We start from the raw sequence: 234,676 nt of genomic DNA, 5'->3' as shown, positions 1-234,676 counted from the left end.
TACCACATATGTAGGCTCCGAAGAATCGTCATGGCTTCTGGGGAGATCTGTGATCATTCCAGCATTCTACTCTAAACGACCCATTTTGCTTCTCTGTGCTTGTTTAATTTGTAGTGGCCCTTTGGGTTGGTTGATAAGGTCCTCATGTCACAAATTGAAACTAGTGGATTATAAGAACAGGGTTTGGTGTTCTCAAAAAAGGCATAATGATAACCCAGAGCAGTAACTACCCTGTACACGTGACAAGGAGCCTTTTTGTTGTTTTAATTTTTATCCTTTGTATTTATCTGATTGATTTTGAGTGTCATCTTCCCTGTTTCTTATACCCAAGCCCCAAAATACATCATGAGAAGATGTAAAAGTGAGATGCCTCACTGATGAATGGTGTTGAGCATCTTCTCAGGTACCTGTTGGTCATGTGTGTATTTTATTTGGATGAATGTCTATTCAGGTCTGTTTGGGTCCTTGCCTATCCTTTAATTGGATTATTTGTGGAGTTGTTTTTTGCTACTGAGTTTTATGAGTTCTTTATGTATTATGGTCATATTACCCCCCTTATCATTGTAAGATAAATGGTTTGCAAACATTTTGATTCCATAGGTTATCTTTTCTTTTTTTTTTTTTTTTTAATACTTTTCACTGGATCTTAGTTGTGGCATGCAGGATCTTGTTTTTTTTTTTAATCCATTCAACAAGTCTATGTATTTTTATTGGAGAATTTAATCCATTTACATTTAAGGTAATTATTGATAGGGGAGGACATGGTACTGTTTCCATTTTGTTGTTTTCTGGCTGTTTTGATATGTGGAAAGGGAGATAGTCTTTGTGGCTAATTTTGATAGGAACCCAGTTGTGTTTGAAGGTTGTAATAGAAAGAAGTTCTTTACCAGTTATTCTGGGCACCTAGGAACATTTCCACAAGAAATTCAAATTAAAGTCAAAGTCATGGTCTCACCTCTGCCTGTTTCTGCTGGGTCTGTGGGCAGTTTAGAAGAAGCAGGTTGGAATGGGCTTGTCTGGGTGCATTAAGAGTTTAAGACCATCTTCAGTGTGTTTGATCTATAATTCATCACAGTCAGCTGAGGCTTTTAAGGGGATGGCTAAAAGGAATGTCTTTGAGCCCAAAGTGTAAAATATGAATACTTGGCCGCTGCTGTCACATCCTGTAAGTGTGGTCAGATGATGGTGGGACTCGAGGGACAGAGGAGCACTTGATACGTGTGAAGCCGTGCCTGAGCGAGAAGGCAGGGCAGCTGCTTCCCGTTCCTGCTCGGTCCATGGTTTGTAGCAAGGGCACCGCAGACATACAGCCCTGGGTTCTTCTGTGATGGGGTGTTTGAAGTCACCAGCAGAAAATACATTTTGGGTGTGGGGATAGGGTATTTGGATTTATAAACTCCCCAGTTCTTAGCAGCTAACAATGGTTTTCTGAAGCATGGGAAATGAGATTTGATGTCCCCTCTTCCTTCTAGCTGCTGCTTTTACTTGCAAAAATGATTCATTGGCGGGTGATTTTTGTTTAAGGTGTTCGTGACTGTCCTTAACAAGCCGGGTCCATACTGCTGCCGTGTGGCAAGGCTGGGGTGCTGTGTGTGGAGACAGCGTGATGACCTTCATCACGTGATGCCACCCTTGGGGCTTCATGCAGAACAGTCCACCCTTTCCCCGGGCGTGTTTTGTGGGCTTTTCCCGAGAGAATGGGTGTTCTGTGGGGGAGAACCTCTTGGAATCAAAGGACCTCTTGGAAACCACTTCTTAGGTGAGCTGGACCTTGGAACCCCCGTCCCTGCCCTGTGAGCATGGTGTTGAGTGAGCACTTGGGAAGCACAGAGCTGGAATAGGCCCTGACATCATGCTGTTGCCCTTCCTTCTGGCCATAGCTCAAGAAACAAAAGCACATTTCCCTTCTTAGTGGGGCTTCCACTGGAAAGACCTGCTGGTGCTTGCAGGCCAAGTGGCAAGGCTGCTACCATGGACCTTTGGAAACAGGCCTGGGACACTCACCTAGCTCTCCTCGTTTGGAGATGGGCCAGCATGTTCCTGTGACTCAAACCATGTGGGTTCAAGACCCTGTGAGAACACACTGACTTGCCACCACCCAGAACTGTGCAGGGCTCCAAAGACCTTCAGGGCCAACTTACCTTATGGAGTAAATCACAGCCTGACCTTGGCAGGCCCATCTCCAGAAACTCCAAGACCAGGTTTTATCTTGCATGGGAGTGTCAAGAAGCTTTGAACTTTTCTGCATCCTAGTTTTAAGGAAAAAGTACTCTTTTGTCCAGGTAAATACTAATATTTTAACCTGAGCATTATTTCCTATTCCATGTAGGTGTGTCTTTTAACTCCAAAGACAAGTTTGGGTTGAATTTAAGCATCTAACATGATTAAATTTCTGTTTATTGTTAATTAGCATGGCAAGAGAGTTAAACTTGAAATGAGCAGTATATGTGAGCAGTGGGGAACAGGCTTCCCTGTGGTCTTGATTTATGGGCCTGTTGTAATGGTTCATGGGCCCAGGGCCCTTTTCCACTCACAAAGCAGGAAAGTGTGGTTTGTACCATGGAAGTCCGGGTGAATCAGCACCCGTGGGTCGCTGGAGAGCTGCAAAGAGGAGGAAACCAGCCAAGGTTTCTCACAGCATATTGGCGTCTGGGGCTTGGGGTCATACAGAGCCAGGCCAGTCTTGGGGAGTTGAGTGCCACCCAGGACGGTTTGCAGTGGTGACGGAGCTTCACTGTGGCAGGTAAATGTTTCCCTGCTTAGAGAGGCTTATCTGTTGGTTGACGGCATGTGGTTTTTTCAGTATCCAAGTCATGAGTTGTGGTGTAGGCATTGTGAAGACCAGTGTTACAGATAATGTCATTAGTAGCAGATACTCTTCTGCCTTCTCAGAATGTTGGACAATTGTTTGATGTCATCAGGTGTGACAGAACAGGGGGACCAGTTGAAGAGCAAGAGAGCGACCCTGTGCTGATACTCGAACACGCTTGTCCCCTAACAGTTGGACGTCCCAGTGATGGATGTGGAGACAGTAGGGAGTCAGCTCGCACTCCTAGAGCTAAGCACGCCTGCCTGAAACACTGAGAATCAGTTGATTCCTATATGTCATTGTGACACAGACCCCAAGAATTGTTGGGGCGTCCGCCATGCTGTGAAAGTGGGTCAGCGACATATATTCAGGTGGTGGGTCCAGTGAATTTAAAGCGCACACATATGATTACACTGTAAGTATAGTGCACATTTTGCAAGTTTTAAGGTTCTTTTCCAGATTCCTTTACTTTGTAATTTTGTTAGAAGGCACAGTTCTTAATTTCAGTACTAAATGGTGGTTTTATATTATAGCTGCATTAGTCCTGTGTTCAGAAGTGGCAGATCTTTACCCCCAAGGTAGGATTTACTCGATAACAAAAAATGGCCTAGTTATTGTTTTTCTGGATCCTACAAACTGGGACATTATGTGTGTAAGCAGAGGGAGCAGACAGACCTGCCCTTTTCTTATCCCAAGTTCCCAGTTCCAGAAGATATACTGTGTTTCTGCTTAGTGGAGTGACAGGAAATGAAGCTGGTGTTCAAGCGACCAGACAGTGGGTTGTGCCTGGAGTTCACACTAGACGGGCAGGTACTCTCTACACACTTGTCCCTTGCACAGTGATGGTGACCAGGCCCTCATTTTATGAAAAAGCACACAGCAGTGATGGTGTTCAGCCCCTCCAAGGAGGCACCCTCAGATCTGTGCCTCCTGGCTTGAACCTGGTGCCTTGGAGTGAGTGGGAAAGTCCCAGACGGGCTGAAGGTGAAGCCGCGTGATCGAGCCTGTCCCAGAGCTACGACCCCCGAGCCTTGATGGCTGTGGGCTTCAGAGCCTGGGCAGGGCGGCAGAGCTGTGCAGTCACTGTCTGCCTTCAGCCCTGGCTCCAGGGTTCTGGCAGGCTGTGGCTGGGACCCACTTTGGTGGCTGGTCTCCTCTCCAGAAGGTATGTGTGATCCAACAGAACCCAGAATGTCCGTGCCCAGCAAGACTAGTAGCTGTTAGTCGTTGTTGCCCTCACTTGGAATTGAGCACTGTGACCTCCCACCCCCTTCTGGGGACAGAGGACTTGGTGAGAGTGTTACATAGGTAGAGCATTTCTATTGCTTGGCTATCATGCCTGTCTTACCACTTAATAGAATGTATTTCTTGCTCTAATACGTTAGTCAGTAGAAAACCACGAATGTAGGTTGCAGAGTCTTCGTAGGCTGAGGTGGATGTGCAGTCTGCTGAGTGCAGTGGAAAGACATCGAGAGAGAGGTATGTGTCACCCCCGTGAACTGCCTGTGGGGTCCCTGCGGAGCACCAGGCACCCACAGTAGAGCATTTGCATAGGCTCTCCCATCCCTCCCTTGGTTGCTCCATCCAGACCTGAAAATGGGAACAAAATCTGCCACTTCCTGGATTGCAGTATCAGATGTACTTGGTTGGTCTTGCAAGAAGGAATTTGCCAAGCAGTGGTGTGACAGCTGGAATTAGCACTTTATTTTTAAAAATGACAATAGAAAAGTACCTTTAAACAGTTGATAAAAGCAAGAGACTAGAACTGTCACCACGAACCAGGTGGTGCTGGAGGCCTCAGTAGCGCTTGGGTACACCAGGGACACCCCTCAAGCATTTCTCCTAAGTTTAAGAGCCTCTCACCCTTGGCTCTCGTTTGTTTTGTGATGACCTTTAAAAGCATCTTGACACCTTGATTTCTAATAGAAAATAATGAAACTAAAAACCGAACACCAGCCATATAATCATTAGAACATCAAAATCTTCAGCGCACTGTGAGCAGATCAATAAGAGAGCTTGTGGTCATGTTTAATATGTCAGCAGTTAAAAATTTGTAGGTCAATGTATGTTTACACACAGCTGCTCTTCCACAGTGGGGAGAGTGTGAGGTGACCCTGGAAGTGTTAGTTTCCCACACAGGACTGACCCGGGTGTGGAGGGAGTCTTGAAGCAAGCTGACCTCTCCTCATTGCTCACGCATCTTCCCCCAGGCCAATGTGTCAGTGTCCCAGTGAGACGGGATTCAAGGTCAGGTTTTTAAACGGTTCGTCTGGCCTGGTGCCGCCAAGACTCAGGAACACCAGCTCAGTTCAACTGATGTTCTGCAAATCGCTGGGCCCGCGCGGCCACGTCGGCAGGGCTGGGCTCCCAAGCGGAGGCTTCCCCTTTAGACTCAGCACGTCCACTGAGGGTGTTGTGCATCAGCGGGGCTCACGCAGGAGCCTGCTGTTAGAAGACAAAGGCAAGACCCAGAACTTGACAGTTGGTATAGTCACCTCTGGAGCTGCGGGCATGTTACAGGTGCACCTCAATGAGGAATCTGCACCAAGCACAGGCTGCTTTGCCCAGCCGGAATCCGCCATCACACTGGAAGCTCCCGGAGGCTCTGATTGTCTTGCAGGACGTCCTACCAGACTTGGAAGCAAACCTCAAGTACCGCACCAGCAGTTCTAACCTGTCACCGCGTTACTCATGGGCCCAGGCCAGGTAAACAGATTTCTATACATTCACCATATGATCCTGGAAATTCTGATAATATTTTAAACCATGCCTCAAACATGCAGCTTATTTTAGAGGAAAAATATATATATATATTTTAAATTACAAGCATTCAAAAGTCGAGCACAAAATGTGTGATCCAACCCAGTGTAAGATCATCCATCCTGTCACACTTAAAATGTTTGGTATAAAAATACTCACTCTCTTGGTTTTATCGTTGACATCTTTTATGTTTCATTTGAAAATATCTCCAAACTGTACAGAAATGGCAGACCATGCGTTCACAAATAACACACTATTTCTTACAATTATACAGTGTAAAAGAGTAAAACATTTTTATTATATATTTTTTTCTTCGAGAAAAACAGATGTGTGATAGAGGCTGTGGCAAAGTCTTGAAGGGCTCAAAACTGGGCGAGGTGTTTTTCAAGCCTGAAACAGAAAGAAGGTGTTTAAGAGGAGCTGATCTCATAACCGTGTACAATCCTTTCTCTGAGCCTCAGGGCTGTTTGGAGGCACCGGTGGATAGAAGTCCCGGCTGAGAACCCCCTGGCTGCTCCCCTTCAGAGTTGTCCATGTGCTCGTCTGTGTAAACACAGAATACACTCACTGACCCTCTCCACAGCAAGACCCTGCACTAGAGGGTTGGTGGCCTCACAGTGGGTGCTTAATTTCTATTTATCTTTCTCTTTCCCCTGCAGTTGCAAGGAAACACTCATTTTTTTGTGGCAGAAAAAAGGGCCTTTGGACAATCAACAAGACTTTGCCTCTGCCAGAGCCCCACCTTGGTCCCAGGAGTTTCTTAAACACGTCTCAATTCTGTGTCCAAATTTCCTCGGTAGCACTTGTAAAGAACCCACCTGTCAGTGCAGGAGACATAAGAAATGTGGGTTGGATCCCTGGGTCAGGAAGACCCCTGGAGGAGGAAATGGCAACCCACTTCAGTATTCTTGCCTGGAGAATCTCTATCCGTGAGGAGCCTGGCAGGCTGCAGTCCAGAGGGTTGCAGAGAGTCAGACCCAACTGAGTGACTAAGCACGCAACAAGGCTGCATTGGTAAGTGTCCTCCTCTTACTCATTTTACTATCGTCTACCCAATCCCTTCTTTTCTTACCAATAGGTGAGACTCACATAAATCTGACTGTCGGAAAGGGACTAGAATTTTGGGTTTGTACATGGGAGGCGGCTGTCATTTCACATACAGTTTAAGTCCCCTATACTCGAACTTTTGACAGTTGGGATGTCCCATCAGGTAAGGTCACGTGTCTGCAGTAGACCGTCGCGTGCGTGCATCCTCTCCACGTGGCTGTGCGTCTGTGTACTTTACAGTAGAGAGGATAGTCATAGTGCATCTCCAGTCCAGGGTGCGTGGAAGCAAGTAGCTGGCACTTCTCTGAAGCGCCACGTGCTAGCGGTGGAAACAAGAGTGAAGGTAACGGAGTGTGGAGCAAGAGGAAAAGATGGAATTGAAGGCCAGGGAAGGATGAAGAGCAACTGAAGAGCTTCCGTACGCAGGAAGTGAAAAGGGGATTTCTTCAAGGAGGCACAGGATGGGAACGTAGGACAGGAACACAAAGGTTGCAGCGGCTAGTCAGAGTGCCGTCCAGTGTTACCCTGTATCATCTGTGGTAAGGAGAAACTATACCCAGACATCACTGCATGGTTTTTTCCCGAGAGAACAGAATTGAACCAGCAAGGAACCAGCATCTGTGGTGCCACCAACGTCAGGCCTGAGTGAAACTGCACCTTGCCTTCACCTCCTCGTCCTCCTCCGGTCAGTAACTGTTCCTGCCTGTTCACTCGATGCCAGCCCCTGGAGGCCAGCTGTTGTATTCCTGTACTTATCAAGGGGACTGGAGGATTAAGTGTTTTGTTTTCTCTGCATTGTTTGTGTGAAAAGTATTATAAACCCAGTAAAGTACGGTTGTGCTTAGATTGTTGGGATAAGAGTGAGTGAGTGCTTGGGTTGAGAAATGCTTCCAACTTAAGCTCGGCGATCCCCACCTCCTCCCTCCACTTTCTCAGAAACACAGAACTTGTTCAGCAGGAGGAGGTGCCCTCCTTAAGGAAGATGCCGCTCTGATTCCTTTGCTTCTCTCGGAGCCCAGCACAGTGCCTAACCCCCACCACCACCCTCCCCACCCCCTGCAACTCGCTCAATGATGGAGGAGTCTAAGTGGGCAAAGTTTGACACTTGAAATCAGAAACACAAGAAGCAAAAAAAGGCATCCATATTCACAAGCAGTTTGCTGGCTGACGTGTCCTTTTAGGTCTGTATTTTCACAATTAAGCGTCCACTTTCACGTGATTAAGATTATACAGCTATCATACTTTTTCACACATCACAGATATCTACCAAAGTACCAAAGCCACACAATTTTGATAACCAAGAATACACCACTACACCAATTTCATCTGGAAGGATCCCTTCTTAAAAGAAGCCACGTGTCTTCTGCCCCCTGAATCTTTCTACCCAGTAGAAATCACGATCACGTCCAGGTGTGAACAGTCAGCAGCAGCTCTGGGGTTGGGACCAGGGTTATGGAGGGTCACGTAGTAGCTGCCGTTCCCTAATGAACTCTAGAGCTTCGGGCCTCATGTCCCCATGAGTGATCTTCGGCCTTCAGTCTGCCAAAGGAGCGCCCCCGCCCCAACCTCTGTCCACGGAGGAGGGGAACCAGTTTCCTTCCTCCACACTCCGGGCTCATCAGGCCTGGAATGACAAGTCCTGCGTCACTGCAAACTTGGCCCTGCGCCAGCAACCCAAGCTGCGGACATGGATCGCAGAAAAACCGATTCTAAGGAACAGCAGTTTCCACTTCCGAACAACTCACTGGGGACAGCAGCAGGTAGCCCGGGGCTCTGGGAACCTGAGGGGCCTGCAACGGCCGTCGGCCTTGACAGCACATGGGCTTGGACAGCAGCCAAGACCGGGGCCTTCAGGGACTGCGCAGGCAGGCGGAGGACCCTTCCTCGGTGGGCCCACAGCTTTAGCCCCTGCAGGCAGAGCCTGGCTGGTCTAGGCCTGCTTGCCTCTCGGGAGCTGAGGCCACGTTCGGGAAGTGCACCGTGCCCGTTCTGGCCTCTTTCTGGTTCCACAGTCAGCTCCCCCTGTTCCACTCACGTTGTGCTGGATGTTTCTGCCACGACCACAAAGGCCACGCGTCTCTACTCAGACTCACCACCTTGCCTTTACGTACACCGCACTCTAGGGTCACTCTGTCACCCTGACACCAACATTACCATCTGGGTTCGCCTCACCTTGGTGTTTCCACTTGATTCTTCACTGTGCTTTGGCCAGCCAGAGGACAGTTCCTAAAGCACCACTGCCCCCCGCCCAGATTTTCAGTGCCTCCCCAAGACCCTCAAATGCTTCGTGAAAACCCCCTTTGAGCAAGACCATGCTGTCTGTATTTGCACCTCCTCCCTTTGCTAGTGTATCTTCCACACACACAGACCCTCCTATCTTTCAAAACTCAGGTGAAGCCCCACTTCTCCAGCCTTTCCTGGTCCCTTCAGGGCTTTCTCAGCTCTTCACAGGTACCCTCCCTGTCCAGACCACTTACTCGGATTATATACAAGGATCACCTTGGATTATTTTCCTAAGACCAGCTCCACCTTCCTCTACTCCAGTCAGTCACTTGGGACGCTAGAACAAATGAAACCGGAACGATGGGCCATTAGTGGGAGGAGGCCCAGAGACGCGGGCCCCTAGGCTTGATGATGCCAGGGCTGGGCTGAGAGCAATGAGGTGCCCGGAGCCCGTGTGGAGCTCTGCACGCTGGCCCTGGGGGCAGAGTGGGAGTCGCCAAAGAAAGCTGGGACAGCCTGGGAAGCACCTGCCCAGCTTTTCAAGAAGCCCACCTGGTTCAGGATACTGTCCCCTTGCCGGGTTCCTGAGCAGAAAGAAAGGTGGATGGAGCTGGTTAACCTAGGCTGAAAGACGGACCTTTCGGAGTGAAAAAGGACAAGGAAGCGGGTGCGAGTTGATAGCTTCCTGAGCTTTTCCATAACTGCTGGGTAAAGGCAGCTCTCACATGGGAAAAGAATGTGTCCGCGTTGCCATAGCTGTTCAAGACTGAACACAAGGTCAAAATGTGGCTATTTCAGTCCCTGTAAACAAGGAAGGGGGTTTAGCTAGAAACGGAGTTCAAACCTTGGAATGTATTGACAAGGACATTTTAAACACGGCAAAGACATCCGGGAACACAGAGCACTGGGGTGGCGGGGAGGGGTCAGGCCCCTCTGTTCAGACAGCAGACTCTCCTCAGAGAGCCTTTCCTGAAAGGGGGTCACCTACGACACGCACGTGACGGGGTAAACAAGGGAAGACCGTGAACCACGTGGCACCCGCCCAGTGTGAAGACAGTGGAGAACGTCTCCTGGTGGCTTACGGCGTAGGAAGCTATTCTAATCCAGCTCCTTTCAGCTGTGTGTCCCCCAGTGCCTGGGGACAGCTGCTGCTGTGTGTGGGTCAAGGGCTGCCCTGCTGGTGGTGGTCAGTGCCGTGACCCGGGAGAGGCCGCTCTTCCCAGAGGCAACTTGGTAGGTTCCAGTCTATTGATCCGAGCACCTTATGAGCTTTTTTTTTTTTTCCTCCCAGCAATAAGAAAATCTGGTTTTCCACCAATCCATCCCTATATACTTGACCTGTTTTCTAATGATTTCTTCCCCAAGAGTTTTTCCAACATTTGTTCATTTTTACTAAAAGTCAAGTAAGGAATATTCTCTTCTACCAAAATCCCAACATCATATGACTAAAGTTTTTAATTATTGGTTTAGTTTTCATTTTCTGTTTTTAAATGTTCATACTAATTTGTAATAAAAAGACTGCTACTGCTAAGTCGCTTCAGTCGTGTCCGACTGTGTGCAACCCCATAGATGGCAACCCACCAGGCTCCACCGTCCCTGGGATTCTCCAGGCAAGTTAACATTTAAAAAGGGTCAGTCAAAACGTCCCTGATGGTGCAGTGGCTAAGACTCTGCACTCCCAATGCAGGGGACCAGGGTTTGCTCCCTGGTCAGGGAACTAGATCCCACATGCTCCAGCTAAGAGTTCGCATGCCACAACTAAAGATCCTAAGCGACACAACTAAGACTCAGCAGGGCTGTCTGAGCTGGGCAGGGAGGTCTGGGAGCTCCCTGGGTAGCCCTGGGACCCAGAAGCCTCACCAGGAACAGGGCTAGTTCCTCCCGCATCCGCACTGGCACCGCCCACTCACCAGGTTCATCTGTGGTCAGACTCCCAGCTGCCTCCCCCCAGGACCAAGCCTGGTTCTCCTGCCCCTCGTCACCAGGCCCTCCCGGTGTCCACAGTCACCACATGCTCCAGCTGCGTCCTGACGGGGCTCATCTGTTTGTGCCCCAATTACTGAAGTCTGGGTTGATTTATTGCATTAAAAAAAAAAAAAACCCTACTCTAACCTGTTGAAAAGTTATATATGGGTGGCTTTCAATTGGTCCTTAAATTTCCCCAGAGGAGGGGAGAAAGCAAAATAAAATCTTTTTACTGAGTGGTAACATCAATAAGAATACCGTGGGCACTTCCATTAAGGACCATGACAACAGGAAAACCTGACCAATCAGAAGCCTGTACAACTGGTGGGTATCTGTCGGCTTTCCCCAGTGATGTGGGAAAAACATTTACCTGTTAGTAAGTTTGGTTAGTGTCTCCTGCATTGCGGGCAGATGCTTTACTGCCTGAGCCTCTAGGGAAGCCCCAGGTTAGTGTGAGAAACAGACCTCACTGGGGAAAAAAGACCCCCAAGTGCTGGAGGCCAGCTCCCCGCACAGGCACCACACGCCCCTCTGGAGGCCAGGAGAGGTGGTGTTCTGAGCACGTGCTTGCTTACCTCCCAAATGTGGTAATGACCTCCTAGGCCCGACTGCCCGATTCTGTCCTTAGCAGGAATCGTATTCCCTTTGTGACTCATCTGTGCTTTATAGGCCCCTCACAGGGATACAGTCTGCCACCTTATTTGGGCCGAGCCGTAACTGCGGTTGGCCTGCCCCTGGCATTCCTGCTGTCCTAGGTCAAGCTTTCCAAAAAGACTGGAAGGCCCACACACGGTTCGCCTCTGGGAACTCTGCTGCGCGATGGAGACCTCACTGCACTGCTACAAGCAGAACTGAGCAGTGACGGCTGGTATCAATGGAAAAGACGGACAAGTCACTCAAATCCTCACCACCAGAAAAGCCCCAGTTTAGAGGAATCCAGTGAGATACCATCATAGTTCAGTCACGCTCAAGGCCCATCATCACTCTATTTCTGAACAGGCTCATCAAAATGTCTCGAGTCGTAAGAAAGGGTTACACTATATTTAGCATAAATGGATTAATAAGAGGGATATACATACTACATCAAGATTTCCACCAAAACTGTTAATTTAAAAAAAAAAAAAAAAGGCTTAGGGCTTCAAGGGAAAAGCTTCATTCGTATCTAAGTTCCCTTTGGTGGATGATCTCATCCCTGGATGCTGCTGATGAGAAGTGTCAACTCTCAACCAGGCATTACCCAGCAAAGCTGCGAGGACCAAGCACTGAGCCACACGCTCTTAAGAACCTGCAGAGCTCACCTGCTCTCCTGGGATGACGTCTCTCAGCAGGTGGCGGCCGGAGGAGGTGACAAAGAGCTTGCCCCGATCCCGAGCACCCACCCCGCATGGGAGGCTGGTCCCGACCACACCGCTCTTATCTACGCGGTTGTGCCCGGCCCAGGACATGCTGCTTCTCGGGAGGAACTGTTCAGTCTCGGCTTGGAACTCACCAGCATGCTCCAGTTTTGTAGAACAGCTCAAGAACAGTAGCCACTTGAAGATTGCGTTAATACCCACAAGACAGATTGCAGCCACCATCACACACCTGGAACCTAGGGTGGAGAGAAGAGCAGCCATTAACACCAGTGACGTCCACGCCGGCTGGTTCTGAGGGCAAAGAGCAAGGCCCCAGCACCAAAGGCATCTGCCTGCTGAACCCAAGGACAGACACCACTAGGAGTGACCAGGACCGTCAGGGCCACGAAGGGCATGCAGTGAGGTGCGGTGGAGTGGAGGAGGCTCTGCGGGGCGGGGGTGGCATCTGTCTGCTGAACCCAAGGACAGACACCACTAGGAGTGACCAGGACCGTCAGGGCCACGAAGGGCATGCGGTGAGGTGCGGTGGAGTGGAGGAGGCTCTGCGGGGCAGGGGTGAGGCGGCCGGCAGCAGAGGGGGGCTCCCTGATAGCTAGGCCAGTGGGGAGGGCACCTGGAGAAAGGGGTGCCCTTCAAGAACACCAGGGTGTAAGCGCCCCAGGGGCAGACTGGCAGGGCCTCTGCACACACATCCCCACAGGCTAGATCCCCAGGACTGGCCAAAAGCCTCAGGTACCCCGATAGGAGGAACCTGTAACCAACTCCAGGGGCCACCCCAGACCCCACGGTCAACTCTGCTCAGCCCAAAGCCAAGGAGCCACTCTCCAGGAGAACCACCTACTAGAAAACAAAAACCCAAGGCAAACACGTGTGAACACATATCCTGCTGTTCTCAAGGTCTGAGAATTTGAAACGCTAAAAGGGACAGAGTGTCAGTGGGCCATACATTTTTGAATGTTTTTCCTGCAGGCATGGCTGCCTCCGAGCCGGCTGGTTTTCATCAAGAATTCCTGGTGCTGAGGAAGCCCGAAGGATGGCCCATGTGGACCCCATTCCCCACTAACATTCCTCAGGTTCTCAGCACTGCTGTTCTTCCTGGGACAGAGCACCTGCTCCAGGCAGGCTTCGTGAACTGGAGGTCAGCTGTACAGAGTTGACCCCAGGAGGCCGCAGGGAGACCCATGCCCTGCACTGAAAGATCACCTTCTTAGGGCATCTCTCTTCTCAGAATCAAGCGGGAAAAAAAAGTTCTTCCCAGAATTTCACTATAAAAAACATTAAAAGATGAATAGATGTGATTCTCCTTTCCTAGTAAAACTTGGGTTATCTGAGGACAGAAAAAATAAATATTCACCCTGCAAACAAAACATCTCCCCTCATCCAACTTCCCCCGGCCTTGTCCACACTTGCTGGGCGCAGGCGAGGAAGGAGGGAGACCCAGAGAGGCCCCGGGGCAGCCAGACCAAGGCTGCATTTTTGGGATGCTTGTTGTTTAAGAAATCATACTGATGACCAGATGCCACTCAGCCCCTGGACTGAAGCTTATCGTGATGACTCAGGACTGGTGATTTAAGAGTCCTGGGACCCTACCTAGCTTCTCGCCCCAGGTTCTGGGAGCACAGGGTTTTTATCAGCAAGGCACTCTTTGCAGTTGCTAACATCAGCAACTCTTGTCTGCACACCGGGCGGGCAGACAGAATGCCTGCTCTGTAGACACCCCAGGAGATGACTCCCCAAGGAACACAACACACCAGAGGGGAATCCCAGGTGTTCAGCCTTAACTTTATGGGGAGCACATGGGCCTTCTGAACCTCCACCTTCCGCCAAGTGGAGCTGGTGGTGGGAAGGGTTATGGCAGAGGTGCAGGTGGGCTCCTGCAGGTGGCCCTGCCCTGCGCCCGTGCAGCCACCCAGACTCAGTGTTCTGCTCTCTGTGAACGTCTTCCAGGGACCAGACAGGCAGCTCCCTGGTGCGCATGCTCAGGGGTCTCCCAGCCAGAAACAGGCTATGGACGAAGGGCGGGGTGGGGGTGTCACACAGTCTGGGTTTGTAGATGCGCTGGTGAGCAGACGCCTGGTGTGTCTGAACTCCCAAAGCTGGAAGGGATGCCACGACCCCAGTACCTGGCAGGAGGCAGGTTCTCAGGCCATCCCTACTTTTTAATGCACACAGGAAGCAGAACAGACCAACCCCAGGCTTCATAACCAGGGCATGCAGAGACCCCTCTCAGGGCAGGGCTCGTGAACTCGGGCCTCCCAGGTTTGGGAAAGCCAGCAGTGCTTTAAAGCGTCAGCTGGCTCAAGCCTGTTCACTTAGATTTAGCAAAAGAGGAGGTGAGCAGAAAAGCAGAGAAGTAAAACTGTTCCCTAAACTTGAGTAAAGTGAGGTTTGTTCTGGGGCTTCCCAGTTGACACTAGTGGTAAGGAACCCGCCTGGCAACGCAGGAGACCTAAGAGACTTGGGTTGGATCCCTGGGTTGGAAAGATCCACAGGGGGAGGAAATAGTAACCCACTCCAGTATTCTTGCCTGGAGACTCCCATGGACAGAGGAGCCGGGTGGGCTACAGCCCATAGGGTCACACACAGTCGGGCATGACTGAAGTGACTGAGCAGGTATGCACACAGGTTTGCTCTAGAAAAGGAACCCCATGTAAATACCGGTGAGCTTTCATCTCTGCTCCTGTGTACAAGAAGCACCTGCTACCCTTGACTTTTGCCTTTTTCTCTTGTTCTGCATTTCTCCATTAGCCCTTCTCACCATCTGACCTACCGTGTTTTAGTAGCTTATTACTCTTCTCCCTGTCTTACAATGTCTCCACCAAGGCAGGGGTTTTGTCTGCTTCTGTCCACTGCTGTATATGCGGTATGAAGAATAGCACCTTATGCCCCGCAGATCTTCACTGAATACTGATTGTGCTAATCTACTTCAGTGTGACTGAAAGACCTTGGTTCATAGAAGAAAGGGAATGGTCCTGGGGCCTCTTCTAGGAGAAGGCAGGGGTGATTCCAAGAGCCACAGCAGTTATCAGGATACCATGAAGACTGCCCTTCCCACCCTGCTAAACTCTAAGTTCTGCCTGGATATCTAGCTCCTGGACTCTCTGGATGATAGCCACATACCCAAGGCTCTCGTGTTCACAACCAAAGACAGACTAGGCCATTCCTCCCTGAAAGTAAACAGAAGGAACAAACAGCTTCAAATTCCAGCTTTGTTATCTCTCGCTATGTCCTCTGATTTGGTGAGGCTGTAACTACATGTGCCTCTAGTTTCTATGCTGTGGTTTTGGTCCACAGCCAGGAAAATTTCATGAGTTCCTAATGAACACCCTCTCACATCCACTCCAACTCCAACTCTTTCTTCTCCCTTTTTTCTGATTTATTTAATTACATTTGGAAATGCAGGAAAATTGCATAACCAGGAACTCCAACCAGGAAAACTTGCGTAACCCTTATTCCTACTAAGGAATGAATACAGACTTGCTCGAGTGTCCTATTCTCAAACCATCTGGGAAATTGATCACTTCCAATCAGTATTATGTATTCTGGGACACTCTACCACATGGCTGAACCATCAGCAAAACTCTGTAGTGAGGTGCACACATTGCAACTAGACTAAACATCATCTGTCAAGCAAGATGTTGAACAAATTAAAGAGTCAATAACACCCAACCACCGAACAACCACTCTTCTAAAGGTCTTACTTACGCCACTGATGGCAGTCCACACACACACACACACCTCCTCAGGAGCATCCTGAGCGGTAATTCTTTCACTCTGAAATGTGTGTCCATGGCTCTTGCCCATTAGAACTTAAGCTCTTCAGGGGCACAGGCCTCGTTTCCCGCATTTTTACATCACATAGTAGATACATAACGTGTTTATTTAAAGAATAGAGAGCTCGTTTACTTTTCTAGTCAGTGATTTCCCTTTAGAAGAAAGAGCTCAGCGTGGGTCAATCAACAACTCAAGATGTATTAATGTGTCTTTTGTTACCCAGATGTTCAATATTCACTTACATAACCAACCATTGGACACAGGCATTAGTTTCTGCAACACCACCCCCCGCTCCCAGTCAATAATGTGTTAAAAAATCCTTGAGGGCCCCCTGGGGGAACAGGCCTGGAGTCTTCAGGGTCCAGAAGGAGGCAGCCCTGACATCTCCCAGGTCCTCGTGTCTGACACCAGATGTCACTCCTGCTCCTGTTCGGGGCCCTTCCCAGTGAGTGCAGAAAGGCCGCGTGGGTCACCAGTGGTGGCACTTACCCCTCACTTAGCCTTTTCAAGAGGCTCATTCTGCTACAACGTGTTGGCCATTGCGGCGGCGCCACTGTTTTCAACTCTAACTTACATTTCCCTACGATTACTCAGCCTGGATTATTAGCTGTCTCGGAAAGGGCTTGGTCCAAGAGGCTGGACGGAGCCTGAGTCATGGGGCCCTACTGAGCTGGTCTAACTTCGGGCGGGACGGGAGACTGCAGCCCCAACGCAAGTGCGGTGTAATGAGCTCAGGGATCTGTCTTCCTCCCTAAGCACCTCCTCGCCCCACTCGAGTCCCTCAGACCCCAAGGAAGGCGCCTGGCCATGGCCCGAGTTTATCTTAGAACAAATGATGCAGCCACAGGAGACATGACATCCTTAGGTGGATCCGACAGTGTCTTAGAAGTCGTACTTTAAGGGGAGTGGGGTGGGGGTGGGGGCAACTGCCAGCCCTTCCCTGGAGGCCACACCCACACTAGGTCTCTGGGGAAAGGAGGGAGCTCTCTTCAACTGCTTACTGATCACGTCTTCTCTTTGTTCTTTATAAACGCTTAAAGCAAAATCCTCCCTTAGGCCCTATGCCACCATCACCACCTTTTGCCAACTGGAAATGCCAGCATCTCATGCAGCTTTCCTTCAGCATCCGACACTGCGGACCAAGCAGCTCAACACTGCCCCCCGCCCCGGCCCCGGGCGGCCCCCGCTCCTGGTCCCTCTTCACTGCGGACAAGCTGACTCCTGACAGTCGGGGGAGCCTCCAGGTTCTGTCCCACTGGCCTCCCCTGCGATGTCATTCATCTCCTCAACTGTTAGCTGATGCTAAAAAAAAAAAGCTAGATCTACATTCCACCCTGTGCTCTCCTTCACGAGCGTCACAGTTTTCGGTTTTCTTACCCTAGACACCTCTAGGTAAATGCCTACCAGCCTCCAAACATTGAGAGAGAAACATGGTCGTGGAAGAGAGAGGTGCGTGGGGAGAGTGTCTTCTGGAGCCTGTAACATGACCGTGCGGGTCCCGCGTCACCCGCTAAGGAGGAGGTTCCCACAGAATGGAATGACTAAGGCTTTTCAGAACAAAGACACAATGGCTGGGGATATATAAATCAAGTGTGAAAGTTAATTATGGGGAATTCCGTGGTTGGTTGAGTAGTTAAGACTTCACCTTCCAATGCTGTGGGTGCCTGTTCAATCGCTGGTTGGGGAGCTAAGATGCCATATGCCTCGTGGCCAAAAAAACCAACCAAACCAAAAAACCCTCCTATAAAACAGAAGCAGTATTGTAACAAATTCGACTTTAAAAATGGTCCACATAAAAAAAAATAATAATAATTAATTATGGGCCTGCATATTGATATGAAGCATGGACTTAGGAAATTCTGTACTTAAAGGGACTCTGGAACACCTCAAAACTTAAAATTTGTGTTTTCAGGCAGGGAAAATAAGTCTCCCTTAAATAACAAACTTTAAGATGTCACAAAATATTTTAAAGGAACATTTTAGGTATCTACCACGAACATTTAAAATATAATTGTCATTCACTAACATTACCGTTTCATTCAAGTGTATTTTAACACAGAAAAGAACATCATTCCAGAATAAAGGACAAATACAAGCAGCGTTAAGGGAAGAACCCTGGTTTTTCCCTTCTTCACAGATGAGTGACAAGCATGGGGTGACTGCTGGTCCAAGGGTTATAGGTATGGGTGCCACTGGTTTAGGTTCTGAGTAAGAGGTGAGGGCAAGTTTTCCCAAGGCGTGCTCTAAGTAAAACCTGAGTCTCCTAAGAGTCTCTGAGAAAAGGGTTTCCTGGTCTCAAGTTTGAGAAATACTGTTGCATCCTAGAGTTTCCTGATCTCAATGATTCACAGTGCTCACATTGTTATAAAGGTTCTGAGAATTGCTTGGTGAAGAAATCTTTTAAGCTCCAACCCCGCAAGCATGTAAAGTCTCTACCCAAGGACAAGCGCTCTTTGACCACACTCAGAAATACATGGGTTAGGGGACGGAGAGGTACAATCGTAGCTTATTGAAGTTGATGTCTTCCAGTACAAAAATGTCATCCCTCAACTTACTTATTGCCAGAGGAAGAATCCTGATGGGTTGGAGTGTGGACCACCCCTGGGGGGTGGGATTTCTGAGGCTCTGATGCCTATTGCTAATCCTCCTGTTAGGTGAGGCTCTGGCCTTCTGACCCTGGACGAGAGCCCTCTGGAAGTCCTGACCTTTTATGGAACCCAGAATGTCAGCAAGTGAAATCTGCCCTCGGCAGTCCCCCTGGAAATGCAAACGAAGGGGACCTGAGCCACCAGCTGACTTCAGGTCAACAGGGCAACCTGCCTGAGGAAAGTGAACCTCAGAACTCTCTGGGCCATGCGGGGTTCCTGGGGTGAGTGGAACAACCTTGGACAAGCCCAGGAAGCACCTAGGAGTGGGTACTGGAGCAGGATGGGGGCCACCCAGTTACAAATGTCTGCTCTGTCCTGGGCTCGTCCAGGTGTGGGACACAGTTCTTGTTGAAATCAAGTACTTACGTAGGATTCAGCAGAACTGACGGGACTTCCAGCCCTGAGAAGTAGCCTCGGAGGGAGGGAGCCAGCGCATCTGGAAGACACGTGGGGAGAAGGCTGTGAACCAAGGCCCCGGACGCATGTCCACTCCTCACAGGGCGGCCAGCAGAGCCCCCACCCCATTCACTGTTCCCAGGTCCTTGCCTGCGGGCAGCTCCCCATCAGGGGCTGAAAAGCATCAGAGCCGCATCCTGAGAACGCCTCCACAGGACCATGCTCTCAGGAGCCCCGGGGGTCCCCTGCTCCCAGCCTCCTCTACAGCCGACAGCCAGTGCAGGGCTGGAATCTGCCCAGTGAGCCGCCATCCCCACGCTCACCCAGCATCACCCAGGCTGGGGGGGCCAGCCTGCCCAACGGCTGGAAACCTGTCTCTCTCGGATCAGGAAGGGACGGTTCCTGACACCATCCATGCCAGTGGTCTGGCCAGGAGGGCGTTTGAGAATCTGCTCCTGTGCTTTTAGAAAAGGCCTCTGGGCACTGTGGGGGGTGTCTGGTATCCCATGCCCTCTGCTCACTCTGTGGGGCCCAGCCTCTTCTGTTAGGTTTCCAGGATGCAAGGCCAGCCCTACCCACAAATGGACTGTGATGCTGGGTGCGCTTGGCAGAATGTTCTCCATCCTGTACCAAAGAAAATGTGAAAATAACAAAAGGGCAAGTGCCCTTCGGCTTGAACAGACGTCCATCTACTGGCATCGTGGGCTTTGCGCCTAAGCATCTGGACAGAGCTGAGAGATGAGAGATCCCCGTTTACCGCTGCTTCCGTTTATACTCCCCACCAGCCCCTGAGCAACACAGGAAGCAGCGCTGGGGTTGGGGGAAGGCGGGCAAATTACAGCAAAGGCGAGGCTGCCAGCAGGAGACCCGGAGGTGGTACCCTCCCCAGCACGGCAGGAGGAAGACTGCGCTTCATTTCGGTTCACGGAAGCTCGTTTCTAGAGTGGAATGTGATGCTGGGGGGAACTTTACCCTGGCAAGCCAACTTCCATGGCTTAATAAAATCAAATCTGCCAGCAGAACCCCTTTTTCACAGCCATCTTATTCATATCTCCAAAGCATGAACAGGTGAAGCAGCCCTCTGGCTGAGCCAGAGGTGCAGAGGGCCTGGAGAGCTTCCACCTCCTCTCACCTGATAGGTACAGGTGGGGAAATCGGCTGAGGGCTGGGTATTCTGAGTGGTGTCCACCATGGTCAGAGCCCAGTGGGCCTAGGGCTGGGTCAGGGCTCAGGCTCCTCCAGCTCTAACTAGATTCTACAAGCTGGGCTGACCCTGGCCTTTCCCTGTGGGTCACACGCAGAAGTCTGCAGAGCTCCCTTCGACCCCACAGGCATCCTTCACAGAGTGACTGTGTCCCTTCTATGGCAAGGGGCCACACTGGGGGACACCATCCCTTCCTGGAGCAAAGTGGTCTGGCCTCACTCACTCCATATACCAAGGGTGTATATGGAGCTTCTGCCTAACACCAGGACTGTTTCGTGGAAGCCCTTGGGCTGGCTGTGCCTTAGAGACCCACCAGGGCAGAACATCACATATGACTAGAAACGGGTTTACCAGCCAAAGTGGAGCCCCTGTATCAGGACGGTGAAGCTGTATTCATGGGGGGGCCACCAGCTGGTACTGAAGCTCTTTTAGGACCAAACCAGAGTCTTTTCAATACTCATAGCAACGAAGGGGACAGAGATCAAACCTTCTCATGCAGGCAGTCTAAAAACATGTCACATGGGGAATTTAGGGGGTGCAGAACAAAGGAGGGGAAGAGAGAAGGGGAAACGTGGGAGGCAGGGGCAGAAGGGAGAGAGGGAGGGTAGAGAGGAGGGGGAGAAGGCAGAAGGGAGAGACACAAAAGAAAAAACTCATACCTACCCATGGCTTACGGCTTTGTGCATCTGAATCCACTTGCTCACTAAGCAAAGGGCAGAGTTGGAGCTGCCTCCCTGAGACAAGTAGTAAAGGATGGGACAGGGGCACAGCCCCGTGGCAGGTGGGGGGCTGGGAACCTAGACACACAGTGGAGGGGGGATGGGTCCGAGTGCACCGGGGTTGGGGGAGCAGTGGCGGCGGCCGGTGATGCCCAGGTGCGGGGCTGGGGCATGGAGCCCAAGGCGCGCTGGTGTTTCACAGGAGCCCGGGGAGAGGGGGACGCAGGGTGGATGGCATGACTCCCGTTTCGGTGCAGGTGACGGTGACAAGGAGACCCACCCCCCTACCCCATCCTGCACATCCGCTCCAGCCTCTCCACTGCACACACAGCCTCGCACTCTCCAGGGCACCTGCCTGCGGTGGGGACCAGAGCCCCACGGGGAATGGGCAGGCAGATGCTGAGCCAGGGGCCAGAAGCCGGGCTCAGCTGAGCAGAAGTACAGTCAGCCCATGGGCTGGTCCTCAGGGAAGGTGAGGGGGCAATGGGCCTGAGACCCAGTGGGACGTGGCCACTCCTGCACTTGCCCAGAAGGTGGGCTCTTCCCCGCCGCGCCGCCCCCCTCAACCAAAGGCTGCCTCCTTCCAGCTCCACAGGGGGCAATGCCATCTTCCTTTCAGCAGGAACTGGCCTAGCCTGCGCTTGTCATCAGCAACGTCCCCGTGCCCGAGGAGGGCAAAGCAGCAGCAGAGCTCACGGGCAAAACACATAGGCAGCCAGCCCCGGGGGAACAAGTGTTCTGTGCTAATCGCCACTCTCCTCTGAGAAAAGAGGGTTCATCCTTATGCCACTCAGACTGCTGTTCTGCTGTGGTTTCTGGTTCCCGGTCACTTGTGGCCACTCCTGCCTGGCGCCTAGGGGCTACTTAGATGCGTCATGAACACTGGGGAAACCCATGACTCGCTGACTCTGGCTCGAGGGACCATCCAGCGTGGCTGACCTTCCTCCTAAGGCCACCGTCTTGTTCAGCAGAAAAATGCACGTGTGCTCGACCCCATGTACACAACTGCACGCTCACAGTGTTGTGTGCAATTCCAGGGGCCTCAGAAGTCCCTGAAAGAACCTCTAACATAACAGATAAGATCCAACCAGAGACTGCCAGACACAGCACGCAGCCTGCGACACGTGAGTAAGCAACGTGGAAGACCCTGGTGCTTCCACTAGAATCTCATCCCCAGGGAACACACTGGGGTTCCGCCATCACGCTTCTTGAGGAACGCTCCTCCCCAGGGCAGCAAGGGTAACCCTGGAGTCTCCACCACCTCAGCATCATACCAGCTCCAGTGACTGGTGAGACATGAGGAGAAGAAATGACTCAGTGCACAAATAAAGTGCTGGAGAAGAGGAGATACCAATAAAACATCCATCCTCTTCCATGTACAGATGAGGGACTAAGGCCCAGAGGATTCAAATACAGAGACTTCACATCCTAACTAGTGTTGCCACGCACAGGAAGACCTTGACTGGGCTCCAGAGTGGGCTCCCTGCCTCACCCAGTAGCTCTCCTACAGTGTTTTGAGGAGCAAACATGGTAAAGCATCCAAAGGGCTACTATTTCATTGTGCTCTTCCTTCCTAGTGACAATGCCATCATCATCCCAGTTGCCTTTAGAAACAGTCACGAGACGTGCTTACTAGGTGGCTGGTTCCACCCCTGGGAGCCACCATTAATAAACACCCCTAGGTTTAGCGATTTTCTTCTCTGTGGACTCAAGGGACAAGTCTAGACCAGTGGTTCTCAGAACATGGTCCCCCGATCACCAGCATCACCTGGGACCATGTCCGAAACGCAGAAACTGTTAGGGGGAGGGCTCAAGCACCTGCATTTATCAAGTCCGCCAGGTAACGCTGCTGCATATGCATGCTCAACTTTGAGAGACCCTGCTCTTGAACAAGGTTTCCTAAAGGGCAGCTGGAAGAAGTGAGTCACGCTCTGCAGTCAAGTACGTTTGAGAGAAAAACGCACCGTCTCAGCAGATTCTAGATTCACATCACTACGGGAAAGGCTCTGAAAAGTTGAAACAAACCTGTCTGGCCTGATTTCATCCTGGGTTTCCCAAGTTTATCGGATCACATCATCTTTTAAATTACATAACAGTATTGAGAAATGCTGGTCTGTGGTGACATTTGGTGGACGTGGGAGGCTGAGCATGCCGACGCGTCAACCAGTTCTTGAACAAAACTAATCAGAGCTAGGCGATCACCAAACCAGCTGGTTCCCTGGCTGTCTGATCTACAAGTCACAGTCGCAACTTCCCTTTCCTAAGGCGGGTGCTGGGCCTGGATGCAGACTTCTTGGCACCACATTCAGAACTGAGCTCTCTCTCCTCTTGAAGACATGGAGATTTTTAGGCGGGTTTTTCCCACTGTCCCTAACACAGAGCCCTGAAGACCCTGCCAGAGCTTTCTCAGCCACGAGCCACCAGCCACCAGCCACTCCTATGCTATTTATTCATGATCAACTCTGCCTCCACTGACTCCGGCTCTAAGGCTCCGCTCTTAAGCGGTATCACCAAATAAACAGGTCAGGTCCCACAGCAAACTCTGCTGCAGGCTGTGGACAGGCAGCCAAGCCGGACACCTCCTCTGGTCCAAGGAGGTAGAAACTCATCCAACAGACCCCTGTGATGATTCGCAATTACAAAAATGGTGATCCTCATGATGGGATGAATTACAGGATTCTGTGAAACAGCAATCTTCCCCATTTCTAACAAGGCGTTCACCAAAAGCAGAACACTTGCCAGAATTTCTCTACCCCACAAGATGAGGCCCATTCCCTAAAGGAACGTCCACCCCCAGTCTCCCTTCCAACCCCTCCCACTCTTTCTAAGGACAAAGAAGACAGAACTGCAATCAGCATTTCTTACTATTTCTTTTACAACACTCTTTGCCTGGAGCGATTAAGCAAGTGGCCGTTACCTAGACAAAAATGTCAAGATTTCTGTGAACTGGTTCAAAGGTTGAAGTGTGCCATCTAACCCACTCCAACAGCTGGTGGGGGTGGGGATGGTGGGGAGAGGAGGCTGCGGCCAGGCCCCAGCCCCGTGACCGTGCACCATCTCCAGGTCTGAACGGTGCGAGGTTGCTGAGGTCCGAGTCCAGGCAGCCACAGGGTCCAGATCCCAAGAGCAAGGTCCTAGGCCAGTGAACCCCTCCCGCCAAGACCAATCAAGGCCAGGGCTAATTAAACATAACCCTTCAGGGATCGTCTTCTCTTCTGGCTTTTCAGATCTCTCCCCGTCTCTCCTCAGCACCAACTCAGCTCGCGCTTCCAAACAGGCATGCGAAATGTGCTCAGACATCCTAGTTCACTCAGGACGCCACTCGGGTCGAAGGCACCCAGGCGTGTAACACCCTGTGTCAGATTAAGTCCGCAGTGCTGGCTGGTCATCCATATTTAATTGTCAGTCTGTTAATTTTTAACTATGTTTGCTATCAAGGGCCATTAGAGGTCTCCAGGAGCCGGAGTCGGTGGAGCGAGAAGCGCTCGGTGGCAGAGCGGATGAAACTTGGAAGTCGGGGCGTCCCACTTTCCCCTCCTGTCACCGAGTTCTGGCCTTCCCCACTGGCAGCGCCGGCCTTGAATAAAACATGATCCCATTTGGAGCTCGTTTTCCTTTTCGCCCCTGTCACCACGGGTTTTCTTCACGGAGTTCACTTGGTTTTTATGGCGCCTGCGTCTTTTAATTCCAAAGTTTCTTGGTAGCCTTTTCTTGGTTTTGCTCCCGAAGCAGTTTGAATCCATGTCCTCTCAGATGATATCTGGGGACTTGTCCCACCAGAGGCCAAACACCTGGGTGGACAGCCAGTGGAGCTGGCCCCAGCCACCCCTCAGCTCACGCCGGGGCCCTTCTTGCCTGATTCCAGATGCTTCTCTAATTTACCGAAGTGTGAAGCCTGGGTCCTCGGGTTTCTGCAGGCGGGGGTACCAGTCCTGAGCCCCTGCATCCTAACTGCTTCTTAAGCTACAGAGAGAGGTCCCAGGCATCTCTTCTTGACCCAAAAAAAAAAGGAAATGGAAGAGCTATTTTAACAGTAATTACTGCTCTATGCCAAGCACTTTACTCTTTGTCTCAAAATAACCCCATGAAATAAGTGGTTCATTCTTCCTACTTACAGATGAGGAAACGGAGGCTCAGTGAGGTAGCAAAATCAACAGAACAAAAGCCTGCCTAAAACCTCAGTCAGGAGCATAGGAGGAACCTGTCATTAAAATTCGGTCTGTTGGATTTTCTGCACAGGCAGACGGCTCAGCAGTGAACGGATGGTCCCAAAGGGCAGCACCCAGGTGAGGCTCACGGAGCCTTGGGGGCTCTCCCTGCTCACGAGGTTGGAGGGATGCAGGTTGGGGGAAACACACAGCATTGGGGGGATGTAGCCTTACAGCTGGGAAAAAAAAAAAAGGAACCTGGAAAACATTGCAACCCCTGAATGAAGGCAATCCTGCCACCTGCCCCTACTGTCAGGAAATCTGCCCAGGACGGGGGGTGTCTGGGCCCCTGCAGCCGGAGCTGCGGCTTTGATCAAAGGAACCACCGGGCCCAACAACCAGACGGAACATTGGCTCTGGACTGCTCTGAGGCCGGCGAGGCCAGGGCAGAGGCGTATGTCGCTCCCTAATGAAGAGGCTCCTTAGGTCTTCAAATACCGAAGAGCAGAGGAGGGAAGGGCAAGACACAGGACAGGTGGGACAGAGAAGGTAAAAGGGGGCAGAGCATCTCCTAGGCCAGGAGTTGGCTCCTGGGGGTGGGGAGGCGGTGTTCAGCCACAAGGACTAGGAGAATCATCTCCCCCGCCCCCCAAGGCACACAGTGTAACCCCATCACCTGGACACCAGGCTGGAGCTGAGTCACAGCAGAGAGACTGGAGGAAGGATGAGCTAGAAGGCCCAGGGAAGGACAGGCGGGGTGCCCAGCAGCTGAAGAGCTCTGAGTAAAGGAACACACGCAACCACTGGTCTCTGGGAACCCAGCTGTTTCCTGTTGGGGACAGGCGTGTCCAGGCCTGGGCTGCCCCCGGGGGTGGGGGGCTTCCTCCGGGGGCCACGTTCTCCCAGAGCAGGCACCGGCTGCAGGGACCACAGTGCTGATGCGGGCAGGCATCGCTCGTGACAGTGGGGACCGTCATTCAGGCCTCATCTCACTCACCCACTCCCCAGCCTCTGGTCTTCCCTTGGTCGGCAGCTACGAGGACTCTGCATTCCCACTGGCATCCAGACGGGCTAGACGTCTGAACCAGCACAGTTCGCTACAAGGACTCTGCATTCCCACTGGCATCCAGACGGGCTAGACGTCTGAACCAGCACAGTTCGCAGGGGTAGCTAGTCCTCGGCTCTCTTTCCTTGAAGATTCAAATGCACCTGGAAAGGCTAACATTTTCTAAGCCCTTACTGTGTGCCAGGCACCCCTGTTTTACATGAGGGATTTTCAGCTCCACTTTGAATGTTAGTTGCTTAGTTGTGTCCGACTCTGCGACCCCAGAGACTGTAGCCTGCCAGGCTCCTCTGTTCATGGGATTTTCCAGGTAAGAATACTGGAGTGGGTTATCATTTCCTTCTCCAGGAGATCTTCCCGACCCAGGAATCGAACTCAGGTCTCCCACCTTGCAGGTGCATTCTTTTAAGGAGCTTGAGTCAAGGTCACAGAACCTGTAAATGGCAAAGCCCGCACTTGACCAGGGAGTCCCAGAAACCTCAGGCCTTATGGGGTTAACAGGGAAAGAGCCCCCTAGGGAGGGGCTGGGGGGCTGGAACAGGAAAGGGGGCCCGGTGCTCACGAGAGGCTGGGCCGTGAACATCACGCCTGCCCATTTTTGGTCTCCTATGGGAGCCGAGCCAGGGGCTCTCAGGTGACCAGAAAGTCCAACAAAAACAGGGAACGAGACAAGGCTGGTGCGATCAGGAGACAGACTGCCAGGGCGTGGTTTCCCCACCCCTACTCTGACCTTCACAGAGTTGCAGGTTTAAAGAGAAAAGCAAATGTCAGAGGATTAATACTTTCATTTATGCCCGAGAACAATTCAAAGCCTTGAGCTGATCTGCCTCAAAGGCAGTCCTTCAAGGCTGGGGTCTCTGGGGCAGAGGCCAGCCCCAGGGCTACAGGATAAGATATGTTTGGGAAAGTCAGGCCTCAAGGATGAGGCTGTCAGGGGGAAGAGAAACCACGCCCGAATCTCCTGACGCCTCCCTTTCCTCTGGGAGGCTGACAACTGGTGAGGGAATGAAGTCGCCTCCGGGGGTTCAGCTCTCAGGCCCAGCATTTCAACACTGGCTGCTGCCTTCTGAAGAGGAGGGAGAAGCTCAAGGAACAGAGATCCCCCCTGTGCAAGTCCCCAGGAGCAGCCGGGTAGGAGCTGACCCGCTGCCAGGCTGTGCGCTCACCCGAGCCCACAGTCACACCTGCCTCCCTCACCGTGGCCCCTCTGACCAGCTATGTACCACACTTAAATCCGACTCACATCAGACCATGCTGCTTCATCTCAGTATTCACTATGGGGGCTCAGTGACAGAGGAGATGCCTAAAGAGATTTGCTTTAAAAAAACAAACAAGAAGTTTACAATGCAGTTCTAGAAACTGCAGTGTCTGGGGTGAGGACCCGGAGGTCAGGACACCCACACGTCACCCTAGGCCATCTCTCCCCCATGACTTCTCTTCCCTGTTTGCCTATGTGTTTTGCCCACGGTCCATTTTGGCATTTATTTTAGGTCTAACCTTTAGGATTTTTCCAGCGTGTCACAAGACCTCCCCAGGGGCCCGTCTTGCCCCGGGAAGTCTGTCGTTTCATCTGAAGACCTTCTGTTCACGGGCAGGTGATGCGCTCCAGTCACAAGCGGCAGGGCAGCCCCAGGACACAACGTGCAGAGACTCAGGGCAGACGGGGCCCGCGGAGGAGACAGGTTGGTAGCCAGGACCTGCTCGCTCAGTCCCACTTACCTGCGCAAGTTCCTGGCTCAATTCAGGGTGACTCTGGTCAAGGGTAAATGGTATTGCTTCCAGACTGCGGGAGAGGACAGTGTGTTTTACTGGCTTCCTCTCAGCCCCATTAGCAAGCAGACCAAAAGCAAAAATGAACCCAGACTTAAAAAAAAAAAAAAGCTGAGATGTGTGAGTATGAGTTAAGAGGAACTGTGTGGGCTCTCTTCCGCGTGCGCCTTTCCTAAACGTCGTGAATGAAACCTTCCTCCCTTGTTCAGTGACTCGCACAATACACTGAATACATTTCAAGTACCAACGATGGTGAAAGTAAGCAGGATGAGCACTTCTTAAAATGTGAACGATCTTCTCGGAAATCAGCTGCTCTCTTATCTCTAGAAGTACAAAAGGCAGTACTGTGGCTTACAGTCCTTCTCCAGTAATTCTTTACAAGTGCGATGTGATGTCCAACACGCATCTTCAATGTAGCCATGGACGCACCATACAAGCTGGGCAGAAGTAGAGATATGAAGCATCAACTCCTTTGCAGCGATAATTTCTGTCTCTCCTGGATCTTCCTTCTGGATCAGACAGACTGGAAAAGACATCCATCCTTGTTGAAGTGACAGCTCCCGGCAGGTGTGACCCACGGATGCTAGAATGAGCAACTTCTGATATGCAGCTCTGATGGTTCAGGAGCCCAAGAGGATACAGGCAGCAGCAGCGAGGCGTCGGCCCTGGACCAAGTCTCCCTGGGATGCTGGTTCCTTCTCCCATATAATGTGTACTCAGCGTCCTGGGCCCAGCTCTCCCCAAATCTCAGTCAGAGATAACATCTTAGCTCCAAAGTCGCATCACCATGAAAAACAAAACGCTGCAGTCTACTTGAGATCATTTTTGCTCTAATTAAAATTTTTATTGAAATCTCTCAAACGTTACCAAGAAATAGTTTTTGCAAAAGGGAGGGAAGGGAAAAAACAAACAACAACAACAAAAAACAGCTAACAAGCAAATTCAACATGGGAGCTCCCTCTGCTGGTCTGCAGTAGGTTGATATGTTACAAACACATTCCCAGAGACAAATCTAATTTGCTGGAGAAGTGGACAAAAGACAGGTGTGTTGGGCTTTGCCTCAGGAGAGAAACACTAGAAGAAAAAAAAAATCCAAGTCTCAAAACAGAGCACAACATCACTAAGAAAAGCAAAATCATCTCAAAGCTGATCTCCAAAGACATATAATAAGATTTCCAGAACAAAAACGGAATTAGCCACTAAGGGGACGCTCCATTCTGGTCTTCCCCTCTGCTCTACCTCCAGTTAGTAAAAATTCTCTTAGGGCTTTTGGGTGATGGTTAAGTTCTGAGTCCCTCGTCTCTGACTCCAAGTCTCTTCTTATAGGCTTCTCATCTACTTAGAAAAGAAAAAGATCCAAGGAGTCATTGGAGCAAGGCCTCTCCACAATTCCATCAAAGAATTAGTCTCTGGTGAGCCAGCACTGAGGGGTGGACAGAGCTGGGAATCGGGTGACCCGACTCTGGCCACGGCAGAGCCACGTGCAGACTTTGGATAACTCTCTGCATCTTCTCCGGTCTGTGTCCTCATTTGTAAAATGGGTCAGACCAGCTGATCTGTCAAGCCTCTCCCAGTTCATTCTACGATTCTCATATCGGACAAAGACATTTAAATGACCGTATCTGTTCATCAGTCTTTGCAACACAGTAACTCAAGCTTGTACTGGGAATGACCCCCAACAAGAAGCGGGGTTGAGCGCAAGGATCTCACACTGGTATCAGATGAGAGTTCCACCAGCTCTAGGGCTGATGTAGCAATGCCAAGTGGATGCCCGGCTGGGAAAGCCTCAAGACCAAGGAACAGCTCATGGGGAACATGCCACCATGGGTGGTCCCCATCCCCGTTAAGTCAGAACAGGTGAGTCCATTGATCTTGGCACCGTCTCTCCTCATCCTTTCTCACAATGGCCTGGGCTTTCGGATCTCTCATTCCCGGTCCTGTTCGGCCAGTGTCAGGTCTTGCTCTTCCTGGGCAGTGGTGAAAAGGCTTTGTGGCTGATTAACCAAAGCCATGGGTATTTAGAAGACCATGCAAACTTGGCACCATGGTATTATTAACATGGCCTCAACAGTCAATGGATCTGTATCTAGGCAGTCCAGAAGAAGGGAGCTATTACATAGCTCCCAGGAAGAAGGGGGCTATTACATAGCCCAGATGGCGGGGGTGGGCCACCAACAGAGAGGACTTTTTGAGTTGCTCCACGGCCTCTATGAAATTACGCCTGAGGCCCCATGAACATTCTGATAACCCAGCAGAAGGCGTCTGCTGGTTCTCTTTCCCTTTTCCAGCTCTGGCTGCCTGCCATTGCAAGGGTGACCAAGCACTGACGTGGACAAAGGTGGAAAGGGCAGCAAGGGAAGGAAAAGCGAATAGCATGGACAATCCAGACTGGGGGTCAGTCTTGGAATAACCCTGTTATTCTGTTTTCTGTGCCAAGTGCTGCCACCACCACCACCTATGTGTTTCTTCACTACTTGGACTCTTTCCACCCGCCTCTCCCAACTCTGGAGGTCCAGGCACGGAGGCTTTTTCTTTGTAGGTTGCCTGCACGGTACCGGAGAGGCTGGGTTGTCCGTGCACAATCGAAGCATTGACAACTGAGCTGGAAGGGAACGGAAGGATGTCCATCTAACAAGACTCCTGAGCCCACGGCCTCCCTGTGAGAACCCTCACTGGGGCAGCTGGTAGGTGTCGTGCACAACACAGTTAAGTTCTGTACCATGTAAAAAAGTGTTAAGTCAGAAGGCTTTTCTGGCAAGCTGTTGATTTCACCCGGCCTGGTCAATAAACACTAAGCAAAACAACCCCCTCCCCTCCAAACCTGTGCAGGTGATATTTTAAAAACAGGATTTCTGCTTTTAGAGGAGTTCACGTGGAATAAGACACATGACAGCTATATTCTTCCTCTCTTATTTGCTATTGATCATCACTCTGGATCCTAACATGGATTACTACTGCTTGCAAGAAAAGAAAAGCTAGGAGAAACAACTTTTTTTTTCCCCAAGGGAAGAGAAAGGGTTTGTAAGTAGACAGTAATCTTTGTGAAGAAACACTGGAGTTTGTTTATAAAACTCAGGCTATTCTTAACTGAGAAAGAAAGCCAGTCAGAAGACACACCTCGACCCTGACTTCTAATTACATTTAAAACACTATATTGTACCTCCTTTCCCACAGGGTCTCTTAAAAATAAATGGAAGTGTGAATCTGGTCTTTGACACATGTAGGATAGCACACGGCCTTCCTCCTAAAACTCCCGACATGCCCCCTTCATCACTCGAGCTCCCAGAACACACAAGAACTCCATACAGACAGACACGCGACTCCAGGGCCACGCGCACGCCTCCCTCCGTGGTCCCTCCACACGACAAGGCACACACGTCTGTGCTCCCCCAGCTGTGCTCGAGCCGGCTGGGGGAGGTCTAACCCCGGCCCCCTCTCCCGTGTGTGTGACATGAGGTGAGATCATTAAGGAAGAGAGTGGTGTTGTCTGGGGGGGGCGGGGCAAACGTCAGGCAGTGGGTGATGTCATGGCTGTCAGACGGTCCTCAAAAGTCCCGGAGGAGTGGCGGCTGATCGAGAGGGGGACATTAATCTCTCGGAGGTGGATCTGTTAGCCGGAGCGGTGTTAGTTGTACGGTGTGCTCTGGGGAACCAGGTTGGAAAGGACGGGTGCTGGGGTGAGTGGAGTCGTGGCCGAGGGGCGTCAATTACCTGGGCATGCAGTGAAGCGGGGTAGGTGAAAGCAGGAGGAGGCAGCGCAGGCGCTAAGTCCGCTGGGTACAGAGGGTACGGGGCCCACACTTCAGGGCTACTGGGGTAAAGTGCAGGCACTGTGAGCTCATCTGCAAGACAAGAAGAAGGGCACAGTTAGTGGCCACCCCGCTGCCGGCTCCGTGTCACAAACACACCCGCGCGCCCGAGCCCCCGGCCGCGGCACAGGTCGCATCGCTCCCAGCCGCTGCATCACCTGTTGGCTCCGGTCTCCTGAACACCGATCACTGACCGGTACATACAGAATTGGGGGGCGGGGGGGGTGGGGGCGGAGCTCGAGGGCTGGGATGGACTGCGGGTGGTGGAAGGGAGGCTCAAGACGGGGGAGGGGGTCTATGTCTCCTTATGGCTGATTCATGATGTTGGACAGCAAAAAGCAACACTGTCAAGCCATTCTTCTCCAATTAAAAAAAATTTTAAATTCATAAGTAATTAAACATATTTCATACTTATTTAGTATATGTGCTGCCGAAGCGAGCACTATTTCATACTTATTTAAAAAGTATAAATTTATACCATATAATAAATTCATATATAATTATATAGTATTTATAAAAATCAGGAAGTAAAATAAAAGTTTTTAAAAAAGCAGTAAGCATCTGCTTCCGGCCTGGCCTGCTGAGATCTTAGACTCCGCAGTGGACACTCTGATGTCTTTCCAACTGGAATACGGGGAACCCCCTGAACAGTGGGGGACTTCCTGGAGCCAACAGCAAACAGGGTCCTCCGAGGAAGAGAGAGATCCAGTAGCGATCTCCCGTGAAGACCCACTGCAGAGCCGCTGGGAGAACAGCAGCCGCCCGGCAGGACCAGAAGGACCCCAGAAGGACTGGAGGAGGACCCTGTTCATGGGCATACTGATGACTGGCAAATATCGTGATCATCCAGCGTTTTCTGTTTAGAAGCACAAGGGCAGATACTGCCCACAGGGCATTTAAAGTATTCTAAGTTTGGAGGATGGAAACACAAGGTCTGGGGTGTTCAGATTCAAGGGGCGCTGCACCAAGATCCAAATAAGGGCGTTCACGACTGCTGTTGACACAGATTCATTTTCTAGGGAAAACACGTGAGTTGTGATGCTGACCGGCTGGTCTCAATGCTCCTCGTTCAGCTCCGAGTCCACGCTGGCAGTTTTGCCAGATTGACGGGAAAGTGCTGGGGTCTCAGAATGGATCGGGAAGCGGCCCGTGGAAGCCACGACACACACGTGGGGGGTGGGCTGGGGTGTGTCTCAAGGCAAAAATACCCAGTCAATAGTTCGCATCTGGAAACCGTCAATCAGCATCTCAGTATGTGCTTTTATCACCTGTCAAATTCTGGTATCATGTAGGCCAGGGATGCTCCCTGGGACTGCCAAGGGAGTCAGGAAAGGTGACCCCTAAAGCCATTAGTGACTCTGCCATTCAGGACTTTCCAGAAGTCGACAGTGCATGGCATGTGACCCAAGGTCCAGAGAGTCATTTGCTTCCTTCTCACCATCCAAGCTGTCCCAAGTCTTCATTCCAGGTCTCCCCTATCTCCCCAAATTCTGACTCTGGGCAGATCTTCAGTGTGGGGAGGGGGTTAGAAAAAGAAGAGTACCATGCGGAGTGTGACATGGAGACCACCCTACAGAACAAGCAGAAGGCAGGTGAGCCCACAAGAGCGTCTCATCAGCGGACGGGTGTGTGCGGAGCTTCTGTCTCCAGCCAGCGTGGAAGAGGTTTTTTTTTTTTTTTAATCAACTCAGTTGTCATTGTGATAATAGTTTATCTCTCTCTTTTTTTAAATTATTTTTGATGTGGACCACTTTTAAAGTCTTTATTGACTCTGTTACAATACTGCTTCTGTTCTATGTTTTGGTTTTCTGGCTGTGAGGCACATGGGAATCAGCTCCTGGACCAGGGATCGGACCTGCACCCTCTGCATCAGAAGGTGGCGTCTTAACCACTGGACCACCAGAGAAGTCCCAGGAAGAGCTTCTGAAAGGATGAGGGAGAGTCAAGAGCTGTTGATGATGACACTTTAGGCGCCAGGCAGGGGATCCCAACAAGGTGCGGTGATGAGACTCTGGTTGCTCGGCCACCCCAACTTTCCCTCTCTCAACAAGGCTGTTAAAGCAACCTTCTCATGGTGATGGGAACACAGTCTGCTGGAGCCTAGGCCAATTATTTGGATGGGAAAATATTAACATCATAATCCTTTTTAAAGTGATCAGGTCTCCACCACCTGCTTCCGCAGTTCTAGGGTGTGGAGGTGTGTGTGTAGTTTCTGGAAGGAAATTCCTTAGCGAGGGGTTAGCAGAGCCCCATGATTCCTGTGGTGATGAGACCATATGATTTCCATTAGAGCAACAACTCTTGTGAGAGCCCAGGCTCGTGGAAACCAACCGCTGCCAGAACCAATGCCTCAGATTTTAAACAAACAACCATTCTCAGGACTGGCAGGCTGTGACTGTGGCTGCTGTTGTTATTTCAGCTACCAGGTTATTTTAAGACATTCTGAGTCTTTTTTTAAAAAGTCAAGAGAGTCTCAAGACTCAGCAGAGTCATCTTTCGGCCCATGCTTGCCTGGCCCCACGGTGACAGCAGAGAACGATAATCACCACCCAGGGGCTCTGCTCAGTCTGCTGCCTGATGGCTAAAAGTGAGGAAGCCTTGCAGGGTGCTCTGGGGCTCCCTTCAGAAAGTTTCCAGAAAGTATGTCTTTTAAGGTATCTGATCCTAAAGACACAGGGTCTGGATTTGGATCTCAGCCTGATGGAATTTGTGATTTTCAGATCTTTCCGTATCTTGTCCTATAGCTTTATTTCACACTGACCAGTCACGGATGGATATGTGCACAAAACCTAGCCCACGGATTCCCTGGTGGCTCAGTGGTAAAGAATCTGCCTGGCAGTGCCGCAGATATTGTAGAGACAATGCAGAGTTCAATCCCTGGTCCAGGAAGATCGAACATGGTGTTGAGCAACTAAGCCCAGGCACCACAACTACTGAGCCTGTTCTCTAGAACCCGGGAGAAACTACAGAAGCCAGAGCACCCTACAGCCCGTGCTCTACAACGAGAGTAACCCCTGCTTGCTAGAACTAAAGAAAAGCCCACAAAGCATGGCGGACCCAGTGCAACCAATACATAAATACTAAAAAGCCTAGCCCAGCAGAATGGGGGAACTGCTTCCAAGTCCTCTAAGCCAGGGGTCCCCAACCTCCAGGATCTAATGCAATAATAGTAGAAATAAAGCGCATGATGATTTAATGTGCTTGAAACATCCCCACACCACCCCTTCCACTCCAGTCCGTGGGAAAATTACCTTCTACAAAAGCAGTCCCTGGTACCAACATTGGAGAGTACAGCATAAGTCAGGTAGTGAAAACGCCCAAGTATTAGTCTATCAGTCGTGTCCAACTCTTTTGTGACCCCACGGACTGACCACCAGTCTCCTCTGTCCATGGGATATCCAAGGCAAGAATATTGAAGTAGGTAGCCATTCCCTTCTCCAGGGGATCTTCCCAACTCAGGGATCAAATAGGGGGTCTCCTGCATTGCAGGCAGATGCTTTACCATCTGGGCTACTAGCGAAGCCCCAGTGACGCAGATCCTAAGATAAGAGACCAGGGAGAACACACACTGGGTAAATCCCTTGCTCCAGCTCGTCAGCTCTCCCTTCTCTTCTTAAAATGGAATCTGGAGTTACGGTAACTGTTAAGAAGCACGTGAAAGGTTGGTCAGGAGAAAGATGAACTCAGGGTATCAGCGGAGATGCTCTGTGTGACGACTGCTGAGACAGGAGGGCAGTGAAGTGACGACTAACAGCACATCCTTCGGGCAGGAGCCAGGTCTTACTCTGCACCCCTGGCCCGGCTCTGAGCCCAGCATTTAGCAGGTGTACTGAACAGCACCTGACAGAAAATCCCAAAACTTCTTTAAAGAGATACCACTGTTTTCTTTGTTAAAGGAACTGAGGGAATAGCCAGAGGAACCAGATCTAAAATTTCTCAGCCCTGGCAATATCTGTCATAGGCACCCAAAATATTGAGCCAAGGGAGGCTCAAATCAGAGCAAGTGTTTTGGAGCAGGCGTTTTTAAAGTTAAAAATAAAAGCAATGGAACCTTTCTTCAAACATGTTTCCCAGAAACTCTCTTTAATAGAAGTGGAGCGGTCTGGGCTGACTCTGCTGGTCCTGGCTGGAGGAACTCAACTCCTGTGACAGATCCTGGAGAACAGTGGGGTTCTGGAGGTAACTGTTTGAAAATCGCTCCTCCAGTTGTTCTCATCCAGGGGCCAGTTTTTAAAGCAAGCTCTGCTTCCAAATCTCTGAAGTCTGAATTCATTCCTATAGTTCCTGGAAACCCCTCGTGGAGCAGGCGGATGCGCAAAGGGTTGTCAAAGTAGGATGGGGACAAACCAAGGAACAGTGAAGCAGCTGGGAGGGAAGCAAGCAGGCCTCCCGGCCTGACTTCAGGGGCCAAGGTACCAAGGTACGCCAAGGCCAAGGATTAATGACTCCCTGGGGGCTTAGACGATCAAGAATCTGCCTCCAACATGGGAGACCTGGGTTCAACCTCTGGGTTGAGAAGACCCCCTGGAGAGGGAATGGTAACCCACTTCCGTGCCTAGAAAACCCCATGGACAGAGGAGCCTGGCAGGCTACAGTCCATGAGGTTGCAAAGAGTCGGACACGACTGAGCGACTAACACTTAATGGCCTCATGAGTGAGGTGCTAAGAAATCTGACCCAAGCCATACAGCAGGTAAAGTAACAGGAAGAAAGGTCAACAACCCAGGTAGAGTTATCCACGCCCTTCCCCGTGTTCCCAAGGCGGAGCTGCCAGTGCCACAACAGCCCCCACAGAGCGCTGTGTTGGGGGCCAGTGCTTCTCAAAATGTGCTCCCCAAACCAGCAGCTAGCAGCACGGGAGAAAGGCAAGTTCTCCGCTCCACCCCAGACCCACTTAATTGGGAATTCTGCCCTCCAGGTGATTCTGGTACACACTTCACTCTGAGAACCACTAACGACAGTAGCTACCTGAGTCAAGTCTGGGGTATTTTGCTTTCAAAGTGCTGTGACATAGTACCCGTGGAATAAATGAATGAGACACTCAAGGAGAGAAGATGCAAATGAAAGCAATCATCCTGGACTTTTCTGTGAAGAGAAACTGAAGGGTCAGAGTAGACCCAGCCTGGCATCCCTTGCTTGGCTCAGCTGTTGTTTAGGCGCTCAGTCGTGCCCATCTCTTTGCGACCCTATGGACTGATGGACTGTAGCCCTGTAGGCTCCTCTGTCCATGGGATTTCACAGGCAAGAACACTGGAGTGGGTTACCATTTCCTCCTGCAGGGGATCTTCTTGACTGAGGGATCAAACCCATGTCTCCTACATTGGCAGGTGGATTCTTTACCACTGAGCCACTAAGGCTCAGAGCCACACATGAGTGAGAGAGCCATACAAGCACAGTGGAGGTGGCCTGGGGCAGGATCACACCTGGAAAGGAGGAGTCCACAAGAACACCTCCACTTCACTGAGAGGCTGAAACTCCCTGAAAACGCACATGCTCTCCTTTGATGCAAGAAGGCAGTAAGCTGAAGGAGCTTTTTTGCATCTGTATGCTTTTTTTGTTGTTGTTGTTGCTAATGTGGTTTGAGAAAATTGTAATAGGTAAAGAGATGGGTTTTCCATAGAACAAGCCCTTCACCTGACCACCCCCTGGAAGGAGCAGAGCTCAGGTGGGCTTCACCTTCCTCAGTCTCGGCCCATCCGGTGCCAACTTAGTAGGAAAGCAAGGCTAAAGCAAGAGAACCTCTGATGGCCTGAGCCCATGGGGATGGATGGCCTGGGAGTCAGCGAGGCAGGGCCCAGGGAGCAGTAAGAGATCAGGAGGCCAGGGCTTTTGTCTGGGCCTAAGTCAACCCTCCTGGGAGGCTGGCTCAACACCTTCCCATTGCCCCAGACCTGGTCACACCTTTCTCCTTTTGTACTACTGACGATACACACAGTTGTTGGGGCAGTATCCATCTGAACTGACCTTTTTCTTAGCATAAGAATATGCAACCAGAACAGTTAAATTGAATTCTAACAAACGAGGACTAGATTCCCCAATTCCACCCTCCAATCTCTTTGAAATGAAATAACTGCAAAGTCTCTGATGAAGGTTTAAACCCAAAAAGCTCCTGAAGATCACCCAGTCTGCCTTTTCTTCTGGATGAGGAAACAAGGAGGCAGACAGCGGAAGTTTCCCGTCTAAGGTCACGCTGAAACTTAGGTGAAGATGAAGGACTCTTAGAAACGACGGAGATCAAGAGGGACAAGGAGAATCTTTAAAGGACATAACCTTAGTACAGTTGAGAACACAAGGCCCAAGAACTTTAAGTCATCATTTACTTTGTTTCTTGGATATTTCTATTTGGAAATATTCCACAGCAGTATCACGCTCAATATTTATAAAAGGAAACATACTCCCTCCAATGGCCTGCCCTCCTCGGTCCCAGATTTCAGTAAAAGATGCTTCGATGTCCAAGCCAGGATGACTTGGAAGTCACCCTACCCTCATCCAATCTTTCATCAAGGTCCTATTGAATCTATCCCATCACATCACTTAAATCCTAACCACCGTCACTGGATTACTGAAAAGGATTCCTGAATCCGAGAACTTTAAAATATACAATTCAGTACTGTCACTCTCCAGCTTAAAACCTTTCTATGATTTCCCTTTGATGTCTAGATAGTTTGTGAATCCCGCAGCCCCTCCAGCCCTTACTCTCACCTGGTTTTCCCTCCTGGTCTGGGATCAATGAGTTATTTACCTGGCTTGACCACACACGGTTCCCTTCCCACTTCTAGGTCTAGTACATACACATCCCTTCTGTCAGGCGAGCACCTTCCTTTCACCTGGTGTAACTCTTATTCATTCTTTAAAGGATTCCCCTCAGACGTCACTTCCTAGAGGGTAGAAGGCAGGTGACAATGACCATCTCTGGGGCCATTAGAATCCTGTGTTCTTTAAAAAAAAAACTATTAAAAAATATCTTTTTATTTATTGAGGTTGTGGAGCATCTTATTAGTTTCAGCATGCAGGAACTTCAGTTGAGCCGTGTCAGATCTAGGTCATGACCGAAGAACGAACCTGGGTACCCTGCATTGGGAGCACAGAGTCTCAGTCACTGGACCACCAGCAAAGTTCTCTCTCTCTGTGTTTTGCTACATTCTGCACTTCCAGTGTCACAGACACCCTTTGCTTACCCTGGTACCTAGACCAGTACATCAGAAGGTATTAAGAAGTCAACTCTTTGCTGTGTATTTGATAAAATGAATGGAGGAAAAAAAAGAGAAAATGCTCTTCAGGAGGAAATGATCAAATTGTAGATTAATTCAACTCTGTGTGGGAGAGAGAGGATGAAGGTGAGAGCATGCAAATCCTACTTTTTATTTTATTTTTTGGCTATATTGCACAGCATGTGGGATCTTAGTTCCCCAACCAGGGATTGAACCCGTGTCCCCTGCAGTAGAAGCACAGAGTCTTAACCACTGGACTGCCAGGAAGCCCTCAAATGCTACTTTTTAAGTAAGATTACACTTTAACTCTATATTAATAACACCTATTTTCATACATTTTATACACAGCTGAGAACGTGCACATCATTATTCTGAATCCTTATTAAAAACTCTGGAGAGAGACTTCTTCAGAAAAGTGGAAAAGACCCTACTCCAGTGGCTAAGACTCTGTGCTCCCAGTGCAGGGGGCTTGGGTTCCATCCCTGGTCAGAGAACTTGATCCCACATGTCACAACTAAGACCTCGCACAGCCAAATAAATAAATATTAAAAAAACAATCCTGGAGAAAAGGGCAGGAATGGATGTCATATTTTAACGATGAGAAAAACTTAAGTGTCTGAGCTGGGATTAGAACCCAGGTCCCATGTCTTGGGCTCCCCTGGTGGCTCAGACGGTAACAAATCTGCCTGCAATGTGGGAGACTTGGGTCCAATCCCTGGGGAGGGAAGATCCCCTGGAGAAGAGAATGGCTACCCAGTCCAGTACCGTGGCCTGGAGAAGTCCATGGACAGAGGAGCCCGGTGGGCTATGGTCTATGGGGTCACAAAGAGTCAGACACGACTGAGCGACTAACACTTTCACTTATTTTCACCCACGTCTCACGGTTCGGGCTCCCTGGAGCACGAGTGGTCTTCATCTCTAGCATTTAGCATACTCAATATACTAGAACAAACTCCACGAGGGCCTGCCTGATAGATGAAGAATTCAGCCAGAAAAAACAGCAGCCATGTCACAGAAGGCCCAAGTATGACGAAAAATTCCAAACAAGAAAAATAAATCCAGGGCTCTGTTAAGCAAGCAACTCCTCCTCACATACCTCTGCAAGTAGTTGATCCAAGTTTGTTAAGCAAACCCTTCAAAAACCAGCCTTACGAGGCCCACTCTTTTGAGGACTATCCCATTAGGACATGCTCTTCTGATGTAAGGGCTAAGAACACAGTCCACTCCCAGTTTCTGTGGCCAGGGACAGTGCACACAGGCTGTAGGGGCTGAAGAGCGTCCCCACTAAAATTCCTGTCTGCCTGCAACCTCAGAATGTAACCTTTTGGAAAACAGGACTTTGGGGAGATGTAATTATTTAAGGATCTCGAGATGAAATCATCCTAGATTTGGTGGTGGTGGTGGGCTTAAATCCAAAGACTGATGTCCTTATAAGAAGAGCAGAGGACACAGAGAAGCAGGTGATGTGAAGACGGGGACAGAGGTTGGAATGATGCAGCCACAAGCCAAGGAACGACCAGAAGCTATGAGACGCACGGGATGGTCTCTCTGAGTTTCCAGAAGAAGCCAACCCTGTGGACGCCTCGACTTCAGACTTCCCTCCTCCTAAACGGTGAGAATATATCTCAGTTGTTTTTAGCCACCCATCTGGTGAGAATCTGTTGTCATGGCCCAAGAAAACCTTTGGTTCCCACAAAAGGTCACATACTTCATCAGCTCCCCAAGAAGGTAAGTGTAGGGGGACAATCAAAAGATTCAGTGAAAAGTTCAAATGAATGTGATACCAGTCGTGAATGGAGTTTGTCCATTCGGCATAGGGAGCCAGCTGTGTTCAGAGCTGGAGACCCCAGGAAAAAAATCAATTAGTGCTCAGCACACCCTCTACTCTACCTGCTCTTTTTCTGAAATTAATATTTATTTTGCTGCCCTGGGTTCTCAGTTGTACCACTTGGGCTTAGTTGCTCTGAGGCATGCAGGAATCTAAGTTCCCAGGCCAGGGATCAAACCCACATCCCCTGCACTGGAAGGCAGATGCTTAACCATGGGACCACCACCTGCTCTTTAATCCAGTCCTTGGCCATTTTCTTTGCTTCAATTATTAACTCAATTTAGGATAATTCCTAAGTCTTCAGTGGAAAAAGTTACAAAAAGTGGGAAAAAAGTGGGGAAAAAAGTGGACGCAGTGATAGATTTTATTTTTTTAGGCTTTAAAATCACTGCCGAAGGTGACTGCAGCCATAAAATTAAAAGATACTTGCTCCTTGGAAGGAAAACTATGACAAACCTAGACAGTGTATTAAAAAGCAAAGACATTACTTTGCTGACGAAAGGTCCATATAGTCAAAGCTATGGTTTTACCCAGTAGCTGTGTACAGATTTGAGAGTTGGACCATAAAGAAGGCGGAGTGCCCGAGAATCGATACTTTCATATTGTGGTGTTGGAGACGTTGAGAGCCCCTTGACTACAAGATCAAACCAAGGAATCCTTTAAGAAATCAACCTGGAATGTTCATAGGAAGGACTGATGCTGAAGCATCAATACTTAGGCCATTTTTGTTAAGCGCTAACTCACTGGAAAAGACCCTGATGCTGGGAAAGACTGAGGGCAAAAGGAGGAGGAAGCGACAGGATGAGATGGCTAGATACCGTCACCGACTCAATGGACATGAACTTGAGCAAACTCCAGGAGATACAGGAGGACAGAGGAGCCTGGCAGGCTGCAGTCCATGGGGTTGCAAAGAGTCAGACACAACTCAGTGACTGAACAACAACAACATCAATCTACAGCTAAGATTTCCACTTCAGTGCAGACGTCCTAAACACATTCAAGTCAACTCATCCAAAAATGCACTCACTATCGCTCATAAACCAATGCCTCTTTATACCTCCCCACACTCCATTATCCCATCCATTCAGGTACAAGCCGCCTCCATTTCCCATATCCAACGACTAGAGTTTTAACACACTAAAGATGATGTCGGAGACTAACGATAATAAGAGTAGCGAGAAAGTAGCTAATGTTTATGCAGCATGTCTTACAGGACACCCGCCATGCTCACACCGCTGGTGGGAGGCTCCAACTCCAGCCCCTGTGCGTCATCAGGAAGCACAGGTCCTCACAGGTTCCGTTCCTCGTCCGCTGGCTCACAGCAAGCGACAGAACCAGGGTGTGCGTCAGTCATCTCCAGACCCTCCACTTCTCTGCCTCTTCACACAGGTGGCATTTCCTCCGTGCCTTTCTCATAACTATCTTTCCCTTTACAGCCTTATTTCTACCACCCAAATGAGGTTCCCAGCTGGACTCTTAACAGCCTCCTCTTGACTTTTAAACTGGTTTCCTAATGACTTCCACGGTCTTTCCACTCACATTCTTCTCTCCTAATACATATTCCTAAAGCAACCCTTTAAACCTGCAGGCTAACCCAGACCAAAAAAGGTATGCCAAGGAAATTCCAAAAGCAAGCTGGTCTTCACTCAACTGGGGCACCTCCCCCCCAGGTTAATGATTTTTGGGCCGGGCCATGAGCAGTCACTGCTCCCAGGGTCCCGTTCTTTCCTTACTGGGCAGATGTTCCATGTCAAAATATCTTCCAGTCTAGGACAAGGATGAGACGGTTGGATGGCATCACCGACTCGATGGACATGAGTTTGAGCAAGCTCCGGGAGTTGGTGATGGACAGGGAAGCCTGGCATGCTGCAGTCCATGGGGCTGCAAGGAGTTGGACACGACTGAGCAACTGAACTAAACTGACCCTTGATCTGAGTGAGGAAGGAAACTCAGAGAACAAGCTGCAGGAAAACTGTTTCTCTGGTGACTTGATTAAAGTCATCACTGTTACTGCCTCTTGCTCATCAGAATGGCACGTTTTCATACCTCTTCCTTCCTGAGACCTGGAACTGCAGGGTGGAGGATCACCCAGAACTTCCCCAGCAACTTCCCACCCAGACATCACAACTGAACTTTTACATTTCTCTGTGAGAGCCGGTCAACAAGGAATTAACTGCAATCAAATCTAGATGTTTAACAGGAGCTCTATTTACAGAGAGCACTGATGGTTTTATGTTTGTTTGTTTGTTTGTTTAAATATATTTGGCTGCACTGGGTCTTATTTGCAGCTTTCCAGAACTTAGTTGAGGCATGAGGTATCTTAGTTCCCTGACCAGGGACTGAACCCAGGCCCCTTGCAGTGGGAGCATGGAGTCTTAGCCACTGGATCACAATGGAAATCCCAAGCGTTGGTTTTCTATCATATAAACAACATAAAGGGCTTCCCTGGTGGCTCAGATGGTGCGGAATCTGCCTGCCAATGCAGGAGACCCAGATTCAATCACTGGGTCAGGAAGATCCCCTGGAGGAGGAAATGGCAACCCACTCCAGACTTCTTACCTGGAGAATCCCATGGACAGAGGAGCCTGGTGGGCTACAGCCCATAGGGTCGCAAAGAGTTGGACACAACTGAGCAACACACACACACATACAACATAAAAACATCCCCCCAGATCTACTCTGCTAGAGACCCAGGTAAGCTTCATGAAGACAGAATACTCTCATGGATTCACTACTAGATATTCCCTACTAGCAATTATACTATTAATAGCTGTATTTACTAATGTGCCATTTTCACAGTGTCTGGGGCAAAGTAAGCACCCGATAAATATTCCTTGAGTGGATATACCCTTCCTTTTACACAGCACACCCCCTCCCTCCTCTATATTCATCCAGAACTGTTCTGTCAGGTTTCTTCTGCCTCTCTTGCTGCCCAAACAGACTTCTCCATCTGTGGTAGGTCATTTAATTATAAAGGGATCTCCGAACTGTCCAGAAGAGTGTGTGTGTGTGGCTGTCCATGGGACCAGCCACATAGCAAATGGTCGTAATAAGGGTATTTATACAGTACATACTTGGTGCAAAATATTTTCCAGACTTTAACCTATTTATTTGCCAAAACATCCTTATGAGGTACTGTGATTATTACTCCATGTCACAAAAGCAGGATCTAACTAAGGGTTTAGAGGGATGAAGTGACAGGCACAAGGCCATGCAGCGGGGAGGAACGGGGCCATGATCTGAATACACGCAGTAGTACGGCTTCAGAGCGCATGCTTTGAGCCACTGTTAAAATGGTGTTCCCCCCGCCCCCCAAAGCCAAACATCTTCCCCACAAGCCATAAAGTTTCCCTTTACAAGTTAGAAAAGACAGGTCACCACCTTCAAAAACAAAGAACAAACAAAACGCTACTTTAGGGTAGCTGAATAAATATCACAAGAGGTCATTTTGGCAACATGACAATTCTGGTCTGCTTCTCTGGCCACTGATGATGTGTAATGAACACTTAATTTTTAAAATTTATAATAAAAAGAAAAGCATGGTCATAAGGTAAAATTTTAAAAAAATATTTCTTTGATGCGGACCATTTCTCAAGTGTTTATTGAACTTGTTACAATACTGCTTCTGTTCTGTGTCTGGGCTCCTTGGCCGGAGGCGGAACCCACCACAACCCCTGCATCGAAAAGCGAGGCCTTAACCACTGGACACCAGAGAAGTCCCTAGTCATAAGGTAATTTCGACATGAGTTTTACAAAACTAGTTAGAAGATATACAATATGTATAAAAGCACTAAGTAAGGGAGAGAGAAGGCATGAGAAATTAATTATAGGTGTGGATCACAGAGATAGAAGATGAGAGATGGTAACAATGAGTGCATTACTGAGAATACTGGCCGGAGTAGAAAGAAAGCAGAAGACATTTCTTGCTCTGTTTAAAAAGTATTTAAGGAAAAAATAACCACTTTGTGCTTCAGTAAAACTTCCACTTGCCACTGACCTTCCTGGGGCATAGATGTATTGATATCATTTGCTGAGGGAAGAAAAGTGGGGAAGGGAGAGATGTTTACAAGAACATACAGGCATAGGTGTCTTTTAATGAAACTGCTGTTTGGATACATCGCTACTTAGTTATTGGAGAAGAAAATGGCAAACCACTCCAGTATTCTTCCCTGGAGAATTCCATGGACAGAGGAGCCTGGCGGGCTATTGCAGGCTACTGTCCATGGGGTCGCAGAGAGTCGGACACGACTGAGCAACTAACACTACACTATTTAGTTAATACAAAGAGATAATCTACAAAACTGTTTCATTAAATGACAAGCTCCGAGCCCAGAGCCTGCATCTCTTTTGCTCACCACAGTACCCCCAGTGCCTAGTGTAGTACATTTATCTAACACAAGTTCTTTTTTTTTTTCCTTTTTGGTTTGGCCACACCACAGGCATGTGGGATCTTTCGTTCGCTGACCAGGGATCAAACCTCCGCCCCTGCATTGAAGCGCAGTCTTAACCACTGCACGGCCAGGGAAGTTCCACTCATCATTTTTGGATAAATGCTCTGTTAGGCATAAATCTTTGCACATCATGATTTTCTCTGAGATAAATTCTAAGACCGAAAATGACTATGTCGAAGGTGATGAGAATTTTTAAGGGCCTTGATACATCTTTCTGTGTTGAAATGTTTCAAAAGATATTCTCAACAGAAACAGAAATATTTGTACCAGCTTTTAGTATGACAATATTGGGGATTATTATTGAAAACAAAACTAAACAAACAAGGACAATTTTAGAAGCAAAAAATCTCTATATTACTAAGTTAACAAAGCTGAACTCACTCATTGCCAGATTCTTATTTGGAGCAGGTGCTGCCTAGGAAAGTCTTCATTAACGCATGCTGCTCTCTCACAAGAAATCCAGGAAGGACCAAATAATCTTCACGGCAGCTCCCATAACAGCATATGTACCCTGACTATTGCGCCTATCACCGGCATTGAAAACTATCTCTTTCTGTATTTTTCTCCTTCCCCAAGTTGTAATCTCCTACTCCCATCACTTCTGTCTGGCACACAAAAGATATTCAATCAAAGTTTATTAAATCTAGGGAATTCCCAAATGATCCAGAGGCTAGGACTCCTCTCGCTTTCACTGCTGAGGGTGCCAGTTCAATTCTGGGATGCGGAACTCAGGTCCACCGAGTCATAAGGCATGGCCAAGTACAGTTTACAAGAGAATGTGCATAGTTTTGAGGGACATTTTGTATGACATTAAAACAAAGTCTATTAAATTTAATTGATATTACCAAGTGCCTGCAACTTATCACACTGTCAAGCACACGTAAAATTAGGAAATGATCAACCCAAACGATGTATGATGTGGCACATTCCCTTGACTTTTAAGAAAATATCAGTCTAAATCTGCACAGGCCCTGGTCCTGGAAGTAAAGGCAGCGATTTTAATAATCTGTCATAGCTGTCCATTTTTAAGAGCTTGAAGATGACTCTAGGAGCTAATGAAGCAGAACCTCAGAATCCACCTTAGGCAGTGATCCCCAACCCTTTCTGACGGGACTACTTTTGTGGAAGGCAATTTTTCCATGGACGGGGGGTGGGAGGGGTGGGGTGAGGATGGTTTCGGAATGATTCAAGTGCATTATATTTATTGTGCACTTTATTTCTATGATTATTTCACAGGCTCCACCTCAGTGCATTAAGTCATTAGATCCCAGAGGTTGGGGACCCTGCCGCAGAGTACAAACAATACAAATCCCCACACAGGCAGGAGCACGCTAGCCTCTGGGCCACGTGAGGCATTTCTGAATGAAGCCCCTGCTCTCATCCCTTCCCACCTCCTGCTCTATGAGCTCAGGAACTCTATCCCTCTCGGTTCTCCATCTATGTCCACTGCGGACCCCGGGTTCCGTGCCCTTGACTTATCCACAGGGAAGGGCAAGAATATTCACAAGTCATTGGCAGAGTGTTACATCTTGAGTACACAGATGACAGGTGGGTGGGCCAGCCTGGTAAAACCCATGTCATCCCTGCTCCCTTCTTTTCCGGTTCTCTCATGTCAGATCAAATGTGGTCTATAGTTTACTATTCTGAAAATAATTCTGATTTCAATATGCACGGCTATGTCAAAAGGTTCCAAGCATACTTTGTAAAACTCAAGGGAATTTACCCATCTTTTGGAAATAAGGAAAAAATAGGCACTCGCTTATGCTAATATTGTTGTATCTCAAGGGGCCTTTCCAATCACTGAAAGGTACAGCCTCTACACCAAAAGGCGTTGGTCCTACATAAGACCCACTGAAGTCAAATGTCATCATCTCTAGAGACAGATGGATAGTTCAGAGTTTCTCGGGTGATACTATAATTTGGACTCCTAGAAATTCAAATTCAAACTGCAATTTTAAAATTGAAGACACAGCAAAAAAGAAAAAAACAAAAACACCCAAATATTAAAAACAGAAGCAATATTTTAAGAAATTCAATAAAGACTTTAACAATGGTCCATATTAAAAAAAAAAAAAAAACCTTCTATAAAAAATAAATAAAATTGAGCACATTACTTAACCTAGAGGCAGCTGTGTCATTTATCACCTTCCTGATTGTGGCAGCTTGGGCACTTTACTACAACCACCGCCATCACCACCTCACCCCCACCCTCCAGACTCTCAAAGCCCAGGGGGTATGACAGCCGAATCACATGCATGGTGAATGCCAAAAAAGCCCCTACACAAGCATGCTTTCCCAAGCTCTCCTTGCCATGGTCCCTGAATGGCACTTGGAAAATGAGGAGGAACATTTGAAATAACGAGGCCATTTATTCCTCATGGCACTGTGCTGATTGTCATTTGGTAATATTAAAAAGCAAACCAAGGGACTTCCCTGGTGGTCCAGTGGTTAAGACCACCTTCCAATGCAGGGGGCTGCAGGTTCAATCCCTGGTCAGGGAGGGACGATCCCACATTCCTTGAGGCCAAAAACCGAAACATAAAACAGAAGTAATACTGTATCAGATTCACTACAGACTTTAACAATGGGCCACATTAAAAAATGAACTAAATGAAATATCACCATCACCGTCTTTACTTAACATCAGATTATCTCAGCACCGGCACTGATGGGTATGGCAAAGGCTGCTTAAACATTTCTCTGTGCCAAGGTGTTTTAACATTTCTCTCAGGAGGTTAGAAATCAATTACTTAGATAGGAAGTCTCATACCTCCCATTTCTGTGAACTCTGAAAAAGTTACAGGAAGATAGCCATCAGAACACTTCCTGTCCACAGGTAACGTAGTTGAGAACATGTAGAACTCGATTTCCTCGATGCATTCAGTTTTATCATCTAGTGACCTCAGAGGAAAACTAATACAAACTCCCACTTCCAGAAACATCTGTTGCAAAAGCTGCTCTCCTTGGTCCCCTGAACTCTCAGAAGAGACACAGATCTCACTTTACCACTGAAGGGTGCGCTTCCATCTGCGCACTCTAGGGTGGCGCTGAATAAACTGTTTTCTAAGAGGGTTGAACCTTGAGCCACAAGCTGGATCAAATAATCGGTGGCCTTCAGCTAACAACAGCAACAGCAGCTAGGACTCCTCTCGCTTTCACTGCTGAGGGTGCCAGTTCAATTCCTGGACACGGAACTAAGATCCAGCAAGTCATAAGGCATGGCCGAACGTTTACAAGAGAATGTGCATAGTTTTGAGGGAAACAATACCAGCTCAGGGCACTGGGCCAGCATGAGTCAATACAGCCCAAGGGATGCAAAAATGTCAATTTAGTCAGGACACAGGTGGGCTTCCCTGGTGGCTCAGAGGTCAAAGCATCTGACTGCAATGTGGGAGACCTGAGTTCGATCCCTGGGTTGGGAAGACTCCCTGGAGAAGGAAATGGCAACCCACTCCAGAATTCTTGCCTGGAGAATCCGCCTGGAGAATCCCATGGACAGAGGAGCCTGGTAGGCAACAGTCCACGGGGTCGCAAAGAGTCAGACACGACTGAGCGACTTCGCTTTCAGGGGGCACTAGTGGTTAAGGACTGCCAATGCAGGAGATACGAGAGATGGGGGCTCCACCCCTGGGTTGGGAAGATCCCCTGGAGAAGGTAACGGCAACCCACTCCAGTATTCTCGCCAGGATAACCCCATGGATAGAGGAGCATCGAAAATACAGTCCACGGAGTCACCAAGAGTCAGACACGACTCAGTACGCACACTGCCACTTTTTCTCATGTTTGATATCATCTCTGTCAATGGCTTCAACACATATTTGCTAAGTACGTACTGTGGACCAGATGCCAGGTGAATGCCATCATTTAAAACTTCTCCAGCCCAAATTTGGGACAGTAATGATGAGCCACGAAGGAACCTTATTATCTACACAACTGAAATGTGTGCTGTGCTTAGTCACTCAGTCATGTCCGACTCTTTGCGACCTCATGGACTGTAGCCCATGAGGCTCCTCTGTCCATGGGATTGGGATTCTCCAGGCAAGAATACCAGAGTAGGTTGCCATGCCCTCCTCCAGGGGAACTTCCCAACCCAGGGATCGAACCCAGGTCTCCTGCATGGCAGGCAGATTCTTTACCAGCTGAGCCACCAGGGAAGGTAATTCCTACTTAATTGAATGTATCTTGGTGATCTTGGGGTGGGGAAGAATGTACTTGAAAAACAACTATTTGGAAATGGAACTTATTAATTTCAAGATGGCAGGCTATTAGGAGGATGTGATCTGTCATCTGGAAAGTGTTGGAACAGCTATAAACTCTCCAGGGAGTCCACAAATGGTCACCAAAAAGGACTAGACAAGGGAAGAATAAATGACCTTCTTGGATCAGTAGTGCACATAATTCCAAAAATACGGTAAAAAGCTCCCATGGCACAAAGGAGCTCAACTCATTGCTCTGGGATGACCTAGAGGGATGGGATGAGAGGGAGGTGGGAGAGAGGCTCAAGAGGGAGGGGATACATATATACATATAACTGATTCACTTCAGTTATACATACAGCAGTTATATTGTACAGCAGAAATTAACACTGTAATACAATTATACTCCAACTAAAAAAAAAAAAAAAGTTTCACCTAAAAGTCAAACCGGTGTTTCTCTCCTACGTTTTAGCTGTAAATGTTGCTAGCTGTGCCAACTTGGACAATTTATCTAATTTCTCTGAGCCTCAGTTTCCTCAGATAAAAATACAGACTATGATATAGTTTCAGCATAAAAAGGAACTGAAAATTTGGGGCGCAGACAGTAAATGTACCGTAGCATGCGGTGGTAGCTAACAACAACTTAATCCTATGACATTAACATAGGAAAGGAGGTGAGTCTGGGAGTGTCAATGATGTCTAAGCTATAGGAAATCTATGCTAATGACAAGAAATTCCCTTGGGTCATCAAACTGTCCGGGGCTGTACCTTCCTGGAGGAGACAGCAAGGAGTGGTGCTTTGGAATGTGTGCTCTAAGCAACTTTTCATGTTTCTTCCTCATTCTTGTTGCTGTTGTTGTTAATGTTTCAGCTGTACCATGTGGCATGTGGGATCCTGGTTTCCTGACCAGGGATTGAACTCGTGTCCCCTGCAGGGCCGGGTTAACTGCTGGCATGCCAGGGAAGTCCTTTGTGTTTCATATTTACTGTTCAACTCTTTTACTGAAGTGAAAGTCACCCAGTTGTGTCCAACTCTTTGTGATCCCATGGACTACACAGTCCATGGAATTCTCCAGGCCAGAAGACTGGAGTGGGTAGCCTTTCCATGGACAAAGGAGCCTGGTGACTATAGTCCATGGGGTCACAAAGAGTTGGACACGACTGAGCGACGAATACTTTTTTTCCTTTCTCTCTTTTTACTAGGAATAAGTTGATGATCTCTGGAAGACACAGCTTTGTTAACTATATGACATTTACTCTTTTATTTTTTAAAACAACAGTGCTCTTTTTTAATAGCACAAGGCTTCCTTTCAAAGAAGTCTCACTGCCCTTTAGCTTCTCTAAGAGAGTCCGATCCGCTCAAAGTTCCACTTAACCTCATAAACATAACTGGCCAAGTACCTCTGGAAACCGTTCTAACCTCCCCGGTCACCCAATTCCACCAGCTACGACAGGACTAAGTCACAACCGCAGCTCCAAAGTTGATGCACCTCAGTCCCTAACTGGTCAAACTATATTTTCCCTTTTTTCTCCATCTCTTTGCCTCATAAAAATCAGAAAGATTTAAGCACCAAGTGTAAGAACGACCATAAGAAAAAGCCTATGTCTTAACTGTGCAGGAGGTGAAGAGCCACAGTGTTGACTTTGCAGTAAGATAAACAGTAAAAACTTGCCAAGCACTACTTCTACAATCCCCCCTCCCCACCCGCCTCATTCCTGAAGACTGCACTCATTCTTGGGATGTGACTGAGGAAGAGTTCATCTGAGAGAACAGGGCATCCTAACCTGGTTAGAAGCCCTGAAATACCGAAAGACGACTGGAGGGCTCAACCCAACTGAGCTTCTTCATTTGAAGGGAAAAGTATGTCTACTGCATGAGGATCTCAGGTCTGGGATGATGAGATTACCTTCAAACTCTAAAACGTCGCCTGTTTGTTGTTCAGTTGCTAAGTCATGTCTGACTCTTTGCAACCCATGGACTGCTGCACACCAGGCTCCTCTGTCCTTTACTATCTCCCAGAGTTCGCTATCATTCATGTCCATTGAGCTTCCCTTGTGGCTCAGACAGTCTGCCTACAATGTGGGAGACCGGGGTTCGATCCCTGGGTCGGGAAGTTCCCCTGGAGAAGGAGATGGCAACCCACTCCAGTATCCTTGCCTGGAGAATCCCATGGACGGAGGAGCCTGGTAGGCTACAGTCCATGGTGTCGCAGAGTCGGACATGACTGAACAACTTCACTTCACTTCATGTCCATTGAGCCAGTGATGCTATATAACCATCTCATTTCCTCTGTGGTCCCCTTCTCCTTTGTCTTCAATCTTTCCCAGGGTCCTAAAAGACCCTTCAAGCAGGGTGTTTTCCAATGAGTCCTCTCATTCCATCAGATGGTCAAAATTTTGGAGCTTCAGCATCTGTCCTTCCAGTGAAAATTCAGGGTTGATATCCTTTAGCATTGACTGCCTTTGATTTCCATGCAGTCCAAGGGACTCTCAAGGGTCTTCTCTAGCACCAGGTTTGAAAGATCGATTCTTCTGTGCTCAGCCTTCTTTATGGTCCAACTCTTATGTCTGTACATGTCTACTGAAAAAACCATAGCTTTGACTATACGGACCTGTTTCAGCAATTTGATGTCTCTGCTTTTTAATATGCTGTCGAGGTTGGTTATAGCTTTCCTTCCAAGGAGCAAGAGTCTTTTAATTTCAAGGCTGTAGTCACAGTCTACAGTTACTTTGGTTGGCTGTTAGTGTTGGTCTTTTCCAGATTTACACTAATACATAAAACTAGAGAAACCTGCATGAGAGAGTCAGGAGAAAGGCTGGCTGGCTGGCTCTGACATGACTTCTGAGCCCGGGTAGGTGATCCATGCAGGAACCAAGGAGTTTGTGGGACTTCTCCACCTCCTTAGAGTCAGATACCAGAACACCTTGACAGTAGAAAGGATTTGTCCAAACCACTCTGGTGCCAGGGAGATTTTTCACAAATCTAGAACTGGGAGCTGGTTAACCAAGGTTTTGGTTTTTTAAATTGAGAGAGAGGACCTTATTGTTCAAATCTGGAGTGTGGCTAAATAATTTTAAAATGGCATATTATTATAGCCATTGAAAAGGATGATATGAGAAATCTGTATGTATAAATATGGAAAAACGTTGACAAAACACTAAAAAAGAAAACAGGTTACAGAACAACATGAGGTCGTAAAAGAGTTGGCATCATTTAGGGACTAAAAGCAACCACAACTGGAGAAGTTAGTAACTTCTTTAAGGCCAAACTTCCTTATCTGAAAATTATTAAAGAGAAAAAGGGGAAGAGGAGGAGGAAGGGAATGCCTCTTCTCGTGAGCTGTCATGAGAATTAAATAAGGTAATGTAAAAGATTTAGAAAAATCCTTGTGGATATAACACATATTCAATGATATTATTGGGATTACTTCTGGATAGTGGATTTTACATTTTCTTAATTTTACACCTGTTAAATCTTTTGTCAGTAAAAATATACAGAAGAAAAATACCTAAACCTCGGCAAACGAGCCACTTAAAAAACAATTGCTAAAAAAAGGGGGGGCTGATAAATGTATAATTTACTTTGCTGTATGCCTGAAACTAACACAACATGGTAGATCAACTATACTCCAATAAAAATTTAAACACACACAACTACTAGATATTATGTGTCTCAAAATAACCGTGAAGGGCAGGTATAACTGCTTCCCCATTAGACACTGAGAAACCTCAGGGTGAGAGAAGCTGAGAAACTGGTCCTAATTCCCACAACGGACATGCGACATGCCTGGATTTCAGAACTCAGACCTCCTGACTCTTGAAAATACTTCTAGAAAAGTCAGTGCGATGCGGAGTTAGATGTAACAAGATGTGATGCCCAAGTAGACAGGAGCTTCCACCCTGGGGTGGCCCTCAGTTTAGGCTGTAATGTATACATGCCAGTTAAAACTTGGGCTCTGCACAACAGCCAAAAGGTGGCAACAACTCAAGTGTCCATCAACTGATGAATGGCGAAACAAAACGTGCTCAGTTCAGTTCCTCAGTCGTGTCCGACTCTTTACGACCCCATAACCTTGACTAGATGGACCTTTGTTGGCAAAGTAATGTCTCTGCTTTTGAATACGCTATCTAGGTTGGTCATAACTTTCCTTCCAAGGAGTAAGCGTCTTTTAATTTCATGGCTGCAGTCACCATCTGCAGTGCTTTTGGAGCCCAGAAAAATAAAGTCTGACACTGTTTCCACTGTTTCCCCATCTATTTCCCATGAAGTGATGGGACCACTTCACGATCTTCGTTTTCTGAATGTTGAGCTTTAAGCCAACTTTTTCACTCTCATCTTTCACTTTCATGAAGACGCTTTTTAGTTCCTCTTCACTTTCTGCCACAAGGGTGGTGTCATCTGCATATCTGAGGTTATTGATATTTCTCAAGCTATGGTTTTTCCAGTAGTCATGTATGGATGTGAAGAGTTGGACCACGAAGAATTGATGCCTAAGAATTGATACTTTCAAACTGTGGTGCTGGAGAAGACTCTTGAGAGTCCCCTAGATGGCACCGAGATCAAAACCCAATCAATTTTAAAGGAAATCAACCCTGAATATTCACTGCAAGGACTGATGCTGAAGCTCCAATACTTTGGCCACCTGATGTGAAGAGCCAACTCACTGGAAAAGACCCTGATGCTGGAAAAGACTGAGGGCAAGAGAAGAGGAGGATGACAGAGGATGAGATGTCTGGATGGCATCATCGACTCAATGGACATGAGTTTGAGCAAACTCCGGGAGATAGTGAAGGACAGTAAAGCCTGGCATGCTATACTCCATGAGGTTGCAAAGAATCAGACATGACTGAGAATCTAAACAACGAACAACAACACAAAGAGTATATCACTAAATAAGGAATGAAAAAAAAATAAAGTTAGTTGCACAATCGTGTCTGACTCTTTGCGATCCCATGAACTATAGCCCTCCATCAGGTTCCTCTGTCCATGGAATTCTCCAGGCAAGAATACTGGAGTGGGTTGCCATTCCCTTCTCCAGGGGATCTTCCCAACCCAGGGATTGAACCCGGGTCTCCTGCATTGCAGGCAGATTCTTTACCAACTGAGCTACTAGGGAAGCTCCAAATACGGATTATTCCCAAATAAGGAATACAATTGTTTAAAAGTATCTTTATGGACAATAGGGTAACTGTGATGAAAAGGAAGCAAGCTATGGGACTGTAGACTGTTCTCCACCTCTTTCCCTGTCCATCTCTTTCTCAGAGCCGAACCTACGCACTTCCTTCACCCTTTTCTCTTGCAGCTCCTTTCTCCAATCTTTCAATCATTTTCACTGTGCTGGATCCCCTCAAGTTTTTCTCTTCTCAAACAGTGCTGAGGCCCAGCACAGGATGCAGAAGCTAGAGACGATCAGGTAAACGAATTATGAAGCCCACGGCACATACAGTTTGGGGCTCAGATGGTGAACTATGAGAAGAAGAAGCTGTGAGTGTAACCAATGGCCTCAGGCCAGCCAGCAGGAGACAAGACTAGTTTGCAAATGTTTCCCAGACGGAAGAGAAGCTGTTTGGAGAGTTGCTTCTGGACCTTTCATGAGAATTAATAAAAAGAGATGAGAATGGGAAGTTTAGTTTGGAGACCTGCTAGAAGAACAGCCTTATGCAGGGTGAGGCTGGAGTCCCAGAAGATGCCTCTCCGGGTGGCTGTGAGGTTGTGGCTAGAGCCCATGGTGTGGAGACTTCACACTGGCTCCCGGGAAAGCTCTGTTCATTCCTCTGATCCCATTGCGAACGAAGAACAAGAAGCCAGCCTGAGGGTTCACAGTAACTTATCACAAGGTTTTGTTGGTAAAGTTATTTTTTTCCCACACTCAGAATATCTTTAGATGAGAATCAAGTCCAAAGGGGCAAACGATGCTGGAAATAAACAGAGGTGGGGGGGCCCACTGGGAACATTTCTTGAGAGTATGTGTCCGAGAAACAGGCTGACATGCCCTTTTTAGGATGGAGCCAGAGAGCATTATCTGAATCATCACCCTGGCACTTTTGATGATGCATTAAAAATTTTATTATTGGAGCACAATTGCTTTACAATGTTGTGTTAGTTTTTGTGGTACAAGGAAGTGAATCAGCTCTATGAATATGAATATGAATATATATATATATATATATATATATATATATATCTCCCTTCCCTCACAAGCCTCCCAACCCTGCCATCTCACTCCTTTAGGTCATCACAGAACAAGATGATGCATTTATGCTTAACTTTGGGGGATGAGAAAAAATACCTAAAACAAAGCTACCGCCTTCAAAAACCTAACGCTGAGTTCTTTCTGATAAAGCTGTTTACCATCCTCACACATTTCTAATAGATTCCAATTTCTTCCGCATCAAAGTCACTCCTAACTGTAAAAAGGATTTCCATTTGCTCTTTCCTTCCTTCCCAACTCCCTCCCCTACCCACTACCACATAACTCACCTCTCTCTGGGTAAAGTTAATGATTTCTTGAAAAGTTATTTTTGCCATGGAACATCAAAATCATTCTTCGCCTTCCCTGGAATGTAGTTTGTCTAAATCTGGGGGTAGCCATGCAGTTCAGAGTGCATTTCCCAAAGTTGTGTATGCTTCCAGACCCCACTTCAGAGCTTCCCAGGTTTTTGTTTTTTTTTTTTAAATATTAATTATTTATTTGGCCGTGCCAGGTCTTAGTTGTGACCTGCAGGATCTTTTTTTGTGGCAGATGGGCTTTCCTGGTGGCTCAGGTGGTAAAGAATCTGCCTGCGATGCAGGAGGCCTGGGTTTGATCTCTGGGTCGGGACGATCCCCTGGAGGAGGGTGCAGCAACCCACTCCAGTATTCTTGCCTGGAGAATCCCATGGACAGAGGAGCCTGGCGGGCTACAGTCCACGGGGTCACAAAGAGTTGGATTTGACCGAGCGACTAAGCACAACTACATACGGTATCTAGTTCCCAGAGACTGAACCCGGCCCCCTGCATTGGGAGTGTGGAGTCTTAGCCACTGGACCACCAGTTATTAAAATAAAACTGAGCTTGAAAATTTGATCTCAGTGGAATGTCTCTACTTTTAGTAACTTCTTACGCCTATCATCCAACTTAAATATAGTCAGTATTCACACCTTTAACTGTCTTCCTTCCTTCATCAGAAGGAAAACTGTAAGATTTTTGCTTATCCTTCTTTAGAAGGAAAGCTATACAGTGACTGCTCGTGTTCAAGTAGATTAAGTGTGTTCTGCCCAAGTGTAAGAAACCACCCTTTTGGAATATCTCATTTTTTCCCTGGAGAACCATCTGCCAGAAATCTACATTCTGAAGAGCTAGCATGTAAAGGTGGAATTAGATTTGTACCACAAGGCCCAAGGATTAAAAACAGGTTGCTGGGTGGAAGTTCTGGTGAGTTACAAGCAGAACTGAAGAATTAATCTAGCAAGTATTTATTAACTACTACTGTGTCTAACACTACATCCAGTCTTATTACTCAGGAAGCTTGGAGATTACAGAGGGGAGGTAGAGAGTCATTAGCGATTTCAATACCTGATACAGTATGATGTATACATACTATTATGGAGACATTATGAATACAGCATGAAAAGTTTTCTCTACAGGAATGAACACAATTCCACAGGAGCAACTCATCTAGTAAGGCAGTTGATCCAATAGGGCAATGAATTTCTCTCCTCTGGAGAGTCAGACAGGTCTTCCAGAACAGCAGACTGATAAGATGACTTCTACAGGACAAGCAGCTAATTTGCAAAAGGACTGAATTTACTGCCAGAGAATGGGCACTGAGCAAAAAGCCCGGAGGTAAAGACGGGACATGAGATGCCAGCACAGACTCCCAGGGGCTGTGTGTTGCTGAGAGGGGCAGGGTACCACGGTAAGGTGGTGAGACTCTCCCCAGAGGACAGTGGAGCCCTTCTTAGGCCACTAAAAACAGCTTTCCATCAGAAAGCTATTTTAAGCTATCATAACTGCTGCTAACCTGGGATGTAAATACAACAGCTATTTTAAAACAATATATGTCACCTGAGTGTTGAGAACTCTTTCACACATTGTACAGTATGCAAGGGAGAATTCAACAGAGAAGTGGTGAGAGGCCGGGAAAGGCTTGAAGTGAGTAGACAGGGCTGGAAACCCAACTGGAGGAGCGGTCATCAGAGGCAGAGGTGGGAGCTGTTTGGTTCGATCCTAAAGTCAGCCACCTACCTGTCTTTCAAAGGGTCTGTGCGACAAACACTAGCCACACCAAACATATGAAGATATACACACCTGTGGTCTCAAGGAACTTCGATTCTCCTGAACTAAAATCTCATGACTCATTCACTTAAGAGAATCACTTAAAGGAGTAACACAATCCCTTCTAGAAACTGAAAAAGAAAAAAACAAGTGCTCCCGTGGTTTCCTTTAATCACGTGAAGGCACTTCATGTTTCTCTAGAGTCTCCCACTTTTATCTGCGGGTTTGTATTATGGCTCCAGAATTTTAGATGACTTCACAGAGGAAGCCAGGGAACTTTGAAAAGACATCATTTACATTTGTTTGCTGTATCAAGTGGCACTTAAAATATATAAATAGGGAGATGTGGGGAAGAAAAACAAGAAGATTTCTAAAGTTTCCACAGGTTTACTGTAGATCCTTTTTATTTGGGGGTGGGGGGGGGGGTCAAGTGGAAAAACGATTATATGATTTCAAACATTTAAAAAAAGAATCACATAGTTTCCCATTTGCACATCTCTTTTGGCATTTGTTAATATCAAGAGTCTAGGTCTTGGGAGAGGCCAGTGTATTTTAGACTTTTAAAAGTTCACTTAGATTTGAACTAAAAGTGGGAGACTGCTAATTGCTAAATTTAGCTTCTATGCAAAAATCACTACATTCAAAATTTAGCTCAACCTTTGAGGAATAAGTATTTGCCAGAAGTCAAATTAAAAGGCTATTTTAGGAAAAGAACTTAAATGGAACAAGTTTGAGAAACATTTACTATATAATAAAATGCTTTTTGAAATACCTTTAAATGACACGGCTTATTCTTGTTTATTACATTTTTCATAAATATATCTAGATTAAATTTCTCCATAAATACATCCACTGATAAATTAAGAGAGAAATGTTATGAAAAGTGGTGTGTTTAGGTGAAACAATGGACTACAGTCGTCATGTTCCCACAGGATTCCAGCTTCACTATTTATTATCGTGTTAAAAACAATCTTTAAAGGGCGTGGGAAAAGGTGCTTCAAAAAAGTAGTTTTTCTGGCAAAATTTGAAATTAAGACTCTAAAGTCACTAAAGTTTGGTTAAATGTGGATCTTGAAAAACACACAGGATCAGGCAATAAATTAGCAGTCCTAGGGAATGATAATCAATGGCTGGATAAGCACCAGCAAATCAAATGACGGGATAAACTGGGGAAGCCTCTGGAAGTCACTGTTCCATCTTGAACTCTCCTGGGCTAAATGTTCAGTTCCTTTCTTTGAATCTGTCACCTTGCCTCCTTTAGCCTATCATTTCTTCTAAAAGAAGAGGAGCAATTAACTGGGCTGTGATTAAAGAAGAGAAGGAAGCAGACATTATGTATGTGATCGAGGCAAGACCCATATATTGAACTCTGTTGTTTGGTCATGAAGTCCTATTGGACTCCATGCGACCCCATGGACTGTAGCCCACCCAGGCTCCTCTGTTCATGGGATTTCCCAAGCAAGAAAACTGGAGTGAGATGCCATTTCCATCTCGAGGGGGAACCTTCTTAACCCAGGATTGAACCCAATTCTGCAGGCAGATTCTTTACTGCTGAGCCACATAGGGAAGCCCATATTGAATTCTAGGTACCGTATTTTGTGACCTTGGGGAAAACAGCAACTTCCCTTAAGAAAATTAAAGTTGATGTACTCTGATACATGGCTGTAAGCTATATAAATTGTTATAATCTTTTATACAGGGTTATATAAAGTGTTTTTTAAAGTTTCATGAAAATACATTAAAATAACCAAGGTAAGTAAATAACTAAATACAAAAGGAATGGACCATTAGATGAAGTTCATTAATGGCTGTTAATTAAAAAAACAGATTAGGATATAACTAATCATTATGCAAGGAGATCCAACCAGTCCATTCTGAAGATCAGCCCTAGGATTTCTTTGGAAGGAATGATGCTAAAGCTGAAACTCCAGTACTTTAGCCACCTCATGCGAAGAGTTGACTCACTGGAAAAGACTCTGATGCTGGGAAGGATTGAGGGCAGGAGGAGAAGGGGACGACAGAGGATGAGATGTCTGGATGGCATCACTGACTCGATGGACAAGTCTGAGTGAACTCCGGGAGTTGGTGATGGACAGGGAGGCCTGGCGTGCTGCGATTCATGGGGTCGCAAAGAGTCAGACACGACTGAGCGACTGAACTGAACTGAATCATTATGTAGACCTACTGCTGGTATAAGGTATTCTTGCCCTCTGACCGCAAATTCAAACCCAAATCTGATCAAGCTTTCCATTACTAAACTACTAATTTATAGAAAAGTCAGAAACAGGATCACACTAAACATCACCACAGAGATACAAGCAGCAACACCTTACAGGGAATTGAGGGACAAGCAATTAGGGTTCTTCAGTAACTACACTGAAAGGAAAAAAAAGAGAATGAGAAGCAACACAGGGATGACTCGATGAGAAGAAATTTAAGAGACCAATTAAATGTAAAGACTGTATATAGATTTGTATCTTGATTTAAACAAATTGTTAAAAACATCAAAACATTATGCAAATAGGCTTTACTTTTGCATATGAAGTATTCTAGAATAAAAAGTTAAAAAAACTAGGAGATCGCCATTAAGAAAAAAATGTCAACACTGAAAGCAAGATAATTTGTAAATGTAAACTCTTTGTCTGTCCTCTGGATTATCTGACTATTTCCCCCAACTCGGAGTGTAAATACCAAGAGGCCATTACAATATCTCTATTTGTGTCTGTAGGGAGTATAATGCAACTTAGGGATTTTGTCAGAGCCCAGGAAATTTAGAAAAAGGTATTTCTCGGGGAACTAACCATGTTCTAAATGACACTGTGTTTAAGCTGAGTTTCAGGTTCTCCTGGTAAAGCAGTATTATTTGCAATATGCTATTCTGTAGTGCTTCAGTTCAGTTCAGTTGCTCAGTCGTGCCCAACTCTTTGCGACCCCATGAATCGCAGCACGCCAGGCCTCCCTGTCCATCACCAACTCCCGGAGTTCACTCAGACTCACGTCCATCGAGTCAGTGATGCCATCCAGCCATCTCATCCTCTCTCGTCCCCTTCTCCTCCTGCCCCCAATCCCTCCCAGCATCAGAGTCTTTTCCAATGAGTCAACTCTTCTCATGAGGTGGCCAAAGTACTGGAGTTTCAGCTTTAGCATCATTCCTTCCAAAGAAATCCCAGGGCTGATCTCCTTCAGAATGGACTGGTTGGATCTCCTTGCAGGCCAAGGGACTCTCAAGAGTCTTCTCCAACACCACAGTTCAAAAGCATCAATTCTTCGGTGCTCAGCCTTCTTCACAGTCCAACTCTCACATCCATACATGACCACAGGAAAAACCATAGTCATATGTCAAAGCACATTTTCTCATTTTACTCCTGATACAGCTCTGTGACGTCACAAAGAACAGGGAGTTCATGATTATTTTAAAGGGAAACCACCAGCTCTGATGGGTGCTCACGTTATCAGTTTTTATGGGAGAGAAAAAAGAAAACACAAAACTACCAGATTCTTCTTCAACCAAATGATAAAGAAATTATCCAATGAAAATAAACAACAGTAGTGAAGAAAGCATTGCTTTTTTAACAGAGACATATTAGTAAGGGAAACAAGAAACAGGTAAACAGAAAAATACCACTCTTAATGGCCAATGCATATGTGACAAGAAACTAAGTTTATTAATAAACAAGCAAAACGCCATGTCATTTAGGCCTATCAGACAGAAGGAATCAGTTTATATATGTGATAATAGCCCCAGAGGAGGGGGAGAGTCAGGGAAACAGGCATCTTTAAGCCTGCTGAGTTTCCATCTTTGTGCCAGTCACCAATCTTGGTGATATAATCAATCTACCCTTCAAAAACACAAGACGAAAAAGTCGAGTAAGATCAACCTCAGACTCAAGTGTCCAGTCTTTTTGGAGGAAAAGTCAGTGAACCCAAACAGATCATCATGGAATGACAGATCCATGCCATCTTGATTCTAGAAAGTCACCAAAATTTCCGAGGTATTAAAGGGAGTGCAGAGAAACAACGAAAGTACTTATACAAACAAAGAGAAAATGTCAAACAAACCCACCCACATCACAGAGTGTCTTCCCCACTATACATTCCATTTCAGGGACCAAGGTCAGGTGCTAAAACAAGCGGAGGAGACATGTTCCAGGAGTACTCCATCAATGGTACACTGCTACAAAGCGAACATTTCACACTAATCTAAATATTTAACTTTCTGCCCCTGAGCCTATTTTAAAAGTATCTAGTCAATATCATAGCTCAGTCTGTTTTACTTTTTTTTTAATGTGCATAATCCAAAGATACTCTTTTTTGAGATAAATTTCATTTCTTTTTGATGACCATTCTGGCTAAGAAATGTCCCATGTTTCCATTTTTAATTTCATTGCAGAAAACTGCAGGACATGTAAAACTACTTTTCATTATTCTTCTGCTCACATAAGAAGAAAATAATCCATCCCATAAAATGACTAGTAATTCCAGGGCTCTACTACAGTTCCTAATTAAGGCATATGAAGAATTTAAAAAACAAAAAATAACAATCTTTTTTCTAAAAATCTTATCCTCAGTGAGGTCATAAATGGAGCTTTCTTGAGAGGATTAAAAAAAAAAAAAGTTGATTTGACCAAACTAAAAAGACTGGAGTGGAAGGAGTCATACTCCGTGACTTCAGACTGAAGTAAATACTAAAATAGACAAAGCTACAGTCGCCAAACAAGAGGGACTAGCACAAAAACTGACATACACATCGATGGAACAGGAAAGAAAGCCCAGAAATAAACCCATGCGCTTATGGACAATACTTTAGAAAAAAATGACAGATCCATAATTTGACTCTGTCAAAAGCTCCAATACTTTGACCACCTGATGCAAAGAGCCAACTCATTGGAAAAGACCCTGATGATGGGAAAGCTTGAAGGGAAAAGAAGGAGGTAGCAGAGGATGAGATGGTTGGATGGCATCACTGACTCAATGGACATGAGTTTGAGCAAACTCCAGGAGATAGTGAAGGACAGCCTGGCATGCTGCAGTCCATGGGGTCGCAAAGGGTAGGACATGACTTAGCAACCAAACAACAACAACAATTTTCAACAAAGGAGTAAGAATATACAATGGAGAAAAGACAGTCACTTTAATAAGTGATGCTGAGAAAACTGGCAGATATATGTATAAGAATGAAATTATTAATAGAATATTCTCTAACACCATATACAAAAATAAACTCAAAATGGATTAAAGACCTAAATGTAGGACCAGATACTATAAAATTTCTAGAGAAAAACAAAGAACATTCTTTGACATAAATCACAGCAGTATTTTTTTTTTTGGATCCATCTCCTAGAGTAATGGAAACAAAAGCAAGAATAAACCTTTTGGACCTAATTAAAAGCTTTTGCACAGGAAAGGAAGCCACAAACAAAAAGACAACCTACAGACTGGAAGAAAATATTTCTAAATGACGCTACCAACAAGGGATAAGTCTCCAAAATATACAAAAAGATCACGCAGCTTAGTATCAAAAAAACAAACCACCCAGTGAAAAAGTGGGCAGAAGACCTATACAGATATTTCTCTGAAGAATACAGATGGCCAAGAATCACAAGAAAAGATGCTCAATACCAGTAATCATTAGAGAAAAGGAAATGAATACTACACTGAGGTATCGCTTCATACGCAGAAGACCATCATCAAAAAGTCTACAAATAAGAAGTAATGGAGAGAGTGTGGAGAAAAAGCAACACTCCTACACCGTCGGTGGGAGTGTAAATTGGTATAGTGATTATGGAGAACAGGATGGAGGTTCCTTAAAAAACTAAAAACAGTTGCTTTATGACCCTACAATCCCATTCCTGGGCATGTAGCTGGAGAAAACTCTAACTTAAAAAGATACACACACCCCAGTGATCACAACAGCATTATTTACAATAGTCAAAACATGAAGGCGACCTAAGTGTTCCTTGACAGATGACTATATAAAGAAGATGTGGCACACATATGCTGCTGCTGCTAAGTCGCTTCGGTCGTGTCTGACTCTGTGTGACCCTACAGACGGCAGCCCATCAGGCTCCGCCGTCCCTGGGATTCTCCAGGCAAGAATACGAGAGTGGGTTGTCATTTCCTTCTCCAATGCATGAAAGTGAAAAGTGGAAGTGAAGTCACTCAGTCGTGTCCGACTCTTAGCGACCCATGGACTACAGCCTACCAGGCTCCTCCATCCATGGGATTTTCCAGGCAAGAGTACTGGAGTGGGGTGCCATTGCCTTCTCCACGTGGCACATATATAGAATATAGTAAATAGAGTAACACTCAGCCATAAAAAAGAATGAAATACCATTGACAGCAACATGGATGATCTAGAGAATATTGCATGATACCACTTATATGTGGAATTAAAAAATTAAATATATAAATGAATTTACTTACAAAACAAAAAAAGACTTCAACAAAGACCTACTATATAGCACAGGGAACTGTGTTTAATATCTTTAAATAATCTATACTGGAAAAGAATCTAAAAAATAATATATATGAATTTATAACTCAAACACTTTATTATAACCCGTAAATTAACTATACACTTCAGCTAAAAAAATTTTTTTTTTTTTTTTTTTTTTTAAAGATGCTGCCAGGTATAAGAATAATGATTGAAATAAACTGAAATACCTTGAAAATATAAACACACAAGTTCATTATGATATTGAATAATACAGCAAGTGAAAGAAAAAAAAGTGAAAATCCCCCCACAAAACAGTGATCACCAATGTAGACAACAGGCACCAATCTCTTAGGCTCAAAATTATCGTTGAAAGGGAAATAATCAGTATCCATTCCGCCTTTTTGTTTTTGGAAGAAGTGTATTTCAGAGTAAACAGAACTGGTAAACTCACCATTTTTCAAACCCTAACTAAATAGTGAGGGAAAGATCAACAGAGGAAACCAAGGAATTGAAACCTTTACAATGGAATCTGAATCCACAGGTCCATCTTAGCATCACCAAACTCAGAATAACCCTAACATTAGTTACTTCATAATGCAATGCCATAGGAAGTATTCGGTACCCCACCTTGACAGAAAAGTGAAATCTAAATTCAGCTATAAAATTCAAATCTAATCCAGCTTTCAGTTTGCAATAAATTAGAAGAGACACAAGAACAAATAAAAGGACATCTCAAGAAATAAACAGAAAAGCCCATGAGTTTTTCCTCAAGAAAGCTGAAACTTTTTTTCAACAAGTCAATGGAGTAAAAAAGAGAGTGGAACAATCTCGTCTAGATTAAAAGACACTTAAGAGACTTAACTAAATGCAATATACTGACCTGGTGTGAACAATCCAACTGTAAAAAGCCTTGAGTTACATATTTTAACATTTATGATGAAAAGCCATACAAATATACACATACTGATATGAATGTGCTTAGTCGCTCAGTTGCGTCTAACTCTTTGCAACCCCATGGACTGTAGCCCGTCGGGTTCCTCAGTCCATGGCATTCTCCAGGCAAGAATACTGGAGTAGGTTGCCATGCCCTCCTCCAGGGGATCTGCCAACCCAGGGATCGAACCCAGGCCTCCCACATGGCGGGAGAATTCTTCACCATCTGAGCCACCAGGGAATCCCTTGATATGAATGGGATTATATAGTACGTGATGCTGATACTTGCTTTCATTCTCTGCTTTAGGCCTCCTTTTTCCACATCAATAAATATATAGCCGATCTGTAACAATGGATTACCACGAAATCAAGGCTCTTTTCCTTGGCAAAAAGACTAGCAGAAGTGGTGGTTGCTTGGGGAATTAATGAAATGAAAAATGTCAGACTCAAAGTATAACAGAGTCCATGCTTTGTCATCCTCCTCTAGTTGGATATTAGTTGTCCAGAGAAATGATGGAGCTGGGGCCAGAAGAAGCTTGTCTACTTGAACAAAACAATCTAATCAGGGGCTGAGGGTGGAGGAGTGCCTTTCTGCCTTTTAATTAAATCTCTCTCAGGAGGTCAAGGAGATCGCCCTGGCCAAACACGAACAGCTCTATACAGGAAATTATGGTGCATTCCTGTTCTAATTTTCTCACTTGAGTTTAGCAAACATTTGAGGGGAGGGGAGGTAAAACGTGGAATGAAGTCCTGTTCTGGTCTCAAGATGTTTACAATTTAATAGGAGAAACAGGTCTGTAAGTGATAGGGACTTTCCAGGCGGTCCAGTGATTAGGACTCCACACTTCCACTGCAGAGGGGCATGGGTTCAATCCCTGGTCTGGGAACGAAGATCTCACATGCCGAATGGTGTGTTCAAAAACTAATAAAAATTTTTTAAAAAACAGAAGAAGGCAGCAGAGCAGAATTCAATGTATGGATAAAGCTGTGTGCAAATGAAGAAGTCAATCATCACGCAGAGAATGGGGAAAGGACGTCCTGGGAGCAGGCTGACCTAGCACAGGAGCCCGAGAAAGATGTTAGAAAGGAGAACACATGCAAAATGGCCTCAAGACTGGAGCGGTGATGACGTGATGATAAACTGTGAAGGAACAGGAAGGAAGGGACCCAAGGAGGGCTCGAGGATCTGGGGAGGCAGGAGGGGTGCACAGAACAGGCGAAAACATTGGGCAAGGGTGTGTGCGACTGCAGGGAACCCTGGTGACAGGTCTTGTTCTGAGAGCGGGAGGAAACCGTTTTAGGTTCTCTGACCCCATCACAGTACACATCTGATCAGCAAGCTGCTGCTAAGCAAACTGATGAAGAAGGATGGATTCGGAGGCTGGGGCATAAAACCCCATTTCAGATTCTATTGGTCAAAATTGCTTTTTTTTATCTTATTTAAAAAAAATTTGGGGGGGGGATGTGGACCATTTTTAAAGTCTTTACTGAATTTGTTACAATATTGCCTCTTTCTTTTTATGTCTTGGTTTTTAGGAGGCATGTGGGATCTTAGTGGCCCAACCAGGGATCAAATTCTGACCCCCTGCCCTGGAAGGCGCAGTCTTAACCACTGGACTGGTGGGAGTCCCTACTGGTCACAATTTCAAGGTCCTTTGCTCCTGGTCTTACAGACCTGAGATCAATGTGCTGAGTGAGCTGCCATCTCATCTAATCTTCCATGCCCACACATTTGTGGTAGATTCGAAGATCCTGAGATTGCAGGCCACCGGCTATGAGTATGAGCTTTGTTTTAAAGCTGTCATTTAATTGAGCCGCTATGAAGCCCACAACGCGGTAAGTACATAAGCGCTACCCTCGTAACAGCTATGCGTAACAGTACTGCCCCCGTTGGGAGATGGAGAAAGGGGTGCAGAGCTAAGTGGAATGCTTTTTTGTTTTTCCTTCCTGATAAACGGAGAAAGACTCTCTGTCAGTTGCACCTACCTTCTGTCCATTATCCAGAAGCCTGAATTTAACTGGAAAGGAAACCTTCATTAAAAAGTCTCATTACCCACGGACAAAGAAAACAAAAATGGTTACCAGAGGGGAAAGGGAGCGAGGGAGGGATAAATTAAGAGGTCGGGATTAGTAGAAACAGCAACTAGATATAAAGTAGATCAACAACAGGAACCTATGTTGTAATAACCTACAATACAAAAGAACATGAAAAATATATAAACATATGTATGTGTGAACCAAATCACTTTGCTAAACACCAGAAACTACACAACACTGCAAATTACAACTTAAAAAAAAGTCTCTTTATCTTGTGAGGATTGAGAGTGGGACATGTTTGTAATTCAAACAAAAAAACCCTGTGATGAAAACATTCGCTGGATAACTTAAATCAATAATTAGAAGTCCATCTCACAAAGTCAGTGTCTCTTTGGTCAATTTTACAAAAAAGATCATTTATTGCATTTAATTTGTAAAATAAACAGTAGGTTTAGTATTATTATTAAAAACCAATGAACATGAGGAAAACGTGTATTTTTAAAACTGTTAAAATGTCTCAAGCCTTTACACTTAAAAGAGTCTGCAAAAGTTGTACATTAAAAAATACAAAGGAAATATGAAAGGCTTTAATAGCATGTGTCTTTAGGACCTTAAAACATTAGCTTTTAAAAACTCACTTTCTGCCTTTTCCAAATTTCTTAAAATGAGCTCCTATTACTTTGGGGAAAGGGACGGGATTCGGTGGGGGAGGAGTCAGCGTCTCTGAAAGGTACTCAGCCCGGGCCCAGGCCTGTGTGAGGGTCTCTGAGGATGAATCGGTGGCGTATGATCCAGCTGTTCAAACCACCACTGAGCAGTTATTCCTGGGCTGGTCTCCACACAGTAAGTGGCAGAAGTGGAGGCCCTCAAAACTGAGGCTGTCACAGAGCCTGCAGGTCCCAGGCACCGCAGGAGCAATGTTTCCCTCCAGTCTAGCCCAGAGTGGCTGTAGCTGCTGAAGCCAGTCACTAGCCCCAAATCTCTAGTCATCTTCTGTTAACTGCATCATCTCTATACCCACTCTACCCAACAGGAATAAAATGTTAACTTTAAACGGTTAAGACTGGTGGACTTCCGTGGCGGTGCAGTGGGTAAGAATCCACCTGCCAACACAGGGCACATGAGTTCGATCCCTGATCTGGGAAGATTCCACACACACTGGAGCAACTAGCCCCATGCACCACAACTACTGAGCCCAGGCTCTAGAGCCTGCAAGCTGCACCAATTAAAGCCTGCGTGCCTAGTGCCTGTGCTGCCCAACAAGAGAAGCCGCTGCAATGAGAAGCCCAAGCCCTGCAACTAAAGTCCAAGCAAAGCAGTGAAGACCCAATGTGACCAAAAAAAAATTTTTTAAGGTCAAAATTAGACTTTTCTAAATTTTTATTTCAATACGTCTTTACCCTAGTAAAAATTACTGACAATGTCAAAGAATTTTTATATGGGGTATATCAAATTGATATCCACCATATTAAAAATTAAAACTTAAAATCAAACCATTACATACTAAAGTAAGATATATTTTGTGAAAGACATATTTCAAAACAAAGAAAAACTTAAACTCTACATTTTTGTAAAGCTCTTTAATATCTGGCTTAATAGAAGACAATTTGCAGGAGATATGATACTATTACATAGAAAATCCTAAAGATGCTACAGGAAATCTACTAGACCTTCTGAATGAATTTGTTAAAGTTGCAAGATACAAAATAAATATACAAATCTGTTGCATTTCTATACACTAACAACGAACAAACACTGACATAAATTGCAGTAAAATCTTTTTCGATCGGTTTTCTTGAGTAATGGAAATAACGCAAAAATAAACAAATGGGACCTAATTAAGCTCAAAAGCTTTTGCATAGCAAAGGAAATCATAAACAAAATGAAAAGGCAACCCACAGAATGGGAGAAAATATTTGCAAATGATGTGACTGACTAGCGATTAATCTCCAAAATTTACAAACAGCACATGCTGCTCAATATCAAAAAACCAAACAATCCAATCAAAAAATGGGCCAAGACATTTGTCCAAAGAAGACATACAGATGGCCAAGAGGCACATGAAAAAACGCTTGACATCACTAATTATTAGAGAAACGCAAATCAAAATGAAAATGAGATTATCAACCCACACCGGTCAGAATAGCCATCATCAAAAATTCTAGAAGCAGCAGTGCTGGCGAGGATGTAGAGAAAAGGGAGCTCTCCTAGCACCGCTGATGGGATGTCAACTGGTTATGGCCAAATATGGAGAAGAGTATGGAGGTAACTAAAACTAGCTACCATGTAAACCCAGCAATCCCCCTCCTGGGCATACTCAAAAGACATGGTTTGAAAGGATACATGCACACCAGTGTTCATTGCAGTGCTGTTTGCAAGAGCCAAGACACAGAAGCAACCTGTCCATTGACAGAAGAATGAACAAAGATGTGGTACATATATACAATCGAGTATCATTCAACCAATAAAAGGAATGAGATAATGCCATTTACAGCAAGATGGCCAGACCTGGAGATTATCACACTAAGAGAAGTCAGAGAAAGACAAATATCATATGCGAAATCTTCACTCCAATATAAACATTAAAAAAAAGACAATTCTCATATCTACTTCTAATTCAGTGTACAGAGCAAAGTAAGTCAGAAAGAAAAACACCTATACAGTGTATTAACGCATATATGTGGAATTTAGAAGGATGGTAATGACGACCCTGTATGTGAGACAGCAAGAGAGACACAGATGTAAAGAACAGACGTTTTGACTCTGTGGGAGAAGGCGAAGGTGGGATGATTTGAGAGAATGGCATTGAAACATCTATATTATCATATGTGAAACAGATCGCCAGTCCAGGTTTGATGTATGAGACAGGGTGCTCAGGGCTGGTGCACTGGGATGACCCAGAGGGATGGGATGAGGAGGGAGGTTCAGGATGGGGAACACATGTACACCCAGGGCTGATTTATGTGAATGTATGGCAAAAACCACCACAATATTGTAAAGTAATTAGCCTCCTTTTTAAAAATAAATTTTAAAAAATTCAATGTATTACAAGGAATTGTACCAGCTATAACATATGGGGAAAAAAGGCCTCATAGAGATAGGTAGCTAATGAAGGAATGGGTATTTTTATGTCTTTTTACATATAACTATGGACATTTCTTTTTCATATCACAACAAAAATTTTGTTGTACTGTGGTATCTGAAAACTTCTCAATAAAACTTTTTGTATTTTTCCATTAAATTCCACTTTATATTTCACGTGTGGTTTTTTTTTTGTCCTTTTTTTTTTTTAACCAAAAACCATGTCATTTTATAAAATGATGCATTGGCCATTTGGAAAATACTAGTTCTCTGCATTATGGTGATCTTCCAAATGTTGATTAATTTCATTTTTCAAAAAGAAATTCATTAGTATCACCATTAATCTCAACAAAAAAAAAGTCTTTAAGACTTGGCAAGTTGTCAAACTCATGGTAGTAAACGTTACATTTTCAAGAATTCTAATGTTTTTAGAGTGGACTTCCTTATAATTCAGATGGTAAAGAATCAGCCTGCAATGCAGGAGGATCTGGGTTTGGTCCCTGGGTCAGGAAGATTCCCTAGAAGAGGAAATGGCAATCCAGTCCAGTATTCTTGCCTGGACAATTCCCATGGACAGAGGAGCCTAGTGGGCTACAGTCCATGGGGTCACAAGGAGTTGGACATGACTGACTAATACACACAATTTTTTTAGAGCTCTAATTTTATTGTTGCAACAAACTTTTTCTTAAAAGGATAGGTTCTTTCATTAATTTTCATTAAAAAAAAAAAAAAAAAAGCCAAGTATCATAGTCTGAATAACCATAATGGTCTATCAAGTTATTCTTTCAAGTAAAAATGGGAGCTGATTCAGCTTACAACTTAACTTTATTGTGTACAGCCCCGTTTTGTCAACAAGGAATCATATAATGACTTGTACACTCAGTAGTGTCCGACTCTTTGTGACCCCATGAAGTCCATGGGCTTCTCCAGGCCAGAATACTGGAGTGGGTAGCCTTTTCTTCTCCAGAGGATCTTCCCAACCCAGGGATCAAAACCAGGTCTCCCGCTTTGCAGGTGATTCTTTACCAGCTGAACCACAAGGGAAGCCCCCAAATGGGAGCCGGTTCCGCTTACAACTTAACATTACTGCCCCATTTTGTCAAAAAGGAATTATATAATGACTGGTATTTAAGAGTGGAGATTGAACAAAAGTAATACTTTTAGTAACTCCTAGGACAGTCTTAAGTGAAACTTTTTCAAAACTCAGAGTGTGAGGCAGTGGAGATCACGGGGGTTATCACTTTGGTAAGTTTGGTGCCACTGTCCTGAAACGCACTCACCAGTTGTGCCTATGACGACACAGTACGAAAAACAAACTCTTCTCATGAAAATAGTTTAGACCCCGTGAACTCCCTGAATGGGTTTTGGAGACCAACCAGGGGCTGGCAGACAAATACTTTTGAGAATTGCTGTACAAGAAAATATGTCTATTTGAGGATTCCAAGTGCATGAAAAAGCAGAAGAAACAGAAGCCTGCATAAGACTTTGACAAAGAAGGAGATGCCTTCCTTTTAATAAGCAGGTGAGGAGAGAACATGGCCTTAAAAGAATGAAGTCAGTACCAGCTGTTTTTTTTGGACTGTCCTAGTAAATGAATTACCTTTATTCTCTCATTTCTCTGCCAAGGAAATGAATACATTGAGTTTACAAAACACTAAAGTTAGGGCCGTTATCTACATTACAAAAGAAATCTCTGACTTCCAAGGAGATTTGACTTCCTGAGTTCTTAAGGCATTTGTTTATATGTTTAGTTGCTTCCAATTCTTTGAGACCCGTGGACTGTAGCCCGCCAGACACCTCTGTCCATGGGGATTCTCAGACAGGAATACTGGAGTGGGTTGCCATGCCCCCTCCTCCAGGGGATCTTCGCATCCAGGGATCAAACAAACCCAGGTCTCCCACACTGCAGGCGGATTCTTTACCATCTGAGCCACCAGGGAAGCCCAAGAATAATGGAGTGGGTAGCCTATCCCTTCTCCAGAGGATCTTCCCAATCCAGGAATCGAACCAGGGTCTCCTGCGTTGCACAGGCGGATTCTGTACCAGCTGAGCTACCAGGGAAGTCTGCTGATCAATGATCAGATAAACAGAAATTTAAAGAGGGGTGGGATAGTGGTAGGTGGGATGGAGTTTCAAGAGGAAGGGGATATATGTGTATATATAATTGATTCACTTTGTTGTACAGCAGAAACTAAGACAACATTGCAAAGCAATTTAAAAAAAGAAATTCAAAGCAAAATGTTAACTAATAGCCACTGCTAATCAAAGATTGCTACTACTGTTTAGTTTCTAAATGTAGCTGACTCTTTGCGACCCTCTGGACTGTAGGTAGCACACCAGGCTCCTCTGTCCATGGGATTCTTCAGGCAAGAATACTGGAGTGGGTTGCCATTTCCTCCTCCAGGGGATCTTTCTGACCCAAGGATCCAACTCACATCTCCTGCACTGATAAGCAGATTCTTTACCATTAAGCCATCAGGGAAACTAATCAAAGGTAGGTTATTCATTAAATCATAATTAAATAAATAGGATCAGATTAGCTGACCTACTGATGCTATAAGAAAGTACTTCCCACATAAAAGATATATCACATGGAAATTGTTCTTACCAAACCCATTGCCTAATATTTTAATATTATTGTTACATTTAATTATTAAAATTATTGCAATTATGTGCATTAAGCAAAAACTAGGAATATATGCAGGTTTGAAGAGAAGAAAGAGATGGAAGCGGGCTCTACCTCTCAATGTGGCTCAGTACATGTTTGATTCTTCTCTTTAAAAGGAAAACATGCTTTTGCTTTTTCACAGTGGGACATATGTGGAAATAAACATTAGTTTAGGTCTCTGGTTTCTAAGAGTATTTGCTGTCCTTATTTACTGTAGATTTGTTCTGTGTTTTTATTTCTCAGAATGTCCAGGGGCCTAGGCATCTGGTGCCCTTATATGTCCTGAGTGCCAAATACATGTCCTAATTTATGACAATCGGACTTACAAATGCCTGCTGGTATGGGGGGGGAGGGTGAGAGTGTTCAGAGATGCTCAGTGGGTTACTCAATTATCATGAAGTCTTAGTACATAGAATAGAAGTCACTGGCATGATTCCGAGAACATCACTTCTGATAGCTTCAAAGTGATCCAGCTCAAGGGCAGAAATCCTCAGTGGGAATCCTTGATGGTTCCCACTGGAGAGCTGCCTCAGGGGCAAAAGGTGCCTAAGTCTAGTAAGCAGAGTTCCTGCAAGTTTAGTGTTCAGGCTCAAATATCCCCATCTCCGTCCTCTGAGGGGCTGGCTGACTCCTGTCTCCTCCCGATGTCCATCTCCTGACCTTTCCTTTACGCAATGTTTCCCCGAGTCTCTAACTGACCAGAGTCATTACTGTCTTTCTCCAGAACTTCCTTTTCACTCTTGGGCCCTTAATCTTGTCTGGGAAGATAAGAGAGGGAGCAGAAAGCCACCTCCTGAAAGGACTGCCAGTGGCATCTGGAGTCATATTTGGCAAAATCTGGGTGAGTGCCTCCTCCTTACTATCCAATTTCCTTGTCTACATTTAAAAAAAAAAAAAACAAACAAGATTTTATGGTGTCCTGTTCCCTCTCTTGTCTTCCCAGACAAAAGGAGTGCTTTAAGAAGCACAGTCTGCCTAAAAGAAGGACTGCTGCTGCTGCTAAGTCGCTTCAGACATATCTGACTCTGTGCGACCCCAGAGACGGCAGCCCACCAGGCTCCCCTGTCCCTGGGATTCTCCAGGCAAGAATACGAGAGCGGGTTGCCATTTCCTTCTCCAATGCATGAAAGTGAAAAGTGGAAGTGAAGTCACCCAGTTGTGTCCAACCCCTAGCGACCCCATGGACTGCAGCCCACCAGGCTCCTCCATGGGATTTGCCAGGCAAGAGTACTGGAGTGGGGTGCCATTGCCTTCTCCGACAGTATGTGAGAAATGATAAAGACAGCATTGTCCTATGTTGTAACCAAACTAAACCAAACAAAATCTACCTGTGACACTTTGTATTATTATACATAGATGTATAAATGTATAGACAGGTACACAGAGAAACAAAATGTTAACAGAGGTTATTTCCAGATGGGAGGAAAATGTATCATTTTAACCCTTAAATTTCATTTATGACCTCCTTACTTTTATAACAATAAAAATGGATCAGGCATAATCATTTTACAAAATAAATTAAAACACAATTTTATAAATTTTAGCGTAAAGAGAAAATTCAAACTAAAATGATATTGCTTGAAAAAGGACCTATTTCTCAAATGTAGATGGGCTCAGATTATAATCCTATGATCAAACCTCTATCTCTAGGATGGTCCCTAAGGTAGACTGAAATCTTTCATCTCCTCAAATAACAGACCCAATATCCAGTGAGATGATTCCTCATAGTTCTGTGTTACTTTTACTTTACAAAAAAATTATAGAACTAGGTCTCAATTATATCTTTAACATAAAGAACAGGCGAGGTGTCTGGCTGATCTGTTGAATCACTTTGAAAATTAAAAGTGAGAAGTTTCCTGCAGATTGCTCATCAGCCTTGTGGGACTTTACAGCAAGGCACCACTTACCCGGCATACCATCTACTTAACCATAAACCAGTATTTATGCTGGTTTCATACTAGCATTGTTTCAAAGAGTGGGCAGGTGAGGTCTTAGAATCCCAAACAATGTAAATAAAACAGGGCTGTTTCACATGACTTTCCACCCAAGCTCACTGCCACTTCCACCCGAATGATATGAAAAGCCTCCTACGTAACCCAAGTCATGTCCTCCAAGCATAAAGCAAAGAAGCCAAATATCCTGCCTGAAGGATGGCTGAACACGCCATTATTTACTGAACTAAAATATGTCAACTCTTGAAAGTGGTCACTCTTATTTTCTGAAATGATGACTCAGAATTAAGTACACCAAAACTAAATAAAAACTGCCAAGTATTTCAATTTGGTCAGCTACTTAAGAATACATTTTAGAGTTAATGTACTCTGGCCATCAAAATCTGATACTTCAAAGAGTTAATGCTGAAGCCTGGGACTTCCTTGGCGGGGTCCAGTGGTTAAGAACTCCCAAAGCAGGGGGCATGGGTTTTATCCCTGGTTGGGGAACTAAGATCCTGCATGCCACAAGGCACGGCACCCACCTCAAAGAGTTATACTAAAGCCTGCTTTTCACTAAGCAGCAACCTGCTCTGAAATCTTGCCCTTACCATTTGATGCAGGCCTCTGGGTTTTTTAATACAACCACCCTAAAAAAGTTTGATTTTAAAGCACCTCCTAAGGTGGATCTTAAAAATAGCTCCGGCCAAAAGCATCAGTGGGCTGTTAAGTTACATAGTATGGTACAGTGAGACCAGCAATGGGCTTTAGAGCCAAACAGATTAAAACTGAGCTGTGTGAATCTGGGGAAGTTACTCAAACTCTCAGTGCTTCAGTTTCCTTAGCTGGAAAATAAGTATTTTTACACACAGTTCTTAAGGGTATATATAGCATAGTTGCTCGATAAACATTTGTTCCCTCTTTTCCCATCATTTTCTTTTTTCAATTTTCTGGCCATGCCGCACTGCATGTGGATCTTAGTTCCCAGACCAGGGACTGAACCCACACCCCCTACATTGGAAGTACAGAGTTTTATCCACCGGACCCCCAGGGAAGTCCCTGTCATCCATCTAATAAAAGTAACAAAGGTCCGTCTAGTCAAGGCTATGGTTTTTCCAGTAGTCATGTATGGATGTGAGAGTTGGACTATAAAGAAAGCTGAGGGCTGAAGAATTGATGCTTTTGAACTGTGGTGTTGGAGAAGACTCTTTAGAGTCCCTTGGGCTGCAAGGAGATCCAACCAGTCCATTCGAAAGGAGATAAGCCCTGAATATTCATTGGAAGGACTGATGCTGAAGCTGAAACTCCAATATTTTGGCCACCTCATGCGAAGAATTGACTCCTTGGAAAAGAACCTGATGCTGGGAAAGATTGAAGGCGGGAAGAGAAGGGGACGACAGAGGATGAGATGGTTGGATGGCATCACCAACTCGATGCACGTGAATTTGAGTGAACTCCGGGAGTTGGTGATGGACAGGGAGGCCTGGCGTGCTGCAGTCCCTGGGGTCGCTAAGAGCTGGACACGGCTGAGTAACTGAACTGAACTGACTGACAGATCATTCAGTCAACTTCCCAAATTCCAGCAGCCCAGATGCTTTTTGGACTCACTTGAGACATCACATAGTTAAGAGCCAAACAGACACATCTCCTCCCACTCCTCTGGTCCTAGCAAGGTATCTGTGCCACCTGAATACACAGTGCCTACAGCAAGCACAATACAGAGAGAAGGGTTGTGAGAACCATTAAATGGCAGGGCCATTTAACCTCACTGGGCATTGGAACTTTGTCCTAAAGGGGTGAATGAAACGATTCTGAAATTCAAAAATCAGAGAGAAATATACTATCATCACACACATGCTAAAGGCATCTTAGGGTGACTGTCTCAGGCTGGTAGAATTGTACTGACTTCTTTCCTCTCTTTTCCTGGACTGCCTAAAAATGTTTTTCCTCTGAGAAGCATGTAGAATTTTTATCATCAGAAAGAAATAAAAGGATCTGCATGATGAAACATAAAACACAAAAATGCAAGGAAGCTGCTTTTCAGAGTTTAAAAAAAAAAAAAAAAAAATCTTGCCTTCCTCCCCAAACGACACCTCTGTCGCCATTCCCTTGCCGCCCTCCGCCCGGTTTGACCAGGTCTTCCTCAGGTCCAGCTGCCGTCTTTCTTGGGGGTCCCCCGCTGAGGACAAGAGGCGGGGGACACACAGCACCTGGGTGCTGGCGGCACTCAGCACATTTTCAGAGCAGGGGCGGGGACTGTAAAGTCTCCCGTGATCCTTCAGGCGGCACACACTGGGCACGCTGCCCTGGAAAATGCGGGCACACAGGCTGTGCTCCCCTGGGCACAGGAGCTTCAGACCAGACCCCAGAAGGCCTCTAGTCCACAGAGATGAGGTGAAGAGATTTCATATTTGCTGACTGTCTTCCCTGGGAGGGCACCTGCCATGTACTTTGAAGTTTTTTCTGAACTTTGACAGGATCTCTTTAGACATCAGACAGAACACTCACTTCCTGATGGCTGGGGTGAGTATAGGATGGATGAGAAATTCCAGTGACGTGCCGGGAAATCTAGGCGGTGGTGCGATTATTCACCGAACGGTTATGTGCCTACAGTGTATTTAAAGAGTATCAAGCTGAGACAGCGCTGGTCTGCTGTGAGAGGAGGCGACACGGCAGGGGCAAGGGTCAGGGGAGAGAGGCTGTGAGTAGTGAAGAGAACTTAATTTTACAATTTCTTGCTCAGCTGGTGATTCTCAACAATGATTACGTATCAGCTCCTATATCTCTATTTGGACACCTGAGCATGCACAGAATTCTAATTTAATTTTCTGGCCAACAGGTCTCCCCAGTAGAAATCACTAAAACTTAGAGAAGAAATACACTATCAGCTTAAAATGACATTTTCTGCCATGATTTCCACACAGGTATTTCAGTTTTCTAAATCTTAAAATGTTAGTGTGGAGTACCAAAAGAAAATTTTTTTTGACTACTTTTTACCTGTATTCTACTAGGGAAATTTGGGGGTTTTGTCCCCAAATATTAGATTAATGGCTGAAGTGGGTTGTTTTTCCATTGTTCACTGTGTGTATTCAATCGATCTAATGAACTACCATATGCATAAATGAGCTGAAGCTGTCTAACTGGAATTGCAATTTATTTGCTTACAGTAAAAAAAGGATTTGTGTACTTAATCTCAAAAAAAGAAAAGAAAATCAGAATCACCCAAGGAGCTTTAAAAATTACAATGAGTACGTCCTGGACCAGACCCATGGATATCTGAATCCTGGACTACAGGAATCTGAAGATCCCCTGGAGAAGGAAATGGCAACCCACTCTGGTACTGTTGCCTGGAAAATTCCACGTGGAGCCTGGTAGGTTACAGTCCATGGGGTCGAGAAGAGTCGGACACAACTGACCGACTTCACTTTCTAGAGCCTTTTGGTATTTACTCCAAAAGATCTGAATTGAAAGAGGACTGTCTAACGTAAGGAAGGGCTTTGTGACGTGTTGGTTGCCTCCATCTTTAACGGCAGTTATAATACAGTATACAACAGTGTAAACAGAGCAAGCAAGCACACTTATCCAATTAAATCCAGTATGTACTGCGACAAAACTTACCCAACCAGACACCTGCATTATGTGCATCATTATCATATCCCAATCATACTCATTAACATGGAGAATTTTTAAAGTTCCATATGAAAGAGCAGAAAATGAAATCTGTACATCTTAAAAAATTCCAAGGACTTCCATGGTGCCCAGTGGTTAAGACTCCATGCTCCCAATGCTGGGGGCCTGGGTTCTATCCGTGGTCAGGGAACTAGATCCCATATGCCATAATTAAGACCCGGCATGGCCAAATAAATAAATAAAAATATGTTTTTAAAAATTCTACAGATTTTTCTAGGTGCTAGGATACTGAATATACAATAACTATAGGTGTCACAGCAAGAGAAAAGGTGCAGAAACATACATTCCTCTCTGCACATATTAATAGTCACTGAACACTATGAGGCCCCATCTTCTGACATTCACATTTGTCAATTAATTTAATCCTCACAACCGTTTATGTGTAAGCACTGTCATTTCACAGGTGAGAAAAGTGAGGTACAGACAAGCTGAGTAATTAGACCAAAGGTATAAAATGAGTGAGTTGACAGAGCCTGGTCTATCGCTTGATGGACTAGATTGCTCAGGTTGCTGTAACAGAATATCACAGACAGGGTGGCTTAAACAACAGAACTAATTTCCTTGTAATTCTGAGGCTAGAAGTCCAGGATCAAGGCATAGGTAGGGTGGGCTTCTCCTGAGGCCTCGGTCCTTAGCTGGCAGCATCAACCTTTACTCTGTCAGCCGTCCCTTTTATCTCTTTTTCTTCTTATAAGGCCACCAGTCATATGATGAGGGTCCACCCTAAGGGCCTACTTTAATCACCTTGAGATTATTTCCAAACATGGTTACATGTGAAAGCAACCCTCAACTGGGGGTTGGGACTTTGACATACGGATTTGGGGGGGAGGGCACACATCAATCCCGACCATCTGATGACTGTGGAACCTCAAGAAAGTTACTGGACCTTCCCAGGAGGCAGTTTCTTCAACTGTCAAACAGTGCTATTGGGAATCAAACGAGGTCATTCATGCAAAATGGCTAGCACAGTGTCTGACACAGAGTATCATCATTTTACAGAGGAAGAGAACACATCTCCAGAGGGTGACCTGCCCTGTGTTCATCTCTGAGGTGGACTTCTTATACTACACAACACTATCTTCCTCCATAACCAAATGCATCATCTAGCAGAATTTTGGAGAAGGCAATGGCACCCCACTCCAGTACTCTTGCCTGGAAATCCCATGGATGGAGGAGCCTGGTGGGCTGCAGTCCACGGGGTCGCTACAAGTTGGACACGACTGAGCGACTTCACTTTCACTTTTACACACTAGAGAAGGAAATGGCAACCCACTCCAGTGTTCTTGCCTGGAGAATTCCAGGGATGGGGGAGCCTGGACTGCGGTCTATGGGGTCGCACAGAGTTGGACATGGTTGAAGTGACTTAGCAGCGCAGCAGCACGATTTTATGTAATTCATACACGTCGTACATCTCTTGCCTTTCTGCTTTGTCACACTGTTTTTCTTTTTTCTTTTCTAAGATTTTGTTTGATGGGGACCATTTTGAAAAATCTTCATTGAATCTGTTCCAACACTGCCTCTGTGGTTTATGTTCCAGAGTTTTTGGCCACGAGGCATGAGGGATCATAGCTCCTAGACCAGAGATCAAACTGGCATCCCCAGCATTCGAAGGTGAAGTCTTAGCCACTGGTCCATGAGGAAGGTCCCTCACAGTATTTTTCTTTATTACATAAATGTGAGTAAAAGAAGGAGAAGCTCAAACAAATAAAAATTTATTAAAGGAAGTAGACTACATTCCTGGGATTGGATGCAAATTTCATTCATCTTTTCTCCTAATTTGGAAAGGCAACTGGCTGTAGCCACATAGAGATGACACCTCAGAAGATAAATACCTATATTTAGCTCTCAGGGGGAAAAAAAAACCCTCAAAAAAAAATTAAGATTATCCTTTACGTTGCCTTCTGCATATAATACACCTATTTAATCCTCAACACCATCTTATAATACCATTTTATTTAGCTCTCACAACAATGTGAAAATGGTATTATTCCCATTTTTCAGCCAAGGCGAGAGAACAGAAGCATAGCAAGGTTAATAGTCTTTAAGTTCCAATACTTGGGTTTCTCATCCTTCATGCTTGGCACAGAGCAGGCACTCAGCAAATAAGGCAGTCTGATTTGGGGACATTTAAACTAAGCTGTAATGAATCTCTTTCATACCCTTGACATATGCCAAGTGTCCTAACAACTTTGATCACCACCAACCCTTTGGATTGACAGCTCTCTTAAGGCAAAAATCACAGTCCCCTTCCTCCTCTGTGCCAAGCATACTTGGTGCTCATTTAGGTTCAATGGATACTTGAGAAATGAAGTTCAAATAAGTATTTGTTAGTATAATCAAATCACATTCTTCCTTGAGTGCTGGCAGTGGGTATTTTTCAGCCACCACTAAGAAGGAAAAACACCAATACAATATAATAACGCATATATATGGAATTTAGAAAGATGGTTAACAATAACCCTGTGTACGAGACAGCAAAAGAGACACTGATGTATAGAACAGTCTTATGGACTCTATGGGAGAGGGAGAGGGTGGGAAGATTTGGAGAATGGCATTGAAACATGTAAAATATCATGTATGAAACGAGATGCCAGTCCAGGTTCGATGCACGATACTGGATGCTTGGGGCTAGTGCACTGGGACAACCCAGAGGGATGGTATGGGGAGGGAGGAGGGAGGAGGGTTCAGGATGGGGAACACATGTATACCTGTGGCGGATTCATTTTGATATTTGGCAAAACTAATACAATTATGTAAAGTTTAAAAATAAAATTAAATTAAAAAAAATTTGAATTGGAAACAAAAAAAACAAAAAAAACATCAACAAAAAAGCATTTAGGGTTTCCCAGTGGCTCAAAGGTGAAGAATACAGCTGCCAATGCCGGGGACATGGGTTCGATCCCTGGGTCAAGAAGATCTCACATGCAGCAGAACAACCTAGCCCATGTACTACAACTACCGAGCCTGTGCTCTAGAACCTGGGAGCTGCAAGTACCGAAGCCCCTGCCCCCGACAGCCCTGCTACACCACATGAGGAGCCATTGCAACAAGAAGCGTGTGCACTGCAACCAAGACCCAGCACAACCAAAACAAATAAAGTCCATGCTTTCAAACTGTGGTGCTGGAGAAGACTTTTGAAAGTCCCATGGACAGCAAGGAGATCCAACCAGTCAATCCTAAAGGAAATCAGTCCTGAATACTCATTGGAACCACTGAGGCTGAAGCTCCAGTACTCTGGCCACCTGATGCAGTCAACTCATTGGAAAAGACCCTGATGCTGGGAAAGATCAAGGGCAGGAGGAGAAGAGGGTGTCAGAGGATGAAATGGTTGGATAATATCACTGATTCAATGGACATGAACTTGGGGAAACTCCAGGAGATGGCGAAGGACAGGGAGGCCTGGCATGGCTCCGCAAAGAGTCAAACACGATGTAGCAACTGAACAAGTGTGTGTGTGTGCGTGTAGCATTTATAAAATCTCTCTCATGGTCTGCAACAGAGAAGCCTACAGGCCTTTCCCAAATCCCAAATCCAATGATTCCATCGGTTTACTCTTGATTGGCAGATAAATTCACCACTTCTAGCACCAATTACGGGCACAACGCAATTGAATTCGCCAGGGCAGAACCACTGTCACATTCTTAGTCTGTAGAGTGCTTCAGGGAAAACCACCATTTTGCACAAGTTACAAAAAAGTTCCCAATTTCCAGAGGGAACTGAAATGGATGATAAGGTCAGTCTGAGTGGCCAGTGTAACTGCTGCCTGTCAAGGTATCTACATCATAAAAAGGAGCTCTATTAAGAGAAATCATGCTAATTTGTTTTCTCAAGAATAGACTATAGTGTTTGGTTTTTTTAAAAGCTTCCAGTTTGTTTTGCCATAAGGTGCCAGGCAAGTTTTGACCCTGCCATGGAAACTATCTGACTGCTTCTGAGCGGTTCTGTACACAGGCAAGGCGAGGAGCCAGGGCCGGCCAGAGCAGTGGTTAAACCTCTGCTCTCAGCTCTCCTGAACTTCAGCGCCTCGTGTGTGGACGTCTAGATTATCCATCTTTTTGTTTTCATGGACCCTACTGTGAACTGGCTATCATCTCTTTGACTAAGTACTTTACATAGATGTTGTAACAAATTTAGAAAAAAACAAAACAAAACAAAACAACCACCCCCCCCGCCAAACTCCCAGAAAGAAAAACATTCAATAAAGAACTAAAAGGATAAAGTATTGTCAGCATTTTTACACTTCCTATCTGAATCAAGCTTTTCAAAGAAGTACTCTGAGATCTGGTGCAAAATCACTAGGAAAGTAAAGAGTTACTCTAGGTTCTCTTTTCTAAGTAAAGGTATCCTACAAATACTCTGTTCTGATGCCTTAAAGAGAGAGGACATTTCAGAAAGAAATGAAGAGGCATACAAATGGAATAATTCTGCAAATAGCCAAATTAAAAAATATGAAATTTATCCACTTCTCATCACTAATACTTACTAGATATATGTAATATACAAAGCACTGGACTAGATGTTGTTAATGACACATAATTAGCATTAATAAGAAATATCCATATATCCAACTGTACCCTAAGATAAAACTTGTGTTTAATTTTCCCCAATAAACAAAGGTTTTGAGTTTCCCTAGGACATGGAAGAACAAAATATATATGTTTCTATTATGACTTCCTGGATTCATAGAAAAACTGTCCAGTACACTGAGGGAGATACTCTTTTATCTACCAGTTTCCACTGATAAGCAGCAGCTTTTCAAGAATGACTGAGCTACAGAATGACTGTAATTTCCACATCCACCTGATTAAATCTGACACACACAAGACATGAGGGAGAGAGGACCCCTGCACCCTTCAATTTCAATAAGAAAAGTTGAAGCGGACTGTCGGGGAGAGTAGGAAGAAGATCAAGATCATGTGGCTTGGGCAAAAGGTCAAGAACCAGAGGGAAGAAAGAGTCCAAGTAGCACCAAGCACGTGGGATTCCCTGAAGGCCGTGCCATATTCAGTCCCACACGGCCATGCACTAACGGGACAAGTGCAGGCGTATCGCACGCCTCGCCCCTTCTACTGATTGACAAAGAAAATGAAGACAACCTTTTCAAGTTATTCCATCAAAGGCAGAAATCGTAGCCTGGGCATTTAGGAGAATGAGCTCATTAGGCGGGGGCAAAAGACTTGTTTTGCAATTAGTGTCTTTTTACCCAATTCATTTAAAACAGGAAGCCCTGAAGTTCCTTAAAGCGTTGCTCGTATTAGTTTGTTAGAACTGACTGTTCTACTATATAAATTCTTCGTGTATGTTTACTGCACGCCACCCCCCCCCCCCACCCCCGCCGCCGATTTATGGCCAAACTGTTCTCAAAAATAGAATGAGCTTCTTATGATCTGCTTCTTTCAACTTTCACATTGTATTTTTGCAAAACCACAGAACTGATAATCTTCAAAAAATGAAATAAAGGGAATGCTGAGAACTAGCCCTCATGGTCCAAGGATGGGAAATAAATAAGGATTTCAACCCCAAGGCAAAGAGGGCATAGTCACAGTAAGGTCAAGATCATATATTTAGGAAGCCTACAGCACTTAAAGCTAAATTGTGTAGTCACAGTTCTGATTGAGCCAAACCATCTTTCGGGACAGCCAGTCATGAACAAGATTGCTGTCTTTGGAATTCAGACAGCAAGAATAGGCAGCCTGTTCTCAGAAACGGAAAATGACACTCAGCCAGCTCTGTGTCCCGTGGTGCAATCTCACATGAAGCCCTTGAACAATTCTTCCCCCGCCCCCCCCCCCCCACCAAAGGAAAAGCAGATCGACTTACATGGCTCTCTGGCAATGAACTGAGGTACAGTGTTGGGCAGAGGAGTACTGGGGTTTGGAGTCCCTACTAGTTTGTTCTTGGCCATCTTCGTGTTTGCCTTAGCAAACTCTAGTCGTAGTGTTTGCGGGATTTCAGGATCGAAGCGGATGCCCTTTAGAAATAAAGAACAAATGGAAGATGTTTTCATTTCCTTAGAAGTAAACCGGAATGGTGACAAAATAAACATACCAGTCAACCCAGCCTATCAGAAAAAAAAAATCAGCAAGAGCACTCATTCTCACTGCTTATACAGAATACATGAAAACCTGTGATACAACGTGTCCACAAAGTCAAGGAGATTTCGTTTACTCTATCAAAAACTCAATTTAGTTGCATGGTTTTCCAACTATTTCTTTTCTTTTGGGACTACATTGTCAGGGTTCGGGTTTTTTTTTTTTTTTTTTTTTTTTAATGTGGACCATTTTAAAAGTCTTTCTTGAACTTGTTATAATATTGCTTCTGCTTTATGTTTTGGTCTTTTGGGCCAAGAGGTATGTAGGATCTTAGCTTCCTTACCAGGAATTGAACCTGCACCCCGCTGCACTAGAAGGTGACGTCTCAACCACTGAATTACCAGGGAATTCCCTCAGGCTAAAACTTAAAATCTGGACCAACACATTCCTAGCATGGCTAAAAACTAATTAATGCCTACCAATAAGAATACATTAACATAAAGCCCTGTGCAACACCGGAAATTCTAATACCAAAAATCATAAGAAGAATTTGACCAGTGTTTAAAACAAGATAATTCTTCAATGCTTTAGTTTCATCACCTCTAGAGGGGGAAAATTCCCATCTTTTTCCAACTGAAGAGCTTTCAATTAGTGCTCTGAATTACTAAGTAGATAAGAATGAAACAGTTTTAAGATTTCAATATAATTAACATCATTTCATTCCAGTTAGCTTCTAGACTGATAAATTTAGATGAATGCCTTTGTGTGTTAAAGTCCTGATTTTGACTATAGCTGGCTTGTTAGCTACATGGATGGACAGACAACAGATTACCGGGGCCAAAGAGAGGCTAGTAATTTCTACCCTTAACTCTATTATTATAGTTTACCTACACAAAACATTCAACAAAATAAGTCACACACTATAAAATACAAGATTTTTTTCTGGATGTAGACCATTTTTAAACTCTTTACTGAATTTGTTACAATATTGTTTGTTTTCTTATGTTTTGGATTTTTTGGCCACAAGGCATGTTGGATCTGAGCTCCCTGACCAGAGATCTAACATTCGACTCTCAGCATTGGAAGCGAAGTCTTAACCACTGGACTGCCAGGGAAGTCCCTATGAAATACAAGATTTAGGACAAGATAAGTCTGTTCTGAACACCCCCCAACCCCAACTCCATCATTCAAGAAGGTCTGAGCATACTGAATCATGAGATCTACTGTCCAATGCTATGGAATCTGGACCCCAATAATGGTATGAAAAAGACACACCAGTATAATATGGTGCATACTGGTGTGTTCAGAACAGACTTAGGTACCCTGTTTGTCTGTATGGCATGCTCTGGAAAAGGAGTGAATTCTGAAAATGAGGGTCTTAAGAACACAGGTTTATAGATTAGCACCCACATGAGCCTGCGGGTTCCAAAGCCCCTTTCTTCACTTAATTAGCTTGAATTAAAGAGCAATTTCCACCAGAAATTAGTAAGAGCCTCTAACTCTGCAGACCAGCGTGAACAACTCTGAACTTCACAGGCCCAGGTCCAAAGATGGGAGGAAGAGCTGTGACTTCATGGCAACAGCAATAAGAAAAATGAAGGGAGGTGAGGGGGAGAGAAGTCCTTGGGGAGGCACCACTGAAGCCACGGAGCCCCGACCCACAGATGTCCCAGAGTGGGTGGAATTTCCTTCTGAGCCTGATCTACACACTTACTCAGAGGAAACCAATTGCAGGAGCAAGCAGGTAGGACTGAACAAGGAATCCTCTTGGGCAGCCCTAACCAGTGGCAAAAATGAAAAAGGGGACAGCTGTATGAAATGTAAAAAGCAATTCTTTAACTGCCGTTAGTTTTTGTCTTAATTGGGGGAAACCTCAGCAATGTCTTGCCAAAAATGTATCTATGGGGAAAAAAGACAAGGCAGCATGCAGAAGTCGTGTTTGCTTCCATCCATGTCCACGGAGAGCATCCCCCTCCATCAGAGCTGGTATCACAACAGAGTAAGGATGTCCAAATACGGGTCTGAAGGGCTGTGGTCTTTGCTGGGAGATGAGCACAGTTCCCCGCTGTCAGAGGGGTGCCGTGGAAAGGCCTGCATATTCGTCTCACGCTCCATCCAACCACCCATACAAACAGAGTGCTTTCAATTTCAGCGACCTCCTTGGCGCGTAACTCCATCATCCTTCTGGGAAGAAGCACGTGTTCTCACCCTTAGCCCACATCACCGTGAGCAGCGTGGGAAGAGCATCCCGGTCAGGCGTCCTCTGGAGTTTCTAGTCCCCAAGAGGAGGCTCTCTATCTGCATCCAATGCCTCAGTCCTTTTCCTGATGTGCCCGAGTTGACTGAGGCTCTTACACAACCTGGTCTCGTGACTCAGGTCCTAAAACATGCCTGAGTGGCCCCAACTCCTCACCCCCACTCTTCATACTCCTCCTCCCTCTGTGAGCTAAAATAACACCACCATCATGTTCCAAATCAAAGTTCCAGCTCCTTATTAAAAAAAAAAAAAAAAAAGCTCAGAAGTTAAAATGACCTAATTTGTTTGGCAGCTTATTCAGAGGCCGGAGGCTTAGAATACAAGCCACATTCCTCTAACATCTTTAGCAGCAATACCATATTTGGTAATCAATATCCTGCTCAGCTCAGTTTCTATCCAGAGGGATTAGCCAAGCCAAAAACATTTAAATGTGAAAGGATGAAGAGGAGGCAGAGATGGGGGGAACGTGGAAGTGAGGAAGAAAGGAGCAGGGAGGAAGAAAGGAGAGGGGAGGAAGATGAAAAAGAGGAAGACAGATAAAGGAGACACGAAAAGAAAAAACAAACTCCTTGTGCTTTTAATTAAAGCCTATTAAGATTATTCTCTGGCCAGTGACTTCAACATTAAATGCTATCAGGATAAGATTACTACTAAATCAAAAGAGGGAATCTGTGACTTTCAAAATCAACTTTCTCATTATTGTCTAAAATTGACCAAAACCCTTCTGATAAGTGAATAGAAACCTTTTCTCTTCCGATTGTAAATGGTGTCCAGAAAGGACAGTTTCTGGATATCAGGATGATACCAGTTTGAGAAGTTATTCAGAAGCAACCCAACTTACTGGCCATAGGGACAGCCAACAACCTCTCCAAGATGGCCTAATACACTCTGACCAAAGCAACACAGGTTCACTGTGATCTACACAGGCAAAGTCCCTACCCAAGGGGCCAGAAAGTATCCTTAGAAGTCTACTGCTGCTCAGTCGAGTCCAAGTCTTTGTGACCCGATGAACTGCTTGCGACACACCAGGCTTCCCTGTCGTTCACTAACTCCCAGAGTTTGCTCAAATTCAAGTCTGTAGAGTCGATGATGCCATTCAACCATCTCATCCTCGGTCGCCCTCTTCTCCTCCAGCCTTCAATCCTTCCCAGCATCAAGGTGTTTTCCAATGAGTCAGCTCTTCGCATCACGTGGCCAAAGTATTGAAACTTCAGCTTTAGCATCAGTCCTTCCAGTGAATATTCAGGGTTGATTTCCTTTAGGATTTAGCAGTCTACTAAATAACACCAAAGATTGTTATCAGGGCAGTTGCAAATCCATAAGCCTATGTGTTACCAACTAAATGCCTGTGATCTCTCAAAATCCACACTGAAGCCTTAACTCTCATGTGATGTATTCAGAGGGAGGGCCCCTATGAAGAGATCAGTGGCCTTGAGAGAAGAGGATGAGACATGCAAGATCTCTCTCTCCAAGAGCACCCACCAGGGAAAGGCCAGGCGAGGACAAAGTGAGAAGGTAGCAGTCTACAAGCCAGGAGCAGGATCCTCACCAGATACTGAATCTGCTGGCAGCTTCATCTTGGACTTCCTAGCCTCCAGAACCGAGAGAATTAATGCTGTTTATACCACCTCGTCTGTGCTATTTTGTTATGGCAGCCAGAGCTAAGATACCTTAATAACACGGTTTTGTTTCTTGCACCATAGTTCCTAAAATAGGCCACAGTACTCTTTTCTGAACTTTCTGGAGTCTCATCCAGGTGAATCTCCTCTTCTCCACCAGCCCCAGCCCCAAGCCCACCTCTCCCCTCACTGCAAGTGACTCAACCATTACGGACAGTTTGAGTCAAGGCATCTGTCTTGATGTATGCGATTACTAGAAGTCTTAACAATTCAATCTCAAAAGTGACAAACAGCAATTACAGACTGAAAGGAAAATTCAAACTCCACATCTGCATAGAGTAATGCTCTACACTCACTTTATTGAGGCAGTTGCAAAATATCTTTTTATCCCTTCTCTTTCTCCTCAAATGAAAGGTTAAAACTATCTGTAAATAGAAAATCCTGAAAAAAGTTTTCAGAGTTGTAAACTTGGACCTCCCTTAATGAAAATCTTTGTTTCTTATTTACATTGAATTTAGATTCTAAGCTAGTTACAGAGCTTCAAAATGCCATTTTATGGCTCTACGGACTATATCAAAGGGTGGCGTCTCAGAAGGACAAGGGAAGAGCTAGTATATAAGAAAACGGCAAACTGAAAAGACATCACAAAATCCTGAAGTCCCAAGCCTACAGAAATCTAGAGAATCACTGGAAATGGACTGTAGCTCTTTCAGTGTCTTTCTGGAAAACAGGATGGAAAACCTATTAATTAATGCGCTGCAAAGCTCACATCCCAAGTTGCTCTCGTGTTCCTCTAGCTGTTGCAATTCTGGTTTCTTAGGCACAGTGGCTTTGCTGGAACGATTTACTGGCTGCAAATCATGGGTTTGGAATCATGATTATTCTGAACATGCAGGTTCAACATCATTCCAACCCTTTAGCAGTGTCACTGGTATTAATGTCGTCTCGCAAGAGTGGAATATTTGTCAGGAGCTTATTCACTGAATAATGGAAGGAAAAAGGAAAGAGAAGGGCTATTCTAGAATGATTCAAATATCCTTAGAGGCCTAGCCGCATATGCAATGTTTGGTCCTTGACTGAACAAGCCAGATGTGAAAGACTTCTCGTGGGAATATGAAAAAAGCTGAATATAGGATGAGCATTAGGTGGTATTTGGGAACTGTCAATGTTATTAGGCATGATATTATCATAATGTAGGAAAATATCTTTTGATTTTCTTGTAATGTCAACAATGTTTTTCTCATGCATATTTTAAATTTATTTTTTAATTGAAATATAATAGCTGTACAGATGCATTAGTTGCTGCTGTACAGTTACATGAACCCAGCTTTAATACCCCCCTGCTCCCACCTTGAGCCTCCATCCCACCCCTTCACGCTGCCCCTCTCAGTCACTACAGAGCACTGAGCTGAGCCCCCTGTGCTCTACAGTAGCTTCCCAGCAGCTGTCTCTTTTACACATGGTAGTGTATACATGTCAATCTGTATCTCCGGATTCATCCTGTCTTTAAATTTTGGTACTGAAATACAAAGAATAATGAGAATGTGACAAAATATCATAACAGTGAGTATTTTACTTTAGAATACTTAGGGGGAAAAAATGGAAGCAAATGCAACAAAATGTTGGTATACTCTGATGGATTTGTGGATGTTCATTACTATATCTTTTGGTATGCTTGAAATTTCATAAAAGTAAAAACAGAACAGATTTAAGCCAGCACATAACAGTTCCATGTGCTAGAGATATAAGAATCAGTGAAGTCCCTGCCTTGAGGAGTTCAGAGGGTACACTCTGGTGGAGGAATTGTACAGGTAAGCTAACGGTTAGATTAAGAGACAAACACGAGGTTTAGAACTCCACGGGAAACACAGCCAAGGCCGGGAGTGACTGACGACCAGGAAGGCATCACAGAGGAAGAGCTGAAATTTACCAGGTGGTAGTCCAGGAAAGAGCTCAGCAAAGTTCTGAGAGACAGGATGTAGAGAGGGTGTGGATGTGTTGTGTGGGAGCAGGTGCTTATGTCCTCAGTTGTCTCTGACTCTTTGCGACCCCATGGACTGTAGCTAGCCTGCCGGGCTCCTCTGTCCATGAGATATTCTAGGCAAGAATACTGGCGTGGGTTGCCATTTCCTCCTCCAGGGGATCTTCTGAACTGAGGGGGTAGAACCTGGGTCTACGGACTCTTTCCCGCTAAGCCACCGGGGAGCAAGGGAGCTTGGTAGATGACTGTATAAGCACGGGGATGAGATCATCAGGACCTTTTAGGTGATGAGTGAGGGTTCTGGAATATTTGCATGACTGAGCTGCTAAAAATTTTTTAAACTGGGGAAATAGTATGATCGGATTTAGGTAGCAGAGCGTAATCCTCAAGAGTGATCATCCAGAATCATCTGGAAGACTTCCTACACACAGAGTGCTGACCCTGCTCCAGAGTTTCTGGTTCAGTAAGTCTGGGATGAGACTTGAGAATCTGAATTTGTACCAAGTCTCCAGGCTGATGCTAACAATGCTCATGTAGGGATCACATCTCACAATCACTGCAGTGGAGGCTAACTCCAGGGGTGGAAGGGTGGCTGGACTTGAGAGACTGAAACAGACCAGACGTGAAGCAGTTAGAACAGCCTGAGAATGCAGCGGGGATCACGGCTCTGCTGGCCCTTCTCCAGGAAGCACCTAGAACCTCAGGCCAGGTTCAGGGCCCTTCACTCCCCTAACAACAGCTGGCTATTTAAGGCACAGATGCATCAGAGTGACCAAACATGTTTTTTTCCCCCTGAGGATTTCAACCTTGAGTATAAAACACAGAGAAAACTGGGACTTCCCTGGTGGCTCACTGGTAAAGTGTCCACCTGCCAATGCAGGAGACACGGATTCAATCCCTGATCCAGGATGACCCCACATGCCATGGGGCAACCACGCCTAGTGAACCACAACTACTGAGCCTGTGCCCTAGAGCCTGCAAGCTACAACTACTGAACCCATACGCGCTAGAGCCCATGCTCTTCAACAACAGAAGCCCCTGCACGGCAACAAAAAGTAGCTCCCTACTCGCTGAAACTAGAGAAAGTCCACACAAAGCAACAAAGACCCAGGGAAGCTAAAAATATATCAATAAATTCAGATAAAATCGAGGTGGCTGGAGCTGAGGTACCTCCACGATCTCCCACTAGAGAAAAGGTTTCCAAACTCCCGTCACTGAGGTCAACAAAGCTGCCCTAACGCCTGCTGGGAGTCTCGTTTATTTGGTACATCCTTCAAATCTGTGAGTTACAGTCCAGTGTCTGTACAGATGGTTCTACCATTAAAGTAAGTGGGTTTATCAGCCCTTGACACCTAATTTTACAGACAAAGAAAGCATTCACTTGGAGGGGGGAAAATGTTAAAGAATTAGGCAAAGCTCAGTGGAAACAGTGTCAGACTTTATTTTTCTGGGCTCCAAAATCACTGCAGATGGTGACTGCAGCCATGAAATTAAAAGACGCTTACTCCTTGGAAGGAAAGTTATGACCAACCTAGATAGCATATTGAAGAGCAGAGACATTACTTTGCCAACAAAGGTTCATCTAGTCAAGGCTATGGTTTTTCCTGTGGTCATGTATGGACATGAGAGTTGGACTGTGAAGAAGGTTGAGCGCCAAAGAATTGATGCTTTTGAACTGTGGTGTTGGAGAAGACTCTTGAGAGTCCCTTGGACTGCAAGGAGATCCAACCAGTCCATTCTGAAGATCAGCCCTATTTCTTTGGAAGGAATGATGCTAAAGCTGAAACTCCAGTACTCTGGCCACCTCATGCGAAGAGTTGACTCACTGGAAAAGACTCTGATGCTGGGAGGGATTGAGGGCAGAAGGAGAAGGGGGACGACAGAGGATGAGATGGCTGGATGGCATCACTGACTCGATGGACGTGAGTCTGAGTGAACTCCGGGAGTTGGTGATGGACAGGGAGGCCTGGCGTGCTGCGATTCATGGGGTCGCGAAGAGTCGGACACGACTGAGCGACCGATCTGATCTGATACATATTACACTGAGAAAGATGTCCATGACAATATTAGATTTAAAAAAAAAAAGGATACTCAACAATGTTTAGTCATCTTAAAAGAGGAGACTTTGTATCCGTACATGTGTGTGAACTCATGAGTGTATCCTAGTAATGCGAGGAATGTTTACAATGTGACAACTAACCTGTCAATAGCGGTGGCATCATGGTTTCAAATAGGAAAAGGAGTACCTCAAGGCTATATATTGTCACCCTGCTTATTTAACATATGCAGAGTACATCATGAGAAACGCTGGGCTGGAAGAAGCACAAGCTGTAATCAAGATTGCCAGGAGAAATATCAATAACCTCAGATATGCAGATGACACCACCTTTATGGCAGAAAGCGAAGAGGAACTAAAGAGCCTCTTGATGAAAGTGAAAAATTCCACATTCAAAAAAGTAAGATCATGACATCTGGTCCTGTCACTTCATGGCAAACAATGGGTAAACAATGGAAACAGTGACACACTTTATTTTCTTGGGCTCCAAAACCACTGTAGACGGTGACTGCCATGAAATTAAAAGACGCTTGCTCCTTGGAAGAAAAGCTATCACCAACCTAGACAGCATATGAAAAAGCAGACAGTACTTCACTGACAAAGGTCCATTTAGTCAAAGCTAGTCAGACACTACTGAGCGACTGAACTAACTGGACTAATAGCTTTTCCAGTGGTCATGTACGGATGTGAGAGTTGGACCATAAAGAAAGTTGAGTGCCGAAGAACTGATGCTTTTGAACTGTGGTGTTGGAGAAGACTCTTGAGAGTCCCTTGGACTGCAAGGAGATCCATCCAGTCCATCCTAAAGAAAATCAGTCCTGAATATTCATTGGAAGGATGGATGCTGAAGCTCCAGTACTTTGGCCACCTATGTGAAGAACTGACTCATTGGAAAAGACCCTGATGCTTGGAAAGATTGAAGGCAGGAAGAGAAGGGGACGACAGAGGATGAGATGGTTGGATGGCATCACCGACTTGATGGGAATGAGTTTGGGTAAGCTCCAGGAGTTGGTGATGGACAGGGAAGACTGGCATGCTGCAGTCCATGGGGTCACAAAGATCAAATATGACTGAGCAACTAAACTGATTGAAACTATCACAGCATTGTTAACCGGGTATACTCCAATACAAAATAAGAAGTTAAAAAAAAGAATAACTTTGAAAGCATGATGCCCTTTTAATCAGTTTGGTTTCGTAAAGCAAGGCCATCTCTTTGCTTTCCTGATCCAGGATCTAATCTAGAGTCATACATAGCATTTAGCTGTCATCTCTTAGTCTCCCTGAATATTTTCCTCAGGCCTTGTCTTCCATGACCTTGACATTTTGGAAGAGTACAGGCTATTTTTTGGTAGAATGTCCTTCAGTTTGGGTTTATCTGATTTGCTTGTTGATTAAATTAAGGTTATAAGTATTTGACAGGAATATCACACAAGTGTCATTCTTCATGCATCCTATCAAGGAGACACATGATGTCATTTTTGTCTCATTATTAGTGATACTAACTTTGATCACTTGCCAAGTTTCCATTGTGAGGTTACTATTTTCCCCCTTTCTAGTTAGGAAGTATGTCATAGGGAGGTACTTTTGAGACTAATTATTTCTCAACATTTCACCCATCAATTTTAACATCTATAAACATTTTTTACCTGAAGCCACCTTTACTACTGGGATTGCCAAATGGTGATTTTTTTTTTCTTCCCCTAAGCCCATCATTTCTTTCATATTCATTAGTCTTCTACTCTAAGGAAACACCTACCCCTCCTCCCTGTTTATTATTTATTCCTTTCTACATTCATTTGTTCATTCATTCACTCACACATCAGTACTGATTCATGCCTTATTTTACATTATAATTACCAGCTTTTGTTTGCATGCTCAAATTGTCCCAGATTTATATGGAAACACACACATGCTTTTACATCCACATCTATTTCTCTATATCTACTTAGCTGTATTAAAACTACAAGTTAGTACTGATAGTTCCAATTCCAATCCAATACCATTAGGTTAATTCTAGCCTTCCCTTTCCACTATTTTTAACTCTGCCTCTGAATCCTAGCGTTCAACATCCACTATACATTTGCTTATTTGCTCAATACAGGAATACTAACAAAAAGTTTCGAGAAAGTTTCAGAAGTGCTAAACAATTTCAACATAAAAAGAAAACCTATTAATTATAGTTCAGTATTTACAGCTTTTTGTATCTTTAGCCCAAAAGTAAACAGCCAATATATACATCTGAGAATTATTTGGGAGATTGGGATTGACACATACATAACATATAAAATAGATAACTAATGAAAGCATGCTGTAGAGCACAGGGAACTCTACTTAATGCTCTGTGGTGACCTGAATGGGAAGCAAGTCCAAGCAGGAGGGCTTCCATGTATATGCGTGGCTGATTCATTCTGCTGTACAGTAGAAGTAACAACACTGTAAAGGAACTATACTCCAATAATGATTAAAAATAATAATTATTATTATAATTATAATAATTATTATTTTAAAAAATAATAATTTTTAAAAAGTCAGTTCTCTTTCCAACTTCATTATGGCTGTACTATTCATTTGAAATAGTTACGATTCCTTTCTTTCTATTTGCCTTGGAGTGTCTTCCCGGCTCTTGTCATCTTCACCTTTTCCTTCTACATATTCATAGCAGGTAAAACTTTTACCAATTGAAAAGTCAAAGTTGATTCATCAACCCATTCATCTTTTACACATTTCTGAATTTCTGATTAGGAATTTCTGAATAATTTTACATATATGGACTAAAAAGCTGAGGACCCAGAATTTTAACATCCTCCCAACCCGCTATGACTTCCCAAAAGGCCCAATCTTTTGAAGGAAGCTTCTAAATAAGTTTTCAATGTTGTTTCTTGCACTTAATTTTTTAATTTTCAACTTCTAATTGAAATATATTGAAATGTTAAAAAAAATAATGGGAGGGGGAGTAAAGACAACTGGAACTAAAACTGCTGTCGTAAATACCACTATAAAGGTTAAGTTCAGGGCCTGAACGAACCTGGCTTTTGCATGATGCCTGGTTTTTGCATGATGCCTGGTTTCTACTGGTTCCTGGGTCAAAAGCCTTTACCAGATCCTGATATAGGCAAGTTCAAGGATTAAGAACACGATTCCACTCGGGTGAACCACATGACATTCCCCTGTAAGGCAACAGGCTGCTTCTACCACCTCCCCCACTGTCAGTACCCTCTTCTCTCCTGGGCTGCCGGGGACCCACCTCTTCTAGAACACAGGTCATTTCCTATCGAAATCTCCTGGTGTTTCACACATGCCCCATTCTGAAGCAGTAATCTAGTGGATCTGAGGCTTCTGTATTAAATCAGGTAATTTTATAGTACCTGTTATTGAACCAGATATTTTTTTGTAAGTAGAATAAAAAATAGTACAGTGGCTGCTGCTGCTGCTAAGTCGCTTCAGTCGTGTCCAACTCTGTGAGACCCCAAAGACGGCAGCCCACCAGGCTCCTCTGTCCCTGGGATTCTCCAGGCAAGAACACTGGAGTGGGTTGCCATTTCCTTCTCCAGTACAGTGGCAGCAATCTCCTAAGAGCCCACTTAGTATAATTGCTGAGTTTCTTGGTTGACTCTGATAAGCTTCTTACTGCCCTTTTCTCTATAACCAACTCCCAACGAAAACCCACTGCTGCTGTAAGGAATGCGGAGTATCCAGAAAGACTGGCTAGCCAGGTGTCTACACTGAAAGGGAGAAATAATGTTCCTGGTGTAGGTTATAGGTTTTAACCAATTCATTCGGACTTTCTAATATAGAGTGAGAATAATTTGTCACCAGAAACTATATGCTGTACAATAAAATCCTGGTGTTGGAAAATCCATTTTTCTTTTGTAATCATCTGCTCAGTTCTTCTCTGGCCTTTAGAATCTTCATACCTTCACAGATGAGGTCAATGAAATCCCCATCTTTAAAAAAAAAATATTTTTAATGGAAGGATATGAAACTCCCATGAGAAGAAAAGGAGCTCAAATCAAAGTCAAACTTGGTAATAATCTCTCTGTGATCTTATAACATTATCTCAGTACCTGGATCCTATCTTCCTGCTCCACAGCTCTGGTCCTAAACCCCAGATCCTCTGAAGGATGGAGTTCTGATACACCTCTCCAGGTTTACTCAAGCAGAGACTCCAGTAAATATCCAGACTTGTTTCAAAAACTGCTGTCAAAACCACCAGGACTCAGAGCTCCACCAGGTGGTTACTGATATACCTGGTACCCACTGACCTTTTAAAGAATTTATTTATTTTTTAAAAGGATATTGCTTTACAGAATTTTGCTGTTTTCTGTCAAATCTCAACATGAATCAGCCATAGGTATACATACATCCCTTCCCTTTTGAACCTCCCTCCCATCTCCTTCCCCATCCCATCCCCTCTAGGTTGATACAGAGCTCCTGTTTGAATTTCCTGAGCCATACAGCAAATTCCTGTTGGCTACCTATTTCACATGTGGTAATGTAAGTTTCCACGTTACTCTCTCCATACATCTCACCCTCTCCTCCCCTCTCCCCGTGTCCATAAATCTGTTCTCTATGTTCTTTCTCCCTTGCTGCCCTGCAAGTAAGTTCTTTGGTACCATCTTTCTAGATTCCGTATATATGTGTTAGTATATGATATTTATCTTTCTCTGACTTTACTTTATAATAGGGTCTAGGTTTATCCACCTCATTAGAACTAATTCAAATGCATTTCTTTTTATGGCTGAGTAATATTCCATTGTGTATATGTACCAGAATTTTTTTATCCATTCATCTGTTGATGGACATCTAGGTTGCTTCCATGTTCTAGCTACTGTAAACCGTGCTGCAATGAACATTGGAGTACATGTGCCTTTTTCAATTTTGGTTTCCCCAGGGTATATGCCTAGGAGTGGGACTGCTGGGCCATATGGTGGTTTTATTTCTAGTTTTTTAAGGCATCTCCATACTGCCATTGACCTTTCTTATTATTAAGCTGTGTTACGGTTGCTTTTTTTTAAGGTAGTGACTATACTGTATAGTAGGATTAGGGAGTGGGAGGTAAGGTGATTTCCTTTTAAATAATCAGAACTATAAAGTTTTAAACAGAAAAGTTCAACAAACACTGCTCATTTCTATAAACAGTGGTATACAAAACGAGATCCATAGGAAAGAAAGAAATGAATCAATTCTCGGGAGTAATAAAGAAAAAGGCATATTCTGCTGGTGAGGCGAGGGATTTGCAAAGCATTTATATTCCTATTCATTGAGATCATGAGTTAGTTGAGCTTCAATAAACAACTACCCAGTTTCTCAGGAACCAAGAAACCAAGATGACGTCTTCATTAAGAAACTCAGGGCTCTAACACCAGTTCCCTCCACTATGGTTGACCAGGACAAGCTAATAAATTAATTCCTTCACCTACTGCTGACTCAAACAAGCTAATAAACAAACGAGAAAATGATTCTTATTAGTACTTATTCTTGTACACAATGTACTCAAAAGATTTCTAGTCATAATTGTATGTACAGGAAGATATAGGCAAGATCTTCAGAGGTAGGAGGTGGCTTAATTACAACACTACATTAAAAAAATTTTTTAACACAAAAATGTAGTTGAATCCTTTCCTGCTAAGAGACAGGGGTCTTTTACTTATAACTTAAGTTTCTACTTTAGTTATGTAAGGTCAGCCTAACTAAAAATTCAATGCTCTCAAAGTTTCGATAATAGTTTCTGCTATTATAGATACACTGCATAAAGCTGTTATTAAAAATAGTTCACAGGCTTCCCTGGTGGCTCAGTGGTAAAGAATCCACCTGCCAATGCAGGAGACTCGGGTTCAATCCCTGGTCCAGGAAGACGCCACGGGCTGCAGAGCACCTAAGCTCGAGCACCCCAACTTCTGAGCCTGTGCTCTAGAGCCCGGGAGCTCTAACTACTGACCCCACCTGCTGCAACCACTGAAGCTCCAGCACCTTAGGACCTGCGCTCCACAAAGAGAGAAGTCACCACACTGAGCCACAGAGAGAGAAGTCACCACACTGAGAAGCCTTCACCGCCAACTGGAGTAGCCCCCAATCACCACAACGAGAGAAAAGCCCAAGCAGCGATGAAGACCCCACACGACCCCAAATAATGAAATAAAATTTTAAAAATAAACACAATTCACACACCATTAAAGTCACCCTTTTACATGAAATTGAATGATTTTTAGTATAGTCAGACTTGTGCAACCATCCGCACCATACAGCTTGAGAACACTTTCATCACCCCAAAAGGGCAGGGCATCCATTAGCAGTCTCTCCCTACTTCTCTCTCTCGCTCCACTTCACTCACTCCCCTCTCCCAACCACAAATCCACTTTGGTCTCTGTACCTATTCATTAGGGACATTTCTTATAAATGGAATCCTACATCATCTGATCTTTTAAACTGTTTTCTATCCATCAGAATGTTTTCAAGATCCATCCACTGTTAATTGCTGAATAATACACTATTGTACAAATATATACATTTTATCCTTTCACCAACGGGACACTGGGTTGTTGCCAGTTTGGGGGCTGCTTTGAACACTGTGTACAAGTTTTTGTGCAGATATGTTTTCAGTTCTCTAGGAGAACTGCTGGAGCATAGAATATAACTCTTAGGTTAACTTTTTTTTGAAGGACTGTGAAACTGTTTTCTGATGTAGCTATACCATTTCAATCCCACCATCAATGTAGGAGGATTCCAATTTTTTCACATCCTTGACAACACTTGCTATTGCCCATCTTTATTTTCACCACCTTCCTGGGTGTGAAGTGGTATCTCAATGTGCTTGTGATTTTTATATCTTTATGCCATTATATTTTAAAACATTTTGTAAAGAGTAAAGAATAATATAGACTAATTATATTATATTATGATATATAATGGAGAAGGAAATGGCAACCCACTCCAGTATTCTTGCCTGGAGAATCCCAGGGATGGGGGCGCCTGGTGGGCTGCCGTCTATGGGGTCGCACAGAGTCGGACACAACTGAAGCGACTTAGCAGTAGCATGATATATAAATTATATTATATTTTATATAATATATAATTATATATTATATATAAATAATATTTTTATATAATATATAAAATATAATATATAAATAATAAAGAGTAAAGAATATTTGTTAAGAATAAAAAGCTTCTATTTTCAAAGAGCATTTAGGTCACAAGGAAAGGATATAACTTGGGAACCACAAATTTTTCAACATATAGAAGAAAAATGAAACTGAAAGAATTTTTACCTTTTAGGGTTAAAAAAAGTTTGAAATATTGACTTTTCTGAAAATTACTGATAGACATGTTACTTCCATCAGATAGTAAGAGGAGGTAAATACATACTTCAGAGATAGTCTCAGGGGAATATATTTATAGTTTTCTGAATACATCTTTTTCTTCTAAAGGCAGCATAAAATATTCAATAGAATTAGAAACAGACTCTAAGCAAGGTATATTGAAAAGTTTCCCCAGGATTCTGAAAACAGTTGTTACATTCAGTCAGAGCCTTAAAAGGGCTCAATAACCAGCCAAACAGAAACATGCCTGGATAACCTGTTACTGTGGAATGGATGGGGTTCATTCAGAGACAAGCGTGGACAGAAGGTAAGGGAAGATCTCTGTATGTGATACATACAGAAAAGATGATTGGAGGAAAGGAAATGGTGGGGGGAGGGGGACCAGTGCCACAATTTAAAAAGTTTCTCCAAACTCAATACTGTTTCTGAAAATGAATCAATGAATAGAATTTTTCTACCATTTATAAGATGTCATTGTACCAGAAGTGAAGTTGTGATGCCCAAACGTTAAAACAAAAACTATAAAACAAACTACCTGAGTAAAGATCACAGAAGAGGCGAACTGAGGGGGAACTGGGGTAGGCTCTCAGATGCTAAGCATTGAGTGTCTAAAGGATAAAAGTCACAGCATTTGGTACTGCACACTGGGGACCTCCTAACCTCCTAGTTTTCAACCATGGGTACCTGTCCCCCATCCCTACTACCCAGCACACACCTTAGAGATATTTGGAAATGTATGAGAGTGCTTTTAACCAGAAGGTACTAAGGATGTTAAACTCCTAGAATGAGTAGGACAGTCCCGTACGATATAAAAACTGCCTCATCCAAAGTTCCATAGCCTCCCAAACATACATGAAGAAATGAAGAAGAAAAGTCAAGGAATCTCCCTAAAGTCCTGATTATCGATTGGTAGAATCCAGATCAAAATTTAATTTTGATTCTCGCTGATTGCATGCATGTGTATACATTCAGTTCAGATCAGTTGGTCAGTCATGTCCAACTTTTTGCGACCCCATGAATCGCAGCACTCCAGGCCTTCCTGTCCATCACCAACTCCCAGAGTTTATCCAAACTCATGTCCATCGAGTCGGTGACGCCATCCAGCCATCTCATCCTCTGTCGCCCCCTTCTCCTCCTGCCCCCAATCCCTCCCAGCATCAGGGTCTTTAACAATGAGTCAACTCTTCACATGAGGTGGCCAAAGTACTGGAGTTTCAGCTTCAGCATCATTCCTTCCAAAGAAATCCCAGGACTGGTCTTCTTCAGACTGGACTGGTTGGATCTCCTTGCAGTCCAAGGGACTCTGAAGGGTCTTCTCCAACACCACAGTTCAAAAGCATCAATTCTTCGGCACTCAGCTTTCTTTGTAGTCCACCTCTCACATCCATACATGACCACTGGAAAAACCACAGCCTTGACTAGACGGACCTTTATTGGCAAAGTAATGTCTCTGCTTTTTAATATGCTGTCTAGGTTGGTCATAACTTTCCTTCCAAGGAATAAGCGTCTTTTAATTTCATGGCTGCAATCACTATCTGCAGTGATTCTGGAGCCCCAAAAAATAAAGTCTGACACTGTTTCCACTGTTTCCTCATCTATTTCCCATGAAGTGATGGGACCAGATGCCATGATCTTCATTTTCTGAATGTTGAGCTTTAAGCCAACTTTTTCACTCTCCTCTTTTACTTCCATCAAGAGGCTCTTTCGTTCCTCTTCACTTTCTCCCATAAGTGTGGTGTCATCTGCATATCTGAGGTTACTGATATTTCTCCAAGCAATCTAGATTCCAGCTTGTGCTTCTTCCAGCCCAGCGTTTCTCATGATGTACTCTGCATGGAAGTTAAATAAGCAGGGTGACAATTTACAGCCTTGACGTACTCCTTTTCCTATTTGGAACCAGTCTTTTGTTCCACGTCCAGTTCTAACTGTTGCTTCCTGACCTGCATACAGGTTTCTCAAGAGGCAGGTCAGGTGTCTGGTATTCCCATCTCTTTCAGAATTTTCCACAGTTGATTGTGATCCACACAGTCAAAGGCTTTGCCATAGTCAATAAAACAGAAGTAGATGTTTTTCTGGAACTCTCTTGATTTTCTGATGATCCAGCAGATGTTGGCAATTTGATCCCTGGTTCCTCCGCCTTTTCTAACCAGCTTGAACATCTGGAAGTTCACGGTTCATATATTGCTGAAGCCTGGCTTGGAGAATTTTGAGCATTACTTTACTAGCATGTGAGATGAGTGCAATTGTGAGGTAGTTTGAGCATTCTTTGGCATTGCCTTTCTTTGGGATGGGAATGAAAACTGACCTTTTCCAGTCCTGTGGCCACTGCTGTTTTCCAAATTTTCTAGCATATTGAGTGCAGCACTTTCACAGCATCATCTTTTAGGATTTGAAATAGCTCAACTGGAATTCCATCACCTCCACTAGCGTTATTCATAGTGATGCTTCCTAAGGCCCACTTGACTTCACATTCCAGGATGTCTGGCTCTAGGTCAGTGATCACACCATTGTGATTATCTGGGTCATGAAGCTCTTTTTTGTACAGTTCTTCTGTGTATTCTTGCCATCTCTTAATATCTTCTGCTTCTGTTAGGTCCATACCATTTCTGTCCTTTATTGAGCCCATCTTTACATGAAATGTTCCCTTGGTATCTTTAATTTTCTTGAAGAGATCTCTAGTCTTTCCCATTCTGTTGTTTTCCTCTATTTCTTTGCATTGATTGCTGAGGAAGTCTTTCTTTTCTCTTCTTGCTATTCTTTGGAACTCTGCATTCAGATGCTTATATCTTTCCTTTTCTCCTTTGCTTTTCGCTTCTCTTCTTTTCTCAGCTATTTGTAAGGCCTTCTCAGACAGCCATTTTGCTTTTTTGCATTTCTTTTTCTTGGGGATGGTCTTGATCCCTGTCTCCTGTACAATGTCATGAACCTCCGTCCATTACAGTTCCGTGAAGGAGACATTATTTCCACATAAGAATGGAGGTTGCTGTTCAGTTTCCGCTGTGCTAAAATTTAGGCAGACGTGAATTCCAACAGAGAATGAGTAAGTGAAGAGAAGAATCCATCAGATGTAAACCATATTTCATACTTTTCCTAAATAAGGGCATTGCTTGCAGAAACAACAGCACTGTTAATACGACAGCTCGTGCCGCTGGGTCACTGCCCATTGAGAAACCCTCAGACGGATTACGCCTTGTTCTTTTTCTTAATCCAACTACCTCAAAGTGCTTGCCCTGGATTTACCTTAGAATAATCTGATTTACTACTCACTGTCCTCCTCGCCTAAGCAGAGTCATCTGGAAAGAATGTGTCCCTTTCCACAGTAACGTATCTAGATCAAGCTTTCAGGAAGAGATCCGTTCCAAATGATGCACTCTGGGTTACATGGTTATGCCCATCAGAGCTGGACTCTGACCCACTCCACTGACTGATTTAAAAGTCTTCCAGGGACTTCCCTGGAGGTCCAGTGTTTAAGACTTTGCCTTCCAGTGCAGGCTCAAACCCTGATCCAGGAACTAAGATCCCACAGGCCTCAGGGATGAAAAAACCAAAGCAAAAAAGAGAAATAATATTATAACAAATTCATTTTCAATGAAGACTTTTAAAACATAGTCCACATTAAAAAAAAAAAAGTAAAAATCTTCCAATAACCATTATGTTTCTAGATGTCTTATGCACTCAGTCATGTCTGACTCTTTAAGACCCCATGGACCGCAGCCCACCAGGCTCCTCTGTCCTTGGGATTTCCCAGGCAAGAAAACTGGAGTGGGTTGCCATTCCCTTCTCCAGGGGATCTTTCCAACCCAGGGACTGAACTCGGTTTTCCCACATTGCAAACAAATCCGTTACCATCTGAACCACCAGGGAAGCCCAAATGTCTTGTAGCCCCTCATTTTTAACTCTCTGAATTTAAAAAAAAAAAAAAAATTGTAGAATTTTGTTTCTAAACCAGATATTTATTCCTTAAAATACAATGAAGCTTTATCTTGTTTTGAGAAGTTCAGTGAAAGAAATACTATGTCCACATCTAGACTAACATGTCTCCTGAGGTTTACCCTTGATTTGAAGCCTATGTATTGAGTAATTCCTCCTCTGACAATACTGTGCAATCAGCTCAGGTCTGAGTGTCATAATGGAACCAGCTTGGCCAAGACAGAGAAGCCCATGATTATCCCTCACTAGCCAACCTTGGCTTGGAATAAAAAATTTTTTATATTTCCTAGCCCACTTAGTAAAAACACAGTTTATCTCTGGCTTCACTTTTGTGTGAAGAGCAGAATTCAAATTCAGATTGTCTCAAAACTAAGCCAGACTCTTACAGTAAAACCTACAACTAGTTAAGACTAGGTTTTATCTGACACAAAAACAAAATGAGGGAAACCTGATTTCTGATGCCTCTCCTCTGCAGCCAATCTAGAAGGATCAGAAAAACAAATAGAAATTGTCCTGGTGAATCCTCTTCACATATTGGTGAAGGAAGCAAGAAAACAGGTTCTCCAGAACAACCATCACTTGTAGCGAATTATAATGACAATTATAAGGAGATACTCCATTCAGGGTCACAACCAATTTTGAGTAGAACCTCTCTCCAAAATCCAACTTAAAAAAAATTTAGCAACTGTCTAGCTTTTGAAGTCTGCTGTATGCATTCATATCGACCTCCAGTACTGATCTTGGGTATGTTTTTTTTAACTTTTGTGCCTCAGTTTCCTAATCTATGAACTGGGAATAACCGTCCATACATCACAGGGTCGACTGTAAGAAAAAATGACTTCTGCTCCATGGTTAGATTAATGTCAGCCTATGAAACACTCCTGCGGCCCAGCTACCATGGACTGATGGGGTTTCTTCTCCATTGGACTTTCTGAACCGGTGCTTCTCCCACGTGTAAAAGAGAAGAATGCCATTCATATTCTACCATCAGACTTCCTCCAACTGCAGGAAGCAGGCTACCTGAGCTGCTGTTTGAGAAGCTAGTGATATACAGGTTCAAAATATTCCTTTATTGTCTTTGGTTTCATTTCCCCCACAGGGAACAGCTGTGTGACCTTGGAATTCTCTAGCCCATGTCTACTGGTTTCTCACAGTGTGAGTAGCTCTTGGGAAACTCCAGAGACTAGATCCACCATGGAGGATGATTAGGTAAAAGTTCTTTGGATCCGGGTCTCCGTACCATTCACCCCGGCTAAGTTTATTTCTTTTCCAATAAAGCACATTTTCTGTTATGCAGCTCTCCCCACCCCCGCTGGTACATAACCATGCCCTGGAAGAATATGCTTTGTATAGGATGACTATCAAGTCATGACAGAGCCTTTGAAAACGCTATAACTCCATCTTAACTTTTTGTATATGCTTCAAGGATCGCTGTCAACAGAATCAGAGTCAACAGAATCAGAGTCAAACGGAGTTTATTTTCCAAAGGGTTGAGGGGGCATGATTGTTTGAACTTCTGCCACTATGTTCTCAAACTGTCCTGAAAAGGATGATTGAGAGCGCTGAGCCCTGACAACGTTAGGAAAGGGATGTCTCCACTTCAAGCACAGTCAGTTAACCTGTTACAGCACTATATTAGAGTGACGCTTGGAGACAAATAATATTACACGGAGGCAGCACAGGTCAGAGTACAGAGAGCGCGCGTCCATTCAGAAATCCTGACGTTAACATTTTCCCTCTGAAGGCACACAGGGTCAACTCTTCTGGTGGGGACAAAGGCATCTCTTGGAATCCTTAAACCACAAAGGCCAAATGTGACTTGTGCTGCCAGCAGTCCCTCTTACTGTTTAGTCCTGAAGACTCTTTCTTTCCTGTCTCATTAATGGGACAGTGACTGTAAACCTAAGCCTCTCCTCACTACCCCAGGGGAGGGAGTAATAGCGCGAGTAAAAGGCGGTCATTCAGCTATCTGCTGAACGAAGGCATGAAATGGCTCTCACGATGAAAGTTTAAAAGAACGTAGATACTGGGCAATGGTTTTTATTTAAAGTTTCTGACTCTGGGAAGATTTTTTTTCAATTCAAGGATAACTGCTTTACAATGTGGTGTTGATTTCTGCCATACAAAATCATGAGTCAGTCGTAAGTGTATATACGCTCCATCCTTAACCTCCGTCTCACCCGTGAAAGTCATCACAGAGCCCTGGGTTGAACTCCAGGTGTTATTCAGCCACTTTCCACCAGCTATCTGTTTTACATATGGTAATGTATGTTTCCATGCTACTGTCTCAGTTCAGCCCACCCTCAATATATAGACAGACCGTCTCCTTCCCCCACTGTGTCCAGAAGTCTGTTCTCCAGGCCTGCGTGTCTGAGAAGATCTTAACGTGATCTGGAGCAAACCTGCACACAGTCTTTTGACGGTCCACATTGGCTTGAGGGCGGTCTGTGACATTAGCCTCATGTCTGTTGCTCCTCTGCTGGACACTGGAGGAACCTCAGAATTTTGATGGTTAACTTATTTGAGGAATCAACAAAGAGATTCTGCCTTAACCAACTACTTGGTATTTGTGCAAAACCTTATAGCTGTCACAGCAAAAACTTCAGGGATTAAAGAGGGAGCCTAAAGAAATGTAAGAAATAAATTGTGCTGCTGCTGCTGCTAAGTCACTTCAGTCGTGTCCGACTCTGTGTGGCCCCATAGACGGCAGGCCACCAGGCTCCCCCGTCCCTGGGATTCTCCAGGCAAGAACACTGGAGTGGGTTGCCATTTCCTTCTCCAGTGCATGAAAGTGAAAAGTGAAAGTGAAGTCGCTCAGTCATGTCTGACTCTTCGCAACCCCATGGACTGCAGCCTACCAGGCTCCTCCGTCCATGGGATTTTCCAGGCAAGAGTACTGGAGTGGGGTGCCATTGCCTTCTCCATAAATTGTGCTAGGCCAAGGTAAATGATTCCTAGGGTGTGTGATTCATCTCTGTAAAGCCCAGATCATGAGCTTAAATCAGCAAATCTGCCACTGAAGAAAAAGGAAGGCTAAACGATAAAACTAACAAAAGAAATCACTACCCTGTCCCTAGCCATAGTGTATATTTCTAAACCAGCCAGTCTAGAAAATATATACAGCTGGTCACACAGTGTATCTGATGAAAAGGCAAGGGTGTTTATGTTCAAATTCCTATCAATTACAACTGGAAAATAATAGTGTAAGTCTCCTTTCCCAGTGATGGCAAATTGAGGGCATCACTTTCATTAAGGCCACACACGTGTTCATACAGCTTGTGCAAATCACAAAACCCAGAATTAAACTACAAAGGAGTGCATTTCTAAATGCTTATTAACTCCGAATCCAATGTATCATGAATAGATGACTTGGTCCTTTAAAGATAAAAGGGTTACTAGTTTTTACTAGTGTTGAGACTAAAGTTTCAAGAGTGATGTCAGTTCTTTAAGGCAAAGAATAATCATACTAATTACATACTAATTTTCTAATTACTGCAAGAAAGAAACCAACACCCTCTTGTACATATTAGGTGCATGCCAGGAAAAATGAAGACAGTGGATATATGTGAGTTTGTGTTATTAAGGTACTTTCTAAACTCTGAGATACGTTGAATGATGAATACTGTGCAATATAAACAGTCTTGGAATTACAGAAACCAAGTATTTCTATGTCTATGTAGAAATGCCTATGAAGAGTAAGTCCTACTTGTGAGGTAGGCGGGCAAAGAGAATGCATTTAACACACTTTTCTTTCAGGTTCACGGACAGTGCATGTTAAGTCATCTGAGCACCCATCTTAACTTTTTGTATATGCTTCAAGGATCGCTGTGCAAAGTTTACTTTGAGTCTTTATTAGTGACTGGTGCAGAAGCAAATAGGAGGGGTGGGGGGAGAACAGTGGTGATATACACAAACCCTACAACTGAAAAATAGGCAGTTGCCTAAACGTTCCAAAACCATTTCCAAAGACTTCCATTTAAAGATCAGATACAGCCCACAATGGGCCTCCGAGAATATTTTTACAGCTCTGTTTCTGCTCTCTAGTTTATCAGCAATGAACAGCCCTCACCCCAACAGGATCCAGTGGACTGTCCCATACTGTGTGTGTATAACCAAATTTAGGATAATCTTAATGAAGTGAAATACCAAGAAGAGTCAAAAATATGTACCTCCAAGTTAAGTATTTTTCAGCTACACATCAGGAAAAAGATAAGTCTTTAGAAAGAAAAGGTTCATTACATTTAAAGATTAAACATATTTTTAAGAAGTCGATGGTATGTCCTCAACTTTATAGAGGATAAAAATGAGTTCAGTTGTTTTTTTAACCAGTAAGTTACTTATTTGGTCCCCAAAGTCACTTATTAACATGACGACAGATAAATCAATCTGTGGGTGGGAAATGTGTTCTGATGAATACAACAAAAATAAAGAAATTAAAAAAAGAAGGTAGCATTTGCTCCTTTAACTGGTTTTTAAAAAACCTCGAGCCCAGACCATCAAATGGCTTGCAGGCTCTTTCCAACCAAGAATCTGGGGCTTAAGCAAGAGTTAGTTGAAAAGAATGTAAACAGTGAAGTCCAAACTTCGGAAGTTCACGGAAAAGTACTTCCTGTGCTGCACAGGGAGCCAAAATAGTGAGTCAAAGCGGATCTCATCTCTGAGCGACGTGAATCAGCACACTTCCTCCTCTCCAAAGCGGCACCTCAAGGACGCTTACCAGGATCCGACAAGGCAGAGTCCAAACTTCTCCCTCTCTAAAAGGTGCGTCTAGACACAAAACTCTGAAGAACCTCACTGGCTGTTACAGAAATTCCTATGGAATTGATGGGGTGGGTGGAGGGGTGGGGCGGTATCTCTGGTTTTAAACAGATTGGACTGGAACCGGAAATGGAGAAAGCCATGTGCACAGTCAGCTTAACAGAATAAAAACGTGAGATGACCCTGTGCTTGTTGGGCTCACAGTATTTTGGAGGCTTTTTCTTCTTTTAATTGGCAGAGAACTGCTTTACAATGTTGCGTTTCTGCTGTAGGACAACATGAAAGAGCCATATGGATACACAAATACATCCCCTCCCTTCTGAGCCTCCCTCTCTGGATACTTGAATATTAAGGACAACACTATTCCTTTGCTTCCCTACAACACTCCAAGGATTGATGAATCAACTTACCATTAACAACACTATAAAACAAATAAATGTTTAGAAGGACTCTGAATTCAGTATAATTTGGGATTCCACAGAAACTACTTTTAAATCAAACTGTGGAAAGGGGACTTAAGGAATTAAAACCAGTTCTTTTTGACAGTAATCACCAATTATCAGAATTTTTACCATTTATTGAGTACTAGTGGCTTTAAAAATACCTATATCATTTAACTTGATGCCCTAACCTTTTGTGATGGGTACTGTCAGTATTAACAGAAGGAAAATTTAGGTGCAGAAAACCTCAATTTAGTAAGTGGCAGAATCTGGATTTGAGCCAGGTCAGCCTGCTTGACACCTTTATTTATTACACTGCCTTTGACCAGAAAGCCCTTCAGACAGGCTAAAGTGGTTACCAAGAAGACACACTTTCTGTTCTCCTCTCAGCCACAGGTTAGAGATTTAGTACCTTTTCACAGGTATACACTTAGTGTTATGCACAAATACAAAAAAACCACCCACCTAAATCAAATATGCAATATACTTTTAATATCAGTGAATTAAAATTCATTCTCAGGGATATGTTAAGTATGTTTTTAGAATTTGGTGAACACCCCCACAGATAAGCTAAGAAGATATAGCAATGGTTGGCAAAAATCAACTTCTTACTGTGAACTTTTCTAAGAGTTTGCTCCATTTGTCATTGATAGAGCATTCTAAGGTGTTTAAAACAGTCAGATTCTCTTATAATCCAGTTGTTCACTTTTTTCATTGAGGTCTATCTATGACCTGTAACCCAGGATGGCTTTTCCCGCCTTCTGTTCAGTTTTCCTTTATTGGCAACATTATACCGGCCTTCTAAATGAATGCTAAAATTCTATGAAAAAACAATACTGTAACAAATCCATTTGCCATCACATCAAAAAGAATAAATACCTAAGAATAAACCTATGCAAGAAAGCAAAAGACCGATACTCAGAAAACTGATGAAAGAAATCAAAGATGATACAGATGAAGAGACATACCAAGTTCTTGGACTGGAAGAATCAATATTGTGAAAATGCCTATGCTATGCATATACAAACTGGGTATAAACAGGTACAGTCACTATGGAGAACAGTATGCAGGTTCCTTAAACAACTAAGAAGAGAGATACCACATGCTCCAGCAATCCCATTCCTGGCATATATCCAGAGAAAACCATTAATTTACAAAGATACATGTACCCCAATGCTCACTGCAGCGCTATTTACAATAGCCAGAACACGGAAGTAACCTGTAAGTCCATCAATGGAGGAATGGATAAACATGTGGTATGTATATCCAGTGTAGTATTACTCAGCCTTTAGAAAAAAACAAAATAATGCCACTTGAACTTAGTGTCATGCTGAGTGAAGTCAAAGACAAATATCAAGACAAATATATGATATTGCTTAAATGTGGAATCTAAAAAAAATATGCTACTACTGAGCCTATCTGCAAAACAGAAACAGTCACAGATGCAAAAACAAGCTTCTAGTTACCAAGGGGGAAGTTCACACTAGGAATTTTCTACCCGACTGGATTTCCCAGGGAAATCATTTGGATCTTTTCATTTAAAACCAATCTTTTCAAATCTACTTGCCACAATGCCTAGAAAACCAAAACATACATCCTTTTATGTAATGTCAAGGTTACTTGAGGTATCCCTTAATTTTTCCAAACTGTTTTCTATTGAAACTTATCACTACATTTTTAGAAGAGAAATTTTAGTCAATATATTTCATGGTTAATTTTTCTACAGATGTTAGCATTTTAAGATTTTATTACTTTTAACATTCTAAATTAGTCAGTTTGATGTTCACTAGAATTATTTCATTCCTTATCCTCTTATTCCTATGTTTATAATGCATTAGATGTATGTTTCACATTCTAGAAACATTTACTCTATCTCCTCCTATTTTTAGGTACAAAACAATCCTTGACTATTTGTGCTTCTCTCATTTTTTAAAATGTTTCCATGTAGTAATAATTAAAGTCTATTGAAGCAGCAAGAAAAGTTTGTATTTTATCATAAAGAAATACTGTATATATGTGAAAGGAAATAAGAGTGGAATAATTCACAAATGTCCTGTCAAAATAACCTGCTGCTGCTAAGTCACTTCAGTCGTGTACGACTCTGTGCGACCCCATAGACGGCAGACCATCAGGCTCCCCCGCCCCTGGGATTCTCCAGGCAAGAACACTGGAGTGGGTTGCCATCTCCTTCTCCAATGCATGAAAGAGAAAAGTGAATGTGAAGTCGCTCAGTCGTGTCCGACTCTTAGCGACCCCATGGACTGCAGCCTACTAGACTCCTCCATCCATGGGATTTTCCAGGCAAGAGTACTGGAGTGGGGTGCCGTTGCCTTCTCCAATCAAAATAACCTATTCCCCATTAAGTCCTACCCCTCCCCACCCCCAGGTTAAAAAAGGTTCTAATGCATTCTAATTATAGAGAAAGGCATAGAGTTTCAGCTTTGTGGACCAAAACTTCAAATCTGCATAGATCGTCAGAAACATTAAGCCATTGTCATTAAGAAGCAGAAGAGTGATTTTACAGCAAAGACTTCCCTGATGGCTCAAATGGTAAAGAATCTGCCTGCAGTACAGGAGACCTGGGTTATAATTCTGGGTTGGGAAGATCCCCTGGAGAAGGAAATGGCAACCCACTCCAGTATTCTTGCCTGGAGAACGCCATGGACAGAGGAGCCTGGCGGACTATAATCCACAGGGTCACAGAGTCAGACGTGACTGCGGAGCTAACACTTTTTCACTTCACTGGGATTTAAAGCCCCAAAATATGCTGCACTGCAGAATAATCAGGAATGTATATGGCCTAGAGCGTCAAGATCTTTGGTTCTAAAACTAGCTTGGCTTCCTGACCAAAAAGAATCCTAGCCAATAAATCATTCGTTGCACTACAGGATCTGCGAACACTAACCATATTTTCTACTTTCATTTACAACAGGGGCAAAGAGCTTCTCAGCATTTCTGAAATACCTGAGGAACCATGCAGAAAGGGCAAGCAAGGTCAATACAAGATAGCCTTTTAAAGAGAGTCGAGATAAGTTTTAACATGTAGATCCTCAGGGGGGAAAAAAGGCTAGAATGTGAAGTCTGAGGGCGGTTTCACACAGCCATGTAATATTTGATGAACTATTTCACTTCGAGAAAAGCCGGGCAGAGTTGAGATTTCCACACACACGTGTCACTGGACTAAACAGGGGTTTATGCACAAGACCCTGGGCTTCCATCTGCCTCTTCCCTTGGGGAACTGGTGATGCAAACTCTTCCAGCTACTTTTCCTTCTTCACACGTCCTTAGAATGTCTTTTACTAGCATCCCAATTCCCACTTTCCTATGAGAATGCTTAACAGACTTAAATAACCTCCTTTTCTTCAAAGACTGGGAATTCACCAAATTCCTCACATTCATCTTCAATTGCTCTTTCAGAACAACTTTTAATTTCTATGTTGCAGTATCCTTAGCAAGGTTCTGCAACAATCCAAAACTACAAGAGAGAGCAGACCGCAGCCCCCTTCTCCCACACACATGAAAAAAAGGGGCCTATTTCAAATTTCTGTGAGGAGGGTAGCCTAATTAAGCTGTTTGCCAAGCCCCGAAGTGCACACAGTTGCTGAGAAAAAGAGGAGGATCCAGTCATCAAGGAAGGAAGGGCACAGGCAGCCCCCAACTCAGTGAGGTCAAATGGCTGCTTCTAAACTGCAAGTCAAGAGTAAGCAGTTATCAACAGATTTAACAGATAAACACTAGATCAGATGCATGATCTCATCTGGCAGCCCTGCATAGTTCCCAGCTGGGATCACAGTAAATGGGCCTCTTCAACCGCTCTGGGCAACAGGCTAAAAGAAATTCAGGGAGAAATTTTTAGACCTGATAAGAAACATATTGACAGGGTGCCTGGTGAACGGGGAGCTGAGACAGGCCATCTGGATGCTTGTGCACGCGAAAGGTTTTGTTTAGTGGAAACAATTCACCGAACTCGCAAGCTGTACAAATATTAAGATCAAAAGTCCTGACTCATACAAACTGTCAGCAAACCCTGTGATACAGGACGCAGAGACTGTCATCCAAACTTCTGTTTCTGTGTGGCCAGTACCTGTCTCAAGTTCCCCTGCTATCACTCGGTGCTCAACAGTTTGTACATCTTTTCATTGAGAAAATACATTCAGGTAATGGGTTCATAGAGACATTACTTTGCCAACAAAGGTCCATCTAGTCAAGGCTATGGTTTTTCCAGTAGTCATGTATGGATGTGAGAGTTGGACTATAAAGAAAGCTGAGCGCCAAAGAATTGATGCTTTTGAACTGTGGTGCTGGAGAAGACTCCTGAGAGTCCCTTGGACTGCAAGGAGATCCAGCCAGTCCATTCTAAAGGAGATCAGTCCTTCATTGGAAGGACTAATGCTGAAGCTGAAACCCCAATACTTTGGCCACCTGATGCGAAGAGCTGACTCACTAGAAAAGACCCTGATGCTGGGAAAGATTGAAGGTGGGAGGAGAAGGGGACAAGAGAGGCTGAAATGGTTGGATGGCATCACCGACTCAATGGAGATGAGTTTGAGTAAACCCCGGGAGTTGATGATGGACAGGGAGGCCTGGCGTGCTGCAGTCCATGGGGTTGCAAAGAGTCGGACATGACTGAGTGAACTGAACTGAATGGGTTCACACTGAGAACATCTGCTACCCAGGTGGTGCAGTGCTAAAGAATGTTGTCTACAATGCAAGAGATCCGGGTTCAATCCCTGGGTCGGGAAGATCCCCTGGAGCAGGAAATGGCAACCCATTCCAGTATTCTTGCCTGGGGAAAGAGATACCACTGAGGAAGCATGCCAAGTATTTTTCCTTGATTTCCCTTTAACACTTTTGGAAGTAATATCCCTATTTCACAAGTGAGAAACCTGGTATAGGAATAATGAATGAATTATATGCAAGTGTTTAAAAACTCAGTAGTTGGAGAGCTCAAGCTATTCAACTAAACTTAAGTTATGCACAAGGCCAGGATCACTGTGATGCAAGTAACTGTAATGCTTACTTTAATTTATGGAGATGAAGAAAACTAAATTTTCCTGATTCTATCAGTTTTTAACCATGGGACACTACCAAGTACCTTTTCAGCATGCTTTCTTACAAACTACCGAAGATTTTTCTAGAAATTCTTTTTACCACACAGTTGAATAAATGTCCTCAGTAACCAATAAATAATTTAATACTATATATCCTCAAGTCCTCTTCATTTTCTTCTTACTAAGATAACTGCTACATTTTCCCTCTTCAAAATCAAGTTGCTTTTTTCTCTTTAATTCAAGGTCTATTGAGACCTTCAGAAAACACCTTTTCTTCATGTGTGGCATATTCTATATGAGAGAATACAAAATCCTAGTCTTATTTTATTAAATGAATCATCTAAGGGTTGGCTCTTCCCTTCCTTTCTTTTATGAACAGGTAAACAATTATAGGCTTCCCTGGTGGTTCAAACAGTAAAGAACCTGCCTGCAATGCAGGAGACCTGGCTTCAACTCCTGGGCCAGGAAGATCCCCTGGAGAAGGGAATGGCAACCCACTCCAGAATTCTTGCCTAGGAAATCCCATGGACAGAGGAGCCTGGTGGGCTACAGTCCATGGTGTGTCAAGGGTCAGACACGACTGAGCAACTACCAATTACACTTTAAACTATTTAAGGGTAACACAGTTCCATTACTTTTAACTGACATTACAGAAATCTTACTAATCCCCATTAAAAGAAACAATATTTTAAGTCATATGAGATTCCAAGAGAAATCAAATCTCCAACTGCAATGATCAACTGTACTACTGAAATTAGTATTTAAGGGTATTTAAACTTTTTAAATATTTAAACTATTTAAGGGTAACACAGTTCCATTACTTTTAACTGACATTACAGAAATCTTACTAATCCCCATTAAAAGAAACAATATTTTAAGTCATATGAGATTCCAAGAGAAATCAAATCTCCAACTGCAATGATCAACTGTACTACTGAAATTAGTCAAAAAGTATTTATCAAAAAAAAACCAATGACCACTTCACACTTAGTAAGATGGCTGTTATTTAAAGAACAACAGAAAATAAGTATTAGTGACAATAGTGAAAACTGGAATTCCCAGACATTGCCAGTGGAACATAAAATGGTACCGCCAATATGATAAAGTTTGGACGTCTCTCAGAAAGCTAAAAATATTAGTATCATATGACTCAGCAATTCCACTTCTAGGTATATGCCCAAAGGAACTGAAAACTAAGGACCCACATATTTGTAACCCTCTGTTCATTGAAACATTATTCTCAATGGCCAACAAGTGGAAACTGTCCATCAACAGATGAACAGATAAATGTGGAATATACATCCAATGGAATACTATTCAGCTGTAAAATGGAAGATGTTCTGGTATCTGCTACAACATGGAATAAGCATGAAAACATCATGCTAATTGAAAGAAGGCAGACGCAAAATGACAAGTATTCCAGTTAATAGGCCAGTTAAGAGATACAGAACAGATGACAGGTTACCAGGGGTCAGAGGAAGGGAGTAACAGGGAGGTACTGCCTAACGGTTGCAAAGTTTATGTTTGGGATGATGAAAAGATACAAACAGTGGGGCTGGCTGCACAACATGGTAAATGTATTAAATGCACACTTAAAAAAATCATTAACATTTCAAATTGGTATAGATGCTTTACATACTTCAAAACTATAACATACCAAAAAGCATTGAGTTGTACCTCAAGAAAGCTACTTTAAAAAGAATCCAATAGACTTGAGGGCACAGTGATAACTAGAGATCACTTAGGTCCATGAGTTTAGATTGGAGAGTAAAGCAAATTATTGTGACATCCCAAGGTTCAGCTGTGAAGGCAATTTGTAATGATGTTCATTGTTACACTGCATCACACTTCTCAAGCTCTGATAAATTTATAATGAAGCCTAGGCCCATGACAACTGTTTAAAATGAGGTGAGAAGGGGTATCCAACAAGATGGCACACATCCTCAACAGGCCACATACAACTTTTTAAAGTACTCTAAATGAGTGCATTTCAAACACCAACATAAGACAATGCCTGCCATGGAAATGGACATAAAACAGACACTGCTGACAGGTCTGTGTATTTTAAGTGTTAACTTCCAATCCTTCTTGTTTATGAAGCACAATTCCGGCTGCACAGCAATGGCAATATTAGGGTTTCCACAGCTGGCAGCAGTAGCCAGAGATGGTTTATTCCACCTCTGCTCAGGGTCCTTGCCTCCAGGCCAGTCTTGTTTCCTGTGTTTCTTCATATTTTTACTAAATTAAGACTGTTAACTGTCAATATGGCTGCACTTGATTTACATTCCAAAATTAAAAACAAATCTGAAAAATAACCAGACAGTTGGATTATCAGCCCCCTCTTCCATTAGCATGGAAAACGGAGAAAGTTTAGCACAGCAATTATAAATGTGAGTGGAGGTAAAGGACAGGTTAGATATTCAGCTGTCGGGTTAAAGAATGGATGGGGTTTCCAGTCATGTGGATTAATGAGATAACAGATAACCTGAAGGCAAGTCTGGGTTTGGGCTATTTTTTAGCCTAACTTGAGTGTTTTTACTATAAAACCAAAATACACTGTATTTACTTTAGAAGATTTGACTAACCCCCCGATAAAGGTTCAGTGTTACCACTTAATTCAGTCTGGGCATGTTTTTCCATAAAATTATCAAACTAGCTAAAGCACAGTCCAAAACTGGAAAAAAAAAATAAATGGATTTAAAAATCACTTCAAGTCATTTGGGGAAAAGACTTAGTACTCATAACTGAGACAGACAGTAACCAAGACAGACAAACAACAAGAAGAGACGCTCTAAACACGGACAAGTGGTTTATAATACTGTGAACAAACCTACAAAGAGGGACTTACTGGAATGAGGCTTACGTTTCTCAATCATGGAAAACAAGACATTACAACACGGAACCTTCCCCCAAAGGAATGCGAAGGAAAGATTTTAAGGGAAGCCTGGACGAATGACATAGGAGAAAATTTTGTAATGGTTATGAGCGCCGTATGTTTTTAATTCACCAATTAGAAAAGATGATGGTGAAAAAGATCACACTAGGTTGGGTCAGAGAGATGTGTCAGCTTCACGATTAAGTATGTTGTCCTGAACGGGCCCATGTTCTCTGTAAAGAGAAGAAAGAAAACCTGCTCCATGGTCCTGCACCAAACTTTATCGTGGGCATCTGTCCTGGACAGAGAGACTTAAATCATTTGTCACTGCCACCAGGAAAAATGAAGCCACATTCCACGGACTAAGCAAACAGCAAGATGTTGTATGAAGCAGACAGAACTAAGACACGGGAGGCTTCCTGCTAGTTGTAGTTGTAAACCTGCCCTTCCTGGCTGGGCCATCCATCCTTTCTGGTCTCAGCTCTCTGAACAGGACAGTTTCTAAGGTACCAAAAACTCTAATACAATACTTTTTATAAAAGTTAAAAATATCGAGAAACAGATCAACCAGCACTTTAATAGATGCTCTAAATCCACAAGTCAACCTCTTAGCAGAAGAAAGCTCAGGTTTAAAACTCCACCAGTAAATATTCAAATGTGGATATGAGAGTTGGACCATGAAAAAGGCTCAGTGCAGAAGAATTGATGCTTTCAAACTGTGGTGCTGGAGAAGACTCTGGAGAGTCCCTTGGACGGCAAGGATATTGAACCAGCTGCAAGACACTGATGCTGGGAAAGACTGAAGGCGGGAGGAGATGGGGATGACAGAGGATGAGATGGTTGGATGGCACCACCGACTCAATGGACATGATTTTGAGTATACTCCAGGAGTTGGTGATGGACAGGAAGGCCTGGCATGCTGCAGTCTATGAGGTCGCAAAGAGACGGACATGACTGAGCAACTGAACTGAACCCTCGGCACTGAGAAAAAATGAAATGATGCTTGCTATACTCTTACTAAGGCAAAGAAACAATTTGTGACTATGATCATTTAAACATCTAAAAAATAAACTCTTGTTAGAAAAAAAACCCACTATAAAAACCTTACAGTTTTTCAGACAGTCAGTAACATGTTTCAACACAGAGGAGAGATAAAGTGAGGAGAAGGAAAGCCCACTTTGTGAACAAGCTTCAACTGCTGTTATTTCCTTTGTAAGACAATGAAAAAAAAACAACCTGGATTAAGAAGATGTGGTACGTCCATGCAACGGAATACTACTCAGCTACAAAAAGAATGCAACAATGCCATCTGCAGCAACAGGGATGGACCTAGAGATTATCATATTAAGTGAAGTAAAGCAGAGAGAGACAGACGAATACCACATGGTATCACTTTCCTGTGGAATCTGAAATACAACACAAATGAACTCAACTGCGAACAGAATCAGACTCAGAGACTAGACTTGTGGTTGCCAAGGTGAGGGGCAAGGGGGAAGGAATGGATTGGGAAATCGGGATTAGCAGATGCAAACTATTATATACAGACTGAATAAACAACACAGACCTACTGTAGAGCACAGGGAACTATATTCACTATCTTGTGCTAAGCCATAATGGAAAAAAAAAAAGTACATGTATGTATAACAATCACAGTACTATACAGCAGAAATTAAGACAACATTATAAATCAACTACACATAAATAAATTCTTAAATTAAAAAAAAATTAAAAAAGAAAGATGCCACCTGGCTAGAATGAAAGGAAACACTGCCTAAATAGAAATCCATTTTAAGTTTAAAATTTGGTTATACTGAGAAGATCACAAAACCATTTTTCGATCAAAATTTTTAGTTATATACTGTGCCTCAGCATTTACAACTGAAGGAAATAATTACGTTTTGTTCTGTGGGAGAGGAACAGAGGTAGCAGTTATTCTGACCAGGAGGTCCCTAGTCCAAATCCAGAAAATCCTAAACTCTCTGGACTTCCTAGATTCTCAGATGTTCCTGTACACTTTCATGAAAAACCAACAAAATGAGCAAACTGTTCTTCTGAGTGCACGTGTTTTCCAAAGCTGAAAACCCTTTCAAGACTGTGTCACGACGACACCCATATGCCAAGTAAACAGTCTCCCTCGGAAGCTCTTTTCCTTGGGTCTCCAAGTCACGAGGAAGGGTCCCTCCTGCAGCCCCCCTCACCACAGGGTCGCTGGGCCTCCAGGCGCCGAGAAACAGCTGGGAGGACACCTGCAGGACCCACAGCCCAAGTTCACATATGCCGACCCTCCGAGTATTCCAACACTCCTGGCAGCTGTACTCACACCTCATTCATAGCCGCTTAAGTCAACCGTCTGGAGAAGGATGGAGCCAGGCTCTTCACTGAGACGCCTCACCTGGATCAGGCCTTGGCACACAGAACTAAATTCTGCTTTCTACCACCTTCTCTTGGGTTGATTTCCCTTAAACTGCTTTTGGTTTTTGTTTTTGTTTTTTTTTTTAAATACCAAAGGGAGGGAAAAAAATCTTACTAAATTAAAGCTGGTAAAAAGTCTTAAAAATTTGGCAAACAAAATGCTTACAAACCAAAGACAGGTTATCTCTACTCAATTGTAGTTGCCTATCCTTTATTATCAGAGAAGGCAATGGTACCCCACTCCAGGACTCTTGCCTGGCAAATCCTATGGACGGAGGAGCCTGGTAAGCTGCAGTCCATGGGGTCCCTAGGAGTCGGACACGACTGAGCAACTTCACTTTCACTTTTCACTTTCGTGCATTGGAGAAGGAAATCCTTTATTATGCACCACAATGCTGAATGTCTACTGGGGAAGCAGTATATGCAAATTTTAAATCAATCAGAATAAAGACTACAACCTTTTTTTAAAGTCACATACCTTTTAAAAATATATTTTAGGCAGCCCTGACTAGGGATGGAGCTCGTGCCTGCTGCATTGGGAACACAGAGTCTTCACCAATGGACAGCCAGGGAAGCCCTTAAAAGCCACATAAGTTAAAAACCTCACGTGTTAAGGAAAGCCAAGATTTTGATCTATTCTTGACTTGGGGTTAGCCACTGAGAATATAATGGGGGCTGAAGTAAACTGCATACCACCATGGGATGTGATTGGGCTGAATTAAAATAAAATCCCCAGCATCAGGTTATCTTGAGCATTACAGTAAGGGCTAGAGACGAGCAAAGTGTTATTTAATAGTCTGCACATCTGACCACAATTTTAGGCAAAATCTCTTTATGCGGCTAATTAGAGTCCGTTCCTCTTAGATCAAGTAGTCACATCCCTTCCATTTGCTTTCCTGTCCAAAGAGACTCTATTACTTTCCCTTCACCTCATACGGAAACCCCTGAAGATGAACATCATTCGTACTTACATTCAAAGCATTCTTGGCAGCTTCTGCTTCTGAGCGACTGTCAAAACTGACAAAACCTACGGGCTAAGGAAAGAAAGAGAAATATGAAGAAAAAAATATCAGGGGATATCTCTGTTTCTGGGTCAAAGGTGACATCAAACCAAAGAGCTCAGATAAAGAAATGACCGCAGGCAATGGGTAGAAATCAGAAAGCCAGTCCAGAAGAATCATGACTCAGTGGCTTAGCCAAATTTCTAACATGGATCAAAGGGATGGTGAGGGTGGTTCTTCAAGGGACAGCTGGAGATTTAGAGAATCATTTAAAAAAAAAAGTCTAGAAGGGGCTGGAAGGTGAGCAGCAGTGAACCAGGGAACAGAGGAAAACTTGGGTGGAGAGGCTCTACTGTCCTACATCGAACTCACTGTACCTCAGCATCTTCATCGTTTAAAATGCAAAGAGAACCGAATCACCTTTTGGTACACTGTAAGTGCAAGGAATATAATGACACAGTGATAAAAGCCCTGTAGTCTCACTGCACGATCAAAATTATATAATGAACATTTTAATCTCAAATCCCAAGGGATGTTTTTTAAAAGTTCTGTGTTTAATTAGGTGTGCAAACCATACTGTTCCAACTCAACAGAGGGCTTCTAATTGCTTTGGACTCAGTATCTTTGAGTCCAGAAGGATGGTTGCAACAGCTTATTCCTGATGAACCAGAGAATACCGTATTGAGACGAAAAGTGACCCAAAGTGAGACGCCGGTTGCTCAGGGTTAAAAAAAGCACACAGCTAAAAAATTTCAAGGCACTTGAAGCCGCTATCAGGGTCACTGATTCCTACCTCCATTCTGCACCTGTGCCTGTTATGCGCCATTCTAGACTTAAGACTCTGCATGTGGTTATTAAGGGTTTGAGAGACAACCTGATTCTTTACCATCAACTTCTCGTACTGACTGTGAATGAAAAGTCTGACTATTTAACTGTATTAACAAAAAAAAAAAAAACAGGAAAGAATTGGCAGTAAAAGTGAATCTGGACAATAATTTCTTTTGAAGATACAGATCAATCCTAATATAACCATGCTGGAGGCATTATATTTGCCTTCCTTGAGGCTAGTCTCAGACACTCTAGCTGGAGGCTTTGGAATTAGGAATCATTTTCTTCTGCTAATTCCTGATTTCACCCTTAATTTTAGAGCAATAAAAAAAAATTAAATCTTAATGGAAATTAAAAAAAAGGACGTTGAGCCCTTGTGACATTCCTGAAGAAAGTCAATCAAAACTTATTCTAGAAGCGATCATTTATGTGCAAGTTTGAAATCCTTACCTGCTTAGATGTGAGCTTTATAAGAGAACCTTCGTAGCCCTGAAAATAAAGAACCGGATTTAGATCACAAAAAAAATATGCCAGGGAAAAAAGCAATTGCAATACCATCTAGCTCAAGTGACAATGAGTCCTTTATGACCAATGACTAACTCTTCCTACAAATGTCTGTTAACTATAAAACAAGTTTTATACACACACACACGATGTATATGCCCAACTTTGTATATATGTGCTGTATGCTTAGTCGTGTCCGATTCTTTGCAACCCCCTGGACTGTAGCCCAACAGGCTTCTCTGTCCATGGAATTTTCCAGGCAAGAGTATTGGAGTGGGTTGCCATTTCCTACTCCTGGGGATCTTCCTGACCCAAGGATGGAGCCCAAGTCTCCTGCATCTCCTGCATTGTCAGGTGGGAAGCCCATCAGTTCAGTTCAGTTCAGTCGCTCAGTCGTGTCCGACCCTTTGCGACCCCATGAACCACAGCACGCCAGGCCTCCCTGTCCATCACCAACTCCCGGAGTTCACTCAGACTCACGTCCATTGAGTCAGTGATGCCATCCAGCCATCTCATCCTCTCTCGTCCCCTTCTCCTCCTGCCCCCAATCCCTCCCAGCATCAGAGTCTCTTCCAATGAGTCAACTCTTCGCATGAGGTGGCCAGAGTACTGGAGTTTCAGCTTTAGCATCATTCCTTCCAAAGAAATCCCAGGGCTCATCTCCTTGCAGTCCAAGGGAAGCCCATACTTGGGCCTAAAAGAGATCAAGCCCTGAAACTCACTCTCTTATGTTTCTTTTCTATGTTCTTATGAAATTGGGAAACAGTAGGAAAACGGTATCTATGTCAACAGCAGGTCTTTTTCTTTTTATATATAGGATAAAAGCCACTCCACTCCAGTATTCTTCCATGGAAATTCCATGGACAGAGGAGCCTGGCGGGCCACAGTCCATGGGGTCTCAAAGAGTTGGACACAAATCAAGCGACTGCACACGCAGCACAGGATAAGAAAGGCGGTAAGAGTATGTGATGACTTGTTCACACTTGTTCACACTGAAAAATATATTGGCAATAAAATAACACAAAACACTGATAATGTACTTAGTAGAACTTGTCAATGAAAATTTCAAAATTGCCTGGAAAAGTTAAACAGGCCGTAATGCTAAATTCTTTTATTTTGCTTATTTATTGCAGCCATCTGTTTTCATGCTGGTATTAGGACTGGGAGATGCAAAAATTCCCTGTTGGATTTTACTCCAGCTCATCCTCAAGGAAGATGGAAACACTCCCTTTCACTCCCTTTCTGATCCCTCCTGGTTCCCCAGGATGAAGATAACAAAGTCTGCTTATTTCTGAAAGTAATCAAAGGCAGGTGGCTTGCACTGATAGATGACACAGGAGAAGGGAAAAAAAAAAAAAAAACACCACTTGACATGACTGACCACAGCACATATTGGTCCAGACAAAGATTTGCAGACGAGGGTCAGCCACCAGGGACTTTAATTAAAAAAGGGTTGTAGGAATGTACCAGGGTCCTGACTTTCGCGTTGGGGTTTCTGGGCAGCATGTTTCAACTGATTCACCCTCCTATCTTCCCAGCAGAGAACTATGTTACCAATTAGCTACTGTAAACATTTTACCTCAAAGGCCTTGAGCTCTTCTGGCCCAAGAGGTCATGATTCACAGCCCTGCCTCTTGCTTTTTCAAGGTGCTCTCGCTCTCTGAAAAACGCACAGGTTTAAAGACCCCGAAGGCCTCAGAGGCAGAGGACAAATGGGTATTTCACTCAAGTAAAAGACCACTTGTAGGGATATACTGTCCTCTCAAGTCACAGAAATCAGAAGCTGCATCACACGGTAGTTCAGAATAGGAATGGCAGAGTCAAACTGCTCGGGTTTGATCCTGGCCCTGCCACTTATGATGTGTGTGAACTTGAGCAAAATGTATTCAACTGCTCCAAGTTTCATTTTCTTTCTTTAGCGGGGGAAAAAATGAGGCTAACCCACTTTAAAGGACTGGGATGAGAATTAAGTGAGATAATTCCTAAGGGACTTACTACTAGGTCTCTCCATATGCACACAGAAACACGGCTGTTGTGTTCATTCAGAGGAATGGTTAGCTTAAAAAGTCCTCATCCTACAAAACTGTACGAACTGCAATCCTGCAAAAGAAATGGGAAATTCTGCCAAGCTGGCACCCTCCCATAGCACCTTCTCTTTCTTCCCCACTTCCTCTAGCCAACCCCTCGGCTAACCTGTTTCCCTCTGTAACATCATCATTATCATTGCATTAAGAGGAGAGCTGTCTTTTATTAACTAGCGCGAAGCTCCTGTAAAGCACAGGGAGCTCTGTGATGATCCAGGGGGGTGTGACGGGAAGATGAGGTTCAAGAGGGAGGGGATATACGGATATATAGTGTCGATTCTCAATGCTATACAGTAGAAACTAACAACACTGTAAAGCAATTATATTCCAATTAAAAAAAAAAAAACACAGCAGAAAAACGGAGAGCTGTCAGAATGGAGTTATGTCCATTATCACCTTGTGCCTTTGGGGCACATAAACTAGACTGTTTTATCTCTGTTGGTTTTCACTGACCGCCCCCTCAACCCCCGTTCTTCTCTCCAACCCAGCTGTTTTCAGCTGTCACATTTACTCTCTCTCCCTAAGAAGCTAGAACCTGTCCTGCCTCTGTGGCTCGGATCTTGCTTCCATCAGAATGGATCTTTAACCAGCAATCAAGACGGTCCATCACTCAGTCCTAAGTGTGGCCCTGGCCAGACACTGCTGCTGACATGTTCTCAGCCGACGGGACCAGCTCAGACACAGGCCCTGAATCTGCCCTGACGTGCAGGATCGCTCCTTCAGGGCCAAGGCCTCCAGCCCACACTATGCCCAATCCCAGCTGTCCCTGACCCTCCAAAGGCTAACTTTCAAGGTTTCTCTGTGCAGCACGGTTATTTCAGCCTTAGTTCAATTTTCCTGTTAAATTTTCAATCCCAACATTAACGATCTCTAAAGTAAATTTATCTTGATAATCACAATGGACAGACAACCTGTATTAAATATTTCACCAGGTGGCACAGTGGTAAAGAATCTGCTGGGCAACATAGGAGACATAAGGGATGCAGGTTCGGTCCCTGGGTTTGGAAGAAGGGCGGGCAACCCACTCTGGTATTCTTGCCGGAAAGTTCCATGGGCAGAGGAGCCTGGTGGGCTATAGTCCATAGGGTTGCGAAGAGTTAGACACACTGAGATACTAAGCACTCACAAAGCACCGGGGAAGACGTCCCTCAACTCTTGCCAAGCAGTTCTTTAAAATTCTGTTCTACTGTTTCAGCAACGCTGGACATTTTGCCAACGAAAAAATAATGGTTTTAGGTTCCTTGTCAAGTTCATAAAAGCTTATTTAACCTATTATGTCTCCTAGGAATTGTATGAACAGCAGTATTTCAGCTAATAAGGAACCTCCTAGGGGTAGGGCTTGACTTATACTTCTGCGTTTGAGATAATACATGGTAAGTCACTGATGGTATCTGGGGTGATCTGTACTCAAAATACCCTCAATTGGCAGAGAATACACAGGGAGGAAACTGAGGCTGTTTTAAATTAGGACAGATTAGCTTCTCGAGATTAGCGGCTGGGAGGACAAAAGGCCATTTCAGTATATCCAAAGTGAGACTGTATATTAGAACTGAGTTGTTAAATCTTCTTACTCACTAACCACTTTAAAAAATAGGCGTTTCTCAAACATTTCATCTCTTTCTCCAGACAGACCCACTTTCTGTCTCCTTTTATGAGTTCTAAAAGATAGAAAAGGTACCTTAAATGGTCTGAAAAGCAGATATAGCTCCCGAGGTTTGATGTCCAGAGGGAGACCGCTGACAAAAAGAGTCCGGACCTGGAAAATAAATATAAGAAGTGATCAAGGAGGGGACAGTCACAGAACAGCTCACTTGAAATCCAAAAAAACATGTTTCTTCAGATATTCCACAACTCCGACCTAATTCGTGCTCTTTTTATGACACAGTGACTAATGTTAAGATGCTCTTAAGCCAACTCTTAAATAGTTCTGTGTGAATTATCAGAGTGGATCACTTCTAGCCAATGTAAATTTACAAAGTGACCTCTCTTTTCCTTGCCATTGCCTGGTTCTAAGACTATGAGGGCAAGAGAGGGTCCATAATTAAAATGTTAGCTTAAGGGGGGGGAAAAAAGTGTCATGAGGACAGTAAATCTACCACCCCTCTGCTGTGAACAAAGGAATACACATGTGGTTCAAAAACACAATTGAAAAAACAATTTTTTAACGTAAATTATTTTTAATTGCAGGATAATTGCTTTACAATATTGTGTTGGTTTCTGCCAAACATCAACATGAATCAGCCATAGTTATATGTATGTCCCCTCGCTCTTGAACCTCTGGGAAAAAAAGTTTTTCTATATTTTTTTATTTTTAAAAATTCCTATCCTTGCCTTGTGGCATGTGGGATCTTAAGTTCCCTGACCAGGGAATCAAACCCAGGGCCCCTGCATTGGAGGTATGAAATTTTAACTACTGGACTGCCAGGGAAGTCCCAAAACAATTTTTGTTTCCTTCTGCTTGTCTTGTCATTGCTTCCTTCATCGGCATTAATAGTTACAGCAATTTTAGTAAGTGAAGAAGTTTATTGAACAACTGAAATGTATCTACGTATCAACAGTAGCCAAATGACTAGCCCTGTATCTGTTCAGTTCCGGAAAAGCATGGCAGATGTGGCCAACCTATACATACCCATAAGGCCCAGGGTACAAAATATGTATTAATGTGTGCCGAAACACAGAACGCAGGGAAATTTCCAGCTGGGAGGATCAGAGTATGTTTACTCAGAGTATGCTGGTGTCTGCATGGAATGTCCTTCAAGGACAGGCAGGAATTTACCGCATAGGTATATAAAGGCTGAAGTGGGCCAAAGCACAGGCAGAAAAAAGCATCAACCAGTTAATGAAGAGGGGGATAGCAGAGTGCGTTCTGGGAGAAGGGCCAGCCGCAACTCAACGGGAAATGGGGGCTCAAACCACAGAGCCAGCAAGTCATCAGCACAGGAATATGGTCTTAACTCAACTGGCAAGTGGTCCAAACACGGTCCACAGCCTTGTCTAACTCAATGAAACTACGGCGTGCCGTGTAGGGCCACCCAAGACGGACGGGTCTTGGCGGAGAGTTCTGACAAAACGTGGTCCCCTGGAGAACGGAACGGCAAACCACTTCAGTATTTTTGCCTTGAGAACCCCATGAATCGCAAGTAGTCACCACTGAATTATCATCACCACAATTTGTTTCTACTTAGTGTGTTTTTAAAAACTTTATTTGAAACTTACTAAGACATACATATACACATTTTTTACCTTTAAAAAAGTTTTGAAAGAATTTTATTGGGGTATACTAGATTTACAATGTTGGGTTAGTTTCTGCTGTACATCAAAGTGAATCAGTTATATACATACATATATCCACTGCTTTTGATTCTTTTCTCATACAGGCCATTACCGAGTATTGAGGAGAGTTTCCTGTGCTATTATTGAGTCAGTTATCTATCAGTTATCTATTTTTTATTTTATCACTTCTTATAGTAGTGTGTATATGTCAATCCCGATCTCCCTATTTATCCTTCCCACCCGCTTTCCCTCTTGGTAACCATAGGTTTGTTTTCTAGATCTGTGACTGTTTTATAAAAAAGTTCGTTTGTACCATTTTTTAGATTCTACGTAAGTGATACACAATACTTGTCTTTCTCTGACTAAACTCTGTATGAAAAAGGTACATACATACAACAGAATATTACTCAGCCACGAAAAAAAGGAAAGAAATAATGTCTGTTTTGCGAGCCTTTACTCTGTCCCCTACTCCCCTAGCTTTGAGCTACGTCACTGCCATCAAATCACATAACTACCATATCTTTCTCTGTGGTGAAAACATGTAAGATCTACTCTCAGTAACCTTCAAGTACACCTATAATACAGTACCGTGCATTAGGTTCTCCAAAACTTATTCAATTTCTAACTGAAGTGTGTAACCTTAGACCATCATCTCCCCATTTTCCTCACCCTCCAGTTCCAGGTATTAACCATTCCATTCTGTCTTTATGAGTTCAATTTCACTTTCACATTTTCTATTCCTCTTGTCTACTCAAGCTGATATGCCATGATTGAGTTCCTCATTAGAAGTCAAGTTGCTGCTGATGCTGCCAAGTCGCTTCAGTCGTGTCCGACTCTGTGCGACCCCATAGACGGCAGCCCACCAGGCTCCTCTGTCCCTGGGATTCTCCAGGCAAGAACACTGGAGTGGTTTGCCATTTCCTTCTCCAATGCATGAATGTGAAAACTGAAAGTGAGTTACTACTCAAAGGAAAAAACCAGTGCTTAATTGTAAACCATGTACAACTATGGAAGATTTTTCCTCTGTGAGAAATAGAATATTTTCTAGAATCCTAACACTTTCCATTGATTCTGGCTTGAAGAACCACAAAGCAGCAAGCAGGACCCTTTTGCTGATCCAGCAAAGTATATGGAAAAATGTCCTGCCATTTACATGAAAGTATATAATAAACATTATGATGAAGTAAACAGTCATGGAATCATGAATGCCTATCATTTATTTATATTTTAAGCAGCTTTACTGAAATATAATTGACATATAACTAAACATCTTGTTTACAAGTTTTGACATTATGTTTAACCTATGAAACCAATATTGTTTTCATAACAATCAAGGTAATGAACAAACTCATCACACCCCTGTGATGTTTCCTTGTTTCATGCTCTGTAATCTTCCTTCAGTCTTTATCCTTAGGCAATCACTCATCTGTCACTATAGATGAGTATGCATGTTCTGAAGTTTTATACAAATGGAGCCATAAAGTATGTGCCCTTTTTTGTCCAACTTCTTTTACTTTAACATAATTATTTTGAGATTCATCTACGTTGCTGCACATCTCAAAAGGCTATTTTTGTTTCTGAGCAGTATTCTGTGGTACGAATACATCACAGTTCATTTATCCATTCACTATAAGACATACAAGTTATCCCTAGTTTCTGGTTTTTACAAACAAAATGACTATGAAAATTCAGGTATCAGTGTGTACAAGTCTTTGTATGGACCTATGCTTTCTTTTTGGATAATTAGCTAGAAATGGAATAGCTACATGATATGGTAGGAATATGGTTAAAACATTTTTTAAAAATGCTTTTTAAAAAAAGGGCTTCCCTGATAGCTCAGTTGGTAAAGAATCCAATTGCGATGTAGGAGACTTGGATTCTATCCCTGGGTTGGGAAGATCTGCTGGAGCAGGGATAGGATAACCACCTCCAGTATTCTTGGGCTTCCCTTGTGGCTCAGCTGGTAAAGAATCCACCTGCAATGCAGGAGACTTTGGTTCTATACCTGGGTTGGGAAGATCCCCTGGAGAAGGGAAAGGCGACCCACTCCAGTATTCTAGCCTGAAGAATTCCATGGACTGTATAGTCCATGGGGTTGCAAAGAGTTGGACACACTGAGCGACTTTCAGTTTCAAACTTTTAAGAAACTACCCTCTTCAATTCCCTGTTTTGTGGTCTAGAACAAGATAAATATTGAATGTAAAACAGATGTATATTCTGTCGCTGTTGTGTATAGTGTTTTATAAATTTCAATCAAGGTCAAGTTTGTTGTTCAATATACCTTTTGTCTCTCCCTTCTCTCTCAACTTTGCCAGTAATAAACACTCTTTCCAAAGAAATGGGTTTTTTGTTTATTTTTTTCTTGCCTATGCAGCACGTGGGATCTTACTTCCCTGACTGAGGATCGAACCTGTGCCTTCTGCAGTGGAAGTACAGAGTCTTGGCCACTGGATTGCCAGGGGAGTACTCTAAAGAACTTTCTTTATCAAAGCTGCTAAGACTGAATTACTGACAACTGCCAAAAACACGGTCAAAGGGATCCTGCTACCCCGTGTGGCCTCCCTGCGACCCACACCCCCTCCCCACATTCCAGAAAGTGAACACCATCTGTTCTACTTGGCTGCCCTGGCCAGGACAACCTGGACAGAGGGAATTCCAGACTCCACTCATTCATATTTTGTTCAGTGCCCATTGTGACTGGCACTATGCCGGGTGCTGACCGAATTATTATAGAGATTGCCATGGAAATAATGATAAGCAGATGCTGTGTTTTAAACACTGGAGCACCGTTTGTCCAGCTGGGAAGCTTAGCCATGTGATAGGTATCAGTTAGGACCTGGGAGTTCACTCAGGAAATGAGCTACCATTTATAGCACCATTCTAAAGAAAGAGGCTTTAGAAAGTTGCAAACAATTTATCCCCCCCCCCCAAAAAAAAACTGGAAATCTGGGAGTTATCAACAAAATACTACTTGATATAAATTAAGGTTTATCTACACCCATTGAATATATTACTATGCAACCAATAAAAAACATGTTCAGGGAAAAAGTACATTCAGTTTTATTCTATAAAGCAAAAAGCCAACACATGTATGTATACAAAAGGGAGTAAAAATACCTTATAGGATATATATGCTTAACAAGCAATTTGGGGGTAGGGGGGTGGTGGCGGTTGCACTCTGTGGCAAGTGGGATCTTAGTTCTGGGACCAGGGGTCAAACTCATGCCCTCTGCAATGGAAGCACGGAGTCTTAACCTCTGGACCACGGGGGAAGTCCTAATAAATGACTTTACTGTTTTTTATGAGCTTATTTATATTTTCTATCTTTCTATAATAAGCAACTCTTATAGTTTATTGTTAGGTTGACAATAGCCTAGATTGTTTTTTATTACTTTGCTCTATATTTAGAAAACCATATATAATGTCAAAATTTGTATCAATAAAAATTGCAAAGTTCATAGAGAAAACTTTAAGTATTTCAAAAATTAGAAGATTAACTTAATATTTCAACAGCAAAGGGTTATACATTAAAAAAACAAACAAACAAACAGTGACCTCCTATTAAGCTGAAGTTCGCCACTCACTCAAGCCACTTGCTTTTCGTTGTTGTTCATCAAATTAGAGGCAACTAAGATGTCTGGCATTTTATTTACACATGGACATAAACTACATTTCCTAGAGGTCAGTGAAGCCCGTTATTTTCTCAGAAACCTGCCAAGATACCACTCACTGAAAAGCTGATCCCTCCTCTGATGGGACAGATAGACTGAGTAGGAGAAATAGATCTTAAATACCTAGGTTATGGAATTATGACAACAATTAAAGGTCTTTTAAATCCAAATTTTGGAATTGATGTGCTCTGAATCCTTTCTAGACCTCCCCAGACTAAGAAACTTCATTAAGTTAAGAACAAAAACTTAATGAGTCGGGTGAGTGTCTAATTCATACTTATCTACGGTGACTGGAACCTAGAGTCATGGGGATGCTTTAAACATTTTAGGGACTTCCCTGGTGGTCCAGTTTCCCGCTCCCAGTGCAGGGTCCCAGGTTCGATCCCTGGTCAGGGAGCTAGATCCCACCTGCCGCAACTAAGACCCAGTGCAGCCAAATAAACAAATAAAAGTAAATATTTAAAAAAATAAAAATAAAAAAAGATTTCAGTTTCTCTACTTTTCTTAGCACCACTCATTTTATCTGAGTCATTAAACAGCAAAGCATTTTTAAGTTTTGCCTTTGCTGTGTGTCTATGTAGATCACCAAGGTTAGATATGATACTTGCTTGCAGGGAGCTTAACTGTCACGGCAACAAGAGAAAGCTTAGCTCATTCAGAGTAACCAATTAGAACCCAGTGAGCTCGAAGTTTAAAAGACATGTAAATCCACGATCAAATACGCAATAAAAGTGCCCCCAAAGAACAAGTGAATGACGCCGCGTGAACTCTGTGGCAGGTCAGTCATTTTCCAGGTCGGCCCTTAATTCAACAGCATTGTCTATGGACACAGATGTGCCTGGCACTCCGCCTTTGGCACTGCGGATGTTTACTTTATCAGACACACGGGGAAACACATTTCTTCGTCAAGGACACAACATGCCTCATAGACGTTCGAGACGTGAAGCTGTTGACAGCTCTATCCCAAAGGGACGCTAATGGATTCTGCGGATGTACCTCCAACTTCACTTCTCCCCCAACAGGACTGAAAGAACAAACGCCAGGAGAAATCATCCTGTCAGTAAGAGCCAGGGCCTTCTTGACTCAGCCCTGACCAACCATTCCTGTGGAGCCCACAGTCAGATTCCGGATGAAACTCACTGTGTGTTCTGAAATGGCACTGCCAGCTTCCATGAGGACACAGAAGCCACATTTCAGTGACTGACTTCCAATTTAATAAATTCAAGAAGTACAGTCATTGTGTGAGTCTTGGGCTTTCTTGGATAGAAAGGCCCTTCCTTTAATAAAGAACACACATTATCTTATAAGATAATTACCCACAGGTAATCTAGACATTGGGCTCCCCAGGTGGCTCAGTGGTAAAGACCCACCTGCCAATGCAGGAGACTCGAGTTTGATCCTGGGTCGGGAAGAGCCCCTGGAGAAGGAAATAGCAACCCACTCCAGCATTTTTGCTTGAGAAACCCCAAGGACAGAGGAGCCTGGCAGGTTACAGTCCATGGGGTTGCAAAGAGACAATGACATAGCAACTAAACAACAACAACAAAATCTAGACATTAAAATAAAAACCAACAGACAAATGCTTATTAATTTCAATACACAGTAGAGAATAGTCACGCACACTTTTCAGCAGTCACATCCAATAAACACTGTGTCCAAAGACTATGGCATTTTCTGTGTAAGTTTTAATTGTTTATAAAAAAAGATTTTCGTCATCATCTCCAGCTGCTCTGAGCTGACCTCTCGAGGTTCCTCTTACATTCATAGGATTGGGAAAGGCAACTTTTCATTTTCTGATGACTCACAAATAACTGTGTATAATCTCTCATCTGAAACATTCTAAAACCCACAGGACTGCTTCAATGATCATCTATCATCTGCAAACTTTCTCTCCACCTATCCAAGTTCTCACACAGACAGACTCCAAAAGCAGCTTTAAAATGTGCTGGAAGTTTAAATCATTCTTTGGAATAACTAACTTTTGACACATGCCAAGTGGATTCACAGGTAAGATCCTACAGTGGGCATTTTAGAGTCTGAAAGTGCTGTTTTGGGGTAGTGTGTAACAGCAGTCCATAGGTACATGATATAAAAATTTCCCTTGATTTTAGAAATCGACAGGATAACATTGTGTATTCAGGGGAAACACCAGAAAGTCAACACTTCTAGTGATGACATGGCAAACAAAATGAGGTGATGATATAGTATTAGTTAAAACATCAAATGATAAATACTCATCTGACAAAAATGCAGAAGAGATAACAGCATAAGGGATCAAAATTAGATGAAAAAGAGGAATGAGGAAAAAAAAGGTCAAAAAATGACAAGGAAAAACAGACAAATCAAAACAGACCTAAAAAGTCATAAAACACAAAAAATTCAGGACTATGAACCTATTAACAAGGATAGAATATCAATATAGAATCAATATATGGAAAATAGTAAAAAAAAAAAAATCACATTTCTTACAACTGATGACTGAAACATCCTTAAGTTTGTGTAAATAAGTTCAATTTCAACAAAAGTAAGTAATTCACAAAAAGTTTGAGAAAATTCTCAAATTCTTGCACATTTAAACTGGGTAAGTAGCTATCTTTATCCACTGATAGAGAACAAAGTTTCTGATTATTAAGTTTTAAAAAGCACCAGAAATTGCTCATAATCCCAGTAATTCTTTTAGTGTTTTTATAAATTAGTACATGCTTTTTTTTTTTAAGTTTTTAAAGACTGTATACCACACTGAAAGTGAAAGTTAGTTGCTCAGTCGTGTCTGACTCTCTGCGATCCCATGGACTGTAGCCTGCCAGGCTCCTCTGTCCATGGAATTCTCCAGGCATGAGAACCGGAGTGGGTTGCCACTTCTTTCTCCAGGGGCTCTTCCCGACCCAGGGATTAAACCTGCATTGCAGGCAGATTCTTCACTGAGTGGAGAGGGAAGGTGACTGAAGAGAACTTTCATTTTTATATTTATATAATCTGGTATTTAAGCATTTTATAAGCATAAACTCCCATTCACTTTTGTCATTAGAAATCCTCATCTGCCTGCGCTTGCTCTACAGGTACAACCTTCATCTAGTAGAAATATACATTCATATTAACTAACTTCACTTTTCAAGATCTGATGACGAGTGAGTGCTTCTTCGTACTTAGTCTAAAACTACAATCTCACCCAAAAAGGGACACTGATGGCTCAAGGTCCTCAGAGCAGGAGGGTCTACCCTAACTACAGCCAAAGGAGTGTTCTTGCTTTGTGATCAACTTACTTCTCACTCGAACGAGAAAAGAGGGATCACTCACTTTCCAACATCTAAGGAAGTGACTTATCTCTTCCGAGATGATGAAATAAACATAGTTTCAGGGACAGAGAAGTTGAAAAGAGCTCCACTCATGAGTAGCAGTGTAAATTCCACAGAGCTGGGTTGCTTATACACATAAGGTTGGGACGGGGGAGCTGTGTGTCCCAGAGCCTTCTCAGTTTTACACACTGGTTAAATTATTTTATTCTTTTTAAATAAAGTCTAAATGAATTGAGTCCTCTGCTTATTCTACAAGCACAAGCTGAAAAACCAAATTGCAAGACTGAACCACACCGAGGACTGCCCATCCTCTCAGTTCCAAAGAAGGCTTGGCTGGCCTGCAAGATTTCCCATTTGCATCTTGCCACCACAAAAATGGATGACCACAATCATTAAATGGTCTGCCAGGCATTTAATTCTGGTTGCAGCTCAGAAGAAACTAACCAGCCTTTGGTCAAGCTCCAGTTTCTTCTTCGCATTGGCTTCAAGACGGAACAGGTGGTCAAGTTCCTTGTTCCTGACGATGGCCACCTACTGAACCTAAAGATTTGCTGCTTTTCTAGCCCTGGGAAAGTATGCATTGGTTCATGACGCCACATTGCTACAGACACCAAGGACCGACTAACCATAGGATAAATGCTGTTGTTAAGGACTCCCACGTTTGTTTTAGTTTTAAATGAAGGACTGTTCTATCCTTTCTAAAGAAAAAAGTCACGTCATTACCCATGATGTGCACCTCCCTAGTTTTGAGGGATCCACTTGTCCTGGCCCTCTAAGAGCTATTCAATAAGATGGCTGGATGGCATCACCAACCTGATGGACATGAGTTTGAGCAAGCTCCAGGAGTTGGTGATAGATAGCAACGCCTGGCATGCTGCAGTGCACTGGGTCACAAAGAGTTGGACATTACCAAGCGACTGAACCGATCTGTATAACCAAATTTATACTTTTGTTTGGGGTTCATGGAAACCAGGGTCATTTTGCCAAGGTGATAAAGTTTCCGTTAAGTATCAGGGATGGAGAAGGAAATGGCAACCCACTCCAGTATTCTTGCCTGGAGAATTCCATGGACAGAGGAGCCTGGTGGGGTACAGTCCATGGGGTCGCAAGGAGTCAGACACGACTAAGCAACTAAACCACCAAGTTATCAGGGAAAGGAGGAAGACTCAGGGAAACACATGGAAGAGAAATGCCACGTTTCAAAAACTTTTATGTACAGGGCTCAGAATGAGGACAGGGGGCGGGGGTTCCAAGTTAGCACGACGAACACCATGCTTCTACTGTTGTTCTGGAAGAACTTTTCCCAGTCCAACCCGATGTCACTTTATAATCAGATGATCTCAATCTCTATCTAACCTTGATAGGACTTCTTAACATCAAAGTCTTATCTAGGCCCTCTCTCGCATCTGTTGTTGTTTTTTTCTAATGTGGACCATTTTTTATAAGTCTATATTGAATCTGCTACAATATTGCTTCTGTTTTCTGTTTTGGTTTTCTGGCCAGGAGGCACGTGGGAATCTTAGATCCTCAACAGGAATCAAACTGGCACCCCCCACATTAAGGCAAAGTCTTAACCACTGGACCAATAGGAAAGTCCCGTATTTTTAAGCGGATAAAAAAATCAAGACTTTCAAGGGTTTGAAACTGCCCAAGCATATAGGTCTGGACATGTAAGCACTTTGCCTCATTACTAAGAAGTTCACTGAGTGCTGTCACACAAAGAGAGGTGGGTACCAGAGGCAAATCAGGAATTTAGGATCTGAATTAGCCTAGATGGGAAACTAGATATCTGTGTGTGTGCATGTGAGAACTTAACCTCATTATTAAGAAATTCACCGAGTGCTGTCAAATACAATATATGGTTGTCAAGTCCTCAGAGGTCAACAGGAAGTTGCTTAAAAAGGCAGGAAGCTTTACCCTTTAAACACCCCACCCTGGCTTCTCTAAGTTCCTTTAGTTAACTTCTGATGGTTTATCCTGTTTTAATACTGGTTAGCCCATGGAAATCCACTCTTCCTTCAATTACACTGCACTGCTTATGTCATTTAAACATGAAGATTTTTATATGGATACATTAACACAGTATGTTATAAACAGAAGTGTGCATTGCTGCTGCTCCTGCTGCTAAGTCACTTCAGTCGTGTCCGACTCTGTGTGACCCCATAGACGGCAGCCCACCAGGCTCCCCCGTCCCTGGGATTCTCCAGGCAAGAACACTGGAGTGGGTTGCCATTTCCTTCTCCAATGCTTGAAAGTGAAAAGTGAAAGTGAAGTCGCTCAGTCGTGTCTGACTCTTAGCGACCCCATAGACTGCAGCCTACCAGGCTGCTCCATCCATGGGAGTTTCCAGGCAAGAGTACTGGAGTGGGGTGCCATTGCCTTCTCCTGAAGCGTGCATTAGTAATGCTCTAAAATGTAGTGGTGTGTGTGTATGCTCAGTCATGTCTGACTCTTTGTGACTCCATGAACTGTAGCCCACCAGGCCCCTCTTTCCATGGGATTTCCCAGGCAAGAATACTGGAGTGGGTTGCCATTTCCTTCTCCAGGGGATCTGCCCAAACCAGGGATCAAACCCACACTCTTGTGTCTCCTGCTTGGCATGCAGATTCTTTACCACTGAGCCATCAGGGAAGCTCAAAGTGCATTTACATTTAAGGTTTTTTCCAATCCTATAGAGTACGCAAATTTATATGTCAAAAAGATCCCTTGGGCTACCCCTAATATAGACTTTTCCATGGCCTAACGAAATGAAATAGAAGCAGAAAATATGAAGATATATAATCAAAATTCTAAAACCTCTTTTAGCATAGCTTTGGTGATTGTGATTGTTATTTTACAAAGCAATTCTGTTTAAATTAAAAAAAAAAAAGTCATTTTACCTCTCCCACACTACACAGGAAAACTACCCCAGATAGCACAGAGTTCTTTATGGTCACTTAAAAGTAACCAGAAAAAAATTCACAGGAGCAGATTACGGTACTAAAACTACGCAGGGTCTAATGCATTTATTGCTTTGATATCAGTAACAAACTCCATCTGAGGAGCCTGACCCACTCACTGTCAACTTCAGCTCACAAAGCGCCATTGTTGTTCAGCTGCTCAGTCGTGTCCGACTCCGCGACCCCATGGACCACAGCCTGCCAAGCTTCCCTGTCCTTCACCATCTCCCGGAATTTGCTCAAGCTCACGTCTGCTGAGTTGGTGGTGCCATTTTGCAATTCTGTGATTTTCACACTTTCTGTAGTTGTTAGAACCACAATGCACCATAGTTCCAACAGCTACAGAAAGTGTGAGGATTACAGAAATAAAAAGCTGAAAGCTGTGGAGAAAAGGTTTGCTTCCCAATGTTTAGTCATAGGAAACTACCCAATATACACCTTTAAATTCTTTGCTGCCAGGTCAGCACGCCTTCAAAATGACAGTGGTGAGCATCCCAGTAGGTAGCAATAGATGCTAGTATTCTACCAGGAGGGAGGCATTACAGAGCAAAATAAATCATAAATATCCAGATATGGATGATTATGAAGAAGTCAAGTCAGTATGACTTTTCAACATGCACTCAACGGGTTATGGTCTCCGAGCAGTAAAGTTTCACTTTCACTTCCAAAGATTAAGGTCTCTGGGCATTAAAGCACACACAGTAAAAACAACACACAAATAGACAGAAGAAGGGGGGAAAAAAAAAGGATTCATGAGGAGCCAGGCTGCTGTCATTTAAGCCCCACTTCTCCACCTAGCTACACACCTCGGACCAGTCACTTACCTTCTCCAGGCACAAATTTCCTCACCTGGAAAACGGAGACAATTCAAGTAATCTCACATGTGGCAATTTAAAATTACATCCAATCTCTGATCTCCCTCCATTTGTAACACAGAACTTAATTCCTTTGCCCGTCAGTGCAGGCTTCACTTCGCGACTCACTCCTAATGAAGAGAATGTGGCTGAAGAGACTTCTAACAACCGGGTCAAAAAAGGCACTATGGCTTCCTCAGGAGAGGACTCCCGAATCATTCACTCAGTGAAGCCGGGTACCACGATGATTGTAAGAAGCTCTGCGTGGAGCACATGGCGATGGACCAAAAGCCATGCATGCCAGCAAGCCATCCTAGAAGCCGATTCTCCAGCTCTACCCGAGTAGTCAGATGGCTGCAGCCCTAGGGAAACCTGTCTTGTGGTTTATCAATTTTATCTTTCAAAGAACCAGTTTTTAGTTTCATTGTCTGTTCTATCGTTTTCCTCGTCTCCACTTCGTTTATTTCTGCTCTGACCTTTATGATTTCTTGCCTTCTACTAACTTTGGGTTTTATTTGTTCTTCTTTCTCTTAGTTGCTTTAGTTATAAGGTTAGTTGGGAGAGGGCTCAAGCCAATAAAATTAGAAATGAAAACAGAGAAGTTACAACAGACACCACAGAAATACAAAGGATAAGAGACTACTGCAAGCAACTATATGCCAATAAAATGGATAACCTAAAAGAAATAAGACAAATTCTTAAAAAGGTACAATCGCCCAAGACTGAAACAGAAAGAAATAGAAAATACAAACAGACCAATCGACTTAAAAACTTCCAAAAAACTAACCTCTAGGACCAAAAGCCTTCATAGATGAATTCTATCAAACATTTAGAGAAGAGGTAACACCTATCCTTCTGGAACTCTTCCAAAAACTGCAGAGGAGGGAATACTCTCCAACTCATTCTATGAGGCCACCATCACTCTGATATCAAAACCAGACAAAGACACCACACAAAAAAAGAAAATTACAGGCCAGGGTCACTGATGAGCATAGACGCAAAACCCCTCAACAACACGTTAAAAGGATCATACACCACAATCCAGTGTGATTTATCCCGGGGAGGAAAGTATTTTTCAATATCTCTGACAAGGGATTAATTTCTGAATTTACAAAGAGCTCAATATCCAAAAAACAAACAACCCAATCAAAAGATGAGCAGAAGGCTCAAACAGACAATTCTCCAAAGAAGACATATAAGATGGCTAAGGGGCATATGAAAAGATGCTCAATTAATTAAGCATCTTAATTAAGAATTAGAGCAACGCAAGTCAAAACTACGACGAGATGTCACCTCACACCAGTCAGAATGGCCATCAAAAAGTCAACAAACAATAAATGGAGAGGGTGTGGAGAAAAGGGAACCCTCCTACAGTGCAGATGAGAATGTAAATTGGCACAACCACTATGAAGAAAAGTATGGAGGCTCCTTAAAAAAGTAAGAATAGAACTACCATATGATCCAGTAATCCCACTTCTGGGTACGTATCACGAGAAAACCATGGCTTGAAAGGATACAAGCGCCCCCGCGTTCATTGCGGCACTGTTTACAATAGCCGAGACACCATCGACAGATGAATGGGAAAAGAAGATGTGGTGTGTATATACATACAGTGGAATATTAGTCATTAAAAAGAATGAAATAAGGCCATCTGCAGCAACATGGATGGACCTGGAGATTATACTAAATGAAGTCAGAGAAAGACAAGTATCACATGGTACCACTTATATGCAGAATCTTTTTTAAAAAATGATACGAATGAACGTATTTACAAAACAGAAGCACTTACATGGAGAATGAATTTATGTTTACGGAAGGAAGAGGAACGGGAGGAATAGTTGGGGTGTTTGAGATGGACATGTACTCACTATCAACAGATAAGGGCCTAGTATACAGCACAGGGCCAAAAAAAAAAAAAAGTTAGAGAAGTCCACCCTCATGAGAGATCCTGAACTAGATACACCTAGCTAAGCCATGCCTAGGTTTCTGCCCCTTAAAAAAGGAAATAATAAATGGGATAAAACTGCATACAACAAAACACATACATGTAAAACTGGGGAAATCTAAACAAAAGGAGTGGATCGTACCAACCTCAATTTCTTGGTTGTGATATTGTGCTATAATTTTACAATATGTTATCATTAGAGAAAACTAAGCAAAGGGCACAGGCTTCCCAGGTGGAGTTAGTAGTAAAGAACACACCTGCCAACGCAGGAGACGTAAGAACCAAGGGTTTGATCCTTGGCTTGGGAAGATCCCCTGCAGAAGGAAATGGCAACCCACTCCAGTGTTCTTACCTGGAGAATCCCACGGACAGAGGAGCCCGGAGAGCTACTGCAAAGAGTTGGACCCGACCGAAGCAACTTAGCATGCACACACGCACGCAAAGGGCACCAATGATCTTTCTACATGTACTTCTTAGAACTGTGTGTAAATTATTTCAAAGTCAGTTGAGTTAAATTGAACTGCGTCTTTAAGACTTTGACATATAAGTAATTATATAAACATTAACCAAGAGATTTACATCAGTCGGTAAAACTAAGCAGTGAAGCTAGGTGGTAGTTACAAATTCATACACATTTCCATTTCAAAGCACTATCAGAAAAAGACTGATCTTTTTCCTATTAAGTTTTTAATTGATACGATTCAGTATTGTAAAAGACATTAGAATGAAATATGACTTTTTTTTAAGTGTATTTTACTTAATTTTAACTTTCCTGATTTGTTTAATCACTACCTTTTATTGTATACATCTTATTTGCAGCATCCCTCCCTCCCTCCCCACAGCGCGACTGAACAAAGAGAAGAAATACAGCTCCACCCATCAGAACACCGACACAAGCTTCCCTAACCAGGAAACCTTGACAAGCCACCTGTGCAAACCCACACACAGCGAGGAAAAGCCACAATAAAGAGAACTCCACAAACTATTGTAGTATCCATATCTCATTTAAAATTCATTGCATATAATATGGAAAATAAAAATAGCAAGTACAGTTTTTTTCTTTTTTTAAAAAATTTTATTTTTAAACTTTACAATATTGTATTAGTTTTGCCAAATATCAAAATGGATCCGCCACAGGTATACCTGTGTTCCCCATCCTGAACCCTCCTCCCTCCTCCCTCCCCATACCCTCCCTCTGGGTCATCCCAGTGCACCAGCCCCAAGCATCCAGTATCGTGCATCGAACCTGGACTGGAGACTCATTTCATACATGATATTATACATGTTTCAATGCTATTCTCCCAAATCTCCCCACCCTCTCCCTCTCCCACAGAGTCCGTAAGTCTGATCTATACATCAGTGTCTCTTTTGCTGTCTCATACACAGGGTTATTGTTACCATCTTTCTAAATTTAAAATATTTTAAACTACCACCAGGGGAAAAACTTGGGAGAGTCAAGCCCAGTGATTTCCGAAAAGCAGAGAAATACATATGCACAGGCTTGATGCCTGTGCCCTGGTGGTCCAGTGGTTCAGACTCTGCACTTCCAATGCAGGGGACATGGGTTCGATCCCTGGTTGACAAACTAAGATCCCACAAGCTGTGTCACGTGGCCAAGAAAAGTCATAAGAAAAAAAGAAAAATATATTCGTAGGCTATATTTATATTAACAGGGCTTTGGTGAACTCATCAAGAACCAACCACTTTTCCATACCTGTTTCTACATAAGAATTTCAGCACATATTGGTATGTACGTGAAATACCTCACAACTGAAATAAGAATTTTTAAAAACACAATCTATTTTTAATTGATTTATTTAATTGGAGGCTAATTACTTTCCAATATTGTGGTGGTTTTTGCCATACATTGACATGAAATCAGCCATGGTGTACATGTGTCCCCTGGTCCTGAACCTCCCTCCCTCCCTCCCCATCCCATCCCATCCCTCTGGGTTGTCCCCTTGCACTGGCTTTGAGTGCCCTGTTTTATGCATCAAACTTGGACTGGTCATCTATTTCACATATGGTAATATACATGTTTCAATGCTATTCTCTCAAATCATCCCACCCTCGCCTTTTCCCACAGAGTCCAAAAGTCTGTGTCTCTTTTGCTGTCTTGCATGTAGGGTCGTCATTACCATCTTTCTAAATTCCATGTATATACTGTACTGGCATTTTCGTTTCTGACTAATTTCACTCTGTATAATAGGCTCCAGTTTCATCCACCTCGTGAGAACTGATTCAAATGTATTCTTTTTAATAGTTGAGTAATATTCCATTGTGCATATATACCACAACTTTCTTATCTGTTTGTCTGCCCATGGACATCTAGCTTGCTTCCACGTCCTAGCTATTTAAACAGTGCTGTGATGAACATTGGGGTACACGTGTCTCTTTCAACTCTGGTTTCCTCAGTGTGTATGCCCAGCAGTAGGACTGCTGGGTTGTATGCCAGTTCTATTACCAGTTTTTTAAGGAATCTCCACACTATTTTCCAGAGTGACTGTAACTAGTTTGCATTCCCAACAGTGTAAGAGGGTTCCCTTTTCTCCACTCCAGCACCTACTGTTTGTAGACTTTTTAATAGCCATTCTGACCGGTGGGAAATGGTACCTCATAGTGGTTTTGATTTGCATTTCTCTGATGAGTGATGTTGAGCATCTTATCATGTGTTTGTTAGCCATCTGTATGTCTTCTTTGGAGCAATGTGTTTAGTTCTTTGGCTCATTTTTTGATTGGGTCATTTAAAAAACACAATCTATTTTATGTCAGCTACTTTCTCTAATTTATAAACTAGTTAGTTTACTGCAAAGCCCAGTGCTAATAATGCATTTTTCCAGTAAAAAAGCAAACTTCAATGTTTAAGTTTGGATCACCTCCTAGTTTTTCCAGTGGTCAGTCAGTTCAGTTGCTCAGTCATGTCCGATTCTTTGCAACCCCATGAACCGCAGCACGCCAGGCCTCCCTGTCCATCACCAACTCCCAGAGTCCACCCAAACCCATGTCCATTGAGTTGGTGATGCCATCCAGCCATCTCATCCTCTGTCATTCCCTTCTCCTCCTGCCCCCAATCTTTCCCAGCATCAGGGTCTTTTCAAATGAGTCAGCTCTCCGCATCAGGTGGCCAAAGTATTGGAGTTTCAGCTTCAGCATCAGTCCTTCCAATGAACACCCAGGACTGATCTCCTTTAGGATGGACTGGTTGGATCTCCTTGCAGTCCAAGGGACTCTCAGGAGTTTTCTCCAACACCACAGTTCAAAAGCTTCAATTCTTCTGTGCTCGGCTTTCTTTATAGTCCAACTCTCACATCCATACATGACCACAGGAAAAACTATAGCCTTGACTAGATGGACCTTTGTTCGCAAAGTAATATCTCTGCTTTTTAATATGCTGTCCATGTTGGTCATAACTTTCCTTCAAAGTAGTAAGCTTCTTTTAATTTCATGGCTGCAATCACCATCTGCAGTGATTTTGGAGCCCCCCAAAATAAAGTCAGCCACTCTTTCCCCATCCATTTGCCACGAAGTGACAGAACTGTCAATTCCAAATACAGTCAATGAATTTACAAGATGATTTATAATCTCCAAGACCACTATATGTGAACTACCTCTCTAGTGGGATATATTTGTTTCGTTTGAACACCACTTATAATCATACCTACTTTCCATCTGTGTGGTCATTTCGACCAAATCAATATTAAGTTCATACATGACTTATGTATAATTATGTAAAGGGATGCAGGTCTCAGAAGCCTCAGCATGAGTAACAAGCAGGACAATATATGTTGGTTAGAAATACTGAAAGATGTAATAAATGTCAGAAAAAAAATGATGAGGTTTGAGGTTGAGAAATAGCCTAGATTAATAAAAGCATAATATATGCTTTCCAAATGGATCTAAAATATTTTAGAGTTTCTTAGGTATTTAAGTTGGGTTCCCATAGCACTGTAACTTTTCAATTTCCATAGTGAAAGGAAAAGACCACTAAGTTGAGCCTAGTAGTTTAAGTCACGTATCTGCTTCAAAACTAACTATTGAGGTCTTGGGCATGACCACTCTGAGCCTCGATTTCCCTACTTACAAAAGGAAGGTGTGGAAGAGTTCACCTCTAGGTCCCAATCCCAATCCCAGAGGTACAGCAGAAGGAAAGGAAAGGCTTTGGGTCAAAGCATACTGGGGTCAAAGGACACCAGTCAGGAAAACCTAGCGATTTCCCTGGTGGCTAAGACCCAAAGCAGAGGACTGAGCTTTGAACCCTGATCAGGGAACCAGATCCCACATGTTGCAACTAAAAAGATGCTACGTAACACAACTAAAGATCCTGCCTGCTGCAACCAAGGCCCGGCACAGCCAAATAAATTAAAAAAAAAAAAAAGACGACCACCACCTAGTTCTTGCCATTGAGGACCTCTCAATCAAACCAATGGAGCACACATTTCTTTGTTTTTGTAAGTACTTTTTAAAAATTGTTTTCTATTTACAGTCATAAAGGAGAATGTCATCTTAAGCCACAAATTTAAAGAATTCTCAGACTTGTTATTGCCAAACAAGGTAAATGGGCCCCAGAGTTCCTGACAGGTAAAATTATTTGATGAACTGATAGCAAAACAGTCATGATGGAATCTATTTGCATTGGGTTTTTTCCCTTGTGAGAAAGAGTGACTCCGCAGAGCACAGTGTTCAAGGATGCAAACTCTGGAGGCAGACTGCCTGAATGTGAAACCCAGCTTCCACTGCTATTAGCTAAACTATCTTGAACAACCTATTACTAATTAGAGCCTCCGTTTCCTCACTGGTAAATGGGAAATAGAATAAAACCTGCTTTATACGGTTGCTAAGAAGATCAAATAAGTGAATATTTGTAAAGTATATAGAAAAGCACCTAGCACATAGAAAGCAGCATTATGTAAGTGTTTGTTAAGTAAGATAAATATAACCTCTCAAATGCTATCAGGTAATATTTTTTGCTGGCAGGGCAAAAAGAATACTCAAAAATGAAATTATTCAAGTGCAGAACTTAGGACTTCAGTTAGCCAGCGAAAGATACTTTGGGGGCTTGCCTGGAGACTGAGTGGTAAAGAATCTGCCTGCAATGCAGGACAGGAGAGTACGATCCCTGGTCCGGAAGGATCCCAAATGCCGTGGAGGGGCGAGGACCATGCACCCCAAATACTGAGCTTGTGTTTTCGAGCCTGGGAACCGCAACTACCGAAGCCCGCATGGCCTAGAACCCATGCTCCACAACGAGAGAGAAGCCGCTGCAATGAGAAGCATGTGCTCTGCATCTAGAGAGTAGCCCCTGCTCTCCGCAACCAGAGAAAAACCCTCACGGCAACAAAAATCCAGCACAGCCAAAATAAAACAAAACAAACAAAAAAAAACTTTGAAACATTACCCCAAATAGTTTTTCAACAATAGCTATTAAGGAAAAAAAGAAAAAAAAAAAAAATTAACAAACCGCATACACTACTTAAGACGCAAGACACAAAAAATTTATTGTTGGTGTTTAGTTACGAAGTCATATCCAACTCTTTGTAACCCCATGGACCGTAGCCCACCAGGCTCCTCTGTCTGTGGGATTCTCCAGGCAAGAATAATTGGAGTGGGCTGCCATTTCCCACTCCAGGGGATCTTCCTGACCCAGGGATCGAATCCCTGTCTCCCGCATTGGCAGCCAGACTAAGCCACCAGGGAAGCCCCAAATATTTCATTATTAACAGTGACTCTCCAGGGTGAAAGGCTGCTGTTCACACTTCCAGGAACTTCTTACAATTCTTCAAGGTTTAACATGTGAATGAAAATATGCATTTCTGATAAAGCGTATTTGTAAAGAACACAAAATAGTACACTTCCCAGAAACCAGCTCTACATTACCCATTTTGTGACTTTCAAACAGCTCAGGTGGTTCCAAAACTGTTCATATCCAATTGAGGAAGAATTCTCAAATTGTCAAAACCTGGGGGCATGTGAAGGCTCTTTCATAGTGGACATGACTTGGCCTGTCGGCGATCTCCCTGGAACCCGCTGTGCCAGCCCAGGACACGGGCTAAAATAAGCGCAGCCAAAACATTTCTCCCCGTGCCAGAGTCTGTGTTCTAATAAGACCAAATAAAGATACAACCAACTTTCCAGATTTTGCTGTTCTGTTGTGCCAAAACTTCTCGATCAAATTCTTGGCCATTCCAAATGGCCACATCTCAGTGATTCAAATGTAACTTATTTGGAGCCTAGTGAAAGAATTTCCTAATGTTCTAAATACAATTGAAGATAAAACGTCATCAGAAAATTAAAAGACAGTCTGGTTTTTACTGAGCTACAGTACGCCAATGATTTGAAATCTTTTTAGTGTGTAGTGTACTCTACACACCGCAAGCAATACATTTCTTTGCTCACTGAAATGGTGTCACAGGCACTATGAACCCAGGAAGATGAATATGGATATTTAACCCCAAGCCTCATCCATTCTACACTATCCAAGTGTACGCAATGCTGGGACATCGGCCCATAACTCTCAGATGAACCCCTAAGGCAAACATCTTAATGTGTGCTAGAGAATATTCCATTCATCAGAACACAGTAAAATTTTAAATTATCAGAAATTTTCAATTTTACTTGCAAAGCCATCTTACGGCTCAAAGATGCTAAAACACAGAATATCAGATACACATTCAAATAAAAAAAGACAGAGGGATAGGGTGGGGAGGGAGGTAGGAAGGGGCTCAGAATGGGGGAATTCTTGTATACCTGTGGCTGATTCACATTTATGTATGGCAAAAATCATAATATTGTAATTATCTTCCAATTAAAGCAAATAATTTAAATTTAAAAAAAAAAGACACAAACAAAATAAGTGGTTTTCTATCTAACCTCACAATCAGCACTGCTATAATATGCAGCAGTTTCTTCCTATTACATCAAAATTCCCAAGCCTCCGGCCTTCCAATATTCATAGTTGTGATTCCTTCCTGTTTTGCAACACTACCTCCCTGGGCTCTCCTAGGTCCGTCTTAATATCCATCATATATTGCTTGCTCCTGACTAAAGGTCTTTTGTTGTAGAGTTATTCATGAGTAGAAGGCTCACTTCTGGACTTAGAAGCCCAAATCAAGTTTCCTTCCTCTACCGAAGCAGCAGCATTTCGTGACTGCTCCATTACTTCCTTCTTTGCTCAACTCCTGATACACTGCTTGTAGCAAGGTCCTATGCCTGATTCCATCTCTAATTGTTTCACAGGCTTTAAGTCTTTTCCAATTAAACTATGCATTCCTTGAGAGCAGATGCTGTACCTTACTCACCTATCACTACCATCTTCAATTAGGGATCTCAATGTCCCAAGCTGAGGGACTGAAATTTTCTTCTGGAAACTTACAGATGACACACTCGCTTGGGGGAGACCCACAACTGGACAGTATTTAAATTATTTCACAGAAATGGTCAGGATCTTAATATAAGAGAAAAGGGCTCCTTTTCTATCAAAAACAATTTAAACCTGTGAAATGATTAATAAAGTAGAAGACACTGAAATCCCAAATTAAATAACATTACCTAACAGTGGATTTACACAAGCAAAACAGATTCAGTGACTTTATGACAGTACCATTGAGTATTAGATTAATTCTTGTTTAAAGCTCAACATTCAGAAAACAAAGATCATGGCATCCGGTCTCATCACTTCATGGCAAGTAGATGGGGAAACAGTGGAAACAGTAGCTGACTTTATTTTGGGGGGCTCCAAAATCACTGTGGATGGTGACTGCAGCCATGACATTAAAAGATGCTTACTCCTTGGAAGGAAAGTTATGACCAACCCACAGCATATTAAAAAAGAGACATGACTTCGTCAACAAAGGTCCAACTAGTCAAGGCTATGTTTTTTCCAGTAGTCATGTACGGATGTGAGAGTTGGGCCATAAAGAAGGCCGAGCACCAAAGAATTGATGCTCCTGAACTATGGTGTTGGAGAAGACCCCTGGACTGCAAGGAGATCCAACCAATCCATCCTAAAGATCAGCCCTGAGTGTTCATTAGAAGGACTGATGCTGAAGCTGAAACTCCAATACTTTGGCCACCTCATGTGAAAAGTTGACTCATTGGAAAAGACCCTGATACTGGGAAAGACTGAAGGCAGGAGGAGAAGGGAATGACAGAGGATGAGATGGTTGGATGGCATCACTGACTCAATGGACATGAGTTTGAGTAAACTCCAGGAGTTGGTGGTGGACAGGGAGGCCTGGTGTGCTGTAGTCCATGGGGTCACAAAGAGTCAGACATGACTGAGAGACTGAACTGCACTGAACTGAATTCTTGTTTTAATGCTTGAGATACAAGGATCCCTCTTATCCTAAACTAGCGTTAAGTGTTAATCACTCAGTAAAGTCTGACTCTGTGTGACCCCATGAACTGCAGCCCTCCAGACTCCTCTGTCTATGGGATTTTCCAGGCAAGAATACTAGAATGAGTTGCCATTCTCTTCTCCAGGGGATCTTCCAGATCTAGGGATCGCACCCAGGTCTCGTGCATTGCAGGCAGATTCTTTACCATCTGAGCAACCAGACCTAAACTACAGGTCAACATAACTTGTTATTCTCTAAGAGGAAAGGACCAGATTTCTTCAGCAAAGTTCCAAAAGGATGGCACATGAATTATCTAATTATAAGAAAAGAAAGCACAACTCATTTCTCTAACATAGCCATAATAATAAAAATTTACCTGAGGTTAAAGCATTCAAGAGTTAAATGTAAAGAAAAGGAGTTCTAAGAGATGACAAGTCACATATTTAAGCCTCCTACCCATACACACAACCCACCCACCCCTCAAGTATTTTCTGATGTTTTACCAGGTCTTTCATCCTCACAATACCTGTCATCTTTATGTTTTTAAGGAACACAGTAGTAGAAAATTACATTAATCTTTAAGTCTTTGAAAAACAGTATTATGCAGTACTTATTCACATTTCTGGTTTGCAGTTCTAAACCCATAATCCTGAGCAGCTCTTGGGGGCAATGTACAACATACCGGAGAAAACACAAGGGATGACAAAAAATATAATCAGGAAGGTGATCTGCTTGGGGCAGGATCACCTAATTCAGTGTTTCTCAAATATGCCTGATTACAAGAATGTCTAGAGTGTCCAAAATAATAGGTTGCTGGGATTCTCCCCCGGAAATTGATTCAGCTGACCTGAGGATGAAGCTTTGGCTTCCGAATTTTTAATAAGGAACACAGATGATTTTTCTGATCAGACACCTTTGGGAAACACCAATGTAACAAGCTGCCATGCCCACAGGAAGGTTTTCTGCTCTTAAACAACCAAAACAAGATTCACTTATGCTTGCTCCCACTGAGATGAAGCTGTGGCCCTTGAAAGCTCCTCACCGCTAAGTGCCACACAGGCTTTTGGGAAGACCTGGCTTCATCTTGGACGGAGCAGAGGCCTTTCAGCCAGGCCCAGAATGAATCTCACACAGGCAGAGAAGAATGAGACCCTTTCTTATGAGAAACTGATCTGTGATTATATTTTATGAGGTACTTCTGCATTTATTTAGGAGGAAAGCACAAAGTCTGTGCTTAAACTAGTGACACAATGAACTTTCCCTGTAATTTTTTTTATTGAAAATAATGTAGGAGAATAATTCTGAGACACTCCCTACATTTCTGAAAAGCTGAAAGTAATGGCTGTTTTTAGAAAAGCAGAATATCTGAGAAGCAGATCAAGGAACCAATAGACAATGATTAATTACTGAGAGCTTACTGCTAGCATGCACTTGTAAAGCAGTGTGCATATTATCTCACAGGAATTTATTAAAATGTAGACTGTGATTCAGCTGACCTAGTGTGGGGCCCAAGATTCTGCTTTTCTAACTAGTTGCCTGGTCCACAGAACAGACACAAATGACTACAGGAATGACTGCCCAAGCTTCAGTGAATGGAAGGGCAGGATGGTTGTTAAAAATGAAGACTTTTGGTCCCCATTCCTGGATACTTGATTATGGCTGGGCCCCTGGAATCTGCATTTATAAACAGGGCCCCAAACGATACTGGTAGAGCCAGAACACATGCTGAGAACTACTGCTATGGAGGTCACAAAGATGAATAAAGTTTGGTTCGTCTTTCTGAGGAATGTACAGGATAGGGCAAAGAAGACATCTGTGCTAAGAAGCCATACTTCAAAGCAGTATGAGATACTTGTTAACAATAGCACTCACAATTTGCTCCAAAGTTAGGAGATATTGATATTTTAGAAAGGGAAAGATGTGGAAGTTTTGACTAGCCAAAGAAAACTATTAAGTAGGAAAATAATAGTTTTTAGACCAATAGCAGAAGCAGACCTCATATGACAAAGAAATGTCAGAAATCGGCTCCCCCAATTCTCTGACCAGAAATGGTTTCAAGCCGAAGCAATGGATCCTGGTGTACATTTTGTAGCAGAAAATACTACAAACATCTCATAGTTGAGAAGGAATTTGAGGCCTAAGAATCCCTTGGTACTCTTCCCCACCACCCAGGCACCATTACAGATATCAAAGATGATGGAACAACAGGTACTAAACCAAAAGAAATGAAAGAAGGACCAATCCTATGCAAAAAAAAAAAAAAAAAACAACAATCTGGCACTTCCCTGGTGGTCCAGCGGCTAAGAGTCTGCACTTCCAATACAGGGGACCCGGGTTCAATCCATTGTCAGGGAACTAGATCGCACACGCTGTAACTAAGACCCACTGCAGCCACTTTTAAATAAAGAAAAAATTCTTACGGGAGAGGGAGTAGAGGTGGGGAAAAATAATCAATCTAGCTACAAGATCATGTTCACCTACTGTCTGAACAAAATGCCAGTGTGAAATACCTAACTCCAGCCTACTGATTCTTCACCTCTCTTCCCCTAACACCTAGCGTTTTAAAATTACAGTCTGGATGCCTTCTGAGTGGTAATGGCCGGTACAATCATCTCTGCACATTTAACATGAATTACTCATTCCTTCCTGCTTTTCCTACTAGACTTAATGGAACCGGGTTTCTTGGCCACCTCTTAATAAAGATAAAAGGGCACTGGAATGCCCATATTTTTCATGATAACGAAGCAATGATGACTGTAAAATACATTTCTGGCTACTGCCTCACTCTTATTGAAGTTCAACTGATGTTGAACTTAGTACAACTTGAATTGATGATCTTTAGAAACAGGAATACAGCCTCGTTGAGGGAGCCCATAGATGAGAAAGGTAGTGATATGGAGGAAAACACACTGGACAGGGAATTCTGAGTTCTGTGTTCTAGTACCAAACACCTCTGATCACTGCTTCATCCCTAAAAACTGGATTGTCTATGGATGTGCCATCTTTCTAAGGATGCATGAAATAATAAAGCAACGGAAATCATGATGGAGAAGAAACCTAGAAGCAACCACTTTACAGTGGTTCCAGGCTAATGACTTCCTGAATCAACACTGCATCTAGCGGCCAACTACTCTGCATTCCTTAGAAGATGGGAGCCATTTGTAGAGTTATTTTCGGTTTTTAAAAACAAATGGACTGGGCTTTCCCGGATGTCAGTATCAGTTCAGTCGCTCAGTTGTGTCCGACTCTTTGAGACCCCATGAACCGCAGCACGCCAGGCCTCCCTGTCCATCACCAACTCCCGGAGTTCACCCAAACCCATGTCCATCGAGTCGGTGATGCCCTTCAACCATCTCATCCTCTGTCATCCCCTTCTCCTCCTGCCCTCAATCTTTCCCAGCATCAGGGTCTTTTCAAATGAGTCAGCTCTTTGCATCAGGTGGCCAAAGTATTGGAGTTTCAGCTTCAGCATCAGTCCTTCCAATGAACACCCAGGACTGATCTCCTTTAGGATGAACTGGTTGGATCTCCTTGCAGTCCAAGGGACTCTTAAGAGTCTTCTCCACCACCACTGTTCAAAAGCATCAATTCTTTGGTGCTCAGCTTTCTTTGTAGTCCACCTCTCACATCCATACATGACCACTGGAAAAACCATAGCTTTGACTAGACAGATCTTTGTTGGCAAAGTACTGTCTCTGCTTTTTAATATGCCGTCTAGGTTGGTCATAACTTTTCTTCCAAGGAGTAAGTGTCTTTTAATTTCATGGCTGCAGTTACCATCCACAGTGATTTTGGAGCCCCCCAAAATAAAGTCAGCCACTGTTTCCACTGTTTCCCCATCTATTTGCCATGAAGTGATGACTCAGTGGTAAAGAATCAGCCTGTCAATGCAGAAGACATGGGTTCAATCCCTGATCCAGGAAGATCCCACATGCCATGGACCAACCAAGTCTGTGTGCCACAACTACTAAGGTTGTGCTCTAGAGCCTGGGAGCCGCAGCTACTGAAGCCTGCGTGGCCAAGAGCCCATGCTCTGCAACAAGAGAAGTCTCCTGCAATGAGAAGCTGTGCACTGCAACCAGCGTTGCCCCACTCGCCGCAACTAGAGAAAAGCCGGCACAGCAACGAGGACCCAGCACAGCCAAAAATAAGTAAATGAAATTACAAAAAAGAAAAAAAGTGGTTAAATGTCCCCCTAAACAAAATCATCCCCCAACTCTACCCAAAACTCTCCAGCTTCTCCCTTGATCTCCTTTCTTATCAGTATGTCCATCACTAACACACTATTTCCTGCTGGGAAACGTCGGTGAAATGACAGTTCCCCCTGAGAAAAGACACTAGCCCCATTCATACTTCTGGAGAGGCTGAAATCATGGGAGTTATTTCCAAAGAGAAGACTGGGGGTAAGGGGAGGTAATCCATATCTATCAAAATCTCAGTTCCTGTGCAAAGCATTCAGGCCTTTCTTGACAACCTTCACATGACCTATATCAAAATGCCCACTAAATAAGGAAAGACAGCTCAGTCTTGTGAAATCCACAAAGCCCCATGAGTACAGACCGGTGTCAACAGCTGCAGTAATACCCGATATACATCATTTTATACATGAAGTTTATTAGATATTAGCTTAGGGTGGCATGAAAATGAAATTTTCTGAGGCTTAGGGTCCTGAGATGGCAGGTGTGATTCTAAAGATCTCAGGAGCCAGGCCAGTGAAACGAGTCGCTCTGCCTACTTCTGCTACAGAGTAGATCATGAAAAACCAAAGGCCTCCTATGTCGCATCACTCAGGGCCTGTCCAAGACCACACGACTGAAACATTTTGGGGCATGCAAATGATTACATAGTCCACCTCCAGGGCTTTTAAGGCAGTCCACTTTTAAACAAATATTAACTGCTGTCTAGTCACCACGTTCATCCTATGTTTTCTACTCCTTTCAACATATGTAGAATTTTTGCTCTAGAAACACACCTGCCTTTCATCAGTGAGTATCACAAGACTAAGGAAAAATAATTCTACTCTTAAGTTTCTCTATTATTAAAGAACGTTTTCTCCAATGGAAAACCTTACTTCTACTGCTTTCAGACAAAGGGAAACCAGACAAAGTAAAAAATGACCAATAAATTAATAGCCACGGTCACCCCTGCTGCAATAGGAGACTATGCTAGCTTTTAGATTGCCAGTTATATGTATTTTTTAATTTTTGTTATTGGGGTATAGACAATTCTCAATATTGTGACAGTTTCAGGTGGACAGCAAAAGGACTCAGCCATACAGAGACATGTAGCCATTCTCCCCCAAACTCCCCTCCCATCCAAGCTGCCACATCACATTGAGCCGAGTTCCCTGTGTTATACACGAGGATCTTGCTGGTTATCCATTTTAAATACAGCAGTGTATACACGTCGATCCTAAACTCTCTCTCTTCCCCCATGACCCCCATCACACTCCCCACCAACCATAAGTTCGTCCTCTAAGTCTATGAGTCTGTAGAATGCCAGATATTTTTTCATAGTCATGCCGCTCTGGAAATATTATGCAGCATTTTATGTGATGACTTCTTCCCATTCAAGCTGTCATAAGTTCCAAGGCAGGAAGTGGGACTGAAAGCCTGAACTGGCTGTTTATCAGAAGTTGCTATGTGCTCACCATGTGAGGTTCCAGCCACAGGTATGGGCTTGGCTTTCTGCTCACAGCCTTCCAGCCCCTACCCTAAAGTGACCTCCATTGGGGTCCCCTTCAAAGAATGGTTCTGGGAGTAAGCAATAAAAGCAAATATATCAGGTTATAACCATCCAGAACTTCCACCAGACTGAAAGAAAATCTACTTGGTAGACTGCAAGTCCATTTCATGCTGAACTGCTTAATTATTAATTCTTAGGAACTAGCACCCAAACAATTAAATATTCTACCTCCAGGGCTTTTCAAGCCGTCTACTTTTAAAACAATTATTAGAAGGCTGGCTAGTCACTGTGCTTCTTGATTGTAAGGGACTAACTGTAGCAACCTAAAGTTCTGTACATTTCATCCATTCTCCCACCCTTCGCTTTAAGAGGAAAGTTCTTTGGGAGAAGGAAACTATGCATTAATTTATTTTGGTGTGGCAACCTGTCTTCCATCTGTGTCCCTTGTAATACCTCCATTTGTTTAAAATAAAGATAAACTGTTCTTTAAAAAGGCTGGGAACCCTGCTTCTAACAGGACATGCGAGTTGACTTAGAGTATAACTAAATGTAAATTGTAATTTTTCATGATTTGCTGTTGAAACTAAACTCTGCCCATAAAACTGTAGGCTCTGGTGCTCAAGAAGCTGTTTCTAAAACAATGGAAAAGTACTCTGAAAGACGAAACGCCTGAGACTATCAGAGGGGCAGAAACTCCCTAGTATATCTTTGGGTCAATCTCGCAGGGGGCCGTCTCTCCCTGTCTGAGGTGAGGTGCCAGGGCTGGCATCCTGAGAGGAGGTGGTACGTGAGGAGGACAGACTTCATGACCTAGAAGAGCTAAAGGCTGGAGGGGAAAAGGGGACACAACTTATGTGGCTTCTGGATATAAGAATACAGGACTAAGTCAGAAGAGGAGGATCATGTTAGAGATTCCCAGTATTCTAACCAACACCCCAAGTTTACAAATGCTAAAAATATAAGAGAGTGAGTTTTAGGGCTTGATCTCTTTTAGGCCCAAGTATGGGCTTCCTGGAGAAGGAAATGGCAACCCACTCCAGTATTCTTGCCTGGAGAATCCCATGGACAGAGGAGCCTGGCAGGCTGCAGTCCAGGGGTCACAGAGAGTCGGACGCGACTTAGCTACTAAACAACACAATGGGCTTCCCAGGTGGCTCAGTGGCAAAGATCCACCTGACAGTGGAGGAGACGCAGGACACCTGGGTTCTATCCTTGGATCGGAAGATTCCCTGGAGTAGGAAACGGCAACATACTCCAGTGTTCTTGCCTGGAGAATCCCAGGGATGGGGGAGCCTGGTGAGCTGCTGTCTATGCGGTCACGCAGAGTCGGACACGACTGAAGCGACTTAGCAGCAGCAGTGGTAAAGATCCACCTGACAATGCAGGAGACGCAGGACACCTGGGTTCTATCCTTGGATCGGGAAGATCCCCTGGAGTAGGAAATGGCAACACACTCCAGTGTTCTTGCCTGGGAAATGCCATGGACAGAGGAGCCTGGCAGGCTATAGTCCATGGGGTCGCTGAGGGTCAGACACGACCCACAGACTGAGCATACAGGCACACATTGGCACAGTGGTGGAGGGGATCCTTGTGCCAGTGGTAAAAAGGACATGGGGGCCAACCGCTGGGAGTGCACAACCTCGCAAGTCTCTTGGCATCTTCCACCAACATTGTCATGCTATTCACTTTTTTAAAAAACGTGCAAAGGACTTCACACATCCTTAATGTTACAGCATTCAAATAACATATGAAAAATACCAATTCTTCTAATGCTTTACTAACATACACTGTTAAACTCTCATATTCTAATTAACAGAAAGGAGTTATGCAAAAGTGATCCAGAATTTAAAAACAGATCTATTTTTTAATGTTTCACTCTGAATTGTTTAAAAATGGTTCACATTACTAAAAAAAAAAAAAAGTCTTAAAAGTCTTTACTGAATTTGTTACAATACTTCCGTTGTTTATGTTCTGGTTTTTTTAGCCACGAGGCATGTGGAATCTTAGCTCCCCAACGAGGGATTGAACCTGCACCCCCTGCATTGGTAGATGAAGTCTTATCCACTGGGCCACCAGGGAAGTCCCTCATTCTAAATTTAACAGTGGGCAACCATCTCAGTTTTTGTTTGTCTGCTTTTCATGCCAACAGCCTCCAACTTTCAACATCACATGTATTCTCAGAGAAAATTTGGAATACTGAAAGACCAAGCTATACATTTCTGAGGCAAAACCAAAATGAACTAAGAAGCTTTATAAACCTCCTGTTTTAATCAGGGAGCGATCTATAATTCAACTAACAAAAAAAAATGTAATCACAAATGAAGTATGTGACAGCTACATTAACAGCACTGTTTAAAAATTCCCCAAATAGATGAACAGATACACACTACTATATATAAAATATATAAAATAAACAACAAGGACCTGCTGTGTAGCACAGGGAACTATTTCCAGCATCTTGTAAAAAACTACAATGGAAAAGAGTCTGAAAAATGATCTCTATATATAACTGAATCACTCCACTGAACACCTGAACCTAACACAACGATGTAAATCAATCTACTCCAATTAAAAATTTAATTTAAAAAATTCCCAAATAATTGCTAAATAACATTTTGTAAAGTGAGACAGAGCTATGTTGCTGATACAGAATGATGCTGAAGATTCAAAAACATGAGGGTGCGATTTTGTACAATGACATAGTGAAGCTCTAAAACTATTTCAAAGCAAATTAGATGAAAAACTTTTACTTTTTAACCTCTATTGATTTTATTTTTTTAAACCACATTTATTTATTTTTTTTTTAGTAACAATTTTCTCCTTAGAAAGTCTTTCCTAAATTAAGAATTAGGAGATCCTTCTCTACATGTAGGGTTTCCCCGATGGCTCAGCAGTGAAAAAATCCACCTGCGATCCAAGAGATTTGTGTTCAATCCCTGGGTCAGGAAGGTCCCTTGGAGAAGGAAATGGCAACCCACTCCAGTTACTCTTACTTGGGAAATCCCATGGACAGAAAAGCCCAGTGGACTACAGTCTGTGGGGTCACAAAGATTCAGACATGAGTGAGCAAACACACATGCATCCTTCTCTATACAGGACAGATTTGTAAGAAAATATTCTTCAGGGTTATCCAAGACTGGTGATATATAAATCCCAATGGCTATATAATACTCAGTCAGTTAGTTCAGTCGCTCAGTCGTGTCCGACTCTGCGACCCCATGACTGCAGTATGCCAGGCTTCCCTGTCCATCACCAACTCTCGGAGCTTGCTCAAACTCACATCCATTGAGCCTGTGATGCCATCCAGTCATCTCATCCTCTGTCGTCCCCTTCCCCTCCTGCCTTCAATCTTGCCCAGCATCAGGGTCTTTTCCAGTGAGTCAGTCCTTCACATCAGGTGGCCAAAGTATTGGAGCTTCAGCTTCAGCATCAGTCCTTCCAATGAATATTCAGAACTGATTTCCTTTAGGATTGACTGGTTTGATCTCCTTGGCAGTCCAAGGGCCTCTCAAGAGTCTCTTCCAACACCACAGTTCAGAAGCATCCATTCTTTGGTGCCCAGCTTTCTTTATAGTCTAATTCTCACATCCATACAGGACTACTGGAAAAACCATAGCTTTGATTAGACGGACCTTTGTATAACACTGGTGGGGTTTTTTTTCTTTTGGTAAATACTGATGAAGAGCCAATGTTAAGAAAATTTAGTTGGGTACATGATTCGCCAAACTCCCTTGCTCGTTAAGGTTATACTCCAACAAGTTCTGAGTTGTCCCACAAAGGCACCGTATCTCTTCCCTCTTTTCTGCTACACAGAAGATATGATGGTGAAAACTGGAGTAGTCATCTTACACCATAAGATAAAAGCTACCTGTTGAAGATGACAGAGCAACAAAATACGGTCCCCGATGAATGTGGACCAAGCATACAGGCAGATCATGGACCACTTTTCAGACTCACGTGAGAGAAATAAACATCTGCTATGTTTCAGCCACAGGCCTTTGTTTTCCATTGCTGCAGTCAATGTCCTACTGCAAGCTTGCGTGCATGCACACACATACACTCTAATCCTATAAATCTCTTTAAAAACAAGTTTATTAAACTGAAAACTAAAAGTTAATCTACCCGTGTTAAATCTTAAAACAGAAAACAAAAGCAGAAGAACCTAAGATACCTTGGTTTCTTTCTCAAGCTCCTTGGGTTCTGAGCAGCGAGTTTGAAAACCTGGAGCAGCCTCACCCTGAGCGATTGCTGGCCTTGGTTCCTTACTTGCGAAAGGAGTAAAATGTTAAAATTTAAAATACTGTGAGACTACTAAAAATAAAATGTACCAAGTGACCTAATGTACCCCACAGATTAACCACAATAAAGAGAAAAGTGAACTTGGAGCAATCACTAGACACATAAACTATACTGAACTATAAAATCATCTTTAAAATTAATACCCCACATCACTATGATGCAAAGCAGCAACCAAGGCAACTTTATACAAAGAAACAAGGCTTACTTCAGGATGATTTCTGGCAATTTTGATCTAACTTTCCAAGTTATGGTTTTTTAAATTCTGTGTGTGTGTGTGTGTGTGTGTGTGTGTGTGGCTGTGCCAGGTCTTAGTTTTGGCGTGCAAAATCTTAGTTGCAGCAAGCAGGATCTAGTTCCCTGACCAGGGATCAAACCTGGGCCCCTTGCACTGGTAGCAAAGTCTTAGCTACTGGACCACCTAGGAAGCCCCTCCAAGTTATTTTTAATGTGCCACATTGGTATGCCTTAACAAGGCAAATGGAATCAAAGTCCTCACACAAATATATTTATAGGCAGACTAAAGGTAAGTGATAAGAAATGTTACAGCACAAGAGTCTAAAAACCCCAGTATCAGCGTCACGTCTATAGAGAATTAGTTATTTTTAGGAACTAATAGACTACTGATTTATAAATGAGTAAAAGTGGAATTGTAAGTTCTTCAGAAAAAAGATATACTCCAGCAAATTAATCTAAAAGATTATTCTCCTGTAGTGCTTAAATACCTACGTATTTAGTTACTTCTGTCGATGTTTCTTACAGACTTAAGGATACTAACATTTCCTTTAAAATTTTAAATTTGCCTTTCATAGAGTACAGTTTCTGCTTACAGTATGTTATCTTTTCAAAAGCATACATTATTTTTTCAAACATTTCACATTGTCCTTTGGGTCAGGTTCTGACTAGCAAATACATGCAGTAGTTGAAAGAGGATGAAAACTAGAGGTCTATTCATTTTCTAGCATAAGCGTCAAGAGATTTTTCAATGGATTTTAGTAGATTTTAAATGAATTTTTTAAATAGAATAAAACATACCAGATTGCTAGACATTCAGGCCAATTTTAATACTAACCACGGAGTTTATACAAGACAGCTAACCCCACAGTCCTAAGCTCAGGAGGCTCCTCTCTTTGGAAAAGAAAACTAAAGTCTGAAGTGCACTTAATTCACTTAAAATTTAAAATTTTTCTACACCAGATATTCTAGCCATGATTCGCTGGCAGCAAAGCAGATCAAAAGATTAAGATTTACTGGGCAGTTTTCTGTTCTTAATGTGTACTACGGATGAAAGCAGAAATCACAAAACCCATTTCAGAAATTTTAAATCTTTGAAAGAAATGGTTTTGTTTCTGGCCTCTCCCCATGGCTTGAGGACTCTCTTAGTTCTCCAACCAGGGATCAAACCTGAGCCCCCTGCAGTGGAAGCAGAGTTTTAACCACTCGATCGCCAAAGAAGTCCTAGAAAAAGATAGTCTTAAAAAAAAAAAATTGTTTGGAAGTTCAGAACATGGCATGTTTCTGCCACCTTGTCCCCAATCTTTCTAGTTTGTTTGTAACAGGAAAAAGGGGTAGACCTGAATCCCAAATGAAATAGTAATGTGTGAAAAATACATAAAAGTGCATGACCCCCACCATACTCACTTTAAACCACGATGACTTAACTGTTATTATAAGAACAGTTATAATGACAGGCCAAAGGTCATAAAGTATAGAAAGAACTCAGTTCTGTACATAATGAACATGATGCTTACAAATGTATGGGTCCAATTCCTAAACCAACTCCAAAACCTAAATGCTTATAAAGCCTAAAGTTGTGTATGTTGGGAGAAAAGAGTGGTGTATGCAAATACACTGAGCAGCAAACCGTGACCTGAAATGAGGAGTTTTCATTTCTCCCCCTCTGCGCATTTCTTTCACACTAAGGAGAAAACTTAGTGTGCTTAAGAGGCTCTACTTTAGACCTCACTGAGGGTATTGTGTTATCAGTGGGTTATATACTGTGTTACCTTTTAAAAGCATATCTGCTCCCAAAGATTTCAGAGAAGGATGTGTGGACTTGTACCAATTCTTATCACAACCCAAGGAGATAGGAGTTATCTTGCAAATGAGGCTAACTAAGGATCAAGGAAAATACCCAAGCTCACAAAGTTGCTAAGTGTTAAAGGTTGAGACTTCACCTCAAGCAGTTCAGAGCCTGAACTCTTAACCATTATGCTATGCAGTCTCTTCTTTCTTACATCATCCACATGAATGAGGTTTGGGGTCTTCTAATCATAATCACCAAAGTTATTCATGCAGGACACTGAAAAAAAAAATCTTAAAAACCATATTTAAGCTTTGGGAAAAGTACAGTTAAGTACTGCATTTCAAGGAAACAGACCGGGCCGATGTGTATGCCTGTATTTCATAAACAAGCAACATTCACACAGCCCTTTGCTCCAGATTAGTGTTGTGGCATGACAGCAAGGAAACAATCCTGATACTACCTAGCCTCTATCACACAGAAAGGACAGAAAAGCAGCATGATGATGGAAAAAGAGAAACCCTGGGGAGTTGAAGAGATCCACCACCTTATCCATCTTTCTAGACTGCTCAGTCTCTGGAACATTTCCATTAATGGGCAAGAAAGACGCTGGTACACTAGGTACACCTGTTATTTGTAAGCTCTTGTGACATGAATAATGCTTTCCCTACAATCTGGTCTACTGAACTTTACCTCATTTCTATCAGCATAAGTAGCTGTGCCAAGTTTGAAATCGGCAACTTTAGTTACCATGATGTTTCACCGCTTTTTCTACCTTGGTTAAAAATTCCCCTACTGGCTTTGCTGAAAATCAAGAAGGAAACAGTGCACTAGACCTATTAAAAGCAAGTTAAAGAACAATCAAAACCCCAGCTTTTCAGACTACACACAAATCTCCTATTTGTATACCCTCAGACACTCAAAGTATTTGCTCATTATGGTTAATGTGAAAAACTGATAATTACTATCGGAAAAAAACATTACACAAAAGTGTTGCCAAAAATGTGAAGAAACTGGAATGCTTCTTCACCATTAGTGGGGAATGCAAATTGGTGTAACTGCTAAGGAAAACAGTGTGGCAGGTCCTCAAAAAATTAAACAGAATTACCGTATGATTCAGCTATCCTACCCCAGGGTATATATCCCAGAGAATTGAAAACAGGATTTTATAAAGGTATTCGCAAACCCACATTCACCGCAGCACAATCCACAATATCTTGGAGGTAGAAGCAACCCAAACGCCCATCGACAGAGAGACCACACAAAATGTGGTCTATACCTACAATGGAATATTATTCAGCCTTGAAAAGGAAGGAAATTCTGACCCATGCTACAATATGGATGAACCTGAGGACATGATGCCAAGTGAAATAAGCCAGTCACAGAAAGGCATAGTGTATGACTCTACTTAGACACAGTTATCTGAAGCAGACAAATACAGAGAAACAGAAAGTAGATGACGGCTGCCAGGGACTGGGGTGGGGGGCGGGGAATGCGAAGCTGTTTAACAGGTATAGAGTTTCATGTTTGTTAGGAAAAAAATGTTCTGAAGACCTATTGCATAACAATATGAATATACTCAACATTACTGAACTGTACACTTAAAAACAATGACAAATTTTATCTTTTAACCACAATTTAAAAAATTTTTGATGATATAAAAGAAGAAACAATTGGCAAGAGAGAACCCAATGGAAGATTAACTCTCTACAGACAAACTTCTGTCTTGTTCGCCTTCAGAACGTCAAAAGATTTCTCACAACATTCCTTTTTTGAGACCTTCACTGCAAACCAGCCTATTGAAAGGGCTCTTAGGTTCCAGAAGGGTCCTTGTAAACTGTGAATCAGTGTCTCCACGTCATTAGGCTATCCTGGAAAAGGGCTCTCCAAGGAGATTTTGCTCTATGAATTATCAGAATTACTTTTAAGTTCTTGGAAAGTGCCGATTCACGACTCCTTCAACTTCTTCCTGTAAGACCCAACAGGAAACGCCAAAGAAAGAACATATCCTTTCCATTTGGCTTTAGGATTAAAGAGATTTACTTTTCAGAGACGCACACACACAGTTTATCCTCCAAACAGTAATTCACGTTAGTGACTGATCACAGCTCACATTAACTTTGTCTAAAATAAGGTCAAAATAACCACCAGTATTACAGTATCAGAGTATTTTTGACATTTTCAAGTAAATTCAGATACCTCCCTTCTGCAAACAGACATTTCAAATAAGACCATGTCTTTCTATTTCTAGCTCTGTATGTAATAAATACAAACTTAATGTAAATCATGGCACATCCAGGATATTTTAATATATATCATTAATGCAAAGGAAAAGAAAAACATAAAAAGGTAGAGAAGTATAGTCTGTACTTGAAACGCCTCTTTCACCTTCTCACATGTGTTAGGATAAAGGACTAAATAATTTAATTCCAAATGCAGAACTAAATGGCAATTCTTATTCCTCTGTGAAAGGTAATCAGTTACACCTTTGCTTAAACAAGTATTTCCTCCACCAAGTCACTTAGAAGTTTCAAGGAAAATGGTATTCCTGGCTGCTATCGTCTTCCTTACCCCTTGCAATAATGACCACCATCAACTTCTGGTTCTACACAGTCTCAGTCTACTTCACGGCACAGACAGGACAGAAGCGGCAAACCTACCCAGTTATATTCTGTATCTGATAAAGGTTACAATGACCATCCTAAAACCTGGGAAGTAAGAGGATCAGTTGGCTCAGTGATTTTACAATAGATATTCAGAAAACCCTGTTGATTTGCCCTTATCTTACTAAAAGCCAGGAGGCTAATTCATCAGCGAGGGAAGAGGAAGATAGGAATGAACACTAAGCAAATAACTATCTAAAATTATGCTTTAAGACAAACTTCCATAATAGATAAATCATTTCCTAAGTAAAAACAACACTGTTTTTTTTCTTTTTTTAAGCACTCAGAGTTCACTACAAAATTCTTCTGAAGTGAACTTGTTTATCCAAATGGCAGGCTTTGATAAGATCAATTTTAACGTTTGACCTATAATCCCAACAACTTAAGGTCAAATTGCTACACATATCATGACGAGGAATATAAACATACAAAGGTTCATGACTTATTCACTTCAAATTGTTCTTATGCGAATGTTCAAGAAACATGAAATCCCATGAACAAGGATCTCTGCTAGTACAAAATCCAATCATATGAATTCAACACAATGAATCCAACTCTCTTTTGAGAACAAATACACAGGCAAACCAAAACTGCATGAAAAAATATGAGGGCACCGGCAAGCTGCGACAAACCACACGCCCCAGTCTTGGGGAAAAAAGCAAAACAGGCCGATACGTGCCAAGAAAAACCAGGGTAGTCCTAAGTGACAGTAATGTCGTTAGACAAAAGAATGAAAATGGTGTCAACCTATCTTGAATAGAAGGGCTGTGCTCAGAGCACAGAACCCCATCTGAAGACTTTCCAGAAGTGTAATCCGGTCAGGAAAGGAACCGGAAACCATGGCACATAAAAATGGTTGATCAAAGTAGATATGTTTATCCTAAAGGGAAAAATACAAGGGCTTGGGAGAAACTTGAGAGCACATTTAAAATACTTTTAGAACTGCCCTGTTCAACCAAATGCACATGCACGTTCAGTCGTGTCCAACTCTGTGACTCCATGGACTGTAGCTCACCAGGGTCCTCTGTCCATGGCATTTTCCAGGCAAGAATACTGGATTGAATTGCCATTTCCTCCTCCAGGGGATCTTCCTGACCCAAGTATCAAATCCACATCTCTTTGTGTCTCCTACACTGGCAGCAGATTCTTTACCACTGGTGCCACCTGGGAAGCCCCTATACAAGGAGTAGGTTAACTGTCACCATCCAACTAGGCAGGAATAGCATCAAGCATGGAAGTCACAGTTCCAGGTGTGTAGAACCACCGGAAGTGTCTATAGTAAAAATGGAATACCTTGAAGACCAGAAAGCTCCTGGCAGTAGGAAACGTTTAAAGGATTCAGAAAAATGAAAAGCCTGGAGTCATTACTTTTCTGAACCTCTAAACAGTTTCTGGGGCCAGAAGCTTTCTATTCTCCAAGTTAGTCTGTTTTACTATGAACAGATATTTTCTTCAAATGAAAAAGGGGGATAATTATTGGAAACAAATTCCAAATAAGGACTTAAGGAGATATCAGAAATGGTTCTTTTCCTGTATTTATCCATATTCCAAATTTTTCCATCTTGCATCAGTATATAACTGATTTAAATAATCTAACCAAAAATTGTTTCTTTTTCTCCCAGTCACCAGCTTACCTTTGAAACCACTTCAAGATCATTTCTGATAACAGTCTTCGTAATTCATCACCCCATGACCATGCACACAGAAAGACTGTGCACACATCCTCACAGGCTGCTATCTCTTTAAGCTTTCACGGTTTTCTGTGTATTATCACCCAGCATACTACTCTGCCCTATAAGGATTATTGACATGAACAGAATTCTAAGTTAGAGCTTAAGACTTTGTACCATAAAGTATTACTACTGAATTACAAAAATATATGAAAATTTATAAAAGAACTAAATCTGAATGCAATGCACCTTATAACCAGAGAAAACCATAATTCAAAAAGATACATACACCCCAATGTTCACTGAAGCTCTATTTACAATACCCAAGACACAGAAGCAACCTAAATGTCCATCAATGGAGGAACAGATAAAGAAGATGTGGTACATACCCACAACAAATACTACTCAGCCATGAAAAAAAGAATGAAATAATGCCATTTGCAGAAACATGAATGGATCTATAAGTGAAGCAAAGCGGAAAAAAAAATATCCTATGGTATCACTTATACGTGGACTCTCAAAAATTATACAAAGGAACCTATTTACAAAACAGACTCACAGACACAGAAAACAAACTTATGGTTACCATAAGGGAAGGGTGGGGGAGGTGGATAAACTAGGAATTTGGGAGTAATATATACACATTGCTGCTACTGCTAAGTCGCTTCAGTTGTGTCCGACTCTGTGCGACCCCATAGACGGCGGCCCACCAGGCTCCCCCGTCCCTGGGATTCTCCAGGCAAGAACACTGGAGTGGGTTACCATTTCCTTCTCCGATGCGTGAAAGTGAAAAGTCAAAGTGAAGTCGCTCAGTCGTGTCCGACTCTTAGCGACCCCATGGACTGCAGCCTACCAGGCTCCTCCATCCATGGGATTTTCCAGGCAAGAGTACTGGAGTGGGGTGCCATTGCCTTCTCCAATACACACTACTATATGTATAACAGATGAACAACAAGGACCTACTGTCTAGCACAGGGAATTGCATTCAGTATTTTGTAATAAACTACACGGGAACAGAATCTGAAAAAGTATATGTATGTAAATAAATATGTATACATATTCACACACACACACATATATATATAAAACAGTCACTGTGCTATATACCTGAAGGTAACAGAATATCGCAGATCAATTACACTTCAATAAAAAATTAATTTAAAAAAAAGTAATACACCTAAAAAGGTGACCAGAGGGTATGGGTTCTACCTTGGCATCCAAGGAGTTAGGAACCACTTGGATCATATGGATATGTGTCTTCTTTGAACATCTGTCCCTTAGAAACCTGTTCTAGAATCTTTGTTGTTTTATGCAGTTCAGCATTGCTTAAGATTATAAATTACTTAAGGATGTAGAGGTCTTCCTTTCCCAGTTCCACAAGTGACCTTAGTAGCTGGTTAAATGAAATTCCATAAACTGCTCACAAATTGAAAAAAACTTACACTTGGATAACTAAATCATGTAATAGTGTGTGTGTGTGTGTGTGTGTGAGAGAGAGAGAGAGAGAGAGAGATGAGTGGGTACTTACTATTTTTGAGAATCTGCTAGAATCAGATTTTTTCCTTTTTCTGTTCTTGTGGACACAAAAGACCACCGACAGTAACTCCCTTACCTCCAACGCTCATGTAATAATCCTTGATACACCTAATTTTCTACAAGCTTTGGAAATTAAAAGTTCCCAGGATTCTATTACTGGGTCTAACGTCAATCACAGAATTTCAGACTTAGAAGGTAACTTAGAGACCATCTAATGCACTTCCCTCATTTTACTGCTTAGAAAAGTAAAATGACTTGACAATGAAGGATTCTGAACAGTTTTTCCACTTTTTCTTTTCAAATCATAAATAAAATACAGGTTCAATCACCTCATGGAAGTCATTGCACTGGTTTACGACCACCTGAGATTCATGACTGCTCATGAATCTTGAAGAACTCACACTTGGAAGTCATCACCACTTAGACAACACGGGTACAAAGACAAGTCTTACGTGCACAATGGCAAAATTCAGAACACAGGAGTTCTAGGTCCAGTCGGCAACTATAATAATGAATCAGTTATGGTAAAAACAGCTATCGTGTCAAACTCCTACTGCATTTTAGTTGATTCGATCCTATACATACAATCATGCCATCATCCCAATGACCCTGCTCCGGCAAATTAAAGACCGATGAGGCCAAAGAGACCCATTCTACCCAAAGACAATGTCTCAAAATGCAGAGTCTGGATTTAAACCCCAGCCTGACTTCAAAGCTTGTCCACTCTGACTGTGCCACTTTGCTGCCTTTCAGTTCCTCAAAGCTGCTTCAATTCTCACAAGTGAAAGAAAAATGAAAGTGTTAGTCGCTTAGTTAAGTCCGACTCTTTGCGACCCCATGGACTGTAGCCCACCAGGTTCCTCTGTCCATGGAATTCTTCAGTTCTCTAGGAAGTTTCCAAATGTTCAGAAAGGCATACCCAATGAAAAGCAGTATGGTCTACTAAAACAAGCAAGGGATTAGAAGCCAGGCCCACTAGGCTTAAGACTCCTGACACCATCACTCGCTGGTTCTGAATAACCCAGGGCACACAGATTAGAGCGGTATTATGAGAAGCTTAACAGGGCAGAATTTTGAGAAATGAAGTCTTACTAAGAGTTACTCATAAATCATCACCCTTAAAATTCACAGAAGAGTATAATCTTCGGATGGAACCTGATAAATCATTCCAAACAACGGATGACAACCCTAGAAAGAAAAAGCTCACCCGGCAAAAAAGGATAATTTTAAAATCCAAACATAAGAGAACTTTCTCTTTTGCCTCCTTTGCGGGTGTTTATTTTGTTTCACAATTAAGTGGCCATTGGAAGAATAAGTTTTTTCAAAGTTCTGGAAAGTCATCTTAAATTAGGCCCCGGAAAGAAATGGAATCTCTTTTAGTAATGACTCTTGTTTTCTTTGAAAGTTCATGTTTGGGTCAGCCAAGTTTTAAACGGTAAAATTATATTGCTGTGTTGTTATTCAAGTTTGGGGGTGGGGTGGGGGTGAGGCTGCTAGCTGTTTGGATCACTGTCGGACAGCTTATCTGGTTTCTATACTGAAAGAAGGGTCTATTCTTAGGCAAAAGTCATCATCATTTTAGAGGAGCAGAAGCTTGCATTGGATTTCTATTGAACATTCCACACAGAAAAACTCAGAAAGTCTAGCTCTCCAAATAAAAGCTGTCTTCAGAGCTTGGGTGATTTTTCTTGAGTCAATGGAATACCCAAGCTCAAGAGTTTTGCTTTTGTTGTTTTCCTACATTGCAAAATAGCCAGATAGAAAGCAACTGTGTAAGGATATTTTCCCATTTACTTATTCCTTGCCTTGTTCTATCAAGAATAAAGCCATAAATAGTAACAAATAATTGAAACTACCAAAGTTACGAATGAGCCAAGAAGCTGTACTTCGTCTTATTACAGTAGCTACTATTAAAACTATTAGCCATATGACTAATAGGCATACCATACTCTCATGCTATATTTAATGAAGTCTATCTGATTTTAATATTGTCGTCTGCTTTTAAAATAACTACCTTCATGGAGATAGTCACTGCAGCCAAAGGAACAAAGAAAGTGGCTTGGTTGACAGGAAGGCAAAACAGGTAAGCGACATTAAGTTAAGGCAATAGTCCTGAAGGGATAAAAAAATCACTCCAAGGAGGATTTAAGTAGCCCTCGGCACCAACATCGTCAAGGAACATCAAAAGAAGTCACAAGCACCTCTGAGGTCCGTACCTGTCAGTGCCAGATCAGAGGTCCTGGTGTAAGACGCCTTGCTTAAGAGTAAAAGAATAAATAAATAATGCAAATGAGATGCAGGGTTGCTGACCTGACTGCAATTTTCCTTCTAACCAAAGACTCCAGACATCTCATCAAAGGGATGGAAAATCATAACTTTTCGACCAAAGGGTCACTTTAAACAACTATCAGATAATAAGTCAAATTAAAGATTGGTTCTAAAGAAAAGTGATCTTTGAGAGGTTGAACCAAAAATTTTAAGTCTTTTCCTTTTTTATTATTTTTGGCTGTACTGGGTCTTCGTTGCTTCGAAGGCTTTTCTGTAGTTGCGGCACTGCTGATGCTAAGTCGCTTCAGTCGTGTCCGACTCTGTGCGACACCAGAGACGGCAGCCCACCAGGCTCCCCCGTCCCTGGGATTCTCCAGGCAAGAACACTGGAGTGGGTTGCCCTTTTCTTCTCCAATGCATGAAAGTGAAAAGTGAAAGTGAACTCACTCAGTCGTGTCCGACTCTTAGCGACCCCATGGACTACAGCCCACCAGGCTCCTCCATCCAAGGGATTTTCCAGGCAAGAGTACTGGAGTGGGGTTCCATTGCCTTCTCCGGTAGCTGCGGCACGGGAGCCTCTAAATGTGGGGGCTTCTCCTGTTGTGGCTCCCGGGCTCTAGAGCACAGGCTCAATAGCTGGGGCGCATGGCTTAGCTGCCCTGCAGCATGTGGGACCCCGCAGGACCAGGGATTGAACCTGTGTTGACAGGTGGATTCTTTACCACTGAGCCACCAAGGAAGCCTTTAAAAGTGTCTTCTTGACAAAAGAACTGTATGATCAGTCATTCATATATTGATAAGCACTCTAATTCAACTAAAGAGAAGAGAGTGAATGGAGTAGGCCTTTTTCATTGTAAAACCATATAGTACATCATACCCACATGTAATTACTTATCCTCCTACATTGTCACCTGCTTCACTTCTCATCACCTTCACTGAGAAAACGGCCTTGTTTTTGTCTAAGTTTCAGCAGCTTGTACAGTGCGAAGTACATGGGAGACACTTAATACATCTTACCGGAGTAAGTGAATTTAAGAGATGGGTTTTCAAAAAAATGCACAGCATGTTCATCCATAGCTCAAGGAAAGTAAATGAAGAGGAAGCAAGAAGCTAAAATTTTGCCCTTTAGGACAAACTACTACATAAGGAATTATTACTCAAGAGGGAATAGATATATGTATCTTATCGGGGCTTTGCATTGTCATACGGTAGAAACCAACAGAACATTGTAAAGCAATTATCGTCCAATTAAATAAAAAAGCCCAGTATCCCATAAAAAATAATAAAGAGTGTTAGTACATGTCTCTCAAAGCTACCCATAAATTCTCAAAAACATATAAAAGGATTATTGCATGATTATGCCACTTTTTCCAATCAGTAACTGAGATTGCTACCAGAAACTCAAAACACTGGTTTCTCCATATAATACTTCAATACCATTAATTTTTTAAATGCTCTCGTTATTACATTTCTGTTCTTTGATATGCTATTTACTTTGTAACATACAGTGGAGGAATGGATCAAAGTTATTCAACAACTCACTAGAAGATTGGCTCTTATTATAATGATTCCAAAAAACGTATCCAAAAAGTACATTTCAGGGATATGCATGATGAAGTCTCTTCTCTGCTTTCACCCTTCAAATATCCTGATTCCACATGAAGCAAAGAATCAAGACATGCAACTTGCTGTTTCTTAGAGAAATACTACAAGTTTAGAACAAGTAGTATGGTTCTCTCCTGTGCTACCAAGAGTGGCAAAAGGAAGTGTGAGATTTCACACTTTCAAAATTTGCTAAGTGTAGATTATATAACCATACAGTTACAACAAAAGGAACCTTCTGTGAATCAAGTTACTAGGGTTCAGGAATTTAATTTATAAACCACTAACATTTAATTACTTCTAGAGCACTTTCTCCTTCCCTTCTTTCATGTAAAAAATTTTTTAAATTCATAAATTGACCCACACTTTGAAAAAGGAGACAATACCAAGTATATACCTTTTTTTTTTTAAGCATGGAAATCTGGAGATAATAGTACTATTTATTGGGCTGCTGAGCTTATAAACTATGTAGACATCAAGAAGCCAAAACATGAAAGAGAGAAGCAAGAAGCTGATGAAAGGGGGGAAGAAGGCTCAAGGAGGGTGTGTGTGTGTGTATGTGTGTATGTGACTGATTCGCCATGTTGTACGGCAGAAACCAATGCAGCACTGTAAAGCAATTATCCTCCAATTAAAAATAAAGAAACTGACAAAAGGGATCTCTTGCTGGGTGACCTAAGGACTCCCTCTCCCCCCCCCCCAAAAAAACTTGATAAGGATGTATTGAGACCTACTATAATTGATTAAACTTTGACTGAAAAATAAGATTATAGACTTTTTGTATTTCCCTACAAAACTTGGGGGACATAGATATTGGTCACTGAATGATGCAGTTAAGGCTTCCAACACTGTCATTAGCTGAATTGTTTTACTTTTTTTAAAAGGGAAAAGTAAATACCCTTCCAGGAGGTCTGGATTTCACAGCTTTTAATTTAGACATAATTTAGTTTTGCAAGCATAAAGGAGATACTGCCTGGGGAGTCCAGGAAGGCTTTCTAGAAGCAAGCTGCGTGCTGGAAGTCAGATTCTCTCGTCCTGCACAGAGATCATGGGCTCTCCAGCGCCCTCTCACCCCGAGCACGTCACACAGCCATCCACGTGACTCACAGGAGGACCGGCGACACAGAACCATCCCACCTTCAGACCCAATGTTACAAAGCCAATCAAGCCACTCTCTAGACCTCGGTTTCCTTATGTGAAAAAGGAGAAAAGGCTGCACCAGCAATGCTCCTTCCAGTTCTAAAACAGGATTATGACATTTATGACTTTAGCAGGATGTCTCTAGCTTGCCTACAAACAAAACACACACAGGAAAAAACTTCGAAGATGTTTTCTTCTCACCACCTTTGACTTGTCTTAGAAGCAGAAGCAAATGCTTTTGTGATTACGTGTTTCTTAGGGATTCCCACAGGGCCGAATGTTACTGGTGGGGCTACACATGGCGGTGACCTGTTGCATTTCCCAAAGATCACTAGCAATGCTCTGAAAGTGATGTAAAAAACACAAGGTTGTGAACACATTTAAACTACACCTTAAAACTGTGTGCGTTTTTTTTTAGGGAAAGAAAAGAAAGTCTTATATTCCCAGAGTACTTGTTTTTTTTTTTAATTTTTTATTTTATATTGGAGTATGGCTACTTAATTGGAGAAGGCAATGGCACCCTACTCCAGTACTCTTGCCTGGAGAATCCCATGGACAGAGGAGCCTGGTGGGCTGCAGTCCATGGGGTCGCGAAGAGTCGGACACGACAGAGCGACTACACTTTCACTTCATACTTTCGTGCATTGGAGAAGGAAATGGCAACCCACTCCAGTGTTCTTGCCTGGAGAATCCCAGGGACAGCGGGGCCTGGTGGGCTGCCATCTATGGGGTTGCACAGAGTCGGACACGACTGAAGCGACTTAGCAGTAGCAGCAGCAGCATGGCTACTTAATAGTGGTATGTTAGCTACAGGTGTACAGCAAAGTGATTCAGTTATATCCACAGAAATATCCATTCTTTTTCAAAGTCTTTTCCCATTTCGCTTATTTGAGAATACCGAGCTGAGTCCCCTGTGCTATACACAGTAGGTCCTGGTTGGTTATCTATTTTAAATGTGATAAATGTATACATGTCAGTTCCAAACTCCCCATCTATCTCCCCTGCCCCTTCTCTCTGGTAACCATATGTTTGTTCTTTTAAGTCTCCCACAGTACGTACCTACTTCTAACTGTTTTAAAGCCCTCACATAGATCACAGTTAATACTAATATGGAGATGGATAGTAGGCTCAAAGTATAGGGTGTCTTACCAAGCCTCTTGGGGTGCCTTATAAATGCTAGATTGGTTGGACAGTACAGCATTGACTAAATTTCTTTAAACAATGTTATCTCCAATTACAGCTGGATTACTTAAGAGTTTTTCACTCAATAATATAACTGCTTAACATTGTGATTAATCATGATGGTTAGCACTTGCTGACTAGTGTACCATGTGCCAGACAGAACAGGCATCCACCTGCCCCCAGAAGCCTACAGATGAGGAAACAGAGGCAGAGAGAAGTCATTTCCTCACAAGGTCGTGAAGGCAGAATCTGCACTCTGCCTTCCTGACCCCACGGCCTACCTGTCTATAAACGCTGGACGGCAAACCTACCAAGCATCTGACGCCGTTTGAAAGGATCAAGATAATTAAGACAAGCGCTTGGTTTACAGGTGGTGGAGCCTGCCAGACTTTTAAGAAATAATTACAACACAGTATGTGCGCTGTAACCCAGGCCTTTAAACATTGCTGTGGCAACACAGCAATGAGAGAGAAGAGAGGCTGCCTGGGAGTTCAGCCAGGCTTCCATTTGAGCTGGGTATTGAAAGATGAGCACACATTCCTGGGGAGCAGGAAGAATGGAAGGGCATTCCAAGCGGAGAACAGCATGTGCCAAGGTACATAAAGGTGAGCGAACCCACGGAATCCAGTGGGGCAGGAGGGGAGAGAAGGCAGGCCAGGGACAGGGAGTTTCCAGGCTTGCTCACTGGACCCCTTTCTGCCTCATCCTACCTGACTAACGGTGGCTAGGAAAGGGCCCACTGCCAGCTGTCTCCTACAGCAATGGTCCCCAACCTTATCGGCTCCAGGGACCACTTTTCTGGAAGACAGTTTCTCCATGAATCAGGGTAGGGGGATGGTTCTGGGATGATTCGAGTGCATTATATTTGTTGTGCACTTTATTTCTACTATTATTATTACATCAGCTGCATCGCCGATCACCAGGCATTAGATCCTGGAGGTCGGGGAGCCCTGTCCTACAAGGGTAATATCTGGTGGAGTTTAAAGGAATATCTTTTCTTCCCTTCTGAGTTAACACTTCCCCAGAGTCAAACAGTCCTGGGGTGCAAGCAAGAATGTAAGTGTGATAAATCAACCAGTTAGCTGAAATTTTTAGAGCCAGGCAGGCAGAAGATGGCACACAGAAGGGGAAGGTGACTGGCCCCCAAGATGGATTTCCATAAACTCTAAAGTCTAGGTCTGTGACCCTTACGGGGTTAGGAGCAAAACTGTGTGTGCATTTTCTAGGGAGAACACCCACAGTTTCACCAGATTCTCAAAGGGATGAATGACCCCTCAAATCAACAATCACTGCTTTCAAGCAGACCAGACCTCCCCGTAATGTATAACACCGGGAGCAACCCTAAGACATTATGTTTAAAAAAAAAAAAATCAGTGCAAGCAAAATGAGAAAGTATCCGTGCCTCTTGAGCTTTACTTGAAAAGCTGAGAAACACGTTAGTTAGCTTAAGGCTCTGTTCAAAAGGCCTTTAAGATCTGAGATAGTTATGTTTGCCTAACTTTACTCAGGTCATATTATGCAAGCCGGCCACCTATTCAGGACCCCAAATGTTCCTGATTTACTGATAAGGCATAAACTCACCAATTTGTAATCTAACTCTCCTAAGAAAACCTGCCCTCTAAACGGGGAAGACACGGAGGAAATCCAAGACGCTGGATTCACAGGCTGGGTACTTAATTAACTTCTTGAAACTAATATTTAAAAGAAAACTTAAAAATAAACCATACCTCAGTGAGACTCGCTCTTAATTTTCTACCACAAGATTAAAAGGATGACTGCCCTCTGAGGAATAATAATCACCAAAAGTCTGAACACAAGAAAGCTTATATGCAGATTGGCGACTGGGTCCCCTAGTGGAATGTGAACACTGCTAACCCAGCATGTCATCAGGATCACATCTTACATCACATCACCAGCATTGCAACATATCACAATTCCTCTGTTGTCAGCATCTTTTCTATTTCTGTTCTATTTCTTTGCTGCACAAAGCCAAGGGATTAGAAGCAACTTTTCATGAAGGACACAGAGACGAGCTTTTGAGCATGCAGCACGCCCAGCAGCAAACGGCAGAGCGGTGGTCCACGTTCACTGCCAGCCTGATCGCAGAGCTGTGTGAGCTCCGGCAAGTTACCTGCCCTCTCTGTGCTTTCTCCAAGTATGAAATGGGGACCATGGTTTTAACTTCTCATAGGATTGTTGTGAGAAGTCAGTAAGGTAAGGCTCGTAAAATGTTTAGAACAGTGTTTGGAAGCTAGTGTTTGACAAATACGCGAAATCTCACCAAAATTCCTTGGTTAAAGAAAAGAGCTGTTTCAACAAAACTGAGAAGGAAAAAGTAATGTTCAGTAACATGCCAATATCCAGGGTAATATGCCTCCTGTTTAGTGTGAAACAAAACACCAAGATAACCACTACAAGTGCAAAAAATGTAACTCTCCATGAAACAAAAAATATTTTTAAGAAGAAAAACATTTAAAAATCAGAAAATCAAACCAAATTAAAGAGACATTTACTGAGCTACTACCACACGTTATTCACTATGCTAGACGCTGGTGGTAAAAAAAAAAAAAAAAAAAAAATTTATTCTACATATATATCTTTATATCATGGGAGCATAGAAAGCTGAGAGTAGTATTCATGCTTATATCCACTGCAATACACTGAAGAGCTAGGCTTAACTTTTGAAGGAAGACAAATTTCTACCCAAGTGATAATGGAGCAGTGTAGGGACTTCCCCAGTGGTCCTATGGTTGAGACTCCATGCTTTCAATGCAGAGGACATGGGTTCGATCCTTGGTCCGGAAAATGAGATTACACTGCCACATGATATGGCCAAAAAACTTAAAAAAGGTTTTATGGAATAGTGTTCCTTAATAATGGGCTCATGCTATTGTTGAGTTTGTATATTTTCTCCAGGAAAATAAAGCAGGAGTGTCAAAAATTTTGGAAACAGCCATGTTTCCAGGAACAGAGAGTATACTGATATAATTTAACTGTAGAATTTACCGGTCTTTTACCTTAAAGTTTACTAAGAGTTAAAAATAAGATCCTTTAGGTCAAGCTCTGAGTCAGACACTCTGCCACATGTTTTACATACAAGGTTACTTTACAGTTCCATGAAGTACATATTATCATTTTCTTAAAAACAGATGAAGAAACTATCATTTTAGAAAGGTTAAAGCTCACCTAGCTAGCAGGCAAAACAGATTATGAACCTAGTCATGAAGCCAACATAATTGCACCTCAAGTGATTTTATTTTCTTTAAAAAACGCATTTAGCTAAACCTCAAAAAAAAGTGTGAAGGCTAAACCTCAAAAAAATAAATAAATAAAATAAAAAATAAAAAAAATAAACAATGCGTTTAGTATTTCTTTCTTTGCCTGTGCCAGGTCTCTGCTGGGGTATGCGGAATCCACCCTGACCAGGGATCAAACTCAGGCCCCTACATTGGGAGCATGGAGTCTTAGCCCCTGGATCATCAGGAAAGTCCCCTGAAGTAAGCGATTTATAATTAAATGTTGTACGTCACAAAAACCAAGCTTATTGGCTGATTTCTCCATAACCTGTCCTCATCCATTTCTCCATGATGACTCCCTTCCAAATAAATAATAAAATTAGTAATAATAATGGTAACTCTGTACTTGTAGAACACATATTTACAATCCAAGGAGGCATACTCTCTATTACTATTGCTATAATCCGTATGCAACCCTGTGTCACTTGCTCAGTCATATCAGATTCTTTGGGACTCCATGGACCACGACCCACCAGGCTCCTCTGTCCATGGAATTCTCCAGGTAAGAATACTGGAGTGGGTTGTCATTCCCTTCTCTAGGGTATCTTCCCGACCCAGGGATCAAACCCATGTCTCCCTCATTGCGGGCACTCTTTACCCTCTGAGTCACCAGGGAAGCCCATATGCAGCCCCCTATGTGGTATATTTTGTGATTGGCAATTTACACAGGAAGACACAGCCTCAGAGAAATCAAGTAACTTGCCCAAAGTAACACAGCTATTAGCTGACAATGCCAGCAGAGGAGAATGGGATTCAAAACGCGCACTGGTGTGACAATGTAGGCACTCTGAAGAAGTTGAAAGGTCATCTAAATTTTCTGAACGCAGACCCTGAGTAAAACTCTCCACCATCCCGAAAACTTTCTTCTCAACTGATCCCTGAGTCTGCTCAGGGAAAAGTTAAATCTTATTCTTTCAGCAAGTTTCCACTCCCCTCCACCCGATCGCCTCTGCAGATTCTTGGGTCCCGATGAGCGCCAGTGCATCTGAGATAGAAGCAGAGAAGAAGAACTAAAAGGAGAAGAAAAAGAGGGAAAGGCCATAAAGAAGAAATGGAAGGGAAGTGGCCGTTTTCCCAAGCAATGGATTTTCCCTGGGCCCTTGGAGCTCCACCCACCCTGGAGAACAAGGAGTCAGAGTCTAACCCAGACTCCAGGCTTCTCTTTCTAGACCCTTCCTCACTCTCCCTCCAAGGTAGCTGGGCAATCAGACCCCACGTACACAAAGAGGAAAGAAGTGCCAAGCCCTGCCACCAGGGCTTCCAACAAAAGCAGAACTGGTGACCTATAAATACCCGCAAGGTGACGGAAACACGGAACAAAGAGATAAGGGGCACGCGGTACAGATGTCTGAGCGTCTGGATCTCTAGTCCGGGTAAGAATTTTAAAAGCCCTGTTAAGACACTGGTGGGCAGAAAGCTGGAGGGCTAGGTAGGGACACCAGATAGCTAATCCCATGGCGATGCTGTTCAAGAGCAAAGAGGCCAAAAGTGAGGTTGAACAGCTCTGCTATGAACACAGCATGAAGGAGGAGGGTGTGGACTCTGTAATATATACCCATTTCAGCTGCTCCAAGGTCTTTGGGCCATGTCCTGCTTCTCAACCCTGCTTTCCGTTGCCTTTTTTTTTTTTTTAATATTTTTTAATATGGACCATTTTTTAAAGTCTTTACAAAGTTGTTACAATATTACTTTTGTTTTATGGTTTGGTTTCTTGGCCAGGAGGCATATGGCAGCTAAGCCTCCCCAACCAGGGATTCAACTCACAGCCCCCTGGCATGGGAAGAAAATCTTAACCACTGGACCATGAGGGAAGTCCCCCTCAGCCCTACTTTAGATTGTGGGGATCAATGGACACATGACCTCTTCAAAACAAACTAAATTGGAAAGGCACTTACTGCAGACAGGAAGATTCCTGTTTAATGAGTTCCTCTAGCATGAAGAGTAGACAAATACTAACTGAAAATGAACACACATCCATTCAATACCATGAAGAATAGGATCTTTCCATTTTAAGAAGGGGCTTTTTTATTTTTTAATTTTTTTACATATTTGTTCTGCAACTTCTTGTGTGTTAGGCTACATAAGAGAACATAATGGCAATGAGCCCAAGTAGAAGGATTTCAAAATCTACCCTCGTATGTCTAACTTTGTTCAGAAAGACACATCTGGGTTTCTCTTGTACATTAAGTTCCTACAAAAGGAAGTGCCATGGAACTCTCTCATCCCTAAACAAAGCCCAGGTTTGTGTATAAAGTAACAGTAGACAATCCAACACATCCCTGCCCAAACGCTACTGCTTCTAACAAGCTTTCCTCAATACCCTGCCCAGCGATTATTTTTATCTATTACAGCAATTAATTTTTTTCTAACCTCCGTTTGGCTCAGACGGTAAAGAATCTGCCTATAATGCATGAAACGTGGATTTGATCTCTGGGTCAGGAAGATCCCCTGGAGGAGGGCATGGCAACCCACTCCAGTATTCTTGACTAGAGAATTCCACGGACAGAGGAGCCTGGGGGGCTACAGTCCATGGGGTTGCAAAGAGTCGGACACGACTGAGCAACTAACATTTTCAACACTTTCAACCTCCATTTAATACTTTCCACCTAGCCCACAAGCGACCTGAGGGCATTGCAATAGTAGATACATAGATTAGCACAGAAATCTTCTAAAGAATCATCTATGTGATACTGTACTTTCAAATTTAAGAATACTAATATAGTACTCAGATATGACATTTGTAATTTAATGCATTTTTTAATGGGAAGGACATGTGCACACACCAATGATAAAAACACCATAGCGGATGCAAGAAAACATCACGAGAAAGAGGAAGCCAAGTAATGCCTACATTTGCTCAAAAAAATTTTACTTCAAAAATGATTTAGTTCAGATGTGCCTGTCCAGAACTAAAGTTACATGAGCCCGGTAGCTGCTGCCTGGTGATAATTTTCTTAGTGCCAGGAAGTTGGTAAGTATGTGATTAGACATGATTCTGCTCCTAGCTCCACCCAAGATGCTATCAGTTCCTTAAACAGAACATTCTGCAGCTGACCAGCCACAGTCCAAAAAAAAAAAGCCAAATTTTCATACAAGTCACTACAAATTCTCCACACCCCTTTCCCATCCATGCACATTTTTACAGCACAGCACACATTTAAAGCATAAGGGGGAAATCAATGGGAAATAAAATTGGCCATTCTCATGACTTGCGACAGATCAATATTTGAAACTTTTGACTCAATATCAAGAAAATACTAACCAACCTGTCTGTCAATTGATTCCAAATTTCTAAACTATTCCTACTTCCTATTCCCAGATACACCCCAGGACTCTCACCTTCCAGCCCTGCACCTCTGAACTACTGAGTCACCTCCACCAGGAAACACAACACAAAAAACACGTGAGCCTGGCTGACGCATACAAGCATCTTTTCTAAACTCTATTCAAGCTTTGTGAATGTTCTGCAAGTTGATTCTCTGAATGCACACTAAAATACTCTTTCAGATGATGAAACCAGAAATCCCCAAATGGAGTTTTGCTCAAAGTTAGAATGGCATGCCATCCATTCAAAAACTGAGAAATATTTTTCTACTTCATGAAAAATGACCTTATCGAGCTCTATGACCTTCAGCTGCTCATTTCACCTCTCTGGACTTCACTGTCCTCAATTAGTGATTTGTCTGTTTCAAACGCTGCACTATAGAAAAATTTTAAAAAAAAAATTTTTTTTTTGAAATGGATTTCGCTATCTGGTGAGGAAAGTCCCCCTTCATAGTTCTTCTTTTTCAAAATTTTCTTGGCTGTCTTTACATCTTTAAGTCCAAATGAACTTTGGAACTAGTTTGTCAAATTCTTTTAAAATTACTTTCAAATTTTTATTGGAATTTAATTTATAAATTAATCTGGAGGAAACTGGCAACATTACAATATACATCCAGGAATATAGTTTCTGTCTCCATTTATTCAGGTCTTTTATGTTCTTTACAATATTCTTCAGGTTGTTCTTTCAAGTTTGTTTTACTGGTGCCAAAAATGTATCTCTTAAAAATTTTAATTATTTAATACTGCTTTCCTACGCTGGTAGGTTAAAAACAAAAACAAAAAAAGCCTTGTGATTTTGTGCTTATCCTGTTTGGCCACCTTACCGAAGTTTATTATTCTAGGTTTTTTTCCTTTTCAATTGATAATTCTGGATTTTCTAGGCAAACCATCACACCTTGACCTATTCTTAAAAGACAAGCGAAAAACTAGGCGAAATATTTCCAAAATACTTTAGAAAGTACATAAACAATGTTTATAATAAAGAGAGCCTAGAAATCAATAATAGAAAAATAAAGAATATAAATACAGTGAAAGTGTTAGTCGCTCAGTTGTGTCTGACTCTTTGTGATCCCAGGCTCCTCTGTCCACAGGATTTCCCAAGCAAGAATACTGGAGTGGGCTGCCATTTCCTTGTCCAGGGGATCTTCCTGAACCAGGGATCAAACCCAGGTCTCCTTCATGGCAGGCTGATTCTTTACTGTCTGAGCCACCATTTTATTTATTCTAAGACTCGAGAGGACACCTGAAACCCACAGTCTATATGTGTTTCTTCCCATCCTAACTGGTGGGAGCATGCCCAAGATGGATACACTGGACAAAGGATGATTCACACTCTGGATGGGACAGAGCGGGATGGCACAAGACTTCATCACACTACTCAAAAGAGCATGAAATTTAAAACTCATGAGTTATTTCGGGAATTTTCCATTGAATATGTTGGGTCTACAGTTGACTGTGAGTAACAAACCACAGAAGCAAAACCTTGGATAAGAGAGGTCTACTAACCAAGTTGTTTAAAAGCAGAAAACCAGTGAACATATGAAAATGTTCAACTTCATTAATGACAATACCAATTAAAGTGATGAAATGCCTTTTTCCCAGCCAAAGACTGCAAAGAAAGATAACATCTGACGTTAAAAAGGAGGTGAAAAAATGAACACTAGATGGAATTGCATATTAATGAGTCTTTTTAGAGGCAAATTCAGTATTATCAAAAAATTAAATGCATATAACCTTTTCATCCAGAAAATCCAATTCTAGGAATCTTTACATTATACTCATGTTCCAGAGTTAAAGAGTAAATTTTAAAATGACATATGGTTAAAAAAAAAAAAAAAATTGTTTTAATCCTTAAATATCCTTTAAGTTGTCCAAGTGTTTGTAACCTAATTTGACTATGCAAAATATACATAATATAAACTTATTTACTGATGTACATATATCATAAAGAACATATAGGCAAAATAAAATTTTACATCTTTAATTACATAAGAGCATATTATGGTTGAGTTCTAATAAGTTAAATGCATAAAATGCAACTCTATTACTGTTAGAAATACCAGCACATTCCTGTCCAAAGATGTATGCATAAAAGATGCTTCCTACAATAGCATTAGTAATGGCAAAAGTATTGAAAAATAACTTGAATGTCAGCAGGAAGTACTAAAATATATTAGTGTACATCCATACAACAGATTCTATATAACTATTTAAAAGAATGAGGTAAGGCTATACATTCTGATACACAAGATCCAAGATTTATTGTCAAGTTAAAAAGAGGGACCAAATCATAATGTACTGCATGTAAGAAGACATTTTTATCTGCATCTAAGTGCAAAGAAAGATGAATGTTATATCATTAACTGTGATTACATTTTTGGTACAGGATAGGGTGGGAGGTTGAGGGAGAAATTACATTTTTTTGCTGCATGTACTTCTGTATTTTGACATACAAAAATCACGTCTTATTACTTTGTACATTATATTAACAATGGAAAAATGAGGCGCCATCGTATTTATGGCCCTTTGCAGCTCTCTAAAAGTTTATGAACAACAGGTTTTCTGAGGAGTCTCCATGTTGATTTCAGTCACTGATTAGTATCAGTTCTCTGGCACTGGGTAGGAAAAGTCCCTGGGAAGTGGAGACAGTGAGAAAGAAAATCAGAATGCATTCAATGATTGCAAACATTAAGTACCCAATCAATGTGATCTATTCTGCTCTGTTTCCATATGAAAGTGAATCATCTGAACATTTTAACAAACTTTTCAGAGATCACAAACACTATCAAAAGGTTTTACTGTATTCTGAGATTAGGCAAAAAGATGTATCTGTCCTTTTGACGCACAAGCTTCTCCCCCAAAAAGGAAAACATATATGAAGAAACGTGGAGGCAGTAGAATGAGGGTCAAAGGATGCATCTATAGGCCTGAAGAACACTGTTATTTCCTAAGGATTAACATTTACACAAACACTGACTCCACTAATGCAGGCCCTTTTCTACCCTTTATCATTTTGTTTAGTTTATTTGTCCAGGATGATGCGAAACAAACCCAAGACGAAGCAGGGGACATGGCTACTATATATGCAACTCTTTCAATCGTAAGTCACTAGTATATCCAGAAACACCACTATCCTGGCTCCACAGGAATTTCCCAACTCTGAAAATCCCACATTGCAATGTAACATGACTTGGAATGTTACAAAAAGGAATTACTGTATTAAATGAAAATTCAGCCCTATCCAAACGCATTTTAAGTATAAAACTAACACAAAACCACACTGCCAAACCTCAGACACTTAATTCTTGATGAAGAAATCAGATGTCCCTTCGTCTGTACAATGTGCTTCTCATCTAGTCCTTGCAAGGAGTCATCCTTCAAGGTCCTGCAGAAATGCAAGCTGAGTGTGCCTCGTGCGTCACAAGCACTGCCGTCTAACACAGAAAGCAGTGAACTGCACGGTTCTGGCCCAGGTTTTTCCTAAAAACGGAGCTCTTACAGCCATTCAGGGGAGCCCAGCCCCAGGTGTATCCTGACCCCTTCCCTCATTCTCCTTGGAGCATGTTGCCAGAACCTATAACAGCATCTGCGATGGTAGATATTCAATAAAAATGCTTCCTGAATAAATGAATGAGGCGGTGTACTACTAGAGAAGTCAGTGAAGTTCAGTATGATTAAAAGCAGAATCTGCAGGAGACGGGGTCACAGATGAGGCTACCTAGTGAAAGGATGTGGCCAAAGGTTTTAAGCAGAATAGTAGAGCATATTTCCAATTTCTGAAAGGTAACCCCGGCTGTCCTAAAGATCAAGGACAGTGGCGAGGCAGCACTAGAGACAGAAAGGTGTTTCAAAAGCTGGCACAGACTGCAGAAAGCTTTGACAGTGGGCCTCCTGATAGCAGCAGGGAAGATGGAGAGAAGTCAACACACATGAGAGACCCATGGGAGGATGAACTGTTGGGCTGCCGGACAGACAGGGAGGGAGGAGGAAGAAGTGGGTACCCAGGTAAAGGTGGCTCAGATGCAGAATACAGGGGAGCAGGTTCAGGGGGGTGTGGATACTGAAGTCAGCTACTGGTCATGGTACGTTTAAGGTGTATGGGAGCCATTCAACTGGAGGTGGTGTGGACACTCAGATATTTGAATCGAACTGAGGAGAGAAGTCCGGCATAAGGACATCATCCATGGAAGAGTAGGATAATGGGAAATGAAGACAGAACGGAGGGCTAAGGGATACTACCACTTAAGAACCAAACCAAGGAAAACAGATGAAAAGGAGTGAGGTTAAAGCGGCGGGGGAGAGGGGGGAGGGCGAAAGTCCATGGCATCATGAAACCCAAGGATAGTGTCAAGAATGAGAAAAACCCAAAATATAAAATCTGTCACTAGTGGGATAATGATTTGTTTTATTTCCTTCCTTATGCTCTTCTGTTTTTTCCTAGGATCCTTGAGAGTGATGTATTTTGTTATTCCTCTGAAAACTGTGTAAAATGTCTAACTGTTATGATAGACTCATAAATTCAAGAGCCACAAACAGTCTTCTGTCCTTAGGGCATGTGTTTTGAATTCGTTCTCTGGGTCTGGTGATCTATCTGCTCCAGCTTCGTGACCAGTGACACACATGGCCCAGCCTCCTGGAATCCCAGCAGAGCAGAGCTGGCTGGCCTACGCACAGATGGTCCACTGACCTCGGGGTCATGAGCACACTGTTCTCATCAAATGAGCTAACCAGCAACAGACCCAGCCTACTGTGTCCCACTTCCCACCACTACGAAGGCCAAAGTTCCCCAACTCTGCACCATTTCTTATAAACAAGATTGCCTATAAACATTCACACAGATACAGGAGGGAGAAGGCTCACCAAAAATATTTGCTCATTGCCTCTAAATAGGACTTAGGTTTACTCACAAGGTACTGCCCTGGCAAGCAGAAGTGTATCATTAATGAAAATGATGGTAACCTAGTAAGCCGGTATAGTTACCAATGACTCAGTATCTGTTGTTCTTTTTTAATTAGCTTTTTAATTTTTCTTTTCTTTTTTTTTTGTCCACGCCATGCAGCATGTAGGATTTTAGTTCCCTGACGAGGGATCAAACCCATGCATAGAAAGCTCAGAGTCTTAACTACTGGATCACCAGGGAAGTTCCCCACAATACCTGTCGTTCTCATGATACTTTCAATTAAAAAAAAAAAGGAAGCCAGGTTTGAACCAAGGTTTCAATACTTTTAGAGATCAATAACGATCTAAGAAATAATATTCTAACCTTCTACTCCCTGTCTCTAGATCCCAAAACAACATTTTGGACTATTTACACCATTCACCTTGATAGCACCTTTCCTGGAGTAGGCTGAGAGTAGCTATCATCCCCTCTACTTTATAAATTAACCAACTCAAAATATAGGGGTCATTCTGCTTGACATCAAGGGACCCAGAAAGAGACACAGGGTCAATTTGAATAGCACAGTCTTACAAACAGAATGGGCTCCAGACCCAACCTTGGGCTTTAGCTGACTCACTGCTCGGAAGAGGGTGTTGAACAAAAGCACTTCCTGGGTGCCGCCAAGCTCCAAAAAGTTCTGATAAGCATAAATAGACATGTCAAGAGTAAATGGCCAGAGTAAGAAGGAAGACCTTTAAAACCGGCTCTCAAACACTAAGTTTCCATGTTTACATACTGCTATTTGAAAAGCAGTCTGTTTCACAAAAGAAAAATGAACAAAAGTTCATAGTCCTCTAGATTGAATATCTGTGCATTTTCATCGATTATTTTAGGAGCGCTATGGGAAAGTCATAGCTGCTATTACTTTTTTTAAATACAGCTTTAAAAAAAAGAAAAAAAAGGAATTCATTTACTTCAAAATACGTCTTGGGATTAGTCGTCTTCCTTTCCAAAAACAGAAAATTTAAAACCTTTGACTGGGTTATTTTGTTCAAATGGATTTTACTATACTTGGTTTTCACGGGGAAAGAATCACCGAGATGATCAGGGGCTAAAAATAGATGCAATAAAGCTGAGGGTAAAGTGTTTGTGAGGCTGACACTAACAATTAGGGAAAAAAAAAAAGTGGTATCACCAGTATTAAAATAAGAAATCGGAGCCCATTCTGGGAAAACTTCACAGCCTGCCAGTCATCCAGCCTCACGGGCTGGCCCAGCTCCCCAGCAGAGGTCCCTCGGCCCAGTGGACAGCCTTATAAGGCAACTATGCCCAGAAAGGAGATAAGAACACCAGGCACTTAACATTTCCAGAGGCCTCTACAAATGTTAACTCTTGAATCCTCACAGGGCTCTGGGATAGCTAGCCATTCTACCACCATTTCCAAAAGAGGCTGGGCAAGCCAGACACCTGACCTCACAGGTAATTAAGGTGCACTGCATGAGGAGCTGGCAGGTTTTTTTTTTTTTTTTTAAAAACTTTTTATTTTCAATTGGAGAAGAGCTGATTAATAATGTTGTGAGGGACTTCCCTGGTCCAGTGGTTAAGACTCTGAGCTCCGGATGCAGGGGACCCGGCTTCGAACCTTGGTCAGGGAACTCGATCCCATATGCCACAATTACAACCCGGCACAGCCAAAGAAACAAAACACAACAATGCTGTGAGTTTCCTGTGGACAGCCAAGGGGCTCAGCCACACACGTGCATGCATCCATTCCCCGCCAAACCCCACTCCCAGCCTGGCCTGGCAGCCCTTCTTGGGCGCCTTGCTCAGGGCCTGACAAGCCTCAGCTTTATCAGGAACTGAGTAAACGCTTTCCTCCTCATGAACAGGAAGGAGGAGGAAAGCTTCTCAACTCTTGACAGTAAGTGGAGAATAGACTCCGCCCGCCCTCCTCTCTCTCCCCCAGATTCCAGTCCTTAGAATAACGAAGACTTCAGACTCCAACAGCCCAGCAAAATAAGACAACGGCGGCGAGGGTCTGGACTCAAGACGTGGCATAGAGGAGGAGAGACTCGTCCTCTGCAAGCTGGTTTCTAGTCTCCAAGGGGACACTTCACACCCATCCTCTCACCTTCAGGAATCACCTCTGAAGCTGTGATTACCATGCCAGTAGGAAATAAGACAGCAACCTATGCCGTTCAGAGAGGATTAAGTGGCCTCATTCAATTTTTTTTTTCTTTTTATGAAGGGGGGGTCAATTTTTAAGTTAAGAAAATTTCAATGCAATAATTATCAAGTAATGTTTACTGAGAATCTACACTGTGATATATTGTGGTCAGGTGGAAATCGAAAAGAATAGCAGTAAAATATATATGTATTTAGTAAGTCCACCTACGAAGGAAATCCAAAACTATATGTATACGAATAGCTGATTCACCTTGCTGTTCAGTAAAAACATTTTAATGCAACTATATTCAATAAAAATTAATTTAAAAAGTTAAATAAAAAGTCACCTAAGTTCTGCTAGAATTTAATGTCCCCACAAAGGTAAGGCTCTTAGCCTTATTCACTGATTTATTCACTGTATTTGTTGAATGAACTGTCTTTAACAAGCAAGTGAGTCTGAGATCCAAATAAATATATGGAGATATTCATGAAAGGATAGAAGTAAAACTACTAGGTAGCATATTCAGGGTGCTAAGTCAGAGACTAACATTAATTGTTCTATGGGGGAAAGCCAGACAGGCCAACAAGTAGGAAAGCCCACAGGGGAAGCCTGAAGTGCGGAGGGGATGAAAATTCATGGAGAGGACGGAACAAAGCAGGCCAGGCACAAGCAAGTCAGGGACCTGGATGGAATCGTCACTTTCTAAGAACAGGGTGCCCAGAAGTTGATAAACCACAGTGAGTTGATAAACAACTCAAATGTTTATCAAGTGATGAATCTGCCAACAAAATGCAGTACAGACAGATAATCGGAATATTATTCAGGCATTAAAAAGGAACAAATTATGAATTCATGCTATAACATGGATGAACCACAAACATTATGCTAAGTGAAAGAAGTCACACAAAAGGCCACATTTTGTACTATTCCATTTGTCCAAAATGCCCATAATAGGCAAATCCATGAAGACAAAAGTTAGTATAGTTGCCAAGGGCTGGGAGGAGGGGTTGATGAGTACAGGTTTTATTTTGGGAGGGACAGGGGATAGCAAAATATGTTCTAAAATTAGAGCTGTGATGGTTGCACAACTCTATAAATATTAAGAAAAAAAAAAACTGAATTCTTTATTTCAGAAGGGTGAATTTTAAGGTTTGTGAATTATACCTTCATGCAGTCCATGGGGTCGCAAGAGTCAGACATGACTTAACGACTAAAGAGGGAGAGAGAAAGTTATTAAAAAAGAACGAAGACACCATCACCCAACTAGATGCAGGGATGAAGGTTAAGAAGAGAGAATGCACGCAGGCAGACAGAAGACACCAAGTTTGGAAATGCACTGAAGAGCCTGATCACTGAGAGCTTTGTGTGTCAGCTACAGAAACCAGGATCCTACCTACTAACTACAACCAAAAACAATGGTGGCAGACAGTGCTTTCCAGTTTTCAAATTACTTCCCTAGATGTCAGATGCTTTGACCAAGAAGCCCCCAAATGTTTTCAGGTGCTATCTGATTTATGAGAAGTAACACCTCCATATAGTCAAAGCTACGGTTTTTCCAGTAGTGACGTGCGACTTGGCCCTGTTTATAATTTTATATTTACTGGTGCTTTTGTTTAGTATATGCTTTCTCACTACACTGGAAGTTCCAGGAAGGTCAAGGACAATGTCTAAGTTCGCTGTCCCTTTTATCACCGGGGCCTAATACATTCAGAGTTTAATATATATGTGGAGTGACGGCATCACCGGGGAATTATACATTCAGTTTCTCAAGCTGAGGGCCACCATGACTGATTAGCAGCCCCACTATTGTAGAAGGAAGACAAAAAGCAACAAGTGCCCTCACGGAGTAAATGACTCCATCGAGGAAGCTGAATGGGAAGAGTCAAAGATGAAATGGTTTCATTTTTCCAGTATGCCAATCTGAACGGCTAGGTGGCTTTGCAAGCCATACATATTTAAAAAAAAAAGAACTGGAAGAAGAAAGTGCTAGTCTCTCCGTTATGTCTGACTCTGAGACCCCATGGACTGTAGCCCCTCAGGCTCCTCTGTCCATGAGATTTCCCAGGCAATACTGGAGTGGGTTGCCATTTCCTTCTCCAGGGGATCTTCCCAACCCAGGGATTGAAGATTGCATTGCAGGCAGATTCTCTACCCTCAGAGCCAGCAGACAAGCTGGGCTTTATGTGTTGGCATTGTGTTCTGCAGGTGGTTATACCTGTCACTTATGGAACAAGTCTGATTGGGAAACCAATGAAAACTGATAGAAACTTTAAAATATCCTCAAGGCTTATATCATCACTCCTCCATTCATTCAAAATACACAGCCAGAAAAGGCTCCCCCCATCACAGAAATAAATCACATTCATTCCTACCTCCAAACCCTTTAAGATGGTGAACCTCCACTCCAGTCCCCAATTCTACCTATTTAAATCCTCCCAGTTCATGAAGACCCACCTTTCTTTTCGCTTTCTTAAAAGTCTGTTTCCCTCGCATCTACACTGATCTCTGAATTACTAAGCTGTCTGTCTATATTGCACAATAGCGTCAATTTACAAAGGAACTTGCGGTATTTTCCCATTGTCTTCTGTGTTGACAGTCTTTCCAAGCAGACAAGAGAACTCTCTGTAGCACTTCCTCATCCTACCTGAAGGCCAAGACAAGAACCAGCGATAAGGAAGAAAGAGCCCCAGGGAGATGTACCTCTTTCACCCCCAATCAATGGTCCCTCCACCAACTCCTTCCCCATCTGTCAACCACAATCAAGGCCTCAAGGAAAAGGCATGTTTTTCCTTGCAAAAGAGCTTCCAGTTCCTTTGAGAAAGGTGCCGTGTGCATAAAATTCAGGATTTCATGACCTCAGTGGGAATTTGCCCTGAAATAATGTTCGAGTAAATGCAAAATGAGATGCAAATTCCATTCATATGCAACAGTCAGAATGAGTCAAGATTGAGGTTTCCATTACATCTGCTCATTTCCTAGAGCCACACTCTAAGAACATCTGTGTAGGCTTTGTGGAGGGCGTGTGCTCTGCAGGAATGTTCTTGAAACAATTAAGAAGACCTTGTGGGCTGGGGTTAATGGAGACTGCCCAACCCACACAGGAAGACCTGAGCCCCACTCCTCAGCCACATGTAGCTCTTGGTACATTATGGGCATCATGGTGAAAACATCCCCTCTGGAGCAGACGAGAAAGTGCTGATGGTCCCTCGTTCAGACTGAGGAATCCTCAAGACAGTGTCTACACTGAGGTCCAGGCGCCCTCCTCAATCTAGAGGGGAGGAAAAGGACCACTGGAGTGTCTATGCCTAAGGAAAGGCATTACTGTTTTAACTGTGTCCATAGAAGTTCTTTCCAGGGATAGAACTGGCTAACTGTCCACCAAAACTTATGTCAGACTGACCAATGTGTCTCCAAGTGTCTCTATGCTTACCTCAAGCCTTGAGACAAGAAAAGGAGAGTTACAAGGACATATCCACTGGCTCTGACATCTCCCCACCAAGTAACATCTCTGAGATCAGGATTCACCTTACAATACGGTTTAATCAGCAGTGTTACTAGTTCACTAGATATTGCAACCAATGCAATGAAATTCTATCCATGCGCACAGAACACCTCAAGTACTGGCCTCGCCACCCAGTCATTACATTTTTAGCCAGAATATACATCAAGGACCTAAATATAAATATACATCAAGGATCACAAAATCAATACTTTTCATTGGGTTCAAGGGAACTCAAGAATAACAGTTCCAGAAATGAACTGCTAAGTATTTTAGTGCCTACAGCAGTACCTGAGACAACTGGGTTGTCTTGAAGTGGGGTTAAAGAAGTCAATATAGAGACGTGGCACTCCCCATGCAGGGGGCCCAGGTATGAATCCCTGATCGGGGAACCAGATCTCACATGCTGCAACTAAAGATCTCGTATGCTGCCAACGAAGACGGAGGAACCTGTGGGGCACAACGAAGACCCGTGCAGCCAAATAAATAATGGACACTAAAAAAAAAAAATTCAAAGTGTAACACCCAGGTGTTGTACAGATCAGTGTGTGCTGTGTTCAGCCGCTTAGTCATGTCCAATTCTTCGTGAACTGTAGCCCACCAGGCTCCCCTGTCCTTGGGATTTCCCAGGTGAGAATACTGGAATGGGTTACCATTTCTTCCTCCAGGGGATCTTCCCAACCCAGGGATTGAACCTGAGTCTCCAGCACTGCAGGTGGATTCTTTACCCCTGAGCCATTGGGTGAAGAAGCAACCTTTGAGAGATTTAAAAACTGCAGTGGCCAGGGATGCAGGAGAATGGACCTGCTAATACTCTTGGTGGGAGTATGCTACTGCTGCTGCTAAGTCGCTTCAGTCATGTCCGACTCTGAGCTACCCCATAGACGGCAGCCCACCAGGCTTCCCCATCCCTGGGATTCTCCAGCAAGAACACTGGAGTGGGTTGCCATTTCCTTCTCCAATGCATGAAAGTGAAAAGTAAAAGTGAAGTCACTCAGTCGTGTCCGACTCTAGCGACCCCATGGACTGCAGCCTACCAGGCTCCTCCGTCCATGGAATTTTCTAGGCAAAAGTACTGGAGTGGGGTGCCATTGCCTTCTGCTGGTGGGAGTATAAATTAGTACAATTGTTTCTTGAGAAGATTTGGCAATAAACATCAAAATGTCTTTAAAAAGGAATGTAAGTCCTTTGACCCAGAAATGACAACTTCTAAGGGTCTAAGCGAAAGAAATCACTAAGGGTGTACACACAGATTTAGCTAGGAGGATATACAGTTTATATCACAAAGCTGGAAACAAAGTCATTGCTCAGTAACAAAAAATAGTTCAATAAATGAAGGCACATCCTTACCACGGCACAGTATTAAGAATTAAAGAGGGGGCTGAGAACAAATATAAGGACACAAAGAGGGGGAAAACGGAGGTGGGATAAATTGGGAGATTGGGACTGACATATATACACTATGTATAAAATAGATAACTAATTAGAACCTTAGAGAAGAAAAACAAAGATGAGGCTACAGACTGTTATCCACTGGCATGCAAAGATACTCATAATGTCAAAAGAAAATCAAATGTAACTAAACACTATTATGGTATGATCTCATTTTTGTAAAAAAAAAAAAAAAAGAAGGAAGTGAGTGTGTTAACACTCATACACACAGAAAAGCATATAAATAAGATATACACCAAAATATTAACGCTACTTGTAGAGAAAGAAATTATAAGATTTTAACAAAAAGAAAAAAAATTTAACAAATTTTATAGCTTTTTTTTTTTTGCTTAATTTTTGGAATGAGGAGAAGGCAAAAAAAGGATAATGTAAGTAAACTTTTTGCTATTTAAAAAAAATAAAAGATTTTATTTTGGGGGCGGGGAGAAGTGAAGAAATTTGGACCCACCCAATGTCATCCAATTAAGTCAACAAGTGGTTTATGCATTTTGGTAGTCTCGATAATACAAACCAGATAAATTAAAAATCCAATGGAGCTATATTATTTTAGTGTTGGGAGACATGACTGCAATAAAAGGATTTAAAATATGCAGCAGTTACTCAGGAGATCACCTAGGCTGTACACGGAAGCTAAACTGTGGCCCATTACAGGAGTGGGGGCCACAGATGTCCAAAACAACAACAAAAAATGGAATTAACACCCTACAGCTTCGGACAAAGGAAACCACTCCAGGATTATACAACGAACGATATGCTTACTCTTCATCCCAAACCTATTTGTATGGCTGCAAATTAACCCACCGGGGGCGGGAAGTGATGTATTTACGGTATACCTTTTCCAAGGAATATGACTGCAGTTTCAATTTGGAGAATACAATGCCTTTAAGTTTTGTGGCAAGATTTCAGAACGCACGGGGATGAGTCGGAGGGCTGAGGTCAAGTTGCTGGATTTCTATGCCTGGGTCTCCTGCTGTGAGCAGCACCCAAGCTTTTACTTGGGACTGACTTGATTAGTGAATAAGGAAGTCATGTATGAATGTGAGGGCTAACAGTGCTCAGTCACTTCAATCGTGTCTGACTCTTTGCGACCCTGTGGACTGTAGCCTGCCAGGCTGTCCATGGTATTCTCCAGGCAAGAATACTGGAGTGCATTGCCATGCCCTCTTCCAGGGGATCTTCCCAACCCGGGGATCAAACCCGCGTGCACTGGCAGGCACGTTCTTTACCACCTAGTGCCAACTGGGAATGAGGGTGAGAACTGGACCATAAAGAAGGCCGAGCCCCAAAGAATTGATGCTTTTGAATTGTGGCGCTGAAGGAGACTCTTGAAAGTCCTTTAAACTGCAAGGAGATCAAACTAGGCAATCCTAAAGGAAATCAACCCTGAATATTCACTGGAAGGAGTGATGCTGAAGCTCCAATACTTTGGGCACCTGATACGAAGATTCAACATACTGGAGAAGACCCTGATGCTGGCAAAGACTGAAGGCGGGAGGAGAAGAAGGTGACAGAGGATGAGATGGTTGGATGGCATCAGTGACACAATGGACAGGAGTTTGAGCAAACTCCAGGAGATAGTGAAGGACAGGGAAGCCTGGCTTGCTACAGGCTATGGGGTCGCAGAGTTAGACAACGACTTAGAAACACGACTTGTTAAACAACAACAAAAGAAATAACACTTTACAGTGAAGTTCAGAATAAGACCAATAGGATTTCTGTATAATCATGACCCATGATTTATAATAGTAATAAAGAGCAATTTTCATACTGGTTAATTGTTAATTAAAACTGGGGGGTTTTGGGAGGGGAGAAGGGACAACTTAATGGTTAAAACTTCTCAAATGATCATCTGCCAAAACCAGAAACTCACCATATTCCAAAGCCCCACGCGTATTTTTGAGTTCTTTGCTCCCTCCCTAGTGGCTTTTGTTTTTGTTTTTAAGACACAGAGTCAGCAGGCTGGGTGCACTATGACCAAACAGCAACAGATGCAGAGGGCAAGACGCTTCCTTTTGATCATCCAAGAACATTCCCGATCAGGACATTTTCAAGTTTGTTTCAAGGTTTACCAGGAGTTGCACGAGTGGACAGAGCTACGGAAAAAGCTGCCCCTCCACCTAATACAATCAGACACGCTTCATTCCCAAAATCCAGCTAAACCACACCCTAACCTGTGTAAAAAATGCAGGTTGGCAATTTGGTCCCAGTCACTACAGAGACAGATGCAGGATGGTTCTCAATGCAAAGAACTCTACTGGCCAGACACTGTAGTTAAATAAGTGCTTAAATGCAGAGAGCAGATCATCGCTGGTATTTTAATCTTTGTAAAAATAACAAGTGATGTTACACAGATAATAACTGAAAAATAAGTCATCTTTCACAAATGAAAAACACATGCCAAATGTATACCATAAGCCTCCAAAGGAATCTAAGTCAATGTGTAATTTTCCTATCTGTAAATTACTAACACTACAACAGTAACCTTTCTCTCAAGTTTATTAAGAAAATGAGAAAACCTACTGACGCATCAGACACTAGAATTTAACAAGAGTAGTTTCCCCCTGTAAACCTTGGAATTTACAATGATACTACACTCAGTTCCTATCTGAGATACAGAGTCTTTCAACACATGCAACATCCAGACAAAATCCTTTCATTCTGGGATCCAAGCATTGGCTTTAATCTTATCTCTGCGATTCTGTTAAGTGTCTGGTGCTGTGACAGAATCCACCTCTCTACCCTCCTCCGCACCCCCGCCCCCCCGACCCCACCACATTGTACCCACCAAATACATCGGCAGGCCTTTCTAAAAATACAGTTACAATATAAAGCCTAAAATAGTAAGCTAAGGAAGTTTCTTGGAGAAGATGCTTGTCGTTTTCACTCTGAAAATGAAGTAAAACCACAAAACCATTTTCAACAAAATATGTGTTTCTAATTATTAGTGGGAAGATTTATATTCCTTTAAAAAAATAAAAGTGGTGTGCCTGGAAGAAGTTCATTACTGCAAGTCAGCAAGAATGTGTAAAAGCAAAATAATTTTTGACAAGACAGAACTATCGACACTTCCCTAGCAATATAAATTCAGAATCCTCCAGTATAAATATTGATATAATGGCCATTTTTTATAATTTATTTTTAACAGCAAGATAAATTTGTATTGAGGTATAGCCAATTAACAATGTGGTGGTAGTTTCACGTGAACAGCAGAGGGACTCAGCCCTACAGATACAGAAATCCAGTGAACAGTCACTTTAAAGAGAAGCAGCATGCCAAAGAAGGGGCAAGGCCCAACGTTTCTTCATATGGGCTTGCCATCTAACACAGAAAAGCTTAGAAATAAATGCCTTGTGTTAATCAACTGGCAGAAGTCACCGGCTCTTATCTGTTAAGATTTAGAAAAATGAAGACTGTGGTTAATGTAGTATTCAAATCTTTGATTTATTTATGGGGGTGGCTCAGCTGCTAATGAATCTGCCTGCAATGCCAGAGACCTGGGTTCAATCCCTGGGTTGGGAAGATCCCCTCGAGAAGGGAAAGGCTACCCACTCCAGTATGCTAGCCTGGAGAATTCCATGGACTATCCACGGACTCGCACAGAGTCGGACACAACTGAGCGACGTTCACATTACTTAGCACCCCAACTAATAGATCATACAAAATATTCCTTTCTTCTCCTTTCCCCATTCTGCATTTTGCTGGTGATGGGTTTTTTCAAGCAGCAGCTGAAAGCCAAGGTTAAAACTGAAGGTCACAGTAGGTGTAATTCTACCCAACCTGGTGTTTCTTTGCATGTTGTACGCATGAAGGCACAGTGGCCCAAAGACCTGCCTTGCTCTTAAACCTCTCTGCATTCACAGTGGGTACTGGCGGGCCCCTTGGACGTTTAGAAGGGTGAGCAGGGAAGGAATCTTCTTTCTCCCCTCCCCCCCTTAGAAAGGCTAAAAGCAGAGATTAATTTCCTAGCTCTGGTTTTCTGCATAACCCCTCCTCGAGAAACACAAAGACTCAGGATGGGCCTTAAAGAGTCCTTTTGTTTAGAGAGGGTCATTTCCTGCCGTTAGCTCACACCCAGAAACTCCCACCCAGTTCTCCAGAAGAGGCACTGATTTGCTTAGCGAAAAACAAAAACAAAACAATCTCAGGCTTAAAACCTTTCCTCCCAGTCTCTCCCCCTCCACCCCGGATGTATCTGGGCTGGCGGGCCACCACAGCACTTGGCATCACACAGAGGAGATGAAAAGTGGGATGAAATAGAAAAACTTACAGTTCTTTGAATGCATAGCAAGCATTGACTCTCCATCTCTATATTTTAGTTAGGGAAACAAGATACTTAAGTGACTTGTCCTAGGTCCCTTACAAAAGGGAAAAAAGGTGTAATAATTTTTTTTTAACGTGTATGTTAGTCACTCAGTCGTGTCCCACTCTTTGCGACTCTCCAGGCTCCTCTGTCCATGGGATTCTCCAGGCAAAAATACTGGAGTGGGTTGTCATTCCCTTCTCCAGGGGATCTTAAAGAGTACTGATGATTTATTTGGTCAAGAACCAACTAATAAAAAGATTATATACCACTGGTTCCAAGACTATCAGACACTGGACGACGGCAAAGTTTAAAAAGTTTGCTCTTGGAATTCCGCTGTGGTCCAGTGGTTAAGACGCCATGCTTCCACTTCAGGGGACACAAGTTCGATCCCTGGTTGGGGAACTAAGATCCCACCTGCCGCACAGGTGGCCAAAAAGAAAAATAAAAAGTCTGTTTAGGTTTAAGTATTAGACCTGAAGGCCATAAACAAGAATATGCCAATGGCCTGAGTGCCTTTCATGAGTGCCTTCGTGGGCTCGATTAACAGACAATCCGATGACCAAAGTAAGGATGACTTAGATTTCTTTCATCCTAACCTGTTATCTGTTGTGTTTTACAGGGAATAAAAGCAACTCCTGAGTCTGTGAGGCTGACCAGTGGCTGTGAGGTGCCTCCCTAAGGGTTCGCAGGGCTCAGATTAGCGGCGGCCTTGGGGCTACTGCACAGGTGCTCACGGGCTCGACAGGGCCAGCTAAAGCCCACAGCGTCCTGCATCGCTTGCCTTCTCACTTTGCAAAGCGAAGAAAGCACACTGAGCTGGAGGCTAGACTGAATCAAAGGCCTGTGTGTCTATTTCCAAATCAATTCCACCTGGGCTGTTAACATTAACTCTTTGCAAACCAACAGCACATCTGCAAAGCAGGAATCCAAGTCACCCTGCTCCACTCAACTTATCACCATCTGGGCGGCCCACACTTCACTCCTGCTTCTGTGGAAATTGTACTCGGTTTCCATTTTTACTGGACAAGGGGAAGCAGATCTTTACATGTGAAAATCAGCTTTTCTCTCCCACCCTCTTCATCTCCACGGGACTCATCACTTCCCATCCAAAATTTCTGGCTTAAAAGCATGTGCTAATTGTCCTTTCTGATGTAATTAAATGGGAATCCAGAAGTGATCATCTTAAAGGCAACGTTAAGATTTAATCTAAAAACTGCTGGGAAATGTTGAAAATCTGGGAAAGATTGACGGCAGGAGGAGAAAGGGACAACAGAGGATGAGTTGGTTGGATGGCATCACCGACTCGATGGACATGAGTTTGAGCAAGCTCTGGGAGTTGGTGATGGACAGGGAAGCCTGGCATGCTGCAGTCCATGTGGTCGCAAAGAATCGGACACGAATGAGTGACTGAACTGAAAAACTGCTGGAAAAGGTTTAGGATGATGGAATGTATTGTACAGGCCTCAGAATTTGACAAGTGGGTTTGTATTCCAGTCATTTAACAAACAACAAATGCATTGGGCAGGTCCACTCATCGTTCCAGGCGCTGGAATTACTGCCTTAAACGAGACCAGAGTCACATTCCAGGAGTACAAGGCAAGTACACAAGGTAACATCAGTGAGAAAGAAGTCCTGTGGGGAAAATAAGAGGAAGCTGACAGTGGTTGGGAACTTGGGGCTCCTTTGAACTTGGAGGTCAAAGGTCCCTCTGAGTAACATCTGAAGTGAGATCTGAATGAATGAGAAGGACAAGGCTGCCTCATGCCTGGGTGTATGGTTTCCCAGGCGGAAAGGAGAGGACAGCACATACAAAGGCCCTGAGGCAGCAACAGGCTTGGCATGTTGGAGAGACTTAAGTAAGGCCCAGCAGCTGAAGCATAATGAATGAAGCTGTGACTCCTGGTGGATGAGGTCAGGGAGACCAGCAGGCCCCGATTACATGAACCCCACATACCACTATAGAGATTTTCAGCTCCTAGCACCACTTACAAATAAAACTTTAAATTACTTAATCTCTCAGAGCCTTGGTTTCCTCATCCCTAAACATGAGAACACCTCATTGTGTTAAAGTGCACACTGGCTAAAGTACACACTTAGTGTACGCACTGCTACATTTAAAATACTTAACCAGCAAGGACCTACTGTATACCACAGGGAACCCTGCTCAATACTCTGTAATAACCTAAATGGGAAAACAATTTGAAACAGTAGATGCATGTATATGGATAACTGAATCACGTGAAACACCGTTAAACAACTATACTCCAGAAGAAAAAATTTCAAAGTGCAGTGCTTAAGAGACATTAGTCCACAGATGCTTAGTGAATCAATGTGCCAAGAATCCATAAAAGCTTTTATAAGTTTGATTAAACGGGGGGCCACGCACCTCATCTTCAATTATCCCTCCAATTTTTTTATACCTCTGAAGACTAAAAAATAATGTTTGCAACAAAAATGGTCTCAGCACTGGCTCTGACCTTTTTTGTTGTTTTGGTCACTGCTGGGAAAATGCTTGGAGTTCCTAGAAAAAAAAGAAACAGGCTTAGAAGGGTAGAGAGGAGAGAAGGCAGACTCAGGACACACTGATCTGGCAGAGGGGAGGCTGACTGGACTCCAGGACAGCTTGTGTTTCTTCTCAGGATAAGCAAGGCCCAGAGAAGCAATTACCGACATTTTCACTCTCTCGTCACCCAGCATCCCACCGAAGGCACAGGACAGGACGGGAAGCGTGAGTGAGTGTGTGTCACAGTGGAGAGGGCTGTGTGTGTCCCCTCCTTGGCCCAAAACACATCCTGCCGGCTTAGAGGGATACTGTATATAAAAACAAATGCTTCTGGAAACTCGCACATTTTCAGGCCTGCAAATCACACATGCTGGGTAAAGTAATTACACTTTTGTAGCACTTCTCTGAGCACAAAGGAAATTCTGGTACTTCTGTAATAAGATAGCACTTTCTGAGCCATCCCTTCTCTCATGAGGCCAAAACTATCCATCCTACAGGTGGGCATCAGAAAAATAAATGTTCATAAAACAGGATCCTGGGGATCTGAGGGGAAAAAAATTTTTTTTTTAATCTCTAGGATTTCTTAAAGTTGGCCACCTGCCAGCATATCTACCTGGTGACATAAGAATTTAGGAAGAGCAAAGAATGTTTAAGAGAAAAAAATACTCATGAGAAATAAAGATTAACTGAAAGTAGAAATTAGTCTCTAACTTCTTTTTGTGGGCTCATGAGATGCACTATGATTCTGAGATGCCTAAATTTCTTTGTATGTTTGCAAAGTCTGAAGGGGGTGACCGAACTAAGCTATGCTGTCAGCAACCCCTCAGCGTTTTAAATTTGTGTAACAATACTGTATTACAGCCTGGAATTTGGAACCATCTTCCTTGGTGTGATTGGCATTTATTACTGCCATTTCCTTTTCTTAACTCCCGTATTCTACATAATGTGCATCAGAATGGTTGCAGTAGGGTTAAAACCTATGAGAAACACAATTGTTTATTCTTAAATTCCTGGACCGCATTTCTTTATTCACAAGCTGACACTTCGCTGTGAGCAGAAAAAAAGCAGCAAACGAAATGAATAAATTGAAAATATAACCCACAGAAGAGACGACTTTGGGCTCTAGCCAAAGACTCATTCTAACTCCCCCAACCCTTATGAAATGAAAAAGAACAAAGCAACTTGGGATTTTCTTATAAAAATACTCTTCAGGCCTTCCATCTTTACCTTCCAAACCCATTTGCAAATTTTATGTCCCTTCTAGGTAAAGGTTTGGGAAAAGAAAAGTTTAAGTAAAAGTCTAAGCATGAACTGCAAATTTTAGAGGAAAACAATGTTCAAAGACTGCTGATGAAAGGAAAAATAAAAGGATATAATATACACTATATATACCTAGATTTCTTAGGCTCCTCCAAATCAGCCTTTCAAATGGTTAAGTATCTTGAACACTAGTATAACTAGGCAGATTATATGCAATACATTTTCGTGTTCCTAAATTGAGAGTGCATTTAAAATATTGCTTTAACTTTTTCTGAGAATGTCCAGCTCTCTCCCTCACCCTGCCCCCCCACCATGCCTTTAAAAAAAAAAAAAAAAAAGCTTCAAATTTTAAGTCAATTGTCCATCTTCTGCTACCTACCCTTGCAAGGTTTCCTAGGAACTGGGGTCCTACACCCTCTCCAATTTTCTGGGGCACTCAGTTCATAATCACCCACCTTTTCGATGACCAGCTACATAATCTTATTTGTTGTTGTTGAGTCCCTATGTCTCTCTTGCAACTCCATGCATGGACTGTAGCCTGCCAGGCTCCTCTGTCCATGGGATTCTCCAGGCAAGAATACTGGAGTGGGTTGCCATGCCCTCCTCCAGGGGATCTCCCTGATCCAGGGACTGAACCCATGTCTCCTGCACTGCAGGCAGATTCATTACCCCTGAGCCACCAGGGAAGTCCCACATAACCTTGAATTGTTGTGAAAATTTCTTTGCAAGAGCAGACCTCTGCATCTCAAATCCAACCTCTTCACCTCCCAGTAGCCTTTTCTTCCCCTTTCAAGGTAAATTTTCTGGCTTCTACAAATACAACCACTATGCAGCTAATCATCCGAAAGAGAAATCCAAGAGGCTCCATGAATGGAGCTACCAGTCTCCTCTCTGGAGCATCTGACAGTTACTGCAGCCCGTGAACACCTCTCCTGCCCCTGCCAGGCTCAGTCACCACCAGCAGCCACTGTCTTATTTTGAGAGCAGGATTCCTGCAGCGTTAGCCTTGAAACCTAATGCATCCACTTCCTCAATGAACATCCCAGGATGCCACGTCCCCCTTGCACAGAAGTCCGCTCCCCTCACAGGAAGCATGCTGGTCCCTGGAGCGGAAGGGACTCCTCCATCCCTCTCCCACCCCAATCATCTGTACTTCCCCTTTCTCCCCTGCTTGTTTTACCTCTTAAGCCTCTGTATCTTCATAGAAGGCCCGATCCCTTTGACTGGACCATCTTTCCCCTAATGCCTCAATCCTTCCCTCACCTGGAAAAAAAAATATTCCAGTATCACCTCTTTTTTTAAAAAAAAAAGTTTCCTTTGATATAGCTCCATGACCCTCTCCCTCCTTAAGAGTGTTGACCGGTTTCCAGCTCAAACTACAGCCTCACTTAACTGAACACAGTGCTAGACGGTACCTGTGCACACAAGGCCCTCTCCACTAAACCTAGGAGCAACTTAAGAGTCGGAGCTTTGTCCCAGATCTTGGCTTCCTCAGAACCTTCAAGGTCCCAAGTCACTCAGGATGTCAGTCACCTCCCCATATGATGAGTTTCGTCATTGCCCTGATCCCTACATTAGCTCATTGTGGGGATGAGTCAGAAGACGCATATAAAAGTGCTTGGCCAGTACTCGGCACAGAGTAAATACTCAAAAGTTAATAATTCTTACCTGGGTGAATGGCTAAAAAGATCTCTGAAAATTTCCCAGGATCAAGTAGTTCAGAATTTTCTTTTTTCTGCACTCAGCAAAGACGTGCGTGCGTGCTCAGTCGCTGAGTCGTGTCTGACTCTGCGTCCCCATGGACTGTAGCCCGCCAGGCTCATGGGATTTCCCAGACAAGAATACTGGAGTGAGTTGCCACTTCCTTCGCCAGGGGATCTTCCTGATCGAACCAGAGTCTCCTGCATTGGCAGGCAGATTCTTTACCACTGAGCCACCTGGGACGCCCAGCAAAGATACCAGGCCACAAACTAGGCAACTCTGCTCTGATCAACTCTGCAGTCAGGCACTCCCCACTTGCCCCCCAACACACACAATGCACTGAAGTGGCCTGCAATATCCTCCCCACACACTTAAAGGGAGGGACGTGAGTCGGTGCAATCACACCCAAGTTATCCCCACAAGGCAGACAAGGTCATCCCCGATGACACTCTCCAATCAACAGAGCATCTCTTTAAAGGCCTGGTCCCAGCTGGCCTCAAGCCCCACAGAGCCAGGCTGCCACTTCTGCCCCAGCTTTTACTAAGGTTCATTCTCTTCATTCCTTCCTAAATTTTTCCTTTCACCAAAGCAAGCACTGTTCAAGAGGACCATTTGCATTCCGTTTCCCCTACCCCAGGGCAGACACTAAGGTGCCAAATGAAAAGGAACACAAACATTCCAAAGTGGCAGTCACACAGGTCACACAGAGCAAGCTCATTTGGGAAGGTTCCTCTCGCATCGAACCGGAGCTCCCAGCAGCCCTGGTCCAAAAGGTCAGAACGGATCCCACAGCAGACGCCACATTCTAACAGTGAAGCCCCAGCTGCACCTGGAGATGAGGGGCCCACACTGTTAGATGGACCCGGCACACTGGCCTCTGGGCTCAAAGGGAGGCTGCAGGTGACACGTGGGGGAGGTCACTTCGGAGGGGGGGGGGGGGGGGGCGGTCCATCCATCACAGGCTCTAAATTGCACATGAAGTTAAGTGGCTGCTTTTTGAGAGCTTACCTATTCAAGGTCATGGCCACCACTCCTACCAGTAAGGATATTTCCTACGTTCATAAGTTGCTCATCAGGGATTATATGTGCACACACAGGTGTAAGCATGTGTGGGTGGTACTTACCTGGGGACATGCTGGGGATTAGAAATACTCTGGTAAGATGGCACAGCTTTTTTTTTTTTTTAAAGATAATGATCCAGGAGTTAAATGCTGATAGAAGAATATAACTTCTGGAAATCTGAGGAAAGTCATCTCTTTGGGATAAGACATTCAGGTGATGGGATCTTGCAAAATGCAAGCTGAACCTTGGCTTTTGCCTAGAAAGCAGCTCAAGCTCGCCCGAGAGGGGGAAACTGGTTGAAATAAATGGTGTACAGAATATTACGGAGCACCAAGAGCAATCTTGAAGGTCATATTTAAACTTCACCAAGTGCTGACGGAGTTGGGCACCAGAGCATCTGGCAGCATATGTGTGGATGGATTGAGGAAGAACGTCAGAACGAGGAGAGCAGGCTAAGTAAGATCACTAGGAACAGACTGGACAGGGAAATGAGTGAGATAAACATGCTATGAGGAATGGAGGCCTGATTCCTGGGGCAAGGCTTGCGAGCAAAATGCAACGTGGCTGGCACAATGGTTTTGTGACACCTACAGATACTGCAAGGGTATTTAATGAAATCTTCTAAGCAAAGACCTAGAACTGCTTCTGTGCCTATGTTCATTACAGAAAATTCAGAGAACCCAGAAAAGCATCACAAGGTAAATACAAAGACCTGTAATCCACCACATTGTCTGTATTCATATTCAATTATTTTTAAAAATTGGCATCACGTAATAGCAAACTTTCATTTTTACTTTTTTCATGTAATGTCATGTGAATTAACTCAATTAAAATGCAGACACTGGAAGATTAAGTCGGATTCTCTACTACAGCATTCAGAGAGGTAAATACTGATTCCAGATTTCTAGCCTCCAGAACTGAGAGAATAAATGTTTTAAGCCACTCCCCCCCAAAAAGGTAAATACACTTAGGTACATTCTTTTAAAATGTGGCTTTTAATGGCCACATAATATTCTCTTTGAAAAATTATACAACGATTTACTTAGCAATTTCCTTGTTAGTGAAAATTCACAGATTCTATATATGTCTGTCATAAGTAACCAATATTCATCCTACAAATAAATCTTTGTGCATGCTTATTTCCTTGGGGTAAATTTCTAAAAATAAAAGCACGGAATAAAAGGGCTTGAAAATTTGACATAGAGTGCCAAAGTCCTTCTGAAAGCCGCAGTAATTCATGCCCTCATTGCAGTGCCCAAGAATTCCCATTTTATTGCCCCATCACCAACGTCACAGTTCTATCCTCAAAGTGGAAAATTAAGATGAACCTGCAAAATTTACATGAAAGCATCTCCAATGAGAGCATTAAACACACAAATGCCCTTAGAAACAGATGACTGCATGTGAGGGTCAGGGTTTATCATGGAAATTTTAAAACCACTTCTGGAAAACTAAGGGCATGCCATATTGGCAGTGGTCTTGCAGCATCACTTTACTATGAAATCATCACATTTTCATCCAAAACGCTGTCACCGAATCCTATTTATGACTGAAATGTAAGTTTACTGTATTTGATTTGATTTGGAGTAACAAACTCCAAACTTGGTAAAACTGTACAAAACCATTCGGTAATTTTCCCCAGGTCAAAATACTGATTAATCTTAATGCTCAATGAAAACCTGAGGTTGACGCATCAAACCACCACACATTTCTCTGTGCCAATTATATCAGAAACAATTTTCTTCATGACCCCAGTTATTTGGGAAAAATTACGAAGCACTTTAAAATGTAGAATGCGAGGTAAAGATCTGTATTAAACTTCTCAACACTTGACTTTGTGATTTCGGACCACCATCTGCCAAACATCTTTTTGATCAATATTCCAACAAGGCCAAGTTTTGTTTTAAAGAATGTTCACAGCAATTTAAGGAGAAAACACACACCAGTGCTTCGACGTAATAACACACCTTTTAGAAATGATTCGTAATCAGCCTGAAAAGTGTCCAACGGCATACCATAAAAGTAAAAATAAGACCATTTATCTGATTTCCATTTTGAAAATACAGGGATCAAAAATAATATCTACTACAAGACTGTTTCAATATACAGAACTTCAAGCCAAAAAATTATGTCTCTCACATATTAACAGTACTGAAACTTGTCAAGTGTGAAGTATTTGAAGAGAAGAATGTCTAGTCCAAAAGTAGAGGTAAATTCGAATGAGGAATTTTTTATTAACTGTAAAGCTATGGAAGAAAAGCTCTACTGCCCTGTTATTCAGTCACCCAGTCTTGTCCGCCCTACACAAATGTATACAGAAGCCTTGTAAATCTCAGATGCCAAAGATTTTGACAACCGGTTCTTCTTTACCGGGACAAGTTGCATAGGAATACGCATGTACAGCACACTAGAAGCCAGAAAGCCAGATGTATCCTCTCTTGCACTATTGGCTAGCCAAATCTTAAAATTATTTTTCCTCAAAGTTTTAAATATTACCCAAAGCAGAAGAGTTTATCCTGCCCAAAGTCTCAAAAACTTCCAACCTTACTTCAAAAGCTGCAGAAATGCTCCTAGGTCTCAAGACTGTTCCTTCTATAGAAATGGAACTAAAGGAAGTGTTTCAGCATCATTGTTTCAGAGTGAGCTTCAGAAGCCCTCAAACCAGGAGGTGGGCGCTGAAATGTACCAGAAGATAAAGGAACACGCTTAAATTGGGCGTGGGGGGGGGGGTGGACCTGGATTTTGTTGATAGAGAAAGTCTAAATAACCCTGATGATCTAGGAAATGAACTATTTTCCCTCAAAGATGACTGGACTTACTCCTCCTCATCAGCTCAATGGCTACCAGAAGTTAAAAAACAGTCATTATGTATATATACATTTACTGGAATCCTCCACTGCGTGGCTTTCCAATGTGTTTGAGGACAAACTGCTGATTCCTGGGTGGGCAAGGGAAAGGACCATTCGGGTGGTTTTGTATACTGCTGAGCACATTAATGGGACTCAAACACATGTGTTTTACTTGTGGCTTTCAGGGTTGGGGAAAAAAGGAGTTTTTCACAAACAAAACATAAACCCCAAACAGGGAATTAGGGCAAAATTACCTAGATTATTGAGGCCAACTTCTTTTACCAAATTTTTAACATCATAAAACCTCTCCCTTCACGGTGTATCTGTTTTGTCTACTCCATCTCTTGTACAGCTTGGGTTCTAAGATTTTTTAATCTGTCCCCTTATTTTTAAAATAACAAGTATCTAGCTAAAAAGACAGATACTTTCTGGAACCACGGGCCATTAAGAAAGACTTAAGGCAACAGGACAGGTTAAGAGACAGAGATTGTATTGGAATCACCTGTGATTTTACTGGTACACAGCCTCGCACATAAAGACACCCAGGGTTTGGGCGAACAGGCCAGTGCTGCAGGCAGTTAAGCTGAGCTAGGTCAAAAAAGAAAAACCTGAGTTTTCTCTGCTTAATTCTATCAAACAGTTTATGGTGTGCAGGAAAAAAAAAAAAAGTTTTTGGTTTACCCTAATGAACTTTTACAAGTTTCTCTTTCAGGTGAAGAAAGATGGTTTCATGTAATACAGTCTTACCCTTAGAAGTCAACAGATCGCCAATCTAAGTGAAACAGAAAGGCTTCTGAAGCCATTGCAATTCCTTACAAAAGCTACATTTTTTATTAATTATAAAAAATAAAATACTCCAGCATTCTCAAAAAAAAAAAAAGCTACATTTTTAAAGATTATTTCAGTGGTAGGGAAAATAAAATAGGAAAGCAGACAGTGAGGTTCAAGAAAAAAAGCGGAACTTGCAATTCAAGTCTCCACCTTTTTGAGAGAGAAGGAATGTCAGTACTATTCCATCACTTGCAATTTAAAAAACCAGCATGTAAAAACAATGCTTTTCAGAACAGTTTATAATAATAAAGGCGATTTGCTCAGATGAGACGGCAACTTCAGGCTCAACAGCATTTCACCTGGGTTGCACCCACAAACATCTGTGTTGAGTAAAATCTTGTTATTTTGCATAATGTTTGGCTTGGTCTTGGAGCGCTCCTCTGTCTTCCCCCTTTAAATAGTTCCCATTTTACAAGTGCTGAGGGCTTAAATGTATTAAGTCCTCCGCAACCTTGGGTTTCACAATCAGAATTTTAGTTTACATGGAATAGTATTTCCATAATCATCTGAACACCCTAACCGCTTAGGAATCAGTTCACCTTTCTGTAAGAACACTTTTATCTAGACTGCATACTTTCTTGCATCTACATACACTCTAAAGTTCCTTTTGGAATGTTTCAGAAGTCAATTTCCTGGGCTTTTCAAAAGGTAGGCGGAAAACAGTGTTTACTGGGTTCTAGATAACGCACGAACAAGAACAGAGCGCATTTAACAAGATAACGCAAATATCCCAACGACAAAATTCTGAAACGATTGTTCAGAGTTCCCCGCCCCCTACATGTACTGAGTTTTGTTTCTACCAAAGGAACGCTCTGCAGCCGCAGCATTTTTACCGTTGTTAGGGACGCACCACATAAAATTTACGCTCAGACGTCAAAGTCCTATTAAAATAGTCTGGATCAACACTTCGCGAGTTGCAAAGTCGGAAACTCCAGCATGCTGCGCCCCACAACCGCAACGCCCCTAAATTTACAAAAACTAATCAGCCAGGTTCGGGGTCTTTGACTCATCAGAGAAGAATGCGGCTGATGAGTTATCTATTAATCCAAAACGCCTTAGCTGGGAAAGATATTTCACCGAGAACTTTTCGCATAGATATTGTGGGGGTTGGGGGGGCAGGGAATGGAAGGTGTCTTTTCATGAGAACTTTCCCCGAGTTTTTTCCCTAAACCACACAAACACACACCCCACAACTTCCAGCCCCAGACGCAGAACTTAAGTGCTAACCCTCCGGGTCCCAATCATCTGAGGTCACCCAGGACTCAGCTCTCGATTCCGCTTTTAAAATCCGGGGCAAACAAAGCTGACCATTATACTTACAGAGGTCTCGGGAAAGTCCTCAAAGTTACGCAATTTTCAGGCACGCAGACGCGCGTGGACCCACCAAAACACACTCTCCGATGATACACCCTCATCCCGTGGCCGCAGTCTGGGGCTGCGTCTCCACGCCAGGGCGATTCCCAAACCCTCGGTGCCCCTTCCCCAGCGCAGCCCGGCGCCCCGGGACCCGCGCCCCGCCGGCCGGCCGGCCACCCACCCACACTCTGGGCAGAGCCCGCGGCCGCCGTCCCAGGTCGTCCCCGCCCCGGCACCGAGCCGTTCCGTACCTCTTCCTCCTGAAGGTTGGCCTCGTTCGGGGTGTTCTCCTTCTCGGCTTTGCTGCCGTTGTTCATCTTCCCGGTCCTCCCTCGCCGGGCAGGGCTAGGGCGCGGGGCTGGGCGAGGGCGCGCTCGCCCACTTCTCCCTTCCCCGGGCGCCGCGGGCTGGAGTCGGGGCAGCGGCGGCCGGCGACTCAGGAAGTGCGAGGGGGAGACGGGGCAGGGCGAGGCGCCGGCGCAGCGCGGAGGGGACGGAGACAATCGCGACCCGCTAGGGAGACCTGGAGAGGGCGGGCGGGCGCGAGGGAAGGCAGGAAGGAAGAAAGGATGGGGCGAGGACGCGCGTCCCGGGAGTGAGTCCGCAGAGTTGGGGATGTGGCCGAGAGGGGCTGGGGGGCGGCCGCTGGCGCGGGCGTAGCAACTGCTGGAGGGAGGGGGCGAGGGGTACCCCGAGAGGAGGAGGGAGGTGCGGGACGGCGGGGCGCGGCCGGGACCCGGAGAGCCGCCGAGTGCGCGCTCCTGGCTGGCTCTGGGAAGTCCGGGCTCCAAGCAGCTCCCCTTCTCTCGCCTGCCTGCCTCCCTCCCCCCGCTCTCTCCTCCCTCCCCGCCCCTCCTCCTCTCTCCGCCCTCCCTGGACGTGGGCTGCCGGCTGGAGCCCGGAGGGACGGGACGAGGGACGGCAGAGCCCCCCGCGGGAGGAGGGGCCGCGCCGAGGGCTGCGGCCGCGCGGCCGGATGGCGCGCGCTGGGGAGGGGCGGCGGGCGGCGGGCGGAAGCGGCGGACCCCGGCCCCCGACTCCGCGGTAGGTCGGAGGGCGAGGGCCGAGGGGGAGGGCAAAAGGCTGGGTCCGCCTGGCACCTGGAGGCCGCCGGGCGGTGCGCGCAGCTTGGAGCGGGGCTCCGGCGACCGGGAAGTGCGATGTGTTACTTTTGTTTGCTTGCTCGCTCTTCACGAGGGATTCGTTCCCCAATCCCTGCCCCTCCTCTTCAGTACCTAGTGGGCAGCTGGTAATGACAGGATGCGGGAACTGGGGTGACGTCCGGGGGCAGCCCGGGCCGGGCCGGCGTTTTCAGGGCGCATCTTCAAACCCCACCTCCACGCCGGGTCCTCCGAAACTTCTCCGGCCACCCTTGCTCGGACTCCTCTACGGCCCTTATCAGACTGTCCTGGAATTGTTTACCTGGCTGCCTCTCTCACCCTTTCGGGAGATCCTTCTTGGAAGACAAGACCGGGCCCTGTTTGTCTTTTGAATCCTATGGCAGTTTGAAAACGCTACCTGGTATATCGTAGGCACTCAATAAATATTTGTTGGCTAAGGGAACATTTCTCACTGCCAGCCGACCTGGAGGCCAAGACAGATGATCTTCAGAGGGTAAAAGCCGCTGAAAGAAGGGAGACTCAGCATACTGGGAGGTCAGCGTACTATGCCTGTTGGCTCCCCACACGCCGAACTGCCTGGTTTCTGCTTCCTCCTCTGTGAAATAGAAGTAGGTCTATTCCTCTCCCAGGAGTTTGTTATTAGAAGAGATTGTAAATTGATAGATAAAACTATAGCAGCTGGCACCCATTCGGACCCAGTTGTTGGCTATACTTGGAAGCTGACATGGTTAATTTCCACTTTTCCTGCGCCACCGAGAACTTTTCCAATATTGTATCATTTAAGCTTTCAAACTGAGTGACTGCTGCTGCTGGTAAGTCACTTCAGTCGTGTCCAACTCTGTGTGACCCCATAGACGGCAGCCCACCAGGCTCCCCCGTCCCTGGGATTCTCCAGACAAGAATACTGGAGTGGGTTGCCATTTCTACAAACACATAATTTAAAACTCTAAACATAGGTAGATTCTCCTTCATTTCTCACTCCCGGGATTTCGCGCAGCAAGCCCTTCCAGCCCCAGCGAAGATCACAATTTCTAATTATGTATTGGCTTGCTTCAATCTCCTCCCCTCCCCCTTCTGCCCCCGCCCTCCTCCCCCACTAGACATTCTTCACCCTGGACTGGTTTAAGTGCTCCTGGGAATGAGATGAGGGTGGCGACGGAGTTGAAGATAAGGCTTCTGCTTTTAGGGAATTTAAAGTGGTGCCCTGGAGACAAGATACCCCAAACAGCTCCGCGGCAACATCACCAGAACAGCAGGTCCTGGTTCAACGTAGAAACCGAAACAAATAATTTGCTTTGAGAGCATTTTGAAAAGGAAAAAAAAAAAAAAAGCAGGAGTGATATTTGGATTTACATATTAAATTAGACTTCTCGGGGGTTGGGGTGGAGATTTTGATAAAAGATGCCATTGCTGTCATGATGTCATTTCTCTCTATGGGGAAAAAAATACCCCGGATGAAAATAAACCAAGAGACTATCGAAATTGCAGTTGAAGTTCAAAAGAAGTAAGAGAAAAGTTAATCTGGAAATTGGCCTTTGCACTTCCAGTTCCTCCCTGGGTTATACAAGGAACCACGAGGGGGCAATGTCTTTCTGAGCAATGGCAGAGTGGTGGTCTTGGGCGCATGTGCTGACCACCGATGCCAGCCACTGGCCATTCTTTGCCCTCCTTGGCCGTTCTTGCCTGTTCCTGAATGCACTTCACAGAAAGATATTGTCTAACTGGAGCCTGGCAGAGGCCCAGGAAAAATGACAATAGAACTAGTCCCCATCAGACTCCACTTAGGAGTAGGTGGGTGTCCTGTGATTCTAGGATGCTGGAGAACTTCCCCTAACCCCATCCAAGGAAATGTGGCTTAATCTCAAACACAGAACCTGATGCCTTTGTCTTTAAGCCGATTTGGCACCTTGTCCGTTGTTAAAAGTCAAAAGCCTCTGGAATAAAAGAGGATATGTTCTATGGAGGATCCTTGTCTGGCCTGTTTATTATTGTGTTCACTCAACAGATAGTAGGCACTCGATAGTTACTTCGGAATGAATAAACACATTATCGGGTATTCATTCTAGGGCGTGAATGATTCAAACAGACCCTTCCAAGACCTTGCAGGAGGGACTGAATTAGTGGAGGTCTCTCGGCATGGAGAGCACCGCAGAAGCGCTAGGCAGGTTCCTGGTCTTGGTGTTTAGTCATTGTTCTGCAGTGGGAGACCCTCGATAGAGAGCTTGTGCAGGATGGGATAACTGATGAGATTTCGAAAAATAAAATCACACCACTCAGCCAGTCAACTAAGGGACACATCAGGCAAATTACAACAAAGCAGGGAAATCTACAACATATAGTCAATGGTGAGGGTGAAATTCATGGTGTAATATACCAGAAAAGAGGGACTCCTATTTTGTCCTTTGTATGAAGAATAGTTTAGGCTTACTTGGAAGAACAATAGAGTTAAGTTGCCAACAAAACTCAGTGAAAATCTGTAAATAGACTGGCTATTTATAAAACTTTGTTAGTGAAGCAAAAGAGTTAGTGAGGAGGACAAACAGTTGAATCAGGATATAAATGATCTTTATGACCTGGTTTACTACTTCAAAGAAAGACAGTATCAGAATGAGATCTCAGTAGCAATAGTTTCCAGACATGCTAAGAGTTATCAGACAACAAAGGGATTTTATATTCCTAGAAAAACAGGGCTAATGACCAAGAAACATCTGCTTACCCCCCCGGCCCACCGCTTTGCCTCATTGCTTCTGGCCTGAAAGAAGGTTCTTTACTAGATTGAGAGGGAAATATTCTATGCACCTGTAGTTTTCATTACTCATCTCTGTTTCTCTGGCAGTGTTCATTTTGAAGTTTGCTTTAAGAAATCCAAACCTATAATTATGTCTTAAATGTTCCTCTCTGGGAATTGCAGACATTAAAGGTCTATTTTGAGGCAGTTTGCGTGGCGTGGGCTTCGTAACTCTGTTAGCACCCGTGGCAGAAAGCTGCAGGATCTACCACAAGTGTTACGATTGTCTGTTAACTTTTACATCCTTTGCTGGACCAAAAATGTTTTTGAAGCCACTACATTTGATTGTTTTTTTTGTCCTTCTTAGCACTTCTCTCTCCCTCACCCCGCCCCCATTCACCTCCAGGCCATAACCACCTTCCCCTGATTTTATTTATTAATTATTATTATTTATTTTTTTAATTGTGCCTAAAAACACACAACATAGTATTTACCATCTTAACCTCTTTTAAGTGTGGGGTTTAGTGGTGTGAAGTATATTCACATTGTTGTAAAATATCCTGATTTTTACTTCCTAAAACAATTCTGAGATTCAGTTACTTCCCTCCAACATTTATGGAGGCCCACGCAGCCACATGAAGAGGCCCAAGTGGAAGAGAATTAGGTCCCTGGCTTACAGCTGAGCTTGCAGCAGACAGTGGGGAGCAAATGCCAGACTTACGAGTGAGTTATCTCACAAGTGGACATTCCTGTCCAGTTGATCTGTCCCAGCTGACACCGCATGGAAGAGATGTGAACAGTCGTCAGTGAGTCGTTTCCCCAATTGCAAAATTTTTAGCCAAAAGGCAAATACTGTTGTTTGAAAACACTTAAGTTTTAGGGTGGTTTGTTATACAGAAATAGATATCTGAACATAATTTGCATACCTAGAAATGGGATCCTGCTTTCACAGTGACCAACCCCAAACAAGTGGCCGTGGCTTTGGGGGCATGTATTAGAAGCTGGAAGAACTTTGAGGAGTCTGCTCATGAAGAGCATTTTTTTTTTCTTCTTTTTTTCTTTCTTTTTTGGCCACACCCTGTGGCTTGCAGGATCTTAGTTCCCGGACTAGGGATTGAACCTGTGCTTCCTGCCATGGAAGCCCAAGTCCTAACCACTGGACCACTGGGGAAGTGCCAGAGAACTTTGTCTAAGGACACTGAGTATTGTCACTACAGGCAAGAGAAAAGGGGACCCCATTTACATATTAGAAGAACAGTTAGCCAAACTAGCCTGCTATTATGTGAAAGATACCTAATGAACTTGTAGATCTAGCTAGACCTGGATAGAATGTCAAAAGGATTGGATGGTTTCTTTTAGACGTTTTTGATTTAGCGCAAGAGAAGTGAGGTGAGCTAAAGGAAAAAGGAACTGTTCCATTTTCAATCAGAATATGGGGGGAAATCTAAAGAAGCCAGAACTTACTGGATTTGAAATAAAGCTGCTTTATTCCTAGATTCTCCACTCTCAAAATAAAATATGGCCTCAGGGTAAAGCTCAAAGCCAGGGTGCTACCAGAAAAATCTGGCCATAGGTAAAGTTCAAGACAAGGATGTAGGGGACTTCCCTGATGGTCCAGTGCTAAGACTCCAATGCAGGGGGCCCAGGTTCTATCCCTGGTCTGGGAACAAGATCTCACAGGCCGCAACTAAGGAGTCCACGGGCTGGAACTAAGATCAAAGATCAAAGATCCTGCATACTGCAGCTAAGACCCAGGGCATGGCCTGAAAAAAATAAAACCACAAGGATGCAGTTAGAAGACTCCCGTGGTAGGCAACGTCTGTGGTGGCCCCCAGTGATCCCTACTCCCTGGTACATAAGCCCTGGTATAATAAATTCTTCCCCTGGAGTGTGGGCTAGACACACATGCATGCATTCTCAGACTTTTCCATTGTGTCATACTCTTTGCAACCTCATGGACTGTAGCCCACCAGGCTCCTCTGTGCCTGGGTTTCTCCAGGTGAGAATACTGGAATAGATTGCCATGCCCTCCTCCAGGGGATCTTCTCCACCCAGGGATTGAATGCATATCTCCTGCATTGCAGGCGGATTCTTTATCACTGAGCCATCAAGGAAGCCTGGGCTGGACATAGTGACTTGCTTTTAATGACTAGACCATAGCAACAGTGATGGATATCACTTCCGAGGTTAGATTACAAAGAGACCTCAGCTCCCGTTGTACATACTCTCTCTTGCTTTCTCACTTGCTGCCTCTGAGGGAAACCAGCAGCTATGATATTGGCTGTCTGATAGAGAGGCACATGTGGCAAGGAGTGGTGGGGCCTCCATCCAAGGGTCAGCAAGGAACTGGGGCTTTCAGTCCAACAACCCACGAGGAGCTGAATCCTGCTGACAACCATGTGAGTATGCCTGGAAGCATTCACCTAAGTACAGCCTTAGTTAAGACCTATTACAGACTGAATGTTTGTATCCTCCCCTAAGTTCATATTATGAAGCCCTAATCCCCAATGTTGAAACTCCAATACTTTGGCCACCTGATGCGAAGAACTGACTCATTTGAAAACATCCTGATGCTGGGAAAGATTGAAGGCAGGAGGAAAAGGGGACAACAGAGGATGTGATGGTTGGACGGCATCACTGACTCAATGGACATGAGTTTGAGTAAACTCCAGGAGTTGGTGATGGACAGGGAGGCCTGGCATGCTGCAGTCCACGGAGTCGCAAAGAGTTGGACATGACTGAGCAACTGAACTGAACTGAATCCCCAGTGTGATGGTATTAGGATGTACAGCCTTTGGGAGGTAATTAGGTTTAGATGAGGTCACGAGGGAGGAGCCTATATGATCAGATCAGTGCCCTGATAAGAAGAGACACCAGAGCTTCTGGCCCCTCTGCTCTATGAGTATACAGATGGTCATCTGCAAGCCAGGAGGAGGGCCCTCATCAAAAGCTAAATTGTCTGGAAACTTGATCTTGGACTTCCCAACCTCCAAAACTATAAGAAAAAAAAAAAAAAAAAGTTTAAACCACTGGTCTATGTTATCTTATTATTGGAAACTGACACAGATCAGGTTGACAAGATCATAGCCCTGGCTGACATCTTGGTTTATAACCTTTGAGAGACCTTAAGGCAGAGGACCTGGCTAAGCAGAGCCTGGATTCTTAACCAACAGAAAGTGTGAAATATAACAGTTTGAATCCATTAAATGTTGGAGTAAATTGTTATACAAGAAGAGAATATCTCAGAAAAATTTAAGGTAGTACCTTATAGATCCTTTCAACTACAGAGCAGGGCTTCTGGGGATCTAAATGATGTTGTCCCTTAATAGTGTGCAAAGGCAGAGAAGGTAGAGAGGGGTCTTTCTTTTCTTTTTTTGCCTGCACCTTGTGGGATCTTAGAAGTATGGAGTCTTAACCACTGGACTACCAGGGAAGTCCCTGAGAAGGGCCTGTCTTGATAAAAAATATGAATATGGTTTTTGCCAAAGAGAGATGATCGTAACTTTAAGTATATGACACTTCTGGCTTTGTAAGAATTTCTACTATTTAATAGCTTGCACTGAAACAGAAACTATTCATATTGAAAAGAGGTCTCTGGACCTTCAGTATTATAGACAGGCTGAGGAAACTATTTATTTGCAATGATGAACTGTTTCCAAAATGGAAGATAACTCAAGATGCATGAAAGAGTCACTGAGAATTACTCCTAAAGATCAGGAGTGGGCATAATTAAGGAAGTGATATCATTTGACCAGATGGGTTTCAGAACTGCTAGGGACCAGTATCTACCTCCCTCTCATATTCTTCCCTGTTTAAATGGGAGTATTTGTTATGGGGTTTCTGTCCCTACCTTACCATTAGGTGTTGGGTATGTGAGAGACAATTGTGCTCATCTCACATGCTAACAAAGTACTGCTCAAAGCCTTCAAGCTAGGCTTCAACAGTATGTGAACCGAGAACTTGCAGATGTACAAGCTGGATTTAGAAAAAGCAGAGGAACCAGAGATCAAACTGCCAACATCCGTTGGATCATAGAAAAAGCAAGAGAATTCCAGAAAAACATCCACTTCTGCTTCATTGACTACACTAAAGCCCTTTGACTGTGCGGATCACAACAAGCTGTGGAAAATTCTTCAAGAGATGGGACTACCAGACCACCTTACCTGCCTCCTGAGAAACCTGTGTGCCGGTCAAGAAGCAACAATTAGAACCAGACATGGAACAACAGACTGGTTCCAAATTGGGAAAGGAGTATGGCAAGGCTGTATATTGTCACCCTGTTTATTTAACTTCTCTGCAGAGAACATCATGCGAAATGCCAGACTGGATGAAGCACAAACTGGACTCAAAATTGCTGGAGGAAATATCAATAACCTCAGATATGCAGATGACACCACCCTTATGGCAGAAAGCAAAGAGGAACTAAAGAGCCTCTTGATGGAAGTGAAAGAGGAGCATGAAAAAGCTGGCTTAACATTCAAAAGAGTAAGATCATGGCATCTGGTCCCATCACTTCATGGCAAATAGATGGGGAAACAATGGAAATAGTGACAGACTTTATTTTCTTGGGCCCCAAAATCACTCGGACAGTGACTACAGCCATGAAATTAAATGATGCTGATCCTTGGAAGAAAAGCTATGACAAATCTAGATAGCTATTAAAAAGCAGAGACATTACTTTGCCAACAAAGGTCCATCTAGTCAAAGCTATGGTTTACCCAGTAGTCATGTATGGATATGAAAGCTAGACCATAAAGAAGACTGAGTGCTGAAGAACTGATGCTTTTGAACTATAGTGTTGGAGAAGACTCTTGAGAGTCCCTTGGACAGCAAGGAGATCAAACCAGTCAATCCTAAAGGAAATCAACCTTGAATATTCATTGGCCACCTGATAAAAAGAGCTGACTCACTGGAAAAGACCCTGATGTTGGGAAAGATTGAGGGCAGGAGGAGAAGAGGGTGACAGAGAATGAGATGGTTGGATGGCATTACCGACTCAATGGACAGGAGCTTGAGCAAACTCAGGGAGACAGTGAAGACAGGGAAGCCTGGCGTGCTGCAGTCCAGGGGTCACAAAGTAGGACACAATTAAGCAACTGAACAACAACAAATGTGAGAGACAGATATTTTGTCTCTTAAGTCCACTGATCTTCAGATAAAAAAAAAAAATTTTGTCTGAGGAGCCACTGTTAAGGAACACACCCAAGGAGCCACGTGTGCACTTAGACCTGACTTAGATACTAATATTCTAGACCAGGGACTGGCAAACTTTTCCCATATAGGGCCAACTAGGAAATATTTTACGCTCTGCAGGTCACATGTGTGATCCCTGTTGTGTATTATTCTTTGTTTTTGTTTTTTATGATCCTGAATAAATCTAAAAGCCATTCTTATCTCAGGGCTGTACAAAAATAGCCCACAGGTGAGGTTTGGCCTTCAGACTGTGACTTGAAAAGTGAAAGTCACTCAGTCGTGTCTGACTCTGGAACCCCATGGACTGTAGCCACCAGGCTTCTCTGTCTATGGGATTCTCCTGGGCAAGAATACTAGAGTGGGTTGCCATTCTCTTCTCCAGGGGATCTTCCCTATCCAGGGATCAAGCCCGGGTCTCTGGCATTGCAGGCAGATTCTTTACCATCTGAGCCACCCGAGTTCAAATAAAAAAAATAAAACATGGCCCCAAATAACATCACTTTTTGGTACATTCACACCACTCCTGCCATCCAGAGGTAAAGGCCTGTTTCTACTTCAAGCAATAGTATGTGGAGGAAATGACAGTCTGACAATTCTGCACCCAGGCATAAAAAATTTCTGGGTAGGGTTTTCCTGGTGGGTCAGTGATAAAGAATCTGCTTGCCAATGTGGGAGACACAGGTTCAGTTCCTGGTCTGGGAGGATCCCCTATGCCTTGGAGCAACTAAGCCCTCCTCCAGGGGATCTTCCCACACCAGGGGTTGAACCTGCATCTCTTCCATTGGCAGGCAGGTTCTTTACCATTGGGAAGTCCAACATATATTCACTGCCATGTGTAAAATAGCTAGTGGGAAGCTGCTGTATAGAATAGAACAGGGACTTCAGCTCTGTGCTTTATGATGCCCTAGAGGGGTGCAATGGGGGTGGGCTGGGAGGTCCACAAGGGAGGGGTTATATGTATACGTATGGATGATTCACTTTGTTGTAGAGCAGAAAGTGACACAACACTGTAAGGCAACTATACTCCAATAAATTTTAAAAAAAATTCTGGTATCTTCTGTTTCCTCCCTTTTGAAACCCAGCTTCCATGTAATGAGAAAGCACAAGCAGTCACCGGGAGAGGCCCACGTGGAGGAAGCTTAAGCCCTAGCCATGCTCCTTCAACCCCACTCAGCTTCGTCTGAGTTTCCAGCATCAGCAGCCAGCCTTTGGAGTGAGCTGGCTTGGTGGTGGATGCTCTCCAGTGAGATGCCGTGGCTGACACCACATGGAGTAGACCCATGTGGGTCTTAGGACATGGCCCAAATCGTAAATACCTTTGTGAGCAGGGCTTCCCTGGCGGCTCAGATGGTAAAGAATCTGCCTGCAATGCAGGAGACCTCGGTTTGATCCCTGGATTGGGAAGATCCCCTGGAGAAGGAAATGGCAACCCACTCCAGTATTCTTGCCTGGGAAACCTCATGGACAGAGGAGCCTGGAGGGCTACAGTCCATGGGGTCACAAAGAGACACGACTGAGAGACTTTCACTTCGCTTGTGGGCAGGTAAATGATTCTTATTCTCAGCCACTAGCTTTTGGGGTGGTTATTTATGTAGAAATAGACAATGAAAACGCTGGAGCAGGGAAGAATAGAAGCCAAGCTCTGCAAACCAGGAAGCACTGGACATTCTTAAGGACGGGCCAGTATGGTAACCCTCGACCCAAGAGTTAGATTTGTAAAACAGCAAAGATCGCAGATGCCATTTCTGGCGTGTACTTTCCTTTTCACGACAAGAAAAGTGGAATTGAGAAAATATATGCAGTGCCTTCAGAACCTCAATAAAATTCGCTAAATACATGATGATAAGTAGAAAACAACAAAGCCAGATTGAGGTGTGGCTGCAGGGCAGTTGGCAAGCACGCTTTTGATAAGTGACTTTTTTTTTTGTAACCAATTTTATAGCTGTGATTTGAATTTGTGCTTCAGGAAATTAATAAATTAGCAAATGTCTCTGGCCTTTTAGAGACTCATAAACAGTCAAAAGTCAAATGCTAAAATAAACATGGTAAATGCCTACCATACTCTAACTTGTTGAGAATGTAGAGAATTTATACGTGAGTATTAGGGATAAGGCTGAAGATTTCATTAATTTAGTCATTGTTAAGAAGTGCCTGAGGGACTTCCCTGGCACTTTAGTGGTTCAAACTCCACGCTCTCACTGACAAGGGCCTGGGTTCAATCCCTGGTTGGAAAACTAAAAGCCAACAAGTCCCACAGTGTGGCCAAAAATTAAATAAATAAATAGAAATACATTAAAAAAAAAAAAAGAATTGTCCTTTAGAAAGAAATCTTTAGTGGCTTGTATAGATTTGAGTGAGGTGAGGTGGGAGATGGGAAACAGGAATGGTGAATGGTCCATGGACAACCAGAGAAAAAAGGATGGACATGAATGCCATTTCCAATAGGAAAGCTATGTGATGTGACAAATGACTGAATGTAGGAGCGAAGGAAGAATAAGGCATCTGACCTAAAAGCCAGGTTTCAAGGCTTCAAGGATTTAGTGATGCCAACTCCAGAAAGGAAAAAAAGAAAACAGATGTCAGGAAAGAGTTGGTTGTATGGTTAGATGAGCATCAAGTTCAACATCAAGGTTATAAGGTTAGAAGGTTTGCAAGTGTCAGGATCACACTGATGGTTGGAAAATGGGTCTGCAATCCAGAAGAGATAGGAGCTAATATGTATATTTGGGTGCCATGGGAATTGGAATCATAGGTGAGCTTAAAAAAAATAAGAGATTGAAGAGTAGAATCTTAGGAAGCATCTATGCTAAGACAGGACAAGGAGAAAGACTAGCCAGAAAAGAGGCAGACCAAGCAGTCAGATATAAAAGGGGAACAAGCACACTAATAAAAATAATACCAGCTAAAAGCACTGGCCAGGGAACAGTGCTACAGTTCCCTGGTGTCACAATAAAATGTGACAAAATGGATTGTCACATTTTATTGTTTGAAGACGGCAGGTGAAACCTACATGTTTCTGTTCACTCTGTTCCAAAATCTCCAATAAAAACACGGAAAAGATTTCTTGCTGTGGCTGTTACCATTTAAGACGTAAATTAACAAGGATAAAGAAAATAAAAGAGAACAACAGCAATAAATTGGGGGAAGCTAAGAAAATAAAATCCTAAGCCTGATGGGAGAAAATTGAGAAGCAGCCTTACATTGAAGAATCCCCAAAAGCTTTGAGAGCAGCTGGTACCGTGGAAGTGAGAGTGAAAATGGGGCTCTAGCCTGGAGGATTGATCGAAAGGAAAGCATTTTGTACCCAGATTCCTCTTTTTTTTTTTTTTTGTACATTTTATTGTTAACATTTTAAGTCTCTCTCCTCTTTTTTAGGAATATCCAGCATAAAAAAGAAAACCAGCATGTTTTCCTATATATCAGAAATTAATTTCTCTTCTAATGAAAAAAGCCTCATTGGAACTTCTTCGTTGGTGGTCTAATGGTTAAGACTATGCACTTCACTGCAGGGGACATGGGTTCGATCCCTGGTCAGGGAGTTAAGAAGTCACATGCCACAAAAGTGAAAGTCGTGTCTGACTCTTGGTGACCCCCTGGACTATACAGTCCATGGAATTCTCCAGGCCAGAAAACTGGAGTAGGTAGTCGTTCCCTTCTCCCGGGGGTCTTCCCAACCCAGGGATCAAACCCAGGTCTCCTACATTGCAGGCGGATTCTTTACCAGCTGAGCTACCAGGGAAGCCCCCACATGCCACGGAGCCTGGCTCCCCCCTCCAAAAAAAGCCTCATCAAATCAGTTTAAATATAAAGTAAGTATATAAATTTTTAAAAGACAAAGAAATAGGACTAATTAGATAAGATGAACACCAGTGGCTGAAAAGTTGCAAAACTAGATCTTTGTGTGTGTGTATAAATTTAAGGTCTCAGCAATCCTGAGCATTACCATAATTTTTACCCTAAGTGACCTATATTAAAATGTACGTATGACTAATCTTTGTAAACGTAAAATGGATATTCTCTGACTGAAACGTTCAAAACTAGAAGCTGGATATATTCGTCTTGGTCCAATAGATTTTTTAAACAGTTTGTTTCAACAATTTATTTAATTGGTTTGCTTTAAATTTATTTTTTAAATCAATTTAATGTGTATTTAAAAGTTATTATTATATACTAATACTCTATACCTGCTTTTTAAATTAACCATGTTATGAATATTTATCCGTATTAAGACACCTTAGATTTTCCTATCTAATCTTTTTTTAAGCTTTGAAGAATGCCCCTATGGGCATTCTTGTTCAACTTGTATATGAGTGAACATTTAGGTTGTTGACAATTTCTTAATATTAAATAAGAAATATCCATGCAGAAATGTCTTCATACATTGCCTGATTATTTCCCTTGAATACATTCTAAAGAAATTGCTTGGTCACAGTCCCACTACTAGGCATATATTCTTGTGCGTGCATGCATGCTAAGTCGCTTTAGCCGTGTCTGACACTTTGTGACCCTATGGACTGTAGCCTGCCAGACTCCTCTGTCCATGGGATTCTCCAGGCAAGAATACTGGAGTGGGTTGCCATGCCCTCCTCCAGGGGATCTTTCTGCCCCAGGGATCTAACCCAGGTCTCCTTTGGCTCCTGCATTGCAGGCAGATTCTTTACTGCTGAGCCACTGGGAAAGCCCATACACCCTGAGAAAATCATAATTCAAAAAGACACATGTACTCCAGTGTTCATTGCAGCACTATTTACAATAGCCAGAACGTGGAAGGAACCTACATGTCCATGAGTGGAGGGATGGGTAAAGAAGTTGTGGTATATACATACAATGGAATATTACTCAACCATAAAAATGAATGGAATTGCATCAGTTGTAGCGTGGTGGACGGACCTAGAGTCTGTCATACAGAAGTAAGTCAGAAAGAGAAAACACTAAAGCATATATATGGAATCTAGAAAAATGGTGCTGATGAACTATTTGCAGGGCAGAAACAGAGATGCAGACATAGAGAACGAACTTGTGGGCAAACTGGGGGAAGGAGAGGATGGGACGAATTGAGAGAGTAGCATTGACATATATACACCTCCATGTGTGAAACAGACAGCGAGTGGGAACCTACTGCATATCCCAGAGAGCTCAGCTCGGGGCTCCATGAAAACCTGGAGGGGTGAGATGGGGATGGATGAGAGGGAGGTCAAGAAGGAGGGGATATATGTATACTTACAGATGATCTATGTTGTTGTACAGCAGAAACCAACACAACATTGTAAAGTGACTGTACTCCAATTAAAAATGCTTTTTTAAAAAAGAAATGAGTTACAAATGAGTTCTTCATACTAGCTGTAATTGAATAAGGTTTTTGAGCTGTACATCATAACATATGAACCACTGTTTGATATCACAGAGTTACTGCTTACTGTTGATTTTTTATTTTTGTGCATGAGCCTGGTATCATGGAAATCGAAGCAAATTTAGCAATAGTGATCTATGTTAAGCCCAAGTCCTGCCACCTATAAGCATCAACTTTGGGAAAGGTGCCTCATCTCGTGTAGACGTGGTCTCCTTATTTGTAAAGTCGGACTAGTGACGGTGGCTCTCCTTCTCAGAGCTGAAGTCAAGACCTTTGGAAAGTCAACACCGTATTTTATTTTAACGGAAGTACAAAGTTAGGATGCACATTGCCAGTCCATCGGCTCCTGATTGATATGCTGACACATGACCACGTGAAATAAGCTTGCCATACAATATGCTCTGAGATACTAAAACAGAGCCTGCTTTCTGGAGATTAACTCCGCTAGGGACTTGGCGTGCTTCTTAGGTCTTTATGAGGAAACACAGACTTCCTATTAAAAGGTTCATCCTTTTTGAAAAGGTTGAGTAGGATGAGTCTTTAAAAAAAATCCAGATGGTTAAAATTTAGGTCTGAAGCCCATTCTGAGAATATCCTCTGGCGCTGGGCCCACAGTCCTATATATTTATCTTTCTTTTTTTTTTTTTTTTTTTTCAGTACTATGTATTTTATTGGATTTTGAACTACATGTGATTTCTTCACTTTCAACTCTTGCTTTTCACTATGTAGTCGTTTGTGAGATAGTGACTATAATCACATTGACCTACACAGGTCTGCCTCCTTTTTTGATCAATCTATTTATTTTATTTGATCAATTTATTTATTTTATTTATGGGTGTGTGCTATCGCTCAGTCATGCCTGACTCTTTGCAGCCCCATGGACTGTAGCCTGCCAGGCTTCTCTGTCCATGGAATTTTCCAGGCAAGAATACTGGAGTGATTTGCCATTTCCTCCTCCCAGGTATCTTCCTGACCCAGAGACTGAGCCCACATCTCCTCCATCTCCTGCATTGTCAGGAGAATTCTTTACCACTCTGCCACCTGGGAAGCCCATTTCTGTTATATTTTTGCTAATTAATACAAATGTTATTTGCTGAAGTACTTTCCATAAAGACCTAGGCAAGACATATTGATATTTACAGCCATATGAGCCTTTTTGTTTCTCCTTTCATTTAAAGGATTCTCTTTCTTCCACTAACCACAAAGAAGTGTTTGAGTATCTAAGTGTTCCATCCTGTTCCCACATCTGACTATAAATCTGGAACTTATTCTGGTTTATGATGTGTGTGTGTGTGTTTTTACTTTTTATTTTGAAACAATTTCAAACTTACAGAAAAAATGGCAAGAACAGTACAAGGAATTCTCATATTCTATTCACCCAGAAACATCAAGTTTCATGGACTGTCTGTCTCAATGAAAACGTGTAAAACTGAAGGAGTTAGTCCCTCAGTCATATCTGACTTTTTGTGAACCCACGGTCTGTAGCCCACCAGGCTCCTCTGTCCAGGGAATTCTCCAGGCAAGAATACTGGAGTGGGTTGCTAATCCCTTCTCCAGGAGATCTTCCCGACTCAGGGATCAAACTCAGGTCTCCCTCATTGTAGGCAGCTTCTTTACCATCTGAGCCACCAGGGAAACCCCATCTGTCTCAGTAATGTCCTTTAAAGCAAAAGGATCCAATCCGGGGTCACATGCTGTCGTGTGTGTGTCTGTCTTGTTATGTCTCTTCAGTTTCCTTTGACCTAGAATAGTTCCTCAGTTATTTTGTAGCATATCCTTCAACTGGGTGTGTCTGGTGCTTTGTTTTCATGATTAGATTATTATCCATCTTTCGCAGGGATATCAGAAAAGTGATGCTGTGTTTTTCTTATTGCGTATCAGGAAGCTCATGTCAGAGGGTCTCATGTATGCTAAGTCACTTCAGTCATGTCCGACTCTATGCAACCCCATAGACGGCAGCCACCAGGCTCCCCCGTCCCTGGGATTCTCCAGGCAAGAACGCTGGAGTGGGTTGCCATTTCCTTCTCCAATGCATGAAAGTGAAAAGTGAAAGCGAAGTCGCTCAGTCGTGTCTGACTCTTAGCAACCCCATGGACTGCAGCCTACCAGGCTCCTCCATCCATGGGATTTTCCAGGCAAAAGTACTGGAGTGGGGTGCCATTGGTCTGAAAATAACGTTAATAGTGTCTGATGTATAGAACAGTCTTTTGGACTCTGTGGGAGAGGGAGAGGGTGGGATGATTTGGGAGAATGGCATTGAAATATGTATAATATCATATATGAAACAAGTCGCCAGTCCAGGTTCGATGCACGATACTGGATGCTTAGGGCTGGTGCACTGGGACGACCCAGAGGTGTGGTATGCGGAGGGAGGAGAGAGGAGGGTTCAGGATGGGGAACACGTGTATACCTGTTGCAGATTCATTTTGATATATGGCAAAACCAATACAATATTGTAAAGTTAAATAAAATAAAATAAAATAAATAGAGAACATAAAACTTTCCTCAGTAATGTGTTTTTTAAAAACAAACTTGTGTATTATGAAAATGGTGCTTATTTTAAATGAATGTTTTTATGATATATTTTCTTTGCAATAATGTATTTGTTAAGAGTAATAAACACAAATGAAATATTAAAAAAAATAGTGTCTGATGGAAAGGTTACTACTCTTTTTCCTCATAATTAATCATTATTTTGTGGGAAGGAAATTTGAGGCTGTGTAAATATCCTGTTCTCATCCAACTTTCACCTTCCAGTTTTAGCATCAGTCGATGTTTCCTGCCTCAGTTAAAAATCATTATAATGACTGACAAGTGGTAATTTTCTAATTCAACCACTCTTTTTAAACTTGTTAGTTGGCCTTCTGCCTGTGTGTTTACTCATTTGTCTATTGACAAGTAGTGTGGACTGCTGGATTCCTATTCTATTCAATGGAATATAATCTGTTACTGTCATTATTTATTTATTTGTTTTTAAATATTTATGTATTTAAGGGCTTCCCTTGTAGCTCACTTGGTAAAAAAAAAATCTGCCTGCAATGCAGGAGACCTGGGTTCGATTCCTGGGTTGGGAAGATCCTCTGGAGAAGGAAATGGCAACCCACTCTAGTATTCTAACCTGGAGAATCCCATGGACAGAGAAGCCTGACAGGCTACAGGGTACAAATTTATTTATTTGGCTGCACTGGGTCTGAGTTGCAGCACGCAGAATCTTCGTTGTATCATGTGGGAACTTTCATTGAGCCACACAGACTCTCTGGTTGCGGTATGAGAGTTTAGTTGCTCCATGGCATATGGATATTAGTTCCCCGACCAAGGATTGAATCCGAGTCCCCTGGATTGCAAGGCAGATCCTTAACCAATGGACCAGCAGGGAGGTCCCTGTTATTCTTTATTTTGTTGCTCAGATTTTCCCAGGTTTGAGCCCCATTCAAACCGACTCCTGTGTCCCTTTGTTACATTCCCCCCCAGACCTGGAATCAGTCATTTCTACAAGGACCCCTTTTAGTGGAGAAAAGGAATTTAGATACCAAAATCTGGGTATTAGGTGCTCATTGCTACTAGTTGTCTTAATGGACAGAGCAAGGGAATATATAAAAGTGTCACCCTCACACTTAGATTTTTGCACACACACACATATATACATAAAATATATATCTTTGTTTCTACATATCTGTATTCCATACCATTAGTTCACATCAATCCCTGTAACCCCAATCCAACATACAATGCTCATTCTAGTTTTTTCCTTTTCTATATTTGTAATTCCCTTCTCCATCAGTGAGAAACCTGGCTCTCATTACCCTCAGTGGATTCACCTATTGCTCAGTTCCACTGTACACGCTCTTCTAAGGGCTGCCAGGCTGTCACCCTGCTCGGCTGCCTTCCTCCTGTGAACTCCAACCACCTTCCATGCTAGGATATGCATAATAGTTTTAAAATTAAATTCCCGAGGGACTTCCTTAGTGGTCCAGTGCAGGAGACGCAGGTTCCATCTTGGTCGAGGAACCAAGATCCCACAGGCCTCGGGGCAACTAAGTCCATGGGCCACAACTAGAGAAGCCCACATTCCACAACGAACACCCAGCACAGCCGCCCCGCACCCACCAAGTAATTTTTTAAGAAGATGGCTCTGGAGGCTCATTTCCTCTCCCATTTCTGTAGCTTAGTAAGAAGTTGCTTTAGCAGGTCTACCATAGTTCAGCAAAAGGATATCAGAAGATGAGCTCTGGAAGTTCCTCTTTGGCATAAGCTAGGATCATTGATGGAGAAGGCAATGGCAACCCACTCCAGTATTCTTGCCTGGAAAATCCCATGGACAGAGGAGCCTGGTGGGCTGCAGTCCATGGGGGTCACAAAGAGTCAGACATGACTGAGCGATTTCACTTTCACTTTTCACTTTCCTGCATTGGAGAAGGAAATGGCAGCCCACTCCAGTGTTCTTGCCTGGAGAATCCCAGGGACAGGGGAACCTGGTGAGCTGCCGTCTATGGGGTTGCACAGAGTCGGACACGACTGAAGCGACTTAGCAGCAGCAGCAGCAGTATCACTATCATTGATTAGGAAGCTTTTATTCTCGTGGTCTAAATTCTCTACAAATGAGTTATACCTTGCTCAAACACATTTATTCACAGAATAGAGAGACAGTGGCAGGCGGCGGACCATTCCGCCAGCTCTTTCTGTATATTTCATCTAAACATCATGTTTATTCACGCAAACCTCTAGTGGTGTATGTATCTGTGCCTTTTACATGGCAAAATGAACATCTTTTAAAATGTTTTCCCAAGCTGGTAACAAAGCAAGGGGAAAGCCTCAGAGGCCGAAAGTAGAATGCCACAAACCAAAAGAAGATATTTTCAACCAACAAAGAAATAGTATCCAAAATATGTGAACGATTCAAAAGCCAGTAAGAAGACCTAGAGTACAACGGGGGGAAATGGACAAAAGAAAAGAACGGGCAACTGACAGAAGAAAATCATGGAATATATGAAAATCTCATTAGCAATTAGGGAAATAGAAAATGTAGACCACAATATTATTTTATATTGGTAGAAATTTTAAAGTTTGGCAGTTTTTCATACAAAATGCATCTCAGGTTAAGCAAATAAATGGCAAGCAGAAGTTTCTCTTTAAAGAAATATTGTAGCAAATAAATGAAAAGGGAATGATAGCATCTGACAAGTCTGCAGCCTCCAGTGAATTCATGAACTAAGCAATGATCATCAATGATTTCTGCCTTTCCAACAAGCAACAGAGACAACCTTCTTCCTAATGGAAGAACGTACCACCACTTACAGAATGCTCTTGCCAGAAATTTGATCCTGAATCTGATGCAGTCTCAGGATGCAACAAGCACATTGCTGGAAACAGGGAACAGAGGAACCTGTGAAACAGCACCACAAGAATGCCTCCAACAAAACTCAGAGCACAGGAAGCTCCAGAACAAACTCCGTGTTTTGCTCATCAAATAAACTGCAAGAAGGGGAAAGGGGTAGTTTTTTACTGCAATCCTGATTTGAGCAGATTACTGAAATAAAATGAAATAAAATAAAAACAAATAAATGAAATAGAAACAATTAATAGGACTAATGAAATAAAACAAAAGCAGAAGAAACTTGAACATTGACTTGATATTTCATGATATTAGAAAATTGTGGGACTGTTCTAGTTGTCCAATGGTTAAGAATCTGCTTTTCAATTCAGGGCATGCGGGTTTGATTCCTGGTTGGAGAGCTAGGAAATTGGAAACTAGTTTGGAGAACTGCAGAAAATTCTGAAAGAGATGGGAATACCAGACCACCTAACCTGCCTCTTGAGAAACTTGTATGCAGGTCAGGAAGCAACAGTTAGAACTGGACATGGAACAACAGAGTGGTTCTAAATAGGAAAAGGAGTACATCAAGGCTGTACATTTACATCAACCCTGCTTATTTAACTTATATGCAGGGTACATCATGAGAAATGCTGGGCTGGAAGAAGCACAAGCTAGAATCAAGATTGCCAGGAGAAATATCAATAACTTCAGACATGCAGATGACACCACCCTTATGGCAGAAAGTGAAGAGGAACTCAAAAGCCTCTTGATGAAAGTGAAAGAGGAGAGTGAAAAAGTTGGCTTAAAGCTCAACATTCAGAAAACAAAGATCATGGCATCTGGTCCCATCACTTCATGGGAAATAGATGGGGAAACAGTGGAAACAGTGGTTGACTTTATTTTTCTGGGCTCCAAAATCACTGCAGATGGTGACTGTAGCCATGAAATTAAAAGATGCTTACTCCTTGGAAGGAAACTTATGACCAACCTAGACAGCATATTCAAAAGCAGAGACGTTACATTGCCAACAAAGGTCTGTCGAGTCAAGGCTATGGTTTTTCCAGTGGTCATGTATGGATGTAAGAGTTGGACTACAAAGAAAGCTGAGTGCCAAAGAATTGATGCTTTTGAATTGTGGTGTTGGAGAAGACTCTTGAGAGTCCCTTGGACTACAAGGAGATCCAACCAGTCCATCCTAAAGGAGATCAGTCCTGGGTGTTCATTGGAAGGACTGATGCTGAAGCTGAAACTCCAATACTTTGGCTACCTCATGCAAGAGCTGACTCATTTGAAAAGACCTTGATGCTGGGAAAGATTGAAGGCAGGAGAAGGGAACGACAGATGATAAGGTGATTGGAGAGCATCACCAACTCAATGGACATGGATTTGGGTGGACTCTGGCGGTTGGTGATGGACAGGGAAGCCTGGTGTGCTGCGGTTCATGGGGTCCAAAGAGTCCTACATGACTGAGCAACTGAACTGAACTAGAGAACTAAGACCCCACATGCCCTGGGACCACTAAGCCCTCGACCATAACTAGATAAGCCCACGTGCCACAACAAAGATTCCACTTGCACCACTAAGACCCAAGGCAGCCAAAAATACACAAATATTTTTTAAAAGAATTGTTATCCAATTTTCAGTATGATAGTGGTCTTGTCCTTGTGTTTTTATAAGGTCTTTTATTAGGTCTTAGGAAGGTTCTTAAAGGAACCTTCTGGGTGAACTGAAAGCATTCTAGATGTTGATCTGGGTGGTAGTTGTGGGTATGTGAGAAAACTCATTTACTGAGCTGTAATCTTAAGATTTGTGTACTTTACTGCATGTAGTCTCAGCTCAGTTTTTTAAAGGTAGGAACTTTTTAAGGATACATTCTGAAATGTTTACAGATAAAGTGATAGTATGTCTGGAATTGGCTTTAAAATACCCCAGGATGGCCCATGGAAGATCAGCTGTGGGTCTGTAAGTGTTGAAGCTGAAGAATGCTTATAATTCTTGTTTATGTTTGAAATTTTCTATAATATAAACTTGAAAAAAACCTGCCAGGTTACTGCTGCCAAGGATATGGAACAATGGAAATCCTCATACTCTACTGGTGAAGATGTGAACTGAACACTATTTCATATTATCTAGTAAAAGTGATTTCACTTTTCACTTTCATGCATTGGAAAAGGAAATGGCAACCCACTCCAGTGTTCTTGCCTGGAGAATCCCAGGGATGGTGGAGCCTTGGTGGGCTGCCATCTATGGGGTCACACAGCATCGGACACGACTGAAGCAACTTAGCAGTAAAAGTGAAGGTAGTATATTTTATATTAATAACTCATCAACTTCTCTCTGAGGTTATAGCCTAAAGAAACACTAGCACATGTGCTCACACACGTGTGTACATGGAAGATAATTCATACAACACTGCTTCAGTTCAGTTCAGTTCAGTCGCTCAGTCGTGTCCGACTCTTTGTGACCCCATGAATCGCAGCACGTCCATCACCAATTCCCGGAGTTCACTCAAAATCATGTCAGTCAAGTTGGTGATGCCATCCAGCCATCTCATCCTCTGTCATCCCCTTCTCCGCCTGCCCCCAATCCCTCCCAGCATCAGGGTCTTTTCCAATGAGTCAACTCTTCGCATGAGGTGGCCAAAGTATTGGAGTTTCAGCTTTAGCATCAGTCCTTCCAATGAACACCCAGGACTGATCTCCCTTAGGATGGACTGGTTGGATCTCCTTGCAGTCCAAGGGACTCTCAAGAGTCTTCTCCAACACCACAGTTCCAAAGCAACCAAAATAAAAAGAGAAGGAATCATCTCAGATATAAATTGACAGGAGAATAAATAAATGCATGCTAAGTCACTTCAGTTGTGTCTGACTCTTTGCAACCCTATCGACCATACCCTGCCAGGCTCCTCTGTCCATGGGATTCTCCAGGCAAGGATATTGCATGGCCTCCTTCAGGGATCTTCCCAACCTAGGAATCAAACCTGCGTCTCTTACGACTCCTGCATTGGCAGGCAAGTTCTTTACCACTAGTGCTACCTGGGAAGCCCTGAATAAATAAATACATGTGATATATATATATATATATATACACATACACAAAGGAATTCTAGCTATACTTATTGACATGGATGAATCTCACAAAACTAATGAGCAAAAACTTTACAAGTCGCAAAAGAATAGTACAGTTGTATTAATTAAATGTTCAAAATATGCACAACAGTATAATGTATTTTAGGGGTATATTTATATATATGCAGTAACATTATAAAGAAAAGCAAATGAATGATAAATACAAGATGGTACAATTAGGTAGAGCTTTCTAGGGACTTCTGAGGTTCTGATAATATTCTACTTCTTCAGCTGGGTAATGGGTGTTTAATACCTTTTTTACCCCACATATATGTTATAAAAAACATATGTGTAGAAATATTTTATAATATTCTAAAAACCACTTCCTGTTGCTTTTGAGCAGTCTTAAGTCCTGACTCATAGATAGTGGTGTGGTATGATGCTGGATCATCAGGAATTTGGAAAACCTGGGCTTTAGTTCCAGCTATACTACTAAATGGCTTCCCTGGTGACTCAGCAGTAAAGAATCCACCTGCCAGTGCAGGAGACAGGGGTTTGATCTCTGAGTTGGGAAGATCTCCTGGAGAAGGAAATGGCAACCCACTCCAGTATTCTTGCCTGGGAAATCCCATGGAGAGAGGAGCCTGGCGGGCTACAGTCCATGGGGTCGCAAAAGAGTCAGAAATGACTTAGCAACTAAACAACAACAAGTATTGCTAAGTAGCCCTGTGACCTTGAACAATTGATAAAATTCCCTCATCTAGAAAATGGGCAGGTCAGCACTTTCCAACCATGTTCTTCAGAACATTAGTTCTAAGATATGTTATTGGTATTTTGTGGCAACAACAATAAAAAAGCTTTGTGGTGAAATTCATTTGAGGAACTCTGGGTTAAACATTAAGAGGGTTTCCTATAACAAGACTTCTCAGAGCCATTTTTACCCCACATACATGTTATTTTTTTAAAAAGTATATGTGTAGAAATATTTTATAATATTTTAAAAATTATATCCTGTTGTTTTTTCCAGCAGTCTTAAGACCTGACTCATAGGTGGTGGTAAAGTATAATGCGAGGAACATGCTTGAATATACAAGCATGAGTTATAAATCTCTGGGAGGAATACAGAATTTTCAAAAGCAGTTTATCATAAATTCAGGTTTATCTGTGTGAGCATAACCACTATTAAAAAGAACACAGTTTATGTCACAGGGTACTCTAGTTAATGCACTGTGGTGACCTGAACAGGAAGGAAGTCCAAAAGGGAAAGGATATATGTATATGTGGAGCTGATTCACTCTGCTGTACAGTGGAAACTGTCACAACGTTTTAAAGCAACTATATTTCAATAAAAATCAGTTTAACCCAGGGATCAAACCTAAGTCTCCTGCATTGCAGGCAGATTCTTTACTATCTGAGCCACCAGGGAAGCCCAATTTTAAAAATAAATAAAAGAAAATGCTTGAACAGTGAAAAAAATAAAAGGAAACTCTATGTAAAGGGAACAAAACAAAACAAAACAAAAACACAGTTTGGTAAACCCAGGAGTGGTTGTTTTCTAAGGTCTCCTTCAACCTATAACTTCAATAAATCTGCAGCTCTCAGATAACCCTTACTGCAGGGTGTATGCTGAAGTGCTAGGCAAGAGATGGGAATTGGGATACTCACCAGGAGCGTATTGTGGGGGTCTCGGTATGGAAGCTTGATGATGTTAATGATAGTGTAGTAATAGGCACGGAAAGGGAAGAGAGAGTCAGGAAACACGGCTATGGAACCGTGAAGCAGGGCCAAGCACAAGGCCACTGCTTGTATGGTTCAAGTCCACACACCAGTGCTGGTCAGGGAAAACCGCAGCGTTTGCGCCTGCAGTGATCAGCTAACCACTCTGAACCTAGCTGTGGCTTTGCAACACGTGGATATTTTTAGAATCGGAAGGGCTGATCGGTTTCAGTTCTCGTGTTTGCACGTGAACACACCGTCTTGCAGAGTCTGACTTCCCCAAGGTCACGTAGCTCATTAGAGTCCCGAGCAGTCCAGCTGTAGCCTCTGGATTCCTAGCCCAGCCTCTCCGCCATGACACCCTGACATCCTGATGAGTCTGTATTCACTTCCGTCTCACTAAGGATCTTGTGCCATATCTCACCTATAAAGTGAGGTGGTTGTTATGTATCCAAGCATTGCAGAACCAAGAGAGGATAATGGGTGCTTTCACCTGGAAAGCCATCTCATCTCTGCCGTTAGTGACATGTGAGAAGGTGGATGCATTAAGGAAAATCTGCCACACCGTAAATAAATAAATAGGGGAGAAGAGACAAATCTCCCATGTATGACTCCAAATAATTTATACAAATACTCTGCCTGCAAGGGAACTGGGAAGGAGCATAACTCCTCCTTAAGTGTGGGCTACACATAATAAATTCTTTGTATTAGCATTAGTTTATTTCTTATTTTTGGTTGAGCTGGGTCTTTGGCGGTGTGCGTGGGCTTTCTCTGGTTGTAGTGCATGGACTTCTCACTGCAATGGCTTCTCTTGTTTCGGAACACCGGCTCTATAGTGTGGGCTCAGTTGTGGCGCATGGGCTTATCTGCCCCCAAGGCATGTGGGATCTTCCCGGAGCAGGAATCAAACTTGTGTTCCCTGCGCTGGCACGTGGATTCTTAACCACTGACAACAGGGAAGTCCTGGGCTACACGTAGTAAATTCTTTCCAAAAAGTAACATGGAAAGTAAGGGTTTACATTTACAGTGGAAAAGGCCGGCAAACAACACCTCAGCCAGGTGGTCAAAGTCAACATCAACAGTGATAAATCGTGTGGATACTATGTATTAATAACACAGATAAGGTGTGATGAAAATGGCACTTTACCTCTGTGTTCCTCCTCTCCCAAACCTATAACCCCACTCTAATCGTGAGAAAAATATCAGATAGTTCCAATGGAAGGGAATCCTACAAAATATCTGGTCTGCTGCTGCTAAGTCGCTTCAGTCGTGTCTAACTCTGTGCGACCCCATAGACGGCAGCCCACCAGGCTCCCCCGTCCCTGGGATTCTCCAGAAAAGAATACTGGAGTGGGTTGCCATTTCCTTCTCCGATGCATGTAAGTGAAAAGTGAAAATGAAGTCGCTCAGTAGTGTCTGACCCTCAGTGACCGCATGGACTGCAGCCTTCCAGGCTCCTCCATCCATGGGATTTTCCAGGCAAGAGTACTAGAGTGGGGTGACATTGCCTTCTCCGAAATATCGGGTCAGTACTCCTCAAAACTTTTAAACTCAACAAAAATAAGTCTGAGAAACTGTTAGAGTCAAGAGAAAGCCTAAAGAGACATGACAAACACAATGTGGAAACCCCCAGGTGGGGTTCTGGAACAGAAAAGGGACACTAGGTCAAATTAAGGTCTTCTGAATAAAGTATAGACTTTCAGTTCAGTTCAGTTCAGTTCAGTCACCCAGTCGTGTCCAACTTTTTGCGACCCCATGAATCGCAGCACACCAGGCCTCCCTGTCCATCACCAACTCCTGGAGTTCACTCAGACTCATGTCCATCGAGTCAGTGATGCCATCCAACCATCTCATCCTCTGTCGTCCCCTTCTCCTCCTGCCCCCAATCCCTCCCAGCATCAGAGTCTTTTCCAATGAGTCAACTCTTCACATGAGGTGGCCAAAGTACTGGAGTTTCAGCTTTAGCATCATTCCTTCCAAAGAAATCCCAGGGCTGATCTCCTTTAGAATGGACTGGTTGGATTTCCTTGCAGTCCAAGGGACTCTTAAGAGTCTTCTCCAACACCACAGTTCAAAAGCATCAATTCTTCAGCGCTCAGCCTTCTTCACAGTCCAACTCTCACATCCATACATGACCACAGGAAAAACCATAGCGTTGACTAGACGGACCTTTGTTAGCAAAGTAATGTCTCTGCTTTTGAATATGCTATCTAGGTTGGACATAACTTTCCTTCCAAGGAGTAAGCGTCTTTTAATTTCATGGCTGCAGTCACCATCTGCAGTGATTTTGCAGCCCAAAAAAATAAACTCTGACACTGTTTCCACTGTTTCCCCATCTATTTCCCATGAAGTGATGGGACCAAATGCCATGATCTTTGTTTTCTGAATGTTGAGCTTTAAGCCAACTTTTTCACTCTTCACTTTCACTTTCATCAAGAGGCTTTTGAGTTCCTCTTCACTTTCTGCCATAAGGGTGGTGTCATCTGCATATCTGAGGTTATTGATATTTCTCCCGGCAATCTTGATTCCAGCTTGTGCTTCTTCCAGTCCAGCGTTTCTCATGATGTACTCTGCATAGAAGTTAAATAAGCAGGGTGACAATATACAGCCTTGATGTACTCCTTTTCCTATTTGTAACCAGTCTGTTGTTCCATGTCCAGTTCTAACTGTTGCTTCCTGACCTGCATACAGATTTCTCAAGAGGCAGATCAGGTGGTCTGGTATTCCCATCTCTTTCAGAATTTTGCACAGTTTCTTGTGATCCACACAGTCAAAGGCTTTGGCATAGTCAATAAAGCAGAAATAGATGTTTTTCTGGAACTCTCTTGCTTTTTCCATGATCCAGTGGATGTTGGCAATTTGATCTCTGGTTCCTCTGCCTTTTCTAAAACCAGCTTGAACATCTGGAAGTTCACGGTTCGCATATTGCTGAAGCCTGGCTTGGAGAATTTTGAGCATTACTTTACTAGCATGTGAGATGAGTGCAATTGTGAGGTAGTTTGAGCATTCTTTGGCATTGCCTTTCTTTGGGATCAGTATGAAAACTGACCTTTTCCAGTTCTGTGACCACTGCTGAGTTTTCCAAATTTGCTGGCATATTGACTACAGCACTTTCACAGCATCATCTTTCAGGATTTGGAATAGCTCAACTGGAATTCCATCACCTCCACTAGCTTTGTTCATATTAATGCTTTCTAAGGCCCACTTGACTTCACATTCCAGGATATCTGGCTCTAGGTCAGTGATCACACCATCGTGATTATCTGGGTCATGAAGATCTTTTTTGTACAGTTCTTCCGTGTATTCTTGCCACTTCTTCTTAATATCTTCTGCTTCTGTTAGGTCCATACCATTTCTGTCCTTTATCGAGCCCATCTTTGCATGAAATGTTCCCTTGGTATCTCTAATTTTCTTGAAGAGATCTCTAGTCTTTCCCATTCTGTTGTTTTCCTCTATTTCTTTGCATTGATCACTGAGGAAGGCTTTCTTATCTCTTCTTGCTATTCTTTGGAACTCTGCATTCAGATGCTTATATCTTTCCTTTTCTCCTTTGCTTTTCGCTTCTCTTCTTTTCACAGCTATTTGTAAGGCCTCCCCAGGCAGCCATTTTGCTTTTTTGCATTTCTTTTCCATGGGGATGGTCTTGATCCCTGTCTCCTGTACAATGTCACGAACCTCATTCCATAGTTCATCAGGCACTCTATCAGATCTAGGCCCTTAAATCTATTTCTCACTTCCACTGTATAATCATAAGGGATTTGATTTAGGTCATA

General features: G+C 43.3%; 1 protein-coding gene and 1 long non-coding RNA gene across 6 annotated transcripts; one reads left to right on the top strand and one right to left on the bottom strand.

The window, feature by feature from the left end:
• Positions 1-4,491: 4,491 nt before the first annotated feature.
• On the bottom strand, positions 4,492-207,234 carry RBPMS (RNA binding protein, mRNA processing factor). Of its 5 annotated transcripts, none has more exons than XM_070781332.1 (10): positions 206,665-207,233; positions 125,234-125,311; positions 121,418-121,456; positions 120,110-120,172; positions 84,229-84,379; positions 31,593-31,723; positions 20,845-20,978; positions 18,948-19,017; positions 12,294-12,395; positions 4,492-5,959 (listed from the first exon to the last, which is right to left on the bottom strand). In XM_070781332.1, exons 1-9 carry the CDS (start codon positions 206,728-206,730, stop codon positions 12,381-12,383), a joined length of 747 nt encoding a protein of 248 aa, XP_070637433.1. In that variant the 5' UTR covers positions 206,731-207,233; the 3' UTR covers positions 4,492-5,959; positions 12,294-12,380. The 5 variants fall into 5 exon arrangements, with proteins under 5 accessions (XP_070637433.1, XP_019808990.1, XP_019808992.1 ...); XM_019953431.2 differs by having other exon boundaries at positions 20,845-20,915; positions 206,665-207,232; XM_019953433.2 differs by lacking the exon at positions 20,845-20,978 and having other exon boundaries at positions 206,665-207,228.
• Positions 77,024-80,928, top strand: LOC139180102 (uncharacterized). The gene is made up of 3 exons (XR_011564420.1): positions 77,024-77,241; positions 77,558-77,642; positions 77,886-80,928. It is a non-coding gene; the product is annotated as an uncharacterized lncRNA (long non-coding RNA).
• Positions 207,235-234,676: the final 27,442 nt, after the last annotated feature.

The sequence above is a fragment of the Bos indicus genome, chromosome 27 (assembly GCF_029378745.1).
Source record: "Bos indicus isolate NIAB-ARS_2022 breed Sahiwal x Tharparkar chromosome 27, NIAB-ARS_B.indTharparkar_mat_pri_1.0, whole genome shotgun sequence".
In the NCBI taxonomy this organism is placed as follows: domain Eukaryota; kingdom Metazoa; phylum Chordata; class Mammalia; order Artiodactyla; family Bovidae; genus Bos; species Bos indicus.
The sequence above is the reverse complement of the archived record's forward strand: the minus strand, read 5'-3'. Positions and strand labels throughout refer to the sequence as shown.

What these genes read in the sequence shown, in the direction of transcription:
- RBPMS (XM_070781332.1), bottom strand. Translation starts at nt 206,730, where the DNA reads ATGAACAACGGCAGCAAAGCCGAGAAGGAGAACACCCCGAACGAGGCC. An exon ending in CCAACCTTCAGGAGGAAGAG is followed by an intron (nt 125,312 to 206,664) that starts GTACGGAACGGC and finishes TTTATTTTCCAG; the next exon opens with GTCCGGACTCTTTTTGTCAG. An exon ending in TAAAGCTCACATCTAAGCAG is followed by an intron (nt 120,173 to 121,417) that starts GTAAGGATTTCA and finishes TTCTTTCCTTAG; the next exon opens with CCCGTAGGTTTTGTCAGTTT.